We start from the raw sequence: 248,322 nt of genomic DNA, 5'->3' as shown, positions 1-248,322 counted from the left end.
AACAATTAGAGTCATCCAAAGATTCAACAGAGACCTTAGGAGATTGTGAGAGCCATGTTCCAGAAAGTGCTGAAGTAGAGTGGAGGGATATTTCCCAGGGAAGGTATAAAGCGGGTGTATGTTCTAGATGAAACCTGAACCCTATGAATTCTTTAGTCCTATCTAACTCTAAGATTCTCTCATTTCTGGTTGTAGGCATGATGGTAGCTACATAGAGATCTATCTCAAAGGATGCACAAGATTTGGTCTAGGTAGAATGAGTGAGAAAAGTCATTTTATATGGAGGGACTCGCATGAGCAGACAATCACACACACACACACATACACACACAGAGTAAGCTTAGGAAGTTATTGGAAAGAAAATCTAAAAGAGAAGTATATGCCAAAGAGAAAATAAAAATAGAAAAATAACATGCAAGAGAAACATATGACAGAAAAGCAAAACAAATGACAAAAATTTATGCAAGGGGTAAAAATAACATAGTAGAGTAAAGGTAAAACATAGAAGGTGAGAAATATGAAAAAGAGATCTACAACTTCTGGATATTTTTAAACTATGGCAATTGGCACAGAAATTTTTGGGAAAGCGTCAGGGAAAAGTCTATAAATAATGTTTAGTTCCCTTTAAAAATCTAAAGTAACTTTGATAGTTTAGGAACATACAAAATGTCATAGAATTGCAAAATTTCAGAATTGGAAAAGACCTCAGTGGCCTGAAACCATATCTGAAAAATAATATCCAACAAATTATCATCCAGCCTCTGCTCAAAGACCTCTAATGAGAGGGAATTGCTGTGGCTTATCTTTCATTATCAGAGGACCAATGACATTAATTGGGTGATGTCTTGACTTGCAAGTAAATTGGATTTAAGTGAGGCATGGCTGTGCAAGGTCTTAGGACTCCTCCAGAGTCCTCAGAGTCCAGTGGCAAGACATAGGTGAGGAAGATTTCAATGGCCTAAGATGCAGTGGGGGACCTTGGCCTTTTTAAGCTAAGGTCTTCCCCCAGTCTCAGTTTGTCTGAGACAACATTCATTCAGTGAACAAATGCTAGGCAAGAACTGAAATCCATCACTGACAAAAGTAGTCCTTTTGGGTAGTTCTTACTGTGAGTTTTTTCTGTCTTCAAGCTTAAATTTTTCTCTTTGCCACTTCTGACCATGACTTCTGGGACCAAACAGAACAAATTTAATCTCTCTTCCATTATGGTAGCTCCTCAAATACTTGAAGTCAGTTATAATGGTTTCCTGAGCTTTCTCCTCTCCAGGATAGCTACAGCCACTTCCTTCAATCAGTCCTCATATGATAGACTCAGTGTCTTTCACTCCCCCTCCCGCCCGGACTATCCTCCTCCGGACTCTCTCCACATTATCAATGTCCTTTGTGACATCCAGAAATGAACACAATACTTCAGATTTGAGCTGAACCTGCACAGTTTGGGGAGACTAGCACTTCCTTATCCCTATAAGCTATGCTTCCCTTAATGTAGTCTAAGGATAAGATTTTAGATAGATAGATAGATAGATAGATAGATAGATAGATAGATAGATAGATAGATAGATAGACAGACAGACAGATAGATAGATAGATATTTATATAAATTATATATATATATTTATGTATTTATTCCTATTGAATTCCATCTTGGTAGATTAAACCTATTCAATGCTCTAACCTGCCGAGATCGTTTTGGAACCTGATTCTCTTCTCCAGTATGTTAGCCAGCTTTCCCAGGTTTGCATCATCTATAACTTTAGTGAGTATGCCTTCAATCAAGTCACTAGTAAAAAGGGATAAGCACCAGAAGGCCAACAAATGATCCCTGAGGCAATCCACTGGCCACCTCCTGCTGTGCTGACCTTAAAACACAAATAAATCCAGCCATCCAACAGGTTTTGAATCAGTATAGTGGTATTATCATCTAGTCTGGGGTCTGGAACCTGCAGCCTCAAGGCCACATGTGGCAGGTTCCCTACCCCTAATCTAGTCCTTATTTCTCTGTTTTCTATCAGAATAATTGAGAGTGTTTTATAAAATATTTTGCTCAAATCTAGGTAAACTACAGCTGCAGTATTCCCCAATATACTAGTTTAGAAAACCTATCAAAAAAGGAAATAAGAGTAGTCTGATATAACCTGTTATTGATAAAGCTATGCTAGCCCTTCATAATCACAGTTTCCCTTTCAAAATGTCTACTAATCATTTCTTTGATGTTCTTTCTATTCTAGGGGCAGCTAGGTGACCTGCCTGATCTGGAGTCAGGAAAGACTCATTTTTCTGAAATCAAATCTGGCTTCAGACACTTACTAGCTGTGTGACTCTGGGAAAGTTATTTAACCCTATTTGCCTCAGTTTCCTCATCTGTAAAATGAGCTGGAGAAGAAAATGCTAAACCCCTTTGTCAAGAAAACTCCAAATGGGGGTCTGACTGAACAAAATGCTCTATTCTGGTAATTGAAGTTGTCATATACTATGTATGGCTTGGACTGTTCATAAACATATTTATGTTAAATTTAAGAAGATTTAAAGGTATTGAAAATTTACTGATTAAAAAAAATTAATGGAATGGAGATCACTACTACAAGCCACTGAACTTTATTGAACTGAGCATCTCTTAATTTTGGCCAGTTTATGGGAAGTACAACACAAAAACATAAGACTAGGCACAGGTTTCCAAAGTGGGTGATACTGCCCCCTGGGGGAGCTGGACTGATCCAGGAGGGATGGTAGTAGCCTTGGGTGCAACTGGAGGGTCTTAAATAAAAATAAGGGGGTGTTAGAAGCATAAAGAAAGAACAGAGTTAAATTCATAGTGATTACATTATTTTCCAAATAAACACACAAAATGCAAGTTATAACCAGTCAGTGGTCAAGTACACCAACAGGTCTTAACAAGCAAGTGTTGGCAGGTGAGCATATTGTGCATTCTCTGGGAGTCCAGAACTCATTAGCGAGAATATGTGCATGTAATAACTTGTTTACAATAAAATACTATATGGTTACATGATGCAGTATTATATCATAAAAATTCCAATGTAGGAAAAAACACAAATTTACAATAAATTATTAAATTTAAGATGTGCCATTTTAAAAATATATTTTATTATTTTTTTGAAATGGTGCAAATTTCAAAAAAAAAAATGTCAAATGTTAAAGCAGATTTCCAGGGCAGGACTGAGTACTTTTTTTTGGAAAAGGGGGTGGTAGACCAAATAATTTTGGGAAACTCTGAAGGAAACCTTTAACAATGGAGGAAAGTTGCTATAATTAATGGAATCATGTTAGATGCAGAATTTTCTGATTCTTAGAAAAGGAGCTAGGTAAAGAGTAGAGAAAGAGGGAGGGAAGGTTAAAAGAAAACAAGAAATACTGGATACAATTTTACTACATCAACTTTTGTTTTTTTATCAGTCAATAAATAAAAGGAATCCCACAAGCAAGAAAGACTATGAAACTTTCCATCTGTTGTGAAGATGTTAGTGTCTCCTAGAGGCAGAATTACACCTTCCTCTTGCATTTCAGAGTTGTATTCTACTGCTTGCACTTATAGGAATTTCAATGACACCTCAGACAGTTTAGTATTTTAAACCTTCCTATTAAATGCATTTTAGAAATTTCTTGGCAAGAATAAAGACCGAGTAGCAGAAAGGAACATCTTGCATATAGAAAAGGCCCTTGGGGGAACAAAGAGAAAGATGAATCACCAATTCAAAGGGGGAGAGACAGAGAGAGAGAGAGAGAGACAAACATAAAATAAAACCAAAATCAAACACTAAGGTTTGAATCCCAGCTATGAAATTTACTATCCGTGTGATCTGGGATAAATGATTTTGTTTCTCTGGATCTCAGTTTCCCCAGGAGCTGTAGAATCATGAGCTACTATAATATTTACTATAAAATCAGGGTATGGCCTAAGGGATCTGAATGATCCCTTCCAGGTCTAATTTCTATGATCCTATGAAAGAAATAATTTTCATTTTTAAGAGAGAGGGGAAAAAAAGTCAAAAACAGAACATTTTAGGAGGCAGAAGAGTAAACACTGGCAGCAGATTCCAAAAGTCCCACCCTCATCAAGAAGACACTAAAAAAATCAGAGGAAGCTCAATAAAAGTAAAGTGAAAATATACACACAAATGTTATATACCACATATCATAGAATTATAGACATTAGAGGTCACTGAGTTCAAATTTCTCATTTTACAGATGAGGAAACTATTATGGCAGATAAGTTAAGTGACTCGCTCACGGTCACTTAGTTAATAATTATTTCCATTAGGATTCCAATCTGGAATTTCTTGATTCCAATAATCTAGCAAGTATAATATGTTTCATTTCTTAAAGTGTCCTAGAGACAATGAACATATGCATCTATCACACTGTGTTATTCACATAGATGCCTAATAAATGTTTGTTGGCTTGATTTGAATTTCATCAGTGACTGAATGATTCTCTTTTGAATTAATTTCTGTAACTTCAAGGGATTCTTTTTCTCATAAGTTTTACTTTGAAAGCTCCATTCTTGACTAGGTGGTTGTGTTGTGTCCCTTTTACTTCCGCAGGTTTTTATTTTCCATTTTTCTAATTTTCTCCAGTTTATGCAAGTTCCTTTAAACTTTAACTTTCAGCTGAAACCAGGCCAATATGTTCCTCTCTCTATTCTGTTCACTCAAGAGTTTACCATTTATCAGTAAAGTTCATATCCTTCCTACTATCAGGAATAAAGGGAATCAAAGAAATGTTGATATAGAATAGACCTTGACAATTAAACTAGCAAACATCTTCATATACCCAACTCCTTTAAATTAAACCAAGTTGATCACAACTTAGAAATGAATTATTTCCAAGATAAATCATGTATTTCTAAGCTAACTACCCCCTTGGCAAAAGTTGAAGTCCTGGACATTGTGTAAAGAAATGATGACAATTGATTTAACAAGCATGGAATGCAACTATATCTGTTCCTGTCAGGCTTATAGAGCATGCAATTTACTGCCTTCTGCTTTGTGTTCTTTTAAAGAGGAGTAGTTTTCTTAGTTCACTTCTCCCCTACCTTAGGTATAGGAATAACATACTAGGATGGTCCTGGCACCGCTATTAGGCAGAATCATGGGCTACTGTAATGTTTACAGGTTTCAATTCTTCGGCTTCCTTAAATGAATTGGACAATCTGAATGGAGCAAAGCAGGGGCCAGCTGGCTGAGAACACAACTGGCAGAGGAACATTTGAGTACTTTCCAATGGCTGTTGTTTAAATGAGAGGCCATTTTTAAAGCAAATTCCAACCACCACACTCAAGGCAGTAACTGCAGAGGGAAGAAAAGTTTCAAGGGGCTTTTTTCGGTGGATGTGTTCCTGTTTATATGGCCAAAGTTTCCACTTCCCTCTTAAGAAACTTTAGTTACAAAGGTTCTATTTGTTTGTTTTCATCAAATTATTCCTTAAAATCAGTGCCAAGAACAATGTTACAGGTAGTGGGGTTTGACATACACTTAAAAGACAATCTTGTCTCATGATAACCAAAGTCTCCTTCTAAGCTCAGTTTCTTTAGAGGAAAAGGTTGTGAAATTGAGGGAAGAGGGAAGAAAATGAAAGAAAGTTTCATCACCTTAACATGGAAGGCAGACACCTTGGATGACATGAGAGTCTGTGAAATATATTTAGGTATTTATCAGGAGGCCAGTTATACCTTTGTGGAAAACATTTTGAATCAAACCCAGTTCTTAAGAAGGAATGGAAAGAAGAAAGTTTAGTTAACAGAGCTTGATGATTCGGATTGTCACACCTGGACACAATAGATCCATCCACATTTTCTCTGTGGAAAGCTTGGGGGAAGGAAAGGGAGGGAATTGGGTAGAGACAAAAGTTTCTTTCCTTGTCCTGCTGGGTTCTGATGGTCCAAACCATTCCTATCTGGAGTGGCAAGCTGGTGTATATTAGCTGCCAATCCAGATGTATAATATGTCACAGGTGCCAAAGCAGGCAGATTGGTATACTGTATACCAGCTCAAAAGGGCAGACACAAGCACTATCCAGACTAGTCTAGACATTCTATCAGCAGTTTTTCACCCACAAGGGTGGCAGATAAGTTTAAAAGTGTGTGCAAAGCCTCTAGTAGAAGCTGGAAGGGTGAGACAGGACGTAAGGGAAGCAGAAAAGGGGGGAAGAAGGAGTGTAGATCAGGGAGGAGAGGGTGTGCTGAGTAATGCCTTGGGGCAACACACCCACTTAAGGGGTAGCAAGACCAGTGGTGGTGACCCACTGCAAGGCTTTATTACCTCGAGATAGGGCACGATCTTGCAGGAGAAATCCTCTAGAAGCCATTTCTTGGTGAGCTCATGGAAGATGACCAGCGGCAGGCAGAAAAAGATGATGAGGAAATCCCAGAAGGCCAAGTTGGCCAGGAGGGAGTTGGAGATGCTCCGCATGTAGTAGTTGTGGCACACGATGCACATCACAGCCAGGTTGCCGATGATGCCAGTGCCGAAGATCACCACGGACAGACACATGACGGCGTAAGCTCCGTAGGACTCTCGGGTCAGTGGATAGAAGGGGTTCTTGAGCTTGGGGCGCCGGTTCGTGCCGTTTCCCCCGCGGGGGACGCTCCGCTCCTGGAGTGCCTCTCCAGAGGATCCATTTAAAGGCAATACCTTCCCCTCGGTTGCCACTGTCTCCTGCGCTTTTTTATCCACATTGGCTGCGCTCCCCAAGATGGGGGAACTGGTCAGGGGATCACCGCGGGATTTCCCAGCTCTCCTCCACCTGGAGAAAGGTTCCGGGGCTCCGGAATGGGTCTTGACATTCTGCCCCTGGCTGCCTCCTAGATCAATATCCTTGCCACCTTTCTCTTTATCCGTCTCCAAGGAAAGTCTAAGGGCAACCGGCAGCTCAATCACCGCTGCTCTGAGAGGAACTAGCCAGATGCCAGGCCTCCTCTCTGGGGGCACATGAGAAGTCCTGTGAGCCCCAGTCAGTTTCCCAAAAGGCGCTATTAATGTATTTCTTTCTTTTTCCTCCTCCTCTTCTTGTGCTTTGGCTACAGCTGCTCCCCTGGGGCTGCTGGACAACACTTTCTGCAACACGTCTCCCGATCCCCAAACTTCCCAACCGCGCTGCTTCGGGGTCAGAGCAGGCAAGGCTGTCTTCCCTAAACTGGTTTGGTTCCCAGAGGCTACGGCGGGAGAAACCTCAAGCTGCAGCAGGAACGGGAGGAGTAAGGTGAAGACGAGGGGCGCGCCTGGGGGCCGCATGGCTCCGCTTCACTCGGCACCTTGGGGGCTGGCAGTGGCAACAGTGGCTCCTTAGGACCGGCACCTGCTGCCCAATTTGGCGCCGAGAGTTAGACACATGTCACTGCGGGGATGAGCTCCTCGGCGCTCGGAGGGTGCCTTCCTCTGGGACCACGAGGAGGGTTAGGCTGGAACCCCCTACACTACTCCGTTTGACATTCTGTTCATTCCCCTAACTAAATCCAGCTACGCGCTGAGCACCACAAGCGTGGATGGGAGTGGGGAACCTCCTTCCTCTTCGGAACAGGGACTGACCTTTGAAAAGTTGCAATCAACGCCTTTGACTATTAACAGCATTAATGTTACAAGTGGGAGAGATAAAAAGCCCCCACTGAAACCCAACGCTCCTCCCTTTTTTCCTGTGATTCTGCCTTCTTGGTAACAGTTGCTCTGGATCTCTGGCTGTCTATTTACAGCCTCTTGATGTTGCTTTATCCCGTTGCAAGCAAAGGTCTCCAGAGACAGGGAAGAACGTCCCCCTCCCCCAGACGATTGCTCGCCTTAGACAATCCTCTTCCAGAACCTCTCTCCTAGTAAACAGGTTGCGCCGAGCCGTGCTGGAAAGCGAGTCGCCCTAGAAAACTGGCTCCGCCTGACGTTGGGGACTAGCTCAGCTATTGCGGTCAAGGAGAAGCGAAGTGGGGACGCTAGAAGAGCCCAGCGGCAAGAGTCAAAGTTGCTTCCTCTCCTGCTCCAAGTTATCCGGGGAGCAGTCCAGGCTGTCCGGCGACCAGTCCCTGAAAAGAAGGACGACGCGCGGGTCAACCGGCGCTCCTGGAGAGCTGACAACACTGGCACCCTCAGGAGCATGAAGTGGAGACTGACTGGCCGAGCACTCGGGGTGAAAAGCGTTAGGATTGAAACAGCTGCGACCGGGGCGGTGCATGGCCAGGGGGAAGGAGGAGGGCTGAGCTGTGGTTCCAGCTGCTGCCGCCGCCGCCGCCGCCGCCGCCGCCGCCGCTGCGCGTGGCTGTGGGAGCGCAAAGCTCGTCTCTTCCGACTCCTCCTCGGAGAGATGCTGGTTTGTGAGGAGACGGGTTCCCCTGGTGGTTTAGGGCTCACTAAATCCTCATACGCTACATTCAAGCCCTTTGTAGTTGCTTCCACTTTCGGGAGGAGAGAGGGGTGGGGGATGCGGTGACGACTGGTGAGGGGAGGATGGAGAAGCCAAGCCCCCCCAGGGCTGGGTTTCGGAGCTAAGGTTGGGCTAGGTTAGTTCTTCCAGCTGTTGGAACGGGTCAGACCGGTCTGATTGCCAAGGGAGCAGGGAGGGGCCGGACCGGGCCGGGAAGGTGCCCACGGACGAGCTACCAAAAGCTATCTTGCCTACTGAGCATGCCCAGGCCAGAGCCACTGGGAGTTGCAAGGTGCGGCTCGCACTTCCCCAGGTTTTCCCAAGGGCTGAAGGAAAAACGAAGGAAAAAGGATTTACTGTTACTGGGAGTGAGGAGGACAATAGGAAAAGTCTCAGTAGCATAGATCCGCTCTTACTTGGCTACCAAATTAGCAAGAGTCCGTCCTAGGGGATCGTAAATCCACACAAAGGACGTTTGGAGTAGGATCTGTTTGTGGAGAGTGGGAAAAGAGAAAAAACTAAGCCCCGCCTCCGTCCCCACATAGTGTGTGGGCAAATTGGGTGGGTAGTTAAGCTTTCTTGTTGTTTGAAGAAGGGATACTATGCTAAAGCCTAAACAGGCTCCAGTTTTCTGATGCCCTGACCCAAAAGAAGAGGCAGCTTCAGGCTCCAAAGCTTTTTTTCCCCAAGCTTTGCCAGGAAAGTCTCTCCTTCCTCCGTCCCCCGCCCCCCTTCTTCGTCTCTCCAAGGAACAGCCCTTGTCTGTTTTCCTTACCGGCAGCAAAAGGGACTCAGGAAATTATCCGAATTTATAACCCTCTGGTCAGGCCTGAATAACAGATCAGTGCCTCCCCTAGCAGATGCCAATAATAATAATACATTAACATTCCTAAATTCACACAGCCCAGTATTATCTGAGACCATGCCAGTCTATGCTTAAAAATGTAAGAACTGGAATCTGACATTTCCATTGCCTGCTTTGACACTAAATTGAAAGAACAGCTTGAAGATCTTATTCCACCACAAAGTTACAAAGAAAATGTGTTGGGGCTGATACTCAAAGTATGGAATATAAAGAACAATCCCGGTAATTAGTTCACCTTAGAAAACCTTTGTTATTGGACCCTCAATTTCACAGTAATTAGAAAGATAAGACATGACAGATTTTTAGATGAAGGAAACAAATGAAGTAAATGAGCCAGCAATACCAAGGGAAGGAAAATGGGGGAGGGGAAGTTGGCCAAATTCCCTCTCTACCCACCTTGACCATTTCTTTCCAACGCTGAGTATGCCCTCACATGCCTCACTGACTAGCCATCCCATGGGTTAGTCTTTGGGAAGGGGGTAGAGAGAGGAAATAAAGGAGGAATGAGAAAAGTAGAGATGCTCAGAAGTAACAGAATCTGAATAAAAGCTGTGAAAATAACTGCAAACAGGACTTTTCTCTCTCTCTCAAGATTGTTGCACTTATGTGCAAATTTAGTCTTTCTAGTTATAGAATGTTTGTTCTCTTGCCTGCAACCAAGATGGGGGTGGGGAGGGGTTAGAGGAAAACCCTGTTTTTCAGATTCTCCATTCTCACTAAACACATCTATTTTGAGCGGAGCATTATTCCCCAGAAGGTAACTGGTAACTGAGACACTTTTCCATACTACATTGAAAAATCACACAGAAAAGCAGACTTAGAGTGAAAGGGGCACTGAATTTGAAGTCAGAGTCACTGGATTCAAATCTATACCCTGTAATTTATCACCTACAGGGCCTTAAACAAGTCATTTTTACCTGTTTAGGCCTTAATTTATTCATCTGTAAAAAATAGTAATAATAAAGGAATTGGATTAGTTGATGTTTCAGGTCCCTTCCAACTCTAAATTCTAATATTCTAGAAATATCATGAACTGTCTGACTCTTTGTGACCCTATCTGGGATATTCTTGGCAAAGATACTGGGATGATTTGTCATTTTATTCTCTAGCTCATTTTACAGTTGAGGAAACTGAGGCAAATAGAGTTATGTGACTTTTCCAGGGTTACACAGTCAGTCAGATTTCAACTTAGGTTTTACTGACTCCAGGCCTGGTGTTCTACCCACTGTACCACCTGGCTGCCCTCCTGGCAAAAAGTAGGTAGTTAAAAAATGCCTCTTGATTCTTACAGACCTATAAGAATACCAACCTCTTAGTCCATAGCATCTGTAAACAATGATTCATCATTTCTTTATTGGGATTTTAAAATAATGCTTCTAGACAGAATTCATCTGAGTCATTTGTACTCCCTTTTATCTCTTTGATTTTATTAACACAGAAAATAGTCCCCCAAAACAACTGTATGTCTTAGAGATTTGATGGGTCTATGCACTTTGAGGGAGAATTTACCCAACTTTAAAAAGAAAAAAACTATAGAAAATGTAAAACTCCATAGCTATTGGCAAGTGTATCCTCCAGTTCACCACTTGGAGCCTTGGTCTGCCAACCAATCACTGACTTGTCAAAAAAAAAAAAAATGAGCACTTTCCAGAGTGTGACCATCACAAAGAAGATTATATATGAAAAGTAAAAGATAAAGTCTGGCCCAATTAGTAAACTTATTTCAAATAAAGTCATAACATCAAATATTTTATTTAAGTCTGAAGACTTAAAAAAAAGAGAGAGAATTCTTCTTCCAATGAAAAGAATATACATTGAATAGATTCACTATTCTCCCATAAATGAGAGAAGGTGAGACTCAATAGCCACTCTACTCACTTTGAGTCCCTCTGTAAAAATATAGATCTGAAAAAGAGATGACTAATCATTGTCTAGTTTGTACCAGCATCATTTGTCTATATTATAAGGACTGATTTGAACATAGACTTAGCTATGTCAGCATTCCATTGAGCTTGTAATACATAATATTGATTTTTGTACACAAAAAACTACATATAAATAATGGCCTCTCTTGGTATTTCTGTCTAGTTTATTGCACCTTATCCAGCATTTGTTGTGATGAAGAGGAAATATAAAATTAAGGAATAGAAGTGATTACTTTGAAGTTTGAGATATTAATTTGGCTTGGGTGAATGCAATCAGATTTCTCACCCAATATACTCTTCTTCATACATGGATTCCCGAAGCAATGTTTTAATTCCATTCCCTGAATTTAAAAAGATATCTAGTTCATATATCCAAGAGAAATGACAGTATGCAAGCAATGACATGTAATTTTTAAAATTGGGATTTTAAAATTGTGCTTCTAGAAAGAATTTATCGGAGTTATTTGTATTCCATTTTATGTCTTTGTTTTTATCGTTCTTAATTATTTTTATTTCGCAGATTGCTATTTAACAAGATAGAAATCCCCAGCAACTATCTTTCTGAGGCAAATAGGTGGCATAGTGGATAAAGTTTTGGGTCTAAAATGGAGAAGATTTGAGCTCAAATTTAGCCTTGGACATTTACTAGCTGTGTGACCTTGGGCAAGTCATTTAACTTCTGTCTCCGCTCAGTTATAAAATAGATAATAATAGCATTTAATTCCCAAGGATATTGTGAAGATCAAATAAGATGATATTCATAAAATCCTTGGCACATGATCGGTTCTTAATAAATACTTGTTTCCTTCCTTCTTTTTGTTCTTGTGACCACAGCCTTAACCAGGTTAGGGTAATTGGAATTTTGCCTTATGGCCCCTGAAATTTAGAGAATAAATAATGCTTGAAGTATATCAGCAGCACAGGAACAACTGTGCTTATGATTTAGCAAGGTGGAGTGCCTTATTTCCTCTGACCTCTGAACATATTCCCTAGGTGACTGATTCTCTGTTGCATCTCCACCTGCAGCAAACTTCCCCCAGCCCAGTAGCCTTGCAGGTGTCACAGAGTCTCCACCAACATCCACTCCCACTAACTACAGAACTGAATGAAGTGCATATTTTATGCCAACCGTTCAAAGAAAGTTTTGTGCTATTTGCCCCAGTGCAAAACTTTGTCATGGCTCGGCTTGTGACAACAGTGGGAAAAAACAAAGCAAAAGAGCTCATTAGAGTTAATGAGAAAACTGGCAGTGCTTTGGGAGAGACATCAATGAAGTGGTCTGTTTCTTTTCAATTAAATATCATAAGTAAATTGCTATTTATGTCAGAAGAAAACATACAGTTATTGTCATACAATCACACTAGTGTAAAAGATTAGTTCACAAATTACCTGCAATATCCTTTTAACATTCAAGAGCCTAGGTATATTGGAAAGAATACTGAACTTTTAGTCAGAAGATCTGGGTAAAACTCCAGGCTTTGCCACTTCCTAGTCACATGATGTTGGTAAATAGTTTGTTTCTCTGAAGCTAGCCTTGCTCGCCTGTGAAATAATGACACTATTATTTTCACTTGTAGGAAGTCTTCTGAGGATTACATGAAACAATACGAAAGTGCTCAGTACATGATGAATTCTAAAGGTACTTTAAGTGAATTCATGAAGGTATAGGGAAGCATTTTGAGATCACCATCTACCAAAGGAAGATGGTAGAAGTACTGCCTTAGCAAATACATTTGTTAAGTAGAGATAACCTGTTTCTTGATTTAGATCCATTTGAGGGGACAAAAAAAATGGACATTTTGATTTTTGCTAGGGTCAGTTAGACAGCAAGGGTAGGATCAGCTTCCATTCCTTTCTTGAAATTTTTCAATCTACTGGGACTCAAGCAGTCATCAAAAAGTCAATAGTGTTAAGCACTTATGATTTTGATGATGTTAGAGTTTCATCCATTGTTTCTATAGCTTGATGCCTGAGACATCTTGAAATCAAGTGATGTCCTTGGACATGCTTTAAGTGTCTCAAGAGGGATTTGAGCCTAGGCCTTCCTAATTCTAGGTCCAGCATTCTACTGACCACCATGCTGCCTTTCACGTTGCATGAATTTTCCATCCAGTAGAAAGACATGGTTGAACAAAGCTTTCTCATTCAGTCATATATGCTTCATAGTATGTGTGTGTATGTGGGGGTGGGGGGTGTGGGTGCAGGTGTGTAAAATTCCAAAGCCACATTAGATTCCTGAGGATTGCTTCTCTTAATTTTTGAAACAAATTGCAATTGTGCTACAAATAAAGTTCTTTCTTAAGGTCATCTAAAAGTATTCTTACTCATAATATTTCTTTACCTTCTTATGAAAACAATAAGCTTTTAACAAGATCAGTCACAATGACTGATCCTAAACAGTTCACCATAGCAGATATAAGTCAAGTTGTACCACAGAAAGGTCCATTTTTATGCAATAATAACAAAATTAGATATATAGCTATTGTTATCAAATTGATTAGAGTGTATCCTACCATTTCACATCCATAAAAGATGAAAGCATATACCTATATGAGAAATAAGAAGCTAAAAGAATTACAGAGTTTTTATAGATGGGATTGCAACATCGATTTTGTTCTCTTGGTGACCTATTAGTTTTTTTGGCTACAGCAAAGAAATCAATTAGATCTACAATTCTGAGTCTTGGGTCTTTGGTACTTTTCAAAATTATTCCTTTGATTAGTAGTTGAAGTGTGAGTGATGCCCAAACAAGAAATGATTACAAGAGTCATGAAACTCTACCTCAAGCATTGGTCAACAAAAGCTTATCCAGAATAATCATCCTAACTCCTACAGGTTAGCTGCTTTTATTTTTCTTCTCAGCCTTTCTCTGTCTAACATATGCTACAATATATGTTTATCTTCTGACCTAAACAATATGTTGATATTTACAAACAATTTATAAACAATAATATGTTTATCTTCTGACCTAAACTTTTGGATATTTTTTCAAGTTGGGACAACTCAGTGAACCAACCTCTTTTAATTGACCTGATTTTATGGAAATAAACAAATGAACAAATAAATAAATAAAATTTTAAAATGCCTTAAGGTTTACAAAACACTTTATGAATGTCATATTTGGTCTTCACAACCACCCTGGGAGGTAGGTGCTAGTATTATCATCTTCATTTCTCAGATGAGGAAACTGAAGAAAATGGGGTTAAGGGACTTGTCCAGGGTCATACAGCTAATAAATACCTGAGGTCAAATTTAAAGTCAGTTCTTTCTGACTCCGCGGAAGCTAGGTGGTGGTTTAGATAGAGCACTGGGCCTGGAGTCAGGAGGACTTGAATTCAAATCATACCTCAGACACTTACTAGGTGTGTGACCCTGGATAAGTCACTCAATCCCTTCTGGCCTCAGTTTCCTCTTCTGTAAAATGAGCTGGAGAAGGAAATGGCAAACCACATCAGTATCTTTGCCAAGAAACCAAGATTCAGATGCAACTAAGCAACTAAAGTGCAACAACTTTCCTGACTCCAGGTTCTCTCCATTGCATCACTTAGCTGGCTCCATCCTGAATCATATTTAATATGTCATACTATTTTTTATACTGATGAGAGGCAGAATAGTATAGTGGATGAAGGCCTAGTCTTAGAATCCTATGTAGATGTGGATTCAGATTCTGGACCTTCAAATTCTGGTCACCTTGATGATCATGGGAAAGTCATCTAATATCGCAGTTCCACAGGCAGCTTTCTAAGATTCTAAGTTATAGAATTACACATCTGCATTGGTGGAGGGAGCTGCCATACTGTGATTACTCTACATTATACACACACTTATAGTTTCTCATATGAGAATATGTGAATTTTTTTAAAGAAATATCTTTTGCAAAGTTGACTTTGTTATGGCTGCTTAATTAGTTCCATAATTATATGTTTATTTGTCAAGAATAAATGAATTAATGAATTAATAAATTTTAATTCATTTAATTCTGTATATACTTTTTATATCTGGTTCAAATGCTATGTCTAAGACTATATCCATCAATATGGGCAATTTATTTAACAATTTGCTATACAGCCACTTATTAAGCACATACTATGTTCCTGAGTTTCCTTATTATAAATCTGGGATGATAACAAGTGGAGCCTTTGCTTCATGGGAGATAACATGTGTAAAGTGTTTTACAAGCATTCGGTATTGTAGGTATGTTAGTTACTCAACCCTTTATTGTAGTTTAAAAAAAAACCTGAGGAAAAAATTCCCTATGAATTGGTGAATAGATGAACAAATTGTGATATATGAATGTATGGGAATACTATTGCTAGTTAATAAACATTTATTAAATACCTACTACATTCTAAGTACTGTGCTAAGCACTGCAGATACAAAGCAAGGTAGATGGTAATCCCTGTTTTTAAGAAGCTCAAATTCTAATGGGGGAGATAATATTCAAGCAACTATGAACAAACAAGATATATACAAGACAAATTCAAAATAATCAATAGAAGGAAGGTACTAGAATTAAGGGAGGGGCAGGACCTTTCCTGTAGAAGGTGGAATTTTATCTGGGACTTAAAGGAAGCCAAGACAGTCAGTAGGCAGAGGTGAGAAAAAAGAGAATTCCCAGTTCAGTGCTTTGAGTCAGGAGATGCAGTGTCTTGTTCCAGGAACAAGGACAAAGCCAGTATCACTGGATCTCAGAATAATGGGGGGGAGGAGAGAAATGGCTTAATATGTAAGAAGACTGGAAAAAGTGGGAGAGGGACCACATCAAGAAGGTCTTTGAATGACAAAAAGAAAATTTTACATTTGAACCTAGAGATGTTAGGGAGCAACCAGTGTTTATTGAGTAGGGAGGTAACGGAAGGGATGGTTTCAGAAAAAAAAAAAAACGGGAAGACTTGTATGAGCTGATGAAGAGTGATGTGAGCAGAACCAGAACAATTTATAAAATATTAGCAACTGTGAAAAGGCAAGCAATGTTGAAAGAATTAAGAGCTTTGATCAATACAAACATGAGTCTAGAGAATTAATGTCTAGAGAAACATACTATCACCTCCAGGCAGAGAGATGATAGACATAAGGTACAGAATGAGATATGCATTTTTAGACATGGGCAATGATGTTTCATGCCTATGCATATCAGTTACAAAATTTCTCTGGCAGGACTTCTATGAACTGATGTAGAATGAAGTGAGCAGAACCAGGGGAACATTGTACACAGTGACACAAGTATTGTAATGAGCAACTGTGAGAGACTTAGCTACTTTGAGACAATTCCAAAGGACTTTTGCAACATGGCTAATATGGAAATATGATTTATATGACTTCACATGTATAATGGGTATCATATGGCTTGCCTTCCTAATAAGTGGGGAAGGGACTGGAGGGAGGGAGAGAATTGGAAGTAAAAAAAAAGTGAAGTTTTTTTAAAATGTGAGCTACTATTGCTTTATTCCCAAGTATAATGTAAGCTCCTTGAGGGTAGGGACCAGTTTTCTTTTTATCCTTGTATTTCCAATGCCTAGTACAGTGTCTGAACATCAATCTTTGCTGCATGTAATTGAAGAAATCTAACCTACTTTTGTACCTCAGGGCTCTAAGCAGGAATGTGCCGGAGCCAGCTTGAACCGGTTCAAAAAAGCTGACTGTTAAATTTTTAATCCTAGCATTTACACCTCAGGAATTGACAAATTAGAAATTAAGACTTGATTTATTGTTTTATTGACGTTCTAAACTTCAGAAATCGACAGAAAAATATTAATAAGGCAGATTAAGCTTAAAAGTGTGTTATGTATACTTGTTTTTCTTCAGGAGGGTCCATTGTTAAACATCTACCTAACAATACAAAAATGGTTTTAAGGAATCCCGAGGGGGTTGTATCTTTTCTAGTACTAGTTCAACCATTTACTGGGTATGTTCTCTCTATTACCACAATTGTTAGGCATCTATGACTAGTATCTCAGTTTCACTTAACCTTTTAGTTTTGATTAGCTTTTTGCAAATGAATATGTACTTCAAAGATATAGTAGGAACAGACATACAAATGCTTTCCCCCCACACTTCAGGGACACATTCATCTCAGTTCCTGAACAACTACACTGAGTTCCAGATATAGTCTGACTGTTGTAGGAGTCCTCACGTCAGCTACTGCTGGCCTGTATCTCTAAGCTTACTCCTTTCTCCTCAGGGCATCCATACTGCACTGGCTACAAACCCAGACTCTAGAACACTGGGACAGAGTAGCATTCTCCTGATCTGAGTCTGCAGTCCCTTTACCTAAAACAACATAAAAAATGCAGAGGCTAAGGTCCAAAGGCCTATTTCTTGGGGACCACATGGCTTGTTTGTGAGAAGGTACTAAGGTCTTTCCCTTTTAAGTATTATCTTAATAAGGATATGGTGCTCATCCCAAAGGAATAAAGCCAAGAAAAAACCAAAAAGATGAAAGAAAGAGAGCTGACCAAAGCTAATCCAGGACTTTTGATTCCTTCACAACCCGAAACCTCCCATTTACCATGTGGTTAGCAAATAGGAACCAATTCTATGGAGTGTTAAGGAATTCTCTTCAGTCTCTTTAGGTTCTTCTCTTTCCCTTCGTTATGTCTTTTCTGAAGCAGTTTCCTCAGTTTCTCCATGTGGGGAGATGCTATTCTAGCCACTCAAGACATATGCTGTACCCATTCTCTACACATCTATCTATATAACTGAATGATTGAAGAACTGTTTTCTTCTCTACACTCCCCTTTCCAAAGAAACAGTGGAGCTTGAAACACAATCCCTGAGTTCCCATATGATACTACCTACCTAGGGTCTATTAGAATTTGAAGGTCTTCTCCAGGGAAAGAGTGGCAGTCTTTTTGCCAAGTTTTCTTACATGACTTCTAGGAATCAGAAAACTTGGAAAAAATAGAAAATTTATGCTCCCTCCCAAGGAGAAATTTCAGGAGATGAGCAGAATGCCTCTCCTTAAGGTTTGGGTCGCTTGTACTCTGCAATGAAGAATGGAGAACAGAGCAAAATATCTGAGCAACACTTTAAGTTCTTTAGAGCAAAGGTGTCAAGCATGTGGCCCATGATCCCATTAGGCTCACAATATTCCCAAATACACCAAACTAGATTAAAATATAACTTGGAAACATTTAACAAAATATGTAAAAATACATTAAAAATAGACATTACATATTTGAACCATCATCACATGGCCAGAAGGGATCCTTATGGACAGATTAGTGGCCCTGTTTCTTTTTAGTTGGGTACTGCTTCTTTCGAGGAACAAAAATTCTAGAACAGTTAACCAACAAGCCTTGTTTTTGCGCCAACCATCTTCATATGACTTTTTGTTGGGTGCTTTGCAGATTAAGTTGAATCAATATATTTTCTGACACCGATAAATTTATAATTTGAGATAGGGGATAATACTGAAAAAAGAACAGTTGGGCAGCAAAGCATGTGGCTTTACTGTTATCTCTTAGAGTTCATGCATTCCTTTAATCTAGAGTGGTATTCTAAAAAAAAACTTAATGGACAACACAAATATTTTTATGGAAAAAGGCAGCTTGATTTTATATCTTAAAACTGATTGTGAAGAAATTGGTGAAAGTTCATATTATTAACAGAAAGTATACTTAAGACATGTGGAAATGTATGAGCTTAACGGTAGATAAAATTGATAGAATATTGGACTTGGAATCAGGAAGACCTAAGTTCAAATTCTGCCTCACACACTTACTACCTATGTGACCCTGGGCAAGTCATTTAACTGTTTTCTTCAGTTTCCTCATCTGTTCAATAAGATTAATAATAGGACCTAACTGCCAGGGTTGTTGTGATGATCAAATGAGATAATATTTGTAAAGCAATCTGCAAACCTTAAAAAGTTATATAATGCTATCAATGTTATTATTGTTGCTACTGTTATTACAATTATCCATAACCTACCATTGATCATCTTCTATGTGGATCATAATCAGTGATCCTTGCAACAGCCAATCAAAAAAGTATTATACTATTAAAAGGCAGCATCGTGTAGGAGAAAGAGCTAACTTTATCATTAACTAGCTATGTGACTTTAGGCAGGTTATGAAACTGCTCTGGACCTCAATTTCCTCATCCATAAAATGAGGAAATTAGATGTCTGAGATAAACTAGGGAAAGAAACAAAGCTAAAATACTGCTTAAAATTTTCAAGTAATTAGCATTTCAAGTTCTTTAAACTGATGGAAAACTATTTTCTACAAAGCAGGACATGGAGAAGTTGAAAATTTTTAGACTTTGGTTCTAGGGACAATTCCAGCAGTAAATTATTGTCAATAAAAGGGGCAGCTAGTGGATAGAGCACAAGTGCAGGAGTCAGGAAGACCTGAGTTCAAATCTCACCTCAGACACTTGACACTTACTAGCTGTATGACCTTGGGCAAGTCACTTAACCTCAATTGCCTCATCCTGAGTCATCTCTAGTCATCCTGATGAATATTTGATCACTGGATTCAGATGGCTCTGGGGGAGAAGTAACGCTAGTGACCTGCACAGCCCTCCCTCACTCAAAACAAAGTCAAGTGCAAGTCATGTCATTATTTCTTTGGCAACGATGGACGAACACACACACACACATTGTCAATATAACAGGAAGGAAAACAGTAACCACTTAATATTTAGTGATTTTAAATCATTGTTTGAAAGACATAGTGTAGGCAAGGAACCTTAAAGAAAATGCAGATTAAAAACTATTGTGCTGCATATATTCATTATCATGCATAATAAGTTGTCATGTACAAATGAAAATTTTGAAATAAGGGGTAGACATTCCTTAAATGACACTTTTCTCCAGGTGCCAATCAGCTAAGGGATCATCTGTCTATCCTGTGGATGATTTCTTTCTGGCTGATCCATAAGCTTGGAATTCTCCCATTGATCCTAATCATTGCAAAGGTTTCCTTTATTTCTCAAATACTCCTTGATGTCTTTACTGACTCCTCCATTGTCTTACTGATAAATTCCTTAAGATCAGATGCTGTATTGTTCCACTGCATCTATATAAAACCTAGTAAGGTGTAGTTTTGAAGTTGCCTCTTGTTTGATTCATTATCCAAAATAAATTTTCCTCTTAATTACTCATAGGATTGCTGAGAGGAAAATATATTCCATAAAACAATAAAAATATGATAACGCACCATCCTTATTTTCATTATCAGAATTGTGTTTCCCAAATGTCAGGTTCTCTTCTCATTCTGTTTAGAGTGAATTCATCTCAGATGATGAATAGGTCATGTAAAGAATTTTGGATCATCAGTCTAAAGATCTGGCTTCAGATCATGACTCTGCCACTAACTAGTTGTGAGACTTTGGACAAATCATATTAACTCTCTGAGTCTCAGTTTCATAGGAGTTCATAGAATTTATCAATCATTGATAAACACTTATGAAGCACCTACTATGTGCCAGTTAGGGGCAGCTAGGTGGCAAAGTATAGAGTGCTGGGCCTGAAGTCAGGAGGACTTATCTTCCTGAGTTCAAATCTGATCTCAGACACTTACCAGCTGAGTGACTCTGGGCAAGTTACTTAACTCTGTTTGCTTCAACGTCCTCATCTCTAAAATGAGCTGGAGAAGAAAATGACAAATCACTCCAGTGTCTCTGCCAAGAAAACTCCAATGGGGTCACAAAGAGTTGGACAGGATTGAAAAATCAGTTAACAATACTATGTGTCAGGCACTGTGCTAAGCACAGGGAATTCAAAAAGGGGCAAAAGATAGTTCTTGCTCTTAAGGATCTTACAATGTAATGAATAACATGAAAACAACTATACAAGGGAATTTAGAAACCACGTAGTCCAACCTCATTTTACAGATGAAGAATTGAAGCCCAGAGGTATTAGGGGACTTACTCAAAGCTGCAAAGTAGTAAATAGCAAAACCGAGATTTGAATCCAATTCTCTAACTCTCAATCCAATATACGTTCCATGGTATTCCCTCACCAAATTCCAAAATGAATTTAACCAACATTTGTGATGTCTCTCTAAATTAAGATAGGCTGGTCCTTGGATGACAGGCATACAGTACATTGTATGCTCATCTTAGAACCCTTTCCAACTTGGTGAGACATGCCACAGTTTGCAGTCCGTTGGTAAAGGCCAGGGTCATCTCCATGTCATAATGAGGAGCTGTTATAGAATTCTAATGGAAATTATATATTTAGTTATTTGCATTTAGATGAGGAGTAGGAAAGCAGTTTGGAGTCTAACTTCAGTAAAGACCTTGTCTTTGATCATTTCAGACCATCAATTATGTAAAAGATGTACATTGGATCCTAACTAGAGGTCTATAAAAACCTTATTAGTTTTAGGCCTTCAAAATATAAGTGGTTAAATTCCTAATTTTAAGACAGTCAGCCAAAATCTGAAGATAATAAAATACCATTGCACTTTGGGAAATAAGGAAGCAGATGGTTTCAGAGAAACCAAGGAAGTCTTGTATGAACTGATGCAGAGTGAAGTAAGCAAAAGTAGAAAAAGAATTTATGCAACATCAATTTCATAAGGGCAGCTTCAAAAGGCTTCAGAACTTTGATCAATATAGTGACCTAACGTAATCCCAGACAGTAATGCTACTCATCTCCAGAAAAACAGGTGACAGACTCAAGATGCAGCATGGGTATGGCCAATATGAGTTATGTTTTTTTTGAATTTGTCTGTTTATTATGTTTATTATTTACCTTATTCTATTGCACAGGGTTAAGTAGGAGTAAAAGATTAATTGAAAAAGGAAAATAGGTATGACATTTGTAAAAAGATATAAACATAATGGAAAAGCAGAGGATTAGTTCTTATAAATCTATACTCTTAGAACTGCATGAGTATATAAAATACTTGGCAGGAGTTTCCTAAGGATATTTCAAAGTTGAAGGCAAACAAAGCTGGACATTCTCTCTCACTGTGTGAATTTGGCAATACATGGTTGCTAATGGCAGCTTTTGTTGCTGCTGGGCACCTTGGGCTGCCAGGGCTGCCATGAGCCTCCCCTGAAGGAGACCTGGAATTCTTGCGGGGGTAGAAAATTTTCTACAAGAGCAGATCTGCCAAGGTAGATCTGTCAGGATCCACCCTGAGAGATTTACTATTCTCTGTGCTGACAAGAAAAAAAGAAAAATCAAGGAGAAGGCAAATATCTTCATCAGAGGCCAAGCATAAATTAAATGGTATTTTGAGGATATAAAGTCAGGGAGAGGCACAAACATAGCTACTTATTTACCAAAATGAATGGATTATGGACAACATTCAACAGCTATATTCAGCAAGGCAAAAGTTGCAGACCTGCCTCAGTGAAGAGGTTTTCCATGTTGGGCATGTCCCTACTGCAATGAAATCCCAGGTGCAGTTCACATTAGGTTAAAACTTGTTGGTAGTAATTTGGCTTCACAGATGCATTAGTCTGGAACCTGGGATCACATTGTGCAATTTCATGCCTGGCTGCTCTATTCTACCTTCGTTTTTTAGCCAATGAAATAAAAATTGATAATGATGATTTGACTAATAACCTGCTAAATTTATTGATTAGTAAAGCTATTCTGTTAACAGATTCTACACAAGGTAAAAGCAATTTAGACAGTATATAAATTAAATTCTGCATAGTGGGATGTGCCACTACGCTGAGTGCTGTACTACATTAAGTATAAAAGCAATCGAGTAACAGTGCAATTAAACAACCCAGATTCTAGTTCTGTGAATGGCAATGACATAAAGCCAGTCACACCACTCACTGATTCTCGGAGAAATGTTAATCTTGCTACAATGTGTCTGCATTTAATGCAACACAGACGAAGAACATTTTCAAGGAATCTATAAGATCTGCATTCACAAATGACAGAATTTGTGGTTGGTGGTGGAGTTAAGAAGTTGGATAATTAGAGATGATTAAAAATCTGAAAAAGCCTTTCAAAATGTATACTATTGTATATAATGGGGACAGTTTGATATGGTTGATAAAGCATGCTGGGCTTGGAGCCAGGAAAAAACTGGGCTCAAATCCTTATTCAGTTTATGGTGTTAGTGAGTCACTTAACATATCTGAATCTCAGTTTCTTTATCTGTAAAATGGGGTTAATTATGCCATGTAGCATATGCCTCACAGAGCTGTTGTGAGGCTCAAATGAAAGTGTTTATAAAGTATTTTAGAAACCTTCAAGTGTTTATATCAGTTATTTTGGTTATGAATAGGATATTTGGTGCCCATGAAGTATTGTTATATGTCAACACATTAAGGATGCAGATTTTTAGAACATTTAGAATATGGATGAAGGAATGAGTTATTGAATACGAAAAACTTGTAGTGTCATAAGTAGTACCTAAGGGATCTGAAAGAGGTAATGAGCTTCCCTAAACACCTTATCACAGATTGAATTAGGCTTTGGGGATGACTGACTTTGCAGTATACTATTTTCCTATTTCACTGTAATGTATGTTGCTAGGACAGATAATGTTAGAGTTCCTTACACTCAAATTCAACATTTTCATGTTATACATTTTATTATTTAGCAGTGCAGGCATACCCACTTTGAGATCCATCTGTTTTTAAAGGCCTGTGTGTTTAAACAAAGTTAAAATATTGAGGTTTGAAACTTAACAACCAATTTTAGACTATTAAGCTCAATAAAGAACACCCCATGTGCTATCAGGGCTATTGGAAAATAAATGAGTCTGCTCTTAGCAAACATATGGTATTTATATTTTTATAGTATAGTGAACGTCATGGTTAATTTATATGAACTTTTAAAATCAAAATAGAAATAATATGTGTGTCCTTGCTAGTTCTCTCTACAATGATTCAAAAGAAATTAAATGATTTTTTAAAAAAATTTCTTAATATTTTTTAAAAATCATAGAATATTAAGATGTTAGCTTTGGAAGGGATGTTGAAGGTTATTTAATGCAACCTCATACCTAATACAGGATTACTTTATATAGTGTCCCTGATATGTGGTCACAATCTCTTCCTCTCCTCCTCTCTGACTGGGTCTCCCAAGCTCTCTCAGTCTGAAAGTGTAGCAGCCACTGATAGCTCTCCCCTGTTGCTAATTTTGGCAGCTTTAACCTGCTCCATTTTCATCCAGGGTGGGTTTACCTCTTTTTAGGCAGCCTGTCTCCCTCTTGGGAGTGGAGGTGGGGTTGGAGGGCACTAACCCCCAACTGGTGCCATATAATGAAAAAGTAAGATTGGCTTGAGCACACTGTGCAGCTCAATACTCCAAATACTCGAGTAATTCACCAACCTTAGTCCAGTCTTCCCAACAATCTCTTCTGTTGGGACTACAGATGTGTGTGTACATATGTGTATGTGTGTATGTGTGTATGTGTATGTGACCACTTCTGGACATTCTATGTCTTTTTGAAAATATCTAAATATAAGAATCTTCTACTACTACACACGACTGTCCATGTCATAGTTAGACAGCTTTGATTATTATAAAAGTCTATCCTATTTCTATCAGCAGAACTGCTCTGACTCCAACCCTCCCCCTATGCTCAGTGACCCTTTCTTCACTTTTTCAGGCTAGAAGTCTCTTTTATCCCTAGTACTATAAACCAGCAACCTGGCTCATTTCTAAAGAATGAGGATATAGAGAACACTGTAACTATCCCAAGTCAGTTTAACACTTTGTTGGTAAAATGTAATTATAATTTACCCATATGACTACTCTTTTCACTTTTCAAAGAAAGGACAAGGAAGAGAGGAGAGAGACTTATAATTAAATTCTAAAATTTCTGAAATTAAAAGCTGGGAATACAAAATGTTATTCAATAGATGCAGCAACTATTTTAAACACGCTTCAATTTAGCATTTTGGTCTGTAAGTGGAATTTGATCCATAATGGTATAGTGGAAAGAGAACTAGGTATGAAATCAAGGGACTTGGATCTGAATCCCGACTCTGCTACTCATTAGCTATGTCCCTTCTGTCAAGGCACTGGATTTCTGTGGAACCAATTTCTTCCTTTATAAAAATGAAAGGATTGGATTACATGATCTAGAACAGGTATCAAACTCACTAACTTGAGACAAATTAAAATGTAATTGGAAAATATTTAACGAAATAAATAGTATTGCAATATAACGTAGATAATGTTGATTTGTGGTTTTTTAAGTCACTATGTGGCTCATAGAGAGGGATATACTGATTTTTTTTTATTTTGACACTACTGATTTAGAATGTCCTTTTTAGCTTTCAATCCTCCACATTGACAAGAGGGAAGTTGTGTCTATTGCTGCCCACCTCCAATCTATAGGATTTCACTTTGACAGATTTCTTTTTGTACTCCTACCCCAGAACTGACTCAGTGAATTTTTTTGCAAGTTGTAGAAGCAAAAGCCCTAGTATAATAAAGTCAAAAGACCTCAAAAACACTCTAACAAATTTTTTACATATGTCTATTTTTGCACAAATTTGCCTTCAACAATGACTTGGAGCCAAATATATTCTCCAGTTTTATTGGAAATAAAGCTGAGAAAATGAATAAAACAGATTTATACATAGCAACAAAATTTCCTATGAAGTAATATTTTCCCCACTAACATGAGAAAATTTGGAAGCAAAAAGAACATGGGGGAGCAAACCCAAAAAGAATCATTAGTAGCCCACTGCACAACTGACCTGATTTTCTCCCTTTCCCTCTCTTTATTCCCCTTCCATTACTGTACTTTCCATCGGAGTGGCTTCCATTTTAATAATCATAATATATAGCCCTCAACTTTTCAAAATGTTTCGATATCTGTTAGCTCATTTTCTGTTCACATAATTTGTCAGTTGTATAAAGTAAAGCCTGGTGACATTAAATGATGGATCTAAGGTCACACAGACCTTGGCATGTCAATTAAATTCTATGTGCCTCAGTTTCTTGGGTTATATGATCTCTAAAGCACCTTCGAGTTGTAAAGGTGCTCTGATCTCTAATTCCATGCTATTACCTCCAAGCTTTACAGTCTTCATTGCCATTTGTGTGAAAGAACACAGTAGATGGAATTTTGAATTTGTAGAGAAAATGGTGCTCAGGTTCTATTATCTTAGTATACTCTGAAAATTAGTGTCCAAATAGAAATTTTGAAATGCATGTGATATCTATATGTCTTTACTTCATGTAAAATACTCCATGTATATTTTTCAGATTTTTTTTCTTGAAAACAAACAATAATCAACTGTAACAATCAAGTTACAATTTAATGGGTAATTATGTGTGTCTCCACAGGACACTGCATGTCAGTGGAGTAAAGAAACATCAACTAACTTTACTGTTGCAATATTAAGATATCACTGTGCATTTGCAGCTGGAAAGTACCTTAGAGTCCATCTACTACACCCCACCTCCCACCCCATTATTTCATAGGTGAGGAACGGATGGGAGAAGCTAAGAAACATGGCCAAGCTCAAATAGGTAGTAAGTACCAGGGCTGAAATTTGAACAAGGATTCTCTGACTAAATGAAACTGGCTTTCCACTGTCCTAAGCTCCCTTGATTTCCAATATTAATTAAAGTGCTATCAGAGTCACTGCTAAGGCCAGGTGATTAAAGCTTATCCTCAGGAACCAATGGTACCTACAGTTCTTTATTGTTGTTTAGTCCTGACCTCATGGGATCTTCTTGACAGAGATACTAGAGTGGTTGGCCATTTTCTTCTCCAGCTTATTTTATAGAGAGGAAACTGAAGCAAACAGGGTTACCTGACTTACCCAGGGTCACATAGCCAGTAAGTGTCTGAAGCCAGATCTAAACTCAAGTCTTCCTGACTCTGGCCTGGCACTCTATCCACTGCTCCACTTAGCTGCTCAGTCTTTTAGCAAGATGAATTTTTACCTAGTCGGCCACGAATCAGAAATCATTTCTTAAGTACTACTTTGTATAGGGTACTGGGCTAAGCAAGGAGAGGATAAATACCAGAAATTGGAGACAGTCCCTGCTTTCAAAACACATAGCTACTAGATAAAGTGAGCTCCTCCCCTTCTGCGCTATTGCCCCCAACCCCACCCCTGCAGTGGCACCACTTTAGGCTGTTTGCCCCAAATGTAGTTTACGGTGTTTATCTTGTGTTCAGTAATTCCAAGCTCCAGGTCGGGAACGGGAATGGGAAGATAAGATACATGTATTAACTTCTGCAAGAGGAATTCCACATTACCAAACTACCACACTGGGTTTTACTGAAAGAAAACAGGGATAGGAAAAGAGGCTACAATTATAGACATTGAAAGGCTATTTCTCATTCTTCACAAGATTCAGATGAATTATTACTATTATTAAATATTCATAGAGTATACACAATGCTTTAAACATAAAATAAATTCTCCAATGATCCCTTCTCAGAGTTTAAGGGGAAGAAATCTGTTAGAAAAAGGTGGCAACTGTCAGTCCCCTAGTAAAGATTGCTTTAAAGCAGAGAAAAGAATTCTACCCTTAGAAAGTTCACAGATCTGTTTTCGGGCATGTGGTAGAAGGGTTAAAAAACCCAGAGAGTCAAGATCCATGACCTTCCCTACTCTTTGGCTCTTTCTCAGAGCCTAGGGCCACCACAGACTCCTAAATTTAAGTTCTGCAATAGTGAAAGCCAGTCTTAGCTGAGAACATATTACAAAGGCATTTTTCCACCTAGGAAATAAAATCATTTCCAGATATCTTCAGAGTGTACTGGGATGGACTGAATTGAAAGAACAACTACCTCCATGGCTAGATTTTTCTACTTAGAGCCTCATAATTTTATTGATTTGGAGCTGGAAAGGACCTTAAAGGTCAATTAATACAACAGCCTCATTTTATATGAGAGGAAATTGAGGGTAAAAGAGATTTAAATGACCTGCCTGAGATCATATATGTATGTAACAGTCAGGATTTGAACTCAGGTCCTGAAATTCCAGATTCAATGGTCTTTTCCTTTCCATTTCCTGAATGCCACTATATTCAGGAACTTCTCCCTGAAACAAATCTTCACTTTTTAAAATACCAACCTTCCCACCACTGCTTGGTCATCATGGAATCTTACAGTCTTGGAAGAATTTTGATTGAGATCCACCTTAAGGGCAGGAAGGAGGTACAGGGTAAGTGAGAGCAGGCCTCCATACACTACAAATTATTATTACAAACAAATAATTAAGGAGGAGTCATTGTAGAAAGATTATCATCAAGGAGGGAAAAAAGCATGAACAAAAATGAAGATGGCTATGGTTATGTGGAACAAACGAGATGACTAATGTGTCAGCTCCTGGGCCCCACTGATATCCTGTCAAGAAAAAGAGTCAGAGGTTTCTGGAAAGTTAGGTGGACTCCCTTTGATGAACTTATAGGAAGGACAGGCATGAATGGATGTGGTTTTCACCGAGGGAGAGAATACCCTCATTGATGAGATCACACACGTATTAGAGATCTGAGCACAACAGATTCAGAGCAGTGAAAGAGAAACATGGCTGTTGTGTTGCCCAGAGGTAGAGTGGCACACTGGTGTGGGCTGGAGGCAGAGGACGATGGAATCAAATCAATGTTCTATCATTTATTAGCTGAATGGAATAAGCTAAGTCACTTCATGTCTCAGAGCCTTAGCTGCCTCATCTCTAAAATGGGAGCGAAGGCAGGGAAGGTTAGACTAAGTGATCTCCAAGGTGCCTTTTTGCTCCAAATAACAACCTAGCAATTTAGTACTTTAATGTCTGAAAAGCACTTTACATCAATTATTTCATTTGATCTTCATAAAACAACCTTGTGAGTAGGTGCTATTAGTACAGGGCCTGGCACAGAGCAGGCACCTTATTATTCCCATGTAACTGAGGAAGAAATGGAGGAGGAAAGAGGCAAAGGGACATGTACAGAATCACGCAGAGGCAAGATCTAAACTCAGTTCTGCCTGACTTCAACTCTGGCACTCTAAGCAAAATACCATCTAGCCACCATCTGAATCACATAGAATAGGAGTCTGTGATGACTCTCCTGTGTAAGAGAGCAAAGAAACGCCTTCCACCTCCCTTCACCTGCCTCCGTCCTCCTCCCTGATTTTATCACTAGCTTGATTCTTCTTGCCATTTCACAAAAGTGGCATTGTCCTTTGGGGTCTGTGTCTGGAGATGTATGCTCTTATTCCGTTGGGTTTCCTGGCACAATTTTCATCTGACCTGTCAAGGTGAAGAATTCTGTGGGGAACAGCTCCCTCCCCTGACAACTGAGAGCGTTGCTGCCTTCTGTCCAAGATGAACCAGGGACCTGGACCAATCATTGCTTCCTCTGGCAGTCAGGCAGGCAGGGCAGGCAGGTTTAATGTGACCAGAGGAGGAAATTAAGTTTGCCCTTCAGTTTTATGTTTAATGCTTGTGATTTGTGAATCAAAGTGTTATATATAAACAGAGAGATCATTTACACATAAACTATGCATAGATGGGCTTTTAAACTGTGGTGCCATTTTTTCCCCCTTTCAGAACAAAAGAAGAAGCTGTTTTTATGAAGGGTTTTGGAATAGATAGAATAGATAGTTCAGTTTTAATTTATGTTTATTTCCAACTTGTGAATTTTACAGAACAAAAACTTTTGGCAGTTAGGCAACAGGCAGGAGGTACATTTATGTACAGAGGAGGTAATGAATTTTGGCAGATGTGTACATGCCAAATATTATTACTTAAAGCGCTAGCCTTCTAATGAAACTGACAGAGATGGCAGAAAGATCTGGCATACAAGCAGGAAGATCGAAGGCCAGAGAGATCTAATTAGTGCTGCCAGATATTTTTATTTGGTGATTCAAGTTTGAGATGAAATGTTAATACTTGTAACGCTGGAAATAGGACAACATAAATAACTCATTTTCTCCCTTGTGCACATTGGACATGTTTCACATTCCAATGAATTGAGGTTTGAAAGAGCTCAGCAACATTGAAATGGGTATGTGTGGGTAGTGACTCTGAGATAAAATTCATTTGTTTCTGTTCATAAATATTTGAATGAGTACTGTGTGGTTTGTATTCCAATACTTGTAATAAATAAAGGTTTGCTTTTGTAGGTCCCTTTATATAATAAGTTTGAAGAAGAAGGAAGTAATAATGACAAAGTATAAGATGAAGCTATAACAAAAGCATTCCATTCATTATTACATACATATGTATATATGTGTGGGTGTGTATATATGTGTATTTAATTTAGTAATTCTAGGAGGATGCACACTCCTTGAGGGCACATGCATTCTCAATTTTTGGTGTCTGGATCCCTATAACCTAGCATGGTGACTGGAACATAGAGGTGCTTTAGTATAGGTTTGTTGAATTGAATGGGTATGGTCACTCCATCTATCAAGGGGTTTTTAATCTAGGGCTTGTAAATTTTTAAAAAAATGTTTTTATGACTGTATTTCAATATGTTTGGTTTCCTTTATAATTGTATGTGTTTTATTTTATTTAATTAAAAACATAATTCTGAGAAGGGGTCCATCGGTTTCATCAGCTGGATTCTTCACAGTTCAAAACCACAATGTCACATAGGTTACAATAGATACAGACTTTTCATTCAAGAAAATTAGTTACAAAAGGAAAGAGAAAAATGAGACAGCGGTTGGGAGAGGAGTAAGACAATCCTCTCTAAACCTAATTAATATAGTTCTCTTGAGACAGAATCATAGTTCATTGCTAGTCATATACATGAAACTTTTCAAGTTTGGTATGGATTTACCAGAATTTGCGTCATGTCGTGATTAAGTATCTGAAGGCAATTTTAGTGCAGTAAGACTTCCTTGTAATACCCTCTAAATCTGTTTTGTCTCTTCAATTCAGATAAATGATATATTAATTCATTTATTCCTTCTCAAGCCTGCCATTTCGGTTTAGCCCTACATATATGGTAGTACCTAGGATGGGGTTGTTGTTCAGTCATCTCATTTGCATCTGAATTTTCATGACCCCACATGGGGTTTTCTTGGTAAAGACACTGGAATGGTTTGCCATTTCCTTCTCCAGCTCATTTTATAAATGAGGAAACTGAGGAAAGCAGAAATGACTTGCCCAGGGTCACACAGCTAGCAAGTGTCTGAGGCCAGATTTGAGGAAGAAGAGTCTTCCTGACTCCAGATCCAGCACTCTATATACTGTTCCACATAACTGCATAGGACATTAGAACCTGGGTGTAAGATTCTTAATTTATATTACTTATACTTTTCTCTGTTGAGTACTCATTTAATTGTTTTTTTCTGTCTGTTAAGTTTGCCAATTGTAAAAGAATTGATCAGACTCTCTTACTCATTTTATTTCCTTCTGTTTATTAGTAAATAATTTTCTAAATGAGTGATTTTATACTAAGTTAGCAGACAAGGCTACAAAGGTGTTGCAAGATTTTAAGTCTGTGTTTTAAATTGTGTGTCTGCCAGCCATCTTGGCAGTCAACTATGCTGCCATATCAGCTCATGAGAATGGCAGAATCCAAGATGACTCAAGAGGATTGTAGCTCTATAACATAAAACAGAGTGGTCAGAGAAGTCAAAGAAACTAGAGGAATGTCGTATCAGAGATACCAGAGTAGGAAAGGGATAGGAAGGAAGGAAGAAGATATGAGATATTATAAGAATAAGCAGAAAAGGATCTGAACTGTAAATTGGTCAAAAGCCAAGTATGGGTAAACTTTAAGTAGATGAGTTTCAGTTATATTGGAGAGAATGAAGCATGTGTAATAAAATAAAGGCAATAGATTTGGATCACACATTTAAGAAATGTTGTCATGAATGGGAAGAAATGATGTAGTTGTTGGAAAGAGTAGGATGAGAAGGCTTAGTTATGAGAAAGAAGAAACCTGGAGAGAGACATAGAGTCAGAGAGAACAGGGAACAGAAAACTTACACAGGTAACTTTGTAGAATAGTCATGAGAAACACAATTGTGGGTGTCAGCTTGTTCTGTTTGTGGTCTTCAAATTCTTTAGAAGAGAACAAGCTATTTCAAAATTTAATTTGTGTATGTTCATCTCCAACTATTTTTATGAAGATATTAGTTCATGGCTCTGGGGTGAAGTCTGCATTTTCTCCAATGAAATATAAGATTTGTATGTTTATTTTACTTTCTGTACATACAAATTAGCTTCATGCTTCTTAAAGATAGGGAATATTTTGTTTGTATCCTCCTACAGTGATTTACAAGCATTAGGTACTTCCAGAATCACAGAATCTCAAAGATAGAAGGGAACTCTTAAACCGTGCAGCCCAACCCTTCACTGAGGGAGAATCCCTTTTATAATATCTCTAATAATCTGACCATCTAGCCTTCTTTAGAAGACCTCTAATGAGAGAGAAAATGGCTCCGGAGAAAAAACATTCTATTTTTTTGTGGTTCTAATTGCTTTGTTTTGTTTTCCCCGTAAATCTGACTCTCCACATCTTCTAGTCCTATCCTCTGAGCCAGGCAGAATAATTTTAATTCTACTTTCTCATGATGTTTCTTCAAATACTTAAAGATAGCTACTGTATTCCCTCCTAAGTCCTTTCTTCTCCAAACAAAACATGACTTACTTGTTCCCCATACGGCGTGGTCTCTGATTCTGCCAACATTTTGTTCTTAGCACAGTGACTGGCAAATAGTAGATGCTTAATAAATGTTTGATCACGTCTCATCTTCTCCTTTCTCTTATATATACAGCTTTTTTTTCCTGTGTTCTACCTAACAAATGGCACCTAGAATTGAATACAATGCCTTCCATGGGATCTGAGGAGGACAAAATTCAATGGAGCCCTAGAGTCAAAGAAGACCTGCCTGAATTCAAATCTAGTAAGCGACACTATCTGTTTGATCTTAGACAAGTCACTTAATCCCTGTTTATCTCAGTTTCTTCATACGTAAAATTGTGATTTTAATAGCACCTGTCTCCTAGGATTATTGTGAGGATAAAATGAAAAATAGTTGTAAAGTATTTAACACAGTATAAGTGCAACATAAAACGTAGCAATTATTAATGTTGTTCTGGCATTCATTCATGTCTGACTTTTCACGATCCTGGGGACCATACTGTCGATGGGGTTTTCTTGGCAAAGACATTGGAGTAGTTTGCCATTTTCTTTCCTCCAGTGGATTAAGGCAAATGGAGGCTAAGTAACTTGTCAATATCACACAGTTATTCTGAAGTCAAAGCTGAACTCAGGTCATCCCAACTCCAGGTCCTGGCACTCTATCCTGAGCTGCTTAGCTGCCTCACTATTACTATTATTCTTATTTTTTAAAAAAAAGCTACTGACCACATTGGGAAGGATGGAAAATTGCTTTCTTTGAAAAAAAGTCTTCAGGTACTTAATAATATTTTCTAACAACAACATGTACTTTGAGTGATCTCTTTACAAGTTAGGATTTCATATGAGACACCAAAAAAATCCATGAAAATATAATGGAAGTAAAAGAAATTCTGCTTCCATACACAAAATAAGGTTTTTCTTTTCTTCCCCTAGTCCTCTTGTGCCATATTTCTAAGAAAGTAAATTAAACAGTTCAGTTCCCTGTGGATAATCAATACATGCCCAGAAACTTGTGCTCATATCACTCAAGGGACAAACAGTATACACTCTCACATGCAATCCAACAGGAGTAGAACCTCTGTGTGCTTTCTTTTCTCTTTGTTTCCTTGTCTTATTGTGCCTTATCTATATCCCCTTTCCTTCCCTATCTATTATTTTCTTTCCCCTATTTCCTATTCTTCTGAGTTCTCTTGCTGATTTCTTTTTATATCTGGAATGCTGTTAATCCTTCAGGACTCACTGGCTTTTCTCCCATTCTTTTCCTTTATCTTTCATTTTCTAAAACAGGTATTTCATTTCTAATATTGGTCCATATTAATCCTTGCCATGGCTGGTTTGTTTTCCTCCAACATATTTCTCTTTCTCCCTTCTTACCTGACAGCCTAGGCCAACCACCCTTTTGGATCATCTGTTTTGATCTGTTTTGTTTTGTTTCAAAGCTAAAAACGTTCACCTTTTATCTACACCCTCTCATCATGCTTTCCAATCCCAATCCACAATTCAATCTATAATCTCTCTTTTTATATCTAGCCCTTTCTCTCCTCTACAAAATCAAGGAAGATAGAGAATAAAGGCTTCACAGAAATTCATTAATTCAACATCTTTGCTTCTTTGCCTAAAATAAATCTCAAGATGAACATGTGGGGAGTGAGGGGAGTGTCACTGGGAAATGACAGCAATATTAGCAATGCTTTAAAAAACCATCAATAACATTTACTTTTTAAAGTAAGAATATCATTGTCAAGGGAAAGGGGGAGTGGATGGTTGCCAACGTCATATAATAATAGGATCTCACGTCTAGAAGAACATATTTAACCCAACCCATGTCTGAAACAGGACTCTCCTTTATACTGTCACAGATCAGGTCTCATCTAGCCTCCATTTGAAGACTGCCACATCTGCCCCCCTACATTCCTGTACTATCTCTCTTGTTCTCCATAATTTTTCACTGACAGCAGTTCATAAAAATCATGCTTATAAGTTATTTCAGTACTCTGGGATAGAATTCATCCTGACCTGGTGTTAGGATAGAGTGACAGGATGACTCATCTTCCTTATTTCAAATCTGGTCCCAGATACTTACTCCCTGTGTGTCCCTAGGCAAGTCACTTAACCAAGTTTACCTCAGTTTCTTCATCTGTGCAATGAGCTGGAGAAGAAAATGGCAAACTACTTCAATATCTTTTGCCAAGAAAACCCCAAATGGGACCATGAAGAATCAGACACAACTGAAACAAATGAGCATCATCTTTTAGTAACTAAAATGGGGGAGGGCAACATATTAACTAATTTCTATCCTACTTGATTCCAATCAGAACAACTGATTTCTGAAAAATAGGCAGCAATGATCTCCACAAATGAACTGAACTACTTTTCTATTGTTAATACAGCTGAGCCTCTCTGAGTAAAGACTGACTTGTTCCTTGAAAGGGAGCAGAAGTGTTACACATAAATGGCCTTCAAATCTTAACTAGAACTTGGAATGGGAGAGAAGTGGGAAGAACTAGGGAAAAAGTCGAAAAGAGACAGATTTAGGTTATTGTAATGATAACCTTTCTAATAATTACAGCTAACCAAAAGTGAAAAGATATCTTCAGGGGATAATCACTAAAAGTTAAGGTTGGATGATGATTTCTTGGATGTTATAAAGAGATTCTGTGAATCTATTATTCTGTGAATGCAGATATTAAAAAATTGATTGCAACCCTGAACAAGTACTCAGGAGAAGTCAATAGAGAATTGGGTAATAAAGAATATAATTACACATGATCTGACTAGACCAGAAGAAGCAGGCAACTTTTGAGCACAAAGGTTCAGATGATTGGTCTTGTGATATTAGACATTTTTGTCAATGACTCCTCAGATTGGCAGATGATACCAAACTGAGATCAATGGCGAACATACTGGACAGAATTAGGATCCAAAAAGACTTTGACAAACGAGAACATTGGGACAAATCTAACAGATGAAATGAATGCATATCAGTTAAAAAACTATCAACTTCATAAATACAAGGTGAGGAAGGCACGACTAGACGACCTTTCATCTGAAAAAGACTTGATTTTTTCTTTGTGGGCTACAAGTTCAATATAAGCCAGCAATATGATGTGACAGTCCAAAAAATGAATACAATCTTAGGCTACTAGAAGCATAGTCTAGGATTAAAGAGGTGATCTTTGCCCCAATAAAATCATCTTTAGAATATTGTTTTCAGTTCTAGATGTCACCATTATGGAAAGAATAAAGCAGAGATTGCCAAGAGATGTTGGAGGGTCCCCTTCACCATGATCACCAGATCGTCATGTGGTTGGTTAAGAGAACTGGAAATTTTAAACTAGGAAAAGAAAAGATTTAGGGGGACATGATAGCTACTTTCAACTATGTAACCCATTACTTCCTGGAAAAGAGAGGGAGAAGAAATGGAAACAATGCCAAATTTTTGTATTCCTGGGCTTGAAGATCACTGCAGATGGTGACTGCATTCAAGAAATTAAAAGGTACTTGCTCCTTGGAAGGAAAACTATGGCAAATATAGCATACTAAAAAGCAGAGACATCACCTTGCTGACAAAGATATAGTCAAAGCTATGTTGATGTTGTTTTTTAGTAGCAATGTATGAATTGGACTATAAGGAAAGTTGAGCACAACAAAATCAGTGCTTTCAAATTTTGGTGCTACAGAAAACTTTTGAGAGAATCTTGGACAGCAAGGAATCAAATCAGTCAATACTTAAAGAAATTAATTCAGGCTACTCACTGGAAGGCTAAGTACCGAAACTGAAGCTTAAACACTTTGGCTACATCATGAGAAGATAAGACTCACTGGAAAAGATCCAGATATTGGGAAAGATTGAAGGCAAAAGGAAAAGGGGACAGTAGAGTATGAACGGATACTATCATGGAAACAATGGACATGAACTTGGACAGACTTTGATAAAAGGGCCTAGAATGCTATTGTCCACAGAGTCATGAAGAGTCAGACATGACTGAATAACTGAACAGCAACACCTGGGACAATCCCCTCTCATATGTATGGATCTCTTGATCAGCTCCTGTTGGTTCAATCATTAGTTGATTAGTAGATTGATATTAGTCTTTCTCCTGAGCTACAGTCACATATTACCAATTGCCTCTTGGATACCTAGAATTAGATGTCCCATAGGCATTACAAACTCAACATGCCCAAAATAGAATTCATTATCTTTCTCCACAAACCATCCACTTTCTGAATTCCCCTGCTGTTGGTAAGAGAATTACAAGCCTCTTTCAGAAAACAAATAAACAAAAAAACATGGTAAGACCTATATAAACTGATGCAAAATGAAGTGAGAAGAACTGGGAGATCATTGTGCACAGTAACAGCAATGTTGTAATGATGAACTGTGAAAGACTGGGCTGCTCTTATCAATACAATGATCCAAGACAAATCCAAAGGACTCATGATGAAAAAATTCTATCCACCTCCAGAGAGAGAACTTATGAACTCCAAGTGCAAATTGAAGTATAATTTTGTTACTTTCTTTATTTTTTTTGCTTTTTTAAATTTGGCTGATATGGAAATATGTTTTGCATGATTTCACATATGTAGTTGACATCGTGTTGTTTACTTTCTTGGTGATAGGGAAAGGGGTGGAAGGGAGGGAGAGAATTTAGAACCCAAAATTTAAAAAGAAAAGAATGTTAAAAATAAATAAATAAATTGAAAAAAGAGAGAGAGAGAGAGAGACTCACTGCCCTCCAAGTGGCCATCACACTCTCACCACCATCTCATGTCCAACCCAATTTTACTTTCACAACATCTCTGTCATACATCCCTTTCTTTCCATTTACAAAGCCGCTCTTTCCATTCATGAAGCCACCACTCTAGCTAGTATAGACCCTCATTACCTCTCTCCTACAGTTGACTTTAAGCTGATCTCCCTTTCCATAGTCTCTTCCCACTCCAGCCCAGCCTCTATTCAGGTAGAGTAGGTCATCATCCTCCACATCCTTTCACTCAATGAATTGTGGTGGATCTCTGTTACCTCCAGGACCAAATTTAAAATTCTCTATTTAGCATTTAAAACCTCTTCCCTATTTTTCTAGTTTTCTTACACTTTATTCTCCTTTATGTATTCTACCACCAGGCTATACTGATCTACTTCCCGTATCTGGTACATGACATTTCATTTCTTGCCTCCACACCTTAACACTAACTACCAAAACTGGAATGATCTGCCCTTTCACTTCCACCTCTTAGCTTCTTAGCTTCTTTCAAGATGTGGTCCCAATTCAACTTTCAGGAGGAGGCCTTTCCCAGTCCCTATAGCTATTAGAACCTTCTCCTCTGAGATTGCCTTCTATCTACTATATCTATATTTATATTTCTGATACTATATTGAAAGAGGATGATATAGTAATATGAAGTATGTATATATATGTATGCATATATACATATATATATGCATACACCTAGTTATTTTAAATCTTGTCTCCCTTATATTTGAAGGGTTGTCGAGTGAAATAGGGATAATGTTTGTTCTGCTTTATCTCAGACAAAAAAAAACTAGGAGCTGTGGAAAGAGTTTATAGAAACTAAGAGCTATGGGAAGAAATTATAAGGCAATATTAGAACTGAGGAGAAGTATAATGGATAGTTTAGGGAGTTGGTGAGATTTCCCTCACAAAGAATCTTCAGATAAAGTCTAGATGTTAAGAAGGGTATATAAAAGCCTAAAGATATCATGCTTTCTCTTTGATTATACAAGATTACTTGCCAAAACACAATATATTCCGTGAACATAGAAATAGTTTTCTATTTATACTTATGTAGGATAAAGATGTGCAGCTCAAATTTCCTGTAAAAAATCAAATTTTCACCTACTGTAAGATTTTAATTTATTTTCCCTCATCATAACATGCAGGTTATTTCCATAAGCAAGTTTTTTGTTTCCAAATCTTCCTAAGTTCTTGAGAATTTCCTCTAGTATTTTGCCTAAAGCAATGCATGGTGACATCTAGATTCCTCAACAGTAGCTTTATGTTAACTCTATATCACCTTGACTCATCACAAAACATAGTTTCCATTGGCCTGTGTAGGGTTTCTGACAGACATTCTTTCCCACAACTTCAGCTTTATGTAGATACAGACTTACTTGCTGAAAAATGTGGTGCCAGACTTGTTCAGCACATAAACACTCAAGGTGACAGGAAACATTGATATTCCCCTGCAATTCCACTTCTCTTTACAAAAATGGCAGTATCAGAATGTGATAATCTCACTCCATCTCATCTCTGTAAGATAGATAAATTGTGGGGAGATAAAACTTGGCAAGGAAGATTCAGGGGGTAAAAAAAAGGAAGCTGTTAAATTCCCCAAGGCTTCCCTGAGTGCTGTTATTCTGATAAAACAGTTCCCTTGGGCTGTTAGGTCATATCTAGTTTCTCAGTCTGGCAATGATATTGTCCTCCACCTGCCAGGTCTGGATGATACAAGCGTTTAAAGGAAGAGGAAGGAGAGAGTAGGTGGGAGGGAATTCATGTAAAATGTCATGCTTTTCAAAAGTACAGTAAAGGGGTGGTAAGGTCTAGTGTAGCTACAGGATGGAAAGAGAGTAGAATTTGACCTAAAGAGAGATCTGTGTCATCTTGGCTCAGTATCTCTTTGCAGATTGACTTGCATGTCAATTTCTTCAGCCCTACTCTAGTCCCATATTTCCCAGTAGACAACTGAACCTAAATATCCTGGCAGACATCTAATTCAACATGTGCAAAACCAAACTTGGCGTCATCCCCTGAAAGCCTATTCCTTTGCCTAATATAACTATTTTTGTGGATGGCATTGCTATAATTATATTCACCCAGACTTGAAATCTGGGAAACATTTTAGAATCATTGAATCTAAGAGATGGAAGGAATTTAAGAGACTTATCTACTCCAAGCCATGCCTCAATCCTCACTTAAACACTGTTGATCAGACCTCTGCTTAAAAAGCTTCAGAGAAGAGTCATCTACTGTCTCCTGAGTCAATCCACCAATAACCCTAATCATTATAGAGATTTTCCTTATATTTAGCCCAAACTTGACTTTGTCACCCTTCGTCCTTGTCCTGTTTATGATTCCTGGGATCACATAAAGCCAGGGTAATCCTTCCTCTTTGTAACAACCCTTACAATGACGAAGGAGAGCTGCTAAATCCTACTTCCTCCAAATGTACCTGCCTAAAGCCTCCCCCTTCCTGCTTACACTTGCCCAGGTCTTTCCAATGTTCAACTTATGGCTAGATGTAGGGGCTTCTCAACATCCTTGTCACTCTTCTCAATACATACTCCACCTTGTCAATATCCCTCTTATATATGGTCATCAGAAGTGAACACATCTATTCCAAATGCACTCTGACCAGGGAAGAGTGCAGCAGGATTCTATTAAACTGTTAACATATCCTAGTATCATATTAACTTTATGGAATTTTATAATACATTTTTGACTCATACTGAACTTGCAGCACATTAAAAGTTTTTAAGTCTTTTTTTTTTCCATAGGAGCTATTGTCTTGCTAGCTATCTTGAAGGTTAACATGAAAAAAGAAAACCTAAGATCTCAGCAGCTAGTCCCATTACTTCCTGGAAAATACAGGGAGAAGAAATGGAAGCAGTGTCAGAATTCATATTCTTGGACTCAAAGATTACCATAAATGGTGACTACATTCATGAAATTAAAAGACACTCCTTGGAAGGAAAGCTATGGCAAATCTGGACAGCATACTAAAAAGCAGAGACATCACCTTGCTGAAAAAGGTCTGTATAGTCAAAGCTATGGTTTTTCTAGTAGCAATGTATGGCTGTGAGAGTTGGGACTATAAGGAAAACTGAGCATCACAGAATCAATGCTTTAGGATTGTGGTACCCAAGAACACTTTTGAGAATCCCTTGGACAGCAAGGAGATTAAATCAGTCAAAACTTAAAATAAAATTCAGGCTACTTACTGGAAGGTCAAATTCTGAAGCTAAAGCTTAAATACTTTGGCCACATAATGAGAAGATGGAAAATATCCTGATGTTGGGAAAAAATAAATGCAAAAGGAAAGGGGGACAACAGAGGATAAAATGGAGGGATAGCATCATGAAAACAATGAACATGAACTTGGACAGACTTGAGAGACAGTGGAGGATGGAAGGGCCTGGTGTGTTGTGGTCCATGAGGTCACAAAGAGTCAGACAGGACTGAACAACTGAACAATAGCCACAAATTGTCTTGCTAAATCCCTTCCAAGTTATACTTTTTTGCAGTATTAAGAAACAAATATACAACTTTATGTTTATTCCCATTAAATTTCATCTTATTTTCTTTGACCCATCTTTGTGACCTGTTGAGATTTCTTTGGATCCTACTTCTGTCATCCAGTGTGTCACCTATCTCTACCAAATTCCTATCCTCTGAAAATTTTACAAGTATATCACCTATGTCCTCACCAACAAAACTACTTAACATTGCAGAGTCAAGGAAAGAACTCTGAGGCACACTATTAATAAAAACAATAGCTAATATTTACATGGTAGTTTAAGGTTTGCAAAATGTTTTTCATATGTTGTCTCATTTGATACAATTTCTTGGGAGGTGGGCACTATTATCTCCATTACAGGTGAGGAAACCGAGGTTGAGAAAGGTTAAATAACTTATTCAAAGTCAGAAAGCTAGTAAGTGTCTGAGGCAGGATTTGAACTTGGGTTTGCTTCATTCCACTTCCAGTTTTAGCAGTCTAACCAATGTGCTACTTTGCTGATCTGCCTCTAGGATGACGCTGATCCATTAATCATCTCTCTTTAGGCCCAGCTATTCAACCAGTACCGAATCCACCTAATCAGCACTGTTAACCCATCTTGTCTACAAAAATATCATGAGAGAATTGTTATATATATCCAGAGATCCAGTTGTACTATGTCTATGGTATTCCCTTGACCTAATAATCTAGTGACTCTAAAAAGGGTGTGCGGGTGTCTCTGACACCTTACTTCTACATCCAAGAAATCAAGTCCTATAAATGTTTCATTCCTTTATCTCTTGCATCTATCCCTTCCTTTGTCTTCTTCCTCAATCATTCTAAGTCAGAATCCTACTGTTTTAAATCCATACTATTGATATCAGCCACAGTCTCTTATCCCAATCCATCTATTTTGTACTATCTCTAAACTAATTTTTCCAAAGCATCACTTTGGTTATTTTATTCTCTCTATCAAGAACTGCTAATGGCTACTAATTATTTACCATTTGAAGTATAAATAGCCCTGGGCTTCAGACTTCTACAATATATTGCCTTTCTAAAGGTATCAACAATTCCTCTATACTCCAATCAACACTGACCACCCTTTAATTCCCAAATATGCCTTGCTTTTTGTTGACTTTGCCTCCATTGATTTGGATAATATCTTTAAGTGAAACTAAGAATTTTAGGATTGGAAGGGAATTCTGCAGCCTGTCCACCCAAACCACAACCAGAAAGGAATCCCTACTAAAACATACCTAAGAGTTCACCTAGTGTCTGCTGAAGTATCAGATGAGATGAAGTCCACCATCTCCAGAGGGAGTTCATTACTATTTTTAGTTTTATTTGTCAATCTTCTCCAAGCTAAATATATTGAGTCTTTTGTTTTTGACCAATCCATATATGACAGAGGCTCAAGTTCTATAACTTCCTTCCTCTGAATTTCCTCCAGTTTATCAACATCCTTATTTATCTATGGCACCCAAACTGAAACCAACACTCCAGAGAAGGTATGTTCAGGGTAGAATACAGAGGGACTGTCATCTCCCTATTCCTGGAAGCTATTACAATGTAAGCCCATCTTACATTAGTGGCGGTGGTGGTTGTTTTCACTATCCTATTTCCCTCCTAATTCATACTGAGGTTACAGTGCAGTGAAACCCCCAGATCTTTCTCAAACTGCTGTCTAAACTGTGTCTTCCTCATCCCATGATTGTGAAGTTGATTTCAGAAAGTGTTTCAGCAACAGAGTGACATGGTTAGAACTGTGCCTGAGGAATACTATTTGAACACATGTGCAGGATGGCATGAAGAGTGTAGAGCCTGGAAGCAGGAAGAGCCATTAGGAGATATTAGGATAGACCAGGTAAGAGCAGACGAGGGCCTGAATGCAGCGGAATAGCATTCTACTCATCTACCTGCTGGTTACCCTTTTGAGTAACATTAGCCTGGAAGGACCTGTCCTTGATAAAGTCATAGTGGCTTATAATAATCTCCATTTCTTTTCTCTAAGTACTCCCAAACTATTCCTTTATGTGTCCTAGAATTTTGCAAGTAAGGGATAAAATGCTCATGGATATATAAAGTGAAGGTTCTGCCTTCTTTAAAAAAAATGGGACAGTACTTGCTTTTCTCTAGTCCTATAGTACTTCTCCTGTTCTTTAAGATCCTTAAAATTCACTGACAGAGGCTCCACAATCAAATCTCCTTTTTATTTAGCATCCCAGGACAGTGTCAAGTCAACAGACAATTATCAAGCACTTACTATATGCCATGCACTGTACTAAGCATTGGGAAAGCTAATTCAAGAAGAAAGCCCTCAAGGAGCTTATGTTCTAATGGAGGAAAACAACACATAAAAGAAAGCTGAAAGGCAGAGAGGGAGAGAAAGTATCACTGCAAAAAATGGTAGAAAAAAGTTGGAGAGTCGAGAGTAGAGCCTAGACAGGAAGGTACCACTGATCCAGATTCTTCCCTTAAAATGGAGGGTGTTAGTTTGTCTTGAATTCCTTGAAGGCAGCTAAATACTGTCTCCTCATTTTTCTTAGGTTTCCATTTTCCTCCAACCACTTTGTTTTTTGCTTCCCAGTGCAAAGGTCATTCTAGAAAGAGAGACAAAGACAGAAACAGAGATACAGAGAAAGCAAAATCAGAGTAGGGGAGTTCAACCTTTCCGCCATTGTTCATTATCATCATCCCATTTAACCAGAATAGTAAGCCTATTTCTTCTTTGAACTTTATCTTTCTCTCAACATCACTTTAAAAAAATCCCAAAAAAACAACTCCCTCCCATCCCTTATGAATGTCAGAAGCTTCACCTCAGCCCTTTCTGAGCTAATTAGTGTTCCTGACAACATTGTTTATGGGGTCCTGCTACTATTTTCTATTAATCTTGAGTTATTTGTCTTTCTTTCCATATAAGTATATATTTATATTTTTAAAATTTTTATTTTGTTGATGAGTTTCTTGTATATCCAATTTAATAAAACTCTTTAGGCATCTTCCTCTTTTACTTCCTATTGGAATAATTTCTGCTTATGATCTCAGAATTTTTAAGAGTTTCTTGTCGCTCTTTGGCCAACCTCTCCTTAAGACATAAAACTTGCCTATCCTTTTCTGATCTCTTTAAAATATAGACTAGAAAATCTAGGGTTTATGTCAAACTATGAACAGCTTTCCTTTTCCCTATTATAGATTCTATAATGAAATAGATAGAAACTGAGAGCAAATAGTATTTCTACTTTGGCAAACAGTTCCTCCTTGATGATGGGAATTAGGTTAACAGTTCCCTTTGCCACTTCTTTAACCTTTGAAAAAATGAATTAACATTAAGCCACATGGCAAATTTATCACCTCTCCTGCTTTTTGAAGAAAGAGTGAACACCAGAAGATGTCTGGATACCGGAAATCTTTTCTCACTACAATATCATGTTGCTATATCAGGTATCTTCTCTGTTTCCCAAATTCCTCATCTAATTATATCTTTAGTCCTGGTCATTTGTCATATACTCAATACAAAATTGCTTTGGTTTTTACATCTGTTGATTCCCATCTAATTCCTCTTCATTATATTTCATCCCCTCAGTGTCCTGGACTTCTCAATATGAGCATCCTAGTTTTGATATGCAAAGTTTCTCCCCTCTTTCACTTTTGAATTGAGCCAGTTCCTTCAGCATAAGGTATTTCATGTCATTCCACCCCTAGTTCCATCATGGTAATCATATCCATGAGGCCAAATTTGCTTTCTAGAACTAAGAACTCAAGGTCAACCTGTTTGTTGCCCATAAGACACCTACATAGGCTCAAACAAACATACACACATACATTTGAGGTCATGAGTTTGGCTTTTTGGCTTGGTTGCTTTTTGCTAGCTCTATTCTGAGTTATTACTTTCCCATGAATTACTGGTCCTTTCTTTTATTATTCTGATAACTCTATATGGTACCAGGCTTGTCAGATTACATGACCAGTTGTTTCCCTCCCCCTTGCCTTTTCAGTTTAAAGCTTTCTTGATTAGATTCACAAGAGTCCAGATCCTTATTAGTGGCAATTTGGTGTTGTTCAGTCATTTTTCAGCTGTGCTGACTTTTCATGACCCCATTTGGGGTTTTATTGCCAAGAATACTGGAGTCTTTTGCCATTTCCTTCTCTAGCTAATTTTACAGATGAGGAATTGAGGCAAACAGGGTTAAGTGACTCACCCACGGTTGTGCAGCTGGTGTCTGAGGCCAGATTTGAACTTAGGAAGAGGGCCTTACTCCATGGTTGGTTCACTTGAGTTAACTACTGTGGCAAACTGTTTACTTTCAAAACATGACACAAGATGGAAATACAATGACATGCACAAACCTTGGCATTGTTCCTGAGGTACATCTCTACTTCCCTATATTCTAGACCTTATATCTCCCCATATTGAGGCAAAGTTTAATTTATTTATTAGCAATAACAGCCACATAAAGTCACAAGGGCAGAAAATGAAATCCATTTATCTGAGCCCCCCTCACATCTTCTCAGTAACAACTGAGATGATGGCTCTGTTCCCTATCATATACTTCCCTGAATATTGGGCTCTCTGAGATTTCAGGGAAGTAGGTATTCTTCAAACCTGACCTTCCAACTTTCATCTCCATATTAGTGGCCGTACTACCTAACTCTGAACCATAGGTCCTAAAAAAAGGGAGTGACTTCTTAGAAGAAGAAATCCATACCTATCATGCATACCTTCTCAGTTCTACTTCTTAGAATCAACTCTTTGTTCAAGGCTCAGCTCAGCTACTCTTTCTTCCATGAAGCCTTCCCTGATGGCACCTTCTGTTCTCTCATATTACTCTGTATTTACTTACCTTTATGCCTGCGTATATACTGTACTTACCTTTTTGTATTCATGCATTCTTTCCTCCCAACCAACCTTCAAGCCCCCTCCCCTGAGTATAATGCAAGCTTCTTGAGAACAGGAAATATTTCATCTTTATCTTCATATTCTAGCACCCAGGACAGTACCTTGCACACAGCAAGAGAATAATAACTATTTGTAGAATTGAAATTTAAAAGCCCTAAGGATACCTAACTTAATCCCACAGTCACAGAAGATGACTTGCTATAATACATTTCTACAGGGATTGCAAAAGTAGTCTTTAGTTTATACTTCCATAGGAAAAAAACATGCATAGTTGATATTTTCCACAAATAATCAAATTGTCTCCCCACTGTAGAGTTTACAATTATAATGCAAAGCCCTGTAGTCCAGGGGGTCCATAGGTTGTATTTATGTGACATTAAAGTAGCTGTTCAATTCAATGGGAAAAAAATTCTATCAGACTAATTATTTGGCATGCTTAGAGGTTTTCCCCACTTTCCTATTTACCCAAAATATTTCAGATTTCTTCTCTTCAACAAGTATAGCATTAAAGAAAATTGAGTTGTACTCCTGTACAAGGGTTATTTTGTATTATAGTTATTTGTGCATGAGTTTTATCCATTAATCAGAATAAAAGATCCCTCATGGGGATTGTTTTTTTTAGCTTTCTGTCTCCCAAATCCTATTTACATATTAGGTAATTACACAACTACCTAATTACATAATCCCACTGCACATATTAGGTGTTTAACAAATATTGGTGAAAGAATGAATGAATTTGTTGTTTTGTTGTTGTTTAGTCATTTTCATTCACATCCAACTGTTTGTGACCCTATCCTCTCTTCTTGGCAAAGACAGTGGAGCAATGTGCCATTTCCTTCTCCAGATGAGAAAATTGAGACAAACAGGGTTAGGTGAGTTGCCTAAGGTCACACAGCTAGTAAATGTCTAAGACCAGATTTGAACTCACAAAAATGAGTCTTCCTGACTGAAGACTTAGTACTCTGTTCACTGCACCACCTAACTTCCCTTCAATGAACAAATGAACTGTTAAGAAAATTGGAGAAATGAGAGAATTTAAGCTAATTGAGTGTAAAGTTATTAAAAATCAGTGCTTACATGAAATTTGAAGGAATGATTATTTTTTATAAAAAGCTTTAAACAGTGGTGACAGTTATATTTTCAGGGAAATTTTTCAGGTATCTTGAGCCCTCTTCTCTTTTCCCGCTATACTGTTTCACTTGGCTATCTCAACTCCCATTCATTTAATTACCGTCTTTATGCCGATGGTTCTCAGATCTGCTTTTCCTAACCCAATCTCTCTGCTCACCTTCAATCTTGCATCTCCAATGGCCTTTCAGGCACCTTGAACTGGAAATGCAGTAGATGTCTTAAACTCAATATGTTTAAAACAAAACTCTCTACTGAAGTCTCCCCCCTCTTCTACGTTCCCTAGCATTGAAGAGTGCAACCCCATTCTCCCAGTCCCACAGGGTCACAATTTAGAAGTCATCCTGGATTTCTCCCTACCTCATCACCCCCACATCCAAGCTGTTGCAGAGGTCTGTCAATTTCACCTTTGCAACATCTCTTGAATATACCCTCTTTTCTCCTCTGATACTGCCACCATTCTAGTGCAGGACCTCATCACTTCATGCCTTGATTACTGCATAGCCAGCTGTTGGGTCTGCCTGCATCAAATTGCTCCTCCATTCAGGCACTAAAATGATTTTCTTATAGCTCAGGTCTGATCATGTAGTCCCTCTATGTAACAGATCTCAGTAGTTTTCTCTGGCATCCAGGAACAAATATAAAATGCTCTGTTTGGCATTCAAAGGCCTTTATAACCTAGTCTTATTCTACCTTTCCAGTCTTCTTACACTTTACTGTCCAGCATGTACTCTTTGATCCAGTGACACTGGCCTTCTGGGTATTCCACATGCTTTCTTGGCTCTGAGCATTTTCTCTGACTGTCTGGCTGGAATGCTCTTCCTCCCTCCTATACTTTACTGATCTCTCTGGCTTCCTTTAAGTCCCAACTAAAATCTTGTTCCTGCTAACAATCTATAAAATTGTCATTAATATCTATGCAATATTTTGGATGTTTTGATGATGTTATTTTTTCACATGATAATACATTCCCTACAACTCTATGGTTATGTCAGATTCCACCCTTCAAGAGAGAGGAAGGAATTGGGTTTTAACATGAGTTCTCTAAAATCAATATTCTTCACCGCCTTTGCTTGAATTTTCATTACTGTAATAGTAATAACAATAGTTGACATTAATATAGTACACTAAAGTTGGTAAAGGTCTTTATATACATTATCTTTTTTTATATTCAAGAAAATCCTATGAGTTAGGTAGTACTTATATTTTTAATCTCCATTATACAGATTAAAAAACTGAAACTGATGAAGATAAAGTGACTTTTTTCTGGGGTCATCCATCTAGGAAGTACCTGAGGCAGGATTTGAATCTACACCTTTCAATTCCAAATTTATGCTTTCTGTTGCACATTGTGCATTTCTCCTATATCTGCTTTTGTTACTCTGCATCAGTTCATACAAGTCTTTTCTTGGTTCTCTGAAGTCCTTATATTTATCATTCAGTCATTTCCCAGTTAATGTACATATGCTTTGTTTGCAGATTCTGATATCACTTAGGTGCTGCTATGAATATTTTCTTTTACATATGACATTTCTGTAATTACTAACATATTATTTGTAATGCAATAAATTACATAATAATAAACCAACTTAATTTCAAAGGCCTTGAATTGAAGCTAAAACTTAAAGAATTTAATATATTGATTAGTAAACTATCATGAAATAATATTTTATGATGAGTATATATATACTTGAAAATGAAATATATAATTGGATAATATAGCATTTATGATGGAAAAGAAAATTTAAACATATGGAATTAGTTGGTTGCTTATTCAATTTACTATAAATGCAATAGAATTTCCCATAAAAGCATGTCAAGACCCCCAATTGAAAACTATATTAATGCATTATCTAAAAGAGAAACATATACAGATATACCATATAATCCTGTGATAAAATTTCTTATTTCTTCCTTTTCAATGCCTCTCCCCATTTTTTTTAAAAAAAGGTATAGTTTTACGGAATATTTTACTACCATCACACACCATGCCAAAGAACTGTGTTTTGGCACAACATTGATGTTGCTGAATAACTGATGTACGTACGAAGTACTTTCCTATATCATCTTTTTTAGCAGAGGCAACGTTTTGCTCCATTGCTGTTATTACATTTATTTTATAAGCCATAAAGATTTCAATTCCTTATCAAAATTTATAGAATTCTATGTCCATTGAAGTGCAGGCAATTGAAGTTTATTTTCTTTGAAAGATGTTAAAGTTTGAAGTTCCTAACTCTTGGCTTAGCTTCACTATTCTCTATTATTTATACTTCAGTTGGTATAATGATTCTATGTCTCACTAATAAATATGAACATCAGTAAAAAAAAAATTTTTAAACTGCTAATGTTTAGTAAAGGGAATAGAGCTGAAGGAAGTTGCCACCAATTGGTACAAAAAATATCTTCTTATTGTTTCAGCATTGCACAATAAAGTATATTATTTGCAAAAACAAACAAATAAATTGAAGAATAAAAATGCTTTTATGTAGAGGAGTTGTTTTCTATCATCCATTAATTATCAAAGACTTGAAGTTTACTAATTCATCTTCCGTGTAACTTTAGACAATTAATCTAAATTCTCTGGGCCTCAGTTTCCTCATCTATAAAATGAAAATAATACTAATAAGTACTCCTTATCTAAGTTGTTTCTTGTGAGGAAATCATTTTGTACATGGCAAAACAAATCCTAAGGCACAGTGTTTGGCACATGTTTGTTGATTGTTTAAACAGTATGAAATGTTAAAAGTGAGCCATCTGTTTTGGCTAGCTCAATGGGTTATAGTAAGGAGCTAATAAGACTCAGGGTTTGAGGTTAATTCCCTTAGAGGCAGAAAATGTTTAACAACCAACTCTCTGGGGGAAAAATACATGCAGGGCACAGGTTTCAGTTGAATGTATCATTAATATTTTTACCACAACTTTCTTAAGTCTAGACAATCAACTCAAATCCTGATTTGTAATGCTTTGGAGGTGTATGCTCACTCTGAAAATTTAACATTCAATTCTCCTGAGCCAGAAGGAGTTTGCTCCAGCATATCCCTGCAGAATGGTCCAAGTCCCATTATTCAATGCCCTTCAAATTTCCTGAGGGAAGTCTAGGATTGTATTCAGGTTACATAACGTACCCTTAATCCTAGCTTTCTTTCAAGTGCTAGATGCACAGGTGTAGATGAAATATAATAGATTAGAGACGTTGTAATACAGAGATTAGCATACTAGATTTGGAGTCAGGAACATCTGAGTTCAAATCCTGCATCCAACCCTTGCTAAGTGTTTTACCACAGGCAAATCACTGAACTCCTCTGAGACTTAAATTCTGTCTCACAGGCTCTTTTTGAGATTCAGATGAGATAATATATTTAAAATCCTATGTAAATATCAGTTTTTATTATTATGACTGTGTAAAACCATCTCCACTGGCTATAGAGAAAGCTGTTCTAACCTCATATGCTACTGATCATCATTCAGTAGCATCATCTTCATGAACAGTGCTTTTTATTAAGGAACTAATAAAGGTACATATACAATTAGAAAAACAATCCATTGCATCAGACTCATACCCAGTAGACAAATACCTACCAACTTTTCTATAGGAAAAAAGAGTAAGGATCCCTGTTATAAGGACATGTAAACAAAATGTTCTAGGTGTTCTTACTACATTTTCTAACCAGGAGAACATTGATCAAGGAGTAGGGGAAAGGAACTCTCCCATCCTTTACTCCTCCCTCATGTCTTTTAACACTATAACTTTGCAGAATTCCTACAGCCAGTCCTTTCTGAGATCAAGCACATTGCTATGAGAGCCTCCAGAATTTTCTTCACTTCTCTAAGAAACATATTAAATTTATTAACGAGTAGCATTAGATGGGGTGGTATGTTTGTGTGTATATGCATGATCTGCATCTGTGTGTATTACAGCAAGGGAATCATGGAGAAGAAAAGGAATTGCTTTTAAGGTGAAAAAGACCAACCGACATTCAAGACTCAAACAGTCCAAATAGAAAATTTATTCACGAATGACTCATTCTAGTCCTTTCAAGAGATTAAACTTGTAACAAAGAAAGATAGGAGCTCTTAAGGGATGTTCATGATCCATAAAATGGAAAGTGATTCTTAGATGTTGAACAGATGGCTGGCTTACAGGTAATTAAGTAAAAGAAATCTCATGGGAAAAACTATGTCTCTGTAAGTAGATATGAAATCTGAAGAGACAATGACTGTCTCCACTGAAGAGAACTGAGCTGGGACAGTGTCCTTGCTGTCTTGTGAGGTGCCATCTTCCCTCTGCATTCCTTGTCTTCATGTTTGACCTGCCTAACTGGTGCCATTATTCAGAATGTCCAGACGTGTTGCTTTGTGAGATGCCTCACATGTTGTGAGCTTCATGAATGCTCATCAATGATCATAAACGATACCATGACAGGAGGACAGCATCATGCCTTGAAGAGAAAGTGAGGTGCAGCTGAAAGAACATTGCACTGGAAGACAGAATCCCTGGGTTTGACTCTCTGTTCTGAAACATATTAGTTGGGTGAGTAACTGTAAAATGCAGTACACTGCAGAATGAGGATGAGAGAGGCAGCATGGGCACTATGGACAGAGTTCTTACCTTGGAGTCAGAGGACTTGGTTTCAAATCTTAACTTTTCATTTACCATCTGTGTGTCCTCAAACAAGTAATTTAATCTCCGTGGACCAAGATTTCCTCAAATGTAAAATGAGGGGATTAAACTAGATGACTTCTAAAGTCCCTTCTAGCTCTAAATCCATCATTCACAATCTCAGGATATTAGAATGTGTATTATCAAATAATACTTCTCTCACATCCTTCACAGAATTGTTGTGAGGGAGGTACTTTGTAAACAACAATGGCCTAGCAATACTAGAAATTATATTATCGGGTTCAATTAATAAGCATTCCCCCACCCAATGTACTCCCAATGGTCCCAATCACTCTCTCTACAGCTTGTTTTTTTCCCACCCAGAGCTGTCTCTGAGAAAAAAAACTAGAATATAGCATATCTGTCAGTCTTTACACATATGGGAAAAAGAGTCTCCAGAGTCAAAGAGGTACTGAAGGCAGTAATGCATATCAGATTCAGGATAGCCATTACTTAACCCCAAAATTATAAACTAGTTAATAAATTGTCAATATAATCCCTCTCTCTATCTCCACCCTCAGGGCCAAGTCAGTCTTTCAAACCCATAGCACCACGTTTGGCTTAGATTGCCCTCTAAAAGTAAACAAACACAGGTTTGATAAGATGGCAACCCTTCAATATTTCAGTGTCCCTTTTTTCATCCTAGGAATTCACACAGTCCACTAAACTTATAGCCTTAAGAGATTACATGCGTCTCCTCACCTCCCAAAAGGAAATGTATTTGGAGTTGCTAGACAGGAAATCTCCCAAATTCCCAGTAAACCTTTTCATTCCCAGAGACACCTAAAGGAATCCAATCTTAGGATACCACAGAGAGAGATTTGATTTCTTCTAGAATAAAAATGAACTTGGGTTGCTAGAGAGACAATCTTCTTCCTGTTTTTTTATGTTGTGTGAATAATTCATAATTAGAGAGAGTGAAGTTCAAATATTTTGCTCTTACTATGTTGTAGTTCTAGCCTCATGCTGCTCTTCCAGCTGTGGGAGGCCACATGGCACAATTTTGTTTTCCACAAGAGATTGTCACTGTCTAAGAATGTCCCTTCTTCTCTTGTTAGAAGTCTGGATTCTGGAACTTTCAAATCTGGGGTTGACAGAGAGGCAGCCCTTAGGTTGGCATGGCCCAGGATTCTCTCTTCAGAAGGAGAGATTTTCAGATTTTGAACCTGAGACTGATAGAAGGGCAACTACGATGTTGGCACTGCTGTTGAACTTCTTTTTTCTCTATGGTTGACTGAGGTACAGGTACTCTCGCCACTAGGCTGTTTCTGATCTCCTTTGGTCTCAGGGATAAGAAGCACTTTCAATTGCCCTATATCCCTGCTACTGCCAATCCAGGGCTGGGAGGTTCTAGAGACTCTCAGTGCCCTCTGTTTTTCCTGGTTATAAGCATTTCTGAGGCTAAGAAGTATGGTATGTTAGTTCAGGGTCCAGGGGATAGGGAAAAAGGGAGGGGATGGCAATTTGCAAGTTGCTCTTCCCCTGCCCAGGAACAAAGTTCACTTTCAGATCTGTGCTCAGAAAAGGTAAAAGAGCAAAAAGGTATGCCTCTATAACTGATTCCGTCCGCCATTTTTATACTTCAACATAAAGTCTTTAAGTAATATTGCACAAGAAATGGGTTTTTTTATTAGCTGAGGAAACTTGATCATGCTGTGTGAGTTTGTTATAAAATAATGAGCCAATTTAGAATTGGGGATCTGAGTATTTGGCCTTGGAGAAGAAAGTGAAGGACTCACTTTGGGTCTCTTTGACCTCTGCCTCACCTCCTCCCTCTCACCTTTGACCTAGAGAAGTCTCATGAATTTTAAAGGATCTGACTTTTCATTGGTGTCCTAGTGGTGTCCTCTGAACAGTAGTAGCTTATGGTGTGTGTTCGTCCTTTGATGCAGAAGAAGACCATGCCATCAGAGAAATAATGACATGACTTGCATTTGACTTTGTTTAGAGTGAGGGAGGGCTGTGCAGGTCACCAGCCTCACTTCTCCTCCAGAGCCATCTGAATCCAGTGACCAGATATTCATCAGGATGACTGGAGATGACCCAGGATGAGGCAATTGGGGTTAAGTGACTTGCTCAAGGTCACACAGCTAGTGAGTGTCAAGTGTCAGAGGTGAGATTTGAACTCAGGTCCTCCTGACTTCTGCACTGGTGCTCTATCCACTGCACCACAGCTGACAGTAGTGTCTGCACTGGGAACCAAGGAAATTGGATGCAGTGAGGAAAGATAGAATCAAAGTTCTCTGAGGAGCCCAGCAGAAAAGTTACAGCACTCTCATGGTGAATACCTCAAAGACTCCAGCGAAAGAAGTTCCGCTGTTTTGCCATATGTGCTTTCTAAGCTTGAGCCCAGTTTTCTTGGGTCTATACTTACTTCTGGAAGAGTATTTCACAGACTTATTTTTGGAAGGGTTGGGGGAAGAATGTTTTATACCAAGGATTCTCATTATACTATCCCAGTAAATATCTTGCACTAAAAGCCAATTAAGTCTTCCTGGCTTCCTGATACCAACTAATAATAATGGAAAAAGTACACTGATGGGGCCTCATGAACTACAGTATCAGAAAGACACCTCAGCCTCTCAGGGTTGACCCTAAAACATTAGTTTAGTTCTGGGACCTGACCTGTCAGCAGAGTGAGGAATGGGAAAGTAACTCCAAAGTATTCCCCATATTGTCATTAGCAGTGGCACAGAATGGCCATGAACAAAGTTCTTTATAATAAGCTGCAGAGTTCCATAAATATTCCTTCTCTTTCCAATTTTGCCTTTTCCAGCATCCTCCATGACTTAAAAATAAATGAATAAACTTTAGGCCTTAATTGAAACTGCTGAATATGTTGTTATAAAAAAAAATTCCTTTATACATTTCACCTGAATCATAAGAAAGGTACACTATAGACTAAACTTGTGGTAAAGGAAGAATTAGTATTCCATTCATTTTCTTGAATTAAATTTTAAAAATGTAGCTGCTTAGTGAAAAATATTTAAAATATTTTCTCTTTATACCTGATTATTCCTCTGACTGAAATGAACAAATTCATCTTCTGCCACCAAACAACTTGTCCACATGTACCCAAATGACAGCTGCAGATTGCTACCTGCTTAAAAGGGCAAAAAAATAGGTAGTTCCTCATGCTATTAATAAAATGCCCAGAGGACTCAAACTTTGATTTCTCTTCAGAAAGAATTTTATCTTGCTTTACTTCGTCTCCATTTTCAGATCTTTCTTATAGTTGAATACATTCCAAAATTCAAGGAACTCACATGCCTCTTAAAATCATAATTATTGAAGATACCTCAAGTTCTACAAAACCAGAGTCAGGAATCATTACTTCTACTATCAATCAAAAGTTGAAACTTTCCAAAACCAAGTCAGATAATGTTCTATAATGTGAGATTAATAATGAAGAGGAAAAAAATATAACAGACCATTAATTTGTTTTATTGCTCCATGCCTGCAGTGATGCATTGTGTCTTTAAATTTTCAGAGACTACCTGAGGACGTGCAAGAAGGCCCTCCAGTTCATGCAATAGGAGGATTGGCTACAGGGGCTGGGTTTGTTCAGCCTAAATTAGAAAAAGAAGAAAGAAAATTTAATGGGTATTTTCTAATATTTAGAAGATTATCATCTGGAAAAGGGATTAGATTTGGTCTTCTTGGTCTCAGAGGGTAAAATTAGAAACAACAGGGACCAAAACGCACTTATTGGTACAAGAAAAGACTTCCTAATGATCAGCAATGTTCAGAAGTAGAATGAGCTATCTCAGGAACTAGTGGACTCCCTCTCACTTTTGTTGTTGTTGAGTCATTTTCAGTCATGTCCAACTCTTTGTCACCTCATTTGGAGTTTTCTTGGCAAAGATACTGGATTGGATTGCCATTTCCTTCTCTAACTCATTTTACAGATGAGGAAACTGAGGCAGTTAAGTGACTTCTCCAGGGTCACACAGTCAGTAAGTGTGCCAGAACAGATTTGTTCTTAGGAAGATGAGTTTTCCTGACTCCAGGCCCAACACTGTAGCCATTGTGAAATTTAGCTATCTTTCTTGCCCACGGTAGCCCTTAAAAACAAAATATAACAAAGAAAAACAAAACAAAACAAAACAAAAGATACACTCTTAAATGTGAGCTCTGGCAGTTGAAAAGACAGCCTGCTACAAAAGAAAAACCCAGTTCTTTGGAAGGGAATCCATCCATATCCTTCCATGTTGAGAAGGGACAAAGGGCAGAAGACACATTTCTACCACAACCACTATTGACCATGATGTCTTTCAATTGAGTTATCTCCCCAGCAAAAGAAAGCAAACTCAGCAGGACTCAGGACTAGTGAGTCAAGACCCAAGACAGGAGGAGCTTCGTGAGTCAACAGAGAGAATCAGCCTGAACCCTAGCCATCAGAACTCTGAGAGGAACAGCATTGACCTATGTGACACTTCCTAGGAGAAGCTTTCCTGATTCCCCTAGTTATTTGTGTTTTCTTCCTCCTCAAATCATCCTGTGTGGAGTTAACTTTTTACATGTTGCATCCTCCTGGAGAATGTAAGCTCTGTCAGAGCAGCAAGTATTTTCCATTTTGTCTCTGTATACCTAGAGCTTAGCACAGAGTTAGTCAGTCAAAAAATATTTATTAACTACCTCTCCACTGGATGATTTCCTACTACCTACAAATACACCCATGTCCTCCCCCATCTTAGAAAAAAAAATGCTACTTGATCCTTCCATCCTTGTTCACTTTTGTCATATTTTTCTTTTTTTCTTTGTAGCTAAACTCCTTAAAAAGACCATATACAATAGGTACCTCCACATTTTCTCCTCTCACTCTCTTTTTAACAATCTTAGCTAGGTGGGGGAGGAGCCAAGATGGCGGCATAGAAAGACGCACATACGCTTAGCTTTTACCCCACAGCCTACAAAATACCTGTAAAGAAGAACTCTCAACAAATTCTAGAGCAGCAGAAGACACAGAACAACGGAGTCAAGGAGATTTCTATCCCAGAGAGACCTGAAAGACCAACGGGAAAGGCCTAATGCACATCACATGCAGAGCAGAACCCAGCCCTGCCTTGGCCACACAGCACCAAAAGGAGCAGATCCAAGTAGACTTTAGGGACAGAATCTCCAGCAGTAGCACAGATCCCTCAACCCACAGACACCAGAGGTCAGTGAGAGGGTATTTTTGGCTGGCCAAGAGGGGAGCAGGGTGTTCCCATAACTCAGGTCTCCTCAAGAGGCAGCAGTAGAGGCAGCAGCAGACAAGGCTCCCAAAGCAGGTAGGAGCCCACATCAATTGCTGAAGGTCTCACCAGAAACCTCTGAGGGAACTGAACCCTATGTGGTGGCCCTGCCCCCACCTGAGCCACTGATCTTAATCTCACACTGAATAGCAGCCCTGCCCCCACCTAAAGCCCTGAGGCTTGGGAGAAGCTCATTTAAATCTCAGCTCCCAAGTGCTGGCTTGGTTGAACTGGAGGCCAGGTGGTTGTGGAGAGGAAACTCAGAAGTCAAGTAACTGGTTGGAAAAATGCCCAAAAAAGGGAAGAAAAATAAGACCACAGAAGGTTACTTTCTTGGGAAATAGGTGTCTTCCCCCATCTTTTTGGAGGAGGAAGAACAACGCATACTGTCAGAGGAAGTCAAGACCTCTGTCTCCAAAGGGAACTTAAACTGGGCTCAGGCAATAGAAGACCTTAAAAAACAAGTTAGCAGCTTACTAAAGGAGAACCAAGAAAATGCTGAGGAAAATAATAACTTTAAAAAGAGGCTAACTTAATCGGAAAAAGAGGTCCAAAAAGCCAATGAGGAGAAGGAGGTTTTAAAAAGCAGAATTAGCCAAATGGAGGAGAAGGTTCAAAAGCTCACTGAACAAAATAATTCATTGAGAGAACTGAGTTCAGGGAAATGAATGACTTTGAGTTAAACCAAGCAGTTAGTGAACAAAACCAAAAATTTGAAAAAATAGAAGATGATGTGAAACATCTCATTGGAAAAACAACTGACCTGGAAAATAGATCCAGGAGAAATAATTTAAAAATTATTGGGCTACCTGAAAGCCATGATCAAAAAAAGAGCCTAGACATTATCTTCCATGAAATTATCAAGGAAAACTGCCCTAATTCTGTTCTAGAATCAGAGGGCAAAATAAATATTGAAAGAATTCACCGATCACCTCCTGAAAAAGACCTGAACAGAAAAACTCCTAGGAATATTATGGCCAAATTTCAGAGTTCCCAGATCAAGGAGAAAATACTGCAAGCAGCTAGAAAGAAACAATTTGAGTACTATGGAAATACAATCAGGATAACACAGGATCTGGCAGCTTCAACATTAACAGATCAAAGGGCTTGGAATGAGATATTTCAGAAGTCAAAGAAACTGGGATTGAAACCAAGAATCACCTACCTAGCAAATCTGAGTATAATACTTCAAGGGAAAAAAATGGTCATTCAATGATATATATGACTTTCAATAATTTATGTTGAGGAAAAGACCAGATCTGTATAGAAAAATTTGACTTCCCAAGACAAGAATCAAAAGAAGCATCTGAAGGTAAACAGGAAAGAAAAATCATAAAAGATTCTGTAAAGCTAAACTGTTTACATTACTACATGGAAAAAAAATATTTTTAACTCTTGAATCTTTTCTCAGTATTTGGGTAGATGGAGAGATTGTATACACACACACACACATACACACACACACACACATAGATAGATAGAGAGTACAGGGCGTGTTATATTGGAAGAGATGATATCCACACAAAAACATAAAGTAAAATAAAATAAAAATTTAATGGGTGAAGGAGGAAAATTCCAGGAAGAGAAAGGGAGAAATGGAATGGGGCAGGCTATAACGCATAAAAGAGATAAGAAAAATCTTATTCAATGGAGAAGAAAAGGGAGAAGGGGAGAGGGGGAAAATGAAGCTATTCTCTCCACATGTGGCTGAAGGAGGGAATAACATGCTCACTAAATTTGATATGAAAATTTATATCACACCACAGGAAAGTAGGAGAAGAGGCAACAAGTGGGGTGAGGGGACTGTTAGAAGAGAGGGCAAATGGGAGAGGGGAGTTACTAGAAGTAAACACTATTGAGAAGAGACAAGGTCAATTGTGGGGGAAAAAAATAAAAGGAGATAGAGTAGGACAGAGAGCAATATAAGTAGTATTTCCCAACATGATTATTATGGAAGTCTTGCAAAATAACACATATTTAGTCTGTATTGAATTGCTTGCCTTCTCAGTGAGGTTGGGGAGGGAGAGGGGGAGGGAGAGAAGTTGGAATTTACAGTATTAGCAACGAATGTTGAGAATTTTTATTGCATATAATCAGGAAATAAGAAATACAGGGAATGGGGTATAGAAATTTATCTTGTCCTACAAGAAAAGAGAGAAGATGGGGATAAGGGAAGGGTGGGGTGCAATAGAAGGGAGGGTACATTGAGGGAAGGAGTAATTAGAATGCAAGGTATTAGTAAGCGGGGGGAGTGGAGTGATGGGGAGAGAAATTGGACATGTTACAAAATGAGGTAAAAGCAATTAGTATTAAAACAATTGACTGAATTAATTACTGAGAATAAATCAGTGACATCTTTAGTTTGGGGGAAAGAATTTTAGTCTAAATTTCCTAGAGGAGGGCAACCTCGGGTAAAATTTGGCATTGATGGAAAAGTTAAGGTTTTAATGGTAAATTTGATTTTATGATTGTTATTTAATCAGGAACTAGAACATGTGTAGAAAGGCATGTAAGCCACTTAAGACTTGCCTCAAAAGATGTTCCTTAGCCAAAGTGAAATTATAATCATATTTGAAACCTGGTTACCAGAACTTGCCATTTTTTAGATGCTATGGGACTATTAAGTGACTGTTCTTCTGAGTCTAACTCCAGGTATGGGTAGCAAGAAAGGTGATCTGAGCCTCCATCCCATGATGTCAGTAAGCTGGTGAGATGCTGGTAGGAACTGCAAAAGGTGATCTCATGGGAAGGGTGGGAGAGTGGCTGTTCAGCCTGGGCTGAGGTAGGATTCTCCTGATTCAGTTTCCCCACTGACACCTGGCAGACCTTAAGCCTGACTGAATGCAAGTGGCTAATCTAATCCTGCCTGGAACTGACATGAAGTCAGAGAGATATTATATCCCTGCAATGTCCCTTGGTAGCAATTTCCTATAGTCAAAAGGTTTGCAAGCTTAATACCAGATCTATTCATTTATAGATTATTGGTAGGGGAACATCCAAGGTTAAGTCTAAAATTAAGCTATTAGGCAAAGGATTTTAGACCAACAACAATAAGTTAGGGTCCTTTAATTTTTAGTAATACTGTGGAGACAATTAGATCAAAAGCTTGTGAAGTTAGTACCTTAAATATTATTTGTGTCTCAGTTGGTTAATGTTTTAAAAAAATTCTTTTGTGATCCATATTGCAAATGCTTTAAAAAGAAGTATCACCTCACCAAAAGTTTGAATTGTTTTATCTGTTAAAAACTGTGTTAAAAAATTAAAATTAAAAAAAATAAAGATAAATGGATCAAAAAAAAAAAAACCAATCTTAACTTAATCTGGCTTCCAACCTGATCATTTCCTCAAAACTTCTCTGCAAAATTACTAATAATCTCTTGGTAGCCAAATCTAATGACCTTTTCTCAATCCTCATTATTTTTGATATCTCTGGAGACTGACACTATTACACTCTCCTCCTTGATACTTTCTTTTCTCTGGACACTCTCTCTTGGTCCTCTTCCTTCCTGTCTGACCATTCCTTAGATGCCTTTGATGGATCTTCTTCCAGATCATGGTGCCTAAGTATAGGTATCCATCAGAGTTCTGTCCAGGGTCCTTGTCTCTTCTCCCTCTGTACTATTTTCCTTGGTGATTTCATCAGCTCCCATGCATTTAATTACCATCTTTATGCTGATGATTCTCAAATCCAGCTTTCCTGACCTAATCTCTCTGCTCACCTCCAATCTTGCTTCTCCAACTACCTTTCAGTCACCTTGAACTGGATATCCAGTAGACTTCTTAAACTCAATATGTCCAAACTCCCCAAAAGTCTTCCCTTCTCCTTTGTTCTCTATGTAGAATACAACTCCATTCTCCCATTCCCTCAGGGTCACAATCTAGGAGTCATCCTGGATTTCTCACTATCTTGTCACTCCTATATCCAAGCTGTTACAGAGGCCTGCCAATTTCACCTTTGCAACATCTCTTGAATATGCCCTCTTTTCTCCTCTGATACTGCCACCATTCTAATGCAGGATCTCATCACTTCATGCCTTGATTACTGCATTGCCAGCTGGTGGGTCAGCCTGCCTCAGATCTCTCTTCATTCCAATCTATTCTCCATTCAGCCACTAAGTGATTTTCCTACAACTTCTTTGATCATGTAATCCCCCATGTAATAAATTCCAGTAGTTCTGTCTGGCTTCCAGGAGCAAATATAAAATACTTTATTTGGCAATCAAAGGCCTTTATAACCTAGCCTTCTCCTACCTTTCCAGTCTTCTTACACCTTACACTAGCATATGTACTCTTTGATCCAGTGACACTGGCCTCCTGGGTATTCCACATGCCTTCTTGGCTTTGAGCATTTCCTCTGGCTGTCTCCCATGCCTGGAATGCTCTCCCTCCCTCCTACACTTCACTGATGTCTCTGGCTTCTTTTAAGGCCCTTAGTTTCCTCTGGCCTGTAGGAGCAAATATAAAATGCTCTGTTTGCCATTCAAAGCCCTTCAAAACCAAATGTCCTCCTACTTTTAGAGTCCTCTTACACTTTCCTTCCCAGTACATACTCTTCAATCCAGTGACATTGGCCTCCTGGATGTTCCACAAAAAAAGACACTTCGTCTCTTAAGTCCCTCATTTTCTCTGGCTGTCCCCCATGTCTGGAATGCTCTCTTTCCTCCTCTCTGACTACAGACTTTCTTGGTTTACTGTACCAAAAACAATAACAACAAGAAAAACAAAAATCCAGAGACACAATTTATACCCAACCAATAATAATAATCCCTCCAACACATTTCATGTGTTATTTTTGTTGTTCAGTCATTTCTGGTGTGTTCAAATCTTCATCACCCCTTTGGGGATTTTCTTGGCAAAGATACTGGAGTGGTTTGCCATTTCCTTCTCCAGTTCATTTTACAGATGAGGAAACTGAGGTAAATAGGCTTAAGGGATTTGTCCAGGGTCATGTAGTTACCATGTATTGTGGTAGACACTGAACACAGAGAGGTAGCACAAATCACTTCCTTAGTGGTAGGAAAGATGGGGAGCACAAATAAGTAAATACAAAATATTTACAAAGTAAATGTAATTTCCAGTGTCCAGATAAATAGTATGAGCTGAGCTTTGAATGAAGATCAAGATTCTATGAAGCAGAACTAAGGAGAGAGTACATTCAAGGCATGCAGTACAGACTGTGAACAGAGTCTGGGGGCAGAAAATGGGATAGAAAATTCAGGTAATAGCAAAGTAAGTAAGTGTTTGAGGCTCGATTTTAACTCAGGTCTTCCTGATGCTATCCACTATGCTACCTAGCTGTCCCTACATGTCAAGAGGGCAATCTAATGGATGCATGTTGACCATTAAATAGTAATAATGGGAAAATGTCAAAAACCTTTCTATGGAATAATTCTGAGTTATGTTCCTTGTTGTATTGATTATGTCTATCACTTTAGCAGGAAGAAACAGATAGATTTTGCATATTCTAATTTTCTAGTTACAGAAAATATTGTCAGCTTCAATCTCTGCCTTCTCTTTCTGCACACATAAAGGAGCTGGGAACTGAGGAGAACTCAAGGAAGCATGCAGACATTTCTATTATATTGAAAAAGCAGAGATGTTTTAATCTCATTTTGACACTTGAAAACATACAGAAATCTCAGTCTTTCTATAATCTCTAGGGTACTAAAGGCAGATATTTCTGTATGATCTTTTTAAATGTAGATTATGCAGATTGTATCTCCTAAGCCTCAGTTTTCTCAAAGATAGATTTGAAGTAATAAGTCAATCAATTGAGAACATTTATCCCTTTGGAAATTTTTGTTCCCGTAACTAGAGACAGGAAGAACAGCTAGGTGGCTCAGCAGATTGAGTCCTAGGTCTGGTATCAGGAAGATTCATTTTCCTGAGTTCAAATCTGGCTTCAGTGATCACTAGCTATGTGACCCCAGGCAACTCATTTAACCCTGTTTGCCTCAGTTTCCTCATCTATAAAATGAGCTGGAGAAGGAAATGACAGAGCACTCTAGTATCTTTTGCTAAGAATACCTCAAATGAGGACATAAGGAATCAGGCATGACTGAAACAAGTGAACAACAAAATTAGATGAGAAGTTATGTAATGAAATGAATAGATAGTTTCAGGATATATAGAGAGACGTGAAGAACAGATACCTATCTGTATTAGATAAATCCTTCACCTAGAGCTGCCTCTACCAATAAAGTCACAAATCCAGCCCAAAATAACAATAAAATAAGGGACACCAATTTCATCTGTTTTCTCCTCCTGGTAAAATATAATTGTCTTGAGATGTTGGCTAGGCATACAATAGAATTAAATAAATGGTTGTTGATTACTTAAGACGTTAGTGATTTTATCTCTAAGCACTGTACTTGGTTTGTACAAAGACTGAAATATGTAATTATGTAATTTATTTTCATTCATTCATTCAACAGGAATCAATAGGTGCATCTAGTATCATGTGCCAAGCATTGTGGTAGACAGTGGAGATAGAAAAGGAACACACATCAGTCCCTGATCCATAGACACTTATATTCCATTAGGGGCAGGGAACACAAATAAGTAAATACAAAATATTTATAAAGTAAATATTAAAGAATTTCCAAAGTGTGGAGTGAGCAGTAGTTTCTTGGGGGAGGGTGTTGAGATAGGTAGTATGAGCTGAACTTTGAAGTAAAATCAAGATTCTATGAAGAAAAACTAAGGAGAGTTGCATTCAAAACATCTAGGACAGTCTGTGAATGGAGTATGGGGATGGGAGTTGGAATAGGAAATTTGAAGAGTAGTAGAGCAAGCTATTTTGGCTGAAAAATAGAGCTCATGTGGGGGAATAATCTGAAATAAGTTTTGAAAGGTAGGCCAAAATCTAATTGAGAAAGTCTTTAAAAGTCAACTGCTAAGAGTTTGTACTTTATTTCAGAGGAAGTAGATTTCCACTGGACCTTTTTGAGCTAGGGAGTCATGTGGTCAGTCCTGTGCTTTAGGAATAGCAACCTGACAGTTATGTGAAGAGTGAAATAGAGACAAAAGATCCTGAAAGCAAGGAGACCAATTCAGAGGTTATGGCAATAGTCCAAGCAAGAGGTACTGATGACCTTGTATAAGTAAAGGGAAGGTGTTGGATGCCAGGAATGATATGGAGGGAGAACCAATATGTTTTGACAACTGACTGGATATGAAGATTGGGGGAGAGGGAAGAAATGTGGGTAACTTGAACTTAGAAGGATGGTGGTACTGGAATTAGAGAAATCATCAAGAGGGGATGATTGAGAGAAGTAGAGATAATAAATTATGAGTTGGAGAAACCTATGGAATAGCCAGTTGAAAATGTACAATACACAGTGATGCAACACTGAAACTCTGGAGAGATACTAGGGGCTGCATATATAAATCTGGGACTGATCAGCATTTGAAATGATAGGTGCATCTATGTGAGCCAAAGAGGTCATTGAGAGTTTGGGTAAGGATGTATAAAGTATCAAATATCACTAGGCTGGGTACTAAAGGTCCCTTCTTGGGGTACTAGTTCTAGATTGTCTGAAAAACCAAGGATGGACTCCATTCCTTGACTATCACTCTTATGACTTTCTGAAACTCACAAGGTCATAGCTTCCAAATTTCACTTTATTTTATTTTTTAAAATTGATTAATTTATCTTTAGTTTTCAATATTCACTTCCATAAGATTTTGAGTTTTAAATTTTCTATCCTTCACCTTTCCTCCCCCAGACTGTTTGCAATCTGATATAGGCTCTAAATATCCAATGGAAGGAACCACAAGTAAGAATAAACAAAACAAAACAACAACAACAAAAAGAGAACAAATAGCCTTTCTCTTCACCCTGTCCTCCCTTCTCCCCCATTTATGCTTTTCTCTCTTGTTTTTCCCTTTCCTTCCTCAATAGGGTTTGCTTTTGTCCACTGCCTCTCTCAGTTTGCCCTTCCTTCTATCACCTCCTCCATTTTCTTTTCTTATTCTCTTACTACTTCTTCCCTCCCTTCTATCTACCACCCCTTTCCCCTCCTACCTCCTGTAGGGCAAGTTGGATTTCTGTCCCTGAGTATGTTATTCCCTCCTTGAGCCAAAGCTGATGAGAGTAAGGTTCAAACAATGCTCATCTCCCTCCCTTCTTTCCCTCTACTGAAATAGGTCTTTGTGCCTCTTCATGTGATATAATTTACCCTTTATGCCTCTTCCTTTCCTATTCTCCCAGTACAATCTCTTTTTTACCACTTAATTAGATTTTTTATCATCACCTCAAAGTCAACTTATACCCACATCCTCTGTCTATATACCCCTTCTAAGTGTCATAATAAGATACAGTTCTCATAAGTTACAAGTATCATCTTCCCTTGTAGGGATGTAAACAGTTTGCCCTTATTGAATAATACATTGTTGTTTTTCTTTCTTGTTTACCTTTTTTATGCCTCTCTTGAGTCTTGTATTTGAAGATCAAATTTTCTATTGAGGTTTGGTCTTTGTACCAAGAAGGTTTGGAAGTCCCTTATGGATATTGAATGTCCATCTCTTCCCCTGAAAGATTATGCTCAATTTTGCTAGGTAGTTGATCCTTGGTTATCATCCAAGCTCCTTTGCCTTATGGAATATCATATTCCAAGACCTACAGTCTTTTAATGTAGAAGCTACAAGATCCTGCATAATTCTGACTGTGCTTCCATGATATTTAAATTGTTTCTTCCTCTTCTGCTGAGGAGGCTAGGGAGATTGATGAGAAGAGTACCTCTTGCTATGGCTGAAAGGACCAGAGGCATCCCAGCAAGCCTCTAGTCAGTGGACCAGGAGGAGACCCTGAGCCCCAAAGGGGTGAAACCATAAGCACCAACACCAGGACCCCAGGTGTGCCTTAGCACATCCAGGGAAACTGGGTAAACATCAACACAGAAGGGCATTCACCAACTGCTGAGTCTGCCTGTGCTCTAGCTCAGCCCTAGGGGAGGAAAACTCCTGTGGCCAGACCACCCCTCCACTACACCTCATGCAGTGAGATTCAGTGTAACCCCGGGGGAACTCAGGAAAAAAAAGAAAAAAAAACTTGTTATTCAATATGGGCAAACTGTTTACAACCCTATATGGCAGGATTATACTTGTTAATCTTGAGAATTGTATATTTATTATGACAGTTAAAATGGATACACATAGCGGGAGTAGGTATAAATTAACTGATGTGATGAAAAAAATATAATTAAAAGGTGCAAAGGGATTATAGTGGGAGAAGAGAAAAGGAAGAGGCAGACAAAAGTAAATTACATCACAAGAAAAGGCACAAAATACATACAGTAGAAGGAAAAAGGGGAGGGAGATGAGCACTGTTTGAGCTTACTCTCATCAAATTTGGTTGAAGGAGGGAACAACATGCTCAGTTAAGTATAGAAATTTAACTTGCCCTACAGGTAGTAGGAGGGGAAAGGGGAAAGGAAAGGGAGGGGGCTGATAGAAGGGAGTGCAGATTGAGGGAGGCAGTGGTCAAAAACAAAGCTGAGCTCTCCTGCTAGAGCACAGGGGGCACTGACCCAAGCTTCTTGTGCTGGGGGGTCAGGGACCTGGTCACTGGATTCATGTGCTAGGACCTCAGGTATTGGTAGCTGGAGGCTATAGAGGTCTGGCAACTTACCTGATACTGAGCTGGAGTCAGCAATACTGAAACTCTTGGATGTATGGGTGGGTGTTTGATCCCTGGAGGACACTTGCTCACCCAGGCTACTCTGAAGTACGGGGAGATTTGGCTGCTGGAGTCTGCTGGTTGCCCTGCCTGTGTCAAGTTACTGGGGGTTGGGGAAAGGGTCTGGTGATGGCTCTTTCCTGTTATGCATCTCTGGGGTTCAGGATCTCCCACTGGTTTGCTGAGGTGGGGCTTGCCTCTGGCTTGCTGGGATGCCTCCCGTCCTGTAAGGCTCCACTTCCACCAGAGTGAGAGGGACCTTTCCCGTTAATCTCTTAGGCTTCCCAGGGTAAAAAACTGCTGCACCCCTGTCCTTCTGCTGGCTCAGTCATTCCAGGGTTTTTTCTGGGGCATATTTTCTGGGTTTTTAGAGGTCAATAAGGGAGAGTGAGAGTAATTTACTTCGCCATTTTGGTTCCTGGAAATTGAATTCCAAACTTCACTCTGAACAAAAGATTGATATCAATGCATAGCACTGAGATCCATTTATGAAGCCATGTATCAGCCTCAGAGGTAGAGAGCCCAAGGGCTTCTCACTAGACACTGTTCTTGAAGAAGTCCAACCAAGCAAAGGGATCCAACTGCAGAAGAAAGTGAGGAAAATTGAGGCCTCAGAAAACATCTCTAGTTCCAGTTCAACAAATATAGCCAATCAAAGAAGCTAATATTCAGCAATTGGACAACAATTAGAACAAGTTGCAAAATGTCTATATATTCTCCAAAGTCTCTTCTAGGAAACTGGTCACCTGTCATTGCAAATCTTCAGGAAGCAAGCTCCTCAGCTTCATTCACAAGAGGAATTGCTTCAGCCAAGCACCCTGGTACACTCTGTGCATGCTCATGAAGACTAGAGAGGGGCCTAGGAAAGAGGCCTTGGCAGAGATATGCTGGAGACGGCTAAAATAATCTCTTGAGAGCTGATTGTTAAATTTTCAGTGTATTTACATCTCTGAAATCAGACCTTCAAATCAATGCTTGACTTATTGTTTTGATCATCACACAGACTTAAGAAAGTGATGGAGAACAATATTAGTAATGCAGGTTAAATTTAAAAGTATGTCATAAGTACATTTTGAGGGGTAAAAAGCTGGTTGTTAAGCATTTAACAGCATACCTCTGGTAGACCTATTTTTAAAATTATGATAAAGTTCCCTTTCTTTGCTAGTAAAAGTACATGAACTTAGAATAGTTTATAAGCATTATAAAGTCCTCTTGGAGAGGAGGGAACACACCTTGAAAACCCAGAATTTCAAGCCTCCAGCTAACCATGATGCTACAGTGACTTTTAAAGGAAACTTTCAAAAAAGGTAACGGATAGCTTCCTGGAAACCCAAGTCTACAGTCTCAAAGCTATAGTTCCCATAAGTTACAAGGGAGCAAGATACAGACCTATTCCCACAGAAAGAGATTTCTTTATTTTAGTAATGCTGCCCCCAAAATATCCCTTTCCTCCCAGAACCTTTCTGCTGATATTGCTTAGATCCCATGAGTACCCCATTAATTGAATTGTAACGACAACAAAAAAAATTTACTAGCTTACTTCACTGGCATATGAGATACTCAGCAGGCTGCCAAAGTCACCTTTCTTGAAGAGTTATGAGGTTGAAATGAGATAATATATGTGAAAATGTTTTGTAACCTGAAAGTGCTCTGTCAGTATAATGAAATGAAATGAATATGACTGATACTGGGTGTTATAAGGTTTGTAAAACACTCTACACACACCATCTCATTTGATGCTCTCCAAAACCCTAAAAGGTAAGCACTGCAGACATTACTAACCTCTTTTTATAAAAGAGGAAATTAATGCTCAGAACTTGCCCAAGGTCAAATAGCTTCTAAATTTTAGAAGCACAATTCAAATCCATGTCTCTCCTAACTTCAGCTCATTGCTCCTTTAACTAACCCATGTTTCCTGGTGACAATAACATGGTTTCTGACAACCCCAGTAGAAAAAGCAAAATATGGCCCTTAGAGCCAAGTGGAGGATAATCTTCACATGATCTCTTGGTATATAATGTATTGGAATTTTAAAGGTCACATAAAAATATCTTAATGTTTAACATGAAAATGAAATTTCACAAAATCTTGAGAATAACTTTCTGTTGACCTTTATGAGATTATATGGTTATGCATGGAACTATTTTTTAAAAGAGAAAGAAAAAAACTACCATTCACAAAATATAATAAAACATTGCCTCATTAATTAATATGAAACTTCTCTACAGCAGTCAAGTATTTTTATATTTAGAATGGCAAATGCTGTCTTTATGTCTGGGACCATGAGTAATAGAGAGATGGAGTCACTTGTACTGTTTCATAGCAAAACAGTGTGAGAATTTAGGAGAAATCTCTGTTAGTTTTAGGCTTTTTTATTGTCATCATATGTAAAAAGTGTGAGATTTTAATTCCTTTTCTGAATTCAACATGTTTAGAATACAGATAGAGCTTCTTGGTGGCCAGCTCATAAAGGTATATGAAGCATCCTGAATAGGTTTGACGATGCTTCTGGCTGAAGAGTCAGTATGGTTCATATGGAGGCAGAAAAGTTCTGAACCCACTAAATCAATGTTGTGTCCTTGATGGATATGCTTCCATGCTATGGCTAAATAAGTTTCCTTTTACTAAGTGTTAGTTAGTTAACTAGTATTCATTTTGTACCAATCCTAGACCCAAACAACAGAACAATCACGAGTCAGGCCTGGCCTACAACAAGAGAGAAAAAGCTATAAAATTGAATACCAGACAAAGAAGCCTGACTTTCTGCACTGGGAAATAGAGAGCCAATGAAAGTTATATAGCAGGACCTGATAACTGATTGGATATGAGGTAAGTGAAAGAAGAATTCAAAATGATGCCAGGGGTGTAAGAACAAATAGCAGTGTTATTGACAGAGAAGATGAAGCTAAAAGGAGAGGAAAATTTGATTTGAAGTTAAAGTTAAAAGGAGAGAAAAAATGATAAGCTCAGATTTAGATATGTTGCATTTGTTTCTCACACCTGGATTTTTCTCTTTCCTGTGTTTCTTAGAATCCTTGGATTCCCTCAAGACTCAATTCAAATGTCACCTTCTGTAGAAGGTCTTTTCCAGTCCCTGTTAGCTGCTAATGCTGTCCCCCCCAAGGGTTTCTTTCAAACTATTCCATATGTATTTCATACACATCCATATAAAACAATAAATCAATAAGCATTTATTAAATACTTACTGTGTACCAGGCACAACTATGTACAATCATGATATACACAGGATAAATTTGGGGTAATCTCTGAGGGAAGGCAGGCATTAAACAGGACTAGGAAGACTTCTTAGAGAAGATGAAATTTTAGCTGATATTTTGAAAGAGTATAAGGAATCCAGGAGACAGAAATGAGGAGAGAGAGCATCATAAGTACAGGGAACATCCAGTGAAAATGCAGAATTGGGAGATGGGATCTCCTGTGTTAAGAACATTTAAGAGGCCAGTGTCCCTAGGTCAGAGAGTATGTGAAAAGGAGCAAAATATGAAAAGACTGGAAAGGTAGGAAGGGGACAGGTTATGCAGGATAAAAGTTAAGTGAAGAATTTTATATTTGATCCTGGAGGTAATAAGAAGTCATTAAAGTTGGTTGAATGGCAGGGGAGATTGAGGGAGGAAGAAGGTGACATGATCAGACTTGTGCTGTAGGAAGATCACTTTGATAATAGAGCAAAGGGTGTATTGTAATGGAGAGAGACTTGAGACAAGGAGATCAAGCAGAAGTCTACTGCAATCTATGAGATGCCAAGGAGCTGTACCAAGATAGTGGAAATGTGAGAAGAGAGAAGGGATGTTTGTTATAAGAGACATAAGAGATGTTAAAATAAAATGGACAGAATTTGGCAAATGATAGAATATAGGGGGTGAGGTGAGACTGAGGTATCAAGGATGGTGCTTAGGTTGTGAGTATGAGTTACTGGAAGGATGGTGGTACATTCAACAATAATAGGAATGTTAGGGAGAAGGCAAGGAGGAGAAGGAAAGATGAGTTCAGTATTAGCCATGTTGATTACAAGCTAGTTTCCTACATTGAAAATAAACTTCTTGAGGACAAAGATTTTTTTTCTTTGTATCCTCAGAGCATAGCATTGTGCCTGACACATACTAAGTGATAAATAAATGGTATTGGGATCATACCACCTTGGAAGTGCCAAAAACTTCCAAACACCCAGAATTAACTCTGAAAACAGTAGTGCAAAAAAAACATGAAGCCTGAGACAGTGCCTCTCCCCTCTTCCATGCCTTCAATAGAGCCCAACTTTAACAAAAAGTTAAGAATAAAAAAAAATAACACTGAAAAAATGAGCAAATAGCGACAAAGAATCTGACCATAAAAAGCTACTATGGTGACAGGGAATATTAAGACACAAACTCAGAAGAAAATGAAGCCAAAAGACCTAAAGCAAAGCCTTAAATAAAAAAGTGAATTGGACATAAATAATCCCAACAAGAATTTCTGGAAGATCCAAAAAGAAATGATCTTCAAAATCAAATAAGAGTCATAGGTAAGATAACAAAATGAAAGGAAAGGAAGAAAACTGTGAAAAGACAACAGCTTAGTAAAAGAGATGCAAAAAATATTGAAGAAAATAACACCTTCAAAAGCAAGAATAGGCCAAATGAGAAAAGAGGGACAAAAGCTCATTGAAGAAAAGAATTCTTTATAAATTAGAATAGAGCAAGTGGAAGCTAAAGACTCTGTGACACATCAAAAAACCAAAACCAAAATCGAAATAATTTTAAAATAGAACAAAATGTGAAATATTTCATTAGAAAAACAACTAAACTAGAAGATAGATCAAGGACAGATAATATATGAATTGTTGTACTATCTGAAAGTCATGATCAAAGAGAGTTTAGATATATTTCTAGATATCATTTTTCTGGAAATTATCAAGGAAAACTGCCCTAATATCCTAGAACCAGAGAAGAGAAATTGAAAAAAAAATCACTGATCACCATCTGAAAGAGATTCTAAAATGAAAACTCCCAGAAATATTATAGACAGATTCCAAAACTCTGAGGTCAAAGCAACCAGAAAGAAACCATTCAAATATTGTGGATCCACAATCAGGATCACACAAGATTTAGCCCCTACTATATTAAGGAAGGAGAGGGCTTGGAATATATTTCAGAATCGAAAAGAGCTGTGATTACAACCAAGAATAATCTACCCAGAAAAACTAGATATAACACTTAGAAGGAAAATGGATATTAAAATGAAATAGAAGACTTTCAAAAAATTCCTGATGAAAAGACCTGAGCTGAATAGAAAATTCAAAAATACAAGCCTGCAGAGAAGCATAAAAGGGTAAACATGAAAGAGAAATCATAAAGGACTCAATGAGATTAAACTGTTTACCTTACTATATGGGAAGATGATGCATGTAATTTCTTCATCACTATTAAGGCAGTTAGAAGGTTAGAGAATGTGAAAGTGAGTTGATTATGTTGAGATGGTATTAAAAAATGGATAGATAAGAGAAAGAAGGACTCCCTGGAGGAAGAGGAAAGGTGTTGGGGGTGTAAGCTCAGTTCCATGTGGACAGTCTCGGGCAGGTAAAGGTGAGAGCTTCTAAACCTTAGAGTTCTCATGAGGCCCCCCAGGAAACAGCAGGGAATTGAGGAGTGAGACCGAGTTATCTCGTGTATTTCCGCCTCTTCCCATGAGAACATGATGGGAGAGGCATCCCCGCCCTCGAGACTGGCCCAGATCTGGGCACACCTATTGTTATCTAACAGGCACGGTATTCAGGTGCAAACTACGTGGCAGGAGAGCTTAAGTAGGGTCAGGGAAGCCTGAAGGCGCTCTTAGTGCTGAGGGGCCCTTACAGGACAGAAGGCCCCTTTTCCTCTCTTCGCTCTTCCCTCTCCCCTCTCTCCCCACTTACACTTCTGCTTCCAATCTCTTACTGTAAGATCTTTGCCTCCTTGGGAGACTTCTCTCTCCCTCCTAAGGAAGAGCTCCCCCTGCACATGTAACCAGGACCCTGAATAAAGCCTAACCCTTGTTCGACTCTGGAAAGTCTCTTCTCTCATACGTTTATCCGGTTTGGCCAACCGAAGACCTGGGACAGGTAAGGTAAGACTCGGGTAGCCCTCAGGCCTCTAGGCCTGGCAGAAAGGAAAGAAGAAGAATAGGTAGAATTATCATGTAAAAAGAAAGCATTCAAGGAAGAGCTTGTATGCGGGAGAGGAAAACAGTAGGGTAGAGGACACGAAATGCTTAAATCTCACTCACATATAAATTAGTTCAAAAAGGGAATATATACACACACACACATAAACCTACTCAATCAGAAATGGAAATTTATCCTACTCAACAGAGAAATAGGAGGGGAAAAGGCTAAGAGAAGGGGGATGATAAAAAAAGAGGGTGGATAAAAGAAGGCAGTGGTTAGAAGCAAAATAAACTCAGAGGAAGGACAAGATAAAAAGAGAGAGAAGGATAAACAGAAGAAAATAGAATATAGGGAAATGCACAATTACCAATCATAACTGTGAAAAGTGAATGAGATGAACTCACCTATAAAATAGAAGTAGATATAGATTAGAAGCAGAAATCCAACAATATGTTTATAAGAAACACACTTGAAATGAAGAGACACACAGAGTTAAAATAAGAAACTGGAACAGAATCTATTATGCTTTGGCAGATGTAAAAAAGGTAGAGGTAGCAATCATGACCTCAGACAAAGAAAATGCAAAAATAGATCTAATTCAAAGGAATAAGCAGGAAAATTGCATATTGCTAAAAGGTACTATAGACAAAGAAGTAATATCAATATTAAATATGCATGCAACAAATGGCATACTATCCAAATTCTTAAAGAAAAACTTAATGAATTATAGAAGCAAATAGATAGTAAAACTATACTAGTGTAGTACCAACATGATATTCACAGTGCCTATGGCTGCCATGAATATGCCAGCACAATTCTGAATTGCAAAAGACAACAGACTCTCCACATGGAAGATAGAACCAAAACATTTATTCAGACACCAGAAAGCCAAATCCCAACAACAGAAAAACCACATTCATCATAGTAACAAAGAAATCTATATGCAATAACAATGCTGAGGGCAATACTGTCCCTAAGTCTTCCCTTTGTTAGGCTTCCCACAAACCAGCTCCCTTAAAGAAATCACAAACTGGATTCCTTAAATAAAATCACAAACAAGCTCTCCCACTCATGCTAACCAGCTGCCTTCCCAGCTCTGACTGCTTTCTGACTAACTTCCTCTCAGATTTGCTCCACCCTTCCTGTTCCACCCATTCAGCAAGCTCCTCCCACCACAAGCCCCATGTAACTAAGACTTCCATGTGACCCAATCAGGTCACATGGACCTTTTAATGAATGGGAAAGATCTTCAGATTTAAATTATCATTACAACCAGTGAAGAACTTTAACTTTCCCCTCTCAGAGGTAGATAAATCTAACCATAAAATAAATAAGAAAGAAGTTAAAGGCATAAATAGAATCTTAGAAAAGTTAGATATGATAGGCCACTGGATAAAACTAAATGGGGACAGAAAGGAGTACACCTTTTCTCAGATGTATATGGCACCTTCACATAAACTGACTATGTAATATGGCATAAAAACTTCACAATGAACCTTTTACCACAATAAAATTAGATTCAATAAAGGGCCATATAATAATAGATTTAAAATTAATTGAGAGCTAAGTAATCTAATCCTAAAAAATGAGTGGTTCAAAAAACAAATCACAGAAACAATAATTTAATTAAAGAGAATGACAAACACAAGACAACATTCCAAAATTTGTGGGATGCAGACACTGGGAGGGGATTCACATCTCTAAACAAATATATCAATAAAAGAGAGAAATAATAGATCAATGAGTTGGGCGTGCAACTGAAAAAAACTAGAAAAAGAACAAACTAAAAATTTCCACTTAAATACTAAAAAGAAAATCCTGAAAATCAAAGGAAAGATTAATAAAATTGAGAGTAAAAAATAGTTGAACTAATAAGTAAAACTAGGAGCAAATTTTGTGAAGAAAAAAAACAATGAAATAAGCAAACCATTGGTTCATTTTATTTAAAAAAGAAAGAAAAGCAAATTCTGGTATCAAAAACAAAAGGGGTGAATATACCACTAATGAAGATGAAATTAAAGCAATTGTTAGAAGTTATTTTGCCTATTTACATGCCAGTAAAACTTACAATCTAAGTGAAATGGATGAATATTTACAAAAATATAAACTGCACAAATTGGTTGGTTGTTGTCCTTCATTCTCAAAGAGGACCAAAATGACATCACCATGATAAAGTAGAGTTTCAGTGTGTATGACTGTGGATGATCAGACCAATATGAGCTTGGAATGCTCTACCACAGACTGGGCACAGATAGTCCATGTGAACATTTGGGGTGGTTATTCCAAATTTCGGCATCCTATGTTTCCTTTGTACTGTTTCAATTCTGCTTTGCTCTTAGAGTACAGCACCTTTTCTTATGTGGGCATGCCATGCTGAGCAGTTCTGTGCCAGTGTCTCCCATGTCCCACAATCAAATCCAAAGCTCTTGAGAGACACCTTGAGAGTGTCCTTGTGTTGCTTCTTCTGACCACCATGTGATCGCCTGCTCCATGCAAGTTCTCCATAAAATAGTCTTTTTGGCATGTGTACATTTTGCACTTGAACAACATGACCAGCCTATCAGAGTTGTGCTCTCTGAAGTATAGTTTGAATGCTTGGCAGTTTAGTTCAAGTAAGGACCTCAGTGTCTGGTACCTTATCCTGCCAGGTGATCTTTAGAATCTTCCTAAGACAGTTCAAATGGAAGCGATTCAGTTTCCTGGCATGGTGCTGGTAGACTGTCTATGTTTCACAGGCATACAACAATGAGGTCAGCACAGTGGCTCTGTAAGCCTTCAGTCTGGTAGTCAGTCTAATACCTCTTTTCTCCCCAACTTTTCTTTGTAGCCTCCAAACACTGAGCTAGCTCTGGCAACGTGTGTGTCAACCTCATTGTCAACGTGTATATCCATAGAAAGTACACTACCAAGGTAAGTGAACTTATCCACATCATTCAAAACTTCTCCATTTGTTGTAACTGATGGTTCTATGCCAGGCCTAGAGGCCTGAGGGCTACCCGAGTCTTACCTTACCTATCGCAGGTCTTCGGCTGGCCAAACCGGATAAACGTATGAGAGAAGAGACTTTCCAGAGTCGAACAAGGGTTAGGCTTTATTCAGGGTCTTGGTTACATGTGCAGGGGGAATTCTTCCTTAGGAGAGAGAAATCTCCCAAGGAGGCAAAGATCTTACAGTAAGAGAATGAAAGCAGAAGTGGAAGTGGGGAGAGAGGGGAGAGGGAAGAGCGAAGAGAGGAAAAGGGGCCTTCTGTCCTGAAAGGGCCCCTCAGCGCTAAGAGTGCCTTCGGGCTTTCCTGACCCTACTTAAGCTCTCCTGCCGCATAGTTTGCACCTGAATACCGTGCCTGTTAGATTACAATAGGTGTGCCCAGATCCGGGCCAGTCTCGAGGGCAGGGATGCTCTCTCCCATCACGTTCTCACGGGAAGAGGCGGAAATACACGAGATCTCACTCCTCAATTCTCTGCTGTTTCCTGGGGGGCCTCATGAGAAATCTAAGGTTTAGAAGTTCTCACCTTTACCTGCCCGAGACTGTCCACATGGAACTGAGCTTACACCCCCAACAGTTCTATATATGGTTGGTGTGGTGGTGGCTGATGGAACACTTGTATTTTCTTGGTGTTGATTATTAGACCAAAATTAGTACAGGCAGTAGAGATTTGATTCATACTTTGTTGCATCTCAGCTTCAGAGGTTGTATTGAGTGCGCAATCTTCTGCAAACAGAAAATCATGCATCAACACTCCCTCCACTTTGGTCTTGGCTTGTAGCCTTTTCAAATTAAAGAACTTACCATCTGTACAGGAGTTGACCTTGATGCTGTGTTCATCCTCATTGAAAGCATTTGTCAACATGGCTGATGTTTTCATCATGATAAAAAGCATGGGAGCAAGCACACAGCCCTGTTTCACTCCAGTGGTGACTGGGAAGGCACCAAAGCATTTGTCCACTATCCAGAACCTGAGCAAATATGCCATCATGAAATTGATGTACAATACTAACGAACTTCCCTGGGCAACCAAATTTTGACATGATTTTCCACAAGCCCTCATGATTCACAGTGTCAAAGTCCTTGATCAGATCTACAAGCATTTTGTACAAACCTCTGTTCTGATCAGGGCATTTCTCCTGGAGTTGTCAGGGAGCAAACACCACATCAACTGTTCCTTGGCCCTTTCTGAAGCCACACTGGCTCTCAGGTATATGACTATCTTCCAGGTGAAGGATCAGCCTATTAAGGAGGACTCTAGCAAGCATCTTGCAGCAATGACTAAGAGAGAGACCCTTCTGTGATTGTAGCAGGACAATATATTCCCTTTACCTTTATAGAGATGGACAATGGAGGCATCCTTGAATTCCTATGGGACAACCTCCTCTTACCATATAACCTGTAATATTTTAGTCAGCTTTTGTATGTTCAATGATTCCCCTACCTTGTAAATATCAGCTGGAATAGAATCAGCACCAGGTGCTTTGCCACATGAAAGGAGCCTAATGGCACTCGAAACCTCTTCATCAGTTGCAAGTTTAGCTAAGAAAGTATTAATTTCAACATGAGGTAAATGGTCAATGGCCTTAGCATGGATTGATGATGGTCTGTTGAAAACATTATGGAAGTGTTCAGCCCATCTGTCTAGGATCATGTCCTTATTGATAATCAATGTGGCTACATCAACACTGAGTAGTAATGCACCATAGGTTTTTGGTTCATAAATAGCTTTGAGGGAATCATAAAATCTCTTCAAATTGTTACTATCAGCATAAAACTGAGTTTCATCAGCTTTCTTACTGAGCCAGGAATCCTGCATCTCTCTAAGCTTTGCTTGGACTTTAGTTTTAATGGAATTAAATGCTGCCTTTTAGAGACAGATGAACTATCCTGCTGATAAATCCTGTGGAGTTCTCATTTTTCATTTGTCAGCTTCTGGATTTCCCCATTGTTTTCATCAAACCAGTCTTGATGTTTACAAGTATTCTGACCCAGATGAGCAAATGCAGTGTTGTCCACCACATATCTGAAAGTTGCCCACTCCTTTTCTGTTCTGTTGTTGCGAAGTGTGTGTTGGCTGAACTTTCCCTCCAAGTTAGCAACAAACTGTTCACTCTCTGAGAAGAGCTCTAATTTGTTGACAATTCTTCTGGTAGTCATTTTGCCTTGGGGGCAGCACTTTTGATGAATGAGAATATTTGACTTAGAAAGGATAAGTCTATCATCAGTTCAGCAGTCTGCACCACACATTGCTTTTGTCACTGCACAGATTAATAAGAAAGGAAATAGAGTACTTAAATAACCCTATCTTAGAAAAAGATATTAAACAAGCCATAAATGAGCTTACTTGGAAAAAAAATCCCAGGATCAGAGGGATTTACAAGTGAATTTTACCAAATATTTAAGGAAGAATTAATCCCAATATTATAGAAACTATTTGGGGAGAAGGGGGAGTAAAGAAGGAGTCCTTCCAAATTTCTTTTATGACACAACTGTGTTTTTGATACCTAAACCAGAGAGAACAAAAACAGAGAAAGAAAACCACACACCAATTTCTTTAATGAATATCAGTGCAAAATTTTAAATAAAATACTAGCAAGGAGATTATAGCATTATATCACAAAGATCATACATGATGACCAGACCAGGTGGGATTTACACCAGGAATGTAGGGATGATTTAATATTAGGAAAACTATCAACATAATTAACCATATCAATAACAAAAACAATCAAAATCATGATTATAGCAATAGCTGCAGAAAAAGCTTTTGAAAAAATACATCCATCCCTATTAAAAACATTTGAAAGCATAGGAATAAATAGAGCATTATAAAAATGATAAGTAGTGTTTATATAAATGCAAAACCAAACATTATCTGGAATAGGGATAAACCTGAACCTTATAGATTAGGGGTAAAGCAAAAATATTCATTATCACCACTGTTGCAGATATTATGATGGTACACTTACAGATCCCTAAAAAAACAACTAAAAATTAGCTGAAACAAGGAACAACTTTAGCAAAGTTGCAGGATATAAAATAAACTCATAAAATCATCAGCATTTCTATATACTATTAACAAAATCCAACTGGAAGAGATTAGAATTCCACTTAAAATAACTGCAGACAAAATAAAATACTTGGGGGTCCACCTGCCAAGACAAACAGAAGAACTATATTAAAAAAAAACATTTTTCACACAAATACAGATCTAAACAATGGGAAAAACATTAGTTGTTCACAGGCCAAGCTAATATAATAAAAATGATAATTCTACCTAAGTTAATTTACTTATACAGTGTCATGCAAAATAAACTACCAAATAATTATCTTATAGAGCTAGAAAAACAATAACAAAATTCATCTGGAAGAATAAGGAGTCAAGAATATCGAAGGTCAAGAAAAAAATGTGAAGGAAGGTGGCATAGCCATACCAGAATTCAAATCACCAAAACAATCTGGTACTGGCTAAGAAACAGAATGGTAAATCAGTGGAATAGATTAGGTACATGATATGCAGTCGTAAAAGAGTATAGTAATCTTGTGTTTGATAAACCCAAAGATCCAAGCTTTTGGGATAAGAACTTACCATTTGACAAAAATTGCTGAGAAAATTGGAAATCTGATTGGCAGAAATGAGACATAGAATAATGTCTCATACCACATACAAAGGTAAGGTCAAAATGGATAAATGATTTAAACATAAAGGGTGATACCATAAGTAAGTTAAGAGAGCATGGAAAATGTACCTGTCTAATCTGTGGATAAAGGAAGAGTTTGCTGATCAAACAAGAGATAGAGAGGATCACAGGAAATAAGATTCATGATTTCAATTACATGAAATTAAAAAGCTTTTGCACAAACCAAAACTAATACAGACAAACTTAGAAGGAAGGCAGGAAATTGGGGAAAAAATTTTGCAGCAGCTTTCCTTGAAAAATTCCTCATTTCTCAAATTTGTAGGAAACTTACAAATTTATAAAATAAGAGCCACCCTCTAGTTCATTAATGGTCAAAGAATATAAATAGGCAATTTTCAGAAGAAGAAATCAAAGCTATCAATAGTCACATGGAAATATGTTCATATTACTACTGATCAGAGAAATGCAAATTAAAACAACTTTGAGGTACTACCTCACACCTATTAGAATTGTTAACATGATAGAAGGAATATGGAAAAATAGGGACACTAGTGCACTAGTGGTGGTGTTTTGAACTAGTTCAGGCTTTCTGGAGAACAATTTGGAATTATGCCCCAAAGGCTTTAGAACTGTATACACTTTGACCGAGCAATACCACTTTTGTTGTTCAGTTATTTCTGTCATGTCTGACTCTTTGTGACTCCATCTGGGGTTTTCTTAGCAAATGTACTGGAATGATTTGCCATTTCTTTTTCCAGTTCATTTTACAGATGAGGAAACCAAGGTAAGCAGGATTAAGTGATTCCCCCAGGGTGACATAGCTAATAATTGTCTAAGGCTAGATTTGTACTCAGGAAGATAAGTCCTCCTGATTACAAGCCAAGAACTCTATCTACTGTGCCACCTAGCAATAATACCACTATTAGGTCTATATCCCAAAGAGATCAAAGAAAAGAGAAAAGGACAAATTTGTACAAAAATATTTATAGTATAGTAGCTCTTTTTGTGGTGACAAAGAATTAGAAATAGAGGGAATGGGGAATGGATGAACAAGGTGTGGTATGTGATTGTGATGGAATACTATTGTCCTGTAAGAAATGACAAGCAGGACTGTTTAAAAAAAACCTGGGAGGACTTGTATGAACAAAATAAAGTGAGCAGAATGAGAACATTGTACATAGCAACAGCAATATTGTAAGGATGATCTACTCATCTACTACTATTGTCCCTGATCAAGACAATAATTCAAGACAATTTCAAAGGACGCAGAATGAAAAATGCTATCCATGTCCAGAGAGAGAATTGATGAATTCTGAATACAGACTGAAAAACACATTTTTTAAAATTAATTTATTTTTTAGTTTTCAACATTCATTTCCAGAAGATTTTGAGTTCCAAATTTTCTGCCCATCACTCCCCTCCTCTACCCCAATATAGCATACATTCTGATTACCTCTTCCCCCAGTCTACCCTCCCTTTTATCTCCCCTCCCCCACCATCCCCATCCCTCTTATTTTCTTGAAGGGCATGATAGATTTCTATATCCCATTGCCTATATTTCTTATTTCACAGTTGCACGTAAAAACAATTTTTAACATTTGTTTTTAAAACTTTGAGTTCCAAATTCTCTTCCTTCTCTCCCCCCATTGAGGAGATAAGCAATTCTTGTGTAGTTATGCAAAACACTTCCATAATACTCATGTTGTAAAAGACTGTATCTCCCTCCATTCTATCCTATCCTCCATTTATTCTATTTTCAACTTTGACCCTGTCCCTTTTCAGGACAGTGGTTTTTCCAATGAGATATTCACATTATCTTCTATTTATTCATTCTTTTGGTTCTGTTTTATAATTTCTTGATTTCTCATAAAGTCATTAGCTTCCATTTGCTCCATTCTATTTTTGAAAGAATTATTTTCTTTAGTGAACTTCTGGACCTCCTTTTCCATTTGGCCAATCCTGCTTTTTGAGTCATTCTTCTCCTCATTATCTTTTTGGACCTCTTTTACCATTTGGATTAGTCTATTTTTCAAAGTGTTATTTTCTTCAATATTTTTTGGGTCTCCTTTAGCAAGCTCTTGACTCATTTTTCATGATTTTCTTGCTTCACTTTCATTTCTTTTCCCAATTTTTCCTCTACTTCTCTTATTTGATTTGCAAAATCCTTTTTGAACTCTTCCATGGCCTGAGACCAATTCATATTTTTCTTGGTGGCTTTTGGTGTAGGAGCTTTGACTTTGTTGTTTTCTGGTTGTATATTTTGATCTTCTTTGTCACTAAAGTAAGATTCTATAGTCTGACTTTTTCCCTCTGTTTGCTTATCTTCCCAGCTAAATATTTGACTTTCTAACTCTTTGTCAAAGTAGGGCTCTGCTTCCAGTGGGGGTGGGGGTGGGGATTGGTGTACTGTTCCTGGTTTCAGGGGTTTTGTGTTCCATCCCCCACAGTCTGTGGACCCAGAGCTTCAGAAGCTGCTGCTGCTGCTGCTGCTGCCACTGCTGCTGGCACTACCTCCTTCTATGTCCCAGGGCTGGGGCCAGACCTCAGCCAGACCACACCCCTCCCCCACTCAGGCTGACAGAGTTTTCCCACTGACCTTCTATGCTATCTTTGGCATTTGTGGGTTGAGAATTATGGAAATTGCCAAAGCTGCCAATGATTCAGTCCCCTGAGGCGTGCTCCAGCCATGTCTGTGCTGGCACAGCCCTTGCCAGACTGCATTTTGCTCTACTCCTAGTCCTGTGTGATAGATGCTTCCCATTTACTTTCCTGGCTCTCTTGGGATGGAGATTTGTGTTACTCCATCATTTTGTGGGTTCTGCAGTTCTAGAATTTGTTTAGAGTCATTTTTACAGGTATTTTCAGGAATTTGGGGGGAGAGCTCAAACAGGTCCCTTCTTTTACTCTTCTATCTTGGCTCCACCCTGGAGAATACATTTTTATTTATTTTTCTCCTTTTTTTGTCTGTGTTTTCTTTTGCACCCAGGCTAAATATGGAAATATGTTTTGCATGACTTCATATATATAGTTGATATTGTTTACCTTCTCAAGAAAGGAGGAGGGTCTGGAAAGAGGGAGAGAATTAAGAATTCAAATTTTCCAAAAAAAGAATATTTAAATTTTTTTAGAATTTAGAAATATTTAATAGAATAAATTAAACATATTGAAAAAAATGATGTTAGTTAATCAATTTGAGGTATCACCAGGGCATCACAGTGGAAGTATCCTACATGAATTGAAGACCTGAGTTTAGAGTTCAGAAAAGTTATCAAGACTGGAGATACACATTTGGATATTATCTATGTGTAGGTGCAGTTGAAACCATGGAGCTCAGTAAGATTTTGAAAGAAGGAAATATAGAGTGGGAAGAGAAGTGAAAAGGACCAAGGACAGAACCGTGAGGAACATCCACTTAAGCAGAGAATCAGAAGCCAAAAAATGAGAGGAGTGGGAAAAAGCATCTGTTTTAGGTTACATTTCAAGAAGTTGAATAGTAAAGAAGAGGGAAAAGATAGAACAGTAGTTCATTGTTGTAGAAAGGTCAAGGCAAGACTTTTTTTAGGACTGGGAAGGCTCATGAATATTTTTTTTTATCAGAAAGGAAGAGGCTAGTATTCAGGGAGAAAATTAAGAAGTATAAGAGAGAAGGGGGAAAGTAGTATTGGAGTACAAGTCAAAAGGAGTAATGAGGGAATGGTACCAAGAGATACAGTTAGAGGAATTAGCTTCAGCGAAGAGAAGGAATAGTTTTGTGATCAGAAGGAAGAGAAAGTGGATGATAATACAGAGCAATTTTTAGAAATGGAGGCATGAAGCTGAGTAGGTGGCTAAGTCATTAGCAAGCTGTAAGGGGGCAGTGATGTTACTGAAGGATTTGAGAAAGGAAAAGTTTCGTGAAAGTTAGTGTGGAGAATAAAACAGAGAAGTCATCAAAGGGTTAAGAAGTGATACTTGCAGCAGGTGGGATGATAACTGACAGGGTAGAGAAGGTAAAATTATTCAATTCTTCCACTTTTTCTAATAAGAAGAACAGTACGTGGACTCAGCAAGATAGATAAAAAATTGCTAACAGAAATCAAAATTCAAGATATTATGGAGTTGTTAAGACTGTCAGTCCGAGAATAAAAACTCATATTTGTATGGTGCTTTAAGGTTTGCAGAGTGCTTTCCTAACATCCCTGTAAAATAGTGAAAGTATTATTCTCCCCATTTAACAGGTCAGGAAATTGAAGTTTTGAAAGGTAGTGTCACTTGCTCATAATCTCATCTAGTTATTTACTAGCTATGTGACCTTGGAAAAATCACTACCCTTCATTATGCCTTTGTTTCCCCATCTGTAAAATGAGGCATCTCTAAGGGTCCTTTGATGTTCCAAGTCTTAATATTCTATAACGTATTGTACACTTAATAAACTATAAAACATTATTAAGATTACCAATATCTTGAATGTAATAGGTTCTCCGTAGTTTCTGAATAAATGGATCCATGGGTTAAGTAGACCTTACCAAATCAAAGAATCATATTTATCAATCAGATCCTGTTGGATCTGATTACTGTGACAAGGACTGGCTGAGAAGACTCAATGATAATTAATGCTACCTAAAATGAGTTACTGCCAACATGTCAAGAATATCATTCATAAATGAGATTACTTAAACAGAGGAAGGTGCTAATAGGACAGAGACAATTCTAAACCAATTTTTCCTTTAAGGAAAACATTTCTAAGTCTCTTTGGTCAAAGAGGATATTAAGTCAGAACCTTGGCAACACAGGTTGTCCTGGGAGTAGGTGAGCTTTCAAAGATGAGAACAGGATTCGAGGGGTGGGGGTGGGGGGGAGATTACATATCTGTTCTTGCCATACATCAATCAGGCAGCATATATTGGCTAGAGCCAATGTAGTTGGATTGACTGTCTCAACATACTAGAAATCAATTGGGAAATGAAAAGGTACAAATTTATTTGTCTATTCCTAGCAGCAAACAAGGCTGAAAATATCCCCAATCAGTTTGATGTAGCCATGAGCCACCATTTGTCTGAATTGTCTGATATTGTCAGTTTTCCCTCCTATAATTCAGCTCTCATAAAGATGGCGTAAGAGTTCCAGATGCCTTTTGTCCAATGTGGATATAGACAAGGGCAATATGATTTGTTTTGAATGCCAAGCTAAAGCCAAGGGATTGTATTTCTGCTACTTGTGGTCAGATTTAGTTGAGATCAAAAGAAGGCTTCCCTGGAAGTGACCTACAAAGAACAACTAAGTATTACTGTCAGCTCTTCGTATTCTGAAGGCTGGAATGTTAATGCATGATACAGTGTCAAGATTTCAAGATATTGAAGTTGAAATCATGTCTTTATAGCCCATGCTGTGATTTCCTTCAGCTTTCATCAGCACCAGATCCATCCCCTTTCCTTCTTTAGAAAACCAATTCAAATGATTTTCTGCAGAGTAATAAACAAATTCAAGGAACTCATAGTACATCTGTTCAATAATACTGGTTGAAATCAAAATTACATATGTTAAGAGAAAATATTCATCAAATGAATTATTTTCCATAGATCAAACCACCTAATAAATTGAAGAACATGATATGTAATAATTATCTTGTTTTACTGGCAAGAATTGAATGGCTTACTGCCATGAAAATAAATTTAAGCTTCTTCAACTCTCTAAAGAGTCACTTTCTATTTCTTCTCTAATACTACTTTAGCATTTATTTAAGACTACAGAAAAGTTTGGTCATGATGGTAGTCAGGTTTTCGGTGATAATTTAAAAACTTAGACAAAGCCTCCCACTAAGTTGATTTAACTATGGGTTTTATTGATATAAAGTAACATATTAATATAAAAAGATGCAATTTGTGAGCACTATCTTATTCTGTTATCATGGGTCCCTGATTTGTCCTAGTTTTGCTAAATGAAACTTCAAGTGTGCATAGCTGAATCCCAGAGTACTTAGTCCAGGAAATTGACTGGTTTTGGATGGCCTATAAATTTTAGGAGACTGTAGGGTTTTACACTGAGTTAGACAAAGGGGAGTATTTCTTTCAGTGGTGTGCCTTCTGGAAGGGGTCCACAAGCACTTAAAAAATTTCAACCTAACCACCCACATAGGAAAAAGTATATGGATGAAAAATGCTTGCTGTTTGGATTATGATATGCAGTTAGGTGGATAATCTATAGAACTCATCTATCTATATATCCGGGACAGATACTGCAAATGGGAAATTAGTTGGAGTAGGGCCCAGAATTAAACATGATGAGAATAGGTAAGATTTCCTTCAAGAAATTTCAAAGCTCTTTTAATAACTCCAAACTTGTCCTTGAGAGTAAAGCCCATTTTAAAAATGTCAATAGTCTATCAATAGTGCTGTTATGGCTGCAAATCATGGAATACTACAGTCACTCAAATAATTAAAAATGAGCATAACTTAGAAAACAATGAAGAGGTACATGATGTGTGAAGGTTGAACACTTAAGGAACTTCAAAGAATTGGAGTAAAGAATTTCATCAAAGAAACATATGATAGAAACAGAAGATGACTGATGTAATGGGAATAGTAAGAGATAACTAAATGATCCCCATTCCCTCCAATGGTATATTCCAGAAAGCAGAAAAGCCTACCAGTACATTTGAGTGAAAACTCTGCAGAGAAATTATGGGAAGAATTTGGGCAAAAAGCACACCAGATGGTCAAGTGTGGCTGGATGGATAGTCATTGTAAAAGTCAGTTGATAAACCTTTAATTTATGCCTTCTATGTGCCTTCATTGTGTTAAGCACTAGGGATACAAAGAAAGGCAAAAGATAATCTCTATTGTCAAGAAGCTCACAGTCTAATGGGGGAGATAATATGCAAACAACTGAGTACAAACCAGACTTATACAGTATAAACTGGAAATAATCAGGAGGGAATATACTACATCTAAGAAGGATGAAAGTCTTCCTATAGAAGATAGAGTTTTAGCTGAGACTTGAAGGAAGCTAGCGAAGCTAAGAGGCAGAAAGAAAGAAGGAGAACATTCTGAAGGACAGCTAGGGAAAATACTCAGAGTTGGGAGATGGAGTTTCTTGTTCAAGGAACAGCAAAGAGACCATTCTGCATTGCAAAGTATATGGGAGGTGTGGGGGGAAGAGGGTAGAGTAAGAAGACTGAGAGACTGAAGATGTATTTGAGTATTTGGGACAAAGTGAAGTGAATGTTCCATCTAGGGTAAGTCAGTGATAAGGGATCCATAGAATTCCTTTGGATTCAATGGCTGCTTTCATGGATAATCATTGGACTCTCTAACTACTTCTATCTGCCTATCCCCTCCTCTCTGAGTGAAGGAGCTGAAATTGTCTGCATCAGTCAGTAACCTAATACCTAAGTAGCAATTAGTACAAAGATTCCATGATTTTTAGCATTAGCTTGAAAACTACATCTACAAGTTTCTGAACAGAAGCTGAATCTCCTTCCCTGTCACCAATAGCATCAGAAATAATGAGCAGTACTCAGTGTAGATTTCATGAAAAATGTTAGAGATCTGATTTCAGATTATGTTACTTAAAAAGCAGCCATGTCTTTCTGAACTATGCATCAAATATAGAAACTCTGGGGAATCACAAAGTTTATCCAGTGTAATTCTAAGGCTCAGGAGGAGAAAGGGAGGCTGGTGACCTCACTCAGAGCAAAGTCCAGTGAATGTCATGTCATCGTTTCCCTGATATCATGGTCTTCTTCGAAAGTGAAGGATGAACACAACAAATTGACCCCAAAACTACTCATTCTTTAAAGAGAATATTTTTAACATAAGCAAAAATGACAAATATTATACTTAGCAACTATTTTATTAAGGAATTTGTAAGGAATTTAGGATTTCAATAGATTTAAGAAGTTCATTAAGAGTCTTGTATTAGTGCAAATTCTGTGTGGAAAATTATTTCACACAAACACTTAGAGAACAACTAGACAAATAGAGTGATATAGTTAGAAGCTAGAGGGCCAGGCATCCAGAAGATCTGGCTTCAAGTTGTTCCTGACATACCCTAGCTGTTCAATTAATCAATAAACAAACGTTGTGTGAACATAGGCAAAAGCAATTTAACCAGTAGGTAACCCTGGCAACTTTCTAAGGCTACAGCTACAAGGATTTGCCAATCTGCCTTGGAAGATGAGTTTTCCCTATTGTGAGTTCTCCATGCTGATAAAATCACTTATCTCAACAAAAAATGTGGGACCAGATTTTTTTGGCTCTAAACATTATCTTTCCCCTGCTTCACTGTGCTTCCCTGACTTCTAACCACCTCAATAGCAATATCTAGTTCAGTTTTTAAAGGTCGTGAAAAATCATGCTGCTTAAGCAACAAACAATAACTAAACACAGAGGGTACAAATATTAAGTAATGAAAGCTTTATGTGTGATTTATAGGATATATCTCAGATATATCGTTCTCCTTCATGTATAGAGTAATACAGATGTATAACAAAGTTAATCTGACACATGTAATGGTCTCTATGATCATTACTGTGCTATGTGTTATTAATGGTTTGTATGAGTTGTCATCAAAGAAATCTATGACTGAAAAAGGAGATGAGTCAACTTAGTATTAAGAGTGAGGGATAAACAAAAGACAGCCTATGTTTTCCAGTGGTATCTTTGTGAGGTCAAGAGAATGGAAGGAAAGCCTCAGGCATGTTGGCTGAACCTTCAGTGGCAAATTTATTGAGAACATGGACAATAGTCACACAAGACAGAGAGTCATGGACATGTTGTAGTTCTTCCTCATCCCTCCCTCTCCTCACCCCAGTTGGCTATTTCTCCTCTATAACTATAGAGCAGAGTTGATGGACACACCCTCCTGGGATACATGATGCCTAAGTTACCAGATTAAAATGTAATTGGAAAATGTTTAACAAAATAAATTAAAACACAATAAAACCTAGATAACAATAATTTATATCTGCCAATAATAGTGATATCACTATTGGGTGATATAAATTACAAAAAGTAGGATTTTGTGGCCTAAAATGGAAGGAAAATAAATCTAAGAGGGATGAGATTGCCTCAAAAATGAAATTTTGACATTAGGAAAAAAAAAAAGATTCAGCTGTGGAAACAAAAGAGGGGAGTTGGATGGGTAGAGAATTCACTGCCAAAGACAAGAGACTGAGGATGGATGCAGAGGAGTGACACAGACCTGTGAGAACAGTTCAGGGATTGCTAAAGTTCAGAACATCTGAAGCTGTTGATAAATGCTGGAAACATAGTAATGGAGAGGGCCTATTTTTTTTTTACCTACAATTAGGTAAGAGGAAGGTCAAAGAATAGACAACTGGGTTGTATAGTACCATGAGAAAAAAATCACAAAAAGAAGGTGGCATTATACAAGCCTTTTTTTTCACTAGAGAATGATCTCTAGACTAGGATGAACAACCAGAACCCAGGATAAGTGAGAAAACAAGAAGATAACACCCAGCTGTTCTCAATGACTTCAAGTCCTCCAACTTCTCAACAGCAGGATGATAGAAATCTTCATTGTTCGAGGAAATACCCACATCAGTGAGATCACAGGTAAAGGTGAGGGTAGGCATTCAGACAAATGACCAAAATCAACATTCCATCTACAAAGCTGAAGCAATTTTCACGTAGTGAGTGTGCCCAGGCTTTGTTTTGGGTTCTGTATACTCCATTGATGTGACCCTTTATTTTGACATCATGATACCAGAACCACCTGTCTGTATAGGCTGAACAAGTTACTCCTACGTTCCTCTTCAAAGTGAGCAAAATGGTGCTTTGATGATAATGGGATTTTTGAGCTAAATTCACCATCACTTGCCTTTTCTATTATTCTAGAGCAGTGGTGTCAAACCGGAATAGAAACCAGGGGGAGGAACTAATCCATACATAAAGAACCCACACACATATACAGAGTCTGGATAAGAAGCTGGAGGACATATGCAAAAAACAAAAAGAAAAAAAAAAGCCCTATGCAGGACTATCCAGTTGGTAACTATTAAGAAGACAAAACAGCTTAGGATACAATGAGACGGAAATGTACTGTCTTGTCAAGAGACATGATGAACCATATATAATAAGAGAATGGGAGATGAGACTACAAATTCTCTATATAGCAGAGATTCTTAAACTGAAGTGATTTTAAAAATATTTTGATAACTGTTTTCATACAAATCTATATAACTGATTTCCTTTGCAATCTTATGCATTTTATTTTAAGCATTTAAAAACTTTTTTTTCCAAGAATGGGTCCATAACCCACTAAAGGTGTATACAGCAAAGTGAAAGTGTAAAAATACAAAAAATAAACAAACAAAAAAATTCTCCTGTTCTAGAGTAAGAGAGCTGCCAAGAACCTCAAGATATACACAGACCTCCCAGAACCTGAGGGGGCAAGGGATCACAAAGACATCAGAGGGAAAGAGAGAAACAGAGGAGGCATGAACTGGCCTTGCCACATGCGACAGAAGTATGCAATGTAAGATGCAAGGACGTTGCTAATTGGTGATGTGGTTTTGTGTGTACCATAACATAAAATTCGGGAAGGTACAAAACTCACTGAGAGTAACTAGCAGTCTATATTGCTTTCTAAGTTTGGATGAGTCTTTCAATAAGTTCAGATTTGTTCTGAGTTTAGTATCTTTGTTAGTCTGATGCTTGCAGGGAAGCAGAGGGTCCCTGGAGAGACATGACAGATTTAAATGTTCCCATTACAAAGCCTGGGCAGTAGCAAATCAAATGATAGAGATTATTATTGGAGATAGGACTCCACTGCCATCTATTAGAGGTCAAGGTAATGTAGGTTACAGTTTTTTCTGAGAAATCATTGGGAGCAATTCTCTCTCTCTCTCTCTCTCTCTCTTTCTCTCTCTCCCTCTCTCTCTTTCTCTTTCTCCGACCCTCCTTCCCTCCCTCTCTCATCCCTCCCCCTCCTCACCTATGAAGAGTAGATTTCAAACTATGCCCAGCTTTTTCCTCTATATTTGTCATGAAAATTAAGATAGAATGGTCACTTTCCACCAAAGCTCCCCTCATTTTAACTTCAGCAATAAATTTTCTGTTAATCAAATTCATAATAGATATTCCTGTTGAATTTAACTGAATTGAACATGTGGATATTTAGCCAAGACATATCCTGGTGCTTATTAAATGTTTATTGATTGAATGCCATTTTAACCTAAGCATTTGGTTTATGTCTGTGTAACCCAGATTTGTTCCTATCCACAAGCGGCAACAATTTAATCCTGGAATGATAAATAAGTCACCTGGCTAATAAGTTCATTCTCCTCTCCTGTTACCATTGACCCCTGGGGGAGGAGCCAACAATGGGTTACATTCATATACAAAAAAACTGATAGATCCAAAAAAATTATAAAGTATTAAAATGACTGTATACTTCATTGTTATATGCCCAGGATCCCATCAGATATGGTCAGTCTCTATATTTTGTTAATTTTAAAAATCAACCTTTTTTCCTGCCATAGTTTGTGTGCTTATTGTCACTAATTAAAACAAATTTCAAATGAATTATTGCCTCTAGATATCTGTGAAAATGATGCTGAGCCTTGAGCATCCTTTTCCAAGAAAAATTGTTTTTCTGTTGCTGATACATTTCTTTTTTGGCCTAGTACAAACTACAGTGAGGAAAGAAAAAAGAATAATGCTCTTTATCTGTTGGTCTTCTTGAGAGCATTTTTTAGAGACTGTCATGATCCCTTGGGTGAGGAGGGAGGTAAGCTCTCTATGACATCAGATTCATTATCCTGAGCTATCTAACTCCAGCTATCTCTCTCAGCAGACTGCCCAATATCTTTCATACTTGTTTGAAATTTTGAATATTTTACTGCAATATGCTACCAGCTCTTCCTTGCCGAATTCTAAGTATAGTATTTATATTCAGCAAAACTTTCTACATGATCACACATTTAATTTTATTTTCTGTAGATTTCAATTTCTCTCTTTGCTTGTATTATCTGAAATAACAATAATAGTTAACATCGTAGTACTTTAAGGTTTGCAACATACTTAAAAATATTTTCACACTTGATTCTCACAACAATCCCTAAAGAGGTGTTATTATTATCCCTATCTTATAGGTGAGGAAATTAAGGTTGGAAGAGGTTAGGCTGTTTGTCTGGTACTACGTAACTAATAAGTGTTTCAAGCAGGATTCAAATTCAGGTCTTGTTGACCGCAAAAATAGCATTCTTTTTAACGTACCATCCAACTGCCTAAAAATGTTCTAGTGAATAATATTTCCATCTCAAATCTTGGTGACAAGTCTCTAAACCACTTTGTCTCATTGGGTGTGGCACACTTCCTTAAGCAAAATATATCCATCATCCCAGAAGGCCCAAGTAGCAGATAGAGAATGATAATAATTTACAAGGTGGTAGAATTCAGAGTGGGGAGTATATGTGTGTGTGTGTGTGTGTGTGTGTGTGTGTGTGTGTGTGTGTGCGCACATGAACATGCCCATACACACACACACGCCCATACACACACACACACACACACACACACACACACACACACACACACACACACACGGTCTCTATGAGACCATTTGTACTTGAATCCTGGAAGTATTTATTTCTTACATAACCATTTGGAGGAATGTTTGTATTTTATACAACTCTAGGCAAATCATGGGTGCATCTTTACTTACATAACATTTTTATGAGAGGCAGCAGCCCTGGAGTCAGGAATACTTGAGTCTAAACTCTGCCTATGACACATACTAGCTATGTAAACATTGACAATTCATTTAAACTTTCAGTGCCTCAGCTAACTTTCAGAGGCTATACATTTATGGAGGAGTTGATGATCTGTATCACTGAAGGGTGTTTCCCAAACCTATGACATCACAGATTAGACAAACACAGACACAGACACAGACACACACACACACATACACAATATCAGCACTTTTCACTTTTATAAAATACTTTTCACATATTATATTTGATCTTCAGAAAAACTCTAATATAAGGTAGGTGGTAGGGACATTATTATTCCCATTTCACAAATAAGGAAACTGAGGCTGAGATATATAAAGTGACATGTCCATGGCCAAATAAGAGTAAGAATCAAAATTCAAATCTAGTGTACCTTCTGCTATAACATACTATTACACACAAACATATCACAAACACACACACAAATATACATACACCTTTGTACATTGGATAGCCTCAAGGTCTTTATATAATTTTAGCTATTAAAACATATCTGTGTGTATATACATATATAAAACACAGAATATGTGATACAGTAAAATAATATAATACAATATAGTAAATATTACTTAACAGTATATCGTGGCATGATGTAATACAACATAATGTAACATAGTATAGTATAGCAGAGTGTGATGTGATAATATAATATAACCTAGTATGGTGTGATATAATACAATATAACCTAGTATGGTGTGATATGATCTGATATGGTGTCATATAGTATAGTGTGATGTGACATAACACCACACAATATAGCATGACATGACATAACATAAATCTCCTTACAGTCTTATCTTAGAATAAGACAGACTGACAGTCCTTGACTCTACAATAGTGGATGGCCATTAGGTAGTAAGTACCAACATCCACATTTGAACCCAGGGCCTCTGGCACCAAAATCTAATATGCTTTTCAACTCTGCCACAGAGCTTGACGATGACTAATGATAAATTTTATTTTACCAGAGTCTAGTTCCTATCAGAAAAGATAAAGAAATTCAAATATAAAAGATCAATAAGATTCTTGGATGATGTTTCACTTAAAACACAGGTAACTTGGCTATACGATAGTTGAGTAAAAAGACTGGACAAGGACCTAAAATGATGGGCAGTGTAAAGGCAGAGAGAGAAAGGAAGTGGAGGAAGACTGGCATAGGAGATAGTGTCCTGGAACTCATAGTAAGGAAGTTCTAGGCTCAATTCGCATCTCAGATCTCACACTGTCCATGTGACTATGGCCAAGACATTTGATCTCTCTCAGCATCACGCTTCTTATCTGTTAAATGGGAATTATAATGCCTTTAGCACTTCATTTGCAGGACTATTGCAGAATTTAATTTAGATAATCTACATTCTGTCTGACAAAATGTCAGTTATCGGAGGGGGTGAGGTACAATGGAAAGAGTATTGCCTCTGGACAAACAGTATTTGGGTCCTCAAGTGCCACCTCTGACACTAACTCATGATGTTGACACTAGCTAACACATGACCTTGGGCAAGCTGCTTAACTCCCTAAGACAAAGCTTTCTGATCTTCCTCATCAACCCTTCCTGAAAGGGTTGGACTAGTTGGTTTCAAGGTCCTTTTAGCTCTAGGTCTATGATCCTATGAATTGAATTCATATTAGTATTCTCATGATTCAGAGATGAATCTCAAAATAATGGAAGAAAAGGTCCTATTAAAGCTTTTTTTGTGGGGGGAGAAGAGGGTCCTTTATAGGAAGATCTGCTGAAAAACCTTCCTGATCTTCAGCTTTCTTGAGTCGTTTAAACCTAAGGCAGTGATGTAATGATGCCCTAATTTCGTGTGCTTCATTATTAACTACTGTTATATTTACTAGTCTACCCAAGATGCTATGAATTTTTCAGAAGGGGATCAGGTCTTTTAAAAAATTATCATGTTCTACAGCTTATTTAAGGTATGTTTAACAACTTTAGCTTTTCTTTTGTAACCTTCTACTAAATGATACTCATGGCTAAAACAAACTAGCAAAGCTGTAATATTCTGCTAGTGCCTAACCCCCCAAGGTTTCACTCAAATCTAAATGTAAATCCAAATGCATTTTCATACTGTGATATTTGTAGATATTTTCCTGCTTATTTTATGGTCGTAGATACCACAAATGATGCCCTGTTGGAAAGTGGAATCTTCAGAACTGCATATGCAAAATTACTTTCTTCTCAAAAAGGATGAACGACTCACACCAGAAGCCTTCTGCCTTGGGAAAGAAGATCTGGTTCTTTACATTCAGGACAGAAAGTGCTCATCTTTGTCACCTGGAGTTCATTGGGAGTCTGTTATTATGTTTTTCTTGCAGTACTCAAGGCTTATTGGGAGTGAACTACATCACAGCTGAGATGGGGCTTTAACAAGGGTGTGCCTGTATGACCCCAGCAGGCCCTCTCTCAGAGCCTGTGATAAAAGAAATTGCTGCAAAGTGTCTCCCTACAAGGAGAAGGTGGAGACATCAAAATGAGTAAGTGTCAGAATGATTGCTCCAGAACCTCCCCAACTCAACAGGTTATGCTTTCTGAAAGGTTAAAAAAATCAGGATAGGAAGTAGATACAACTGGGATCAGCCCAAATGGTGTGATTGACTCATAGACCTCCCCCAAAAGAATGCATGCTCATTTGTTGATGATGCTCACAATTCCACTATAAATATCCATTCCTTTAGTATAAAGCTTTGAATTCTATTCAAAGCAAATCTCCTCCTGGAGAAAAACAGTTTTAAGCACTTGTTAGTCATTTATTCTTTAGTGTGAATCTGTTTTGTGATAATAGCTTTTGATGGAACAATTAAACAGAACTTACTATATTTCCTCCAAGACCTTCAGAAAATTCCTATTTGAAAAGAGAGTACCACTATGTTTTCAATCAATCGATTTTTCCTTTGCTTGCTGATCTGAGAAAATCTGATTGGTTTTCATTTATAATTTTTGAAACCTGGAATCCTGGTTTCGGTTTTTTTTTTTTTTTTTGGTCATGATTTTCAGGCTATCTGATGGTTTTAAAATTTTCCACTTTAACATATTTTCCAAGTTACTTTTTTTTATGGTACATATGTTACACTTTCATCTTTTCTCAGTTTTAAAGTTTTTGTTCTAATGCTTTTTGACTCCTACAATCATCGATTTCTATTGTAGTTTTCATGGGATCTGTTTCTTGGGTTAAGATTTTCCACCTTCGGTGGTAACTGGTTTTTTATTAATTCTGTCCTCTTGAACTCTTATTTCACTTATTATTCTTTCTTCCATGCCTTGATTCATCTTGTACTCCTTGTGACCATACCATTTTTTCTCTCTGAGTTTAGACTGTAGTTGTTGGTATCTCTTGCTTGGCCCATAGTTCTAAGTAGTGATTGGCATCTTCTTGGGTTTACTCATATTTCCACCCTCAGTTCCTGATTTGGGTTTTTGTGCTGAAGCCAGGCTCTGCTCTCTCCAGTCTTTACAGATCCAGGCCAATTTTCTGGGTTCCTGCTGCTGGCGTCTTACCTACCTTGATGTGTCAGTACTCAGAAACACCAGCAGGCATCAGTGTTCTCCATCAGGGCTTTGCTGTTGGCCATGAGTCATAGGGATGCAACTACAGGATTCCACTTCATCCTTCCCACCATATGGCCTCCCTGATCTAGGCACTTCTGTGAGATTCCAATCTATCCACTGGAGTTAACTTTCATGGTGGGGAAACCTCTGTCAATGCTTGCAGCATTTTGTTATCTCTTCAGGTAGTCCTGGGCTGAATGAAGTAGCCTATCGATGCTTCTCTTTGGATTTCTTGATTATTTAATCTATTGCCTTTTTAAATGACTGCTGTAGTATATGGGGGAATAGAAGGTCTGCTCTACCACCTTTTGTCCCATCATCTTAACCAAAAGCGTTATTTTGAATAATATTTTTATATAATGACTTACGTATAAGCTATCTTTTCAGCTACAATGTAAGCTCCTTGAGGGCAGGAGCTATTTGATGTTTGGCTTTGTAAGTGATTAGTAATGCTTACAGAATGATTAAAAGGGAGGAAGTAAAAAGAAAAGAGTGGGTACTTAAGAAGAGAGGAGCAGGTTAAGGAACTGGAAGGCAGAAATAACTAGTATACTAGACTTACTTATTTACAATTTTGCTACGGCTCAGCTCAAAGGCTATGCAATAGTGTCATGGAAGTTACTGGTGGGTGTGTCCATGTCCCCTTAGCTAGATAAGCTTCATGAGAGCAACTTCTTCACCTCAATTCCTTGCTCTCTCTCTACTCCCTAGAACCCCCAGAACAGTGTTTTGAACATGGTAGGGGCTTATTCATTGTTTGCTTGATTGAACTTATTTATTTGAATAGTGAGATTCTAGTATATTCAATAACTAAATGTCTTTCATTCTGTAACTAAGAGACTTACAATAATGAATTTCTGCAGTGACAGGAACTAAATAGAACACAAAGAACTCTGTATTAAAAGCAGTCTTTGAGATGAAGCATAAGATGCCTAGGAAAGGAGAAAAGAAATAGGAACCAAAAATATCATTAGCCTTCCTAAATCATAGCAGATGATTCTCTCCCTCATAATAACTTCACTGTTTGAGCCTCATTTCCTCTACACAAATGCAGATTCTTCACTTGGAGCCTGAAAGAAGCTTTTTTTTTTTCCAATTCTTTTTTAACATACATCTGATTTTCCAAGATCAAATTAAATTTATAAAAACAGGGGAACTAAATTCTTAGCCCACCTAAATCTGGCTTTTTAAGTTGCCCAAAGCTCTTAGAAAGATCTGTGCTTCTTAAATTTCTGCTATAATTGGGACACATTTTGATAAATTGGAAATGAACCAAAAAAGATCTATAAGTTCCAGAGATTTTATTTGGAGACGTTGAACTTATTTAAATATGTGGAATTTAAATCTAAGGATTTGTATCCCCAGTGGCCAGCACATAGTAGCTGCTTAATCAACGCTTGTTGATTGATTGAATACAATTATACAAGAATCATGTAGTCCAACAATTTTTCAGGTGACAAAATTAAGGTCCAGAGAAAGGAAGTGACTTATCTAAAATCACAGAAAGATAGTAAGTGGGAGAGGTGGGCCTCTGACCCAGGTATTTATTAATAAGTTCAATGCCTTTCCCACTAACCTACAAACTTGGCTAAAATTATTGGTAAAACATTGTAAGATATCTTTTTTTTTATCATTTCTGTTTTCAAAGACTTGCTACAGCCAAATGGTGATGCTTTTTGCAGGGCTTTCCTATTATTATTTTGTTCCCATTTTGTTTAAATATTTACCCAAAACCTAAAACCTCCTCTTTAGGATTATGTAGCTTGTGCTTCAAAATATAAAATGTAATCCAACAAATATTTTTTGAGTACCAACCATAAGCATAACAATGGACCAGGAACACTGCTTGGCACACAACAGACTCTTAATAAAGACTTGTTGGTTATAAATTACACAAAAATTTTCCTTGATTTTGAACTTAAAGTTTAATAAGCATGACAAGGTATACTTTGTGTTAGTAAAATAATCACAATACAAAATGATGCGTGAATTCAGAGAAGAGATTCTACTATTAAGGCAGTTTTGTTGAAGAGATGGCATTTAAACTAGGACTTGAAATGTGGGTGAGATTTCAAAAAACCAGAACAGATCAATGGATTGAGCATATAACTAAAAAAAAACCTCAAAAGGCAACAAATCAACAAACATCAAGAAAAAATTAGAAATTCTGAAAATCAAAAAAGAAGTAAATATATTGAAAAGAAAAAAATGAAAAAATTAGGAATCTGTTTTTGAAAAGACTAACTTTAACTAACTAACCCTAAATAAAGCTAATGGATATCATATAATTTGATTTTAATGGAGGGAAATCAAATCACAAAAATGAAAAAGGAGAAATCACAACATATGAAATAGGAAATAAGAGAAATTGTCAACGAAACTAATTTGTCCAATTATGTTTCAGCAAAATTAGTACCTTAAAATTGGAGCATAGTGAAATGAGTAGCACCAGAATCTATATCATGACCATATAATAATAATATGATGGAAAGTAATTCTAAAGATCTCAAAACTCTGACCAAAGTATTGACCAACCACTCATGAGCTAAAAATCTGTCATTTTTTATAATGCTTCCCAGCTTTTGGTAGAGAGGTGATGATGGACTTAGAGCTAGAGAATCAGACAGCATCCTCAGAGTAGGGCAATAGGTTGACTTGTTTTGTTTGAGCAAATATTTTTGTCATAAGGGAGAAAGAGCTTCCAGTTGGAGTAAAGGAAGGAGATGAGGGCCATGGGAAAACAAGCACGTCAACAACTGGTGCATTCACTTCCCAAATAACCACCATTTATCACAATCCCCATTCTCATATAAAAGGTTGCCTAAAGAATTTTCTTTCATTTCATTATTTGTAATTAGGAGCTGGAAAGTTAAGGAAAGCTAATTATCTTCCTGGCATTTAAATTATTTAAGACTGACTTCCTTTTCTCACCTGAGAAATACTTACAACTTTATTCAAACATAACAAATTTCACTCATGAATCTAATACTCCTTAAGTGGGCTGAGAATTTAAAAATTCTTTAGCAGTCATTCTTTCTGTAACATGCTATTAAGAAAATAACTGAAAATGTTTTTAGAAGTGCTACACAATGGATTACCAGTAGAAAATGTCCTGCTCTATTTCGCACTGTCATATTGAATTATCTTTTAAATGTTTTTGTTGCACCATAGACTTGATCTTCTTCATCTATTGCTTTGATGCAACAAAAACATTTATAGAGGATGATTATCGATGGTTTCTAAATTTAAGGTGCAACTTGTAGGATCTGGAGTCTTCTCTAATTAGGTCAAAGCTGTAGAATTTCACATCCAAACAATAATGCTAACTGTACTATATGTTATACTTAATTATTCTTCATAATACTTATTATACTGTGATATATAGTATTTGTTATAAATTATAATACTTTTACCATGTGTTATATATTTTATTTATATTATTATATATGCTTTTGTTTATAATTATTACTATTATTTAAAACTAGCATCTATATAGAGCATTAAGATCAGATAACATATGAAAAGCTACACAAAGTGTTTTACATGATATCTCATTTGAAACCAGTAATCACATCTATTATATACTATGGATTATCTCAGGCATTATAAATTATCCAATGAATTTATAAAAATTCATCCTTATTCTTTAGTTTTCTGAGACTGTCAATGTAAAAAATAATTTTTAAATGAACACATTATAATGGAAACCTAATAGCATGATCCCATAAAAATCTTACTAATTTGGCAACATTTTTTTAATACTGAAGGTTTTTGTACTACAATTTTTGGACAGAACTCTGCTGGGTAGTTAAATTTATAGGACAAACAAGCTGGCATTTTTCTGAGAAATAATGTTTCCAAGAGGAGGAAAAATTACATTGAAGGTATATTAAAAAAAAAAACACAACAACTTATTAGAGCTTCAGGGCAAGAGCTAAACAAATTGAATTTGCTCACAGGAAGAAAATAACAGTACCTTTAAGACAAGTTGATGGAATATTTCAAAAGTAGATGATCTGAAAATAGGCAGTCTACAATTTCATCAAACTAGATTCAAGAAACTGCTGCTTTCACAAAACTGTGAATAAATAGAATACGCAGAGATTGAACATGAGTTCTGCGGGAGAACATTTAAAAAAACAGTCAGGTATATTCAAATATTTTGTAAAAGAGAGTCAAGAATGAGAATCAGAATAAAAGTTCTGGATCAATACAACTTGATGATTCAGACTTCAAAGTAAGAGAAGTAAAAAAAAATGTTCAGGAAGTAACTACAGATTTTTATTCTCAAAATAGAGTGCATTTCTTAACTCCCCTTGTTTCACTAGTTGTTACCATTTGAAGGAAATCTTTCTTCCAACTGGCATATTACTAATAAAAGATCATATATTTGTAAAGTACTTTACTATTTCCAAAATGCTTTAAAAATTTTCATTAACTTAATCCTTACAACCCAATGAAAGAGTCAAGGTAAGAAATGGAGTTTCCCCTTTTTTAATATGGTAAAAAACTGAAGATCAGAAGAATTACATGACTTGCCACGGGTCACATAATTTATATGTGGCAGAACTAAAATCTGCAGCCAGGTCTTGTGACTCCTAGTCCAGTTCTGCGGGCAATTTTCCCACAAAGCCACGAATATTCAGTCCTTTATCTAAATTTTTGTTTAGATCTTTAGTGGGAAATGGTTCTGTCTTTGTTGTTCTGTCCCTCTCCTCTTGCCCCCTCCCTTCCCTCTGTCTTTTTTGTCTCTTTCCTCCTCCCCTTCCAGGGCAACTGTCTTGACCTATGTCTTGCCACTGGACCCAGATAGTTCTGGAAGAGAGAGTGAGGCTGGTGACTTTGCACAGCTCTGCCTCACTTAAATTCACTTCACTTGCAAGTCAAGATATAACCCTTGGTTCTCTTTGAGAACAACGGATGAACAGCTCAACTCAGCTCTATGAGCCTTCCTCAACTGCCCGGGCCCAGGAAGATCACTCCTTCCTTTCAGCTCCAACAGTCCTAGCCATTATATCCTCAGTTAATATTGTTTTATGTATTTTTACATAATTTTCCTGTTTCTGCTTAGGTCATCAGCGCCCCAAGAGTAGAGATCATATCATATATTAGAAATCACAGTAAACCACTTTCGTAGCTATTTACTGTGAAAACTTTTGTCTGTAACCATTTATTTTAAATGGGTATGGCCAAAAACTCCCCTGTTGATGACAGTGATTAGGTGGAACCCATCTAATCAAAAAACTCTTTTCTTCTCACTCATCTCACTCCCTGTCCCACCACGAACTCTTTAAGGGAAGTTAGGAAGAAACAGTGGTGAGTGAACCCAAGCCTATTTGACTACCCACTTTATGATAGTTGCTTTTAGTGACTTGAATAGGAAGAAAACAGCATTTAGTAAGCCCCTACTATTTGACAAGTACTGTGCTAAGCATTTTACAAATTTTGTTTCATTTGGTCATCACAGCAACCTTGGAAGATAGGTATTATTATACTCATTTTACATGAAAAGAAGCTAAGGCAGACAGAGGATAGATTACTTAGGGTTACACAGCTAGTAGGTGTCTTGAATTTGGGAAAGGCTTAAGGCAGGCAGACCCACCAGCAAGCTATTGCAATAATCCAGGTGTGAGGTGATAAGGGCCCGCATTAGAGTGGCGGCAGCAGCAGAGAGAAGGGGGTATATTTAGAAGATGTTACAAAGGTGAAATGGTGAAATAGGTCTCAGCACCAGACTGGATATTGCCGGGGTGGGGGGGCAGGGGAGGAGAGGGAGGCGCGGGGAGTGAGTGATAGTGAGGAATCCAGGATGATTTCTAGGTTATGAACCTCAGACTGGGAAGATAGTGTTGCCTTCTACAGTACAGGAAAAGTAGGAGTGAGGAAGTGTTTAGGGGGCAAGATGAGTTATTTTGAACAAACTGAATTTAAGATGCCTACTGGACATTCAGTTTGAGATGTCTGAAACGCAGGAGATCTGAGATTGGAGGACAGCAGAGAATGGGGAAAGATAAAATTTGACAAGCATCAGCACAGAGATGGTAATGAAATCCATGGGAGCTGGTGAGATCACCAAGCAAAGTAGTGTAGAGGAAGAAGAGGTGAGCGACCAAGACAAAACCCTGTGGGACAGGGAAAAGTGTGGTGTAATGAATTCTGCATGGCTGATCTCAGTTATAAAGACCTGAGTTCAAACCTTTCCCTTAATTAGTTCAAGTTATCAAAACTTGACAAACTACATTCCAGGGTATTGAAAAAAAATTGATTTGATTGCTAAACTATCAGTGATCTCTGAAAGAATATAATCAGAAAAGTACTACAGGATTAAAAAAGAGTAAACATCCTGAGTTTCAAAAATTGAAAGTGAGTATCTTTCCAAAAAAGGAAAGACTGTGAGCTTAAGGGATTTCAGGTTCACTGTGCTGGAACTGACACTCTCCTGGCATTGCCTTTGTGGGCCCTGGGTCTCCAACATGCCATGAGGAGGCAGTGGAAAAAAAATGTGTCTCTGATTATAAACAGTACTTGACTATCTAGTCATTTAAGGCGTGCTATCGGTGGAACAAATGTGTTGGGCATCTCCCTGCTTGGACAGTAATTGACAAAGGATTTTAGTTTTTTCTGACCTTTGCACTAGTTGAGTTCACATGTTTGAACTGGGGCCCTTTTCCTGACAACCACCCTTCCCAATGCCTTGAGAAAAAAAAGGAAAAAAAATTACAAAAAGAATCATTTTCCAAATCTTAAAAGTTTTTGCTATACTCTTTTACTTGTGTAAAATGAATGCAACTTTCTACACACACACATTCACAGTTCAGTCATAAAGAATTCTTTTTCAAAGGTATCTTTGGAAGAACAAAAATAGATACTGAGTTGCAGGATTTGAATTTGAATCTCAGTTCCTGCCATTTTAGTACCTGTCAAACCTTGCCTTTGGTAAGACTTAAACTCCCTGGACCTCAGTTTCCTCAAAATGAGGCAAAGATGAACTCTAAGATCCTTTGTGGGTCTAAATCTGTGATCCTACAAGTTATGATTCTAAGAGTTGTCTAAAAGAGGGGGTTTATACCTCAGATGAATAGCTATGCAGATTTTTATCTTTCTGTATTTCCTTGCTTAAAATGTCATTGACAACTTTATCTGACAGGTATTTTCTATCAAAAGGGTCACTTTTATTTAATCTTCTACCACATCACTTGGCCTTTCTGAAACCATTTCCTCAGCTGCAAAATGTGGTTATAATAATAGCACCTACTTTTGCAAAGTTGTAAGGGCTGGATAAACTATGTTAAATGTTTTGTAAACCATGTTAGCTATTACATAGATGCAGAAGACAAAGTAAATTGTATTGAAAAGTCATGGTTGTGCTTCTAAATAGTGAGTCCTCTAAAAGGGGTTTATAGAGTGTTCAGCAGGACTAGCATGTGGTGTGAGGACTTGCTGAGCCCTTTTCAGGGCTGCTCATCCACCTTTGCTATCCACTTGTTTCACCCAGCTGTCACTTGTGGCTCCAAGAAGCTTCAGTATGCATAACCACACCCCAGTAAAACCATATCAGCAGATGGGCTAAACTAGGTCTAGGCTACCTGACAGGCCTCAAACACATCGGTGAGTTAGTTAGGGGGATGTCTACCCTAAGCATGTGAAGATCTCGCCAGGCCACAAAGGTGGCTGAAGCAGGTGCTTAGAACTTGGCCAGACAAAGACACCAAGGTCATCCGTTGCATCCTGGACCATTGATTTTTTTTATTTTTTTCTTGGCATTGGATTTTGGTGATTCAGGAAGACTATAAAATTCTGACTCACTTAAATCCATTTCATGAGCAAGTCAAGATATCATCCTGTGATGTCATCAGTCCACTTTGAAAATGAACAACAACCAAGTCTAAGGTGCCATTCTAATGAATCTTACTGAAAGCATGCCTAGGCTTAAGTTGTAGATACAGTCACCCGTCCTTCCAAGCCTTCAGGTATAATCTTTTATGTGTCACACACAACAGGTTAATTTAACGTAAACCATGATGTGAGATTGTGGCTACTGGCCAAGACTCACCAGAGCACATAAAAATTGATTATCAGATAAGATGATGAGGTAATTACTCAAGTGTGGTGTCAGGGTGGAGTCTATAAAGGTGGAGTCAGTTATTACCCACTTTTTTGCTGACCAAGTGTTTACCAGATCTTTTTATCCAAGGCTGAAAAAGCAATTACTTAACATTCATGTGCTGCCCAACCTGAAACTTCTTAAGCTCCAAGACCACTTCTTTATCTTTTTCTTGACCTGATTCTCAGACCCTGCATCAGCCTAGGCATCAAGTCACTAAAGAAAATTACAAATGTATTTTGAATTTATTAGTAGTACACTTTACTATGTGAAAACCACTACAAGTAACATGTGCACTTATCACTCTTCACTTATATTCAATATTAGTAGGCTTCCCTGGCTGTGGTAAATATTAGGAAGATGACAGCAATAATCACATTTTAGTCTTTAGTTCTAAGAAACATACATGGATGTATATTTGAATATATGATGAAAAATACTTAAAAATAGGAGGTAAAATTTTATACAATTTTCCATCTTGGTAAGGATATGCCTAATGGTTGATTTCCCTGGAAACTGTGACTGAATTAATTTTTCATTAAGTAAGACTATAGGAAAGAGGAAAGAAGACATGAATTAGTTTCAAACTAAATCAATTTACTCTATTAGATTTTTGAAGAAATTATGTAAACAATACATCCTCCTGAAACACCATAAGCAGAAAAAAGCAGTTCAAGGAAGGTAATTCTGATCTAAGGAGGCAATTTACTTTAAAACCAGAAAACATTAGTGCAGAGAAAAATGTAGAATCTTTCTTAAAATGCAACTCTGAGAAGAACATTTGGGAATAGTTCATTTAAAGTAGCATGTTTTTTAAGCAAAAACTCTTTTATTTAGCTATCCCTTTACAAAGAAATTATCATTTATTGTTTACTCTGTATTGAGGTTATACCCTACCATTCAAAGAAACTTGAGTTAATAAAATTTTTCTGTTCTCACAGCAGTGTTAAAATCATTGACAATATTGATACAGAAATTAAAGCAAGAAATGAAGCACAACTTGGTGAGTTTTATGAGAAAAAGGGAGAGAAAATCAATGACAGATAAATGGAAAGAGTTCAATCACCAGAGTGATTTTTTTTGGGGGGAGCCCATGCCTCAAATAGCTTATCTGAAGGTATGACAAAGATAAAATGAAAATGCACTCCTTAAATTTTCTTATTCAGCATCTTTTAAAATTTGTCTTTGGAAGCTTCAAAATGTCCTGAATTTTGACAGGTGAGTTTGCATTTTCAAGGAATAAATCCATTTTTAACAGTCAGACTCACAGGCAAGGTATTATATGTAAATTGTTACTATAATAGAAAACAAATGAAAAAACCATCGCAGATAAAATGAAAATGTGGGATATCTTATAAAAAATACTAATTAAAATTTCCTTACATTTTTCACTCAGAGATACCAATGACAGTCAGATCAAAGAAAGAAATAATGGTCTCATATATACCAAAATATTTATAACACTTTTTGTAACAGTGTGGCAACATAGGTAGAATGCTAGACTTGGAGTCAAAAAGACCTGGGTTTGAATTCTGCCTCAGACACTTACTAGTTGTGTGACCCCAGGAAAATCACTTAAACTCTATAAAATGAGGGAATGAGGGGATTTGACTCAACGACCTTTAAAGCTCTCCTGCTCATTTTCTTATGATCCTATTATTGGGGAATAGTGTAATGGTAAGCACCCTAACATACACAGGTGGACCTGCTATCACAAGTTCTTACCTCTGCATTCATAAAAACAAAGGCAATTTTTGAGGGGTTAACAATCACTTTAATCAAGTACACGTATCAATCCTTTAGTCATGCACATGTATCATTCACTGAGTTCAGGGGAGTCAACACTCTGAACCCCAAAGTAATCAATAGACATAGCTTCCTCTGTCTGATCATAATTCAACAGACAGGTACAACTGTCTGACCAGTTACCAGACAGGGAAGCACTTCTGGGTTCTCAGTGCCAGGGGTCTCTTCCCAGAGTCCTCATCTGGCCAAACAAACACTTCCAGTCATTAAGCCCCAAAGAAAAACCTCACCCTCAGAATATTTATACACTTGTCTGAGCCAGAGGGCACAACCCTCTGACCTAGTGCCTCAGTAGAAAACACAAAAGGTACTTGGGACCCTCCTACAAAACAACTTTCCACAATGGGCAAGCCCATCAATGAGTGGGGAAGATCCTCCTCAATCACATTATTCAATCAGAGGCACTTATAGTAAAACAAAAACAGCAAAAGATTCTAATTTGATTGCCACTACAAATGGTTGAAGAAACTGTGGTATGTGAATGTAAAGGAATATTGCTGTGTTGAAATCATAAATATGAAGAATAAAGAGAAGTAGACAGAGCAAAACAATATGTACAGTACATCAATCAAAATGAAAAAATCCAACCCAAACTGAACATAGTGATCACTGTGTAATTATAATGATCCAGCTCTCTGCAAAGGAGAAAATATGCCTCCCTTCCTTCTGTACAGGTGAGAGACTGTGGGTATGGAAACCTGCAGATACTGTCAGACTTGGCTAATATATAGGGTAGCTTGCTGACTTGTTTTTTTCCTTCTCAATTTTCTATTCTTTGTTATGAAGTCTTGATGAGTGTGATACACATTTCTGAAATACTTCTGAATCCCGGAGATCAAAGAGATGCATTTAAGCATCTTAGAGAATACAAGGGATGGCTCCCTGGAAAGGGGATGAGAAAGCTCTATGTTTGGAAATGATGTTAATGTGAAAACAAAAGAAAATCATTAAATATTTTAGAATATTTTATTATACCAATTATATGAAATTAGTTTTACCTCAGAGGTATATTATATTATTATACATTTATAATACATATATGCTTAAATATTAGATTAAATCTTCTGCAACCACAGTATCAAAAATCCGATAGCAAATCTCCTGCTCCACATCATCTCTGACATTATAAGACTTGATAAAACATTCCAACCAGGGGTATTCTCCTAGAAAAAAGAAAGTTTACCATTAAAACTAAGAACAAAAAAATCAGACTACAAAGCCAAATACAGTAAAAACTGAATAACTAAGATACAAAATCAACTGGCTAAATAAGTTTAAATTGTTTTTAAAAATTAGTTTTATTTATTCGAAATAATTTACTCCAAACAGTTGCTGAATACATGTAATGATTTAAGACATCAAGTAATGTACTCATTTTTCTTTTTATAAAAGATAGTTCTACTAGAAGACTAAAACATTTCCACTGGGAAGTCAGTAGCCACTATCCAGAGCTAACTGCCAGAAATTAACTTATATCTTCAACTAGTATATTCTACCACTTCTATCATTACTTTTAGAATGTAAGTTCCTTCAGGGTGGAGGCTTTCAGTTTTGTAGTTATATCCCCAACGTCTAGCACACAGCAGCCCACTTGTTGAATGATTCCTAATCAACACTCTTGTATTGCTCTTCTCATAGCTCCACTATAGCCACCATCATTTTGACAGCCAATACAGCCTTTTACCACAGGCCAATCTAAAAAAAGTTTCCTGTCAGCTGGATTTGGAGTCTGAAAAGGCTGGGTTCGTATCCTGCCTCAGACACTGACTAGCTATGTGATTCTGGGCAAGGCACTTTATCTCTGGGACTCAATTTCCTCAGCTGTAAAATGAAGAGGCTGGACTTGATAACCTAAAGGTTTTTCACAGCTCTAAATCTATGATCCTATAAAATAAAACATACATAATTTACAGGAAAGTCTTTAAGTATTCTTAGGACTCACAACTGGCACAGTGCTTGTTGACTACTTAACAACTGCCATATACAGCCCAAATTTATGTTTTACTGAAGATAAATTGGCTCCATTCCTCCATGCAGTACTACTACTATTACTCACATTTGTATATCACTTTAAAGTGTGCAAAGTACTTTACATACATTATAGGTGTCAAGATGCAATTCAGATAACTGCCTTGCATTTGCTGTGAAATATCTCTTCCATGATTTCAAAAAACTTATAAATGAAACACTAACTTTTGATCCATAGGTAGCTGCAAAAACATGTTGAAAATGTGTGATAATTGACAATGAGTTTGCATTCAATACCATTTGTGGACAATCATAAGCTTTAAGCTGGAAGGAACCTTAAAGAAGATCAAGTTCAATTGTTTCACTTTACAGATGAGGAAACTGAGGCCCAGAGAGGTTAAGTGATTTGCCCAGAATCACCCACCTAGTAAATATCTGAAGTAGGATTTGAACCCAGGTGTTCCTGGCTGTAAGACCACCATTCCATGCACAAAAATCACATCGTGATCCTTTAACAAAAAACTTAAGGATTATTTTAAAAATTATAATAAAAACAATTTATAAAAAATGGTTTTCTTCCCCCCCCCTCACCCCCCCCATATGACAGATTCATTCCCCTGATAGAACATAAGCTCTGAGAACAAGGTCTTTGTGTCTCCAGGGCCTAACATAGCACTTGGAATGCAAGAGCCAGTAATCAATGTTTGCTGACTGACTGATATAACATAGCTGTACTTTTTATTATAGATTTTACTGATAGGAGGGGTTCTCAGGAAAGAACATTGACACAGAACTTGAGTCTTGCTCAAGAGTCAGATCCTTCATTTTTTTCCACTTGGAGAAAATCTTTCTTTCACACCTCAGTGGCACAGCCAGTGAGCAAAGGGAGTGGGCTCATTTTCTGTTTCTGCTTCCCTAGTGTGTAGGGTGCTTCCTTGCACACAAGAGGTGCTTGGTAAATGTTCAGTTGAGCTTGGAAATCCAAGATACTAACTTTGGTGGGCACTTTTAACTCAGGCTGAAGTTAAGGTCTAAGATAGGTGTATTTGGGAGAAGCACTGCTAAAACCCCTCAAATTAATAACTGATTATATATTACAGTAACACACTGTTATAAAATAAAGATGAAACTTTATAAAAACAAGGAAAAATTATGTGAGTGAAGATTGTGTACATTTTATTTTGAGAAGATAAGGTGAAATTCTGAAAATATGATTGCCTACCAATTCTTTTTCCTGGCGGACAAAGCATGTACATGATCATTTCCATATTTTTCTGAAGGTCATCACTGTTCAGAATCTCTGATGCAGGGATTTGAAAAAAATTTTCCTGAAGATGAGAAAGGTTTATACTAGAACATTAGGAAACACTCATTCTACATTCACCTTCTATAATTAATGTAGATATTTTAATATTTTTAAATTGCCTGAAGCACTTTAGGGTATTATATCATTTAAAAATAATCTATACATTTAAAATTAATGACAGGACAAATTCAAACTCTGACTTTAAGACATGACTGTTAAACTTGTAACAATCACAGGACATCTGAATTTCTTTACAAATTCTTTCTGGGATTCAGAAACATTCATTTCATTTGAAAAAACTTTAATATCTTCAAGTCTTACTTATATAAGAACCTTTATATAAGAAAGATTCAACAATTATTAGAATTGCATAAGCTGCAGTATTATATTATTGTGGTGTTGTTGTAGTATTAGAAAAAGAGAGCTCTTCCTTTTATTCTCCTCCAGAATTCTTTCCTGGTACTCTTAAACTCTAGTCACTAGTGAAGTAGCATTCTTACTCTTTTTTTTTTCATTTGAACTTAAAATTTCATTATGTAGGGAGGACTCAGTGATGAAACTCCCTCTACCAACGCAGGTGAGCTTCCATTCTGCAATTTATAGAATTAAAAAACTGTCTGGGTCATTAAAAGTTTAAGTGACTTGCCCAGGGGTAACAAAGCCAGTATGTGACAAAAATGGATCTTGCACTCGAATCTCCAGGCAGTCTCAGACACCAAACCACAAAGACTCTTCTTATACTAAGATAAATGAAATGCCAGCCACAGTGAATATGTAGTAGATTATGACCATTTTGCAGCTAGGCACTTGACTTATAGTTGGGGTGAACAATTCCCATATAGGAACACTTTAATCTTATGTAGTGTTAAGAGAAGTGAAGGTGATCCTCCATATCTTCCACCCTTTTTCTCTTTCTGTAATATTTTCACTAATAGCTGACATTCACAAATTTTCATTAATCAATGCTTTCAAGCTAATTAATTTTATAAAAGAATGAGAAAAAACAGGCTTTTTCAGATCACATGAGCAACAAGATGGCAGATTAGACATTTTCTCCCATCCCTACAACCTCTCAAACCTCTCCAAAACAGAAATTACATGCCAAAGATAAAGCAACTTCAACAGTGTCCCTGGTCCAGTTTTTCTAGAATCCAATTAAAAAAACAAAACCCAGAAATTCTCAATGACCCAGCCATGTGGGTGACTGTGTAGTACTCCACCAATCCTGAAGGAAGAAATACAGCACCCAGTGGGAGTCAATTTTGACCATCCAAAAGTCACTTGGGGCAGAGAACCTAGATAGTGAACTGTGAATTACCCAGTGTAGGAAGAATATGAGATATGCTTTGAGATTTAGCCCCCAAGGAAACCACAAAGAGAGGAAGGAGTCAGGAAGTGAACGATAAGGAAGATAAGAGGAGGGAGAGAGAAGAGTGGGGAAAACATAGCCAATCTAAGTAAGTATATTCTGATTAACTAAGAATTTGTAAGGTCGGTTACTTACACAGTCCATTAGGTATACTTTCAGGGTCCCTGTGCCATCATCAAGAGTAAATGTCATAACAAATACATACTGGAGTGGTACAATGCCCAGAGCTAGTGTGAGGAAAAAAAATGGTTACGTTTTATGTATTCATTACTTACTGTTACAATCAAGGCTAATTTATATGTTGATATAAAAAAAATGAGGATACCTATCCCTACCTACTTAATGCTATTTTACAGTCAGCACTTAAAACTATTTTCAAGTAGACATATCTTGCAATACTCCCCATAAAACTGAACAGTGATGCCTGACACCTGGTGTAAGCAACTTGAATGGTTTTCAGTGTAAATAGCTCCATTAAAGTCCTTCTTCAATGCTTTTTTCCTGACTTGGAGGTGACTTAGGTAACCTGATTACATCCTAAGTTATCTAAGGCAGCAGCAACAGAAATACAAGATCTACAAAGTCTGACCAAATTAGAAAGACTTTAAATATGGGCTTTGCAATACAGTAGTAGTATTTGTTACCCAGATCACTAAAGTTATGGTCAGAGAGACCTGTCATTTTAGGGATGGTCATCAGGATTAAATTTTTTTGGCCCCAGAAATTCATGGAGATGGTTTACTAATCTACGGGAGGTTTACAAGCTAAATTGGTAAAGGAAGTACCCACACTGATGAAAATATGGATTCTTAAAGCATTTAAATATTAATATTATTACAAATTAGTTTGGACATGAACTGTTAATTAAAAGGTAATAAGATGTTTTTAATTGTGAAATCTATCAAATTATCTTTGCCCTTTGTTGTATGCCATGAGGAACACAAATCTAAAATGCTGGATAAACTGTTCTATTATGATTCCATAAAATGTGCAAATCTTCTGTTATCATATAGGCAAATGGGACCATCAATGATTTGTTTAAAAGTTTAAGAATAGTAGATAGGCAAAAAAAGTCAAAAGGTAGGGTTCTGGCATTTGGCAAGGTTGGGGAAAAAAAACATGACTGAACCTGTACTTTTAAGGGTACCATAAATTATCATTAAGATTCTATGTTCTTAGAAATGAGATTTATTCGGTAGAAGACATTTATGATTCACAATGAATGCTTATAAAATTAATGAACTTTGCATTTTTGGGGACTATAGAAAAGCATAAAAAAAAATCAAAGTAAATGAAAAATTGAGAGGAAAACTCTCATACTTAACAAATATTTATTTATCTGTCCATTGCACCAACAATGAAAAAGGCATTTTGCTAGGTTCTAGGAAGCCCAATGTGAATCAGTGAAATGTCTGGGATGATTAATAATTAATATTACTAGGCCTAAAATCAGTATTCATAGAGCTCTCAATAGCTGGAACAACTGTCTAAAGAGGAAATTCAAAGTCCCACACTTAGGCTGAAAAATGTTTGAAAAATTTGTTCTCAAGTGCTTTTTGTAATCCTACTCCCATCCTGATTCGCCTACTGATTAACACTGAAGAAAGAGTTCATTAAGCAAAGAGAACCTTCACTCACCTCCCCAAAGATCACAAACAGTGAGATCCTACCTCATCAAGTATTGTCAGCATAGCTATACTTTGAAAGTTACAAAAATCATAGGCTAAGAAAATACCCTCTAACCTTGGGCAATACAAACAGGTGTCCATGATGCTTCCTTAACAAGACAATTCAGACTCTGCATTGTCTTCAATTTAGAGCACTGCTTGCAGCTGATGTGGAAAATAAAATTCTGATTAGAAAATATTCAAAATTTCCATACTGTGCACTCACTATGAACAAACTTATTATGATAGGTACTTTTGGAGATGCAAGGTTATTATATAATCTCTACCCTCACAGACTTGGTAACTTGAGATAGGGACATGACAAATAAATAATTATATCTGGATTTAAACTCTATCCTGAGCTCCAGTCCTATATCATCAAATGCCTGCTGAGTATCTATAGCTGGACGTCCCACAAACACCCAAAATTTGACACGGACAAGATTGAATTCACTGTTTTTCTTCTTAAATCCACTCCTCCTCCAGACTTCTCTATTTCTGTTGAAATTCATTATTAATAGCTATTTAGATTGTGCAGTGAGATTGGCCGTGAAGATGTATCTATTCAATACTCTTTGACCCAGAGATACTACCTGTAGGACTACAACCAAAAAAGATTCAAGAAAGAAAAGGACTCAAATATACATATATACTCATATACACTGTAAAACCAGACACTCAGGGGATAAGCCTATTGATTGGGGAATGGTTGAACAAACTGGTGCTGTTCATTCTTCTTTTTGAAGAGGGCCAACGACATCACAGGGTGATGTCTTGACTTGCATATGAATTGTATTTAAATGAGGCAGAGCTGCACAAAGTCATTGGCCTCTGTCTTCTGGAGTCACAGAAGTTCAGTGGCAAGACAAAAGTCAAGAAAACTGGCAATGGCCCAAGATCCAGTGGATGACCAAGCTCTAAGTGCTCCACAGCACCTACTTCAACCACCTTCATGGCCATTGGAACAAATTGTTCTCATCCGTCCATTCCACTGGGGCAGGTCTTCATATGCTTGGGACAGACATCCTCCAAATCCTCTCTAAGCAACAGATCTGGGACCTGTCTGTTATCCTCAAGCTATTTAGCCTGTCTGCTGTAATGGTTTGACCAGGGTGTGGCTGCTATATGTATAAAAGGTTCTTGGAGCCACATGTGAGAGATGAGTGAAACAAGTGGACATCAAAGGTAGATAAGCAGCCCTGAAAAAGGCTCAGCAAGCCCTCACACCAGAGGTGCTAAACCAAACTTGTATACAAATATAATGGAATACTACTGTCAGTTAGTCAACACACTTTTATTAAGCATATACTACATGCTAGGGACTGGGTCAAGTGCTGGAGATATAAAAAAGAGGCAAAAGACAGTCCTTGCTTCAAAGAGCTCACAATCTAATGATGTAAACAAATAAAACAAACGTGTAAAAAAAAGCAACATACAGGACAGGAAACAATAAAAAATAGAAAGGGACTAACATCAAGAGGGGTTTGGAAAGGCTTCTTGGAGAAGATGGGATTTTAGTTGGTACCTAAGGGAAGCCAGTAGGCAGACATTAAAAATAAAGAGAGAGTGAGCATTCCAGGCATGGGGGATGGCCAGAGAAAATGCCTGACATAGAAAAATGTTGTAATCTTGTTCATGAAATAGTCAGGAGGTCAATGTCATCACACTGAAGAATGAAAAATGAGGAATAAGGTGTTAAAAGTCTGAAAGGTAGGAGGGAGCAGGTTAAGAAAGACTTTGAATGTCAAACAGAGGATTTTGTATTTGATCCTGGGGGTGGTTCCTGCTGGAGCCAATGGAGTTTACTGAGTAAGGAGGTGATATGGTCAGACCTGCACTTTAGGGGCTGTTGTACTATACTAAATGATGAAGAGAAAACTGGAAAAATATATGAATTGAAGCAAAATGCAGTGAAGTCAATTTGAACTATTACAAGAACATGGTCAAAATGAACAACTTTGAAAGACTGAAGAACTCTGATCAATGCAATGACTAACCACGGCCAGAGGACCGATGATGAAGAATGCTACCTATCTTCCAACAAGAGAGTTAATGGACTTAATATGCAGAATCTGATATTTCTGGGAATAGCTAATGCAGGAAAATGTTTTCTTTGACTATATATGTTTGTCACAGGTGTTTCCCCCCCCACACACTGTCTCAGGAGAGTTGGACAGAAAAGAATGCTTAATTGAAGAAAAAAATTAATTTATGTTATCTATGTAGGCTCTCTTACACTTTCAAACAAGTGTTCGAATTACTGAACATTACAGCAAGTGCCTTAGAGATCATATGATTCAGCTCCTTTTATATAGATGAATAAGCTAAGGCCTCAAGGATCTAAACCAACTACTTTCATAAATAAATAAAAATTTTATTTTTGAGAATTCTATTTCTTGAACAGATTTATAAATGTTGGTGTAAAACCAAAGAATAAATTAGAGATTTCCAAATTACCAAATATATTCAAATATATCAAAGCTTTCTAGTTATGACAGAATAATAAATTTCTGTAAAAAAGCAAAAACCTGGGGGAACAGCCAAGATGCTGGAGTAGAAGGACGAACCTATAGCTTTTCCCCCACAGTCCATAAAATACCTGTAAAAAAAATGACTCTAAACAAATTCTAGAGCAGCTGAAGTCACAAAACGACAAAGTGAAAGACATTTCCAGTCCAAGGCAGCCCAGAAGGCCAACAAAAAAGGTCTATCACACCAGGCTTGGAGCAGACAGCAGCCCACTGAACGCAACCCAGCTTTGGCCACGTGGCGTGGGACCAGAGCAGGCTTCAGGGCAGCACCAGCAGCAGCTGTGGTTCCCAGATTCCTCAACCCACAAATGCCAAAGACAGCTTCAAAGGTCAGTGAGAAAGCTCTTTCACCTGGGTGAGAAGGCAACAGGGTCCTCCCCTAGCCCTGGCCCCAGGCAGCGCCAGCAGCAGCATCCATTTTTGGAGACCTCGGGGGAATTGGAGACACACACATATTGGATTTCAGCCCTGAGTAGCGCTCCTGGGGTGAGGAGCACTGGTATGGTGGAGCTGGTGGAGGCTCTAAAGAGGGAATTCTATTGGCAGATCCTGGCCAGAAAAGCTGTGGTTGCTGCCAGGCCAGGGGACACTGAGAACTTACAGGTCCCTAGAGAATACCCAGGGGACACTGAGAACTTACAGGTCCCTAGAGAATACCCTCCTTTTGACAAAGGAATCGAAAGTCAAGTAACTGGCTAGGAAAATGCACAAGAAAGGGAAAAAAAAAAATAAGACTATATAAGGATACTTTCTTGGTGAACAGGCATTTTCTCCATCCTTTCAGATGAGGAAAAACAATGCATACTATCAAAGTCAAGGCTTCTACATCCAAACCCTCCAAAATAAATATGCAGTGGTCTTAGGCCATGGAGAAACTCAAAAAGGATTTTGAAAATCAAGTAAGAGAGGTGAAGGAAAAATTGGGAAGAAAAATGGGAGTGATGCAAGAAAATAATGAAAAGCGAGTCAACAGCTTGCTAAAGGAGACCCAAAAAAATGCTGAAGAAAATAACACCTTGAAAAATAGACTAACCCAAATTGGAAAAGAGGTCCAAAAAGTCAATAAGGAGAAGAATGCTTTAAAAAGCAGAATTAGCCAAATAGAAAAGGAGGTTCATAAGCTCACTGAAGAATATACTTCTTTAAAAATTAGAATGGAACAGATGGAAGCTAATGACTTTAAGAGAAACCAAGAAATCACAAAACAAAACCAAAAGAATGAAAAAATAGAAGACAATGTGAAATAGCTCACTGGAAAAACAACTGACCTGGAAAATAGATCCAGGAGAGACAATTTAAAAATTATGGGACTACCTGAAAGCCATGATCAAAAAAAGACCCTAGACATCATCTTTCATGAAATTATCAAGGAAAACTGCCCTGATATTCTAGAACCAGGGGGCAAAAATAAATATCGAAAGAATCCATCAATCACCTCTTGAAAGAAATCCAAAAAGAGAAACTCCTAGGAACATTGTGGCCAAATTCCAGAGTTCCCTGGTCAAGGAGAAAATGTTGCAAGCAGCTAGAAAGAAACAATTCAAGTATTGTGGAAATACAATCAGGATAACACAAGATCTAGCAGCTTCTACATTAAGGGATCGAAGGGTGTGGAATATGTTATTCCAGAAGTCAAAGGAACTAGGATTAAAACCAAGAATCACCTATCCAGCAAAACTGAGTATAATACTTCAGGGGAAAAAATGGTCTTTCAATGAAATAGAGGACTTTCAAGCATTCTTGATGAAAAGACCAGAGATGAATAGAAAATTTGACTTTCAAACACAAGAATCAAGAGAAGCATGAAAAAGTAAACAGGAAAGAGAAATCATAAGGGACTTACTAAAGTTGAACTGTTTACAATCACACATGGAAAGAATATTTGTTAACTCTTGAAACTTTTCTCAGTATGTGGGAAGTTCAGCACAGGGTGAGTTGAATAGGAAGGGATGATATCCAAAACAATAAAATTAAGGGGTGAGAGGAATATATTGGGAGGAGAAAGGGAGAAATGGAATGGGGCAAATTATCTCATAAAATAGGCAAGGAAAAGCTTTTTCATTGGAGGGGGGAAAAGGGAGGTGAGAGGGAAAAAGTTGAAGCTTATTCTCATCACATTTAGCTTAAGGAGAGAATAACATGCACACTCAATTTGGTACGAAATTAGGTACGATCTTACACTATCTTACACTTAACAGGAAATAGGGGAGAAGAGAATAAGTAGTGTGGAAGGATGGTAGAAGGGAGGATACGTGGGAGGAGCGAATAATTAGAAGTAAACACTTTAGGGGAGGGACAAGGTCTAAAGAGAGAATAGAATAAATAGGGGGCAGGATAGGATGAAGGGAAATATAGTTAGTCTTTTACAACATGACTATTATGGAGGTCTTTACCAAAACTACATATATATGGCCTATAAAGAATTGCTTGCCTTCTTCAGTGGTGATGGGTGGGAAGGGAGGAAGGGAGAGAAGTTAGAACTCAAAGTTTTAGGAACAAATGTTGAGAACTGTTTTTGCATGCAGCTGGGAAATAAGAAATACAGGTACAGAAATCTATCTTGCCCTATAAGAAAAGAAGATGGTGATAAGGCAAGGGAGGGGTGTGATAGAAGGGAGGGCAGATTAGGGGAAGGGATAATCAGAATGCACAATGTTTTGGGGTGGGAAAGGGGAGAAAATTTGGAACTCAAAATCTTGTGGAAATGAATGTTGAAAACTAAAAACAAATAAATTAATTAAAAAAAAAAAACCTATTGCCAGTGATCTAAATAAAAAAGTATAGTGAGATAACGTAGAGTGAAAATGATAATTTTTCACAACCTGCAAATCTCAAAAAAAGCTAAACAAGTACCAGAGGTTCACAGAAGTATATTTCTGAATCTAGAGGTATCTTCTATCTAAGCAGAAATTAAACTGGAAATTTCACTTCTTGAGTTTGCAAACAAAGTGCTTTTTAATCAAATTAAAGCATCATACCAGTACTTTGGTACTGATGTATAAGTGTTCTGCATTATATCATATGATCTTTGCAATTCATGTATCTATATATAAATTAAACATGTCTGGATATGGTGGCACATGCCTATAATCTCAGACTGTTACTGGGGAAGATGAAGACTGATGAATCCTCTGAGTTCAGGGGTTCTTACCTTCAGTAAGGTTGAAACTACCTGCACTAAATCTAGTGCCAATGTAGTAAGTTCAGAGGAATGGAGACCCACTAGGCTAACTAGGGTGGTATGCAATATCCCAGAAAAATGTAGAATGGTAAGGCTGAACAGTGTTGGAATCAGTCCTATTTACGGTGGTTGTATTTCCAGCTGGGCAAGAGAAGGAGACGCAATCTTAGATAGATAGATCAATAAACAGATAAATTAATTTTAAAATCACTATCTTAAAAATTTTAAGTGACAAGAGAGACATGAGTCACTAAATTTAAAATGATACCTATATGGCTTCTAATTGCACATAATTTTAGACTTTATAAACATATACCCATAGTGCCATGTTTTCCCTTGTATGAGGAACGGTATTGCCAGATCATGGATAATGAGGTCTTCTTGGCTGGATTTCACAGGAATAACACCTTTAAACTTTTTTGAGAGTTGATAAATTTCACTCGGTATTCCTCCTATGAAAAGGAAAAGGTGATTTCTCAGAAATAGTATTATAAAATTGTTTTGTTTTGTTTATTACTACATTTCTTTTCATAGGTTTAGAATTAGCACCTGTAATTAAATGTAAGACAGGAAAAGTACTGTAATATATTAACTTAATATATAAATTAAGGCTAAAGAGCAAAAAGAGCAATCAGGGAAGAAACTTGAAGCCATTCAAAATCATTTACTTTAGCAATTACATAAAACTTCAAATGAGTTATCTGTACATGAAGGGTTATATTATTATGAACAATTCTAAAATTAATAATATAATTTATTATAACAGTAATCATTTTATTAAATGATAAAATTACATGTTCTTTTACATAAAAATATAAAACTATATTTTTCTACCCTTTATCTATTAAGGTATAGTTAGAAGTGGCACAAGGAATTTTTTAAATCTTCAGGAATATTAAAATTAATTTTAATAGATTAATGTTTCTTCTGCTTTTGTTCTCACAATGGCATAATGCTAGAGCTGGAACAAGGAAACAAGGGTTTGAATCCTATCTCTGGAACTTACTAGGTGTTTGACATTGGGCAAGCTGCCTTTTCTGAGCTGCCATTTGCTCATCTGTAATTTGAGATAAATACTAATAGTACCTACCACTACAAAAAAGTCTCCCAATTTTTATTTAATCCCTTTCAAACCTAATTATCTAAATCGATAATTTAGAGATCTAATCCTAGTCATAAAAACTCATATTTTAAAGTTTTTTCTTTCTTTTTTTTTAGGGGAGGCAGTCAATAGTTCTGTCCTTTAATTGAGAGCAACATTTTTTCCTTAATATGGAAAAGACCCATATTTGCCCACTGTTTACTACTAGGTCTGTTACTGGCACCGAAACATTATTGACATTGTCAGCAGCATTCTATGGAACCTTGGGAAGCTAGCCATAACACTAGGAAATTGCTGTGTGTGCCACTCATCATTTTGTTCAGAATAAAGGCTCAGTGTTTTGACAGTCAGCTGGTACTATGGGGAAGGTGGGGTAGTTCAGGCTGCTAGTAGATACAATACAATCTTTAGTAGCATGAGATATGCAGGGAATCTCAACTTTCCTATTAGACAGTGAGAAATCAAAGTGCAGACATCTCCTATTTTTCACATTTTTATCTTAATAAAAAAACACCTTCTAGCACAAGCAATCTGTTTTCAAGAGATGGAATAAGTTACATCACCAAAAAATTTATGACCATAACAAAGGGTAGAATGTCAAGAGTGTAGGAAAACAGAAAAACTGGCCAGAGCTTCCTCAGTATCCTCAAAAGTATAAAAAGACCTTAACCTGCCACATACTGGATGGATTTTCTATGGAAGATATACAGAAAAACATTGAAATGAAATATAACATAGCCAATGATAACTTCTTTTTTCATTACAACAATGACTACAGTAAATCAGCCCCTATTGTCTAATGTGATTTTCAAGAAATATCACCAGAAACATCTACATTCCAAAAATATTTCAGGAACTATATCTCCTGTACCACCACTTATCACAATAAAGATAAGGGGCATCTTGATATAGTGGATTGAGTTGGCCTTGGAGTAAGAAAGGCCTGGCTTTATATTTTACTTCTGAAACACACTAGCTGTTATGACTGAGCACTTGGCCAATCAGTGCCTTAGACTAGAGGGTTAAACTAAAGACCTGCAAAGCCCCCAAGTGTGGCTAAAATGTAATTGGGAAATGTTTAACAAAATAAATAAAAATATAACAGCATAAATAATGTTAAAATTTGATTTTCTAAGTCAATATGTGGTTGCAGGGATTCATTTCTATTTGAGTTTGATACTACTGTCCTAGATAATACTTGAAGTTACAAATGAATTACTGATTTGCATTGATGGAAGGAGTTTCTACTCCAGAAGTTCCTTATATGGATACAATCACAGTTTGGGATTTGAGTTTTCCCATCTGTAAAATGAGAATAAAAATAGTACCTACATCACATGGTTGTTTATCAGGATTAAATAAGATGAAATATGCACAGCACTCTAAAAACAATAAAGTGCTATATAAATGATGATGTTATTATTGGTATTATCTGATGAGCAAAATTCTGGTTAGTAAGAACAGAAAGGATGTACCCTTTAATTATATGGCATTTCATAAGAAAAACTTTAAATAACAATAAAAATACTTTTAAAATGTTCACTTTACTTTTATTGAAAGCAAACTGAAAAAGTAGGTTCAATATTCATTCTTGTTAAACTTAACATTATTTCTTCCAAAGTGACCTCTTTTCCCGTTCTGACACTGAGACAACTTTACTCAGATGTGTTAAACAACAGTGACATCTAGAGGCCAAGTTAATGGCTGCTAGTCATAAACCAAGAGCCATCTTAATATCCAAGTTCAATTTTCACATTTCACATTAGACAAAACCAAATAAACCATCAAATGTAACCCTAAAAGTAGGCCCAACTTTAGATTCCATTATAAATACTCTTGGTGTTTGGTTAAAAAAAAAACCCTTAAGACATTTTTATTACTGTCAATTGAATCAGTATGTCAGGAATATCACCTAAGTTTTATGCAAAATTAACTAATACTTTACTAGAAGAAAAACAAGAGAAACAACCTAGTGATCAAGGCTCTTCTTATAACAAAAAAGAAATTAAAAACTGCATACCTTCTATCATGATTAAAGTATCTTCTGGAGCTTGGAGAATTCCATCATTTTTTATAAAATGAATAACTATTTTTCTCTCTTGCTGGTTTTGGGTAGTCCATGCTTCTGAATTATACAGTGATGTATTTTGTAGTTTGGGATCTGGGTGTTCTGTTGCAAGTTCTTGCAAAACTAACTCAAGGTCACTTTCATGTGGAACTTCTTGCCTAAAACCATTTTATAATATATAAGCAAATGATTTAAAGAAAAAAGCTATTTGTAAGACTAAAACAGTGAAGGTTAACAAACTATTATCAGTAAAGCACAGCACTTACGCTACTTACTAAGTTTTTCATTATAAAGATATATTTAGACAGCTAAGTAGTTCTTATACATTATAAAACATTTAGCAACGTTATGAAAGGCAACTGAAAAGAAAAGCATGTTCAAATCACAATTTTACATATACCAGTAAGCTCAAACTCTGGATTTAAAACTTCAAGACTGTCTCTAATAATCTCCAGGAATGTTATAAAAACCTTAGAAAAACTGATTTCCTAAAAATAGGATTAAGCTGTTATTACACTTTTAATGGAGTATGGATGTATCACAAAATTAAGACAATCATATTAGCTGAAATTCCCAAAAGGATGGAAATTAATGAAAGAGAGCAAAGATTCTTAGTCTTTTTTTAATGTCATGGACCCCTTTGGTATTTCTGTGAAGTCTATAGAATACTTCTCAGAATCATGTTTTTAAATGCATAAAAATGTATAGGATTACAAAGCAATCAGTAAATTGAAATAAGTTATAAAAATATTCAAAAACAAATTCACAGAGAACAGGCCCCAATAAGAACAAGTCAAAGCCTTGTAGATCTCCCTCATCAGTGGCTCCTAACACCAAAACATATGCAATGTTGCATTTAACGAAAAACAGGAAATTGCACACAAAATCAGTATCAGGATGTCAATTACAAAAGGTTTGCAAGGCACTATATATACTGTATGTGCAAGCAGGTTCTGCCAAGGATAACCACTGTAATAAAAGGGTAATGTGACAGAATTATGAAGCATCATAATTCTTATAAGGCAGGTCCATCTTAAGTCCTAAATTAGGGGATTTGGTTACTGAGTCAAAAATAATTCCCTATCTAAGAATGGCCCAGAGCATGATTCGTAAAGTACAGCAGTATAGCAAGACATCAAGAGTGTGTGTGTACATACATACATCAATATATGTATAAACATTAATGCATATTATTATAAAACCTTAATTAACTGGTATCCAAATAAGTAGAATCTGAATCAGTATCTACTACAGTGTTAATTAAAATTATCTCACTAACAGATTCAGGCAAAAACTGCAGCTTTCATGGATGTGGACTAGTGTCAGTATATTATATACATACATCACTACAGTGCTTTATAGTTAAGAACTGATGCTTGGGACAGTGAATTCATTATGCCATAAAATCATTAATCATCAAAGGAATATTTTAAATTATGCACACAATTAGGTAGTTATGAAAAAAGGATAGTAAGGATTTCAGTAAGACTTCTAAAAAAGTTAAAAAAAGGTCATCAATTAACTCGAAATAGTAACTAACAAACCATAATATTCTATTTCTTCAATGTAGAGATAAAAGAACAGAAGGAAAGAGGGAAGGAAGAATTAAGTGCCTACTATGTGCAAAGCACTGTACAAATATTATCTCATTTGATCCTTACAACAACTCTGGGAGCTAGATGCTATCATTATCCCCATTTTACAGTTGAGGAAACTAAGGGGAAAAGAAGTTAACTGACTTGCCCAGAGTCAGTCACACAGCTATTAAGTGTATGAATGTGGATTTGAACTTAGCTCTTCATGACTCCAGGCCCAGTGATCTATCTTCTGGGCCACTTAACTACTCTACTAAATTAAGGATTTACTCTAATGCCTTTCTTGGAAACACCATCTCCCTTACTCCTCTAAAAGGCAAATGAGAAAATCCAGCTGAGAATTTTGAAAAATAAGAGAAATTAATTGTTAAATAATGATTCTTCAGAGATTATCTACCAAGGTTACCAGAGTGAATCAACAGAGACTAAAGAATAGTGAATATTCTTACTGAAAGTAATCAGAATGGTGTAAACCAGGGTTACAGTCTCAAAATCCACTGCATGAAATATAAATATATTTACTTGATCATTCTAAGAATTAAAATTCAATGATATACTACACAATACACAGAAATAATCTGAAGTAAATTATTTTTTTGAGCAGATGAAACACTCACAGTGAATGGCAGTTAGGACAATGAAGTTTAACAGACTGATAGAGTTTCTGGGGTTCGTAGTTCCTCAGTTTTGCTCTGATGCGATACTGCTGAGGGGCATCACGTTTCAAAATAGCACTCAATGGAGTTGTCTCCAAATACTGGTGATCTGTAAGTACTATAAAACAGTGTTTTAGGATGAATAAAGCATTCCATGAATCCCTCTAAACCAAATATTTATGATGAAGTCCAATTAATTTAGATTACTTTATTTCAGAATTTGTAACAATCTGTACAAGGGGTTGGCAGAAATGAACCTTATATCATCTACAAAGAAAGGATTTTTAAGAAGTTCTATGTAACAAGAATGGTAGGGGAATGCTTATTATATTCAAGATAGCCTGTTTTTAATGTACTTTAGGACATCCTTTTAGATATAATATACCAATTAAAATTTCTCCAGTATGAACAATTCAAATTTGCTTTAACAAACACATTAAAGCAGGTATTTTTAAAGAAACCTATATATACTAGGAAGAGTTTGACTATGCAGTTCCAATTACTGTATGTACTTGAAATTAATACAAGGTAGTTCTTTGAAAGTTTTCTATCACTCAAACATCTCTAATTAAGTATTATTCAGTTAATTAGTCCCAAATGATGAAGTTTTACTATACTATCATTAAAACTCCTAAACTGGCTGTCTATTTTCTTCCTGTGTGACACACTTATTCTCCTTATTTCTAAGATAAGCAGGTTGGACTAAATAACCTCTAAGATTCCTTCAAAAGCCAAAACCTATGTGTCAGGTTCTACTATTGCTTCTGGAACCACACTGGGAGGAAGATGAGAGCAATGCAAGGGAGGGTTAACTGGGAAGTAGCCATAAAATAAAGCATTTTAGCTTATCTTGGAAAAGAGGCTTGGAAATAATACTAGACAATTCTTGAAATTAGGCAGGAAGGGACCTAGTCTGCTTAGGGATCTAGAAGCAACTTTTCCTACCCTAGCTGAACACTATCCAATAGTGTTTGATGGGGACACAAAGTTCTATTGGTCTCTAAGACACTTTCTATTCCCTTTTTCTTTCTCTCTACATGGATGTTCTCCTGAGCACTCAGTTTTATTCTAATCTCTAGAAGGTTGCCTCCATCCAGCAAGATTCAAAAGCTAATAGTTTAAGGGAAGACGATTTTAAAAATGATTTTCTGAACTCCCTTTAGTAAAGATGACCAACTTAATTAATTGCAGGATCTTATTATGGCCTTGGGGAATCGTCATTTGTAGTTTGTAGTACAATGTAGTTTTATATAGAAAGGTCAGCAGCAAAGCACTTTAAACATTTTAGGAATGTTTCCTCTTGAACCACTATAAATGAACAGAGAACCAAAACATAAAGTGCTGGGGTTGGAAGCTCAATTCCATGTGGACAGTCTCGGGCAGGTAAAGGTGGGAACTTCTAAATCTTAGAGTTCTCACGAGGCCCCCCATAATGTCACCAGGAATCGAGGAGGAGACCGAGCTAGCTCGTGTATTTCCGCCTCTTCCCGTGAGATACGTGATGGGTGGAGCATCCCCGCTCTGGAGGCTGTCCCGGATTGGGGCACACCTGTTGTTACCTAACAGGCTCGGTATTGACATGTAAACTACGCGACGGGAGAGCTTAAGTAGGGTCAGGAAAGCCTGAAAGTTCTCTTGGGCGGAGGGGCCACGTGTGAGGACAGAAGGCTCCGCTTTTCCTCTCTCCGCTCTTCCCTCCCCCTCTCTCCCCACTTACACTTCTACTTCCAATCTCTTATTGTAAGATCTTTGCCTCCTTGGGAGATTCTTCGCTCCCTCCTAAGGAAGAATTCCCCTGCACTTGTAACCAGAACCCTGAATAAAGCTCAACCCTTGTTCGACTCTGGAACGTCCTTTCTCTCATACGAGCATCCAGCTTGGCCAGCCGAAGACCTCGAGAGGTGAGGTAAGAAGACTCGGGTAGCCCACAGGCCTCTAGGCCTGGCAATAAAGCATGATCATTACTAAAGTTATAAAATTAAATGGTCACATTTTTATTCAGTTGAATATATAGCATGTGTAAACTTATTAAATTCTGAATTATGACATCCTTCAACTCTTCTCAGGGCAGTACTCAGTATCAATGATATAGTAGGCACCTTTTCAATACAGTAATTATAAACTGGGTTAAATATCAAAATATATATCTTTAGAAATTCAATTTACCTGATAACAAAATGAAATAAAGTAACGAGGTAAGGGGTAAGGAATTAAATATGACCATGTTCTACCCTCATAGGAAACTTTCATGACTCTTAAATTGAATAGACAAGCTAGTAAATGCTTTCAGGAAACATTTAGGCATCTTCACTACAAAAAAAATATACGGGGGAGGGGTGGAGGGAATGGGGGAGGGGGTCAGGGACGGCTGTGTTGTCATACCTGTGGCAGATAGCTGTTGACATCTTTCTACATCACAAGGCGACACAAAGTCTTGGGCTACAAGAAAGACAAAAATAACTACCACATCACAATTCTGAAGGAAGGAAAGGGAAGTGTAGCTAAAGTTAAAATCTTGTTAATTTGAATAGGATGATTTTAAAATATAATAAAGTAGTACCACCTTTTATCATGGTAACAAACAAAAGAAATTACAAATTTCAAAATTATTCCTAAAAAGAAGACTTCACTTTTGAGAAGAGAAAAAAAACCTTATTTCTGAGAGTAACTATTTCAGCTTACAAACTCTGCCCCTTTAACTATCAATTCCCAATGAATCCTTCTCTCCCAAAAAACTATCTGTCTTTAGAACAAAAGTACAGTCAAGCAAAAGAAATCATCACTATAGCCCTTGTGCACTTTTTAAATTAAAGACTGAGTCTCCCAATCTTGCCTTTGCTGGAAGAGTAAGGCCTATTCTAGGGCCAGATTTCACTACTGATCTGTACAAAAGCTTTGAACTACTCTGTTTCTGACTTGGGCTGGTGTGGTGTGGTGGTTCCCTGTTCTCAGGGGCTTTACTATATTGATAATGAACTTAGTGTGGACACTCAAGCTACACAGTTTACTGCAGCTGTCTTCCATATAGCTGGGATTACAGGTGTGCACCACCATGCCCAGCCCTTGTACATGCATATATTTAAAAATATTAAATTTATATGGATTCTTCCTTATAGGCATTTATATTGATTTTTTATAATCTTCCTAGTGCAACATCTACAGTAAATGCTGGGATATACTGAGGAATGTGCTAGAGGAAGATCATATTGGCTCTAAGAATTGATTGTTAAATATTCAGTACATGCAATTACATTTTGAAGTCAGCAAATGCTGAAAATCAGGACTCGATTAATTGTTTTACTGAATATCTAGCTTAAGAAAGTGAAGGAGAAAATGGTCATACAGATTAAACTTAAAAGTTGGTTGTATGTACATTTGTTTCCCAGAGAGCTGGTTGGTTAAACATTTACCAGCATCTTTCTGGAGGTAACCCCAGCTAGATTATTAGAATTTTCCCCCCTTTTTCTCAGAGTATCAATTTTCATTTTGGGTGAATATTTGTGAGTTCAGTATAAATTTTACTTTTTCCATTGGTTTATTTAAATCAAAATACTATTTTGTGATATATTGTAAGCTTCTTGAGAGAAAGATCTATTTTGTTTTTATTTGTATTCTCAGCACCTAGCAAAAGGCCTGACACATAGTAGGCACATTAAAATTTTTTTTTTAATTGATTATGCTTTTTATAATCTCATCAGTGAATTCAGCTTAGGAAAGGTGAAATTTTAGTTCAGAAGAAGATTCTCTTTCTGATTTATTGGGTTTTGCTCCTGGCTCTATAAATAACTTGGTGTGAGACTGAGCAAGTTTTCTAACCTCTTTGGACCTCATTGTACTCATCTATATCATAAAATGACTGTGTTGGACTAATGAATTCTATAACTTCTTCCAGGCTTGTTTTAGTATTATATTAAAAAATGGACAAGAAAAAAAGCATTACTAGTCTCAAAAATACTTGTAAACTACCCTTTTTATTCTTATTTGGATACCAGCCTAATTGTGAGTCAATGAGCAGATAAAATGCTATATAAACATTCATGGCAAAACTAGAGAGCTAGAAGCCAGGAAAAAGTGGGCATTAGTTTAAAAAGGTGTGCTACAAATGGCTTCTGGATCTCCAGTGCAGTATAAAATATAGGTGGAGATAAATAGCATCCAAAAAAGTGCCAACAGTAGAGTGGCCTACAAACTAGGAAGAATGAGGCAGAAAGAATCCTGGGCCTTAGGGTCAGGAAGTCCTGAGGTCAAATTAAGCCTCAGACACTAACTGTGAGACCCTGGGCAAGTCACTTAAGCTCAGTTTCATCATCTGTAAAATGGGAATAACAAAAACATCTTTCCAGGGGTGTTGTGAGGATCGAATGAGACAATATTTGTCAAGAACTTAGTCCAGTGCCTGGCATATAACAGGGACTATATATAAATTCTAGCTATCATTAAAGTGATACAAAGAAAACCCATGAGTTTCACAGTTTTGTAATTCATTCAAATGTTCACTTCAAACCTAATAATTTTATACTTTATTAATTCTCTCTCTATAACATTATTAGGAGCTTGAGAACTTTTCTCCCATTAGAAGACTTTAAATTTGAGACTGTATTTCCACAGTGGAGAGGACCTGCTATATTATGCTAGGAAGACAAAGTATTTGTATTTTTTACGTACTTTCTGTGGTATAGCTAAAGTATATTCTGCACTGCATTACTGTACACTAGCAATTTGCTATTTGTACTATATTGGACCTGCAGTGTAACTGTTTCACCACTGGATGGTGACCTTATATCTTTGGTAGTTAACAGAGCAGCCAGGCTCACTTAAAGAGAACAGATAAGATTAGGGATATTCAAAGACAGAAATCAAATAAGTGAAGCTCAAGACAACAGTTTTCTTCACATCTTGTTAACCTTATTTAAATCATTCAGGCTGCATTTCCTTTTCCTTTGACAAGGTTACCTAAACTGCACAAAGTAATTCCACCCAAATAATTAGGGTAGAAAATGCTTTGAAGAAATCAAAAACTAAAATTCAATGAGTTAGAGACTTTTCACAAAAATTAACTTATCCATCTATGGATACTATGAAGGATTTTTAGGTGAGACATCAAAAAAGATGCAATATACTTTTGGAGCATTTATGTAATAAAAAAGTATCATTTTTAAGACTTCTTACAGGAAAAATTGTTTGAGATGTCATATTCCAAAACACGGCTATTCTCCAACTGCTGATACTCAGCTAGATCCACGGAATCTAAAAACCTATAATACAAAGAATACAGTATTTTCAAAATCCATGCTACTATATTCTGTATCACAAAACAAAATTACCAACTGAGATTAGCCCAGGTTCTTCAAAAGGGATATGGCCAACAGATAACTGCTGGAATAACAGGAGTTCAATGATGGTCTGGCAGTTTAGTAGTACATGGTTGCTGTTGTTGAGTCCTTTCACTTGGGTCCAACTTGCTGTCACCCTATTTGGGGTTTTCTTACCAAAAGATACTAAAATGGTTAGCCATTTCCTCCAGCGCAATTTACAGATGAGGAAACTGTGACAAACAGGATTAAGTGACTTGCCCAGGGTTACACAGCGATGAAGTGTCTGAAGCCAGACTGGAACTCAGAAAGATGATTTTCTGACTTCTCCAGGCCCAGAACTCTATTAGCTGCCCTGCAGTAGATGGTACTCTGAGCAAAGGTATAGCAAAAAGAATATTAGGATTGTAGTCAGGGATCCTGGGTTCAAAACCCACATCTGATTATTCTATTTGGTATTATTGTCATGAGCAAGTCACTTAACCTCTCTCAGACTCAGTTTCCTTATTTAGAATATGATCTTTTATAAAATGAAGAGCTTAGACCATACATGCTTTCAGCTCTATCTCTATTTTAACCCAAAAAAGCAAAATAAGATGCTGCTGCTTATCAAGTCTGAACTGCCTACAGTCTCTGAGACAATGCTTCCTCACAGCCTCTATCTACTACTCCCTGCTTCTGAAAAGATTGTTTCAATCAACTGTTATATTTTTCCATTCACTATCCCTGTGACTTCCTCAACAAAAGGATTCTTTGCTGGTCTGTTCCCTTATTGGTGTTTCCTCCCATTAGAAGATAAGCTTTATGAGGGCAGGGCCCATTTCACATCTGCATGGGTACCCCTGACATTTAGCAAAAGTACCTTCAGCTAAGTAAATTTTTCTCATGTATCCTTTCATCTTAATTATAGAAGACATAAAAAGGTGGTGTTGACATCTTAAAACCAATAAAAAAAATGGCATTAGATAATTTATTTTTAAAAAATAATGGTCCTTATTTTTTCCACTCACTTTATTCTGAGAGTAACATCAACTAAAATGAGCACTTGTGTACACACAGTCAACTACTACACCTCCTACTATACAAAAGAATTATGTGAAGTGGAAAGTACAGTTATACTGAAAACTATAGGGCTCTATCCTCACCTGGTCTGACACCCTGGACCTGATAAAAAGATAGCCATAACTTAACTATTTCTTTTATATTCCTAGGTGTCGAAGTATATATTTAATACTCTTACCTTTTCAGTTCTTCAACATCACAGTTATTGTCTGGCAAGACCTTGATTCCTCGACCATAGCAGGTACCTCCATGAAGATGAAATTCTAGATGGGGAATATCTGACTGCTTCTTAGGAGTTGCTGGTTGAATTTTTGCATGTAAACTATAGATCCTGAGAAAGGTTCCAACCTAAAATTAAAGTTATATTTTAAGTATAAAACTATTTCCTTCTTTTAAGAATGTTTAATCATATCATTTTCCTTTTATTTTGTGTTTCCTAAATTGAGGCATTCTATTTTGATTATCTTCTTCTTTGGCCCTGTCATTAAGAAATCTTGCCAAGTCAGAAGCTACATTCAAATGATGCCCCTGAAAGCTTTTTCATGTGCCAATACATTAGTGGGAAAAAAAATGAATATAATTCAAGATTCAGTACTTTCTAGGCATAACAGACTTCCCCAAAATTAGTACTGGGTCTTATGGGAGGAGCCTAACTATTCCCAAACTGTATTTAGAAAACAACTTATTCTCAACACTGAATATCCTAAGCCTGCATCTCCTTAGACCATGAATGGGACGGACTGCTAATTGTTAATCTGTTTTTATCTCCAAACATTAGATACTTAAGGATTTTGAAAGGTCACAGATAAGATTAATGTTACATATATATTAGTTGACATTGATGTAATGGATATGGTTATTCAGGATATAGAGTTATCCTTTTTGCATGATCAGACTTTTACCCAAAATTGCTGCCTGAATGGATGCTGACCATCCAGCTTCCATCTACTTACTCCAGGAACACGCTGAATAATGATCAAGCAGTCAAATAAGAAATCACAGTATGTGACTTATTTTACCCCACAACTTCATGAAAAGTTGGCCAGAAGGCCACATGCAATAAGAAAAGTTTTTAAGGCTCTGTCTAAAGGCAGTGATTCCCTCCCCCCACCTCCACCTCCTCAATTCAACACACACACACACACACACACACACACACACACACACACACACACACACACTACTCCTGTATATATACTATACTTCCCTAAGAAGATCAGAAAGCCCCAGGGTAGCCAACCTGGAAGTTATGGGGAGCTGCAGGGACCAATGCAGGTATGAGAGCACAGATACTAAGACAGAACAGGTATCCAAGTGGTCTGAGATCCTTTGCAAATCATCCTGATATGCCATAGAGAGCCCTGAAGATCAGTACTCTAAGCCTCTATGATCCAGGAGAGCCTAACTCTGGGAAGTGAAGGTCAGCACAAGAATCTAGAGAAACCAGGGCAAGACTAAGAAGGGCCAACCACTCCACCTAAAAATGTAGTAAGAGGCATAGCTTGGCTGGGGCAAATTCAGGAACTAAAGCTAGAGACAGGAATAAATCAAAAACATGGAGAAGTATCAAAAATCACTGTGGCTCTAGAGATGCTCCAAAAGTAGGAAAGAGTAACTCTAACAACTTCAAGAACAAATTTAAAAAACAGATTTTCCACAGGTTCACCTAAATACCTAGAAAGAATAAGTAAAAATGACATAAAACCTCTAGAGGAAAAAAATGGAAGAATAAACAGCTTAAAAGAAAAAGTGGTAAATATTATCAGAAGAACATACTCTCTGAAAACCAGAAAAGACCAGAAATGAATGCTTTTAAAAGACTATAAGAATTACTGGAATAAAATCAAAAGACCAAAATATAAGGCATGATATAAAAAATTACCTAGAAAATGGGTCAAGAAAAGATAATTAAAGATCATTGGGCTTCTTGACAACCATGTTTTAAGAAGAAAGTCTAGACACTATAATTTCAGTAAATTATATGTAAAAACTGTCCAATTCTATTGGAATGAAAGAGCAAAAAGAGAATGAAAGATCATTTCCTGAGAGTTCAAAAGAAAGTGTTCCAGGAATGTCATAATCGAAATCCAGAGCTCCCATTTCAAAGAAGAAAGTACTGCAAGAATCCAGAAGGAAGCAGTTCAAGTGCCAAGGAATCACAGTCAGGAATATGCAACTTCCACTACAGTTACAAGCAAACAAAGATCATATACAGAAGATACATGAGGAATTGATTTAAATTTAGAAAAATAAGAGCTATTTCCCAATAAGTAAGTGTTCCAAGGATATGAACAAATTTTCAAAGGAAGAAAGCCAAGCTATCAATAAGCATTTGAAAATATGCAATTAGAGAAATGCAAATTAAAGCAACTCTGAGGTTTTACCTCATACTTAACAAAAATACTAATAAAATATGTGTTCAACTCTCTTTCGTCCGTTTCAGACAAAACTAAGAAAACAGGAAAATGACAACTGTTGGAAGCATTATAGGAAAATAGACACATTATGTACTACTGGTTGAGTTGTGAATATTGGTCTAGACATTCTGGAAAGCATTTTGGAACTTTGGCAATAAAGTCACTAATCTGTGCATATCCTTTGCCCCAGTAATACTACTACATGACCTATATTCTAAAGAGATCAAAGAAAGGGAAGAAAAGATCAATATGTACGAAGATATTTAAAACTGAGTGTGTATGTGTGTGCGTGCGTGCGTGCGTGTGTGTGTGTGTGTGTGTGTGTGTGTAGCAGCAGCAGCAACATACTAGAAACTAAGGGAGTAAGGAATTAGGCAATGGCTAAATAAACTGTGACATATGAATACAATGAAATATTTTTGCACTATGTGAAATGATGAAATGGTTGATTTTAGAGAAAACTGGAAAGACTTGTATGAAGGGATACAAAGCCTACAGAACAAGAACTATTTATAAAGTAAAAACATTAGATAGAAAACAACAATATTTAAAGTCTTAAAAATTCTGAACAATATAAAGATAAATGATGATTCCAGAGGACCAAGAGCTGATGGCTACAAGATGTCAAAAAAGAAATGTTTTGCTTGACTTACATTAATAATGGTTTTACTTTTGTTGTGGTGATTGTTCAGTTATAGGAAAGAGGAGGTGAGAAGAAGAGAAAATAAATGCTAGAAAAAATAATAAACTAAATGTACAAACAACAAGGAAGTGGTAGCACTGGGCATCAGAAGAACCTCACTCTTAACTGAAACAGACAAAAGAATGTTAAACATATAAATACATACATGTGCACACACATATACAATTTGGTGTAGAAATATATCAAATTAAACAGAAGGAGATTAAAGAGGAAGATAAAGCAAGGCACAAATAAAAACTTCTTGATCGTGAAGGAGGATTTAAAGGGAAAAAAGAAAAGGTAGTAACTAAAATCAAAAGAAGTGTCCATTAACTGGATAATGATCAAACCGTGACATATTACTGTGAAATAAGAAATGACCAAAGACACAATTGCCGCGAGCCCTGAATAGTATAAATTGCTGCAGAGTAAAGGGGCAGAAACAAGAAAAGAATTAATAACAAATACAACAACACCGTAAAGACAAACAACTTCAAAAGATTTACAAACTTGCAACAATCGATCCTATCTCCAGAAGATCTATGATGAAGAATGTTACCTACTTCCAGACAAAGAGGTAGTACAAGAAGAAAAGAGACATGGTCAGTTAACTGCTTTTCCTCCTTACAACCTGTTTTGCTACTTCATACTAAGGACCATAGAACCCCTCCATCCAACTTGTTGCTGAACCATTCCATGCATATTGTATTCCCCATTAAAATGTGAGTTCCTCAACAGCAGGGACTGTTTTATTCTTCCATGTTTCCTAGTGCGTAGCACAGTGTTTTTATACAACAAGAGAATAAGTGCTTCATTCATTCAATCCTCATTTTCTTGATGATCGTTCCTTAAGGTTCTGTCCTTAGTCTTCTTCTCTTTCTAATATATTTTACAAAGTTTATTCACTACCATGGCTTTGAATACTATATATACTAAGGAGACTAACATTTGTAGTTATTTTCCCAAATGCTTATTTTATATATGAAGAAATAAAGGCTAAGAGAAGTTAAGAGATTTGCTCAAGGTTACACAGGTGACAGAGCCAAGATAAAAAAAATAAGGCCCTCTGACACCAAATTCAATGTTTTTTTCCTACTGTATCCCATTGCCTCCTCAAAAATAACAAATAAACATTCAAAATTCCTTCTATCAATGCTAGTGAGCACATTTTCTGGAACTTAAGAGTCACAGAATGTTGGCTAGAAACCTGAAAAGTTAAGAGACCTTCCCAGGGTCATTCATTCAGTAAATGTCAGAGGCAAGATCTTCCTGGCTTTGAGGCCGGCAATCTATCCACTATGCTCTGCTATCTATCCACTATGCTCTGCTACCTTTTATAGACAACAAGCAATATTTTTTGAAAATCTCTATTTCAAGTAGAATTTTCATTGTTTGTTCATTCATTTGTTCCTTTCTTTTTCTGTTTTGGATTTGTGATTTCATCAGGCTAGGGACCTCAATTTATAGAGACTCCACTTTTACAGAATGTAATTCATAGGCTTAGAGGGCAGCATGGAACCCTGAGAGAAGGGTAAGTAACTTGCTTATGGTTATATAGCTGATATCTGGCAAAGGTAGGAACTGGCCCCACACTTTCCCAACTCTAGGTCACATTGCCTTTCATTTCCATTTATACTCAGATTGAAATACTCAGTAAACTGAATTAGTCGGAATCATTAAGAAAATATAAAGACTAAGATTTTCTTACACTGACATGAATAAAGAAATTGTACAGTAAGAATAACAAGTTGTCATATTCATACATTCCTTCTGGTGGCAGTATTGTATTTTAGCTCAATTTTTAATTAAGAGGCTGGTGAAACAAAGCACATGTAATATTATAACAGAGTAGGTCAAACAGCAAATCAGTATGCTGACAAGCTTCCAAATAGTTTAAATTTTTAATGGTGAAACACTATCAGAAAGAAAAAGAATGTGGATATGAATTAAAATATTTAAGAAAAATGAATTGGAAAGAAATCATGAGGTTTAATCTTCTAAAAGCACTAAAGAAATGTATAATACTTCTAATCATTTATTTACCAAACAATCTGCATAAAATTTAAACAGTGTCTTCCTCCCCGGTACTTTAAGTAAGCATTCTAAATGAAAATAAGAATTCTGGTAATATGGTAAGTATTTTTAGTAATAGCAAAATCAAATACAATATACAGAAAAATATCAGAAGATACAAAGATTTTATAGACCCATAGAATGGAGAATTTGTTTAGCTGTACCTCACTTTACACAATACACATATTCATTAAAGTTATAGGAAAATAAATTTAAAATGAACTGAGGATTGGCTTAAACAATTTTTGATGTTCTTTTGCATCCAAAATTCTAATAAATTCTTCCAAAAGAGAAAAAATTATTTTAAAACAAATAATTACCCTACCTCTAAAGTACTACCCTGATACATGATTGTGGCTTGAAAGTACCCCTTAATTCTGAATGTACATGACACTGGATTCAAGTCCAGGAAGTTCAACTAATATGGAAAAGAAATATGAGGAAAAAAAAGTTCAGAACTGGCAATGGAGCAAATATTGCCCCAGTTTTCCAAGTGTCAACCTAATTTGAGAGAGTTTCATGAAAAGATTATATGGTAATGGTGCATTTTGTTTTCCCCATAAAAACTATATATGAGAGTTATCATTACATCATCATCATCATCTTACTGCTCACAATAATAATAATGAGGAGGAGGAGGATACAAAGAATGTCCTAGAGTCAGCTCAATTTACGATGGATCAATTCACAAAGTATCTAATAATGAGAGAAAGACAGTGAGAGAGTGAGAGAATCACAACTAACAAATATGTCTACCTTCACACACACACACACACATACAGTAGAGGATGGCCTGGTTCTGGGTTCTACTGATCTGCTGGGTACAGCTGTGCCTCTTTGTTTATTTCTGGGAGGATATGAATTATACAGGTTGAGCAGGTATACGTAGGATGCAATTTTCATCATTAGGAGGAATATCTTTATAGTTGAAATCGTAGATTCATTGAAATATCTAAGAATTACTATAAAGATAATATACTCCCATTGTGAAAAAAACCAACTAAACACTTTTAAAAATAAGTGATATGTCAAAGCAAAATGTTATTAGAAGAATTATTCTTTACAATACTTCAAACCAAAAACTTAACTCTTCTGTAGCAGAAAATGCCCAAGGCACAAAACTGAAACTGTATACAGTATAGTTACATACATACAATGCCAATATAATTACAGGGAAAAAAAATGTGGATCAGATCAGATTTCCAACATCATCAAGAGTATATAAAGGTATTAGACATGGAAGTAATGCCCCAGTTTGACACCCCCAGGTGTCTAGACACAAATTAGCAAACTTCAAACATTAATGAGGAAAACTGTTGAGATTAAAGTCAAAGACTGAAAGATTACATAAAATATTCTGTGACCAGATGGAAAGATGTGATTTGTTTACAGTATTTATAAAAGGCCAACCTTTTCCCACAAAATCTGTGAATCAAGGGAAAAGTCACAGATGACAGAAGATACAAGGAAGAAAGCAAAGAAAGAAAGAGAAAAAGAAAAGAAGTATGGAGATTAAAAGTGGCAATGACAGGAACAATGACAGATACGGAAAAGAAATGACAAAGATGGAAAGTAGATGACAACAAAAACCTTCTGAAGTCTGAGTAAGATCAAAATACTTTAAGGCACGAAGAAAAAAATTCTATTCTGTCTCTATTTTGGTTACAGGCTAAAAAAATTTTATATATATATATATGTATATATATATATATATACATATATATATATATACATATACATATATATATACATATATATATTTCAATTTTCTTCAAGTGTGCAATGAAAAAGACACACTAACCAAACGAAGTACATGAAGTATTCACTGTATGAGTCACAAACACCCAAAATGTAAGCGTCACTCCCACATTGATACATACCAAAACATAATATACGAAGGCAGTAATGATAGCCCTGACACATGTAAAGAACTGTTAGATTATAGAACTCCTTAACAGCCCAAGGTGAGAGCCCAACTTTTGAGATCTTGGACATATAAGGTTATAGGGGAGTAACAGAAGAAGCACAGAGTGGTAAGTCAATGTTATCCTACAGCCAGGCTCAATGCTGTGTTTATTTTGCAATGTTTGTTGTAAGAGGGTAGAATTTCACAACCAATACCAGCAGGGTAATAAGTTTTGTCAATACAGTCACAAGCCAAAGTAGCAAAGGACCAACCAATGTGCTTAGGAGTAGGAGAAAGGCTTATCAACTCAGATAGCAAAGAAGCCCTCCAAGAGGCAAAATTGCCTCCCAGAAGAGATGAAGCTAAATCCCATCAACACCAGGAAGATACACAGAACAGGATCAAAGGGACACGGGTTTCTGAGTTTCTTGGGCATAAAGCTTGACTCATTTCCAGCTACCTAAGCCTCCTGTTTTTGAGATGCCCAAAAGTGTCATTAGATATAACTCCCTGCTCAGCTGATGAGACACAGCAGGCAGTATTTGCACATAAAAACATGCCAGTATTGTCGATCACTCCCTTAATTATGCTCTACCTTTTAACTGTGCATGTTACATGTTTACTTGACTCCAGTTCCCTCATAGTAAAACTTCCTGTACCTCTCTTGTTGAGAAATCCTACATTCCTTTCTCAGCCCACTGATTTTCCCTGAATTCTATCTCTTTGGTGTAACTGAACTTCCAATGAGACCCCGTCCTGGCTGACAAAAACTGTTATACACCATCACTACTTTGTGATATCCCTATAGCTTCTATTTCAGAAACAAATTCCTCCTTATTGGTCAGAATCAAGTGGTCCTGTGGCTTCTTCTATTTTCTAAAGGATAAATTTATTAGTCAGATAAGCAAAGAATTCCTCATCTTTGCTTTTCTCAGAGACTTCAAATGGAAGTCTCCTTAACTGAAGTTTCCTATTACTACTATGGCTTGCCTATATGATCTGTGCCTAGATCTATACATGATCTGTTTCTAAAACTCATCATCCAATTCCTTTTTCTCAGTCTATAACACAATAACTCTTCTGTTTTTCCCACCAATAGTCCTTACTCAAATGCTCTACACAATGTCTTCCTCTTCCAGTATGTATATTTCTAGACCACAGTATAATCTCTTACTATACAATTCTATCTTACTATCCCCTTTTATGCAATTTATTCTTTCTTCAATATGTTTGCCAAAAGTCTTTGTGCAATTCTATGCCTCAGTAACATAAAACTACACTAAGACTTTTGGGACACTCTATATATTTTAAAATATTATATAATGCATTCTCATTAACATATATTCTTCATGTTTTACATTTTGTACATCACAAAATCTTAGAATTGAAAGGGATCTTAGTGGCCATCCTTTCCAACCCATCCTCAAAAGGAAGCCCCACTATAACACATCTGGCAAATAAGTTGTCCATTCTCTGGAGACTTCCAAAGGGAGCTCACCATTTCTAGAGGTAGTCCATTCCACTCTTGGATAGGTAATTGGAAAGAGGTTTTTTTTCTAACATCAAGACTAAATTTGAATCTTGTTCAATTCTTTCAGTTGTGTCCAACTTTTTGTGATCCCATTTGGCAAAGATACAGTGGTCTGTCATTTCCTTCTCCAGCTCATTTTACAGATGATGAAACTAAGGCAAACATGGTAAAGTGACTTGCCCAAGGTCACACACCTAGTAAGAGCCAGATCTGAACTCAGGAAGATGAGTCTTCCTAACTCTACGCCCAAAGCTCTAGCCACTGTGCCACCTAGTTGTCCCAAATGTGCCTCTTACCAGCTTCTATCTGTTGTTTCTGATTCTACGCTTTACAGCCAAATGGAATAAGTCTGTACATGACAGACCTTTACATAACTGAAGATAGCTATCATATACACCCTGAGTCTTTTCTGTTCTAATTCTTTCAAATGATCCTTTACCATGCTGTACACTCTTCAGCTTTCTATATTGTGGCTGCCCAAACTGTACCTAATATCCGACATATTATCTGAATGGAACAGAGTACAGAAGGAGCACTGCTCTTTATTCATAGAAACTATGCCTTCTTTAATGGAACCCCGGACTGCATTAGCTCTTTTGACTACCATATCACACTGTTAATTTGTATTTAGTGAATATGGTTTGCAGTCCATTCATATCTTTTCTAGTTACAACTGCTAACCATATCTTCCCCTTGTGAAGTAGGTGTTCTGGACAGTCAAAATCCTTTTCAATCTATCACATACTGCATTAGCTATCTATTCCATATTTGTGTCATCTACAAATTTGATGAGTTTGTCATCTATGCCTTTATCTAACTCAGGGATAAAACACTAAACAACATAATGCCAAACACAGATTCCATGGGACACTTAACTGGAGACGTTCTCCTACAACAATACAAATTAACAATAAAAATGAACATTCTATTTTCCTATCTTGCAATCAAGAGGTAAACATTTTAATTCTAGATACTGAAGTGTTTTGGCAGAAAGGAAAACTCAGTTAAATATTAATATGAAGTTACTGTTTCATTGAACCTGGCACATTAGTTAAGTACATAAATAAGTACTTTTTTTGCTCTGAAAAGAAAAACATGGCATCTATGACCATTTCAGTATTGAAACTATTCTATATTATGTAAAATCACAACACTCTATGGCTTAAAGATTTTTTTAAAATTTTAACATTGTACTGTAAATAAATAATATGATCTTTTTGGAAAGATGGAAACAAATGAAATGACACAGCTTAAACCAAATTCTATTTGCTCATGTCATCCTCTAGTGGCTAAACCTTAAAGAAAAAAGAAAAAAGGCAAGGCAGGAAGAAAAGAGAGGAAAGGAAAAGAGAAAACATAAAGAAAATTACTGCATTTGCTTCTTCTATAGGTCTTTACTAAATCTTTATTATATATACTGTGTGTTGAGCTAGATAGAAATATGTAAAATAGCATAAATAGGGTAAGGATATATGTTTATAGATCACAATCCACAAAATCTTAGGACTGAAAGGAACATCTAGTCTAATTTCAAATTACAAGGAAGGAAACTTAGGACCAGAAAGGTAATGAAGGTCAAGGGAATGAGGTAAAAGGAATGAAATGGAGAATGTAGATTGAGAAAATGTAGGTGATGTAAAATATATTTTTTAATTTTAAAAATTAAAAAAAAAGAGAAAAATACCTTATTTTCATTGGTATGAATGCAGCATGTAAGATACAATCTACTCCTGCCAAAAAAAAGTTTTCAAAAACTCTATCTTTTTAAATGAACAAGGAGTCAAAATCCTTTAGAAGAAAGTCATCAAGCATCCCAAAAGTTGAAGAGTATCAACTAATTACCTCTGATCTGGTATTTGTATAAATAATATGTAAATAGTAAAAGGTAAAAAAGGTCTGCTATCCCTATCGTTAGCTTTGGTTTACTTCTATCACATAAGTCTAATATAGTAGTTCACAGATCACTTAACATACAATTAGAAAGTTAACAACTATTTCTATCTGAATAGATAAGTACACAGGACAGTTGCATACTAAAAATATATTGGTATCCTATCTTATTTGCTTTAGGAAACTCAAATCATTCTCCTTTCATTGTTGAAAAATAATACTTCCAATAAACTATCATAAAAATGAAAACAAAGAGTCTCATTCCACTTCAAAAGAATTCCAGTGGCTTAGGAGTGTACTAGATGCTTTACTATTTTCCTTACCTATTTAAAAGTAAACAACATTTCTGAATGAGAAATACAAAGTTGTGAAGAATAATACCAAACAACAAAATTCAACATTAAGGCAGTAATTTAGACTTAAAACATCTTAAAGGAACAAGAGTTGATATTACCTTCCACACCATTTTTGAGGAAATATGAGAAATAATTTTGCAACTGCTTTATTTTCTTTATGCAAAGTTATCTAATTAGAAGCTGTTCTTCCAAGGGACTCCTTGTACTGTGGCTTTTAATAAATATTTTAAAATAATTACATAGAAATAGATAATGAGAAGGCACTGACAGAATACAAACCAGATCTCCAAGTAATCGTTTGTGGACCTGAAATTAAGTCTAAAATCTAAACGACACAAACATACACACGTGTGTATAAATTACTAAGCTTGTCTGTATTTTACCTCACCTTTAGAGATTTGGCCAATGCAACATGGTTATCATAAACTAGGACGTCTGCTGTCAGATTGTGTAATTGACTAATACGATCTGCATCCCCTTCAAGAGTGCCATCTTCAAATAAGACCTTCCAGGATGGAAATGGAGGTTTTGTACCATCCCACACCTAAAATACAGGAAAAACAAAGTCCAAAGAAAATTTTACACGAATGTTTAAGCAAAAAAACTCACTTAATGGTTCTATGACATGTGGCTTATTAGAGCTTTCTAAAATATAACTCTGAATTACAGAAGTTGGGCACTGGCTGGAAGTAGGGGGTACAGTAAAGGGATTAATCATGGTTGAATTCTACAAGCTTTCACATTGTAAAAGAACAACGTACATTGTTCTAGGCACTGTATTAGGCCCTTGAGATAAAAGACAAAAACGGAGAAATCCCTCCCCCAAGGAGTGATGTTTTTACTGAAGGGATACAACATATATTTGATAAATACTAGATCATTTGAGAATGGAGGGAAGACCTAGGGAGATCGACATTGAGAACAGATTTTCAAAAAGATAGCACCTATATTGAGCTCAAAGAGTTAAGAATCCTAAGTGATGGGGGGAAAGATGAGTGTAATTCAGGCATAGGGGACAGCCCAAAAGGGAGCAGATATAGGAGGCAAAATGTCAAAATAATATGAGTTTGCTGAACAGCTAACAGTCCAGTAAATGTGAAATTTAGAATGAATGAAGAAGTCTATGAAATACGGCTGGTAAATTAGCTTAGAATGAGACAGTGAAGGAGTTTAAAAGCAAAGTTGATTTTTTTATAGGTGAATTAAATGGTTAAATATGTGTTTTAGAAAGATCATTTTGATAGTTGTATTTCTAGAATGTTGGGTCAAAATTAATGATCAGTGCAATAACCAACCAGGATTCCAGAAGACTAATGATGAGGCATCCTATAATCTCTTGGCAGAGAGGGGTGTCAAGAAAAAGAATGAAACATATATTTTTGGACATGTTCAATGCAGTAATTTGTTTTACTTGACTATGCACATTTATTGCAAAAATGTTTTTCTTTCTCTTTCATTTTTTTTCAAATAGAGGTGGAAAAGAAAATACTTGTTTAATTGAAAAGAAAAAAGAAAAGAAAGGAAGTACTGGTGTACCCCCTATGTATCAAAAGGTGATAACTCGTTGGGGGAGCGGGAGGTGAAGAAAGTGCTTTGTAATCTACCCTCCCCTCAACCCCCAGGAAGAATGCCAGCCTCTTGTACGCAAAGATGATTTCAATCCTGTCTCCATTTCTCCACTATTTTATGTGGGGTCTGGCACATAGTAAGTACTTAGTAAACGCTTACTGAATTGATTTCTGGATGTGATATTTAAAGAAGGCCACTAGTGAATATTTAGGTTAAAGGCTTCACGATCCTGCTATTTTAAATTTGTTAAAAATAACCAGGGATATTTAACCCAAAGAAAAGGGGGCATGCATGTGTGCCTATATGGATGTGTGTGTGTGTTTGTGTGTGTGAATATTAGATCACAGATTATAAGCTAGAAACTCTTCAATTTATATAAGAGATCAAGGTCTAGGGAAGTTAAAGGATTTGTTACACAGTTGGTAAAGGGCAAAGCCAGATTCAAACTTGGTACTCTGAGTTTGTTACTAAGGACAGAACTAAGAGGCAAAATGGAGGGTGGGTGGGCATAAGAACTGTACTTAAGGAGGAGAAGCATCTGTTAAGCTCCCATTATAAGCCACGCACTTTTCTAAGTGATTTATAAATATTGTCTCATTTGACTGTCAAAACAGGCCTGAGAGGTAGGTGCTATTAGGATCTTCATTTTATAGTTGAGAAAACTGAGGTAGAAAGCAGCTAAGTGATTTACCCAGGATCATACATTAGTTTCCGAGGCCAAGTTTGAACTCAGGTATTCCAGGCCCAATGCCCTATCCATTGTACCATCTAGCTGCCTATATTTATCTACTGTTAAAGACCTATTTTAATTATATGTCTTATTCCTCTCCCTCACCCCCATACCAGAATATAAAGTACTTTTAGAGGAAGGAACTACATCTTATTCAAAACTTGTCAAATCATCAATTTAGACTGGAAGGTACCTTTGAAGTAATCTAATCCGAGCCCTTCATTTTATAGATGAGCAAACTGAGGCCTAGAGAAATAAAGGATCTTGTCCAAGTTCACACAGGTAGTAGAGGATGGAGACAAAAACTGACGCTTGACTCAATGACTCCCTTTCTGTTATACCATGCTGCCTCCTCTTTCCTAGTGTTTTATACAAAGTACATATTTAACAAAACTCTTTCAAAATGAATCTGCTATATTTTCTCCCTTCATTTGGACAGATGGTGAGCATTTCACCAATTATCACATTAAGAATATAAAAATGTTATTTAAAGGCCAGGTATGAGACTCTGAAAGTAAGAAAATTTTCCTTAAATAAACATATATTAGTCAGGTGCAATTCTGACAAATATGATTTTGCTCAAGACCAGTCAATTTTCTTTCAATCAATAAACAACAAAATTTTACATCATTAGTTAAAATATCAGTCAAAGATGTAACTGAGAATAACACCACAATACCAACAAAGCACCACCAATCATAGTTATAAAAAGACAATTTTAGATATGAAGCATCTCTTAAAGGTCATGAAGCCATCAAAACCTTGGTTATAAATGATCATTTCAGACCATCAGTTAATAATGAGTTTAAAATGTAGGAAAAGGAGAAAACGACAGAATATATAAATTCAAGTTATTTCTATTTGTTGACTGATATTACTTAAATACATTTACTATTTTATTATAAAATTACTAGTCATTGAATGACCAGAAGTAATGTGGGATAGTGAATAAGAGAATTTCAAGCCCCAACTTTGACAAGTTTACTGGTCTTGTGACTCACTAACCTGTCAGTGCTCTAGGCAACTCTAAGCATATAAACCATAGAGAAGGTGCTGACTTGTATTGTTTAGATGTTTCCTCATCTGGTAGTTTCCTAAATCAGTGAAATCACAGGTCTAGTTCTATCAGTACCATTATAAAAACTTTATTATCAAAAGAAAAAAAAATCCTTAGGGACACAATATTCTGAGAAAAACTACTTTAAATCCATCAACATATTTATATTAATTCAAGTAATAAACAACAGTATTTTCACCTACACAGAAAGTGTTAGACTAATACTACAATGGCTAGGTCTTAACATCCATTCTACATGAATTTAGCTGAATTAAAACTTAATTTTTTTTAAAGTTCCTATAATTACTTCACATTAAAATGTAATTAAAAAAATAGTAAGCAGGTATATTTCACCAGAAACAAAATGAACTCTGAAAAATTAGACGCCTATCCTAAACTAATAATAACCTTAACTACTTATAACGTGACACCTACCTTTAGAAGAACTGAAGATCCATCTACTTCTGCTTTCCCTACAAGTTCACAAGTCAAGTCAAAAAATTGCATCGCCTTTACATCAGACAATTTTATTAATGCCCCAGAGGAGGAAATATGATTAGCTGCCCAAATACGCAATGCTTCTATTGTTTTCTGGTCATCTGTTGTGAAAGTATATATTTTACTTGAAGTACGAGGAATTACTGGAGTTCCCAAAGTTCCCTCAAATGTAAGAGATGAAAATCCAACGGTAGTAAGACCTTGAATTTCATTTTTATATTGCTGTATCTGAAAGGAGGAGGGAAAAACAGCTTAGTTGGACAGAGAATCATTTATGTAGAAATGATTTTAGAGATGAGGTTCTTTAGATGGTTTAAACAAATGAAAGATTATGAATAAAATAAAAACATCTTATGTTCATATAGGGCTTTAAGATTTTGAAAGCACCAATCCAATAAACATTTAAGCAACTACTAAGCACTGGAAATACAGTTAATAAAAAGACACACACACATACACAATTTAATTTGATTTATACAACAGCCCTAAGACACAGGTAACATAGGTTTTATTTCCCACTCTTATGATAAGGAAACTGACACTCAAAGACATTGCCTTGAACATAACCACAGAGCTAGCTAGAAGTGAGATTCAATACCACATCACTCCTAACTCCAAGTCCAGCACTCCTTCATTACAACATGGTATCTTTCATGATCATGCTTTGAATTAACCATACCCTTACATAGAAGTTGCCTTCCCCTCAATTATTAATCCTTTTACTTTCAGTGTTCAAATATAATAGTCCATGTTGTAGATCCTTCCTACTTCTAGCTGATAGTTTTCCACATGACATATTATGTTCCACTTCCCAATATTCTGCAATCCTTGTTCAGTTTTGTCTACCAGGAATTCCTAGTATGTGTACCCTAGTAAGTGGCCACCTTGAAATATTTAATTTTCTTTAGGTTTCTAGCACCAATAAATGAGATAAGTATATACACTAAGCCCAGGAGCTCCTAAAAGGGTGATGGGGGCCAGTATTATACATATGACCACTATATTATTTCAGCAGACAATGATAGCTACTTTGGTATTTCTCAGAAACAAAAGGTAAATCTGGCACAGAAAATATGCACTGAGCACTTGATTACTGATGCAAATTAGTAACTGAAGACTAACCTGAAGGTTAATTGTTGTTACAATCTTCTAAAAATCCCTTAAAATGTTCCATAATGTTTAATGCTGAAAAGAATTAATCTCAGTATTCAAAGGAGGACATCTAAACTACCAACTGCCAATATGAAAAAAAAATGCTTCAGATCACAAATAAGTAGAGAAACATAAAATAAAGCAACTCTAAGGTCCCACCTCATACCCATCAGAGTGACAAAGATAATAAAAAAGGAAAATAACAAATGTTAGAGGGGCTTTGGGAAAACAGTCATATTAATGCACTACTGATATTAACTACGATTGATCTAGCTATTCCAGAAAGAAATTTGGAACTATCCCTCTTCGACCCTGGAAAAACAAAATAAAAGACTACATTCTGCATACCCGCTGGCCCAATGATGCCTACACTAGATATAAACCCAATGAAACCAAAGAAAGAAGAAAAGGACTCTTATGAACAAAAATATGTTAAGTAGCTCTTTTTGTAATGGCACAGAACTGAAAAATAAGGGAGCAAAAGACAACATCAGTTGGTTAATGTCTAAACAAGCTCTAATACATAAACATAATGAAATACTATTGTATGATAAAAAAATAATGTTGTTGATTGTTTCAAAGAAGCCTGGAAATGTATGAATGGATGAATAGATGCATAGAGAAGTAAGCAAATCCAGAACAACTTATATAATAACAACACTGTAAAGACAAAGAAATTTTTAAAACTTAAGAACTATAATCAATGAAATGACTAAAAACAATTCCAAAAACAATGATGAAATATGCTACCCTCCTTCTGACAGAGAGGATGATGGATACAGGATATAGATCAGATATGTGAGAATGCTTTTTACTTGATTATATACATTTGTTACACAAGTTTTGTTTTTCTTTTCTTTCTTCAAGTGAGGTGGGAGATTGGAGAGAGAAAATAAAAGCTTATTAATAATAAGAAAAACACTCTATTTCAAGGTTAAACAAACAAAGATGGTACTCATTGATTAGGAGATGTTTGAAAGAATTGTGGCATATAGATTTATTTCACCACAAGAATATGATAAATATGAAGAATTCAGAGAAAGGAATAATAAAGATAACTTGTGAACAGATGCAGAACATAAGAAGAAATGGGTACAACATGTACAGTAACTACAACATAAAAAAAGTAAAGGCCCACTTAACTTAGATTAATTGGAATGATCAATGGTCCATGAAAAATAGATGATAAATTGCACTCTTTACAGAGAGGTAAGGAACTAAAGGCATAGAATAGTTCACCCATATACATTTGTGGTCAAAGGACCAACTCAAAGAACTTGTGAGGGATTCATCACAAGAACACTGGCCACCAAGAATTAGTTTTCTTCAGAAATAGCAATTCACTGACACAGTGTACTGAAGCAAAGAAGGTTTATGATTTGTTTGGGTGGAGGCAAAAATCCATACCAACAAAATCACAGATCCTTGGACTATGAAATTAAGCATGTCATAATTAAGACATGCAATGATAGTAGTGGTAACCTTTGTTGCAGTCCTGAAAAAGATCTATGAAATATGATTCTTCATATCAGAGAAAGGGGGAATGCTCTCTACCCCTTCTCAAAGTACCATTCGTGTGTGTGTGTTTGTGCGTGCGTGTGTGTGTGTGTACGCATCTCAAATTTGGCAAACCTCCCATGAGTAAGAAAGTTCTCTGATGCCAGGGACCATTTTATGTCTTGTCTGTGTATCCCCAACGCTTGGCATAGTGACCTGAACACAAGAGTGCTTAATAACATTGTGCCGGATTGGATTTCTCTGGACAGTATGTACACAGAAATGTATATAGAGTATGTATACAGAAATACATTTTAGAGTCACTTCATGCCTCTTTTTTTCTCTCGTTGCTAACCTGACTTTGGATATCTTTACGCCAGGTTTTACCTTTTTACTCTCCTGGCATCTTCTTAAACATGCAAAGTGAAATCTTTTTCAAAGCCATCATGCTTATACACATTGGCACAATACCATTACTCAATTTACTTTTAGAGTTCCTTAATATGAAACTACCTTTATTATCAGATTATATCTTACCCAAGGAAACCAGATTCATTCTTTCATAATTATATGCTTTGGCACAAATAATGGGAATTACCCCCCTTGACCAGCCACTAAGTATGGCTTTGAATTACTTTTGGCTATTTTGATTTATATGTGTGTGTGAATGAATGTGTGTGTATATATTTTTTCAATAATATTTCCCTTAATCCAACCATTCTGGAGAGCAATCTGGAACTATGCCCAAAGGGCTACAAAAATGTGCATACCCTTTGACCCAGCAATATTGCTTCTAGGACTGTATCCCAAAGAGATTGTAAAAATGGGAAAAGGTCTCACATGTCCAAAAATATTTATAGCAGCATTCTTTGTGATGGTCAAGAACTGGAAATTGAGAGGATGCCCATCAACTGGGGAATGGCTGAACAAGTTCTGGTATATGAATGTAATGGAATACTATTGTGCTATAAGAAATGATGAGTAGGAAGACTTCAGAGAGGCCTGGAAGGACTTATATGAACTGATGCTGAATGAAAAGAGCAGAAAGACTTTCAAGTGTCTTACTAGGATGATAGAGAAGAATGCCTGAGTTCAACTACTAAAGGGTATGTAGGAAGGCTCACTTCGTTCTGAGGTTTCAATGGCCTTGATGAAGAGATTTTACCCAAGCTTTGGGGTATCATGTAAATGACTTCATAAAAGCAATAGTGAGACAAATAATGGTGTTTACATGAGAGTGACAAGAGAAGATACTCTGGAGATGAAAGTAACTTGAACCAGGACTTGTGGCAATTAATGACAGTCAAGTCTAGGCAATGGTTCTTTTCTCTCCTCTGCTTTCCCTGAGAACAGTTCTAGAAAAATTTCTTGTTGTTGTTCAATTGTTGTGTCATATCTGACTCTACCCTCCATGGGGCTTTCTTGGCAAAGATACTAGAGTGGTGAGACAAATGAAAAACCCAAGAACCAGAGTTTCTGGGTAATTAACTATCAATTTATTAGACTAGCTGATAATAAATTGACAGTCAATGGTTTCTCTCAGTAACCAAAGAAACTTAATGGAGACACTGAATGCCTTGAATATTTTTTTTTGAAAGGGAATGATGCCCTGTCAGAAGAAATCAACCCTGTCTGGTGAATAATTAATGAGACTGTGGGCATATTAATAAGGAGGTGGGCTAAAAGTCATTAGCTCTTCCTGCAGAGAACTTGGCTTGATCATGAGACTCAGCCACCTCCAACAATCTGGACAAACCAATCTGGTTGGTCTTCTCTTTCATGAGCTAGGTTATTCCAATAGAGGGTTACAATGCAAGGCCCTAATGCTTTGGGGCTGGAATTCACCTAGGTTAGATTCTATTTATATCATAAACAGAAGTAAGGTCTCCTAGTTGGGTGGGGTCCCACTCAAGATAGAAGAGCAAGCTCACCAAGGATTTGGACAATCTCATCTATCAGTCACGCCCTTCAGAGACTGATTGAATGGACTGCAGGGGCTAGTCCCTGAATGAGGAAATAAAACAGAAAAAAGCCTTAATCCTAATTTCATAATTGGTTGTTAATATAAAAGAAAATAATCATTTCTCTCAGTGATTTGCTATTTCCCTCTCCAGTGGATTAAGGCAAACAGAGGTTAAATTACTTGTCCAAGGTCACACAGCTGGTAGGTGTCTGAGGAATGATTTGAACTCAGGTTTTCCTGACTCCAGGTCCAGAGCTCTATCCCCTGAGTCATCTAGCTACCCTGGGAAAAATTTCTACCTGGAGTTTAATCTTTAATCTTTATCTTAAGTATTGTCCTTTACCCCAAGTCTCTAAGACCATTGAGAGGAATATAGGAGAGAAAGGAGTGAGTTTTGCATCCTTCTAAAACTTGTTTGAATGTCCATGTGCATTTCTATATTACTTGATATAGCTAATGAACTATAACACAGGCATTAGCTGTGATTTAGCCTATGCCTGTAAGTGCTTGATTTAAGACATAGAGGGAGGCTAGATCATGGGAGAAAATGTTTCCCCTGTTTAGACCAGGGTAAGGGACAAGCCAATTACAAAAACAGTTTCAGTAATTTTGCTAATTATTGAGCATATTCTAGAGTGTATCCCCTAATCTGCCTTTAAACAAAAAGAAAAAATTGAGATGAGGCAATATAAGAGAGGAGTGGCTATTAGGATGATTGGCACTGAACGCATTTGAGTGACACTGTGCATCACACACTCACACCATACAAAACCATAATAGATAAAACAAGAAAAAAAGTAAAGAGTGAGAAAGAAAGTCCAAGACAAATAGAAAACTTTACGGGGTCAAGTGTGTAGAATACTGCCTTAAAGAGCAACTGAACCAAACAGAATTTGGTTCTATATCTGGCTCTGCTTATGTTATAATTTTAGTTAACTAATTTACCCTCCCTAACTTATTTTTTTTCATTATTAAATGAGTATATTACCAGTTGATCAGCTCACTGACTTAAAGCACAAGGTAAATGTCAATTATTTTAGTACTGTTACAATCAATAATAATTCATTTCTATGATGACATTTTTCTAAGTAGCTTAAAAACCAGGGTGATTCTAATCTATTCAAAAAAACAAAAGTTAGATAAGAACTAGAAAAGCTTTTGGGGATACAAAAATGAAATGCCATTTACCAGAGAATTTGCCACAAGGCAATTCATTACTTAGTTTGTCTTTTTCTCAGCCCTCTGCCACCTTGAGTGGATTCTGAAATTACTGAAAAATCTTTTAATCTATTTATATAAATAGAAAAATCTATTTATCTAAATCTATTTATCCTCTTTTTTTTGTGAGGATTCTAGGACACTACACTCTCCCAGAGCTACCTCCCTAATCTTTCAATATCTATTTCCTTCACTAGTTTATAGAATGTCACATCAGGCACTGGAGTATCCCATTTACAACACTGGACCTATATTAACAAGGAGTCATCTGAGACTTTGTTATAATAGAAAGTAATGAATTCACTGACAGAATTTAGGAAAAGTATAGAGAAAGAAGAAAAGTGGAGAACACAGCTTCATGGAGTAGACAAATGGCCAATGATAAAGCAAAGGAGCCTGGGAAGAATAGATCGGGAAGGCAAAAGAAAGAAAAGAGAGTGGTGTCATGAAAAAACAAAAGGAAGAGAATAACTCAGAATGACAGGGTGGTCAGCTGTGCATCAAATACTGTAGAGATGTCAAGTATGAAAGCTTAGAAAAGGCCACTGGATTTGGCAATTAAGAGATCATTAGTAACTCTGGAGAAAGTACTTTTATCTTCTGCTACTTAGCTTAAAACTCAGAAAAAAAAATTCTCAAGGCAAATTTTTAGTCAATAAAACAAGGATGGACTAGGAGATAACTAAAACCATTTTAACTTCAAATCTTATGATTACTCTTTATTTTTAAATAAATGGTTATTTAACTATTTCTACTCTCATTGACAGGACCTTAGTACCAACCCTCATTACTATGTGCTAAGAAGAGTACAACACTACCTTCTTACCTAATCTTACTGCCCACAATTTCTATTCTCTACAATGGAAAATAATATCCTTTCTCCAAAGATAAGAGTATCTAAATCCTCTGCCCAAAACTCTCCCAGGATATCCTTATTATTTACCAAAATCCAGAATAAACTCCTTAGCATTCAAAGTCTCTTGAAATCTGTTGTAAGCCTGCATTTCTAGTCTTACGTTTAATTACTCAGCTACATTGCCTTATTTCATATTCTAAAGAGACATACAGTACAACTAGACTACTTGCTAATAATTGTACTCCAGAAATATCTCCTGTTGCTCAGATCTGAGCCTTTGTTTACACCATTTCCCCCGGAATGCCTTTCTCCTTTTGTCTGGTGACACCAGAAACTCATCCTTCAAGTCCCAAATCAAATGTTAACACTCTAGTGAATAAGTCATTCAGGAATGACATCTTCCACCCAAGACCTCAAAGAGCACTGTGTACTTGTATTCTACATTTGTATTACAGTTTAACTTAAAATTACTTTTGTCTTTTATATTTTTATGAACCGTTGAGCAGACTTGAAAGAAATGTTTATGAAAGAGATTATTATGTTGTGAGTTCCTTGAAAGCAGTGAAAACTTTCCACCTAAACAAAATTACAGTACTTGTAGTAAACCAAACCTCTGGTCATTCTTTGACCCTTCTCAACAAGTTTAGCATCTGATTTAGCATCTTCTTTCTCCTTCTGAATTCCTGTTCTTAACTGGGCAGGAGTTGAGAGAAGCACTTAAAGTAAAAGGGCACCTTAATATTCAAGTAGATGTTTTCTTAAACTTCCTAAACTCCCATTTCCTCAAACTCCTTAAGTGTTATGGCCTCTTCTTTTGCTCTTATCTTACACCCACAGAGGGACAGTTACATCCTTAGTCACCACTATCCACAAGTTTCCACTATGACTCTCTCTTATAATTCTACCTCTACTTATATTTCATCCTTCCCATACCTCTGATCTTTCTAACCCTCAATACCTTCTCAGACATTAACCTTGCTCTGACTTCACTTTCTACTGTATCCAAACTCAACCTGTTAGCTAGATTTCAACTCTATAACTTTCCTTTTAACTTTATACCTTCCTCTGCTCTTGAATCACTTATCCCTTTGCCATATCACTGCTTGTCTCTAGCTAAACCTTAGCCCTAGATTAATCCCACCACACTTTGTACAGACAGATAGATGTATTTATTAAGTTTATGCTATATATATTTTACAGATACTTATCTCCTTCATTAGATTCTAAGTTGTGAATGATTGTTTCATCCTTTTATATGCATCCTCAGTATGTAGCACAGTTTGTGGCACACTGCAGCAATACTTGTTGAGAGATAGATGCTATTTCTTTAATATTTCTTCTACCTCGTTTATTACAGCTTTCAGTTCATACTGAAGCATATAATTAGCATTTACTGGGTTTGGCAAACAATAGTCAAATATCTGTAATAGTTATTATGCATTATGAAGTAAAAATTGTACCTTGAGTCTATGAAAACGAACAATGTCTCCAATTTTGTAGATTACTGGAAGTGTATCAAGATTTACACTAAAAAGCAGACAGGTTAACTTGGTATTGGACTGGTCCATAATACTTACAACTGAGCAATAATCTGAAAAATATAAATTTACAAAATTAATACAATTTGACTTTTGTTGTCATAAAAAACTTTTAAAATAAAAAGTGCATAAACCCAAAGACCCCAGACTTTGGGATAAGAACTATTTAACAAAAACTGCTGGGAAAACTGGAAAACAAAAGTGCACAAACTGGGTATAGAACAACCTCTCACACCATATATGAAGATAAGGTCAAAATATGTATACGATTTAGACATACAGAGTGACACCATAAGTGAATTAGAAGAGCATGGAATAGTTCAACTTTCAGATCCATGGAGAAGAAACTATGACCAAACAAGAGATACAGAACATTGTGAAACGTAAACAAGCTAATTTTGATTATTTTAAATAAAAAAGCTTTTGCACAAACAACATCAATGAAATCAACATTAAAAAGAAAGCAGAAATCTGGCAAGCAACATTTACACTAAGTGTCTGATAAAGAGCTCATTTCTCATATATAGAAAACTGAGTCAAATTTACAAAAATATAAGTCATTTACCAACTGATAAATGGTCAAAGGATAATGAACAGGCAGTTTTCAGATGAAGAAAGCAAAGATATCCATAGGCATATGAAGAAGAGCTCTAAATCATTTTTGGTTAGAGAAATGCAAATTAAAACAACTCTGAGGTACCACCTCACACCAATCATATTGGCTAATGTGACAAAAAAGGACAATGACATGTTGGAGAGGACGTGGGAAAATTGGGGCACTAATGTGCTATTGGTGGAGTTGTGAACTGATCCAACCATTCTGGAGAGCAATTTATAACTAGGCCCAAAGGGCAACCAAACTGTGCATACCCTCTGAGATTCAACAATATCACTAGTAGAGGTCTGCATCCCAAAGAGATCATAAAAAAAAGGAAAAGGACCTGCATGTGTAAAAATATTTATAGCAGCCATTTCGTGGTGGCAAAATATTGGAAATTGAGGGGAGATACATCAATTGGGGACTGGCTGGACAAGCTGTGGCAGATTAATGTAATGGGATACCATAAAATAAGAAATGATGAACAGGCAGATTTCAGAAAAAACCTGGAAAAACCTGTATGAACTTATGCAAACTGAAATGAGCAGAATCAGGAAAACATTGTACACAGTATTGGCAACACTGTGTGAGGATCAACTATGACTCAGCTCTTCTCAGCAACACGATCCAAGACAAGTACAAAGGACATGGAGGAAAATGCTATCCACATCCTGATAAAGAACTAATGGACTCCGAAGACATATCTCAAAGCATACTTTTTTCACTTACTTTATTCTTTTTCATGTTTTTTTTTCTTTTTGATCTGTTTTTTCTTTCACAACCGTGACTAATATGGAAATGTTTTACATGATAACACATGTATAATCTATATCAAACTGCCTACCATCTTAGGAAGGGGGAAAGGAGGGAAGGAAGGAAAAAAATTGTAACTCAAAATCTTGTAAAAACGAATGCTAAAAATTGTTTTGACATGTAATTGGGGAAAAATAAAATATTAAGAAAATTAAAAGTGCTATCACTCAATTAGCAATTACTACTCACCTACTGTATCTAAGCACTGTACCAGTTCCCTAGGATACAAACACAAAACGAAATAGTCTCTGTCCTCATGAAGCTTACATGTTATCAGGAAGAAAACATAAGATTATCTTTAGTAAAAATTAAAATGTTTCAATAAGTGAACAAATATCTATTAAGTTCCTGTATGTGCCAGGAACTGTTAGCTATAAAGAATAAATCAATTCCCTCTCTCAAGGAGCTTACATTCTAAGATTTGAAAGTAATTTGTGAGATATTTGGAATTAAAAGAAATACAATGATGCCACATACTTCTGCATAATATGTAAGCCGTGAGGAAGGAGACTCCATCACATTCTGGTTCCCCCTTTTAAAACAAGGACATTTTTAATTAGCCTCAGGTGAAGAGTTTTCATATAGAGTAGACACTAATAAACAGCTGTTGAAAGAATGACGACAGTAACAAAGTCCATAGACATTAAAGCTAATTAATTAAGGAGGCTCTTGTACCTCTTGTAGAGTGACTCATTTTGACTCTTTTTTGGACTGTCCTCCCTTAGAAATATTACTTGACTCAGCCTGCTCATGTAAGCATTCCATTAGTAATTAGAGCCACACATGAAACTAGCTTTTTACCTTGAATATAACTAGTGGTATGACATATATAATACTTGCTTAATTTTGTAAATATCTCAGTTGAACTTTAAGAATAATTCTATTTCTTCTTTACTGATATTTTCCTTTTTCTACCTAGGTTATGCACATACCGTTGTTTCTGCAAGACAATTTTCTGTCTCACCAGGAAGTGATTCATTAATATTTTATTTAGTAAGCCATTTCTCTTGTCTTAATTCCCTTCGACTTTCCTCTTTCTTTTTTACTTTCTCAAATATTTTTGAAAAATCTCCCCTTAGTTATACTTCAATATTTTAATTCAGATCATAACCTATCCATGCCTTTTCATCTTCTGTAAATCATGTCCATATTTTTTTCATAGGTTTTCCATTGGGAATCTATACAACATGCTGGAAGCCTTCTCTTACTTCACAGAGTCAAAAACATCAATTAATTAGACAATGAATAAAAATCAACATATTTGCAATATCAGCAAATATGTAGATGTCTGTAAATGGTCTATAAACTTATATGTATTCCTAGCACCCTTTGCTCCCTTTCTGAAGAAATGGGGGGGGGAGGAGTGAGGGGGCAAAATAAATTTGCAAATGTCATTTAAAATTTTTTATTGCTACAAAAATTACATAAATGGTCACCCTTCTCTATTGAAAAGAGGAACATTATAGGAGTTTAAACTTTTTCACCATGGTATCACTAGGCTCTTTTTCCATATGAGAAAGTAGAGCCTTTGGGAGATATGCCCAGCCAAGGAGGTATGATAAAACTTAAGGACTAAAATGAGTATCTGATCTTAAGTGAGGTGATTGCTTAACTAAGAAACTCAATAAAGTCTCTTTCTTCCAAATATAAAACCACAGTCATGGCTAATGTATAACTTATTAAATGTTTTACAAAAAAGTGAAGCATGAAGTTTCTCTGTGTTTTGGGCTCTTTTTGGAGAAACAATTTATAGGTGACATTACCTCATGATGAATTTTTTTCAAGAGATCTGTAACTAAGCTTCCCTTTGTGAGTTCAAGAGGAACTTTGATTATAAGCTAATTATTATATAACAAAAAATATTATAAAAAGTATAGTGACACCGGGTTTGGTTTGGGGTACTTCTGGAAAGGCCGACATTACAAGCACTGCAGTGGAATAACATGTATGCTGTTAAGAATATTGGCTCTAGTCAGAGGACCTAGAATCAAATTACATTTCTCATACTGACTATCTACATGTCCTTGGATTAGTTTCCTCAGCTTCAAAATGAGTAGATTGGATGAGATGGCCTCTAAGATGCCTCCTAGATCTCAAATGATCCTATACTGAGAGAAGAAAATGCAATCTGTATTTTTTTAAATAAAAAAGCATATATGAATAAAGTAATATTTTTATGCTTTATTAGTTAGCAGACTTGGAAATATTTTTCAAAATTCAACTTATATTATGTATTTTGTATTTGATTACTTTTCATAGGAAAATAGTTTTCTTCACTAGCTTGTCTCATAAATTATACTGGAATTTGGGGACTAATTTTAGCTATGAAGTTTGCTCATTTATCACTAATAACTGTTGGATATCTCTAGACTTTCTTTAGGTCCTATACCTATTAGAAATTTGACATGTTTTGCATAGATTGAGGCTAAAAGTATAATTTGTGTCTGCATAGGTTAACATCAGCATTTCTTAACCCACCCCCAAACATAGCCAGTCTGACATGATCAGAATAATATTTATCAAGGAGCTTTCAAGATCAAGGTCTTTCCTATGATACAGAAGTCTAGCCATTCTGGAAAATGGCACATACCTACATAAGCAGAACAATAAAAGTGTCTGATTTTAATTATATCTTCAATCTCTCCCTACTATCTATTTGCTGCTTTCCTTCTGCCTAAAAATACGTCTATGTCTTCCCCTTACTTAAAAAACTCTCACTTGATCTGACTATTCTCTTAGCTATCATCCTTTATCTTTCCTCCCTTTAATGGCTAACCTCCTTGAAAAAGCCATCTATAATCAGTGTCCCCACTTTTCTACTCACTCTCCTAAGTCCTTCCCAGTCTGAATTCAGACTTCATCAAAACTGCTCCCTCCAGTGACCCCTTAATTTGACAAATCTAATGGCCTTTCCCCATCCCATCCTTCTTGACCTTTCTGCAGCATTTAACATTACTGACCACCTCTCTAACTTCCCTAGGTTTTCATGACACTGCTCTCTCCTAGTTCTCCTCCTAGTTCTCTGACCACTCCCTAGCCTCCTTTGCTGGATTTTCATCAATGTCATGCCCACTAACAACAGATATCCCCCCAAAAGCCTATCTTAGGTTCTCCTTTACTCTATATCCTTTCATTTGGTGAACTCATCAACTTTCCAGTCATTCAGTGTTACAACCTAGGAGATATCTTCAGTTCTGCACTCTCCCTCATCTCTTATAACCAATTAGTGGCCAAGCCCTTTAGATTTTTATGTCATAACATTTTTCTCATCTTCCCTCTTTCTCTCCACCCACACAGCTACTACTCTATTCCAAGTACCCATCACACCTCATGACTAGATCACTTTGAAGGCCTCTTGGTTTCCCTGCTTCCTATTTTCTCTAACATTCTCCAACAGAGACACTAAACAATCCTTCGTGCTTTTAGCACAGGTCTGACCACAGCTCAAGAATATTCAGTATCATCTTACTCTCCCTAAGGTAAAATATAAATTTCAATTTGGCATTTGATACTCCTTACAATGCCTTTCTAGACCTATTTCATCTCATTCTTCTTATTAATATTCTGTTTCGGATCAAGTGGCCTGCTTTCTGTTCCTAGAATTTAATATTCTCTCTCCTGCTTGCCTAGCCTTCCCTGGAATATGTGTCTTCCTCACTTCACCATTCAGAATCCTTATTATTATAAATTATGCATATACATATATAAATCATTATCATTATTATTATTATAAATTACTTCATTTTAATGGACTACTTGATGGTCCAGCCAAACTGCTCTTTTTCTAGAAAAGCTAGTGGAACCATAAGAAGACCTTTAAAAGATTCACATAATCTGATTTCCAACCATGCACTGGATCATATTAGTTTTGTTAGGGACATAGAAAGTTGTAGCCTTTACATATAATTTTTACAGGACTGACTGTATTCAGTATACAACACTAATTCCAAACCCTAATTACATTATACTAACTTGCCTAAACAGGTTAGGCAAAGCATATAATTTTAACTAGTTCTTAATAATGTAAGAATAATACTGTCTTGCTAGATTATTAGCTCAGTGAAGACAGGACTTTCTGACTCCTTAGCACTGAACACCATGAATACAGCAGACACTTCATAAATGGTTCTTCAATGAATTGTCTCAGCAGTCGTATGAAGAAACAAAAATTTAGCAGCAATCAGACATCTTCCCTAATTTTTTCATAAGGGAAAAAAAAGCAGTTATTTTTCTTAAAGAAAACATATAATTCCTGTGGAAGATGAATGTGAGTTCCCAAACTTACCTGTGTTTCTTCTACTTTTTTTACTAGATAGGAAAACAAGCGAGAGTTTATTTTAATTGAGACTACTTGCTCTCCTCTAATAACTATTTCTCATTAAAACCTGGCCTCCAGCTATTCATGCTTGCTCAACTATGAGAGCTAAGTTCCTGATCTGAGCTTTCCCCAAGCCTTTTTCTGATATAAACTACAGTAAAATCTCAGTTTTGTTATATATGATCCTACCTGGTATTTCTTCTATTGTCTAGGTCACAGGTGTTTTAACTTTTCAGGATTCAGGGTCTCAGAGAATCTCTATAGCCACAGCTTTGGCAATAGAAAGCTGCAAGCTATTTTGGCTCTCAAAAGCTGAGAAGCAAGAGGACTTCTGCACTTATTCTATCTTTCTGGGATTCTGATCATTTCCCTGAAGGTACCAAGTCCTGAATTAGATGCTTACTTTAACCTTAATCCTCTGATAAAAATGAAATAAAATTAAAAAAAAAATTAATATATTAAAGAACAATGTTGGATGCAGTGATTCTGACATCTCTAATCCTTCAACTTGTTCTTCCAAGTTAGAACAGAAAAAAAAAGGAAAATTCCACAAGGCCTTAGTTTTCCTTCAAACTGGCCTAACTCAAAGGTATTTTCTTGCAAACAAGTTTTTCTCTCTAAACAGACAGCTGCTTTTATATGGTGCCAGCAAATGTCAGTACTATTCCATTCTTATTTTCAACAGGTAATATACATTTGACAGTACTTTCTTTAAACACTACATTTTCACCAAGATTCTAACCTCATTTTACTGAATATCTCTGCTTTTTTCTGTTCTATTTTGTTTTCTTTTCAGGAGTCAAATCTCTTTCAAACAGTTTTAAACTTTATACCACAAGTTTTTAAGTAGTACAATTTTATTCAAATTATTTTCTGAAGTGTGAAAAATTCATTTATACAGGGAAAATGGGACTAACCACTGAAACCATTATCTTATCACCATTTAATTTGATATTGAAATCAAGAAGCACAAAGCCTTTTAACAGAAAGAAAATCAGAAACTGAGGATAGAAAAGTATAATTCCAAAACATCTTATTTATTCAAGTTAAGTATTAAAATGAGATTGAACAATACTTGACACAGCAAAGTTCTTTTATTGTGGCACTTTGCCAATAAGATAGCTCCAAAAAAGCTGATATTTCTGATACCTTCTTGTGACCTGTGTCCTTAATTGGTTAGGTAACAGAGTGGAGAGAGTGAAGTACTTGGACATTTATTAGCAGTGTGGGTGTGCATGTCACTCAGCCTTATCTATAAAATGAGGATAATAACAGGACCTTAATTTATAATGTTGCTGTGAGAATCAAATGATATAATATATGAAATCCTAAAGTGCCATGTAAATGTTAGATATTATGCTATTATTATCAGATATGGGTTTTAAAAGTTAAAATACATGAAGCTTTTAACACATATAACATTTGCATATTTGGTAAACTGACACCCAACATTGTATGCTAAGAGCCTAGGTTACTAACTTGGCTTCCAAAAGAACAAATAATTTAAAACTTTTTAAAGCACAAAGCACACGCCTGTACTCTTTCTACTGGGGGGAAAAGCCAAAAAAAAAAAAAGGCAATTATTAGTCAATAATTATCATCTTTAGAAGGAAAGCAAAATTCTCAAAAAAATTTAAATAAACCCAAAAGTCTACGTATGAATTTGTATGTTTCTCACTAATCTCTAACTACTATCAATCAGTACTAAATTTGGTCCTAATCATGCCCCCCCCCCAACTGAGCAGAAATAACTATTCAAGGAATTATAAATTCTTTCTTATAATGCCAGTTTGGGGTTTTACCCAGCTGAGTTTGTCTCAAAACTCCTTGGAGATGGTTTTTCAGTGAGCTTTTGTTCTCTTCTTAGCTAACCATCTTTAAGCAAATAAGAAGGATACTCTTATTCATACTTGCTAGTACTACTTGCCAGCCTGCCAGCCTTTAACACTTCTGTTACTGAAGGTTGCACTTTTGCTTATCTTCTAAAAAAGCTGAAAAAGATCATGAGTAACAGCATGCCACTGATTGGAATAAAAACATTAGGATAGTCATTTTCCAATCAGTAAGTTCTTAGCTAGCCTTTAAGGTTATCTTTTCTATTTGAGGACATGTTGGTCCCTCTTGCCCTTCTCCCTGATGATACCATCAAAGGATTCAGAGCTAGATGGGACCTTGGATATAATCTAGTCCAAACCCTTCACTGTAGATAAGGGAATATGGCTTCAGATGAAAGGGTTTTAGCAAGCTTAGAAGAATGGTAAACTGCAGTACTAGGATTCTAACTCTAAATCTGGCGGTCTGGCACACAACCAAACTAGATAATGTACAAAGGAAATTATATGTTATAGATACAAAATGTATAGAAACTGCAAATCTTGAAGTAAACAAATATAACCTCTTATAAACATGCTTATATAATCAATCCTCTCCTGGCTTACTGAGGTAGCAGTAAGTCCAGGTCAGCAGGAACTAGAAAAGAGGGTACAAGTAGATATAACTACATCTCTTGGTTCAGTAAATACTGAGACCAGGACATTCTTTCCATCCACACAGACAGGTCCTACTAACATGCTTTAAATAGGTATATTCTGATGAGTAGATTAAACATAGTTCCAAGATCTTGTTTAAATGACCACTTACTGCTGCTATTGCTGTTGACTTTACTAATCCTGGCCCCTCTTTTCAGATAAATAGTACAAAGTTAAACCTTCATCTCAGGTCACATCATCATAAATTTGAAGAGAATTTTCTAATGTACTTAATTGAAAAGTGAAGTATAAGTTTTAGACAGTATCAGTGAAGGTCAAAATAATAAATTACAACTATGATCTTGAATTTTTTTATTCCAAAAGTAAATTTCCACAATTACATATGTGTGTGTATTCATTTTCTATTGTAAAATATATATTTTTTCATGATTCTATCCATTGGTATTTCCCTACACAACACACAGTGAATCTACAAGAAAATGATACAACACAAAACCAAGGCCAATAACATGCATTGACAGAGACGGTAATACAATTTTTAGGCACATAACTTTTTAAGTTTGTAATTTGGCTGTCATTAAAATTACACTAGAAAAAATCTCTTAAACTGGCTACCTTAACATTCTTCTCATCAGAATACTACTCCCTTTTCAGAGGGGATTTCAGCAACATATACACATTTATTTTGTCTTTCTTCCAGTCACAGGTTTAATACCTTTTTAGTTCTTCACTAAAATTCACCAACTGTAACTAACAAGAAAGGCCATTGCTTCTTTACTGGGTAGAATCTAACTTAGGGAGCAATCCTCCATAAGGCCCAAAGGCGATAATGGAGAAGTTCATAATTTGGTATATTTCTAGCTGGAGAAACCTAAAGTCCATGTATTTCTCCTCCTCACTTTACAGATGAAATTACTGAAGCCCAGAGATGTAAATGACACACTGAGCTCAGGTTCTCTAAATCCAAATCCACTCTTCTTTCTATTGTACCATGTTACTCTCAGCATTAAGAACTGAATAAGGAGTTAAACTATGGGAAAATCTTTCCAATCTGAGGTTCAAAACAAATAGCAGCACATTTTCTCTCCCTAATAGCCCTCTTCCCCACCACAATCTGTCTGTTTTTGTCCTAAGGAAACAAGCAGCAGACTGGCAGCTCTCTTCTCATGAAGGCTTAGTTTGCCAGTACCCTAGAGTGGCTATGTCCCACCATTACAAAGAAAGATTCCATCTAAAGAGTTCAGTACCCAATGTCTAATCTGCACAGGGTAAAGGGCAATATCTCCTCTAGGGAGATACCAAGCACACCTACGTAATCCCCGAAAATTTTTGCACAAAACTTGTTTCTTTTGCTTTTCTTGATTCAACAGTGTTGTTTTAAAAGAGACAGACTCTAACAAAAGAATTGCATTTAGACAAATAACTATTTGCAAATAAAATCTCCACTCTCATCCCTGTTCTGATCAGTACTACCCCTCAACTTTACTCAAACCTGGTTTGACATCTTTCTAGTAAATTAAACTATGCTACCTGAAACTCCCAACTTTATTCACAATTCACTACATCTTTCAACTTTTCAACCAATATCCCCTCCCCACCTACTTGCTTTAACTGAAAAGTAGATTTCCTCTGAGGACACTGCATCTCTTGGAACCCTCTTAACTGGAGGCAAGTCCTTCTTCCATCTATCTCTCAGCTTCCTTATAGGACTGACAGATGAAACTAGCACACTCTTTGAAGTTATGTTTGGCTCTTTTATGTTAACCTCTCACATCTCAATGCTTATCAAGTCTGTCTATTCTTCCTGTGAAGTTATTGCTTGCATACATTTTTTCCTATCACTACCCAATTGCCAACACTTTAACAAACACCATCATTACCAGATGTCTAGGCTGTTACAATGGCCTAATAGAATGTTGTCCTTCTTCAACTGTCTCTCCTTCATACAAATGACAGAATATGATGTTATATATAATGTCATATATATTATGTAATATATAACACCATAGAATAGCAAAATCTTAATAAACATATGCTGACTTGACAATATTCAATTCAAATTAATAAAATTTTAAATAGCATAACAGCACACATGAATTTCATTTAAAATCAAACTTTTCATAATACAAAATAAATACTGCACTGCCTTTCATTGCCACATCACACCATTCTATTATTTCCTGCTGCAAAAGATGTTGATCTTTCATGGACTTTGCAATGTTAGGGGATAAAGTGAATAAGGAAGAGACAGAAGAGGGCCAGTGATGTAACTGCACCATGTTCCTAGTTACACAATGATGGGATTATAATTTAATTAGTCACTGCTCAACAAGGTAGGGGAAACAGCATATGGGAAAATAAGAGAAACAGAAAACACTGCAATGTGGGGAAGGTGAGAGAAAAAAAGAGGAAAGAATACCACTAAAACTTACTCATGGGAAGGGAAGTTTATGTTTTGAGTAGGAGACCAATGCAATGGTGAAGATCAATGCAATGATGAATGCAAAAGTGAAGATCTTTCCCATTCATTAATAGGCACGTGTGACCTGCCTGGGTCAGAAAGAAGTTGGACTCACATGGACCCTCTGGTGGGAGGAGTTTATTGAATAGGTGGAACAGGAAAGGTGGGATGGGAAGAGGTGGTGCTACAGCAGTCAGAACTGCGGGAGAAAGAGGAGGCAGACAGCTAGGCTCCTGAGTGTTTGTTTATGGGAAGGCCCGAGCATGGGGAAGACTTGAGGATGGTGTTGTCCTCTGCATTGTTACTGTGTATAGATTTTTGTTACTGGATGGATTTGGCTTTCTGGTACCTGAATTAATATTCTGGCTCTCTCTTCCATGTGTAAAGTCTGTTGTATTTCACAATTCAGAACTGCGCCTGCATATTCATAGCCACCACAGGCGCTGTGAATATCGTATTGGTGCTACAACCAATAACGTCTTTTTGCACATTATGTAATCACCTTCTTGAGAAAAGGGGTTACCTCTTTGGATAGCACTCCACCTTCAGGGAGGATGTATGAATACTCAAGAGCAGGGAGAACCCCAAGTAGCTGAGGAACACAGAACTAGAAATAGAATAACATAGCCTTAGATAGAGAGATTGAATTTGATAAAGGCTGGTTGGACCAGCCCTCACAATTAGGAACATAGAACGGATTCCGACACACACAACACTGCTTCTCTCTGACACTGCTCCCTTCATGAACCGATATGTGATACAGTGTGGAGGGAAGAGGGTAGACTTGCTCTAGTAAGCTTATAAAAGGAAATAATACTAAAATTAAGAAAAAGGAGTAAAAACTTGGTACTTAACAAGCTTTACCCCCTTACAGGGCACAGAGAGAAGAAAAAAGGCCATAAATTAGAAAACAAACATTCAGAACAAATGAGAAAGAGAAATAATAAGAAATAAAAATCTTGGAGAAGATTGCAGTTAAAGAAAGTTGCATAAAAGATTGCAGGGGAGCAAGGATGGAATAACCTAGCAAAAAAGTAAGCATAAGCAAAACTAATTGCAAAAATAAAGCACTGTATTAAAAAGGGATAAAAATTAATTCAAAGGAAATAAATGAATAAAAACAAAAACCTAATAATCACTGCCTTCTCATCTTGTAATATCCCTCCACAAGGACCACCCCCCTTCTGCTGTTTGTTAATGAGTTCATCCTGGGACTTCCATTGTGCCATGCACCATCTTCTTTCTTACTTACTTCTCCCCCCTTTCAGTGCTCTTTTGTTTGTCTTCCCTCATTGGAACGAGACAGGGATTGTTTAATTTTGCTTGTATTTGTATCCTTGGTGCCTGGCACAAAATAAGTGCGTAATAAATGCTTATATCCTTCCTTGCATTTTCAATACATTGATGAACGTGTTTAGTAATATTGTATAAAGACTATTTTCACTGCATCTCACAAGCCTGCTCTTCTATCTCACTGTGATCATTTTGCCTGAAAAAATTTTTTGTACAACTTATTTTTGAACTGCTTAATTCACATTCTATATTATTGAGTTTCCATTTTAAGTCTGAATCCTTGATTCCTTTTATTGATTATAGTTTTATTGGAATGATTTTAAAAATTATATTTAAAATTTCTGCTTCTCTGAATTTATGAGGTATTCATAAGTAAAGCTGTCTCTCCTACTCAAAAGGTTTTCAGTGCCCTCTCCCTGTCCCCCATAAAACCACATGGCAACATACAACCATTTCATCCTGGCATTTAAAGCTTACTAATATCTGGCTCTAAACCACCCCTTTCTATCATATTTCCTACCCCTGCTCTTTATGTTTTGGGTTTCAGGTAATGTAACTACTGACTGTTACCATTCTCATCATGTTTTCTCCTGGCTGTGTGCATTTGTGTAGATCATCTCCAAGCCTAGAAAGTATTCTTTCCATACACCTGCCAAATAGAATTCCTCTTAACTCATCTAAGGTGACATCTACTCAGTGAAGCTCTTCTTGATCCCATCATTCCTGAAAGTTACCTCTTTTTCTCTCAAACTCTTCTCCATCAACACTGATTTTCTCAAACACACTAATCAAATGATGAAAAAATATTTTACTTGTATACTACTTCCCACTGAAGGCAGAGACTAGATCATTTTACAACTTTACACTCTCAGAGTAGTGACCTTTGCATGTCTGGTGAATTAGAGAATTCAGAAAACAAATGATATCAGCCTTATAAAATTTCTAGTCACAAAAAATGCTTTCCCAAGATTAAGGTGAACATTTTGTCACAGTTGATGGTTAGTCTTACTCATTTTCATTACTGTTATTTTACTTTTGAAATAGGTATTAACAAAGGGCAGAGCCAAGATGGTGGAGAAAACGGAGCTCTCCCAAATTCACCTCCAAACAACTTTAAAACAACCTCAGAAAAAATTCTGGAGTGGCAACGCCCCCCCAAAATGGGGTGAAATAATTGTCCAGTACAAAATAACTTAGAAGATCTTCAGCAAGAAAGATCTTTTGCACTGGAGTGACAGCACAGTCCAGTACAGCCATTCTCAACAAGTCAGCAGCAAGGCTCTGAGCCCTAGTACAACCCAGCAGCAGGCCTTGGGGGTGACTGAATTATCAGCAGTGGCTTTTCAAGCTCTCAGCCCACAGATGGTAAGGAGGTCAGAAAACTGGTCAGAAGGAAATTACAATGGTCCCTTTGCTGGCACTGGGTGCAGGTGTCTGTTGCACTACCCATATGCAGATGGGTAAGGAGGGGCACTATCATACCAGGCCCTATAGCCATAGAGGAGTGGGGACCCATGTCACAGTTCTAGGATGGAAAACTGGTCACTCCCAGACCAAAATACAGACCAGGAGAATACTAAATAAACCTCTTGGAAGAGCTTAAAACTACAGACCAGGAGAATACTAAATAAACTCTCGGAAGAGCTTAAAACTTACAGACCCCTATAACCAGGTCTGAAAACAGCTGCACAAAAAAAATTAAATTAAATTAAAAAAATTGAAGCTTGGGACAGTGTCACCTCCACCTGAGCAGCAAAACCCAACTTTAATATAAACTTAAAAGTTGAGTGAAAAGTGACTAAAGAAACAAAATTAAAGTCAAGAAATACACTGGAAAATGAGTAAACAATGACCTGACCATGGAAAGTTACTATTGGTTACAACAAATGAAGAAGTTTTGAATGCTGTGGTTAAGTTCACTTACTTTGGTAGTGTACTTTCCAGGGATGTACACATTGACAATGAGGTTGACATATGCATTGCCAGAGCTAACTCAGTGTTTGGGAGGCTCCAAAGAAAAGTATGGGATAGACTGACTATCAAACTGAAAGTCTGCAGTACCACTGTGCTCACCTCATTGTTGTATGGCTATGAAACATGGACAGTCTACTAGTGCCATGTCAGGAAACTGAATTGCTTCCATTTGAACTCTCTTAGGAAGACTCTGAGGATCACCTGGCAGGATAAGGTACCAGACACTGAAGTCCTTCCTCAAGCTGAACTGCCTAGTATTCAAACTATTTCAGAGAGTGCAACTCCAATGGCCTGGCCACATTGTTCAAATGTAAAATGTACGCTTGCCAAAAAGACTATTTTATGGAGAACTCACATGGGGCAGGTGATCACAAGGTGGTCAGAAGCAATACAAGGACACTCTGAAGGTCTCTCTTAAGAACTTTGGATTTGACTGTGCAACATGGGAGACACTGACATGCTCAGCATGGCGGGCCCACATCAGAAAGGGTGCTGTGTTCTATGAACAAAGCAGAATTGAGACAGTACAAAGTAAAACAAAGTAAACTCAAATGTTCACACGGACTAGCTGTGCCCAACCTCTGTAGACCATTCCGAGCTTATATTGGTCTGATCAGCCACAGCTGGATACACTGAAACTTGAATTTATCAAGTGAATTGAATTTATCATTTTGGTCCTCTTTGAGAATGAAGGACAACAACCAACTATGGTGACAGAGCAGATCAAAACACAAACTCAGAAGATAACAACTAAGTCAAAACTGCTACATCCAAAGCCTCAAAGATAAAGGTGAATTGGTCTCAGACTGAAAAAGAATTCCTGGAAGGGCTTTAAAAAATCAAATAAAAGAGGCAGAGGAAAAATTGGGGAAAGAAATGACAGTGATGCAAGAAAATCATGAAAAAGGAGTCAACAGCTTGGTAAAAGAGGCACAAAAAATACTGAAGAAAATAATATCTTTAAAAAACAGAATAGATCAACTAGGCACAAAAATCCAGGGAAAAGAACTCCTTAAAAAGCAGACTGGCCAGATAGAAAAAGGTGCAAATATTCACTAAAGAAAAGAACTTATTAAAAAATAGAATTAGTCAAATGGAAAAAAGAGGCATAAAAGCTCACTAAAGAAAATAATTCCTTAGAAGTTAGAATTGGACAAGTGGAAGCTAATGACTCTAGGAAACAACCAGAAAGAAAAATGAATGAATGAAAAAAAGAAAAGAAAATGTGAAAAATTCCATTGGAAAAATAACTGACCTAGAAAATAGATCCAGGAAATATAATTTAAAAATTATTGGACTTCCCAGAAGCCACGATCAAAAAGAGAGCCTACACATCATCTTTCAAGAAATTATCAAGGAAAAGTGCCCTGATATTCTAGAATCAGAGGGTAAAATAGAAATGGAAAGAATTCACCGATAACTTCCTAAAAGAGATCCCCAAATTAAAACTGTCAGGAATATTATAGCCAAATTCCAGAGCTCCCAGGTTAAGAAAGTATTGCAAGCAGCCAAAAAGAAACAATACAAATATTCTGGAGTCAAAGTCAGAATAACTCAAGATTTAGCAGCTTCTACATGAAACATCAGAGGGCTTCAAACAAAATATTCCAGAGGACAAAGGTTCTAGGATTACAACCAAGAATCACCTACCCAACAAAACTAAATATAATCCTTCAGGGGAAAAAAAAGGACACTTAATGAAACGGAGGACCTTCAAGCATTCCTGATGAAAAACCCAGAGCTAAACAGAAAATCTGACTTTCTAGTACAAAACTCAACAGAGGCATAAAAAATGTAAACAGGAAAGAAAGTCATAAGGGAGTCAATAAGGGTAAACTGTTTACATTCCTACATGGGAAGATGATACTTGCACCTCTTAAAAACTTTGTCATTATTAGGGCAGTTAGGAGTATACACAGATGAAGTTACAGCTATGAATTGAATATGCTGGGATATGTCTTAAAAAATAAAATTAAGGGGTGAGAAAAAGGACTAAACTGGGAGAAGGGGGAACAGAGAGATGCAATGGGGTTAATTATCTCACACAAAAGAAGTTCTGTAAAAGAGCTTTTACAGCAGAGGAGAAGATAGGAAAGGTGATCATCAATTAGGGAACATCTATAAATGACTTACGGATACTATTGTAAAAGAAATGAGCCAAATGCTCTGAGAAAAACCTGGAAAGACTAACATGAGCTGATGAAAAGTGAAATCAGCAGAACCAGGCACTGTATACAGTAACAGCAATATTATATGATGATCAACTGTGAATGACTTAGTTCTCAGCAATATAAGCAATCTTTTTATATTTTTTGAAGCATACTTTTTTACTCTATTTTTCGAGTTTGTGTTTGATCTATGCTTTCATTCTTTTTTTAATTTCTTACTTATTTATTTTTAGTTTTCAACATTCATTTCAACAAAATTTTGATTTTCAATTTTTCTCCCCATATCTCCCCTTCCCCACCCCAAAAAGCTGTGTATTCTGATTACCCCTTCCCCCAACTGCTCTCTTCTATCACACCCCTCCCTTCCTTTATTCCCACCTTCTCTCTTTTCTTGTAGGGCAAGATAAATTTCTATATCCCATTACCTGTATACCTTATTTCCCAGTTGCATGCAAAAACAACTTCTAATTACTCCCTCCTCCCATTTGCTCTCCGTTCTATCATCCTCCCACTCCACTATTCCTTTCTCCCCTACTTTCCTGTAGTGTAAGATAGATTTTCATACCAAATTGAGTGTGCATGTTATTCCCTCCTTAAGCCAAATGTGGTGAGAAAAAGCTTTTTCTTTCCTGTTTTATGAGAGATAATTTGCTACATTCCATTTCTCCCTTTCTCCTCCCAACATATTCCTCTCACCCTTTAACATTTTTAGATATCATCCCTTCCTATTTGACTCACCCTGTGCTCTCTCGCCCCCTCTCTCCATATACATACACACACACACACACACACGTATATATATGTATATATATACATATATATGTATAATCCCTCCATCTACCCAAATACTGAAAAAAGTTTCCAAAGTTACAAATATTATCTTTCCATGTAGGAATGTAAACAGTTCAACTTTAGTAAGTCCCTTATGATTTCTCTTTCCTGTTTACCTTTTCATGCTTCTCTTGATTCTTGTGTTTGAATGTCAAACTTTCTATTCATCTCTGGTCTTTTCATCAAGAATGCTTGAAAGTCCTCCATTTCACTGAATGACCATTTTTTCCCCCTGAAGTATTATACTCAGTTTTGCTGGGTAGGTGATTCTTGGTTTTAATCCTAGTTCCTTTGACTTTTGAAATATATTCCAAGCCCTCTGATCCCTTAATGTAGAAGCTGTTAGATCTTGTGTTATCCTGGTTGTATTTCCACAATACTCAAATTGCTTCTTTCTAGCAGCTTGCAATATTTTCTCCTTGATCTGGGAGCTCTGGAATTTGGCTACAACATTCCTAGGAGTTTCTCTTTTTGGATCTCTTTCAGGAGATGATCTGTGGATTCTTTCAATATTTATTTTACCCTCTGGTTGTAGAATAGCAGGGCATTTTTCCTTAATGATTTCATGAAAGACAATTCTAGGCTCTTTTTTTGATCATGGCTTTCAGGTAGTCCCCTAATTTTTAAATTGTCTCTCCTGGATCTATTTTCCAGGTCAGTGGTTTTTCTAATGACATATTTCATATTATCTTCTATTTTTTCATTCTTTTGGTTTGGTTTTGTAGTTTCTTGGTTTCTCATAAAGTGATTAGCTTCCATCAGTTCCATTCTAATTTCTAAAGAACTATTTTTTCAATGAGCTTTTGAACCTCCTTTTCTACTTGGCTAATTCTGCTTTTTAAATCATTCATCTCCTCGTTGGTTTTTTTGGGCCTCTTTTGTCACTTGAGTTAGCCTATTTTTAAAGGTGTCATTTTCTTCAGCATTTTTTTGGGGTCTCCTTTAGCAAGCTGTTGACTCGCTTTTCATGCTTTTCTTGCATCTCTCTCATTTCTCTTCCCAATTTTTCATCCACCTCTCTTACTTGATTTTCAAAATCCTTTATGAGCTCTTCCATGGCCTGAGAACACTGCATATTTATTTTGGAGGTCACGGACACAGAAGCCTTGATTTCCTCTGATGGTATGCATTGCTCTTCCTCATCTGAAAAGATGGAAGAAAATACCTGTTCACCAAGAAAGTAGCCTTCTATAGTCTTTTTTTTTTTCCTCCCTTTTGGGCATTTTCCCAGCCAGCTACTTGACTTTTGAGTCCTTTTTCAAGAGGAGAGTATACTCTGGGGTCCTGTAAGTTCTCAGTTCCTCCAAGGCAGCACCATCAAAGGAGAGGAGTTTACTCCTCTCCTGACCTAAGCTCTTGTCGGTGAGCAACCACAAGCACTCTGTTCTGCCCAGAATCTGGGAGTACAATTCCCTCTCCACAACCGCCTCCAGCTCCACAATGTCAGCACTCTTCCTCAACTCAGGAGAACCACTCAGGGCTGAGATCCAGATATGTGGCTCAGTTTCCCAGGGGCTTTAGGTGGAGGGCTCCAAAAGTGGACACTGCCATGGCAGTGGCTGCTGCCAGTGGTCCAGACTGTGTTCCCTTCTCCTGTGTGAAAGAGCTTTCTCACTGATCTTTAAAGCTGTCTTTGGTGTTTGTAGGTTGAATGAACTGGTAACTGATGCTGCCTGTGGCTCCCTGAAGCCTGTTCCAGGTCTTGTCCCTGCTGCGCTCCGCTCCACGCGTGATGCGATAGACCTTTCCTGTCGGTCTTCCAGGCTGCCTTGGGCTGGAAATCTTTTTCACTGTCATTTTGCGGCTTCTGCTGCTCTAAAATTTGTTTAGAGTCATTTTTTAAAGGTTATTTCATGGGTTATGGAGGAGAGTTTTTACGGGTCCATCTTTCTACTCCTCCATCTTGGCTCCGCCCCCCCAATACAAGCAGTCTAAGATAATTCTAAATGGCTTATGATGAAAAATGCTATCCACCTCTCAAGAAAGAACTGATGGAGTCTGAATACAAATCAAAGCATACTTTTCTAAACTTTTTTTTCTTTCTTTTCTGTTTTGGTCTGTGCTTTCTTTCACGTTACTAATACGGATATATGTTTTACCCTACCTGCACATCTGTAACCTATGTCAAAATATCTCAATGAAAGAACAGGGAAGGAGGAAGAAAATTTGGAACTCAGCATTTAAAATAAAAACAAGTGTTAAAAATTACATTTACATGTAATTGAGAAAAAATAAAATACTAAATAAACTACCAAAAATGGGGGGAATCAACTATTTTAACTTCCCAATAGGCCTTAGAATTGCAAAGAGTAGGTTATCACTGGAAACTTTCTACATGCAATCTGCTTGTATCAATCATAAAACATTTGGAAAGGTAAAAAATAATCATCTCATAAACAAACTAATAGAAGGAATAAATATAATTTTGGGCCTATAAACGGAGAAAGATAAAGTTTAAAGATAAAGATTAAAGTCTAATATCTGAGATATATACAAAATCTATGCATATATGAGAACAAAAGGCCTTCTCCAACAGATGGTCAAAAATATAAAAAGGCAATTTTCAAAAGAAGAATAAAGTCTTAATAAGCATAGCAATAAACGTTCCACCCAACATTTACCTGATTGGTAATGACGATAAGGTAAATGACAACTTTTGGATGGTTTATGGAAAGGCAGGAACACCAATGCCCTGTGTGCAGAACTGTGAATTGGCCCAATCATTCAAAAAAGAAATCTGTGACTATACCTAAAAAAGTGCTACCTGTACATACCCTCTGACTCAACAATATCAGGGTTACGCATATCTTCTAAAGAAGTGAAAAAGAGTAAAATATTTCACACTTACAAAAATACTATTGGAGGATGGATGAACCAAATTATTGTATATGAATGGAATGGATGGAGGAAGGTACTGGATTTAGAGAAACTTGGATGGATTTGTAAGAATCTATACAGAATTTAGTGATGAAAATAAGGGGAACAAATTTTTACAATTATTAAAATAATGTAGAAGACAACAACTTTTAAAGATTAAAAAATTCTGTTAATTCCAGTAGTGACCTCAGAAGACTGATAATGAAGCATACTTCCAACTTCTCCATAAAGATAGTTAAGTGTAGAATAAGATATACATTTTTGAACATGAAGAATGTGGGAATTTATTTTGATGGGCTATGCATATTTATTACAAGTGTTTCAATTTTCTTTCTTTTATTAATAGGAGGAAAGGAGGAAGGGAAAGTTTGCGTGTTAATGAAAAATACATATATTTTAAAAATACACTGTACATAAAGTAGTTGAGTGTCAAATACAGTTTTTGAAAATATGCTTATGAAAAAAATAAAAAATATGATTTTTAAAAGTATACTACATATATACATAGTGTACTCTCTCTCTCTCTCTCTCTCTATATATATATATATAGTGGTTAAGTGTCATATACAGTTCTGTTTTTCTGTTCTTTTTATAGTGAAAAGTGCATGCTAACTTTACTAAGTTCAAAAGAGAAAAGAAAATTAGAAACAAAATAATATGGACTCATCAGATAGATTTTTAGGTATCATTCATTAATTTTTCCATCCATAAAATGAATGTCCTTCTAAACTTTTTCACAAGATACATCAAAAACAATTAGTGACTCTAAAGCCCTTCTCAGTTTTTAGTGATTTAAGTATAAATAGTATATCTCTGTAAAATCACTGAAAGTTTCAAAGACAGAAAAAATAGTAAATGATTTTTTCACTTTTAGTACAAAATTTAATTTTCCTTTCCCATATGTACAAAAATATTTATAGCAGCTCTTTTTGTGGTAGCCAAAAACTGGAAATCAAGGGGATACCCATCAACTGGGGAATGGCTGAAAAAGTTGTGGTATATGAATGTAATGGAATACTATTGTACTGTGAGAAAGGATGAACAGAAGGACTTCAGAGAGGCCTGGAAGGATTTATATGAACTGATGCTGAGTGAAAGGAGCAGAACCAGAAGAACTTTGTACACAGCAACAACCAGTGTGTGAGGAATTTTTTTGGTAGACTTAGTCCATAGCAATGAAAGGACCTAAAAAATTCTCAATGGACTCAAGGCAAAATGTCACCCACATCAAGAGAAAGAGCTATGGAATTGGATCGCAGAATGAAGCAGACCATTTTCTCTTGTGTTATGTTTTGTTTTGTTTTAAGGTTTCTCCCATTCATTTTAATTCTTCCATGCAACATGTATTTAATAGAAATATACATGTAAAACCTATATAAGATTGTACACTATCTTGTGGAAGAAGTGAGGAGGGGGGAATGAGGGTGAGGGAGGTGAAAAAATCTAAGATATATGGAAGTGATTGTCGAACACTGAAAACAAATAATAAAAATTTAATTTTCCTTATTTATCAAGCCAATTGTGGCAAGAAAAAGTTGTGTCTCAACATAACCACTTATGATGAATAGACAAATATTATTTCTTTTTTATCTCTAACTTAACATTTTTTTCAATTAATAAAACTAGATACACTTAAAAAATTTAAAAATAATTTGAAGCAAAGATATGTATAGAAATAAAAGGCTAATAACACTATATCTTTTTCCCCCACTAAATCTATTCCTAAAATTCAGCAGTAAGAAATACATCTGTACTTAGGTAATATCTTTATGGATTACTCTTTCAAGAATTAATTTCTTTCACCAAAGTAACAGCAATACATATGCAAAGTGCCTTGTATTAAAGTGGTATTATTTAAATGATTTATAAAATATTTAGAACTTAATGAAAGGATTCTGTAAGAGATAAAAGCCACAAAGATTTAAGCTACTGGTATTCAATGCAGTTTAATAGTAATTTCTAATAAGGGAATCAATTTAAGAGATACATTCAAGAACTACTGGTAACATATAGTTAAACATGCTTGAATGTGCTATATGTAGATTGTATATCATAATAAGTACCATGGGATTTATTATTAACTATTTATTTGTTTTATTTACAAGTTTTCTACTTCTGAGTTTTATTTACCATTAAAAATGGTAAATGGTACTAAAATGTTCAAAATTAGAACCATAAAATTCTAGGTGCTGGAAAACAACCTGCTATGTAAAGAAAACAGACAAATTCCTCCTAATATAACTCCTCTATAAAGACCTAGCAAAAGCATCAGACCAAGTTTTAATAAGTAGTCTCTACACTAGGGATTGGTTTTTGTCAGGCATGTGCCAGATTGAACACTCTAAAAAAGAGGAATCAAAAGCAGACCAAGTTGTGCAACAGAGCAAGAAGAGATCCCAGAAGCACAGAGGTTCCCAACAATGTGCAGAATGCAGAAGCAGGCATCAAGTGGAGCTGTGCTGTACACTACCAAGTCCCAAATCATAGGTATAGGGTGGGGTGAGGAAGGGATTGGGTCTAGGGGTGGCTATAGAGGATGAGGAGCAGTTTCAGGGCCTAGACTGTATAGAGCAAATAATAAGTTCAGGAACAAATAGTAGCTCTATGGCTCTGATCCTAAAAATAAAGTAGAATCTCATTTCCAGTCTCTGGTCCAGTCTGTAGGCTATAGTAGAATATCCAGGGTAGGAATTCAAGACAAAAGTGTGGTTTGCTCTGGACCTAGACAGCATTCTCTCTAGCTGACAGTAACTGAGTCTAACTCTAACAGGAGTCTACTGGAACTTCTAACCAGTGGTAAACCAACAGGAATGTTATACGACTCCAATTCAGGTTAGGAACTTACAGACCTCAGACAAGAATAGCAGGGATCACATTTTGCCCCGGATCAGACCACTCTGGAAGCGCTGCAAGTCTGTAGTTCTCCAACCTGAGCTGTCCTTGAGAAAAACATAATTCTCAATACTCCAACTCACAGAAAAACACCAAAAAGATCTGAGGAACCAAAAGCTCAGTTCAGATAGAAACCTCAACTTGGCATTTTTAAAGCCCTCCACAATCTGGTTCCCACTTAACTTTCTAAGGAAGGAATGTATAAAATCAAGAAATGATTCTTTTTTTTAAGTGGGTTAAAATTCATTAAATCTTTTTTAATACAGTTTGATTTTTTCACCATCTAGTTAACCTAAAAAAATCATAAAGTTGTGCTTCTTAATTTTACAGACACACACACATAGATATTATGTTTCTCAACTTTTCCCCCTAATTTTACTTCCTTTAAAAATCCCTCCGAAGATTACTTCATGATAGAAGTAAAATGAATGGCTCAGAGAAAGAAGGAAGAAAATTCATGACTCACAGGAGTCATTTAAATTGCAAAAATGGATTGAGTCACCCATGAAATCTATATTGATAGCACCCTCATCAAAGCTGCAAGAAAAAATAATATTGGATTAGAAATAATAGTACATTGGCTTTTATTTGCATTTAGCACACTTAAACAATTTTCTAAAAATTTCATGTTAATCAATTAAGCCACAGAAGATCCAAGAGAGGCAGGCAAATATTATGATTTCTATTTAACTATTAAGGAAAGCTAGATGGCACAATGGACAGAGTCCTGGACCTGGAATCAGGAAGTCACTTTCCTGAGTTCAAATATGACCTCCAACATTTATTAGCTATGGGACCCTGGGCAAGTCACTTAACCCTGTTTGTTTCAGTTTCCTCACTTGTAAAACAAGCTGGAGGAGGAAATGGCAAGCAACTCCACTATATTTGCTAAGAAAACTTCAAAAGGTGTCATGAAGAGTTAGACACAACTGAAACAATGGAAAAACAACAATAAAATACTGATTAAATAATTTACACAATCACAGTGCTAAAGCCTGAAAGCATGGCTTTATTGTAAAAAAGAAAATATTTTTTTCCATTTTGTGAAATTATTAATAGTTCTAGAGAGACAGCTATAGTTATGAGCATAGTAACATGAATAAAGGGAATACAAAAGAGATTAGAAATTTAAAGCTTTAAATTTATAGGCTAAGATAATCAAACAAAATTTTCATTTTATTAGACATAAAACAATAGCCCCAGTCCTAACTATTCTACTATCTCATTCTCATCACAATTTTATGACATAGCCTGCATCTGCTAATTAGTAGATCTGAATGAAATTAGGAAGAAGGCTAACATTTTACATCAGTTAGATAGTTAAAATATAGATGTACAAAATGTCTGTCTTATATACCTATATATACTTATCTACCCATCTATACATAGAAATATGTAGATATAAATACCTACATATTTTGTAGCTTTTTATACATTTTTGCACATTTTGGTACATCTATATCTATTTCTCTGCGTCTATAGGAGACATAAAGCTCAACTGTAAAACTCATGAAAAGTCTTGGAGGTTCTAAGGATGGGAAGACAGAGGGTGGCAAGGTCCTGAGGTCCTTAAGCTACATAGATTGTCAAGATGACAGTGCAGAGAGACTTCAGGAAACAGAGGCTGGGCAGATGGTAAGGCCTGAAGGCTCTTAGGAGGCTGTGGCAGAGAGACAATAATGCCCAATGGTCCTCTATCTCATAAGAATGTTAACATCTCATTGAAACCCTGTTAGTAGTCAAGCAACTCAGGCAAGGAAATAGGGTATTATTGTAGTATCTTTTCTTCTTGTCTGTCCATACCACAAAGATCTTCCAGTAGTAAGCAGTAACTAGAAGTATTCGTTATTAAGAAAATATAAAGCAATTGATTCTAGAATTAATTAACTAAGATGTAAGTTTAACAAGTGATTTTTTCAGTCCCACTGGGAAGTTGTTGGAATGGGCATTTGGAGTGAGGAGAAAACCTGCAGGATATCAAAACAGTACATTTTCAGTAGAAGGCAATGTTGTTTAATCAAGCTTCTTTCCTAAAAGCTAGTGCTAAGGGTGAGGAGTTTTGATTAGACAGAGGAGAATGTAGAAATAATGTTGGCATGTGGGGCACTGTAGGATAGCAGCAGCAGATTTGGGAAGGTTGTGACAAGTGTTCATGAAGGACAGGGGAGAGCAGGGCAAAAGGAGGAAGGAAGTTATGCAGCCAGAATCAAACCTGAAAGGATTCAATTCCTTGGAGACAGAATACAGGGAAGACCAGTAAAGGAGAAGAGCATAAATCTGTGAAGCATCAAAATAAACTTCACCTAATTACAAATTTCTAGTTATGAGATATTTCATAAACTGACAGGATTATTGTTCCACTCTTTTTTAACTGTTTTAACTGAAGAGGTTATAGAGAGAGTTAGAGAGGTTATAGAGAAATTGCTGTGGTGTGCAAAAGGCATCAATCACTTTTTAAAAATTCTCATTAGTGTTGACTCTGTCCACTTTCTTAGAATCCAAAGGAGTTGAATTTTAATTCTTTCCAGGTGCTAATTCCCTAGACCTCCCTGCAAGCTCTGGATGGAATGGTGAGAACGGAAAGGGAAAGCCAAGAAGTTATACTTAGGCAGAAACCAACTGTGAACTACAAACAGAAGCCCCTTGCAAGGTATGTCATTCCTCGCATAGCTAAATAGAAACTACTGTAGGGAGAGAGAAATAATTTTTCTTCTTAAAAACAAACAAAATCTACACATATTTGGTTAAATGCAAACATAAACTACATGCAAAAAAATGAGTCATGAAAGACAACATGATAAATGGTGTTTATTCATGGAAATAGACTGTATATCTAGGTCTAGATTTCTGTCTCACACATGTATATGGTTGGTACTAAGTAAAGGAGGGTGGAAAACTTATGACAAATCTTCACTGCTACTTAACAATTAAGAAGTAGTGAAAGAGATGTTTTTATATGAATAACAGCATCTTAGATCCACTAAATCCATTGTGCAATCACAAAATCTTTTTTTTGTTAATGATAAACTTTTAACAAATATTATTTACATGTATCCTTGATTCATATGAAATCTTATCCCAGGTTTTTTGAGGGCATTATACCCAAACGATGTCAAATTTATGGTAGATAAGTCACCTTTAAGTGTAATAGACAGTCTCTCCATGGAAAGGGATAAAGGTTCCATTTCTCACAATGATGAATTTTTAAATGCAAGTGAAAACTTAAATTATGAAAACCCATCAAAAAAGAATAGAGATAATATATTTGTCATTATTAATTGCTATGTGATAAAAGGCACCAAGATTAATCAGTTAAGAAAGCTAAATTAAACAAAACTATTTTAATCAATCCTATCTCTAATGTATGTATTTTATAAAATAAATTTTAATGGAAAAAGCTTAGAAATCCCTTTTTCTTTCTCAATCTGCATTAGAGTTTTTAAAGAATATTTCTCTCATTCGTACATCTGGATATGATCTAAAATGTCTCTGGATACATAGGAAATAATGTTTCTTTGCATAATATAAAATGGGCACAGCTGCAGTTTGTTCCTGTACATTTATTCTGGTACTTCTCTATGGTAGCTCTAATGAAGTTGGTACTTTCCTAAAAACAAAAATCAGTGCTATTTGTTTTACTTTCCTGTAGCATTCACTCCTGGTAAAGCATGACTTCCTTCAACACAAAGAAAAATGACCAATAAAACTCGAAAATTGATAGTTTAGAAACTCTTACTAGAGTTTCAAAATATATTTTTAGCATTATCAATGAATATGTTCAAATGAAATTGATGATATTCATTTAAATATGGATCACAGGAGAAAAAATCATAGTTAAAGACATGTCCTAATCTCTATGATAGCAGATGGTCTATTACCAGCTCTTAATTCCTCCAGCTGATTTTATATATCTGAACATATCTGGCACATACATTTTAATTCTTTGTGGCTCATATTTCTCTAAATACTTTTTTTGTGTAACTGTCCAGAGAAAGTGTGATTATGTACTTCAATAATTCAAATCTAAATCTAATAATTTACTTGCAAATGTTTAGGAAGCAACTGAGTCGATTTTTATGCAACTTAAAAACTGATGATGCTTTTGAAATTTCAAAAACAAAACTCAAATATTTCCAATGGTAATTTTTACTAATCACTTCTTAATATTTACATACAATAATGGAAAATTTATATGAACTGATTCAAAGTGAAGTAGTATCAAGAAAACAAAATGCAAAATGACTACCATAATATGAATGAGAAACAAAAACTGAATATGATATAATCAGAATGACCAACTGGTATAGAGAAGAGAAAATGTGCCTTCCTTTCTCCCTTCTTTGCAGAGGTAAGGTCATTATGGGTACAGAACATTACTTAAGTTATCAGATTAAATTGATATTGTTTAGTTTTGTTTAAATGATTTTTGTTTTTTATTTTTCTTACTCTTTGATATAGTAGCTAGGTCTTTGGGAATGACATAGGTATATATAGAAAAATGAAGGTGATAGAAAAAATAAAAGATCAATAATTTTTTCCTAAAATCACATGAAATGCAAATGATATTAAATTATATCTGCTACTTGGCCAGTAAAGATTTCTTGATCCTGAGGTCACATATTCACCAGTTCTTCAACAAGTTTTGAGGCAGATCTCTAACAAAACAATCCTAAATCAAAGCATGATAGACCTAAAGCTGGAAGGGACCTTAGAAGCCATTCATATAACTGTTTATTTACTTTGAAAAAATCCCAGACAAAAAGCATGAGAAGACATATAAACTGATGCAAAGTGAAGTAGGCAGACCCAGGAAAATGAAAGGCAAGATGACTACAATAATGTAAATGAAAAGAACATCAAAAACAAAACTGAAGCTAAACGATATAAAATTATAATTATCAAGTTTGGTCCCAAAGAGATAAGAAAAAAGCATCTCTCTATTTCCTTCTTTCTTCTCTGCCCTCCAACTTTTTAAAGAAACAGAGGCTATAGAGTAAAGAACTCTGCATATCATGTCAGCTTGAAAACATGGAAATAAAATTCTTCCTACAGCCAAGGGAGTGAATGGCTAGAACATTCCACAAGATAAAAATGAACACTTAGGCAACATTAACATGTTTTTGGTTTTTTGTAGCATAGCTGTTTCATCAACTTTCTATAACTTTTTCATTTTTGTTTGTCCTTCTGTCTGTCTGTCCATTTTGACATTTTTTTGCTATAATGAATTGCTTCATGGAGTAGAGATAGTTAATACCAATTCCACTGGCAGCCCATAGAATAAGTAGTACTATGAATGTGTCAGTATTTCAGTAAAGCTGAGTAATCCCTACTTTCCAATTCCTTAATTTATTCTTATTAATTTATTCTCATTTAATTTATTCTTTCTAAGACTCTCTAAATTCTATCTATTTCCAAAAAATTCTGGTAAATAAAGTCAGCCACCCAAAAAAAATATCACTAGAAAACTGGAATTGTAATTCACAAATTTGGCTCTGGTTTAGTATTTAAAATGAAGAAAAATACCCATGTAATTAAAAAACAATAAAGGAGACCAACCACATAAAAAAACTTAGAATACAAATACACCTTTAAAATACTAACCGGTTCCTTTGCTTCGATAAGGGGGCTTGAAGAACTTCACAGCACCATATACATTGACTATAGACCCATGCTTAAGCTGATTCAGAGGTGTATATGTATACTTGGGTGCCACACTCTACATAAACAGAAATACATTTAACAATATATTAATATTTTTGATAATCTGTCATAGTTCAGAAATTAGACATAAGGATATTTTACATATAAATTAAACTATTTAACTTGCCTAACTTTTAAATTTTTATTTTAACAATTTTACAAAATGAAATCTTTCCAATATGCATTCAGCAGTTTCCACTGTAGTCCATTCCATTTTCTGCCTCCATACTTTGCCCAGGTGGTTTCCCTCCTTACCAATGTCTCAAAGAACTTCCTACTACACCACTGAAGAATAACTTAAGTACTGCCTTCTATAAAAGGCCTTTCCAGTCCCTCTGCTAATCAGCACGCTATCTGGCAGGAAACTACTTTGTATTAGTATGTATGTATTTTTATTTACTTGGATGTGTACATATATTTAGCATAGCATACAAGCTTCTGGAGGGCAAGGACTGCTTTGTTATTCTTCCTGTCCTTAGAGGCCTATCACAGCGCCTGAACTTTCAGACACTGGTTTACCTTTACTATTGCTTGTGTTCCTTCCCCTCTTCCCCTCTACACTCTGAGACCCTATTACCTCTACCCCAGACTGGTTCTCTTCAATCTCTTGCTACTCCCCATTCTCTGAATGAATCCAGAGAAGAACTGAAGATCAGTAAGGGCGGGTAAGGAGATAATAAAGCATTATGTATGCAGTTAAACCAAATAGATACTATATCTGAGGAAAAAAAGGTGCTTCTAAGCCTTCCCTATGAAATAAAGTACCTGCATTTTATGACAGATACTTTTATCTGCCTCAGAAGCGTCTTCATTTTCTTCTAAATTATTCCTAAGTTTTTGGTCTTTCCATAAAGCTGAAGCTGTTGGATAGCAGACAGCCAGATAAATAGGTATTATAGTACAATTTTAAACATATGCTAACTTTGAGAAGCCACTAAAGCCAAAGACAACAACACAGAGTAATATTTTTTTCACTTAGAAATACTTTCACTGACTACACTTTTCCTTGGTCAAAATTACTCTATTTATCAATACTTTTCTTTTGTAAATTAAAAGTTATATAACATAAATAGAGACAAAGAACTAGAAGGGACTTCAGAGATTATTTAGTTCAACTTATTTGTTTGTTGGTTTAGGAAACTGAAGCCCACAGAAGGTCACAAAGTAAGTTAAAGGGAAAGCCTGATTCTTTCCTCTCATTTGAGTAATGCATAAGTAACTCCTCCAAAGAAGCGATCACCTTTATCTTTTGTATTATATTATTAAACAAACTTAAATGAAATGAGGAAAAACTAGAATATCATAGAATTTAGACCCAAGAGGGCCTTAGGAAATTTAGCCAAACTCTGCCACTTTACAGACAGGGAAATTGAATTCCTAAGGAGCTACGTGATATGCCCAAGGACACACAGTTAGTCAGCAACAGGAGGAGGACTTGAAACTAGGCCTTTGGCTTCAAAATTCAATGCTTTTTTGAGTAAACCAAGTATTTCCAATAATTTCACTGAGAAGCAGATACATAATGATCAAAACTGATTAATACAGAAAAATATAAATATATGAAGAATGTAGGAAAAATATCCACCAATTTACTATTTAGAAAAAAAAACCATGGTATTAATGATAGCATGAAATGTGAGCAAGATGGTCATTTTTATAAGAATAATTTGATTTTTAAAATTTTTGCTCTGCAGAAATGACATAAAATGTCATATACTGAACAATACTGAACCAGTCTTAAACAAAAACTGTATATTATTATTTTTTTCATTCATTCACAAAACTAAATGGAAGAATCTATCTCCTAATTTTACTGAAATAATTTCAAAATCAAATTATATATTACATTTGGAGAAAATATTCATAAGAATCAGACTGCCAAAGCTGAATTCAAACTTACCAAACAAACAGGCTCCTCAGAAATAACTGTGTCATATTTAACATAAACCTGAAAAATGAAGAGATTTAGCTATAGATATATTTTGACATGAGGTGTTATCAATACTACAAATATTTAAAATATAGTGAGCAAGTTTATACAATGTTAGCCTAAACCAAAGAAAATGGTATAATTTTTATGTAAAGTTTCTTCTAATCTGAGTCAAGAAGAATTAAAACTTTAAAGCAAAAAGACTTAATAGTTAAAGTTTGAATTTTATTAATGTTTTTTTTTATCAGTTGATATCCATTTCAGTTGTAAGGAAGTAGAGGATGAGGGAAAGGATTCAAATCTTTTAGGAAAACTCAGATATCTCCTTTTTTTTCCCACCTGGATGAATTCATTTTGGACTTCCTAGATTTTTCCATTCAATAAAGTTAAATTATTTACATTTTTACATGAGAAGATGATGCATGTAACTCCTAAGAACCTTATCAGTATTAAGGTAAGTTAGAAGGAGTCTACATAAACAGAAGGCATGACTGTGAGTCAATTATGTTGAGAAGATCTGAAAAAAAAAAAGAGAAAGAAGGAGACAGAGGAAAAGAAAAGTAGAATGGGGAAATTTTCCTCACATTAAAGAGGCATGTGAAGAACTTTAATAGTGGAGGGTAAGATGGGGAAAGAGGGGCTCTGTTATTGATTCAAAGAGGGTAGAATATATACACACACTCATTTGGGTACAGAAATCTATTCTGACCAATAAGGAAATAGACAGAGAAGGGGATAAGAAATATGAGCTATGGGGAAATGATAAAAGGGAGAGAAGATTAAAAGAAGGAATAATCAGATGTCAAAAAAAGACTTTTGAAGAGGGAGAGGAAGAGGAAGAGAGAGAAGGAAAGAGAGATGAAGACAGAGAGAAAGACAGGAAGAGGGAGAGAGGAAAGGATAAACAGAAGAAAACAGAATGGAAGAAAATAGTAACTAGAATATAAATGTGATGTACTTATCCATAACACAGAAGTGGATGGCAGAATGGAATTAGAAACCAGAATCCAACAATATGGTGTTTACAAGAGATACACCTGAAAACAACCAAGCAGAGTTAAAGTAAGAGGCTAGAGCGGAATCTATTATGCCTTAGCAGAAATAAAAAAGGCAGAAGTAATCATGATCTCAGACAAAACAAGAGCAAAAATGAACTTAACTGTGTGAATGGGGAGAAAGGGAGATAAAAGCTGTAAGACTTGACAAGAGTATATATGTGGGATAAGTTTGAGTGAGGAGCTGAGGATGAAGTCAAGACTGTGAAACCAGGTAACTGGAAGCATGGCTGTGCCCTCAACAGTAAAATGAAAAATTGGTATTAGGGAAAAGATAATGAATTCAGTTTTCAACTCTTTGAGTTTGAAATGCCTCTGGAGTACCCACTTTCAAGACTCTATAAGGCAAATGCTGATGTAAGACTGTAGTTCAGGACAAAGGTTATGGCTGGATATACAGATCTGTGCACCACCTGTATTAGAGGTGAAAACTGAACCCATGAGAGATGATGAAATCACCAAATGAGAAAGTAAAGAGGAAAAAAAGGAGCCATGAGAGAGCCTTAGAAACATCTACATTCAGCGAGAATACAAAGGGTATGCATATGCTCAGTGCTTAATGTGCCAGAAAATAACAGGAATTTAATAAATATGTGTTGACTCAAGAAAAGATAGTATCCCAAAGATGGTGGTTGACAGAGTCAAAGGCCACAGAGAGGTAAAAAAGAATGAGGATTCAGAAAAATCCATTAGATCTGAAAATCACTGAGATCGTTAGAGGAGATGAGATAGGCTTACAGGTAGAAAGTTAAGACAACATAAAAGCAAAAGATACTAACAAAATTATTTTTTTTAAAAAAAAGAGAAATCATTAATATTTTTGAAAAGAGCACTTTAAGTTAGTGAGGACAGAAGTTGGACAGCATAAAAAAATAGGAAAGAATAGAAAAGAGATGAAGTAAAAGCATCATATTTAGACTGCTTCCTCAAGTTTAGCTGAGAAGGAGAGAAATACAGGACAATAAACTAGCAGAAATGGCAGAATCAAGTACGTGTTTTTTCAAGGAAGAAGGAGGCAGAGGGATTTTTGTTAAATTTTTATTAAATTTATCTATTTTTAGTTTTCAACATTCACTTTCATAAGATTTTAAGTTCCCAATATTCTCCCCATCTCTCCCCTTCCCACTCCCAAAGACAGCATGTAATTTGATAGAGGCACTACATTACATTCATATTAAACATATTTTCACATTAGTCATGTTGTAAAGAAGAATTAGAACCAATGGAATGAACCACGAGAAAGAAACAAACAAAAAAAAGAGCAAATAATATGCTTCAATCTGCATTAAGACTCCTTAGCTCTTTTCCTAGATGCAGATAGCATTTTCTGTTATGCGTGTTTTGGAGTTGTCTTGCTGACAAGAGCTAAGTCTATCAAAGCTAGTCATCATACAATGTGGTTATTACTATGTACAACGTTCTCCTGGTTCTGTTCACTTCACTCAGCATCAGTTCAAGTAAGTCTTTCAGGTTTTTTTTGAAGTCTGACTGCTCATCCTCTCTTACAACACAACAGTATTCCATTACATTCATGTACCATAACTTGTTCATAGTCATTCCTCAACTGATGGGCAATCCCTCAATGTCCAATTCTTGGCCACCACAAAGAGTTGATATATTTTTGTACATGGAGGTCCTTTCCCCATTTGTATGATCTCTTTGGGATACAGACCTACAAATGGTATTGCTGGATCAAAGGGTATGCACATTTTGTAGCCCTCTGGGCATAGTTTCAAATTGCTCTTCAGAATGGCTGGATCAGCTCGCAGCTTCATCAACAATGAATTAGTGTTTCAACTCTTCCACATCTTCTCCAACACTTATTTTCCTGTTTCATTATGTTAGCCAATGTGATAGATGTGATGTGGGACCTCAGAATTGTTTTGATTTGCATTTTTCTAACCAAGTGACTCAGAGCATTTTTTCATGAGTATAGAGAGCTTTAATTTCTTTATCTGAAAACTGCCTATTCATATTCTTTGACATTTGTCAACTGGGGAATGATTTATATTCTTATAAATTTGACTCAGTTCTCTACACATTTTAGAGGCCTTTATCAGAGACACTGGTTGCAAAAATTTTTTCGCAGTTTTGTTTTCCTCCTAATCTTGGCTGCACTGGCTTTGCTTGTGCAAAACCTTTTCAATTTAATGTAATCAAAATTATCCATTTTGTATTTCATAATGTTCTCTGTCTCTTGTCTGGTCATAAATCCTTCTGTTCCCCATAAATCTCACAGGTAAACTATTCTTTGGTCTCCCAGTTTGCTTATAGTATCAACTTTTACATTTAAATCGTGTACCAATTCTAATTTTATTTTGATGTACAGTGTAAGATGTTGTTCTATGCCTAATTTCTGCCATACTCTTATCCAATTTTCCCAGCAGTTTTTGTCAAATAGTGAGTTCTTATCCCAGCAGCTAGAGTCTTTGGGTTTATCAAACAGTACATTACTATAGTCTTTGACTATTGTTTGTTGTGTACCTATACCACTGACCCTACATTCTATTTCTTAGCAAGTACTAAGTAGTTTAGATGATTGCTGCTTTATAATACAATTTAAGATCTGGTATAGCTAAGCCACATCCCCTAGCATTTTTTTTTTTTATTAATCCCCTTGATATTCTGGACCTTATGTTTTTCCAGATGAATTTTATTACTTTTTCTAACTCTATGATTTTCTGGTAATTCAATTGATATGGTACTGAATAAGTAGATTGATTTAGGTAGAATTGTCATCTTTATTATATTAGCTTGGCCTATCCATGAGCAACTGATGTTTTTCCACTCATTTAGATCTGGCTTTAATTCTGTGAAAAGTGTTTTGTAATTGTGTTCATACAGTTCCTGGCAGGTAGACTCCCAAATATTTTCTAATATCTAGAGTAACTTTAAATGGAATTTCTCTTCCTATCCCTTGCTGTTGGACTTTGCTGGTAACATAGAGAAACGCCAATGATTTATGTGGGTTTATTTTAGATCCTACAACTCTGCTAAAGTTATTAATTATTTCAAGTAGTTCTTCACTTGATTCTCTAGGATACTCTAAATATATCATCCTATCATTTGCAAAGAGTGACAGTTTTATTTTTTCTTTGCCTATTCTAATTCCTTCAATTTCTTTTTCTTCTCTTATTGCTAAAGCTAACATTTCTAGTACCATATTGAACAACAGTGGTGATATTGGACATCCTTGTTTCACCCTGGATCTTACTGGAAATGCTTCTGGCTTATCCCCATTACATATAATGCTTGGTGATGGTCTTAGGTAGATGCTACTTATCATTTTAAGGAAGACTCCATTTATTCCTATGCTCGCTAGTATTTTAATAGGATTGGTGCTGTATTTTGTCAAAAGCTTTTTCTGTGTCTATCGAGATAATCATATGGTTTCTGTTAGTTTTGTTGTAAATATGGTCAATTATGTTGATAGTTTAATATTGAGTCAGCCCTGCATCCCTGATAGAAATCCTACCTGGTTATAGTGTATTACTCTTACGATAAGGTGCTAAAATCCTTTCGCTAATATTTTATTTAAAATTTTTGTATTCATATTCATTAGGGAAATTGGTCTATAATTTTCTTTCTCTGTTTGACTCTTCCCAGTTTAGGTATCAGTACCATATTTGTATCATAAAAAGAATTTATCAGGACTCCTTTGCCTATTTTCCCAAATAGTCTAAATAATATTAAAATTAATTGTTTTTTAAATGTTTGATGGAATTTGCTTGCAAATCCATCTGGCCCTAAAGATTTTTTCCTAGGGAGCTCATTGATGGCTTGTTCAATTTCTTTTTCTGAAATGGGGTTACTTAGGTATTTTATTTCCTCTTCTGCTAGTCTGGGCAATTTTTATTTTTGTAAATATTCCTTCATTACGCTAAGACTTTTAAATTTATTGGCATATAGTTGAGCAAAACAGCTCTTAATTATTGTTTTAATTTCCTCTTCATTGGTGGTGAATTCATTCTTTTCATTTTTTGATGCTGGTAACTTGGTTGTTTTTTTTTTAATCAAATTGAGCAAAGGCTTATGTATTTTATTGGTTCATTTCATAGAACCAGCTCATAGTTTTATTGCTTTTCTTAATTTTAATTTTGTCATCTCTCCTTTGGTTTTCAGTATTTCTAATTTGGTATTTAATTGGGGATTTTTAATTTGTTCCTTTTCTAGATTTTTTTAAATTGCATGCCCAATTCACTATGTCCTCTTTCTCATTACTGTCATTCTTTTGGATGAAGTTACTAATTGTTTCTATGATTTGTTGTTTGACCCACTCATTCTTTAGGATTAGATTATTTAGTTTCCAATTAATTTTTAATCTATCTTTCCATGGGCCTTTATGATGTAATTTTTACTGCATTTTGATCTGAAAAGGATGCATTTAATATTTCTGCCTTTTCTGCACTGGATTGTGAAGATTTTATGCCCTAGTTCATGGTCAGTTTTTGTGTATGTATCATGTACCACTGAGAAAAAGGTATATTCCCATTCAATTTTCTCCAGGTCTACCATATGTAACTTTTCTAAAATTCTATTCATCTCCTTAGCTTCTTTCTTGTATATATTGTGATTAGATTTATCTAGCTCAGAGAGGGGGAGGTCTAGGTCCCCCACTAGTACAGTTTTGCTGTGTATTTCTTTCTGGAACTTCTTTAACTTCTCCTCTAAGAATCTGGATGCCAATTTGTACCATTTGGTACATATATGTCTACTAATGCTATTTGTCTCATTGCTAATGCTCATTGTCTATGGTGTCTTGTGGCAGTATGTAGTTTCCTATCTTATCTCTTTTAATTAGACTTATTTTTGCTCTTGCTTTGTCTGAGATCAAGATTGCTACCCCTTTATTTTTGTAGAGTGGAAGCGTAATATATTCTGCTCCAGCCTTTTACCTTTACTCTGTATGTATCCCTGTTTCAAATGCGCTTCTTATAAACAACAATTTGTAGGATTATGATTTTTAATCCATTCTTCTATTTGCTTCTGTTTTACGGTTTATGCTTTCTGTTTTTTCATCCCATTCACATTCAGTTATGATTACTATCAGTTTCTTTCTCTCCATCCTATTCCTCTTTCTCTCCCTCCTCTCCCCCCATTTATGCTTTTCTTTCCCCTTTCCCTCCTCACTGGAATTTTGCTTTTGACCATCTCCTCCCTGAACCTGCCCCCCCTTCTATCAGCCCCCTCCCCTTTCTTTCCTTTTTTCCTTACTACTTCTTCCCTCTCTTCTAACCACCCCTTCCCTTTACTTTCCCCTTTCCCCTCCTCTGTCTATAAGGCAAATTAGGTTTCTATACCTGAGTATATTCCCTCCTTGTGCCAAATCTGATGAGGTTCCAAACAATGTTCATCTCCCTCCCTTTTTTTCCTCTACTTCATCAGGAAGGTCTGGAAGTTCCCTATTTCACTGAATGTACAATTCCTCCCCTGAAATATTACGTTCAATTTTGCTAGGTAGTTGATATATGGTTGTCATCCAAGCTCCTTTGACTTATGGAATATCATATTCCAAGTCCTCTAATTGCTAATATAGAAGCTGCAAGGTCCTACATAGTTCTCACTGTGGTTCCACAATATCTGAATTATTTCTTTCTGGTTGCTTGTAGTATATTCTCTTTGACCTGATAATCCTTGAATTTGGCTACAATATTGCTTGGTGTTTTCAATTTGGGATCTCTTTCAGGAGGTGATTGGTGGATTTTTTGGATGATTATTTCAGCCTCTGGTTCTAGGACCCCAGGGCAGTTTTCCTTAGTGATTTCTTGAAAGATGCTGTCCAGGCTCATGCAGCTCAAGTAGACCAATAATTCTAAAATTATCTCTCCTGGATCTATTTTCCAGGTCTGTTTTTTTCCTATGAGGCATTTTATATTTTCTTCTATTTCTTCATTCTTTTCATTTTATTTGACTGATTCTTCATGTCTCATAGAGTCATTGCCTTCCAGTTGCCCAATTCTAATTTTTAACAAATTATTTTCTTCCGTTAGCTTTTGTACCTCCTTTACCATTTGACCAATTCTACTTTTTAAGGAGTTATTCTGTTCAATGTACTTCTTTTCCATTTTGTCAACTGTATTTTTAAAGAATTGCTCAATTTTTCTTTTGCCTCTCTTATTTGACTTTTTAAATCCTTCTTGAGTTCTTCCAAGGCTTTCTGCGCTTGAGACCAGTTCATATTCTCCTTTGAGGTTTTAGATGTGAGTATATTGACAATGTTGTCTGCTCCTGAATTTGTGTTTTGATCTTCCCTGTCACCATAACAATTCTCTATGGTCACTGTTTTCCTTTGTTGTTTTTTGCTCATGATGTTTGACTTTTTTCTGGCTTTTAAGGTTGATCTCTGCTTCTGGGACACATGGGGCACTGTCCGACACTTCGTGCTCTGGAGGCCAGGGGAGTGGTTACGGGTTTTGTATACTGGGGTTGCATGTGCTGGCAGCTGGAGGTTGGAGGGATCTGGTAGATTACCTGGTGGTAGTCGTAGTGGTAGTGGTGGTGGTGGTGGTGGTGGTGGTGGTGGGTGGGTGCTGAGGGCAGGTGGAGTTTTTCTGCATTTCCTTGGGGTTACACTGAAGCTCTCAGGGTGAGGGAGCCGGAGGCAGGAGTAGCCTGGCTGATGGAGGATGCCTCCTCACCAGGGGCTGCACTACAGCATGGGTAGGTTCAGTTACTGGTGGATGCCAGTCCACCACATACTCAGCAGTTCTCCACGTTGACATCGGCCATTTGCCCTGGCTAACACACACAGGGGTCCTAGTGCTGGTGCTTCCCTGCTCCACCACAGTACGGTTCAGGATATTCTGCTGGTTTGCTGAGATGGGGCTTGCTAGGGTGCCTCCCATCCTGTACTACCTCCCTGCAGTCACAGGAAGAGGGACCTTTCACATTAATGTCCCTAGCTTCCTAAGCTAAAAGACTACTACACCCCATCTTTCTACTGGCTCCATTGTTTCAGGATTTTTTCTGGGGTGATATTTTCTGAGTTTTTCAAGATCAATAAGGGAGGGTGGGAGCAACTTACTGCTTACTCCGCCATCTTGGCTCCCAGAAGTCGAAATAGGTAACTTCCTAAAACTTTGAGTTCCAACTTTTCTCCCTTCCTCCTTTCTCACCCATGCCCACTGAGAAGGTAAGCAATTCAATATAGGTTATATATGTGCAGTTATGTAAAAGACTTCCATAATAGTCATGGTGTAAAAGACTCTATTTCCATACTGTCCTGCCCCCCATTTATTCTACTCTCTCTTTTGACCTTGTACCTCCCCAAAAGTGTTTCCTTCTAATTACTCCCTCCTCCCATTTGTTCTCCCTTCTATCATCTCCCCCACACCCCACTTATCCCCTTCTCCCCTACTTTCTTGTAGTGTAAGACAGATTTTCATAACGAATTGAGTGCACATGTTATTTCCTCCTTAAGCCAAATGTGATGAGACTAAGCTTCAATTTTCCCCTCTCACCTCTCCCCTTTGCCCCTCCATTGAGAAAGATTTTTCTTGCCTCTTTTATTAGAGGTAATTTTCCACATTCCATTTCTCCCTTTCTCCTACCAATATATTCCTCTCTTATCCCTTAATTTTATTTTTTTTAGATATCATTCATTCCTATTCAACTCACCCTGTCCTCTGTCTATATATACGTATGTATATAATCCTTCTAACTTCCCAAATACTGAGAAAAGTTTCAAGAGTCACAAATATTATCTTTCCAGGTAGGAATGTAAACAGCTCAACTTTAGTAAGTCCCTTATGATATCTCTTTCCTGTTTACCTTTTCATGCTTCTCTTAATTCTTGTGTTTGAAAGTCAAATTTTCTATTCATCTCTGGTCTTTTCATCAAGAATGCTTGAAAGTCCTCTATTTCATTGAATGACCATTTTTCCCTTGAAGTATTATACTCAGTTTTCCTGGGTGATTCTGCGTTTTAATCCTAGTTCCTTTGACTTCTGGAATATCATATTCCAAGCCCTTTGATCCCTTAATGTAGAAGTTGCTACATCTTGTGTTATCCTGATTGTATTTCCACAATACTCAAACTGTTTCTTTCTGGGTGCTTGCAGTATTTTCTCCTTGACCTGGGAACTCTGGAATTTGGCCACAATATTCCTAGGAGTTTTTCTTTTTGGATCTCTTTCAGGAGATGATCTGTGGATTCTTTCAGTATTTATTTTACCCTCTGGTTGGAGAATATCAGGGCAGTTTTCCTTGATAATTTCATGAAAGATGATGTCTAGGCTCTTTTTTTGATCATGGCTTTCAGGTAGTCCCCTAATTTTTAAACTGTCTCTCCTGGATCTATTTTCCAGGTCAGTTGTTTTTCAAATGAGATATTTCACACTACCTTCCATTTTTTCATTCTTTTGGTTTGGTTTTGTAATTTCTTGGTTTCTCATAAAGTCATCAGCTTCCATCTGCTCTATTCTAATTTTTAAAGAACTATTTTCTTCAGTGAGCTTTTGAACCTCCTTTTCCATTTCCAATTCTGCTTTTTGAAGCATTCTTCTCCTCATTGGCTTTTTGGATCTCTTTTCCCATTTGAGTTAGTCTGTTTTTAAAGGTGTTATTTTCTTCAGCATTTTTCTGGGTCTCCTTTAGCAAACAGTTGACTTGCTTATCATGATTTTCTTGCATCGCTCTCATTTCTCTTCCCAATTTTTCCTTCACCTCTCTTACTTGATTTTCAAAATCCTTTTTGAGCTCTTCCATAGCCTAAGACTACTGAATATTTATTTTGGAGGTTTTGGAAGCCTTGACTTCCTCTGATGGTATGCATTGTTCTTCCTCATCAAAATGGAAGGATGGAAGAAAACACCTGCTCACCAAGAAAGTAACCTTCTATACTCTTATATTTTTTCCCTTTTTAGGGCATTTTCCCAGTCAATTACTTGACTTTTAAGTCCTTTGTCAAGTGGAGGGTATACTGTATGGATCTGTAAATTCTCAATTCCTCTAAGGTGGAACAATCAAGGGAGAGGAGTTTACTCCTCTCCTGGCCTGTGCTCTGGTCTGGGAGCAACCACAAGCTTTTCTGCCCAGGGTCTGCGAGTAGTGTTCCTTCTCCACTTTCACCACCAGCTCCACCATGCCAGTGCTGTTCCTTGCCCCAGGACAGCCACTCAGAACTCAGACTCAGATCAGCTGCTTGATTCCCTCAGGGTCTTTAGACTGAGGGCTCCAAAAATGGATGCTGCTACGACCCTGGGGCTGGGGCCAGATCGTGTTCCCTTCTCACCCAGGTGAAAGTGTTTTCTTACTGACCTTTTAAGGTGTCTTTGGCCTTTGTAAGTTGAGAAATCTGTGAACCACAGCTGCTACCCATGATTCTGTGCCCTGAAGCTTGCTCCAGTCCTGTCCCTGCTGTGCCACATGGCCAAGGCTGGGCTGCGCTCCACTCCAAGCTTCATGTAATAGACCTTTCCTGTCTGCCTTCCAGGCTTGTCTTGGGCTGGAAATCTCTTTCACTCTGTTGTTTTGTGGCTTATGCTGCCCTTGAATTTGTTTAGTCATTTTTTACAGGTATTTATAGGCTATGGTGGGGAGAGCTAGAGCACGTTCATCCTTCTTGGATCTGCCCCTCAAAATAGGTAACTTCCAAACATTCTTTCTGTTGCTGAGAGCTCCAGAAGCAGCTGCTGCCCTGCTGATTCAATCACATGCAAGGACTGCTCCAGGTTTGCTAGGGCAGGAGCTCCAATGGCACAGCCTGTGCTGGACTGCATGCTTTGTTCTCACCCAGTTCCAACAGACCCCTCCTGTAGACCTTCTAAGCTGCCTTTGATGTCTGAGGGCTGAGAAGTCTGGAAACCTCCATTGCTGTCAGTGATTCAGTCCCCCAAGGCCTGCTCTGGTTTTGCTGGGGCTGGATTTGCACTGGTGCAACCTGAGCGGGACTGTACTCCTCTCTCAACCTGGTACAACAGACCTTTCCTGTCAACCTTCCAGGTTGTCTTGGGCTAGAAATCTACCTCACTTTGTCTCTTTGTGGGTTCTGTCTGCTGCTCTAGAATTTGTTCAGTCACTTTTTAAAGGTATTTGAAGGGGTTTGGGGGAGAGCGTAGGTAAGACCTTGCCTTCACCCTGCCATCTTGGCTCTGCCCCTACAGAGGCATTTTTGTGAGCAACAGGGAAGGAGTTAGTAATGAGGGAGAGACTGAAGATCAGAGAGGGGAAGGAGGATAATAGAAGTAGCAATCTTCCAGAGAAGGGGGAAGGACCAGGATCAAGGGTACATGTGGTAAAAAGATTTTGGAAATAACAATAGGGAAAAGGAACATTCTGACTTCTTCATTATGATCAATGAGTTAAGGGGTCTGAGTGAAAGTATAATTAGAATTAGAAAGGATAAGTCAAGGACACAGAGTTATGCATCAGGAGTAAGCCATGTGTCAGTGATAAGCAAAAGACAGAAGAGGAGGGGTCTGTTAAAGGAGGCACAGAATTAGACTTTTCAAGGTTATCAGACTGCCCTCATCATTATCCCACCCATTCTTTCTCTCATCTTCAGTCTCTCCCTGTCTCCTTTTCTGATGCCTATAGAGAATCCCAAGTCTCCCCTATTCTCAAAAAAACAAACAACAACAACAAAATATTTTACAATATCTCATCCTCCTTATATCTTTCCTCCCTTTCTCAGCCAAAATGTATTGAAAAGTTATTTACAACTGTTGACTTCATTCCCTCTCTTCCAAATTATCTGGACCTTATCACTAGACTGAAACTTTTCCTTTCAAAAGCAAAGATCTCTCATTTGACAAATCATATGTTTTCTCAAACTTTAGTCATGCTGACAGATAATCTCATTATAAATAAAACTGTAAGAAAGAAAGTTGCAGTTAAATGAAAGGACAGCTACTATGAAGTTTTAAATTCATTATGGTGTTCTCATCATTCAACATTTTTAAGTTTCCATAATGAAGGCAAGAAAAATTTTTCTGAAAAGCTTAGAACATATGACTTAGAAATGTGGCGATTCTATTTCTATTCAATGCTGTTTTGTTAATTACTAAATATAACACAAGCAAAGCAGATAATCTGTATACTTACATAAGCAGTAGATTCACTTGAAGACATTTTCAATTGCAAGCAGTTCTTATGTTCACTTGAAGAGGAAGTCTCCTCCAAAACAAATCCGGTCACTACAATAGTGTCCTATTAATGGAATGCAAAGTAGGGGAAATAAGTGATTTCTAAAAAAGAAACATACACACACAACTCTAAAAAACCCCTACCATTTGGATGTCATTATGATTCTATTCAAAATCTTTACTTTAAAACAAAACCAAAAAAAAAAAAAAAAAGCAAACAGCATATACCTGTAGTAGTCACTTCTATAAAAATAAGCTGATTTGCTCATGTGTTTATTTGATGACATATGACCCTTAGAAATAAGAATTTTTCCTTGGTGACAAAGGAAGAAAGAATAAAAAAATAAATCTTGTAAAAAAATGTTTTCAGTATAAAATATTCAATATAAAAAAGAATCCTGGTTTAGTTAAAACACTACTGAATTGGGAGTCTGAAGACCTGAGTCCAAATTTCAGCTCTGCAGTTGTGGTCATACATGAAGAACAAAATGAACTAGTAGATGATTAGATTATAAAACACTATTAAGAATTTCATATAACATTCAAATTAGAGACAAACTTTCCCTTGAAAAAGGCAAAAGAAGTATGTTAGTGAATTAATATCATTACAAAATTAACTTATGAAATAAAACTAAAACATTAGGAAATACAGAATTCACATGTGAACATTGATGCTTAAACAATTTTTTTATCTCATAAACTCAAAGAATTTTAGAATTGGAAGAGACCTTAAGGGTCATAATAATTCAATCCCTTATTTTATAGGTCACAAAATTAAATTTCAGTTCCCTCTGAAACAAATGACTGGTTAAAGCCAGAAATGGAATTAGAAACTAAGTTTCTTCTCAATCCTCAGTCTGGTAATCTTTTTATGATACTGAGAGTGCTTTACTACATACCAAAACTTCTGAGTTACAGCAAAAGCAGTTGGGGTAAAGGAGGGAGGGAGGAAGAAAAGAGAAAGAAAGAGAGAGAGAGAGAGAGAGACAAATGATTTGAGACTATCTTAAAAAAGGAGAAAATTAACAAATTTTGAAACTCTAATTAAACATCAAAAAAGGACCCCAATGGAAAATACATATATATTTACAGCACTGCTTTTTGCTGTAACAAAGAATTGTAAAGAAAATGGGTGCCTACCAACAAGAGAATAGCTAAACAAATGATGATAATATGAATGTAATGGAATATTATCATATCATATGAAATGATGAAAGAGAAAAGTTCAGAGAAACCTGGGAATGCTAGTATAGACTGACAGAGTAAAGTTAACAGATCCAGGAGTATAAAATATATAGAAACATTGTAATGAGAAACTACTTTGAAAGCTAAGGACAAGGACAAATGAAATGATCAACTACAACTCCAAAGGACTGACAAAGAAGTATGTTATGCACATTCTGACTGCAGGTTGACAAATTCAAGGTGTTAAATGAAACACATTTTTGGAATGACAAATGAACAGATTTGTTTTCCTTGATTAAACTTGTTACAAAGATTATTGTTTTGACTTCTGGCGTTTTTTGTTTTGGTTTTTTTTTTTGATTGGAGGTGATTTTGGAAGGAGTAAAGGGCAACCTGATAGTGCTGCCTCCCAAAAAAAGAAGAAAATAAAGACATTTAATGAAGTTTGTTTGTTTTAATATTAAGAATAGCAGAAAGCTCAGAAGAAAAGTCAAGCAGAACATCTCTGCAAGGAATACACTGAATTTACTGAATAATTATTTTTCAAAAGCAAGTTTACATTACAAAAAAAAAAAAAATCACATTAATTTTTAGTCTTTTCCTGCTCTACTTTACATATGGAAAGGTTCAATTCTTTGATGTTTGTTAAGTTCAAAACAAAAATTTTTAAATTTAAATATGTCTAAATACAGTAAGCAAACATAAAAAAACCTTTCTTTTGTTAATATTTTGCCTATGACTTCTGATTCTAAAGGTTTCAAATATAAATCTAAATATAGTGAGTGTGTGTGTATGTGTGTGTGTGTGTGTGTGTGTGTGTGTGTGTGTGTGTGTGTGTGTATCCATGTATGTATTTCTAGTTTAACTAATTTTCTCCTCTTTGAGGATAGCTAGGCTGTAAAGGGAATAAAGCATCATGCATACAGTCAGGAAGACTCATCTTCCTGAGTTCAAATCTGGACCCAGACACTTAGTAGCTGAGTGACCCTGGGCAAATCACCTACTCCTATCTGCCTTAGTTTCCCCATATGGAAAATGAGTTGGAGAAAGAAATGGCAAAGCACTCCAATATCTCTGCTAAGAAAATCCCAAATGGGATCACAAAGAGTTGGATACAACTGAAATTACTAAACACTGACTCCTCTTTGTGGAAAACTCATTGCAGAGGTATAGAGAAACTAGATTCCTTAAAATTTCCGATAATACAATTTATACTGAATAGTCAGTTTAATCCAGAATAAAGCAGAATAAATTGTGCCTTTTATTGCCCCTACTTATTCATCCCATTCCTATTATGCACCCCCTCCCCAAAAAAAGGGGAAAAAAAGGTGGAGGGGGAGTGCTAAAGCTTGACTTACCACTATTATCACCCTTGGTTATCTGACAAGTACTAATTAACTGGTACACTTCTGTTCTATTTTAATGAATACCTGTTTAAAGTCTATTCAAAAAAAGAACTTTTTTACATGTCATCTTTAGGTGAAATGTTAATGTGAACTTACAGTTGTTTTACTGATTTTATAAATTACTACAATCATAGTATTTTTCATCTTCAGGTGACTTTGCCAAAATGTAAGAAAGTGAAGGAGATTAATTACAAATTCAACTGAATGAATCTCTCTATTCAATACTTATAATATCTTTAAGACTCTATGGAATTTTTTTCTAATCTTTGCAACCCTCATAGTAACTTCAAGAATCCTGAAAAGAAAGTCTCTCAAATTCCCAAACTACCACAAAATATACTTAATATTAAAAGTTCAGAGAATGAAGGAGATAAAAAAAGCTAGAAGTGAAAGCTAACTGGTTAAAAAAGAGTAAAAAGTACATCTCTCAGTGCAAAATCAGGAGGTTTAAAATTTTTTTTAATTAAAATTTAGTAAACAGAAAATAAAATGAGCATTTCCATTTTAAATATAGCTTATATACCAAAAGGTTTACAAAGTAAGCTGTTATTTAGAATTTGTTCTTGTTTTCTAAGGGTTTTTAATATATATGTATATATATTTAATTACCAAAATTTCCTCCCATTCCTCCCAAGCAAAGCAGAAAACAAAATTTTAAAGAAAAAAAATAGCATATATAATGAATATATCAAAAATCTGAAAATATGTGCAATGTACTACACTCATGGACCATCCACCTTTGCAAACTGTGGAGTGGGGGGTATCAAAATATGCTGATTAGTTTTGGTGAAGGATTTCTAAACCTCCTCTTTATTCTTCGTTACGAAATCCATAGGCTCCTGGTTCTATAGATCGTAATTCTAAAGGTGGAAGTGACATCATAGGCCAGCTTGTGGAACTCTCTTATCTTCCATGTGAGGAAACTGAGGGTCAGAAGGTGAAGAGACTTTCTTAAGGTCATAATGGGAACAAATATCAAAAGTGGGACCAGAACTCAGGTCCTGTGACTCCTGCCTGAGCCAGTGTTCTTCTGTGGCACAGTGAATAGAGTGGGCCTTGAGTGAAAAAGACCTGAGTTCCTATCCCACTTCAGACACCAAACACATAATAATTCCGGGCAAGTTACTTGGCCTCTGTTTGTTTCAGTTTTTCCCCATCTGTAAAATGTAAAATAAAAATAAAAGCTTTTACTTCCCAGGGTTGTTGTGAGGTTCAAAAGAGACAGCATTTATAAAGTATTTAGCACAGCGCCAGGAACATAGTCATAATGCTAATGAGAGTTAGAGATCTTCCCCACTCATTGATGGGCCTGCTCATTAAGGGAAGCTTAATTAGGGGAGGCCCAAACCTTTTCTTAATTTCTAATGAGGCACTGGTTCTCAAGGGTTGTGATGCCCTCTGTCTCTTAAAAGTGTATAAATACACTGAAGTGAGTTTTTACTTTGGGGCTTAATTTTTGGAAGGTTTGTGTGCCAGATGAGATTCTGGGCAGCCACTAAGGAGCTCCCTGACTTTGAAAACCCAGATGTTGGTGCTTCTCTCTCTGGTAACTACGTATGTATGGTCAGACAGTTGGATCTGTCTGTTGATCTGTGATGTATGTATTACTTGTTTCTCTGTTTGTACTTTCCCTGAAGTTCAGGGTGCTGACTTTTTCCCTTGAACTAAGTGAATGATATATGTGCTTGATTAAAGTGACAGTTGACTCCTCAAAAGTTGCTTTCCTTTTAGAAAAGCAGATCTAAGAACCTGGCCCTCCTATGTATGTCCAGGTCCTTGCTGATACAATGGTAGGCACTAAATCAAACATCTCACTCATTTTCCTTTTTTTCCTTCCCCTCCTTCCTTCCTTCCCTCCACTGTACTAAAGGGATGAGATTACACAGGAAAATGGAAGTGATATAAAAACAAAAACTATTAGTAAAATCTCATTATAAAATAATAAAGGAATTGTCTCTACTTATGCAGACTATATGATTAAGGCAAAAAACCCATAAAAACCTAAGTAACAAATCTCTAGCTTTGTAAAGAAAGAGAATTTAGGGGGCGGAGCCAAGATGGCGGAGTAGAAACACACAAATACGCTAGCTCCGAACCCACAGCCCATGAAATATCTGTAGTAAAGAGCTGCCAATAAATTCGGGAACAGGAGAAGCCACATAGCAGAGCGGATAAGATTTCTGTTCCAGAGGGACCTGCAAACCTCTTGCAAAAGGTCTGTCACGCTGCGGACATGGAGCCCAGCCCAGCCCTGCCCCAGCCCCTGCACCAAGAGGAGAAGATCCGAGCAGACTTCAGGGATGGGATCTCCAGAGGCGGTGCGGGTCCCTCCACCCACAGGTGACGGGGGTCGCTGAGAAGGTCTCTTTGGTGGGTTGAGAGGGGAGTGGGGTGCCCCCATACTCAGGCCCCCTTGGGAGGCAACAGCGGAGGCAGAAGCAGACCGGGGTTCCCCAAGCAGGCAGGAGCCTGGATCCATTGTTGAAGGTCTCCGCATAAACCCCCTGAGGGAACTGAGACCGTGAGGTGGCCCTGCCCCCACCTGAGCACCTGAACATAATCTCACACTGAATAGCAGCCCTCCCCCCGCCCGTAGCCCTGAGGCTGGGAAGCAGCATTTGAGCCTCAGACCCCAAGCACTGGCTGGGAGGATCTGGAGGCGAGGTGGGTGTGAGGAGAATATTCAGAGCTCAAGTCACTGGCTGGGAAAATGCCCAGAAAAGGGAAAAAAACCAAGACTATAGAGGGTTACTTTCTTGGTGAGCAGGTTTCTCCTCCCCTCCCTTCTGATGAAGAAGAGTGGTGCTCACCATCAGGGGAAGACACGGAAGTCAGTGCTTCTACATCCCAGCCCAGTTCTGGGAAAAGGCCATAAAGAGCTCAAAAAAATTTTCAAAATTATGTTAGAGAGGTGGAGGAAAAACTGGGAAGAGCAATGAAAGACTTGCTCAGTTCTGGGGAAGGCCATAAAGAGCTCAAAAAATTTTCAAAATTATGTTAGAGAGGTGGAGAAAAAACTGGGAAGAGCAATAAAAGACTTGCAAGCAAAGTATGAACAACAGATCAGCTCCCTGCTAAAGGAGACCCAAAAAAATGCTGAAGAAAATAACACCCTGAAAAATAGGCTAACTCAATTGGCAAAGGAGGTTCAAGAAGCCAATGAGGAGAAGAATGCTTTCAAAAGCAGAATTAGCCAAATGGAAAAGGAGATTCAAAGCTCACTGAAGAAAATAGTTCTTTCAAAATTAGAATGGAACAGATGGAGGCTAATGACTTTACGAGAAACCAAGAAATCACAAAACCAAAAGAATGAAAAAATGGAAGATAATATGAAATATCTCATTTGAAAAACAACTGACCTGGAAAATAGATCCAGGAGAGACAATTTAAAAATTATGGGCCTACCTGAAAGCCATGATCAAAAAAAGAGCCTAGACATCATCTTTCATGAAATTATCAAGGAAAACTGCCCTGATATTCTAGAACCAGAGGGCAAAATAAATATTGAAAAGAATCCACCGATCACCACCTGAAAAAGATCCAAAAAGAGAAACTCCTAGGAATATTGTGGCCAAATTCCAGAGTTCCCAGGTCAAGGAGAAAATATTGCAAGCAGCTAGAAAGAAACAATTCAAGTATTGTGGAAATACAATCAGGATAACACAAGATCTAGCCGCTTCTACATTAAGGGATCGAAGGGCATGGAATAGGATATTCCAGAAGTCAAAGGAACTAGGACTAAAACCAAGAATCACCTACCCAGCAAAACTGAGTATAATACTTCAGGGGAAAAATTGGTCTTTCAATGAAATAGAGGACTTTCAAGCATTCTTGATGAAAAGACCAGAGCTAAAAAGAAAATTTGACTTTCAAACACAAGAATGAAGGGAAGCATGAAAAGGTAAACAGCAAAGAGAAGTCATAAGGGACTTATAAAAGTTGAATTGTTTACATCCCTACATGGAAAGACAATATTAGTAACTCTTGAAACTATTCAGTATCTGGGTACTTGGTGGGATTACACACACATACATGCACACACACACACTCATAGAGACAGAGTCCGCAGAGTGAAGTGAATAGGATGGGATCGTATCTTAAAAAAAAAAATGAAATCAAGCAGTGAGAGAGAAATATACGGGAGGAGAAAGGGAGAAACGGATTGGGGCAAATTATCTCTCGTAAAAGAGGCAAGCAAAAGATTTTTTTAGTTTGGGGGAAAAAGAGGGGAGGTGAGAGAAAAACATGAAGTTTACTCTCATCACATTCCACTAAAGGAAGGAATAAAATGCACACTCATTTTGGTATGAAAACCTATCTTACAATACAGGAAGGTGGGGGACAAGGGGATAAACAGGGTGGGGGGGACGATGGAAAGGAGGGCATGAGGAGGAGGGTACAATTTGAGGTCGACACTCATAGGGAGGGACAGGATCAAAAGAGAGAATAGAAGTAATTGGAAGCAGGATAGGATGGAGGGAAATATAGTTAGTCTTATACAACACGACTATTATGGAAGTCATTTGCAAAACTACACAGATTTGGCCTATACTGAATTGCTTGCCTTCCAAAGGGAGGGGGAGGGGAGGGAGGGAGGAAAAGAAGTTGGAACTCAAAGTTTTAGGAATAACTGTCAAATACTGTTCTTGCCGCTAGGAAATAAGAAATACAGGTAAAGGGGTATAGAAAGTTATTTGGCACAACAGGACAGAGGAGAGGATGGAGACAAGGGCAGAGAGGAATGATGGAGGAGAGAGCGGAGTGGTGATGGGGGCAATTGGAATGCTTGGTGTTTTGGGGTGGGGGGAGGGGACAAGGTGGGAGAAAATTTGGAGCCCAAAAATTCTGTGAAAATGAATGTTAAAAGTGAAATAAATAAATTAATACAAAAAAAAAAAAGAAAGAGAATTTACACTGCTCAACACTCTTCCTCTTTCCACAGTGACCCTAATCTTGAGAAAAAGATATAAAGCATTGAATACAATGAGTCTGATAGTTTTTATATACCCTCTGTCTCTTGATATCAACAAAATACCAGAAAAGACTACACCAAAATGTTTTGACTATTAATGGCTGAGTAATTACTGTTTTTCTATCCCACCTATCAATTGTATCACATAATTCCCAAGACAGTATGATACAATGTAGAAAATTGGCTGGTCACCTTATACAATAAAACTCTAAACAATCCGGAAGAAAAGTATGACACCTTTAAGAATCTTTTAGAATATAAAAACAGAAAAAAAATAGAAATAAAACCCAGTTTACTCCTATAATACGAAATCTCTCTAATTCCCTGAAAAGTATAATCATTTTGCATGAGGAAGCTCTTCTTGTCTAATATCTTTATTGCCTTTTAAGAGTAAGTGATAAGGCTTAAACGTGTTGCTGAAAAAAAATAAATCATCAGAAATCTAACTACAAATCTACTTCTATACATTCCATCACACCTAAGAGTTGTTACACTACTCCTTCTCAATCAATCTTCTTCAAAACTGAAAAATAATTCATACAGAACAGTGTAATGGAGCAGTACTCCAACGTTTTGGTCTCATGACCCCTTTTACTCTTAAAAATTGAGGACTCCCCAAAGAGCTTTTTGTTAATATTATGATAGTTATAACTATCAATATTTACCATATTAACATTTAAATATCTTAGTATTATTATGAAAATAGTTTTGAACTTTTGGCCCCCTGGAAAGGGGCTCAGGGACCTCCAGGATTTGAAAGGCTACACTCTGAAAACCGCTGAGATTAAGAGAAAGCAGCAGTCAGGAACACATGGATCAAATACCGTGCTCTACCACAAGGTGGCAGTATCACTTTGTCTCTCAGGATCCTAAGCAACTCTCAAGACAATAAATTAAAGAGAAAGTGCTCATCTGCAGTCATAAAGTTCCTCACCAAGAGTTCCCTACACCAATGAAATAATAGGTCAGATAAAAAATATTTAAGAGAACACAGAAACAAAAAATTATTAAAATAATTAACTAACCTCACTAGCTTGCATACAAACCTACCCAAAAATACTCTTCCAAAAGATAAGAACTAAGGTTAAATAAAACTATTTCTAAATAAAAAAATAAAAATCCCTTACCCCTTGATGTACAATTTTTGCACACTGTTCAGCTAAATTTCCAAAGAATAATACATTGATTGTGCTGGTTTCTGGATGACATTTCTCTCTCTCTGTGAGGAATATAGGATTAAAAAACATATATTGTCATAAAACATTTTTCACACACAAGAAAAATGATAAAAAAGTAAAATTATACAAGTCTATTTTATTTTTACATTGAAATGAAATTATGAATTGCAATTAAAATTTTTAGTTTATAATACTTAAAACATTTCAACAATACCATATAAAATACTACTTACTATACTGTAATAGTAAATAACATCTTACTAATCATTGAAGATGAAAGTATCACAAATTTCAATTTAAATAATCTTTTACCTAATTTTCTAAGGGAGAAATAACTAAGTACCATACTTTAATAATTCTTCTAGTATTTATTTTCCTTCAAATTCTCTTCCATAGATATTTTATAAACTACAAGTTTCCTTTAAGCAAATTATTGCTCAATTTGGACTCTACAATGGTTCATACCAAAAAACGAAACCATTTTTATTGAATACTAATCAATATTCTCACATTTCTTCAATGTTATTTTTGTCTTTGCTTTTCATGCCCTGAATACAAATGAATTTTACCATAAATTTTCAATGTCAAAGCCTGATACTGCTAATGTGATGGAATCACTACACTCTTTTCTTTCCACTTATTTTATAAAAGATAATTCTGCTTGTCTAAGTAAAAAGAAATGAAAATGATTAACCTCACTAACAACTTTCAAAAGGCATAAGTAAATTTTACATATATGTACACATATAAAAGTTCTCCTACTTAAATAAGATGCATGCCATACTTTACCATAGGTAAAGTAACACTTTCTTTCCCTCCAATGCACATCTATCCTCTTTCAAATAAAGTCAAAATCTTCTTCTTCCAAGAAACTTTCCCAGATAAACTATAACTGAACTGTAATCATTCAAAGACTGACATTGCTTAATATTTTGCTTGGATTGCATTAGCTTATATTTACTCATACATCACTTTGTAAGTATTCAAACTGTAATTAGGCTCCAGACTCTGATTATAATAGCTCTTTTAAATAGCAGTTTAAGGTTTGTAACTCATGTTACATAAATTATTTCATTCTTACAACAACCCAGTGATACAGATGCTAATATTCCCATTTTACAAACAAGGACTCCCAGGCTGCGTGAGATTAAGTAACTCCCCCAGGGTCACAGAGCTACTAAGTATCTGAAGTACTTAGGTGCACAGGTACCCCTAAGTCCAGCATTCCATCCATTAAGACCTAGTAATTCAGAAATTGGTTCACATTCTAATGTTCTCCCACAGCATCAGGCACAGTAATTTGTTACTATTAGATGCTCAATGAATATTTACTAAATGAATAAATGCTCTGTCTCTACTATGAGCTTAGATTCTTTGAAGACCGTATCTTGGCAGCTGAGAGAAGAATGTACTGAAATTGGGTGAAACTTGAGGTTGAGAGAACAGTTAGAGAATGCTATTGCAAGAGAACAATGAGAGGTGATGAGAGACCAAAACAGGATTGTAGCTGTGTGAGTTAATAGGAGACAACATTTAAAAGACATGCTGTGAGGGCATCAATTACAAGATTTGGTGTAAGTAAAAGTGAGCATACCTAAGTCATATCCAATTTGCAGACAAAAGAAATGACCACTGTAACATCCTTTACAAGTGGTCATCCATAGTCTGCATGGAATTTCTAAGGAAAATTCGCTACTTCCCAAAGTAGTCCATTCTACTTTTGGACAGTTCTCCAATTGTTGGGACAATTTTGCTAACATCAGACCCAAATGTATCTCTTTTTTTAACTTCTACCCCTTGCTCCTATTTCTGCCCAGTGAAGACAAAAAGAAAAAAATCTAATCCTTCCACAGAATACTCCATGTAGTAATTGAGGACAGCCAGCTAGCCTGCCCTGCCTAAGTCTTCTGTGTTATACAAGGCAAACATCTCTAATTCCTTCAGTTTCATATGATATGATCATTATGACATGGATTCAAAGGCCCTATACCATTTTGATCACCCTTGTTTATCAAAGTCTGTTTCTCTTTATTTTTGGAGGGTTTTTTTTTTTTATGTTCACAAAGCACTTAACATGTTATCTTATCTGATGCTCACAACACCCATGTTTATTGGGTGATAGTTACCTCAATTTTACTGAGCAAAGTTAAGCAACTTACTCAGGGTCACACAGTGTTGTCTTCCTGACTTCAGGCCCAGGGCTCTATTTACTGTTCTGCTTATATACAATAGGACCTGAAATTTCAAGAACTATCCTCTTTTTCACTTTTACTGTCTATAAAGGTGCTCATTTGGGTTGGTATTTGTTAAGTTCAGAAAAAAATTTTTTGTGAGTAAAGTAAGATGAAATATAAAGACAGTGAAATTAATATCTTTTGTCCAGTCTTTGTCGGTCAGCATTCTCTAGGAACTTATATTTATGAGCACAAAGACATATTTGCTACAGGCAAACTGACTTCAGAAACCTAAAATATAGTTATCAAAAAAAAAATTTCTTCTCTCTCTCATCTTAAAAAAAAAAAGCATTTCTGCATTCTATAACACTATATTTTAATTTTGGTATTTCTTCAGCCTGGAAAATCAATCAAACATTTACTGAGTGTATACTAAGGAAGAATAAAAAAAATACATATAACATAGTTCCTGCTCACATGTGGTTTACAGGATAGCTGGGGAAATAAGGCATAAGGGTATGGAGCACACACACTCTCAGGGACATGCACACACATTCAAAGTTGACTAATTATAAAGAAAGTAAGGAAAGAAAAATATGAAAAATACAAGCACATACAAGAAGACATACAAAGTGATACATGTACCATCAACTGTGGTGTTTTTGCTAAACTATTTCACAGGAATATACTTTGCTTTGGGTTTGCTGGTTTTTCCATGTGCTTGTTTATGCTTGCTGAGTGAAAAGAAAATTACCAATTTAAAAATACAATAAAAATACAATACTATGAGAAACAGAAATGTGCGATACAAACAGCTAAGTGCTGTACAGGATTCAGAGGAGGGAGAAATCACTTTGGGATACTATGAATGGTCAGGGAAGGTAACATATTGAAGTAGGAAGATAATCCTTGAAAAACAAGTGGGATTTGTAAAGGAGAAAGGGAAGGGAGTCCAGGTAGGAAGAAAAGAGTGAGCAAAAGCACAAAAATTAGAATGCACAAACCATGTTTGAGGTACAAATCATAGCAGTCTGACTGGAACAAATACTTTTGTGGGTGAACAGTAGAAAAATGTTGAAAAGGTAGTGTGGGATCAGATTGTGTAGAGTACTTAACAATTAGGTGAGGAATTTTAATATAAGACTATAAAGCAAAGGTTTACTTCCAAGTGGATGAGTGCTATAGGTTAACTTCTGTTTCTTATATTACACACCTTGTAATATTATCTTCAAAAAGGCTGTTCCATCTCCAAGTTGAGTTAAAGAGTAGATAAGTGAAACTGTCCCCTGAAATTTTAAAAACAAAAAAAAGGGAAAAAATTAAACAATAGTTGAAAGGCACTGGGAAATCTGATTTCAATTTCAACAAAGATCCCCTATGGGTAGAGCTTTATGCTGAATATAGAAGTAATTCAGATGGAATAAAGACTTAGGATCTTGCCTCATTTACAGAAAACTACATAAATGTCTTGGTATTCTAGATACCTGCCTTGTCATAGCAATTCAATAAAGGTCAGGATATAGGTATTCCCCAAGACTTAGCCAAAAAAAAAGGCACAACAGCACATCAATCAACTGGGGGGGACTGCTTTTCAGCAGCTTTAATAACTATTATAAAGCCTGGATACTCAGGTTCATGTATTCCCCTTCAAACACCCACTCAATTCAATTTGGTAAGCATTTATTAAATGCCTACTACATACAAGGCACTATGCTTAGTGTCCTTATCTTCAAAGAGTTATTACAAGGAAACCACAAGCATATATATAAATAACAACATACCTAAATGTCAATAAATATAATGTGATTCTGAAGGGGTAAGAACAACAAAACAAAAAAACAACAAAAAAAACAACAAAACAACAAAACAATTCAGAGAAGGATGCCTACAGAAGGTTACATTTCATCGGAGACTTGAAGTATGCTAGCGAGTCTCAGAGGTGGAAGTGAAAAAGGAAAAGTGTGCCAGGCATAGGGGCCAGACAGCCTAATGCAAACAGAAGGAAGCCTGAAATGAAATTTCCATATAAGTTTCAACACACTGGCCAGTTTAGCAGGAACAAATGAAGGGCACTAAATGTGGTATCAGTCTGCAAAGAGAGGTTGGAGCCAGATTATGATTGGCTTTAGGGAGCCACTTAAGCAGGATGGTAATACAGTCACACTCAAGCTTTTATATCAACTCAGCAACTCTGTAGAAGATAGGAGAGTAAAGCAGGGATACAAATTAGAAGCTGTCTCAATAATAGGTGTATTTAAGTGCTCACTATGTGCCAGATACTGTGATAAGGTCTGGAGATAAGAAGAAAAGCAAAACACGGTACTTGTTCTCAAGAAGTTCACATTTTAATGTGGAAAACAGCATGCAAATAAGTTTTCATACAAGATATATACAGGGCAAATTGAAAGTAATCTAACAGGTCAGGCAAGACATGATATGGGCCTAAACTAAAGCAGCAGGTATAAATGCAGAAAAGAGGCAGCTGTGTGCTGGACCTGGAGTCAGGAGACCAGAATTCAAATCCAGCCTTGAAACAGTCACTAGTTATGTCTGCTTCAGTTTCCTCATTTGTCAAACAAGGATAATAATAAGCATCTCCCTCACAGGTTGTTGTGAGGTTAAAATGAGATTTTTTTTTTTTTTTGCAAATCTTAAAGCACTAAGTAAATGCTAGTTATATAAGACAAATGTGAGAAATATTTTAGTAGTTGGCAAGACTAGATATGGAGTATGAGGAGATGAACAGTCAAAAATGACTCCAGAGTTGTGAACTTTGTTAACTAGAAGGAAAGTGATTTCTTCAACGTTAATAAGAAAGTTCTAAAGAATAGTAAAGTTTGTGGTAAAGAGAATGAGTTCTATTTTAAACATGTTAAATTTGAAATGCCTAAGGCTGACTCAGGTAGACAAGCCAACAGGCAGGTGGTGATACAGAACTGAAGCTAAAGAGAGATAAGATAATAGATTTGAAGCTACAGACCATACAGTCCAACTCCCTCACTTTACAGATAAGGAAACTGAGACCATGAGCTTAAGTGAATTTGGATTTTCCAAGGTCAAAAAGGTGGCAAAGCTAAAATCTGAACTGAAGGCCTCTGACTCCAAATCCAGGGTCCTTTCCACAGTAACTCATTGGATTTGTAGATTCAGGAGTAATCTGCATACAGATAACAATTAAACCCAATGGAACTAATCAGATCACTAGGAAAGAGACAGTGGAGAAAAGAGGGACCGAGGGACCAAAATTGATGCCTGAGGTACAGCCACAAGGATATGACTGTCCAGCAAAATAGACTGAGAAGTAGCAATATGCTAGGAGGAAACAATGTCATAAAAATCCAGCACAAAGAGTATCCAAGAAGAGAGAAAGGTCAATACTAGCAAATGTTGCAGAGAAGTCAAGAAAGCATTATGAGATTATTAGTAACTCTAAACTCCAGCTTTAATGGAATTGCTATGAGGAAAGCCCTTTTGAAAACTTAAAGTGTTGTATGTGTAAGGGCAAGCAAAGTAGGATCTTTTGCTGTTTTTGTTTTACTAAAAGTACCTCTGAATAATTTGATTAAGGAAGATCTCTCCCACCTATTGTTGGGCCTGGAAGATTTGTAGGAAGGTCCACACCTTTTGTTAATGAGGCACTGGTTCTCAAGGGATGTGATGCCCTCTGGTTCTAAAAAGCATATAAAGATTCTGAGGTGCGGTTTTATTTGGGGGCTTACAGATTGAAAGTGTTTGTTTGGAAGATGGCGGAGTGAAAGCAACGACTCACCTAAGCTCCTGGAAAAACTCCTTTGGATATTTCTGGGGGGAGAGTCTGACCAGACTTTGGAGGTGTAGAATCCAGTGGGAGACGGACTTTGACAGATTCGGAGCCCAGGCTGGACTGGAAGGTCCACGGGAGGGATCTGTTCCGCGGGGGTAAGACCCCGGCGCGCAGCGCGGTCGGCGCGGCAGGGCGGAGGTGACCCGAGGGGCCCGAGAGTGGCGGGCGAGACCAGCGGAGCAGGAGATAAGCCAGGCCGAGCCAATGATATCAGCGCAACAGCCTTTGAAATCTTCAGCCTAAAGGCGGGACTTCAGTGGGTCACTACTTGAACATCGAGGAGCTGGGATGCCGGAGTGATCAGTAAGTGCTCTCCCCTCCCCCCCATGACCGTAAGGGAACCATAAAATTCTTCCCCAGATTAATCCTGGATCAGCGGGTACAGCAGAAGGGGGCGGGTGGTCTCATAACACCAGAGGCTGGAGAGGTGGCAAAGGGGGATTCTTCCTACCGTGGTGGAGGCTATCTGGAGGGACAGACGACCCAGGGCAGAGAAAAATTCGCACTGAGACCCAAGCAAGCCTCAGCCCGGGAGACGAGCCCCAGGAGGGGCGGGAACACGCATTAGCCTCTAGGCGTGCCCCAGCCCTCCAGGGGAAAAGGGAAGACAATAGGGAAGCTGGGATCACCATCCCCCTGGACCTTGCCTTTGCCTCAGGCCAGCTGAGGAGATAGCCTGAGACCAGACCACACCTCCCACACACCTATCAAGCTAAACCCAGGGTTGATCTGGGAAACAACAACAACAAAAAAAAAGCCTGCTTTTAGCCTAGACAAACATCAACTCAACTTAAAAGATCTGTATCTTCTGACTGAAAGAACCAAAAGCTACAACACTCAGCCAACATCATGAATCGGAAAAAGCAGACGAAAAGTGAAAAAACCATAGAATCTTTCTATGGGGATAAGGACCAAAACACAAACACCAAAGAGGTCAGAGCTGAGACTGTACTTCCATCTGAAACCTCAGATGGGACTATGAATTTCTCGCAAGCACAACTAGATTACCTGGAACGTCTGAAGAAGGATATAAAAGAAAAACTGGCCAATGATTTTAAAACCATAAAAAAAGAATTCACTGATGAGAACATCAATCTGAAAAAGAAAATTGAAGAAATGGAAAAGGAAGTTCAAAAATTAACTGGAGAGAATAATTCCCTAAAAGGAAGAGTTAATCAAACGGAAAAGGAAACTCAAAACCTAATAGGGAAAATTGATCAGATGGAAAAGGAAACCCAAAACCTAACTGGGAAAATTGGTCGAATGGAAAAAGAAGTACAAAAATTAAATGGAGAAAATAGCTCCTTAAAGGGAAAAATTGGCCAGATGGAAAAGGAGATGCGAAAGCTAACTGAAGAAAACAATACGATCAAGATTAGAATTGGGCAAGTAGAAACTAATGACTCAATGAGGCAACAAGAATCAGTCAAACAAAATGTAAAGAATGAAAAGATAGAAGAAAATCTAAAATATTTAATTGGAAAAACAACTGACCTGGAAAATAGATCCAGGAGAGAAAATCTAAGAATTATTGGCCTGCCAGAAATCCATGATGAAGAAAAGAGTCTGGATAATATCTTCCAGGAAATCATCAAGGAAAACTGCCCAGAAGTACTAGACTCAGAGGGCAAAATAGTCATCGAAAGAATCCACCGTTCCCCACCGGAAAGGGATCCCAAACTCAAAACCCCAAGAAATATAGTTGCCAAATTCCAGAGCTATCAAGTGAAGGAGAAAATACTACAAGCAGCCAGAAAGAAACAATTCAAATATCAAGGACACACAGTCAGGATCACACAGGACCTTGCAGCTTCTACATTAAAAGATCGAAAGAATTGGAACCCAATATTCCGTAAGGCAAAGGAGTTGGGACTCCAACCGAGGATCAACTACCCAGCAAAGTTCAGCATAACATTTCAGGCAAGGAGAAAGTCATTCAACGAAATAAGGGATTTCCAGAGCTTCCTGACCAAAACACCAGAACTCAATAGACAATTTGATCTTCAAATGCAGGTCTCCAGAGAATCATAAAAAGGTAAACAGAGGGGAAAAAACAAAAACAAAAACTTGCAACTCAATTAGGGCAATCTGTTTACCTCCCTGTAAGGGAAGATGATACCTGTTAATCTTGAGAACTGTGCAGCTATTATGATAAAAGGGATATATGTAGAGGGAACGGGCATAAAGTAAATGATGTCATGTCAAAAATATGATTTAAGTATGAGAAGGGAATGTAATAGGAGGTGTGGAAAGGGGGAAGCAGAAAATGGCAAATTATATCACAGGAAGAAGTACAAAACCATAGTAGAGGGAAGGAGGGGAGGGAGATGAGCATTGTTTGAGAGGTACTCTCATCTGATTTGTTCAAAGGAGGGAACAATAACCTTAAGCAGATAATCCTAACTAGCTCTATAGGTAGTAGGAGGGGAAGGGGGAAGAAAGGGGAGGGTGGCTAAAAGGGAGGAAAGAAGCAATAAGAGTAAAGGGGACTAAAAGGGAGGGGGGCTAAAAGAAGGAGGGGAAGGCTGCAGGAGGAGGGGGAGAAAAGTGAATACTATTGAGGAGGGGAAGGGAGACGGGAGAGTTAAAAGCACAAATGGTGGGAAAGAGGGTGGAAGGAAATACACAGATTGTAATCATAACTGTGAATGTGAATGGGATGAACTCTCCCATAAAACGGAGACGGATAGCAGAATGGATTAAAAGCCATAATCCAACAATATGCTGCTTACAAGAAACACATTTGAAACGGGGGGATACACATAGGATAAAGGTCAAAGGATGGAGCAGAATATATTGTGCTTCAGCTCATGTAAGAAAGGCAGGAGTAGCAATCCTAATCTCAGACAAAGCAAAAGCAGAAATAGATCTAATCAAAAGGGATAAGGATGGAAACTATATCCTACTAAAAGGCACCATAGACAATGAAGCAATATCATTACTAAACATGTATGCTCCAAGTGGTATAGCATCCAGATTCTTAGAGGAGAGGTTGGGGGAGTTGAAGGAAGAAATTGATAGCAAAACTATACTAGTGGGGGACCTCAACCTCCCCCTCTCTGAACTCGATAAATCCAACCTTAAAATAAACAAGAAAGAGGTTAAGGAGGTAAATAAAACTCTGGATAAGGTAGATATGATAGATCTTTGGAGAAAATTAAATGGGAATAGAAAGGAATATACCTTTTTCTCAGCGGTACATGGAACATTTACAAAAATTGACCATGTACTAGGACATAAAAATCTCACAATCCAGTGCAGAAAGGTAGAGATAATCAATGCATCCTTTTCAGATCATAATGCATTAAAAATTACATGTAATAAAAGGTCATGGAAAGAGAAACCAAAAATCAATTGGAAACTAAATAATCTAATTCTAAAGAAGGATTGGGTTAAAGAAGAAATCATAGAAACAATCAACAACTTCATTCAAGAGAATGACAATAGTGAGACAACGTACCAAAACTTATGGGACGCTGCAAAAGCAGTTATTAGGGGAAGTTTTATATCTCTGAATGCTTACATAAATAAAATAGAGAAAGAGGAGATCAATGACTTAGGCTTGCAGTTGAAAAAGCTAGAAAAAGAACAAATTGAAAATCCCCAAGTAAATACCAAATTAGAAATACTGAAAACCAAAGGAGAGATTAATAAAATTGAAATAAAGAAAACTATTGAATTAATAAATAAAACCAATAGTTGGTTTTATGAAAAAACTAATAAAATTGATAAACCTTTGGTTAATCTGATCAAAAAAAAGAAAGAAGAAAACCAAATTACTAACATTAAAAATGAAAGGGGTGAACTCACCTCCAATGAGGAGGAAATTAAAACAATAATTAGAAACTACTTTGCCCAACTTTATGCCCACAAATTCGACAATCTAAACGAGATGGATGAATATTTTAAAAAATACAAATTGCCCAGATTAACAGAAGAGGAAGTTGAATACTTAAACAACCCCATCTCAGAAAAAGAAATTGAACAAGCCATCAATGAACTCCCTAGGAAAAAATCTCCAGGGCCAGATGGATTCACAAGTGAATTCTATCAAACATTTAAAGAACAGTTAATTCCAATACTACATACACTATTCTTGAAAATTGGGGAAGAAGGAGTCCTCCCAAATTCTTTCTATGATACAAATATGGTCTTGATACCCAAACCAGGAAGAGACAAAACAGAGAAAGAAAATTATAGACCAATTTCCCTAATGAATATAGATGCAAAAATTTTAAATAAGATTTTAGCAAAACGAATACAGCATCTTATCACGAGATTAATACATTATGATCAGGTAGGATTCATACCAGGACTACAGGGCTGGTTCAATATTAGGAAAACTATTAGCATTATCGACCACATCAACAACAAAGCTAACAAAAACCACATGATTATCTCAATAGATGCAGAAAAAGCTTTTGACAAAATACAACATCCATTCCTACTAAAAACATTGGAGAACGTAGGAATAAAGGGAACTTTCCACAAAATAATAAGCAGTATCTATCTAAAACCTTCAGCAAGCATTATATGCAATGGGGATAAGCTAGATGCATTCCCAATAAGATCAGGGGTGAAACAAGGTTGTCCATTATCACCACTATTATTCAATATGGTACTAGAAATGTTAGCTGTAGCAATTAGACAAGATAAAGATATTCAAGGAATTAGAATAGCCAAAGAAGAAACTAAGTTATCACTCTTTGCAGATGATATGATGATTTACCTAGAGAATCCCAGAGATTCAAGTAAAAAATTACTTGAATTAATAAACAACTTTGGCAAAGTTGCAGGGTACAAAATAAACCCACACAAATCCTCTGCATTCCTATATATTAGCAACAAAGTTCAACAGCAAGAGATAGAAAGAGAAATCCCATTTAAAGTTAGGGTAGACAGTATAAAATACTTAGGAGTCTACCTGCCAAAACAAACCCAGGGACTATATGAACACAATTACAAGACACTTTTTGCACAAATAAAGTCAGATTTAAGTAAGTGGAAAAACATTAGTTGCTCATGGGTAGGCCGTGCTAATATAATAAAAATGACAATTCTACCCAAATTAATATACTTATTTAGTGCCATACCAATTAAACTATCAGACAATTACTTTCTAGAGCTGGATAAAATAATATCAAAATTCATTTGGAAAAACAAAAGGTCCAGAATATCAAAGGGACTAATGAAAAGAAATGCTTGGGAAGGTGGCCTAGCGCTACCAGACCTTAAACTGTACTATAAAGCAGCAATTATCAAAACCACTTGGTATTGGCTAAGAAACAGAGAGGTAGACAAGTGGAATAGACTTGGCACTCAAGATGCAGTAGGCAAGGAATATAGCAACCTTCTGTTTGATAAACCCAAGGACCCCAGCTTCTGGGATAAGAACTCATTGTTTGACAAAAATTGCTGGGAAAACTGGATAACAGTGTGGCGGAAATTAGGCATAGACCCATACCTGACACCGTACACAAGAATAAAGTCCAAATGGGTACATGATTTAGGTATAAAGATTGATACCATGAACAAACTGGAGAAGCAAGGAATAGTGTATTTATCAGATCTATGGAGAAGGGAAGAATTCTTTACTAAAGGAGAGATAGAATGCATTATGAAATGCAAAATGGATAACTTTGAGTACATTAAACTGAGAAGTTTTTGCACAACCAAACCCAATGCAACCAAAATCCGGAGGGATGTAGTAAATTGGGAAAAAATTTTTACAGCTAAGCTCGGGGATAAAGGCCTCATTTCTAGAATATATAGAGAACTGACCCAAATGTATAATCATACAAGTCATTCCCCAATTGATAAATGGTCAAAGGATATGAACAGGCAATTTTCAGAGGAAGAAATTAAAGCTATCTATAATCATATGAAAAAATGCTCTAAATCACTATTGATTAGAGAGATGCAAATCAAAACAACTCTGAGGTACCACATCACACCTATAAGATTGGCAAACATGACAGAACAAGAAAATGATAAATGCTGGAGAGGATGTGGGAGAGTTGGAACACTAATTCATTGTTGGTGGAGCTGTGAGCGCATCCAACCATTCTGGAGAGCAATTTGGAACTATGCCCAAAGGGCTACAAAAATGTGCATACCCTTTGACCCAGCAATATCGCTACTAGGACTATATCCCCAAGAGATCATAAAAATGGGAAAGGGTCCCACATGTACAAAAATATTTATAGCAGCACTCTATGTAGTTGCCAAAAACTGGAAGCCAGGGGGATGTCCATCAATTGGGGAATGGCTGAATAAATTATGGTATATGAATGTAATGGAGTACTATTGTGCCATAAGAAATGATGAACAAGAAGACTTCAGAGAGGCCTGGAAGGACTTATATGACCTGATGCTGAGTGAAAGGAGCAGAACCAGGAGAACTTTATGCACAGCAACAACCACAGTGTGTGAGAGTTTTTTCTGGTAGACTTAGATTTTTGTAATAACACAAGAACTTCTGAAAAAAAAAAAAAAATCCCAATGGTGGACCTCAAGGCAAAATGCCTTTCACACTCAGAGAGAGAAATATGGAAGTCACTCACATAATGTAGCAGATCATGTTTGTGTATGTGTATCTGTTTGTGTATCATGTTCTGATTTGTTATACGGATTCTTTCATTTATCTTAGTCTGACTACATAGCATGACTATAGTGAAAATATACTCAATAGGAAAGTATATGTAGAATCTATACAGAATTGTATGCAGTCGTGGGGAGGGAGGGAGGTAGTGGGGGGTGGGTGGGGAGGGATAAAATCGCAATTGTATGGCAGTGATTGTTAAACATTAAAAAAATTAAAAAATTAAAAAAAAAAATAAATAAAAAAAATAAAAAAAAGAAAGTGTTTGTTTGGCCAGACCAGGACTCTGGACAGCTGCTAAGGAGCCCCTCCCCCTTTGAAAATCCAGATGTTGGTGCCTATGGTTAGCCTATAGGTTATGGACCTATTTGTTGAATTGTGATTATGCTCCAACAGAGGAAGCCATGTCTGTAGATCTTGGATTTCTCTGTTATTTTCTCTGAAGTTCAGGGTGCTGACTTTTTCCCGTAAACTAACTGAATGATATACATGCTTGATTAACATGACTGTTAACTCCTCAAAAGTTGCTTTTCATTTTAAAGAAGTAGATCAAAGAACCTGTGATAGCAGGCCCCTCTGTATATGTCGGGGTTCTTACTGTTACAATATGTCAGTTATTATCATTATCATTGTTTACTCAACATTTTCCCCTACTATACATATACCTCCATGAGGGAAGGGACAATTTTATATTGAACTTTGTGTCTTATCCAAAAGCTAGTAATAGTGTTATACACAATGACTGATTTAAAAATATTTGCTGAACTGAAATGGCTAGAATTGCATACAATATTTTAATTAGCCTCCTTTTTACAGAAGGACTAAAAGAAACACAATATGCAAAGACTTTCTTTGTTTTAAAGACAACCATGTGGAATTCAAAATACATTTTCAAATTAGTCATAAATGCTGACTGTTCCCAATGTAATGCAAAATCCCCTAATATCTCAGATACTTATGAGGCTGTGTGATGCTAGGCAAAGTCACTTAACCCTGTTTGCCTCAGTTTCCTTGTCTGGAAAATGAGCTGGTCAAGGGCAAATGACTCCTGTACCTTTGCCAAAAAAATCCCCAAATTGTGTCAAGAAGAATCAGAGACAACTAAAATAACTGAACAAAAACAAAAACAAATGTGGGAACTGCCCTGAATTAACACCTAATGTCTGATCCCATAAAAACTAAAATAAGAAGTGTAAATGTTAATTTTATTATAGATCCCAAATATTTCTATTCAACAAACATTAATGTTAGTCTTATTATAAATCCACAGACCTTAGGAAAAAAAATCCAAAATGGTAAAAGAATATTTCTAAAAGGCATTTATGACCAATAGAATTAAACAATTCTAGTAGTATATTCATATAATGTAGATAGTCAGAAAATGAAAGGATCTATTTAAGAACAAATTTAACAGTAATATGTCTTTTTTCAACTTTTTCCAAACTAGTATTTTACTAGTTTCCAAAAACTTCATCAAATTATCTTACTAATTAGTCACATCATCAACAATTATGATTTTTAAAATAAATTTTAAAACAAACATAAGAACAGTAGTGTCTACTAGGATTAAAAACATTAAGACAAAGATTATGGCTGAACATCAGACTTGCTAGGTTTGTTTTTTATTTGCTTTGACAAGTATATTTTAATCTTCAAAATGCAGCAGAATAGTTCAGAAAGTACCACTAAGTGTGAAGCAATATATTTTGAAAGACTAATTATACCTTAATCAAATCTTTCACAGAAACACTATACTATAAATCTTTGCTGAGAAGTAGAGATGAAACCAACACATTTCTTGTGAAAATCAGAAGTGTTATTGAAGAAAAGATTAAAATATTCTACTGCATATGATCAACAATAATTCCCACCTAACTTTATGCCCAAATGAAAGGAGCATATGTTATAAAATTAAGTGGGAGAAAGGAGTAACTCACTAAAACCCTATTGGTGGAGCCATGAATTGTTTGAACCACTACGAAAAACAATTCGGAGTAATGCTAATAAAATCACTACCTCTCATTCAGAAAGTACATGTACTATGGTATACTTCAAGGAGAACAAAAACTGTATGTTCACTACTATGCATATATACTGCCATCAAAAACAGGGAAATAAATTTTTTCATAGAGCTAATAACTAAAAGAAAGCTGGGTACCTATAAATTAAGGAATGTTTAGACAAAATGTGGTATATGAATATATGAAAACATTATTATGCTATAAGAAATGAAGATTTCAGAAAAAACTTGGGAAGAGTGGTATGAACACAGAGCAGAGCAAAAAACCAGGAGAATAATTCACAGAATGACCACAATAACATAAAGGAAAAACCATCATCAATACATCTACCTTCCTATTGGTATTACCTATTTTTTTTAAAGGTAGCATACATACAAAGATTAAAATATCTAGAGACCTGGTTAAAGCATGGTTAACTGAGGCTGTGGAGGATATTAAATATTTAGAGATTTTACAAGATAGGCATTAAGAACAAATAACTAACAAAGTTAAGATTTGTAGAATAAGAAAAGCAGTGAAGATTCAAACAGCAAAGTGTGTTGTTGTCAGGTGACTATGAAGATGATTTAAACCCTCAGATTCTTTCAGCCCTGTGTTCAGGGCACCCAATGAGATACATTAAAAATTTGCCAAATGCAATTAAACAAGGTACAAACATTTTCAAAAACTTTCAAGCTATATGTGTACAAATCCAAAGCAAAGTTCTAAAAGGAGGTTCTGACCATCTTTCCCCAATTTTCCAGCTCCCTTTTGTGTATCATCTTCCTCTTTGAGTAAGTCAATAAGCATTTATTAAACATCTATCCTGTGCCAGGCCCTGTAGTAAGCATTTGGGGATACAAAGATAGGCAAGGAGCCCTCAGAGCTCACAATCTAATGGGGGAAACAAGAAAACTTATATATAAACAAACTATACACAGGATAATTAGGAAATAATTAACTGAAGCAAGGAACAAGGATTAAGAGGGACTGGGAAAAGCTTCCACTAGATATGGGATTTTACTTGAGACTTAAAGGAAGTCAGGGTAACTTGGAGGAAGAGATGAAGAGGGAGAGCATTCGAGGAAGGGGGTGAGCCAGAGCAAATGCCCAGCACCAAGAGATATAAAGTCGTGTTCATGGAACAGCAAGGAGTCCAATATCACTGGATTAAAGAGTGTATGTGTTGTGGGGAAAGAGGGGAGGAGGAATGAAAGAGTAAGAAGACTAAAAAGGTTGCAGGACAGAATTGGTTATGAAGGGCTTTGAACGCCAACCAGAGGATTTTGTGTTAAATCCGGGGGTAGCAGGATCAAAGACAATAGATGGTAGGAAGTGATCCAAGGCTAAAGCTTGGCAGGGTGCAACTATTGATATGATAAGAGAGTCAGGGACTCAAGAAGAAGATTTCGAGTAGAACTGAACTGGTTCACCAAAGGGTCAAGATGGAGAAAAAAAGCAGAAGGCATAGTCTGGAGGTGATGATGGCCTGGGAAAGAATGGAAGGGTCCAGGGATTAAATGTCACAGTGTGGACAAAGAGTAGGGTTTGGTAATGGAAGCCAAAAGGAAAGGTAGAAAAGCATAGATTATGGCTAGATAAAGGGATTTCTGAATTAAAATGTTGCTCCTTATGGGCACAGGCTGTCAGTCCTTCTGCTTATATTTGTATCTCCTATGTATGGAACATAGTAAGTGTTTAATTAATTCTAGTTGGAGACTTGTCTGAATTTACCAACCCCATCTTTGACAGGAAAAGTAAAATAATCAAGAGATTGTGAATAAAAACCAGATAATAAGGAAAACCTAGGGGACCTCTGAAAATTAAATATCTGCTGCTGGGTATATTCTTGAAACAAATAATACTATAGATATATATACACAAATGTATGTATTGTGCATATACGTATATATGTGCAAATATATATAATACACATATATTTATTAGCACGCTTTTTACGAAAAGGAATTTCGAATTCTTAAAACTCCTTACCTGAATAAATTTGTTAGTATAATCACAGTCAAGTTGTAGAGTTCTGAGATCCACTTCTTCAAAGTAGCTTGGTAATTGAACTTCAGGAACTCCATTGACTTCCTTTATTAGGTGAAGGGGCATATTTGCATTTAAAATCAACTCCAATTAGATTACTTGATTGCTAGTATTTGTCTGAGGGCACAAAAACCAATATATAACAGAAGTAAACTGCCATTATTACCAAGTTTAGAAGTTACTATAAATTACAGAAAGCTAAAACTACAAATTGGGGTTCTAATACTGATTTTCCTGTCCGGCTTGCACGGTCCCATTCCCTTTACAGACACCTACGTCCCTTAGCACTTTCTGTGGTTGTCACATATGTTGTTAAGCATATTATGACCTCAACTTCTAATTTGTTTTTTTCTAAAGTGACAGCCCCCTTGAATACAAGAATTATAACAAGCTTCTTCATAACAATAACTTTTTTTTCAAATAGGGCTTTTGAGGTTTACAAAGGTTTTACATAAACTTACTTGAAACTCAGAACACTGAAAAGGTAAGTTCTGTTTCACTTTACAGTTAAGGAAACTAAGGCTCTAAAAGGTTAAATCATTCACACATCTATGGTTACATGGATAGTAAGTGGTAGAGGCAAGAACTGAAATAAGATCTCTCTCCATTTAGTACTAAACATTACTACACTATACAGTCTCATCCATGGCACTATTACACAAAGTAGGTAGTCAATAAATTTACAGGCTCTCCAACTGCAGATCTGGAACATACTTTAGAGGTCATCTAATCAAACACTTCCATTTCCTAAGAGAATGAATAAGAAAAGATAAGTGGCTTGTCCAAGCTAAGCTGGCTAGCACTGGGATTGGAACTTAGTTCTTCTGAATTCCAGTTCAGAATACTTTCTACTACATTATGAGTAAGTGTTATATAAATGTTAGCTAGTAGTAGCAGTAGCAGCAGTAGTAGTAGTAGCAGAAGTAGTAATAATAGCACCTTGCTCCCAGAGTTGTTGCTAGGATAAGACTAAATTTGAGACATCTAATGTTGCTCTAGGCCTCCATCACTTATTACCTGTGTGAAGTCATTTAACCAGCCTCTGGATCTAATTTTTCTCATCTATAATATGTGCGTGAAAGAGACGTTAGGCTAGACAGCCTCTGAAGCCCCTCGCAGCACCCCCAATATAAAATCCTGTTTGGCTTTTAAAGTCCTTCATAAGCCCCTTCCTCCCTTCTGGCACCCCACGCCACCAGGAGTACTGAGTATTCAAAGACACGGACCTCTCTAGGGTCCCGCCCCCAAAGGGCATGCCAGCGTTTTCATTGGCTGCCCGCCCCGCCTGTCTCGGTTCTCTTCCTCCTCCCCTCCAGCTCCCGGCTCCTTTTTAAGGCCCACCTTCCGCCAGAAGATCTTTACGGTAAACTTAGCGCCTTCCCCACCTCCAATTTCATCATTTACGTAGCTTGTTTGTACACAGTCGCCTGCATTTTGTTTCCACCACTAGAAGGCGAGCTCCTCGTGGGCAGGGGGGCTGTTTTTTTTTCCCTTTCCCTGGCTCCTCCTCGCCTGGCACACAGTAGGCGCTTAATAAACGCTAGCCGACCGGTGCTAAGATCTTAGCTGTGCGGCCCGGCTGCCTCGGAGACTTTATCTTGCTCCTCTGTACAGTGGACGGAAGCACTGGCACCTACCCCTCCAAGCCCAGGGAGGAAGGCGCTTTATAAAACGTACGTCTCCGCTGAAATGTGCGGGGCTGTGAGGGATGACAGTCACAATGGTGGGGCTGGAACTGTAACGGATAACTTCCGCAAGCTAAGTCGAAGCCAAAACCATGCAGATGCAGTGGCAACGCTTTTAGGAAACTACTGGCTCCTGACCCGCTTCTCTTCTTCTCTACAATCCCACCTTCGACCACCACCCCTGCCCCGCGCCCTCACGCTAGGGAGGAGCTGCCACTCCGCCAAGCACGAAAATCAACTCACCCGCGCGGCCGCCCACAAAATCCGGAAGTGCGGAGGACGCTACGCTACATCGCGGCGTTAAATTCGTATTGCTCATGCGCCGCCGCCTGCGCTTGCGCACTGGTGGAAAGGACGCTACTTCCTGCTTCTTCCTTTCTGGCAAATTTGCCCTGTTGCTTACCGTGACGAAGGGAAATTGAGGTACGTTTAAACGAAGTTGAGTTTACTGTGTGAACGTCGCTTCCCTGAGAGTTTGTGCTATAGGATCTTACGGCCAGAAGAATCCTACTCCATCCCTTATTTTACAGAGAAGTAAACTGAGTCCCAGAAAGTCGTATACTCCCAGTCCACACCCCTTATTTTACAGGTAACTGTGACCCATAAGAGTTAAAGTGAGGTCGGCTACTCCACCCTGCACCTTTTATTTTTTGTTGTTCTTAATCGTTTCAGTCGTAAGGGAGTCAGAAAGACCTGAGTTCAAATCCACACTCAGACACTTACCGGCTGTGTGACTCTGGGAAAGTCACTTAAACCTTTCAGCCTCAGTTTCCTCATCTGTAAAATGAGGATATAACATCACCTACTTCGGTGGGTTGTTGTGAGGCTCAGATGAGATGACAGAAAAGAGCTTAACAAACCTTAAAGTCTACAGATATGATAACAACAAGGCTATGATTGTTAACGTTGCAAATCATTTGTTCAATAAATCTGACCAGGTGTGTTGGTGTGACAAATTATTGCTTTATATTCTCTATTTATACGTGTGAAGAATCATGGTCAGAGCTGGCAGAGACCTTGGAAATTATCAAGGTTTGCCTGCCAGTCATTGGATCCATTCATGAGGATCCCCTCACTCAAATCAGTGAGAGATCTGATATCCAATTTCTGTCTTTGTCCATTATATATTTTATATAAATGTGTATAAATATAAAATATTACACAATACGTATACATGTCCGTTATTTATATTATATATATATATATATATATCACAAAGCAGTTTTGAAAGATGTGCTGTGACAGAAAAGCAATAGAAATATACATGTGAAAACGTGAACACTAATGAAAAATGTTTGTGTATGATAAGGACCCGTGGACATTGAATATGTAGTAACTTGTTTACATATCTTAAAGCTTGCCTTCCTGTGTTTTTCAGTCATGTCCAATTCTTTGTGTTCCCAGTTGGGATTTTCTTGGTAAAGAAACTGGAGTGGTTTGCCATTTCCTTCTCCAACTCATTTTCCAGATGAGGAAACTGACAAACAGGGTGAAGTGACTTGCCCAGGTTCACACAGCTAAGAGGACTGATTTCAACTCAGTTCTTCCTGACTCCAGGCCACTGCACCACCTAGCTGTCCTTTACCTTTCTAAGGAGTTCATCAAAACCCTCTTTGATAAGTATTCATTGAATGAGTGAGAATGCTAGAGGACCTTAGCCTGAAAGGGGCAAGGTCCCCCACTGCATCCTGGGCCATCTCCTGTTATTCTGATGAATATCAGGCCACTGGACCCAGATGGCTCAGGAGGAGAAAGTGAGGTTGGTGACCTTGCCCAGCCCTTCCTCACTCAAATCAAAGTCAGCTGCAAGTCATGTCATCATCTTGATGTCATGGTCCTCTTCCAGAATGAAGGACAAACACAACAACAACAATTAGGTAAAGTATTAGTGTTCCTTTTTTATAGATGAGAAAGCTGAGTTTCAGAGGGATTAAATAGTTTACCCCACTCTCACACAGTAAGTAGTGGAACAGAAATTTCAGAGTTCTCACCCAAATTCCACCTTTTCCACTCCAGTTCCTTATCTCTCTAATAATGTTGATTTGTTAATCAGGTGTTTTGTAAGCAAAATGATTCTAAAAAGTCATCCTTCTAATTAATCTTCCAAAGACATTCTGAAAGAGCTTCTTGAGCTTTTCAAGAACTGTATATATTTTGAGAGGAGTAAAGAAAGATTTGAGTGGCATCTTTAATGCTCATGAATAACCAGTTTACAGTGTCCAGTGCCCTGCCAAAGGAGTGAGCTCAAGACTTCTTTTTGCTCATTCCTGTAGATATTAACTTTTGCCCTAACCCATGAAGTATATGAATGATTGAAAAAGAATTCTGGACCTGTTGAGACTAAAAGGGACTTGGTGGGGTACAGAGTTCTATAGGGGATATTACAAATCCTGAGGGATGATTTAAACTCTATAACCAAGGAATAGAATGGATTGAGAGGGAGCCAAAGAAAAGCCCTAGGAAATCTCTTTTTTTTTTTCTGTAGAAAGGGATGGCTAATAATTAGCTTGAATTGAATTATAAAATTAATAACTGAGAAAACATGATATTATTAGAAATATAATAAATCCTTAATGATTATTTCCTAAATCTTCCTTAAAATCAATTGAAGTGGACTTACTAATGAACATTTGTATGGACTGAAAACTAGCGGATACATTGTTTTATATCAAGTTGGAAGGAAAGGACGTTTTCTGAATTGGTAGTAAGATACATTTACTAACTTTACTATCAATTTGAAAAATATATAAGCCTTTCATCATTTTTAAAGATCAGAATTATGGACAACATTTAGCACAAAGATTGTAAAGCCTCTACTGATAACATGTCCAACATAAATTCTCTGATTTAGTTGATAGACAAGTAGGCAACAAACACAGTGTGGTAGGAGAGCCCTGGGCTGGGACAAGGGTTCAGCATCAGAGTTCTCTCAGTTCATCTACCTATACTATTTGTCAGACAATGAGCAAATTTTCTAGCTTCTCTGGGTTATAGTTCCTCTATAAAATAGTTGAATTAGATGTAAGTTTCCTTACAGCTTTAGATTTATGATCCTAGTAGACAACATACAAATATATCCAAAGAGAAAAAGATTGTAATATTTTTGTATATGTCAGTGCTGTGTCTTTAGTATTAATGAATGAATGAATTGAATGAAAAAAATGGTTATTGTTTACTATATGATAACCAGGGCAGGTAAGTGGCATAGTAAATTGAGGGCCTGGTATGGAGTCACAGAGTCAGTAAGAACTGAGCTCAGATTTGGACTCAGAAAGTAGCTGTGTGACCCTGGGCAAATCACTCAACCCTGTTTACCTTAAATGACAAACCACTCTTGTGTCTTTGCCAGAAAAACCCCAAATGAGCTCATGAAGCATCTGACAGGACTAAACCATGACAATATGCTATGCACTAGGGACAGAAATATAAAAGGCAAATAGGCTTTGCCCTCATTAAATGTGCATTTTAATAGGAAATATCACACTTAAAGAGGCCTGGTAGCCTAAGAGGGGTTTTTGAGTTTGGGAAGTCTGGAAGATGTTAAGTGGAGGCCTCAGGGAGTTGATTGACACATCTCCTCCAAAAGCAGTGGCATTTCTGATTACTGTACCTATGATGTAATTCTTCAAAAAAAGAAACTATGTAGTCCAAATTGTGAGATCTTTTACTCTTGGGGCAGAGTTTTAAAGTATAATAGCTGTTTACATGAATTCAGAAATTTTAAATTTCTGACTTGCAGGAGCCACATATCAATTTCTGTTTGTATTGTTCTCAATGCATTTCACATGGGCACTAAAGAAATCTTTGAATAAATGATGAGTTTTGTGTTTTAGTTTATAGAGTTTTGTGTCTTTAAGTCTTTGTTCTGCTGTAAATTAGCTCATGAGCATCACCAGGTAGGAAATCAATGTGGCAAGTGCCAATATGATCTTTTAGGAACGTTATAAAACTTTATGGAAAGTATATTAAAACACAGCAAGTCCCATCAACTTCAGCAGCTTAGGATCAGCAGTTAGAGATTTGTGTGAGTTTGTATCCATATTTTCTTCTTCTGTGTGAGTGTTAGATTTGCTGAGAACCAGAGATAATGGTGTTTGCCTTCCTGTGAGTCTGGCTTTGGCTTCTTTCATCAGTAAGTACACCTCCACATTCATATCTTCCTCAACCTTAGCAATTTCCTGAGTGAGCTGAAATCTTTGTAGACAGCTTTTTTTTTTATTTAAAGGCAATTCCTCAAGTGACTATTCTTAAACTTGATTTCATTCTGGAGCTTGAGGTATTCTGCTTTTATGAAGTGCTGTATTACTAACCTACCTGTTTAATATTATACTAGAAGTATAGAGAGATTAAAAGAAATATGTTATTCCGTACTCAAAATTACAATCTGGATGGGAAGACAAGTAAAAACATAAAACAACTTGAGAATGGTAATAGCATTCATATTAATACTTTAAGGTTTGCGAAGCTCTTTACAAGTCCTGTCCTTTAGACTTGTTCCTCACAACAGCCTTTGGAGGCAGGGGCTATTATTACACCCAATTTATAGGTGAGGGAAATGAGGCTTAGAGAATAAGTGACTTGCACAAAGTCACACTTGTAAGTGTCTAATGCAGGACTTCAACTGAGGTCTTCCCAACTCTAATACTTCACCTATCACCTGCTTTAATATTATCCAACTTGGGTTTAAAATTGCCCAACTTCCTGTTTCAATAAACTATTAAATGTGAAATGTACATATTTAATTACATTTAGGGAAAGGCAGACACCGATACATACAATAAGAATTACATTCTTACCTTATAAACAAAGCAATTCAGATTACTGAGTACTTCCTTTTTATAAAGCATTATTAGGTATTACATGGGAGAAATACCCTGTGCAATAATTTTTAAACATTGAACAACTGAGGCATAGAAAATTGTTGTTTGCTCTTTACCTTGGATGGCTAAAGTCACAGTTCAGTCATTGTATAAACAAGTTAACTTGATCACAGACTGCCAGCTGTCACAAGAGGGAGTGAGCAAGACTGGTTAGATCAGTGCAAACCTGTCACCATTGATGGGAAAAAGAACTCAGCCTTGTGCTATTTAACATTTTTATCAATGCCTTGAATGAAGGAATAGATGACATGCTTATCAAATTTGTAGATGACACAAAGCTGACAAGAATAGCTAACACATTGGATGACAGCATCTATTTAAAAATGACAGACTAGAATGCTGGGCCAAATAGAAGAAGATGAAACTTAATGCAGATGAAACTTAATGTGAAGTCTTAGACATGTTCAGAATTCAACTTCTTAAGTTCAAATGAGGAAAGCAGTTTATCAGAAAAAAAATTGATATGGGAGTGTTGTGTTGGGTAGACTATAAGGTCTATATAACAACTGGAATATGGCCATGCAATATTGCCAATGCCTCTAACTTTAGTGCAGTTATTCTACATTAAGGAAGACACTGTCTAGGACTAAAGAGCTTCCTTTGTCCTTCTACTCTGCTCTGGTCAGCCCATATCTGAAATGCCTTTTTCAGTTTGGGTGCCACATTTTTTCAGAATGCTAAACTGAGCATAAGCAAGATGATGAAAGTTCTCAAAATCATGTAATTTGTAGATTGACGGACAGAACCTGGGGAGGTTAACTTGGAGATGAAAAGATTTGAGGGATGTAAAAGCTGTCTTCAAATATTTGAATGCCTGTCAGTGTAGAACATATTAGACTAATTCTTAGTCCCAGAGAACAGAGGTAGAAACAATGGATAACTAGTAAAAAGGCAAATTTAGGCTTGATGTAAAGAAAAACCTCCTAATAGTAGATACATCTATAGGCACAATCGGTTTCGCTCTCCCTGTAGGTCTTCAAACAAAGACTGGATGACAATTTTTCAGATATGATCTGGAAGAGATTCTTGTTCAAGTATTGGTTGGACTTGTTGCTTGAAATTTCTCCTGGTGTTGTGATTCTGTTATTCTAAATTTTAAAAACATTCTATACGTGAAGGGTCAATAATACTATCTTCATCTAGGGAGGAAAATACACTTGTATGAAAAAAACACTTCTGATTGAATTCATTTATTTTAGGGTTGTTTCTGCCCCAAACCTCCCACAATGCTCACAACTTTGTGTCTTTCTGACAGATTAGAATGTACAATATAGTCAGGCAAAATAATACTGCAGTTTTAGATTTCTAATTAATTGTCCTGAGGGAAAGGAATATTTTTATGTCCTTGAATCACCTTTCTCTCTGTGTATTTGCTTTCAAGAATATATAAGGTCCTGGAGGGCAGGGACTATTACAGTGTTACATATAGTGGGTGCTTGATAAATGCTGGCTTGAATTGGAAATTATTTTAGTACATATTTGGAAACAGTAGTTATGAAAAGTAAATAGAGTGTGTATCATGAGTTTTAACTATTGAAGTAGGTACCAGTGATTGTAAGAACCTTAAATCCACATTCTGTGCTTGCAAGGCATTTCTTCTGTATTATAAACAACCGGTTCTAACTTTGGACATGTAGATCATGAGCTGTCCACTGGCAACCCTCATTTTACATAATTCATGTTATCAATATAGCCTCTCTTACACTTTCAAGCAAATGCTAGAATCACAGAACATTAAAATAAGTGCCTTACAGATCGTATGATTCAGCTCCCTCTTTTTATAGATGAGCAAGTCAAGGCCTTGAGAATGTTTTTCCAAAATCACACAGCTAGTTGGTGGCATATGTGGAATTTGAGTTTCCTGACTCTCAGCCCGGTTTTCATTCCATATCACTACTTTATTTGTTTTAAGCATCTCAGCAAAACCTTCATCTAGGCTTCCTTAATACTGACATTTAGTTGGTGAAAGTTCTTCTCCAGTGGACTTCAGAGAATACAGAGACAGACAACTGAAAATCCTCAATTCAAGTTCTTTGACCCAACCTAGCAGAGAGTCAACCAGTAAAGCTTTTTTGAACACCACATGCCTGGTACTGTGATAATAACTAGAGATACAAAGAAAGGTAAAAACATAGTCTCTGTCCTCAGGGATGTCACATTCTAATAGGAGATGTTCAGAGTAGAGGCACAAAATGACTAGAGAGGCAGTCGTTGAGAGTTTGGAAGAGGAGAGTTTTTTCTTTTGGCTTCCAGCTACGAGAAAGGGCATATAAACTTCTAGGCCCTGTTCAAAGAAAAGTTATGAGAGGGAGAAAAAAGATTCTGGGAAGTGGACATGGAGGGAAAAGGACCCACATGTACAAAAATATTTATAGCAGCTCTTTTTTTTTGTAGTAGCAAAGAATTGGAAATTGAGAGGATGCCCATCAGTTGAGGAATAGCTGAACAAGTTATGTTATGTGAATGTGATGGAATACTATTATTCCATAAGAAATGATGAGCAGGGGGATTTCAGAAAAGCTGGAAAGACTTAGATGAACTGATGCTGAGTGAAGTGAGCCAAACCAGGAGATCGTTGCACACAGTAACAGCAACGTTGTGTAATGGCCAGCTTTGATAGACTTAGTTCTGCTAAGCAGTGTAATGATTTAAGATCATTCCAAAAGACTAGAAAGTGCACATCCAGAGAAAGAAATATGGAGTCTGAATCAGATCAAAGCATAGGACTTCTTTTTCTTTTTCTTTCTTGCAGTTTTTCCTTTGGTTCTGATTCTTCTTTACAACATGACTTATATGGAAATGTTTAATATGATTGTAAATATATACCTATATCAAATTATATGCTATCTTTGGGAGGGGGTAGGGAAGAAGGGGGAAAAATAGAACTCAAAATGTTATGAATGTTGAAAACTAAAAATAAATAAATTTTTATAAAAGAAAATAGAAAAAAGAAAAGAAGAAGAAAAAAAAGAAATGGTCGTGTAAAGTAACTTATTTTCAGATTGCTTTACTAAAGACTTTGAGGAATTTCTCCTTGGGGGAGATCCGAGACTCTGTGGTTGAGCTGAACTTTTTTAGTCCCAGGGGTAGAGCTCATTCATTCTGTATATTGCCTGGCATATTCTATTCTGTGTAACTTCGCTGATGTCTGTTTGCTTTTGGCTTAGATCAGTGGGTTTGTACCCTATTCACTACTGTGATGGTCTTTGGCAACTAGCATTTGGTGGAAAGGGAGGCAAAGCTTCAGAAATAACTTGGTATATCCCTCTCCTCTCCGCCCCCCCCCCCCCTTGTTAAGAGAGAGTGATCAGCAAAGTGACTTAAAGCTAAAAATTATTTCCCATACATTAATAATATTTAAAGGGCCAAGTAGATATTATTCTAGTCCAATATCTCTTCTAGGAGCAGAGCAGAGAAGGTAGCTTTACACCCCCCCAAATCCTTTTCCTCTCCTGGCAGGAATAAAATTTTCCCTTAGAGAGGAATGGATGAAATTTTAGAGGTGTCTATACCGCCTTGAAAGCTACATTTATACAAGCCCATTTGGACATACATATAACCTGCATGAACAATATTCGTGCTACATTAAATTTAAAATGATGCTTTATTGAACATAATTTCAAAATTACTCACTGATTTTACTTTTAAATGCTTCAATAAGCCACTGAACTTTATGGAATCCAACATTGTTTAGTTTTTGCCAGTTAATGAGAATCAGAAAAAAACCATGAGAATAATAGTTCATACCACTAAAGTTAGTATGAACTAGATTCATAATTTCACTTCCATTTTCTTAGATATTTTATCAGAAACGCAGGAAGATACCCACCAACTTCTATACTAGCAGTTTTCAAACTCCTACACTTAAAAATTGTTGAGGATTCCCCAAAGAGATGTTGTTTCTGCAGGTTATATCTATCAATATTTACCATATCAAAAATTAAAATTTTTTAGTATTATTAGGAAAATAATTTTGACCTTGAAATTGCCCTGAAAGAATCTTGGGACCCAGGGATCCTTGGCCCAGACCTTGAGATCCACAGCTCTAGACAGTAAGTCTATAAGAAGATAGGGAGTCTGCAAGAAAAGAAGACAATTGACTATATATGTTGCTTTTCTTTCTTTCCCAGTGGAGAGTGGGAAAAGGGTGATATGGAGGAGTGCTGGGAAGAAAAGAAGGCAGATATCACCAGTCCCACTTATGTTCCATCTCTCCCTGTCTACTGGCTCATTTTCTACTGTTAAGAGACATAGCGGTGTTGCCCCCATCCTGAAAAAACTTCACGTGATCCTTCTGTCCTGCAGTTATCCTATATCTCTTCTGTCTTTTGTAGCTAAACTCTTTGAAAGGTCTACAATAAGTATCTCCACTTTCTCTCCTCAGTCTCTTTTAACCCCTTTCTTCCAAAACTGCTCTCTCCAAAGTTACTAATGATCCCTAAGTTGCCAAATCCAATTGACTTTTCTCTATCCTCATTTTCCTTGACCTCTGCAGCCTTTGACACTGTTGATCACTCTCTCCTCCTTGATAGTTTCTTCTCTGTAGGTTTTCAGGAACACCACTCTCCTGGTTCTCATCCTACATATCTGTCCATTCCTTCTCAGTCACTTTTCCTGGATCCTCTTTCAGATCATGACCTCTAACTAACCATAGGTGTCCCTCAAGGTTCTGTCTTGGGTCTTCTCTTCTCCCTCTATACTGCTTCACTTGGTGATCTCATCAGCTCCCATTGATTTAATTATTATCTCTATACTGATGATTCTCAAGTCTACCTTTCTTGCCCCAAACTCTCTATTGAACTTCAACTGCCTTTTAGATATCTCAAACTGTATGTCCAGTAGACATCTTAAATAGGATATGTCCAAAATGGAACTAATTATCTTTCCCCATAAAAACTATCCCATTCCTCATTTCCCTATTACTGTGGAAGACAACATCATGCTCCCAGTCCTTCAACCTCACAACCTAGGAGTTATCCTGGATCCCTCACAATACCCCCTCCCCCTCCCCCACCATATCCAATCTGTTGCCAAGGCCTGTCAGTTTCACCTTTGCAGCATCCACTGAGTAGCCCCCTTCTCTCCTCTGACACTGCCACCACTCTGATGCAGGCCCTCATTACGTCACACCTGGATTATTGCAATAACTTGCTGGAGGGTCTGCCTGCCTCAAGTCTCTCCACACTCCAATCATTCAGGCACTAAAGTGATTGTCCTGAAGCACAGGTCTAATCATGTCACACACACATACTGCCTGCTCCCTTCTTCCCAACTAAAATCTTACCTTCTACAAGAAACTTTTTCCCAACCCCTCTTAATTGCAGTGTCTTTCCTTTATTATTTATCTCATATTTATCCTGTCTATAGCTTTCTTTGGATGTATTTGTCTTCATGTGGTCTTCTCCATTAGATTGTAAGTTCCTTGAGGGCGGGGAGCATTTTTTTGTATCTTTTTTGAATCCTAAGCAGTTTAGCAAAGGGCCTAGCACTTATTAGGTGCTTACCAAATGTTGCCAGCTTGATTAAAGAAATAGAATTTTAAATTAAAAAAAGAAAAATCATTGACTTTTCCTCCCTTCCCTTGAGAAAATAGTAGTGCCCCCACTTGTCACCATCATCCTTGGATTTGTAAATAGTCTTGCTCTTGCATTTGAGAATTATATTGTGCTGTTTGTCTTGAAGGCATAGAAATTGTAATGAACTGATACCGTAGATTGCTTTACATTTTTAAATAGCCTATTTCATAGTTTTAAGGAGGTATTTTGTAATGGTAAAGGCCACATAACAACATCTGAATATTTTAGATATTTTATTCACCACTCCAACAAAAGTAATAACCCCAATGTACACATTTTCTAACAAATTTTTGTAAGGCAGAGCAAAAGAGGAAAAGAAGAATTTTCCCCATTTTTAAAATTCTGAACTTAACAAACACCCACTGAAATGAGCCATTCATATTCACAGTAAAAACAGAATTGCACAGGAAACTATCAATCTCTGCTATTATAGTTTGCTTTCCTTTTCAAGTATATAATTATAATTAATTCAACATATCCTTTCAACAAGCTGTCCTGCATGTCTGTGATTCCTTCTGTTCTCCTTTATGCATTTCAAAAATAGGTTTCTGCGATCCTTTTGTCTTTCTTTCTCTTTGTACTTGGGGTGGATCAGGGAGGGGAAGACACGACTCTAGTTTCTTTCTCCCTTCATGCTTCTCTCTCCATACACATTCCCCCACTCCCAAACTAAATTAAAAAAATTAATTCATATCAAACAAAGCAAGTCACCACATTGAATTTGTCCAAACATACACATCTCATTCCGCAATTTGAATGCATCATTTCTCTTTCAGGAGATGGATGGTATGTTTTATCACCAGTTCTTTGGAATTGTGGTTCATCAATAGTTGAATCACAGTTTCCTAATCCAAGAAAGGAGTTTCTATTATTTTTTTCCTCTCTTTGTAACCCAGTTTTCACCAGAGCCTGGCATGTTTTTAGTATGCTGCTACATATACTGAGGGAGGCATGACTCTTGATTGTCAGAGAGAATAGAGAGGGGAATGACGTGTAACTGCATAAAGGACTTACTGAGTTGATGCCAGGGAGTAGAGAGAGAGAAGGTTTTGGAACCAAAAACATACATAGGAAGCCAACTCCATCATAAATTAACTTGCTTAAAATTTTAGAGGCTGTTAGAATTGGCCTCCTTTGGGTGAGATTTTCTTTCCTCTCTTGGTTTGAGCTGTTTTATTCTTGTGTATTTTTTAGTATAACCTAATCTGTGTAGCTCTTCCAATTCTGTTTACTCTTTGCTTGGAGGAATGGGTTCGCTTGCTTTTCACCATTTGCAATTTTTTTTGTGCGATTAGCATTTTAATGGAAGGAGCTAAACTAGTGAGTGTAGCTTTCCTTCTGGACCCAGAACTGTACCAGTAGACCAGAGATTTTTCAGAAGTGGCAGATAATAAGCCTGATATCTCTATCAGTGGAGTTCCTGAGGCCTGCCTTATTTCTCCTCCTTCCCTCCAAACCCCCAGTATTCTGTGCTATAGGCATTAGACAAGGCTCTCCTCTCTTGTACACAGAGGCAAGCCAGATCTCAGATATATCTATCCATACCACTCACAAGCCACATCTATAGATTTAGCTAACCTATGAGGGTACCTCATATTACACTTTTCCCCCCTAAACCTTCATAGTTGTGGTTATACACATCCAGAATTTCCCTAGAATAAATATGAATGCCTTTGATTGGCATTAAAGCTCCACAAGGGCTGCCAGGTGGCACAGTGAATAGAGGTCCAGGTCCAGAGATAGGAAGACTTATCTTCCTGAGTTCAAATCTGGTCTCAGACACTTACTAGCTGTGTGACCCTGGGCAAGTCACTTAACCCTGTTTGCCTCAGTTCCCCTATCTGTAAAATGTGCTAGAGAAGGAAATAGCCAGCCACTCCAGTATTTTGGTCAAGGAAATATCAAATGGGGTGACAGAGTCAGATACAATTTAAACAACTGACCACCACCACCACCAACAAAGCTGTACTAGATTCTTCCAAACCAGTGAAGATTTCTAGGCTCAGTACCAAATAGGCATCCTCAAAAATGGCCATCAAAACCATGTGTCTGCAGCACTGGAAGGAAGCATAGCAATTATTTATTCTAATCTCATTTTAAAGATGAGAATCTGAGGCTCGAAGTTAAGATTTTTGCCCAAGACTGGACTTCAAGCCAAGGTCTCCTGATTCTCAGTTGAGTGTTTTTCTCCTGCCTACATCCTTAAGGTTATTTGGAACCCAGAAGTACCTCCGAAGTAGAAGACAAATAATTGTTTGTCTTACTGATTTCTAGTGAGGATAGGATTTCTTTCACTTCTCTATAGTTGCACAGTTATCTCTAGTGCCCTCATTACCTCTAACTCCAAGTAGCTTCCAGTCCTTCCTTTTTCTATACAATTTTATCACCTATCTCTAACTCCTTACTCATTTTCTAAGTTTACTTCCATTTTCTCTCTTTTCTCATTTTCTTTCTTGGCCTCTAGGGATCCGTACAGATTTCAGGAGGGGAAAATTTAGTGGCAGTTAGGCACATAATAAATGTGTTAGTTGGAGACCACTGGCCTCTTAGCTTCCCAGGCTTCCCTCAAGATTCAGCCCAAATTCCACCATCTTCAGGACATATTTCTCCTTCTTCCCAGGTGCTAGTTAGCGCCTTCCCCTCTGAGAATTCTGTCCTTTTGATCTGTAAATGTCTTGTATGTACTCAGTTATTTACATGTTGACTTTCCCAAAGGAATGTGAACTCCTCAAAGGTCAAGGACCATTTTTGCCTGGCACATAGTAGGGCTTAATAAATATTGTTGACTGACTGATTAAAGTGACTATTTCTGTCATTTCTATATTTGACCAAAACTCTAATCTGTCTCTTACTAGCATAATTAGTAAGATTTCACAAGTAATTGAACATTTGTTTATCATAACTATGTATCTATTCTAATCACTTTTGTCCTTGTGCTCTTACACTTTGATTATTAATGACATTATCACTGTGTCCTGAGTTTTTTTTATAAACTCCAGAATTATGTCAACTTTTAAAAGTTTTATTCTGATTAAAAACATTCCCACATATCTGGTTTTTATAAAAATTAGAAATTAACAGTAAAGACACACAAGGTTTTTTTAATCCTTCCTTAAAAGACACCGAAAAGCATTTTAATCCCTGGGATTTATTAACAAAACAAATTGTGATTTATGCCAGCAGGGGAATTTTGCATCAGCAATGAGTAATGATATATAAATGAAAGGAAGCAAGTTTAACAGAAATATATAACATAAGACAGGAAGAATTTTTTTTAAGAAATGAACCAAGTAGGTAAGACAAAAAAGTCAAACCAATGCCAAAACAATTCATTATTATTTTCTATGCCTCTTAAGCAGCATGAAAAAGCTGCGCCAAAGCTGGTAATTAGTGTGATAAGTGTACTAAGTTATAATTTTTTTTAAACTGAGGGAAGGCAGTCTCTGTGTAAAACTCTAAATGCAAAATATTCAGCTTTAAGAAAAGTCAAAATAATTTTCTGTCTAATGAGTAGTAGACTTCATAAACGTGAATAGTTGTTGCTACTAGGATCATGGATCTAGCAATAGAAAGGGACCTTAGAGGCTGTTTAGTACGATCCTGTCATTTTATATAACATCAGAAAAAAAGAAAGATCAATCATGTAAAAAGCATGAAGGATGAGCCATTAGTCTTTGTGTTTTAATGTTATCCATATAGCCTTAAAACAATGCAAGGAAAGTCCTAGTAAAATTCCTCCCCTTACTCCCCGACCCTAACACGGCAAATTTATGGAAAAACATGGCCAGGAGGTACAAGGAATGTGAAGACATTGAAGAGTTTTGATATGCATCATCTGTATCTCAGAGGGTCTGCCCTCACTGATAATAATAATAGTATTTCTTCTTATTATTATATTTGTTCTTATTTATGTGTACTTTAAAATTTATAAAGTACTGTGCATACATGTATATATACATACATGTGTATATATGTATATATATGCACATATATGTGTATATATATACATGCACATATTATCTCATTTCATCTTCACAACAACCCTGTGAAGTAGGTGCTATTATTATCCCCATTTTACAGATGAGAAAAGTGAGACAGAACAAGGTTAAGTGATTTGCCCAGAGTCACATAGCTATAAAGCATCCAAGGTAGGATTTGAACTCAGGTCTTCCTGACTCCAAGTCCGGTGCTTTTAGCCAGTATACCACCTACCTGCCTCCACTGAGAGAATGATAGAACCATTGGAATACTGGAGTATTGGAGAACACATAAACAAGCTTCATTAAGTGCATCTTTATCAATAGAAAATTAAACATAGAAGAGCCAAGTTCTGCATATTTTTCACTGTTTCCTCCCTCACTCTTTAGCATTTTCCACTCAAACTTTTCAAGCATACATCACAGAGTATGAAATCTTAACATAATTAACATAATGACCAAGGAAGAGCTTTAGGAATATCTCTGCCTGGTCCTCGATGCCTTTCCCTCAGTAAATACACAATCAGTTTGCCTGGGTGCAGCCAACAAGCCCCCAGACACAGCCACTAAGACCTCTTGCTATCAATGAGTGGAGGTTCAGGTTATTGACAGTAATAACCTGATTGCTGCCAGGCACCCAGAGAGGGTTTATCAGTATCACCAAGAAGAACTGAGATTGAGGGTGACTCAAAGAAGCTGTTTCTTCATTTCATTAAGGAATGACATGAGAAAAGCAGTGTTGTATGAAATTTAATCAAGTAGTGGTGTACAATATGGACTGAAGCAGAAAGAGCTTGAAGCAAGGAAGACTGACTATGGAATTAAAACAGGCCTGCGCAACCTGAGGCCCACCAAAGGGTTTTGGGCGACTGAATGGACCATGTGAAATCCTTTGGCGGGCTGCAGGTTGTCCAGGTCTGAATTAAAAGACTGACATGCTGAGGTTGCAAAATAGTCTAATGGCTGTAGAAATAGAAAGCATAGAATGCAAGCACTACTAGACAGAAGGAGTTAGCAAGACTTCCAGTTGATTCAATTCACAGACAGCTTAAAATTTTTCACTTTAAAAGACTATGAGGATAGGGCTGACAAGAGCTGCTTTGATTTAATATACACGTTCCTCATCCCTTAAACATCAATTGATATTGTAAAATGTAAGGCTGGGTGATTGAATCTTAACAGGTAACTGTTTCCTTGACTTAATAAATACATATTCTCTTATAATAGATTTTTTCTGGGTTTTTTGATGTTTTCGGTTTCTTTGCTGTTATACTCTGTGAAGCAAGACCATAATTTATTAAGTTCCACAAGAAATTACATATAACATCTCTGAGATTTTCTTAGTTTGAGTAGAACTCCTGTAATTTATAAATGTTTTGATTTGCTCCTCTTAAGAATGTTCAATGGGAGGTCTTCCAATAGCCCACACATCAGAAATCTTTCTTCCTGTCTGTGGAATAAGGAAGAGTTCTGAATAATGGAAAATTGACTAGCAGTCTTTACTCTTTTTACTTTATTTTTTTTTTTTTAACTTTATCATCATGACTCTTTGGAAATGTTTGTGGTAGCTTAGATATTTATTTTTTGAGGAGCTATTTCCTAAATCTACCAAAACTTACACTTATTAATCAGTGACTATGGAATTTGGATATATATCACATGGTCACACATCTTAACATATAGCAAGGACTTAAAAAAGTATTTTTCATCCTATTCTGCCTCTCCACAATAAACACACACACATACACAGAGGCAGTGCTCCCTTTCTACACTGTAAAAACCAAAATAAGAGGCATATTCCTGTGTTTGAAAGCTTATAGGAAAATAAATTTCTCTGGTTCACTAAACAAGGATGTAGGCTATAATTGATTATTATCGATCAGATTGTATATTTCTATTAATTAATTAGAAATATCAGAGCATACTCCTTCATTGCCTGTCAACCCAGGATGAGAATTTATGATAAGGAATTCAGTGGTAGGCTGACAATCCAGTGCAAGTTTGATGTGATTATCAACTTGATGTAGTGTATCACCTAACATCTTCATAGGCTACAGAGAGGCATGACCATAATTGTAATCCTAATGCAGTCAAATACTGAGAATCGTGGAATTTGTCATGACAGAATCATGAGCCAGGACTCAGGACCAAGGCACAATCGTGGCTCAATGAGGATCAGACAATTCTAGTATTAACTTCTACTGTATTAAGACTTCAAAGGAGGAAACTGCCAAATCTCAATTGCAGGCCAAGACAGAAGACGACCGAAATGTAGAACAAATGCCAGGCTAAAACAACTGTGCAAGATCCATATTAGCATGAAAATATGTTACCAATATGAAGTCCAACTCAGTTGATCAGTGACTGAGTATAAACTAACCCACTTGTTATTGTGCAGTTGTGTCTGACTCTTTATGACCCCCATTTGAGGTTTCCTTGGCAAAGATACTGGAGTGGTTTACCATTTGAGGCCATATTTGATCTCAGGGAGATGAGTCTTTCTGACTTTAGACCCAGAACTCTTCACTGAGCCACCTAGCTAACAGATAAGAAGTTATGAGGACTACTCTCCTACTCTGAGGTACCATCTCATACCCATCAGATTGACTGAGATGACATGAAAAAAGGAAAATGACAGATGCTAGAGGATCATGGAAAAACTGGTGCCCTAGTGCACTTTTGGTAGAGTTGTAAACTGGTCCAGTCCTTTTGGAAAGCAATTGAAACTATGCCTAAAAGATTATTAAACTGTGCATGCCCTTTGATCCAGAAGTATCACTAATAGGCCTATATCTGAAGAAGTTCAAAGAGAACAATATAGGTACAAAAATATTTATAGTAAGTCCTTTTGCAGTGGCAAAGAATTAGAAACTGAGGAGGATACCCATTAATTATGGAATGGCTGAACTAATTATTGTATGAATGTGATGGAATATAATTGTGCTGTAAGAAATGATGAACAAGACAGTTTCATAAAAACCTGAGACGACTTGTATAGACTGATGCAAAGTGAAGTGAGTAGAATAATTTATACAATAACAAAAATATTGTAAAGATAATGAACTTGGATAGACTTAGTAACTCTGATCAACATAATGACCAGTCACAGTTCCAAAGAACTTGTGATAGAATATGCTATTCACCGCCAGATACAGAACCAAGGGACTCAGAGTACAAATTAAAACATATTTTCTTTTCTTTCTTTTTTTGGCTATAGTTAATATGATAATTTTGTTTTACATTACTATAAATATATATATTTGTATATATATTTATAATAGATTTTGTTTTTCTTGCCTTCATAATAGATTGAGAGAGGTGAGGAAGGTGGGAGAGAATTCAGAACTGAAAATGAAATACAGTTGAATTTTAAAAATCCCTCCTTCAGCCAGTTGACTAGCATTATTAAGTATCTCCTATGTGTCAGTCACTGCAAATTTCAGTAGTCTTTTACATGTCTTCATGTTAGAGGGGAGTTTATCTAGTTTAAGGTCCCAACTAATACAAGAATTTTTCTGCAACATTCTGACAAACTTCTCGATCACTTCTAGAGAAAAGAAGCTCAACAAAGTGACCCATACAATTGTTGATGACTCTAATTGTTAGAAAATGCTTTCTTATACCTAACTAAAATTGGTTTCCCTGTTCTTCCAATCCTTAGTCCTAAGATACCTACTTAAGCAATATGGAGTAACTAATTTTTCTTCCATGTGATAGCCCCTCAAATATTTGAGAACAATCAAGTCTTCTCTTTTCTAGGCTAAACACTACTATCTCCTTCAATTGTTCCTCATATGAAATGATTTCCAGACTTTTTCCCCTTGGATTGCCTTTCTTAAGATGAGCTCCAATTGTATGTCTCTCTTAAAATTTGGTTCTGAAAGCCAAATACCGTACTCAAGATGCAAGATATAGTTAAGCTGAAGAATATACATAGGTTAACTGTAAAAACACATCAGGTTTTTATTATTTGTAATAATGATTCCCATTTATATGGCTCTTCATGATTTATAGAGAACTTCCACACAACCCTGGCACCTGTAAGCCCATTTTACAGATAAGGAAGTTGAGGCTAAGAGAATTAAATTGCTTGTGGTCACACATCTAATAATCAGCAAAGCCTGGATTTGAGTCCAAGTTCAAACTAAGTCCTCCTTATACCAGGTTTGAGATTACTTTAATTAAAACTCTTAAGTCTTGATGACATGATATCCTGTGGTACATATCCATGCCTTCTCCATCTTCTCCTAGTTCAGGTGAATTTTTTAAAAAAGTTATGTAGAACTTTACACTTATTCCTATTAAATTTCATCATGTTCTTTTGAGTCTGCTATTAACAATATATCCAAAACTTTTCTTCAATTTTGATATTATCAATCAACATATTATCTCTCCTCACCTCATGCCATTTATAAATTCAAGAATCATGTTTGATAAATCATCAGCCCAGTCAAATAAAGGCCTCTGTTAAATATTTTCTGCAATTAAATACACTTATAGGACTAGATTGGAAGACAGCATATAACATAAATGAGAATTGTGTAAAACTGATCACTAACTAAATGATAAGATATTGAAAAATCATTCTTGTTGCACATGCCCTAGCATAGTGTAAATGCATTAACATAAACAAATTTAAGCATTATTGTTATGAATAATGCTCTGGGAATCATAATAAAAATGCTTTCCATTGTCATATGCAGAAATTTATTTTAGAAGTGAATCCCATTAGTTCTGCAGGAACAAATTTGTTTGTACAGTAGAAGTCCTACATCAGATAGACATTGAGAAATGAAATGTGGTTTAATTAAGTTTCTATAACTGGAACTGATCATTTTTGTTTTGTTCTCAAGTGGTGAGCACTTAAATAGTTCAGCCCACTTTGAAGTTAACACTTTATTAAGATGAATAGGAGAAATTCACACCTCTCTTGGTGTTAAATTGTTCCAGGCTGTCTGGCTTCCCAGCAGTTTATAAGACAGTGGTACATTGATTTATAGCAGTAAGACTATCTTGGCAACCAGAAGGGCTAGATATTTTATTATTTGTTAACTAAAATCTTAGATTCTGCAGAATACAGCAAAATCTATGATGAAAAGAGCCTTCCTTCATATTCTCTTGTCCTCATGTATGTAGTTCGTGTGAAAGCTTAGTAAAATGATCTAATAAAAAAGAAGATGTCCTTAAAGAAGATGGGGTCAGATTCACTCCCAGTGTCTATGATTGTCTGACTTCACTTGCTAAGCTCCAGGGCACTCCTGCCTATATCAACATGTGTTGTTCGTATACATCAACATCACAGAAGTGGTTTCATAATTATTATTATTGTTTATATTATTTATAATTATTATGCTACAGGGGATTTCTAGAAAATTATACATCCTTTGGAAAATTTTATAAAAAAAAAGATACTATCTTTGGTTATGTTGCTTATCAAAATTATGAAAAAAATTGTTTTAGGACATATTTTGCTTCTAAATTCCAGATGTGAGGGAGAAAAGGAAGAAAGAAAGGAAGCAGGAAAAGAGGGAAGGAGAGAGAAAGAGAGAATCAGCTCTATCTTCTGTGGGAAGCTTTTTCTGATCCCCTGAGGTTTCTTTTGTTTGTATCCTTAGCTTCTGGTATTGTGCTTAAGCAGGGGAAGGGAAACCTGCAGCCTTTAGGCCACATTTGGCCTTGTAGTTCCTTGAGTGTGGGCTTTTGACTAAGTCCTAGTTTTACAGAACAAGTTCTTTTATGAAGGGAAGTTGTTCTGTGAAGTTTGGATTCAGTCAGAGGACAGCACTTGAGGAGCTAGAAGGCCACCTGTGGCTTTCCCCACCCCTGGCCCTAGAGCTTTAATAGGCCCTTAATATCTGTTTATTGATTGATTGACCATAAGTCTTCATCTTAGATGTGGATGTGATATGCCAGAAGTTCATTGTAAGTCATTTGTATGCAACTCCTAAAAAATAATGTGTTTTCTATATGTGGTTGTTAACTTCCTAGGCTAATCTCAAAATGGTTTAACCCTATATCGTTAAGAAGTTGTTAATAGTAATTCACATTATTGCTCGATCCTTTAAGCCAGACCTTCAAGGTTCTGTGTTTGTCCTTCATTTTTGAAGAGGATCATGACATCAGGGAAATGACATGACTTGCAGTTGACTTTGATTTGAGGGAGGGAGGGCTGTGCAGGTCACCAGCCTCACTTTCCTCTCCAGAGTCATCTGGATCCAGTGACCAGATATTCATCAGCATGACTGGAGATGGCCTAGGATGCGATGGGAGATCCAGGCCATTTTAGGCTAAGGCCTTTTCAAGGTACTCACTTAAAGTGAGCCAGACCTTCAAAGACCACACCTGGAAGAAGCTAAGCTGCTTCCCTAGACATTGCCTCAGAAAATGCAGCCACATCTTCACCTTGGCCCTTTTCCACATGAGTAAGGACACATAGCTCCTTCCAACCTTTACCCTCTTCCCTGTTTTCTCCTCTTGCTGTAAGAATTGTAATGCAGTCTACATGGTATAATTACCTCTGGAAATGTCCCTGTCGATTGGCTGCCCTGTTATTCTTCTCTCCAGTTGTGTGACTTCCCAGACCATAACTCCTTTACCTTACTTCTACTCCCCTATAAGTGTTAACTCTCTTATTAGAATATAGGTTCTTTGAGGGAAGGGACTATTTTGCTGTCATATTTGTATGACCAGTACTTATCACTTTGCTTGGCACAAAAAGGAAGGGGTAAGGGCTGTGTACTTCCTGGGCTTATCTCAAAATGGTTTAACTCTATATGGTTAAGAAGTTGTTAACATTAATTCAGTAAGGCACTGTGCTCAGGCTTTACAAATATTATCCCATTTGACCTTCACAACAGGCCTGCAAGGTAGGTGCTATTATTCTCATTTTACAGTTGAGGAAACTGAGGCATGCAGATTAAATGACTTACCCAGGGTCACAAAGCTAGTAAGTGATGCTACATTTGAACTCAGGTCTTCTTGACTCCAGACCTGGTATCCTTAGTTAGCCACCTAGCTAACCCTAACTTTCACTTAGTAAACTTAGTAAATGCCTTTTCATTTATTTATTCATACTTAAATTTAATTAAATATTTATTAGGCATGCATTGTGTGTAGTGCACTGCTTTTATTACTGGCTGAGAACACACCACAGTACTATCAAAGGCAATAGTGGTAATGATAATATTTAAGCTAAAGGTCTCTGTAGGAAAACACCTTTTATGTTTATTTCAAAAATGCTTTTCTTCACACCTCTACCATCTTTGAATTTCTGAAAATCCTATAAAGCCTGGAAATGGTCAAATAGAAAAAGAATACTTTTCTTATTATTTATGCTTGTGTGATTCTCAAATGGTTTAAAGCTAGATCCTGTCCCCTTTCCTTGAACAAACTCCCTTTTAACCCTTCTTAAAAGTTTAGAACACAGTTCTTTTACAAAGCTTCCAAGCACTGATTTTCTTCAGACCCTCACTGCCCCCCTGCCTTTGCCCTTGAGCTTTTATCTGGCACATTGTACGCATTTGAGGTAGACTCGAAACCCCCAGGAGCCTTGTCTTTTATTTGCTTGTAAAGTGTCATGTACAACTACGACGATTTATAAATAAATCATCGTCATCATCTTGAGATGAAAATAAAAGCATTCAAATGTCAACCTTTTGAACCAGCTCTCTTTCTCTGAATGTGCCTCAGAGATTTATTCATATAAAATTTAAGAAAATCTCTCAACAATTATTTTATTCAAGCAAAGAAATTAAACTAATATATCATCTTGAATTTGTGCAATTTTTTCCTCTAAGAAATATAAACACACCCATCTCATTTTTTGGAGTAGTCTGTCTCTGAGTGTATGTGTGCCAACCAAATCTTTTTTTAAATGAATAGGCGTTAATAAATTTCATTAATTAGAGTCCTATTAATCTTACTCTTGTCAAGAATAACCTCTACTTTGATAGGAAGTATCAATAAAATAACCATTGTTCATATTGTATAGTGTTTTGTGGTTAACAAAATACCCTCCTGACAACGTCTGATACAGTGAGTACACATATCCTCATTTTACTGGTGAGAAAACTGAGGGAGAGTTTCATCAGCTTGCTCATAGTCACACAATAAGTAAATGCCACATCTGGGATTCAAATCTAGGTGTCCTTATTCTAGGCGAGTATTCTTTCCACTACATCTTTCTGCCTCTGGGGGAAACAAAATTGACCAAGCTTGATTCACTGCAGCCACTTCCAAGATCTATGGAAATTCAAATGCATATTATTCATTAATAGGCAATACTAGGGGGCGGAGCCAAGATGGCGGAGTGAAAGCAACGACTCACCTAAGCTCCTGGAAAAACTCCTCTGGATATCTCTGGGGGGAGAGTCTGACCGGACTTTGGAGGTGTGGAATCCAGTGGGTGACGGACTTTGACGGATTCGGAGCCCAGGCTGGACCGGAGGGTCCACGGGAGGGATCTGTTCCGCGGGGGTAAGACCCCGGCGCACAGCGCAGCGCGGTCAGCGCAGCAGGGCGGAGGGGACCAGAGGAGCCCGAGAGTGGCGGGCGAGACCAGCGGAGCAGGAGATAAGCCAGGCCGAGCCGGTGAGAGCCGCTGAGTGCCAGACATCAGCGCAGCAGCCCTTGAAATCTTCAGCCTGAAGACGGACTTCGGTGGGTCACTACTTGAACTTCCAGGAACTGGGATGGCAGAGTGATCAGTAAGTGCTCTCTCCTCCCCCCTGATGACCGTGAGGGAACCATAAAATTCTTCCCCAGATTAATCCTGGATCAGCGGGAACAGCAGAAGGGGGCGGGTGGTCTCATAACACCAGAGGCTGGAAAAGTGGCAAGGGGGGATTCTTCCTACTGTGGCGGAGGCGATCTGGAGGGACAGATGACCCAGGGCAGAGAAAATTCGCACTGAGACCCAGGCAAGCCTCAGAGCCGGGAGACGAGCCCCAGGAGGGGCGGGAACACGCATTAGCTTCTAGGCGTGCCCCAGCCCTCCAGGGGAAAAGGGAAGACAATAGGGAAGCTGGGATCCCCATCCCCTGACCTTGCCTTTGCCTCAAGTCAGCTGAGGAGATAGCCTGAGACCAGACCACCCCTCCCACACACCTAACAAGCTAACTCCAGGGTTGATCGGGGAAACAAAAAACAAAAGCCTGCTTTTAGCCTAGACACACATCAGCTCAACTTAAAGATCTGTACCTTCTGACTGAAAGAACCAAAAGCTACAACACTCAGCCAACATCATGAATCGGAAAAAGCAGACGAAAAGTGAAAAAACCATAGAATCTTTCTATGGGGATAAGGACCAAAACACAAACGCCAAAGAGGTTAGGACTGAGACTGTACTTCCATCTGAAACCTCAGATGGGACTATGAATTTCTCGCAAGCACAACTAGATTACCTGGAACGTCTGAAGAAGGATATAAAAGAAAAACTGGCTAATGATTTTAAAACTATAAAAAAAGAATTCACTGATGAGAACATCACCCTGAAAAAGAAAATTGAAGAAATGGAAAAGGAAGTTCAAAAATTAACTGGAGAGAATAATTCCCTAAAAGGAAGAGCTAATCAAATGGAAAAGGAAACCCAAAACCTAATTGGGAAAATTGATCAGATGGAAAAGGAAACCCAAAACCTAACTGGGAAAATTGGTCGAATGGAAAAAGAAGTACAAAAATTAAATGGAGAAAATAGCTCCTTAAAGGGAAAAATTGGTCAGATGGAAAAGGAGATGGAAAAGCTAACTGAAGAAAACACTACGATGAAGATTAGAATTGGGCAAGTAGAAACTAATGACTCAATGAGGCAACAAGAATCAGTCAAACAAAATCTAAAGAATGAAAAGATAGAAGAAAATGTAAAATATTTAATTGGAAAAACAACTGACCTGGAAAATAGATCCAGGAGAGAAAATCTAAGAATTATTGGCCTGCCAGAAACCCATGATGAAGAAAAGAGTCTGGACAATATCTTCCAGGAAATCATCAAGGAAAACTGTCCAGAAGTACTAGACTCAGAGGGCAAAATAGTCATCGAAAGAATCCACCGTTCCCCTCCCGAAAGGGATCCCAAACTCAAAACCCCAAGAAATATAGTTGCCAAATTCCAGAGCTATCAAGTGAAGGAGAAAATACTACAAGCAGCCAGAAAGAAACAATTCAAATATCAAGGACACACAGTCAGGATCACACAGGACCTTGCAGCTTCTACATTAAAAGATCGAAAGAATTGGAACCCAATATTCCGTAAGGCAAAGGAGTTGGGACTTCAACCAAGGATCAACTACCCAGCAAAGTTCAGCATAACATTTCAGGCAAGGAGAAAGTCATTCAACGAAATAAGGGATTTCCAGAGCTTCCTGACCAAAACACCAGAACTCAATAGACAATTTGATCTTCAAATGCAGGTCTCCAGAGAATCATAAAAAGGTACCATCCACTTCTAATAAATCATCCTGGGATCTTACAGAGGAAGATTTATAAAATTAGGAAAATAAAGCTGGCCACTGGTATGTACAAACTCTCAAGTGTGTCTATCACTTTAGTATGGCCAAAAGGAGAGATTTAGCAGCATGCCATTCCAGAATCACACAACCTGCACATGCAAAAATAACAAAAATAGCAGCCCTTTTTGTCTTATAAATTGAAGAGATGCCCATCCATTTGGAGAATGACTGAAAAAGCTGTAGTGTATGAATATGTAAATAATGTAAAAGGAAAAGAATGATGAACAGGCAGATTTCAGAAAAATCTGTAAAGATTTGTATGAACTGATGGAAAGTGAAATGAGCAGAATCAGAAAAAAATATTCTACACAGCATCAGCAACATTACATGATGATCAACTAGGAATGCCTTAGTTCTTCTGAGGAGCACAATGATCCAAGACAAATACAAAGGACTTGCAAAGAAAAATGTGATCCACATCCACATAAACAATGGATGAAATCAGAATACAGATTAAGCAATTTTTGCTTTATTCTTTTTTGTGTTTTTTTCTTTTGATCTGTTTTGTCTTTCAAAACTATTACTAATGTGGAAATATGTTTTGTGTTAGCACATGTTTTACAGGATAGCTCATGTATAACAACTTGTGTACAATTTTCAGAAGAGGACAGGGAAGGGAAAGAGCAAGAAAAAAATTACAACTCAAAATCTTGTAAAAATGAAAGCTTAAAAAATTGTCTGGATATATAATTGGGGAAAAATAAAACAGTATTCAAAAAAAAAAAAATAGGCAATACTGACTGACAGGAAGCCCAAGAACTTCAATCCAAATGAATGATTAACCCTAATAACAGAACCCTAATAATAGAAGTGAAAATAGGACCTTGAGGACCTGCTTGGTTGGTCTTCCTGCCTCAGGTGTCTCCCTACTCCAGTCCATCCTCCACTAAGCTGTCAAATCAATCTTCCCTAAAATCCAGGCTGGAACCATATCACCCTCTCTCCCCCATTCTATAAACTTCAGCAGCTGATTACCTCCAAGTACACATAGAAAGTCTTGTCTGGTTTATAAAGCCCTTTATAACCTGGCTGTATCCTATCTTTCCACTCTTCTTATAATTTATTCCCCTCTTCATACTCTGCAGTTCAGTGACCCTGGCCCCCCTTTGCTGTCCTTGCATGTGACACCACCCCTAATTTGTCCCATATATATTTTGTTTGTATGTAGTTGTTTGCATGTTGTCTCCCCTATTAGATGGTGAGCTCCTTGAGAGCAAGAACTCAGCAAAGTGGTTCAAACTGTACCTGGCATATAGTTGGTGCTTAATAAATGCTAGTTGACTGGTTGAACACATTTGCCCACTCATTTTATCTATTGTAGACATCAGCTTGTTTACTATCGAGCGATAACATATCAATCATTATTTGGATATATAAAACATTATCATTAATGTATACTTAGGACCTAATAGCACACTCATAATTATCCTTTTCAACTAAATACAGGATCAGAAATATTTCCTGCTTCTTCTTTACTGCTTCCACCTTTGCTATTGCCAGGAAAAGAGGGAAAGCGCATGTTGTTCAATGAGATGATATCTCCACAACCAACCTGGAACCATGTGGATTCTACCGCTATCTGAACTATTCCTGACAGGAAGTTATTTCCCTTGCTGTTTAATAAATTGTGAAATA

General features: G+C 36.9%; 2 protein-coding genes across 5 annotated transcripts in view; both read right to left on the bottom strand.

Annotated features, from left to right (window-relative positions):
• The window catches only part of GPR37 (G protein-coupled receptor 37), a 29,179-nt gene extending 20,946 nt beyond the window's left edge, over positions 1 to 8,233 (bottom strand). The window contains exon 1 of the mRNA XM_072652844.1: positions 6,276 to 8,233. Coding sequence (XP_072508945.1) covers positions 6,276 to 7,247 — 972 coding nt within the window. The 5' untranslated portion in view covers positions 7,248 to 8,233. The remainder of the gene's footprint in view (positions 1 to 6,275) is intronic.
• Positions 8,234 to 106,395: 98,162 nt separating this feature from the next.
• Positions 106,396 to 222,081, bottom strand: POT1 (protection of telomeres 1). 4 transcript variants are annotated; one of them, XM_072652840.1, is made up of 20 exons: positions 221,993 to 222,081; positions 220,008 to 220,181; positions 206,805 to 206,877; positions 203,367 to 203,458; positions 194,636 to 194,740; positions 182,508 to 182,555; positions 180,509 to 180,623; positions 152,116 to 152,246; positions 143,907 to 144,197; positions 140,504 to 140,659; positions 129,439 to 129,608; positions 128,056 to 128,141; positions 125,269 to 125,325; positions 122,848 to 123,004; positions 120,588 to 120,793; positions 117,782 to 117,917; positions 111,830 to 111,918; positions 110,222 to 110,313; positions 108,634 to 108,739; positions 106,396 to 106,606 (listed from the first exon to the last, which is right to left on the bottom strand). In XM_072652840.1, the coding sequence occupies exons 2-20, from the start codon at positions 220,128 to 220,130 to the stop codon at positions 106,494 to 106,496; spliced, it is 2,346 nt and encodes a 781-aa protein (XP_072508941.1). In that variant the 5' UTR covers positions 220,131 to 220,181; positions 221,993 to 222,081; the 3' UTR covers positions 106,396 to 106,493. The 4 variants fall into 4 exon arrangements, with proteins under 4 accessions (XP_072508941.1, XP_072508942.1, XP_072508943.1 ...); XM_072652841.1 differs by having other exon boundaries at positions 221,406 to 221,994; XM_072652842.1 differs by lacking the exon at positions 221,993 to 222,081 and adding an exon at positions 221,082 to 221,284.
• Positions 222,082 to 248,322: the final 26,241 nt, after the last annotated feature.

Source organism: Notamacropus eugenii, chromosome 3 (genome assembly GCF_028372415.1).
Source record: "Notamacropus eugenii isolate mMacEug1 chromosome 3, mMacEug1.pri_v2, whole genome shotgun sequence".
In the NCBI taxonomy this organism is placed as follows: domain Eukaryota; kingdom Metazoa; phylum Chordata; class Mammalia; order Diprotodontia; family Macropodidae; genus Notamacropus; species Notamacropus eugenii.
This window is presented reverse-complemented; position numbering and strand designations above follow the sequence as displayed.

Bases quoted from the DNA above. Each gene is read 5' to 3' on its own strand.
- POT1 (XM_072652840.1), bottom strand. From the start codon at position 220,130: ATGCCCCTTCACCTAATAAAGGAAGTCAATGGAGTTCCTGAAGTTCAA. The intron at 180,624-182,507 runs GTAAGTTTGAAT...CTGTTTATGTAG, and splicing joins CTGAGGAGCCTGTTTGTTTG to AGTGTGGCACCCAAGTATAC. The intron at 144,198-152,115 runs GTACAATTTTTA...TCCTCCTTTCAG, and splicing joins TTCGTTTTCATAGACTCAAG to ATACAGCAATATAAAAATGA.